Below are 285047 nucleotides of genomic sequence, written 5' to 3' on the forward strand. Positions count from 1 at the left end.
CTCACACAGCCCGAATGACATTTAAAGCTCACTTGAGCTGCTCTTGTGCTGAAACCTGCATGTAGCACCAACTGTTCTTTTCCTCTCTTAATATTAAGTTCACATCCCCCTTCAGTCTTTCACCAAAGGGACTTATAGTGCAGAAACATAAAAGACTATCAAAACAAGCTTTAAACTAAATCATACTACGTGACAGAAAGCATATTTAATAAATAAATTATGTAATTATATGCACATACCTATGCCTAGGTCTTTCAAACATCAAAATCTAGTTCTGCCTTGAAACATTTCTGCAGGATGTCTGACTAAACTAATGTTTTTTTTTCTTATTTTTCACCAAATTAACTAGAAAGGTGTTACACTTTTGTCATAACCACAGACTGCTCTCAGGTTCATGCACAAAGCTCTGCTGTTCCCCAAGATTTGAGTTACACGTTGTAACCTTTTGATTCGATGAATAACAGTGCTTGTCCAGTGCAGGATGCCAGGTCTCTACAGCTGACACCTGACACCCCCCCACTCATCTCCACACACACGCCCTCTTCCACTCGGCTGCACACACAAATAGATCGCCTGGCTTGTCTTCATTGCTCTGGGTATGAAAAGGACTTGGCTGGTAATGAGGTCGCTCACTTGCTCTCTGTCCTCTACCCGATCTGCTGCCCACCAGGAGGAACAGAACGCAACATGTCGGACCAGTCGGCGTTTGACACGGACGTATGGACCCTGACCCGGTTCGTCATCGAGACCGGCCGCCAGGCTAAGGGGGCGACTGGTGAGCTGACCCAGCTCATCAATGCCATGCTGACTGCCATCAAAGCCATTTCCTCTGCTGTGCGGAAGGCGGGCCTGGTCCACCTGTAAGTACTGAGGTACTGGAATAGGCTTATTAATAAACAGCATACAGCAGATATCCACCTCTACATTACTGGCTCATATATATTGATAGATATCTGTGATTAAACAGACTAATGACCAGATTTGATCTTTTATACAAATGATAATCTGATGATATCTAATTGAACTTTGTAAGACTTGTTGTTGAATCCCTCCATGGAGAGGTCAGAGGTCAAGGTGAGCTGCAGAGCAGCAGGTTCAGGAATTCAATGCCATGCCGAAGGTGGCCGTCTGACATTTTGCTTCACTCCCACAGTGGATTTAGGAGCCAAGAGTGACTTGAGGGTAGGAGTTGTCAAATTTCAGCACTCACACATACACCCCTTGAGGGAGTGAGCTACAGAGCCGATACTGCTGATATGATTGATTGTTTTGTGCTTCTGTATTATGAGCAAGACAGTGAGCTTTGTGTGATTTTTGGTACATTTCAACACTCTAATCTGGAAATGATACAGGATTATGCAGCTTTTTTTCAGTGTCATGTCTAGCAGGAGATAACATTGTGAGAATTATGATTGCACCACCTTTTTGATTTGTTAAGCGTTAACGCAATAACCAGCTCTTTGTTTAGAGGTATTGATCTTGGAGGGGAGTCAGTGCTCCGGAGGAATATATGAATTAACTAAGAGGCCAATGTGTGAGATTTCTGACTCACTGGAGTCAGGTCTTTTTAGCAAAACTGCCTTTTAGCCTGCATACAAATCTTGACATCTTTGCACAGCCCTGTGCCTAAATTGAGCCTTGCACAACAAAACATTGAAAATACAGTAAGTTGATTCTGCTGTTGAGGTGAATGACAAAGTGGATGGCACCAGCCCTTAAAGGGACTGTTCATCCTGAAACTATAAATACATATTTCCCCTCTTACCTGTAGTGCTGTTTATCCATCTATATTACTTTGATGTTAGTTGCCAAGTTTTGAAGATATTGGCTGCCTTCTCCTACATATGATGCACCTAGATGGCACTCTACTTGTGGAATTTCATGTAAGTGTATTTTCTTTCTACTGAATTATACCCTCACACCGTTCACTACACCTACTCATGGACGAGAGGCTAGCTAACTAAGCTAACCAAGTTATGTAACATTACAGATCAGACGAGGAGGACGCTTTTAATGTTTACATCCCTTGCTGTCACGAGAAAGAGCTTCTCGTCTATGAGTAGATGTACGATTCCTTTTGAGCGGTGATACGGTTAGGGCTTCTAGAAAATAGTTGCATCACTAAACTCCTCATAAAAAGGTCTGTGGATTATCTTCGAGGGAAGACAGACATTTAAACGGGAGATTTCTCCGAAACCTGGCAACTCCAAAACAGACTATATGGATTAGTACCACTACAGGTAAGAGAACAAATATGTTTTTGAGTTTTAGGTGAACTGTCCCTTTAAAGACCATGTACCACAACACTTTACATACAACCCACCACATTATAGTGTTATAAAGTATGTATTATATGTTTATATTAATGCTAAATGGGGGAACGTATAGTAAGTGTTCCCTGAGATTTACTGACACACTGCCAACTCACAAAGAAGGTGATTTAGTAAAATCACACACACTGACACAAATCAACATTGTTTGGAACTAAATGAAGATAACTGACGGTCACAAGTGACTGAGTACATCCTTGCACTGGTATCTATCAACGTCTCCAATCAAAGATTTCTGCGTGTGTGCTGCTGATTGATTGGTCCACACAGGCAGGGCTTGGCAGGCGCGGTGAATGTGACAGGAGACGATGTGAAGAAACTGGATGTGCTGTCCAACGACCTGGTCATCAACATGCTGCAGGCCTCCTACGGCACCTGCTGCATGGTGTCCGAGGAGAACAAAGAGCTCATCATCACTCCCAAGGACAAGAGGGTGAGTGGTTGTGTGCTGAGGAAGACAACAACGCTGCAGAATGATGGATGCTGGGTTTTTATTTCGTGTTTTTTGTGGCATCAGGCAGGAATTATGTGTAGAAAAAACACCTTTAATTCACAAGTTGATCTACTCAACCCCATGCCGATGGAAAGTCGGGTGTAAGTTTAGTAGTGCAGCGAAACAGTGTTCTTCAAAACAAGTGAAGGAGATGGGGACTGCAAAAAAAACATAAAAAAATTAAATTAGTCTCCAGATTCCCTGAGATCACAGATGGATTTTTACAAATATGTTATTTCACCCTTTTTTTGCAGAAAACTCCTCTACAGTTGCTTAGCAAAAAGTGGTAGCACATCTAGAAGTGGGTACACAAGCTTGACTGTGCGTTGAGGGTGTAAATAAAGTATTTTTTCAAGTCAATTTGGGACCCTGGTGCTCCTAGACTTGGATTACACCAGACGAGCTACCAAAGAATCCACAAACCGATTAACAAATGACAAAATCTCAGTCATGGTCCTGTCGTTTTAGTTTCATTGCATGTCTGTTTTTGTGTTTTCCAGGTTTTGGGGTTAATGTTTGACATTTTTCTTTCAGTTTCCTGTATTGCCCTCCACACCTGTCTTCTATCTGTTAAATCAATGCAGCCATGTTACCTGAGTTCTGCCCCAGTCTGCTTTCCCTCCACACCTGCATCTCCCTCATCAGCCCTCCCCTCCTTCCTGAGTTTTTCCCTGTTTTTCGGTTTTTCTGTTAATTTCCCTCACCTGTTTCTCCGCCTCACTCCACCTGCGCCTCATTCCCTTGTTAGTTTAGTGTGTATTTAAGTCCAGTCTTTTGTACAGTAAAACCTCATCCAATTTCCTGCCTGCCCTCTAATGCATTTAGGTCCACCTTCCCTGCTCCAGGGTGACAATCTGTGATTATTTAATTTGTTATTATTATTATTATTATTATTATTATTATTATTATTATTATTATTATTATTACTAAACTCTTTATTTTTTTCAATTCTGTTGAATTAAACAGTTCACTTAGACTTGATTTCTGCCCTGATGTGTTAGCACACTGTCCTCTTGTACCTTTTAAATAAATATTGCATACTGAATGACACTCCTGGCTGCTTGTGGACTAGACAACCCATGAATTATTCAGAATTGAGTCTTGTAAATTAGTATTTGATCCACAGCCACAACTAACAACTGGAAGCAGTGTAAAGGTCTTCTTGCCACTCCTCTATCTCTTTGTAGAGCCTGATAGTGATGATGATTTTCATTGTAGATAAAAGGACATAATAAATGTTGGATTATAAAGATCTGAGACGGACTCTTATTAGAGGATATTTTCAATACCTCTTGTTTCTATTTCGGTTCAAATGGACAGTTTTTTTTACAAGACATTTCTCAATTTAGTTCTTGATTTTATTTTGTCACAGGGGAAGTACGTGGTCTGTTTCGATCCTCTGGACGGCTCCAGTAACATCGACTGCTTGGCTTCAATCGGCACCATATTTGCCATCTACAAACGGGTGAGTCTGACCTCTGTGAACATACACAAACCATGCAAGAACTGGAAGGAATATTCTTTGTTCATATTAACTGTAATGAATGGGTAAAGCATGTATTGTAAAAAGGAAGATATACAAAAACCCTGCAGAAAAAAACTGTCTAATACAAATCAGTGATGAACTTGTGATGTACTTTTAGGATTATGGCTCATTGTAAATATTCACACCTCTAAACTTTTGTATTTCATTAAGAAGGATCAGTCACATTTTATGCAATTTGACTAATACACTACAAAAAGAAGAAAAACCTAAGCATCAAACAAGATATAAGATAAGTATCTTCTTAGATTTGGGATTTTTCAGATTCAAAAGGCTGAAGTACTGGCCAGTCCTAGCATTCATGAAATGCTTTCGATATTTAAAAATATCAAGAAATTGTGAGTTTTGATATCGCCCAAGAATATTGTAATAAGGCCATATCGCCCAGCCCTAACTTTCTCTAAACCTTATTTTCTCTGGTTTTCAGTAATAAAGATAATGATGACTCATAACTGCACCCATCACACTTTAGTGTGAAACATGAGTACATGAGTGTCAGAATAGTTTTATGATTAGATGACAGGATAGAGTCTAAATACACAGTTTAAATATGCAATAACACAATGAAGACACACGGGTGCACTGTTGTCTAGTTAATCCAGATTTCTGGTCCCTGAACTGCATCCAGAGGGAGTCGTTTAATCATTTGCAGAGTTACAGTGTTTTATTGGCCTGAGAAACAGAGAAACCATGCAATAAATGCAACTTTCTCAGACAGGTTCAGTATAGAAAGTAAAAAATATATAGATATAGAAAGTATGATTAAGTTATAGCCCTTCATATTATTGTTCTCATGTATCACTCTCTCTATTGTTGATCATTGAACCCTTTTTGTTCCAAGTTTTTGCATACAGTCCATAAAACAGACACTACTGGGTCAGATGGGTCTGAGGAACGGATGTCTGTAGGATTACCACTGTTGTTGATTTCTTCTTTGATGGTTTTATTTCTCCCATGGGGTTGTTCAGGAATCAGAGGGGGAGCCCATTGAGAAAGATGCGCTGCAGCCAGGGAAGAATATCGTTTGTGCAGGGTACGCCCTGTACGGCAGCGCCACCCTGGTGGCCCTCAGCACCGGCGCCGGGCTCAACTTCTTCATGCTGGACCCAGTGAGTACATCATCCTCACTTCAGTTGATGAACTGACAGGAAGTGACATACTCTCGACTGTGTCATCTTCATTCAGTATTCTACACTTGCTTAAACGCTTTACTGGTATATGTTTTTATTGCCCTGTATAGCTACTTTTATTTGGGCAAACACATCATCCTGTCAGTCATTTATCCGTGCTGAACAGAGCTCCTCCACCTAGCTATCAGGGATGTAAGGGGACTGTAAACACACATAAATCCCTTTTTTATTTGGCAGAAAGTGAGCCATCTTAACTACCCTTGTATAAACCCATAAGAAAGTGTATAACTCATTATAGTATAAAGATATTGTATCCACAAATAGAAATCTACAAGGAGAAAAACAACTTTCTTTTTTGGCTCAGAGGCAACAACAGATGATCAGGGATTTGCCTTTGGAAAAGCAGCTTTATTTATTATAGTATAAAAGGGATTAATGTGCTTTGTAAGTGGGCGGGTTTGTTGTTATGAATATAGGAACCTAAGGAAACCATGTTCAAGGATGCAATTCACCAACCAGGAACTCATGTGATAGTAAGGAACATGTATTTTGCAGACTAAACTCTCTCCAAAGTAGATTTGGGTTGTTTTTTCCCTGTAAATTTAGATAAGGATTTTAGCACAAAGCATTTTGATGTCACGATATGCAGAATTTAATGATGGCAATGTTTTGGCCTGTTTTTTTGACTCCATTGTGTGTCCCTTTAAACATCTTTTACAAACCTCTCTTTCGCTCCATTTTCATTTAAATCAAATCCAACTGTAATGAATTGAATTTAAATTCTCTGCCCCATGAGCTATTTCAGTGAATAAAGTCTAGTGGCATGCTCCAGCAGGGATTATCCCACTTTAATGTTATGTTCGTGTCCCTCAGGCCGTCGGTGAGTTCATCCTGATTGAGAGGAACGTGAAGATCAAGCAGAAGGGGAAGATCTACAGTCTTAACGAGGGCTACGCCAAGTACTTCCACCCCTCCATCAACGAGTACCTCAAGCACAAGAAGTACCCAGAGGTGAGAGCGTATTGAAACATTAAAACATTCACAACCTCCCTTTTAATTTGATCCAAAGTTTTGACATGGATCAGTTCTACATAGTGTTTGTTGTGTTGAATGTGACACCTCTAACCGAAGCTGCACAACAGAAATGTTTCCTCTCAGGTCATCTATTTTGCTGACACGCAGCTATACTCATGCTCAGTCCTGAGGCCGGATTTCAAACACCAGCGGCCTCTTGCACTCATCATGTGAATCCTGACCCAGCGTTTGCTCTGGTAGAATGACTTTGCATGGGGTCTTTTTGCTTGGCAGCACAAGAAAAGCTGTGTGTTTCAAAGGGCATCAGCAGATCAGTCCATTTTTTTTTTCTTAATTTTTCCCAATAGCAGAAGAGATATGCATTTGCCAAATATCTAAACCTTAAGAGTAAAAGCGACTTTTTTTTAATACCTTTTCCTCAGAGAAATTGTCCTTGGTAGCCTTTGTAGGCTAAAATCATGAGTTTGCTTCTTTTACTTTCACATCATTTTATGGTACAAATGAAAAATCAGGTGAAGTCATTTGCCCTGAATGATGTCATGGTTCGCTGCAGCTCAAATAGACCGCCTGACAGCGAGATTAATAACTGATTATATACTTTACAATTAGACGTTGAAATAAAATAGCCTAAAGTTAACAAGGACACAGTTGAAGTGTGTTGTGCAGCTTTATTGCTGGAACAAACCGATTGGACATATGTGTGTACGTGTCAGTTTGAGAGAATTAAATGCGAAAATCTTGAGTTTAAAGCATTAAAGTAAAAATGCTTCATGCAACCAGCTACCACAGGCAGAGTAAGCAAGAGTTGTCATCTTGACACAAACATGTGATTGACAGTCAGTGGAGTGTGACACTTCCATCAGACAGGAGGAAGGGCAGCAGCCCAGTCAGCTGAGCTGCAGGATGCTGACAGAGTTACTGCAGGAAACATGCTGTTCCTCAGGAAGCTGCAGCGTGTCATCTGGAAACTCTGATCTCCACACACTAGCACACTCAGCACTTCTCCTGCATGGTCACAAGCATGAGCGCAAAGTCTGTTTGGACATCAGCATTCTTTCAGCAGCGATAATCTGCACTTTTATGAAATATCAAGTTGCACTCGCAGTGTAGGACACGACGTGAAATAATTAGGAAATGGTGAGAAAGGTGAACTGTGCCAATTTTATTGAAGATGCTAACCCATCCTTGCATGGTCAACTTTCAACCTAGGTTAGTGTTGCTTTCCGCAAATATTCCCTCGTTTGATACAAGCAAAAGTGTGGTTAACCTGTTTTGTCAGTCCACCGTCCACCCCAATTTGTTGTTGAAGCTACTGTGTGCAAGATGGTGTCTTTTTAAACCTAATATCTTAGGGCAAATGGGAATGATTGAAACTGGGATTCAATGACCCGCAATGCGAAACAAATGTAGGTCGGATAGTACACATCTTCCAATTCTGACTTCATTTTAATCTCTAATCCACACCTGCTGAGTTTCTCTGACTGCTTCGTTCACAGTTGTGACACAATCGAGGTGATCAAATCAAAAAGTCCTCAGAATCACTTTGTTGAAGATGAAAGGTGTCTCCGTGCCCACATCATGTCATGACGACACGCATCGTCACAGCTGGTAAAAAAATGTAGTTGTCTGGTTTTTGCTCTTTTTTTTAAGAAACAAATATTAAACATAACATCAGTAATAAACGTCAGTTGTGCCACAGTGTATCGTCTACAAGCTGAAACCCTTGATTATCTGAACACTCATCATCATGCCACACTTCACATAACCACCATGACCCAGCACAATGCAGGAGTGACCGCGCCGTTCCTCACTGATGTGTGTGTGGGAAACGGCAAAAAAAAAAAGATGTTGTCGGAAACATGCACAGGGAAGTTTGATTCTTGTGTAACTTTTTTGAATTATCTCAGTGTTGGTATTGATCACTTGCCTTTGTAAACCAGGTGTGCTCTAAAGCAGGGACTCTGACATCTTGTCAGCTGTTAAAACAAAACTCTGGAGGTAACTCAGGATCACAGGGTTGAAGTGCAGAATGATTTCAAATTTGAGGTCTGCAGTAGTAGTTATTATGATGTCTGCAGTAGGTGTTTTCTTTCGAGTCTACAAATAACTTCCTAAACCATCTGCCAGAGACATGACATAGATGTCTTTTAAGCAGAAACACATATCCAAATATTAGGGTGAAAAATCCTCTTGCAAAGCTGGGTTAAAACCACCTGAACACCACTTTTAGTTTGAAGATCATTTTTACCCTCAAAAACTTTCCCACGCTCCCTCGCTACTTCCTCTTGTCTTTTTCATTTTCTCTTCTCTTATTTTCGGAGGTTTCACGTTGTCTAAGCTGAGGCCAGCTGGATTTGTTCCATGAGAGTGTGTGTTTGCGAGCGTTACGCAGTGTAAGTGGGTCTGTTTTTGGGAAATACTATGCATACACTCACACACCCTCATGATGAATGGGATGTGACTCAGCAGCCACATGACTCTGCATCACGTTGTGCCGGTCGTAGCTTTAAGCTCTTGTCAGGGCAACAGAATGCTGTTTTCATTTGTGGTGTGCTGAACTTTAAAGTGTGGCATTTAATGTACTGCAGTAAATGAAAGGTATTAGAGGTTAAAGGTACACAAATAAAACGTACACAAACTGGACTGTCCACTCTCTGTCAGTCCACTTGTTGAACCAAAATGTGATGTTGAAACAGCCCGTTCTGGTCGTTCAGTCATGTATTGTGGATCTACTGCAGGTGGACTTTGACCTGTCTGCTGTTTGTTGTTTTTCTGATTTTCAGATCTCTGGACGGAGCAGATCTGTCGAGCTGCCAGAGTGACCTGTTCATATATTACACTTTATATTACACTGTAGTGTAACTGTATCGGAAACATTGGAAACTCTAAAAACAAAAAGAGCATATGTTTGCCCCATTTCAAGCCCTGCAGACGGATTTTAACCATTCAGAAATATTTGTGGTAAACGTCACAACAATTACAAAACTGTACTTTGTGACCGATTACTCCAAAAAAATGAGAGAGAGCAGTGTCAGCAAAGCTTTGAGGCCGTGACTTTGACCTGTGGGATGGGGCTCTTTTTCTAAACCACTTGTTGAGATTTAACTTTTTTTTTAAAACTCAGACATTGGTGTGATTGACCTCTTCAGCAGATGTCATCTAGATTGTGGGTAAAACCTTTGTAGTGGGCGTTTTATATGTTCTGGCATATCTCATAGAGTCTTAAAGCCTATGTTTGATCCACTTTAATGGAATTTACAAAGGCACATGAAAGCGAGTTATCTGAGCGCTCTAAACAGAAAGATAGTTGTGTGTAATGTCTTCGCTCGTTTGTCTGTGGTGAGCTCCAGAAAGTACATCCAACCATGTTAATCTGCAGGAATTTAATAATAAGTGTTTAAAAAAAGGGCCCTTAAATAATCACTGATCTTAGTATCATGATCACAGGTTCAACCTTTGAATGAGATCACAATCCATCAAAATCCAGTTCTTGGAAGATTCAACAGGGAGGCAAACTAGACCTTTGCCACAGTCACGTGTTAATATGTAAACTGTGCCCTTGCCTCCTGCAGGATGGTGGCTCCCCCTACGGAGCTCGTTATGTGGGCTCCATGGTGTCAGATGTTCACCGCACCATCGCCTACGGAGGGATCTTCATGTACCCCGCCAACGAGAAGAGCCCCAAAGGAAAGGTACAAATTGATTCTGATCAAATCACCACAAGATTGTCAGACATTGTGATTTACTCCAACAACAACAAAAAAGAAAAAGCAGAATATTTTAAAGCAGAAAATATGTTTTTGTGGGACGAATAGTGCTTAAAAAAACAATCAACAGTGTTAGCCTTCAAGACTACAACTACTTCATGATGCAATTCCACCGTGTGAAGACAATACATGAAAACCAACTGATTTGAGGCAAACTTTTGACTTGAACACAATCCAAGTCCAGATTACCAGCCTGATTCCAAACCTCAACAGAACAAAGCGCTGGTTCATGTTTACTCCCAGTTTTAGGTATGTAACTGACCCCCTGAATGACAAACTGCACAGTGGGTCTCTGTGGTGGAGTGTTTTCCTCCTCCTATGATATATAACGCTCAGAGACAGACAACCTGACAACCTCTCACTCATTTTCTTTCAGGCGGCTCGACTCTGTGACCCATTGACACCTGACACTCTGTCACTATTTACATCTCTCTACAGTGTTTTATTATTAACATGCTCAAATTACAAAACATTCAAATGAATAACAGCTCGATCCACAGCCTCTGATGCCGAGTCTTCTCTGACCTCATTGCTCCTGAAAAAAACAATACAGGAATTATGATCCAGATCATAAATACTAACCTTTCAATATCTATGTTAAATGTTGGACACACACTGGAAGTGACAATGGAGTTTATGTGTACAGCCTGTTTTAAACACAGTGGATTATAAAAATAATTTATTAACTGCAAATAATCACTAAAACAGAATAAAAACACACATTCAGAGCATTGAAATGGGATTAATTACTAGTAAATGTCAATTTAAGAGGGGCAATAACAAATTTAAATGATTATTTAAACATGTAGTTAACTGCTTCATGCTGGCGTGTAGTCTCTGAAATGAAACTGTTAAATGTTGCCTGTAAAACCCCCAAACTTTCACATTTCAGACACATTTAGCTCCAGTTTTAATACGACTGTCAGTCAGCCTACTGGGAAGAGAAACTGTTTAAACGCGGCTAACTTGACAACATATTTTTAGAAAACAGAACAACCAAAACTCCTCCACAACCAGGTCTCATATCCTTACAGTACTACCATAAATGTTTTCACCATTTACTTCTTGTATACCTTGTTTATTCAGTTATGGTAAAGAAAAACATTTCTTGGTTTATTATTACCTGATTAATAATATAAATATTAGAATTCTGATTTTGAATTGTATTCCCCAAGACTATGTAGTGCCCCTTTTAACAAAACAAAACATAACAATGCTTTTTTCTTTAAATCTTTTCCATAAAGCTGCGGTTGCTCTACGAGTGCAACCCCATCGCTTTCCTCATCGAGCAGGCGGGAGGCCTCGCCACCACCGGCACTCAGAGGATACTGGAGGTTCAGCCTGAAGCGCTCCACCAGCGGGTTCCCTTCGTGGTCGGCTCCCCTGATGACGTCAACGAGTACCTGTCCTTTGTCAAGAAGTACCAGTAAAGCTGCAGTAGCTAATCTTACATCAGGATTCTCCGGATATTTCTCTATATTTGTAGTTATCTTTGAATCTTTGTGTAAAACATGTAATGATGAGCTCATAGGATTGCTCATATTTTGCAACTACTATGAATGTTTGAGTTGGCAACACTTAAAGATTACTGAAATACTTCTATACATTTTAGTAAGATCTCAGGAAAAATTATACTACATGGGAATGAAAATGTTATTTATGACTTGTGATAAGAAAACAAAACCACAAAAATACAGTCATGACAAGTGTGTCCTCCACAGCTTCCCGTACATTTCAGCTTGTCTTTTGTTAGAGCTGAATTAGAATCGCAGCGTTTCATTAAGGTCAACATTCAAAAGTCATTAAAAGAACATTTTTCAAAACAAATGATTGTTGTTTTGATATTTTTGATAGCGCAACAACATGATGAACATATATTGTTGTAATAGAAACTGCTAAATGTTTATGGAATCCTTGATCGCGGCGTTTTTGTTTGTGCAACAAGTCTAATGATATAAGTGTTTGCCATCAGAAGAAACAGGAAGAATCCAGTTTCTTCTTTTTCACTGCTGTGAACACAACACTTCACTAAGTTTAAGTTGAAAATATGCTTCTGTTTTTGCTGTGATCAGATGAACTGACCCTTTAATAACTCTGCCTCTGGCTGCACAACACATTCCTCTGACTGCTCTAACTGTTGGCTCTGCGTTTCAGCCCAGACTGAACACTGAGGTGACATAAATATGTTACAGAAACAAACGTACGCACCCTAAACCCGACCGGCTTTACTGTTAAACAGGACGTTTTTAATATCGTGGGTATTTGGGTCAGTCAGCAGGCCACAACTGACCGGAAATAACTTGTTAAAAAAGAAAGCTTCATTAGGCTGCGTTCAAAATTGTTGATTTATTCTGTTCAACACGAATTAAAGAAAAATGAAAAAAGACATTAAAATAAACCAAGGGGAAAAAAAATTTAAAATGGCAGCTGACTGATAATACATTATTAATAATAATAATAATAACTCATATTAAACCATTTACATGTTTCTCCTCTGTAAGTAAACGAGACTCTAACACAACTGCGACTATCTGTGCTGCATTTTACTTTGAAAAACGAGTGACCTGAATGTATATACTGGTAGTATCACGGTGTAAATATCAATACATTTGAATCAAAATAAAGTGGGGAAACTATGTTCAGATGAGATGTGTTGTCAATTTACAGTATAATATACAGCTTTTATTAAAATAAAGACACTTAATTTGTTCCTAACTCATCCATACAAAAAAGTAGGATTTCCTTTTATTTTTCTAAAATCACCTTTAATTATGAAAGATTTGGCAGAATTCAAAGTGCAGCATTGTTTTTTAGAGAGACGAACAACAAACGTGTATCAATACATTTTAAAAAATGCTGCTTTTCATAGTTTTTCATCATTTACATTGAATTTTTTACTTTGGCTTTGGATTGTCAGATAAAAGAAGTCCCCTCAGGTTGTTCAGTCCAACTCCGAGAACTTTTTTCACCATTTTGTAAGTTCATGCAAACCTAAATTAATCTACTATAGAAGTAACCATTAGCTGCATTCTTGGTTAACACCTTAAACCTTTAGATCTCATGCGAACTGATAAGTGCAGTAAAGGGCCGACTGTTTCCTTATGAATCGGCAGCATTGTTAAAGCGATCAATAATCCTATAAGAGCTCAGTACCAGACATCGGGTAGTACAGCTGCTTTTACATGAGATCACATGACCCAGTCTTTGCTCTGCATGTCAAACAAGCATGTCATGTCACAGTTAAAACTTCATTTAGTGTTCTGATTACCAAAAGTTATCATGAAATGTTGAGTTTAATCCCCTTTAGGAAATCAAAACAGATCCAGATGTGATTTATCAACTGTGTTCTTCGACAGCAGCTGAGAATGTTCTACATTGATGCTGATTCCATAAGATGTGTCAATGAGAAGCTGAAGAAACAAGATTAATCCTACAAAACAAACAACCCTCAATCAGTGACCCTCTGTTGGTGTGAATGTCTGAGTAAGTCTTAAAACACAAGTAGATCAATAGATGTGACTGATTACTTTAAAGTCTGTCAAGTTGTTGTTTGACAGCTACCAAAACAGCGCTTTGCCATGTAATAATGCAATAAAGGTTTATTTGCACATCATGTGATTATTTAACAATTATTAATAATGTAAAACTCAAATCTAAATAAGTTTAAGGGAGTTTATTTCATGTAATGTATACTGTCAGTTAAGCAAAAAACTTGCATCTCCATATTTGGTGATTTGAAAACATAAAATAAAAATAAAAAACCTTAACGCTACCAGAAAATACTTCCTCACAGAGATAAAGATGTTTTTCTTTGTTCATGAAAAGTTGACATGTTTGAGATTATAGTTTTCACAGAATTAGTGACCATTTAAAAATGCAGATAAAACCTGATTGTGCCAAGTGGTCAAAAATACCCCATAACACCAAACTAGTGTTTCACAACTTTAATTGATCACAGTAAAAGTAGAAAAAAATCATTTACAATGACCGAAGCAAGTGTTACGTATCACTCACCAAGCAGCATACACATATTTACAAAGAATAAAACACTAAACTAAAATATTTTCATAAAGTGGCCTAAAAACAGCCAAAACAAAATTGCGGCATTTCCCTAAAAACAACAGTGTGTCTCCTCTTTAAAAACAAACATCGCAGAATCTCCTGTCAATGCGTCGCCCTGACTGAAGCCTCGCCTCCCGTCTTCAGCCAGACTATTGCAATAAAAAAAAACTATGGTGCTTCAGCGCGGAGCAGTGCAGACGTTAGACGAGAGGATAACTGGCTGCTGTCGCGATTCCGCAGTGGTTCTTCCTGTCTTTGGCCATCAAGATGTAGCCTTTGTCTCCCCACTTCTCACTCCAGCTGCAAGGTGACAACAATAAAAAGGTCAGGAGATGAGTTTATACATTTGGGTGTCTGCTGTTTTAGAAAATATCATGAAAGAGTTATAAGTTAACTCACTGGAACTAAATGTAACACTTTTGTAAAACTGGGTTTAATGTCTCTTTAGGACCTCAAACCCTTCAAAATACTTTATTCTGTTGAAAATATGAGCAACCATCTTTCCAGGGACTACAAAAACAGACTGGGGATGACATGCTCTTCACTTCACTCACCTGTTCTTCACAATCCAGTACTTCTTTCCATCCACATCTTGTCCCTGGAAGCCATAACCCACCACCAGCACGCCGTGGTCGAGCTCCTCGCTGCTGCATTCCTTCTCATAGTAGATTCCTGAAAAACACCACTTAGTCACATGTAAAGGCTTAAAAAACAGTTAACGTCCCTTCAATTGTGTTTCTACCCAAAACAAGCAACTGACCTGATTGGTAAAACTGGAAAGACTCGTGACCGGCATCGATGGCTACAGAGACGGGTCCCACTGCAGCCACGGCCTTCATCAGAGCGTGCTCCTTGCCACTGGGGATGTCGACGAATCCGGTGTCATTGGCAGAGTTGTAGTTGGGGTCGTAGTGACAAGGCTGGTCATCCTGGAAGACGATGATAAGCAGAACGTTAGAGTCATTAAAAGGATATTGTTTGTTTGGCTCCTTTTCAAACTGTGAAAACAGATGTTTACAACCACTTTCCCCCATTTAAACACTGCTTAAATGTTTAATGAAGAGCAGCAACAGCAGACTTCAAACCTAAATTTAGGGTTTTAAAAACACCTTGCTAATGCCGATTATGAGAGAAAAGAAAAAAAGTACAAGATCAATGATTCAAGATAAATAAACACAGTCTTTTACTTCACTCCAGCCCATTGAAGTCCTTCAAGTTACCCCTTCCTGAGATACATACCGTTCCCAGGTAAGGATAAGCGTCCTCAGAGTCCAGGCCCTGGTTGTCCTTGATGTATTGGAAGGCCTGGTCCATCAGACCGCCATTGCAGCCCTCGTTGCCCTCGGGTCTGGAACAGTCCACCAGGTTCTGCTCGCTCAGCGACACCAGTTTGCCGGTCTTCCTGAACTGCTGACCCTCCATAGCTCCGGTGGTGCTGAAGGCCCAGCAAGAACCACACTGACCCTGAGAAGGGGGGAGAGGGGAAGGTGTTGTTACGAACGATGAAGAAATAATGATACAAATGTGTTTCCTCAAGTTCATGGTCCTTTGATGAAAAACATCACTTCACCTTGATCATAATGTAGAATCACTTTCAATGATTACAGCAAGATAAGCAGGTAACACTTTATATTAGGTACACCTAATTAGATCAATAAACAGGAATTAACAGCCTAGTGGTCATGCAGAATTTCTGACCAATGAAGAGCCAGTGTGCTGTGACTATTCATGTTGATAATCCATCCAGTTAATGACTGATACTTGCATCCTAGTCTAAAAATAATCTATGGTGCAAGTTATTGTTTATGCTTTATCACGGTCTTCTAATGTCAGAAATGTTGTTCCCGTCATCAGTATCTGTCCTGCGGGCATTGACCGTTTTAAACCCTGCCTCAAAAACATTCATACCATCAGCAGTAGTTATGCCGTTTGCATAATGATACGTTGTCATTGCCATACCAGACTTTTCTAGCTCCCTCTTTTGGTCTCGTCCTAACACCTTTTCATTATTGTATTTTGCTCCTTTGTTTCAACAAATCTCATCAATATTTCATTTCTTTGTGTCTAAAAGTTGTTATCGTATTCCTTTAATGAGGCTGTTGTCATGACACACTGTATCTTGTGTTTTTGCGCTATGTCTCCCTGATTCCGGTAAGCACTTTGCTTCTATAAATAAAATTACATTGGACTTTGCACTTTGGCCTAATGTATACAAGTGTTTGCTCACAGTGGCCTAGTTTACACTGAGATGGTCGGACTGGTTTCAGCTTACAGGGCGGTAATGTACAGCATGCCACGAGGGCGGAGAGAACAGACTGTGCACCCAGGCAGAAGGAGGAGTGTGTGTGTGTAACACATAGATAACAAAGAAACCTGTTAGCAGCCATCTTATCTTCTGTTCAAGCAAAACATATACTTCAGTGGATCTTAGAAGCTCCCTTGTTGCTTCAAATAAACTTATTTGGAACGATGCAAGTGTTTAAAGTTGCACATGACGTAATCTTGTTTACAAAGTTTCTTCAACAGCTGCTACAAGGTCATGTCTTTGTATCTCCCAAGCTGCTAATCTAAGAGCTTGTGGTCATATACAGTGTTTACAACAACAGAAAAAAAAAACTTTCTTGAGACGATTAAGAGACAAAAACTAGACATTTCAGAATAGTTGGTTATTTATGTGCTTTAGGCCTACATGCTTTCCGAATGCATTTTTGAAATGCCTGTCCTGTTCAAATTCCCATGTATGCAACGATAAGTCCTCAGTCCAAAAGTAATCATTCAAGATGCAAAATGTCTCCACCAACGTCTTCTCCTTACACTGTGCCTGCATTTTACCTCATCAGTCCTAAGAGGAATTATCAACACGTTTAACCACACCTTGGTAATTCACTGGGTGTGGCTGTCTCGGAGTCCTGAGGCTACATGTGACATTAAAGGGCCGTTACCTGGTCCTTGACGGGGGTGACGTAGCCGTTATCCCTCCAGTCCACAGAACGTGGGGCCTCCAGGAAGTTGGGCTCCATGAAAAGGGACCCCTTGAACTTCCTCTCCGTTTTGCGCTTGTAGCCGTTCATGACCTGCCTGAACTCCTCGTGAGTCTGTGGAGGGACAAAGTAAAGATGACGGTGTGATTTAAACTGCTTGTTTCACCCAAAACACCTGACAGGACAAAAGGGCAATGAGTGCCTGTGATTTACGATTATGAGGGACTAATGTCTGTTTTAGCTGAATCTGAAAGTACAAACTCATGACCCCTTTCCGCCCCTCATTGCCAGTTATCAAATCCATTCTCCTTTTCTTTCTGTGGTTTCAACACCTTGATACGCGTTTCCGCAGGTAAGATATGGGTGTTGTGGTCTTACCATGTCTCCAAAGTGGTTCATGCCCAGACGGTAGGTGTGTTTGCCCAAGGAGTGCTCCAGATTGTGCAGCTCGATCTTCTTCAGGTTCTTCTCCCACACCATTCTCCTCCAGCCCTCCTCTTTCTGAAAAGAAATAGAAACGAGGAGTCAGATTTTTTTCTTTTTAAATGTGGCAGACTGTAGCAGTTCACTGGAGAGGAAAGAAAATTAAAAAAACACAACATAAAATTTACCTCATGATATTTCTTTGTATGCCAGCTCTTCCACAGGTCCCAGTGGTCGTCCAGCTGCGGGTCCAGGCTGGGGGCGGAGAGGGCGGCACTCAGGCACACGGCCATCACGGCTAGAGGCAGCATTGTTGCTTCCTACTGGAGAAAACAACAGGAGATCAAGTTAGGACTCCGTTTTTCCAAAGAAGCTTGATAATCATCGACTCCATTTCAAAGAAAAAAAACAGACTTCTTACGAAAGACGTGAACATAACCGAAATGCCTGTCATGCAAACAGATCCTGTAAACGAGCCTGTTCACTCCAATGACTCAGGCAAAAATGGGATCCGCATCAAAGCTGCAATACACATTCCCGACGGTACAGTCATACAGCGACTGGTCAACAAGCGAAATGAGACGATGGGTATATCATGTTCGATGTGTGCTAACAGAAAAGGCAGGTGGTTATAGCTTAAAGACTGTTTTCCAGCTAGTAGGGCTGCAGACATTTAGCCAGATCCAGACAATACACCGAGCCTGTTGTTGTTTTGTTCCCAGGTCACGGGATCTGCGGCGCAGAGCCAAGAACCCGGCCTGGACATCGAAACTGCAACCAGGAAAAACCGAAAAGAAAACCAAAACTTTAACCGGCTGCTACCAAAAGGCGGTCTATTCAACCTGAGCTACTGTTGCTGAACATTAGCTGGATAATTATTTCTTAATTTAAGCCGAGGGAGAGATCTTAGCAATGGCTGCTTTGAGCCACAGAAGGGGAGACGACGACAAAGAGAGCCGAATGAACAAAGATGGCTAGTACTGGCGAATAACAAGAATAATGAGGACATTTATGACTTAACAAAGACATAAAAATGACACAAAGGTTCAAGTAGACGTTTTTTTTAACGGTCACTTGGGTGTTTATTCTGGGCTCAAGTGACGAAAAAAACCCCGAAGAAACACAAATAACCTGCTTTGTTATGCTTAAAACGCCAAATGTAGGTGTCAAGTCTGGATATTTTGACATGAGATAGCAAACAAGTTGAACAATAGTCAGACTTACTGTAAATCTCTACAGCTGAGGTCGAAGAAGGCGAAAACAGATCCTGTGTGCGGAGGTACACAAAGTTTATAAAGGCCCGACTGGCCGCTGAGGAACGGCCCACCGAGCTCTCTGATTGGTCCACTCCTTGTTTATCATGCCGATGTCCCGCCCTTGGCGTGTGACGTCATCGCGGAGGCACGTGATTCCCTCCCTCTGGAACAACAAGTAGGACAAGATGTTTTTTTTGCAGGATTATTGCTGCTAAAACACACAAAAAGGCTCATTTGATTAACTTTACCCACTTGTTCCATGTGAAAGACTCGCGCTAAGATATTCACAGTGACTTGAAAACACTTCTCAGCCGATTTAAAGACAGGTGGAGTGAAGATAGACCTGTTTTTTAGTGGTCAAATGAGCCTTCAGAGATGTTGACTATGCAGAATAATACGAATTTGGGAGTCCCTGGTAGGATCTAACCCCCTGGAAGTGCCTGCTGTGACAGCACAGATTAAAGGAAAGACCATTAAATGCACCGAGGAGATAAGTCGTACAAAGTAGCCAATACTGATCTAAAGAAGTCGCTTTCTACCTCCAGCATTTCCCCATTTGAAAAACTACATATGCAGTTTTAGGTGAGCCTGGTTCAGCAAGGCCTGTAAACATGTTGGCTGGCCTAACCTAAATTCTAAGAGTAACCTGGTTTCTTCTGTGCATGTAAATGGCTTTTACACTTTCACACCTAAGATAATGTGGGTCAACAATATGCAGTTTATGGGCCATCGGGTGGTTGCAGGTGCATTGGATGTGTTTACTGAACAGGCATACTGGGCATAGGTCCACATGCTACACAGGGTCAAGATGGCCCCGGTAAGCCAAAACCTCTGTGTGGAGTAACATTAGTTGTTAATCTACATCGCCAGCTAGAACACATTTTTACCTCTAAACTGAAGCCAAACCTGCAAAATGCTGCTGAAAAACACACAAAAAAATATGTACATTTTCAGTTTCCAGTGTCTGATCAGAAAAAGCTGTGAAGCTGAAGTCAAATTGAAGTAATCCTCCTCACATTTACTATTCAGTCAGAGTTTCTAGAGTCACCCAGGTGAGAGCATATTTGTTTCTGGTTTGCTCTGTAGACGACGAGACAGAGGAGTTACAACATTGCGAGAACATTGTCTACACTGTCTAATCTTTAAATGGAGATACGTTATGTTGACCAGAGATGTCTGTAAAGGACATAAAACATGTATCATACTAACAGTGGTGGCCACTGTTGACACAACAAAGCGGTGGGAGGATATGAATATGCACCAGCGCTTCCTGGAACTGCCGGCACAAAGTCTGTGTTAATCAGGGTCGATGCTCATGTGATTGATAAGACTGTGAAACTCTGGACAGGTAGAGTTGTTTATGCCGCTGCTTAGTTTGTGATATAGTTCGTCTGACGTCAGTGGTGTAAAAGTCAACTGAGTGCATTTAATCACTTATTCGTCAATTTTTCATCACTTTATGTCACTTTGTTTCTGCAACAGAGGAGCACCTTATCACTGATGTGGCTGTGCGTGAGAAGTTCAGTTTATTTACATTATCTGCTTAATACAAGAGATATATTATTATTTTTACTATAATGTATTTATCTGAGTGCGACTCCATTGCTGTAAATACAAAACCCAGATGTAATGTAGGTGCTAACTACAAACAAAACTCATTACATCATGATGTTGTGTGTTGAAAACTTGTATCTTGGAGTAACGTGTGTAACGCTGTGATCCGACCCTCTCACTGAAGTTACATAGTGCAGAAACAAGTAATGGCAAGCAGAGTGGCCGAGACAGAAACACTTTTCGCCCCATTATGAGACACTGTACAATTAAAATAAATTTTTTAGCTGTTATTTTAGCAAGAAAAGCTACATAATGTTGCTTTAAAGGTGCAATATGTACGAATTTTATTTTAAAACATTCCAAAATTAACATATTTTCTCAACAGAATCTGAACAAGTAATAGGTTTGATGTTATTTCAAAGATGTCTTTGTGCTGTGTTACAGCGGTATCTACTGACCTTAGCATGCTAACTAGCTTTCCCCCAGCCACGTTGCACTGAAAGATTATAGTGATTGTTTCTGAGTCAGCTAATGTGACCACTAACTTCACCGTTAACTGAGCTAACTTGCTAACATCTGCTACAGTTAGCATCTGGAGAGAAGCTGTTTGGCATAGAACGGCAGGCGGCCAGTTCTTCCAGACTGCTCCTTTAATTTCTTTTCTTCAGATTATACACAGATATGATCAACATGGTTTAGCCGCTTTCCCAAAATGTTGAACTGTGTTTGAAAATACTTGAGTCAACCTATCAAATACCAACCACATGTACGTTTTTAGATAAAGAATATAAACTACCCCCCGGCTGCTCGCAAAAGTAAAATAATTCACCTCATCCTTAACATTGTGTGATGTGATTCATCTACATCTGTCCCATGCATCATGTCTTTGTGTTGTCACATGCTGCGGGATGAGTGATGATCCTAAATTTCCTCTGTGCGACAGTGAGCATGGCATCATGCGTACCCTGCAGTGCACCTTACAAACACATCATGTTCCTGCATTTGCAGAAATCAGAAGGCAGACTGCAGCCTCAGCGGCTCGTGTGTGACTGGACCGTGTTGCTCAAGCACAGGAACACATGACAAAGGTCGATTTCCTGTATGAGCATGCAGGCGTGGTCGGTTACCATATCCATCCAAAACAATATTACCGTACTGCAGTTGGCTTTACCATCTTGAGTAAACATTGCTTGCTGTCAAGGATGTATTCATATCTGTTGCTAAAAAACAAAACAGCGCAAATGTTTTACCAGCAAAATGTGTTTGAGCGTCAAAATAAAAGACTATCACATGCAAATAACAGAATATACTACTGTCTGCTTTCGCGTTATTTAACTTAAAAGGAAAATTTCGACATTTCGCGAAGAGTTAGTGTGAATTCACATTACATCTTCAATATATGAGTGTTATTTCTCCTCTCTTAACTTCTTTTAAATGTCTTCATACTGAAGGCCACAGCGTGGAGAACTGAGAGCCAGTGCCTTTGAGAGCATGATTCTGTAATCTGTAAACGTGATGAATACTCAGTTAATTTCACTGTAACAGGCTGTTGTGAAACTTCCCGTTAATGTACTCTGTGAACCATTATCAACATTTATGCATTCCTCAGATTAGGACGCATCTCGGGCCAACACGGCAGGACGGTTATCAGCCGCTGGTCTGCTTGTCCCATCCAGTCCAGACACAAAGGTTAACAGAGCTGAGGTGATGAACACGTCTGCAGACATGTTGTTTACAGCCTCGAGTGTTTGTTAACATTATTGATCCAGGAAGCATTCGATTAGGTAACGCAACAAGTGCTAACAGTCCCATGAGTATGTAACAGCTAGGCCGACTGTTCACACACAGGAACGCTCAACCATCAGTTCTCAGTTTGTTCTGAAGGTGGCAACAGAAGCAGGAGATAATGAAGATAACGTGATGAGATTTACCCAAACAGTTGCACAAAGAACAACGTGGTGGGGATTGAATCCTCAGCTGCTGCGTAAAATCAAAGAATAATCAATCAACTTCAAATTGTGGACATTGTGGACGAGAAATGAGTCCTGAAACTGAAGTGGAAATGTCAACGATTGCCCAACAAATGGACACATTTAATCTGCTGATGAAGACCATGTGATTTGACTGAGAGCTCCAAACATCTACTATTTTTTTTGGATGTTTTCTCAACAATCTTAGATTCAGCTCGTCAGGTTTCGCTGGACCACGTTAGCGCCAGTTGCGCTTTAACATCTTCTGTTGGAATTCAGTTCCAAGCACTGCTAATGCTAACAAAAGCTAACATTAGCTCAGCACATTGTGTAAACTGCCACATTAACTAAATGTTCACATGATAAAGCATCAGGCACCTGATGAAAATCCATTATTGTAATAGGCTTTATAAAGATAGCTTTAGTCGTTAGCATGGAGGCCAACATTGTTCTCCTTAGCTTGCGTTTAGCTATTTTTGCTCGCTAGCATCAGTGCTTCTATGCTTATGCACAGGAACCTTTACTGCTAGCATGTCAGCAAGCTTGCTAACACATCAATTCAGAGTACAATTGAGTCATTTTTGGGGGCAGAACATTAGTTTACTAACATACATATACTAACATAACTCTTAACCACTAACTTAAACTGTTTAAAAATGCAAATGATAAGAAACCAGATGGTGAATTAACAAAAGATGAGTGTGAAGGTGAGGACACCAGACATGCTGTCTATTCAAACCGTTTGACCCAATTTGAACCATTCTTAAAAACCAAATAAAGTGTAAAAACAAATCTAACTTTTAAATCCTGATGTGCAAAACAGGTGTGACGTATTCAGATTCTCGTGGTTCAAACATCACGAGTTCTACTCCATCAACCTCTCCCTAAAAATATTCTTGAATGTCAGTCAACACCATCAGCAGGAGTTGGGACATGTTAAGACAAACGCAGAGTGCTTCAGGCAGCAGAGAGGGCATGTGACTGCGTGGGTGGAGGGACGGTGTCCCTGCAGCTCGGCAGCTCCACAATGAACCCAGAGAGGTGTGAATAACACAGCCGGGAATCTAGTGGAGGACAAATACTCACTCAGAAGACACCCGTCTGACCCTGATTTACCAAACACATCATATTTGATAAGTGTTGAGGCCGTCCTTTAAGTCAACACTGGTGTCAGAACTTTAACTATTAAGTGTGGTTTTCCCAGTAACACTCTGCAAAACATTCAAACAATAACAACCTTAACAGGTGTTATTTTTCCAATTTCTCTCCGACATGATTTTAGATATGAATCTCTATGAATTTGAAGGATTTTGATTCAGTGCTGAAAGAATGACGTAATCCTAAATTATTTAAAAAAGATGGCGGATTAAGTAATTTCACTCTTTTCCAACACACAGTCCTGTCTCAAGATGATTAAACTGTGGTGATTTTCAAAAAATGTAGACAACATTTCACCCAGATCTCATCACTCCAACAAGGACAGGTTGCTGGTTCTTGCCCCTCACTCGCCTCCTGTCATTAATGTTAACAACAGTCTCTTCCTGTTTTGTGCAGTAAAGCACTAGTTTTTAGTATTTATGATGTAGTTTCTACAGCGTCCCATTCAACCAAAGATGGATTTTTTCATCCTTGTTTTATTAAAACTGCATTATTTACGAAGGAAAAAGTAACAGACAATCTACAATTGTCTGTAGAATTATTATCTGTGACTACAACGACTCAGGAATCTTTAAAGGAACAGTTCACCCAAAAAAAACATTCAGTCATTATCCAACCACCTCCAGGCTGCAGGAAGGTCGGGTGGAGTTTCATGGTCCGCTGATTTGAAAAGTTGTTGTTTAAAAAAAATTAATCAATACAATTTTTTAAAGGTGCACCTGTCCTCATCAGAAAAAACAACCATAGCGGTCGACAGTAAAAGGAGCTTATTAAGAAACATGTTGATGTTGTGTTGAACTTTTCCACTACAGTGTTGGTATATGGTCCTATTTTCTTCATTGCCATGCTGTTTTTATTTTCACATCTCAGCTTTAGTTCATTGAGAGGCCTGTAAAAAAGTTGCATAGTGTACCCTTTCCTGGATGTTTTTTTTAAATGTTTTATTGCAAGTTCCAGTCTCCTTCAGTTGTTCAGGAGAATGTTGCAGTGCTGTTTTGTTGTGAAGCTGCAGAAACACTGCGGACTACGACACTTCACATGACTTCCCATCAGCATGACGAGGGCGAGCGGGCGATGACTCAACATTCACGCTCGGGAGAAGATATCCAAAGATATGCAAGATATCTAAAATAACCCTGCGTCTTCAATGAGGAAAAAGACAGTAACGTAAGGTAAAGAATTTATTATAAAATGTATTACACTATAAAGTGTCAGAAGTACTAAGAACATGGCATTCCAAGACATGCTAAAATAATGTAACATAAATAGCGACCCAAAAAAACAAAAAACAAAAGAAGACCTTGTGCAATGTGGCGATTAGACCGGAGTCTCGAGGGAGAAAATTCACCCAAAAGTAATATTGAGTACGTCTTTCCTCATCAAACTGATACAAACAGAAAATATTTAGGAGAACACCCTTTAAATCCGCTTCTTTCAGTCGCTGTTAGGACCGTCCAGAAAAAAAAAGAGACACCAAACGGAGACAAAGTTGATCATTATAATATCAGTGATTCCCAGCTTTTACAAAACGAATGTGCCTCTTCTTCTGCAACAAGAGACACAAAATATGCACTTCCCTTTCTGCAACATCACTTCTCAGCTTGTGTACTGTACAAGGCGATAATAGAGGAATGACTGAGTGTGTTGTAGGCACACAACATTGGCAATGCTTTTACACAACCTCAACAAAAGCTTCAATAAAGCAAGAAAAATAAAATGATGTTTCTGACCAGTTTGGAACATTTAATTTCATCATGTTCTATCACCATTTCTTTGATTTTTTTTGTTTTTTTTGTTTTACGTGTAACCATATCCTTAGGAAAGATGTGTAGTACATTCATTTTGCCTTGTTGGAGTCAAAAGTTTTTTAACATTTGGGCAAAAAAAGTAAGCTTTGAGTGAGCGGAAACTAACAGAAAAGTGAGGGTGAAGTCGAGGAGACAGGACTCAACAGGAGTATTTACACCACAGCTCGTCTGCTGTGTCGACTGGCATGTTCAGCCTGAGACAAAACTAGCAAGAAAAGTAGAGTATTAGATTTTGTACATTTTTTTTTTTTTTTTAGCTCAGATGGTAACACTGGGGAAGTAAAGCAGACAGGAAATACTGCACAGAGCTCATCTTTTTCTCTCAAACTGTGTCCTGAAAAAGGCCCTTTACATCCACATAGGACAAACTTTATAGGGATCAAAGACTCTTTTCCAAACATCAACAAACATGGTGAAAAAGAAAAATGTTTCTGGTTTACAAACATTATAAGGTACCAGCTTACACAAAGTGAAAATGCTTTTTTCTTGGAACAATTCTTCCACCAGCAGCCTTTGGCCTTTTTTCAGCTAACACTACAAACTTCACGCCATCTCTTCCCTGCTCCTGCTGAGTGAGCCGGGCGGCAGCTTCATGATATAAAAATACAAAAAGTGAAAGAAGAATGTGAAGCCACGCGTGGCCGGCCAACACTGACAACAGTTCAAATAGCTCGACAGAAGCGGCGTCGTTGCCACTGTGTAAAAATCTGACACTGTGGACGGTAACTCGATTGTTGACGTCTGGTCGTTAATGCAGAAAACCTGTTGAGGAAGCGCTGAAAAGGTGCAGCGTCAGGTGGGTTTACTCTAACTGATGGCTCTGGATGTCATTCATTTACTTTTAGCTTAGCAGAAAAAGGTAAACATTTTAAAGTTACTTTCTATCATTTTTCATGGCACTTTCTATTCAAAGTCATTATTAAGTGAGTGCACAGTCTGAGGGTCACAGTTAGACCCTGAAGCTCAGCAGCATGAGCTCCACCCTGTCTGTCCTGATGACCTGTAACATCACATACTTTTTATTTAACTTGTGTGACCCTCTGCAGAAAATCTAGGGCTGAAAGGACTATCACCCTTCAATAAGACACATTACTTTGGGAAAAAACAAACAAATTCTGTTAAAATGGCTAAAGGTCCCTTTGTGTGAATAGAGAATGAGTAAGTGAGAACATTTCTAGTGACACTTTATTCCACAGGTCCCACAGTTGGCTAAAAATGATCAAGAAAGGAACAGAAACATAACCGTAAACTCTTCAGGAGGTTCATGGAAAAGATGGAAATTTCATATTTGGTAATTATTATAGAAAAACTGGCATCACAGCTTGAGTTTTAGTTGAATTTGATCATACGCTGACTCCCCACTAAACTCAGGTTAGAGTTCCAACTGAAACAATCACTCAATTGATCACTTTCTCAACTGAGAATTAACCAGCCAGAATTTAATAATCGGTCAATTGTTAAAGTAATTGCGTCAACGGATTTCTAAGGGGGCACAGAACAAACTTAAAACACGTTATCACTGCTCTATAAAGTCGATATGGCAGCTAATGTACAGCGTGTTCATCGATCTTTATTTGCTAAAAATAAAGCTGATTCTTCACTCCAACCCTTTGGAATGAAACATTACCACAGGATCCATTGCTAATCTAAAATATTGATCCATTCAACTCCTTACATTTTTTTGTCCTCAACATTTTAGCAGTTCTTTTCAAGAATTTCCAGCAGAGACTCAACATATTTAACTAAATGTCTCACGATATTGTCTCCCTATGGTTACTTTTTTATTAGAAACTTCTGAGAAAACCAGTAAAATAAAGTGTCACCAAAAAAAATCAATAAGCGATCAAGGTTTCTGTCGTTGGATCGATGAAGAAGAAATATGCATAAACCAACAAATACACAGATTAAACGTGAATGACTGTTTCCTTTTGACTTCCACACTGACTCTAATATGAGAGAATATCAAACAGGTTTATCTCCCGACTCACTGAACATCACAGCAGAAAAATAAATCTCTGGTTTCATCTTTGTGTTTGTTTATTTTCCAGTAATATTAAATTTTTTAAAAACTTGTTACATGAGCCGTGCCTTAGCTTTTCTTCTCCGTTTTCTTTTTTTCATCAAACTTTTCCTGTCTTACACATTTGATGGCGTTTTCCTCAATAGACTTGATTGAAATATCATTTTACTGTTAGCGTCAACAAGGCACAGTTCTTCAGTTGCAAAGAACTACTGTTTTTATAACAACAAGACTATTTGTGCTCTTTAGGGAGGTAGAAGGCCACAAAGGCACTCTGAAAAATGCTCTCAATTTATCAAATATCAAGCTGAATGGTCAAATGTCACATCAGTAAAACAGAAGCAAGGAGGGAAGAGAATATTGTAACTGTGATGGCTGGGGTGAGTAAAGATGGCAGCCTCTGACACGTTCGCTAATAAATTTAAGCCCTCAGTTTTTTTACTTGAGGATGGGTGAGAAAAAGGTCCAATCATGAGGCAACCATCTTTTTAACCACTCCTTCATGTAGAGCTGATAGATATTGAAAAATGTAACTTTTCTGTACTGCCTGTCTTTTAGCTGTAAGATGAGTGCGACTTGCAGTAGATTAAGGAGGGATTTTAAAAAGCAGCACAACAAGATTAAGAACAGAATAAAAAAGCACTGGATTCCTCTTTGGAGCTCAGGACAAGCGGCTCTTTCACAACATTCATCGTGGAGGGAAAGCTCAGCTGAACAGGTGTGGAGAGCACAAACACAACATCTGGTTCATTTGCCAACTTAATGGAGAGTTTGAGGAACGAGCAGCTGGACTCTTGTAACGATTGCACTTCATGTTCATTCACACACAAGTCTGTGACTGTCCTGTTTCAGGGGAACTGTCACATCTAGGTGGCGTTTGGCGAGGACAGAAAGCTGAACCTGTTCTGTTCAGCGGGATACGACGGAGCTGATGGAGTTGTACGATATGCCACCGTTGCAGGAAGGGGGGTAGCCGTTGGCAGCCCCTACCAGCGCTTCCATGTTGACCCTGAAAACAGGAGAAGCTTTGAGCAGGAAGTCGGCGGCGTCTCGGCGGCCGAGCTCCCTCAGTTTGGCCATCAGCACACCCACTGTGCTGTCAGCTCGTCCGCTCCACTCCTGCAGCAGCGCCGCTGTCGGGCTGGGCTGCATCGCGGCCTGCTGTGAGTCTGGGTCCGTGTTCAGCTGAGGTGTGCCGTTGGGAGTCCCGTTGCTGTGTTTTGCCACCAATTCCGTGAGGCCGAGGTTCATGGCTAGTAGGCACCAGTCTTTCCCCAGAGCGTCAGGGGGGTCCAGCATGCGGCAGAGTTTCCTGCGAGCCAGCAGGGGGACGTCTGATATGTGGATGTCTTTCCCCAGAGTCCCCTGCTGGTAAACTTCAGCGCAGCCAAAAGACAGGATGCTGCTAAAGCTCTCTCGGTAGCCGCCCATGGTATTAGTGAGCGAGGATTCCCGCTGGACCTGGGCCCGGAAGAAATCTTTAGGTTGGTAGATCATGATGGGGGCGTGATGTTCCCGCAGCTGCTGAGGACTCAAGTAATATTTGGCTGTGAGCAGTCCAGGGAGTGTGGAGGCTAGCAGGTTCTCTGTTATACTACAGATGGTGTCCAACAGGGTGTAGCACTTGGCCCGTTCTGAGTCGTGCCCACGCACCTGAATCTCCACCCCCTGGCCATGGTTGACTAGCAGGATCATAGCCTCAACGCCTGCCTGGCTCACCTTGGCTCCGTTGGTCCACAGGTGGATATCTCCATCAAAGTCATCCCCATTCTCCTCCTCTGGCTTGTGCTGGTGGCTCCAACGACACAGGTTTACTTGCAGTTTGTGAAACAGGCCACAGGGGAAGGGGGTAAGGTGCTCCGCAGGGACAAGTCGTACCCCGCCGTAGAGCAGCGACTCCTCTTCCTCCTCCTCGGTCCAGGAGCGGTGGAGGCCGTTTGTCTTGATGAGGGCAGGAACATCTACCATGGAGGGGTTGGTGGCATCACGGGCACAGACGTCCATGGCGTCCAGGATCTGCAGCAGCTCATCCACGTCGCTTTCAGGAGCCAGAGCCTGCACCTCCTCCGTCCTGTAGCGCCCTCTGTAGTGGTGGATGGCCTTCGGCGTCTCCACGGAGAGCAGCTTCCCGAGGACATTGCTGCATAGCCAACGAGGCTCAAGCAGAACAACATCCTGCACTGTCTCACTCTGCATGATGTTGATCTGTGGGAGGAGGAGAAGAGATTGTCAGAGAGGAAACAAGTTGACAGCAACATACAAATAGAGAAACACAATGAAAGAAAGTAATAAGAAGGAACCAAGCATCATTGAACAAATAAAATGAGAAACTGAAAAATATTGAGGACAATCAGAAAAGAAAATTAAATGAAGTAAAAATGTATTGACAAAGATATAAAAGAAAATACGTTGAATAGACATCCAAAAAGGGATTCAAATGACAGCAAAGTAGGACGCCTAGTGTGCTTAATTTGAGATGAAAAACAACACAAACAACAAACACAATCACAGCATGGTTCTTTACATGGCTTTCTGAACTGAGTCATTTTCATATACAAACAAAAACAACATGTTCCTGCTTGAGAGTCATTCTGAGTAATTGCTTACAGAAGACTGCATAGTTTTGCTTTTATCCATTCATTGACAAATAGTGCACCCTGGTGGTAGTCATTTGAACTGACACTCTGCTGAAGTGTCCGTCGTTCCAAAGAACTTTATTATTATTCCATTTTCCTGTTGCTGCACACAGTCTTATTTGAAGCTGATAAACAAATACACACCTCCCCCATGCTGTGGAGCTGCAGGGCCAGTGAGCGGAGGTGATCCTGGCTGACCAGAGGGTTGATGTGCTCCTGGACGTCGCTGACAAACTGCTGCCATGATGTCAGCTGATTGGGTCCACTCAGCTTCCTCCAGGCTGGCAGGGTGGTCAGCAAACGCTCCGACAGCAGCGTCATGGGACTACAACTCTGCAAGGACGGTGAATAAGTGGGTTTATTACAGATTTGGTTGCTTGAATTCAGCATCCTTTTTGTTTATATGTTAAGCATTCTTGTACATAAAGATACAATGAATTAATAAGCAAGGTTATTAAATTGTTTTACTTTCACCAGGTTAATACAGCATTTTGATGAAAAAATACTCTCCGTATATTTGTTCTATTAACTGCATTGTGCCAACAGGCTCTTGGAGGAAAATTAAGTCAAAGTAATTTGTTATTTGTCTGCAGTTCTCACAGAGATGATGTTGGCGCGGAGTTCCTGCAGGTGACTCCTCAGCAGCTTCACGTCTCTGGAGTTTGAGGCTCCAGCATCCATCACAAACACTTTGTCACTGATGTGCAGGTCGAGCCCAAACCTGAAAAAAAAGAGCAACACATCTTAAAAAACGTAAACCTCTTGGGCAGGGGTACTGAGAGATATGAAGGACATGGGCAACAGTCAGGTGCTACATCTTGACTTACTCATGCAGACATTACTAGTGACATACACATCACTAATAACACGAATCACAGTGGTATTCTATTTATGTTATTTATGAAACCATGATGTTGTATTTTCTTTCACCATGTCAATGCTTTACCTGCTATAAGTCCATTTATTACAGAATCACTTGCCTCTACATTGCTCAAGGACCCTTCTGGTCAGTAAAATACACCAACAAAAACCAACGATAATCTCCATATCCCTCTTGTATGCTGTGGTTTTAATCCCTACCTGTTCCTGACTTCCTTGAGCAGGACTTTCTCCTTATCGTAGCTGAACTCTCCGGAGAAAGCTCTGGGGAGGTCAGCGAGGTCAGCGTGTGTTGCAACGAGGACGACCATCAGAGGCTGCTGAATCCGACCTCCGAAAGCTGGATTCAGACAGGAAGACACAGACAAACACACACAGTTAAAGCATTTTTTTTTTTTTAAATCATGTCAAATTGTACAAGATTTTACATTTAATCAACATCGATCTACTACTAAGATTATAGTCAAATCCAATTAGAAGCACTAATATAATCAATGGCATAACAGGTGTTTTGCTCAATTGCTTTTGACTAATTACATGTTAAATAGGATATATTGAACATTTTCTATCTGTCAATTGATGCAAAAACATGTAATCATCCTTCTCCTCACCGATGTTGTCCTGTGGCAGGGTGAGGGCTTTCAGCAGGTTCAGCCAGTAGGTGATGTGGCTAAGCTGGGTCTCATATGGCTCCTCTAGGCTGAACAGAACCAGGTGGATCGCTGTAGCGTCATTAGCTGCAAAGTAGTCGTAGGAGCAGTAATAAACTGGGTTCCCCGAAAACTCCCACACGCTGAAATCTCCCACACCTGCACAGAGGGAAAATAAGGGACAGTCAGTAAAGGTTATAGGTTGGAAATGTAACCATGAAATGTCACACCTTAAAGCCAAAATAACTAAACAAGTTTAATCTAAGCATTTTGGGTTCTCACCGTGAATGTTGGCGTGCTGGATGTCGATGGCCTTTGTGGCCTGTTCGTCAGCTGTGGAGAGGGAGTTGTGGGCGGGCGAGAACACTTCAAGGACACCTTTGGTCAGGCTGGGTTCGAACATCATGCTCCGACTCCGCACACTCACATTCTCACAGCCCGGGTACAAGTTAGAAATGCTCACCGATACTGAACACAGAGGAAAAGACACAGGTAGAGGGAGAACTGTTAATTGATGTCTACGGCAGGGTGTGATTTAGCGAACCTATGGATATATTTACATGATATCGACCTTTGATAAAAATATTTGGCATCAGAAGCAATGGATTTGTTCAGCCCATGTTCAAAGTACATCTCTTGTTCTTTTAAATCAATCAAATAAATATGATTTTAAGTTAATATTTTTAAATAGATTTTTGCATCTGTTTTTCTGGCGACAGCTTTGTGCCTCATTACTACCTAAGTGCTCTTTTGGATGCATTTCCACTCTGCTCAGAGTACAGTAGAAATGTTTTTTAAAAAAACTATAAGACCAACATGCATTGGTTTCTATCATTAAAATGGTTTTCTAAAAGCTTGTTTTTATTTTGGGAAACTTGGATGAGTTAAGCACTGCAATATACCACAACTTCTGACTAAAACAACCTGAAGAAAAAGATTGATCCAATATAATGCAAGCACCAATAAATAAAAAAAGTCTATAATCAAGGCGATCAATCGTGAATTAACACTTGAGCATTGAAATATTTCATATTATTCCAATTTAGATCTGTAAGGCGTTGTTTCTGACTTCTTCTCTCTACTTAAAGGAGAACTTCGGTCGATTTAAACATGCAGCTTCATTGCTCAAGCTACCCTTGACTTGCCAGTACCGAAGACGCGAACAAATTTGGTCCAACCACTACAGAGCTCCGTGAACGGAGACTTAGCATTGAACGCTAACAGCATGGGGTCAGAACTTTAGACTGTGTTTTAAGCATCTTAACATGCTCCACTCTCACACCAAAAGTTATGCAACATCAGCAGACACCTTACAACACAGCACTGTAGCGTGTATGACTCAAAATGAATAAAAAAGTAGTTAAAATAGTGTGTTTGTGCAAGGAGCAACTTACCTGTTTGTTGACATCCGTGTGTTCCGGTAGAAGTCAAGGGTAGCTTGAGCAATGAAGCTTCATGTTTAAATCGACCAAAGTTCTCCTTTAAGTATTAATTATCATTGGTACCCAGTAATTACACTTTCTAACACACGGTGGTGCTATTTTATTGCAACTAAATCCACTATGCAGACAGAGTATTTGGATTTTTTTGAAACTCCATGGGACCACACCTACAGTTTGTCTTCTATGGTCTTGAATCCCGTATAAGATATTTATTAGGGCCCGAGCAGGTCATCGACCTGTGAGGTCCCTATTGTAATTGGAAGGACTAGTGTACCGCTTTAACTGCAGTTTTGGAGGCCTGAACATACCCAAAAACTCACCAAATTTGGAATATACGTCACATCTAGTGAAAAATTTGATAATTTAATGCCGTTGGGCGAGGTCGTGACCTGCGGGCTCTGTAGCGCCCCCTAATGTTCCTCCCTGCCTTCCACATGCACGTAGATGAACGAAATTCGGTACGCTGATTCATCGTGAGCAGACGCACAAAAAAGTCTGTGGGGACCATACTGTCACTCCAACAGGAAGTCAGCTATTTAGATGTGTGGCGGCGTTTTTGTCCAATTCATGCCTACTTTGAAAATTATCTTGTCCTAGAGCTTAAACACCACAGTCTTAAAATTAACTCAGTAATTTTCTTCATGTCTTGAAGAACAAAAGTTATTAAAATCTTTCAGCTGCGACATACTTTAGTGGGCGGGGCAGTGGAAACCATTTTTTTCCCTCGCGGTCAAGCATCGAGGCTTTATAACTTCAACATACAATTTCCTATCCACACCAAACTGCTCGTAAGTGTAGAGGGTGTCTCCCCGAACACATCTCAGCATCAATACTTAGTCTGCCATTTTGATTTTGGCCGTCATGTTGAAATATTGACAATCTTCGTACTTAAATTATCTCCTCCTACAGACGTAACGCCACCGACTTCAAAGTCACTCAGTAGCATCCTCTGACCTTGAAGATGAAAAGTTATTAAAATCTTTATCCTACGTCATACCTGCTGGCCACAGTGGAGCGGGAAATTCGAATCCTTCGCCGTAAAGCATCGTGTTCTCACAACTTCTTCATACAATTTCCTATCTCGGCCAAATCTCTCAGGAATGCAGAGGGAGTCGCCCTGATGAGATCTGTGTGGTCATGGGGCGTGGCGGTGACGCGTGGGCTCTGTAGCGCCCCCTATTGTGATGCCCCGCCTCCTACTTGTACATAGAAGGACGCAAATCGGTACGCACCTTCATCATGACCAGACGCACAAAAAACCCATTTGGATGCTTACTCTCACTACAACAGGAAGTCAGTTATTTAGATGTGTGGCGGAATTTTTGACAAATTCATGCCGACTTAGAAAATTATCTTGTCCTAGAGCTTAAACACCACAGTCTTCACATTAACTCAGGAATTTTCTTCATGCCTTGGAGAACAAAAGTTATTAAAATCTTTCAGCTGCGACATGCTTTAGTGGGCGGGGCGGTGGAAACCATTTTTTCCCCTCGCGGTCAAACATCAAGGCTTTATAACTTTAACATACAATTACCTATCCACACCAAACTTCTATTTAGTGTAGAGGCTGTCTCCCCAAATAAATCTCAGCATCAATACTAAGTCGGCCATTTTGATTTTGGACGCCATTTTGAAATATTGCCAATCTTCGTACTTAAATTATCTCCTCCTACAGATGTAACACCACCGACTTCAAAGTCACTCAGTAGCATCCTCTGACCTTGAAGATGAAAAGTTATTAAAATCTTTATCCTACGTCATTCCTGCTGGCAGTTGCGGAGCCCGCCATAACAATCCTTCGCCATGAAGCATCAAGTCCTGATATCTCCTTCATACTATTTCCTGGCTCGGCCAAATCTAGAGGGAATCTAGAGGGAGTCGCCCTGAATAGATCTGTGCATCAATACTGTGTCATATCCATAGCGCCACCCACTGGAAACCCACTGGAAACATGAAGTAAGTTTTATCGCAGTCAATTTTGGCGCCCTACATGCATGTACATGAATGAAATTTGGCATGCATGTGTGTTATGAGAAGACGCACAAATGACTCATTTACACCCACACTCTCAGTCCAACAGGAAGTGGTCTATTTAGCTTAGAAGCACATGAATGTATGATGTACGTGATACAAGTCGCCACTAGATGGCACTGTTGTCTTTCAAGGCACATGTATCCTATCTAGGTAACCTCTGAATGATTCCATTCAATTCCAGTAAGTCAGCCGCATATTCATCAGATTTTATTGAAACTTCAAAAGGTGGCAGCATGCACTTCTTGGAATAAAAACTAGTAAACAAAGCAGAACTTAGATCAAAAGCTTGACACTGATAGACAGCCATAAATACATTTTTGAAAGAGGGCAAGTGAAGCATTATTCTGCACATATTTATGTGCAGTGATGACAAACATAGTCAGATGTACATGGCATTTGCAGGTTGTTTTGTCTGAATTGCACGTTACAACAGGGCATATTTGAATGGTAATGGGTTGAGCCACATAGTGGATAAGTGAGTGGTAGTGAGCCACAGCACACAATTTTCAAATAAGCCAATTTGCTAAGAATGCCATTTGCGTGTTGTGTCTGCCCTGTCAATGTGGCACACAACAAGATGTGTGTAGTTGTGATTCTGCCCAACTCTTCTGCGATGAACGAAGTGAATTCCACTTCGATATGAAACAACTGAGTGAGTTCTTTGGTTAAACACCGCTACTGCAGGACGCTCGTCAAACCTGGTCACTTGACCGCTGTCCCTTTCCAAAAGGAAGAATCACATCTGGCTGCACTCCACTACCTATCTAAATCTGTGGCATTCCACTTCCATCCTCCCCTATGATGCGCTGCCTTCCTGCCTTCACGGTGACAACAGAAGGCAGTGTCTTATCTGCGCCGGTGGTCGAGTGGTTGGAGTGCATGCCACATACGCAGTGGACCCAGGTTTGAATTTAGGGCGGAGGAAGTTTACTGCAAGCCACAACCCCCCCTTCTCTGTCCCACTTCCAATCTAGAGAAGGCCGTAACACTTCACACAACGTAACGGTGCAGAATCGATTGTCAAAACGTACCCGATTATTAAATGTTTTAGAAATCATTCACCTGCAGCCCATTAGGATTTCTGTGGATTGCACGAAGTTGTTCTGACTTCACCTGAAAGCGCTTGATACTGGCAGGGGCAACCCACCGCGTTACAAACACACGTTGGGAGAAGAGGCTGATATTCACCCCCGGCGTGCACCGTCCCAAACGCAGGCGGTTGCCGCCTCCGTGAACAACGATCGAGGAACGGGGCTTAAACCGCGGCGCGTTTGGACGGCGGCATGCCCCGACGCGCGCGCGGACTGCGAGGGCCCGTTCATCACTGCTTGCAGTTTTAATTTTTGTACTGCATTTCTGCTAACATGTTTTGACCACTAGGTCCGCATCAGGGCCATTGGCCATTCAATGGTTTAGCCATTATAAGGCTTTTCAATTATTTCCTTCCTTGTTTGATATATTTTCTCAAATTTGGAGTGCATCATAATAAAAAAAATATTAATATTTTTGTTGTCTTTTCACATCAGCTTTGGTCAAATTAGCTGAACTAGTTTTTTGGAAGGGTAAGGTCTTGCATTAACCACAGGTAGGGTAAGAAGTCTGTTACAGTCGATGCAAAATGGACTTGATGCCATGTTTGGTTTCTGGTTTTAGGTCAGGCAACTTTTGAAATAACGACGGATGCTGTAGATTTGGAATCCAGGGATGCACAACTGCTCATAAGTTTGTGTTAGTTGCCAACTATCACAAAGTTTCTTGAAAGAAAGCATGATTTATAAATGACAAAAAAGATTTACAAAGTGAATGAATAAAAGAAGATTAGTCCCTCTCAAATAACTGAAGCATGAGCAACCTGAATGGCCAGAGTGCAGAATACTTTCAGGTGTAAAGGTGAGTTTTGTAGCCAGCGGTATCATAAGGCATCGACACTGGACGAAGGCATATACACATTTAATGTGCCACACTTTGGCTTTCAACAGGCCTACAAAAGAAAAAAATGGATGCTTGTATTGATTTAGTTTGAATACAAAATCTACAAAGTAGACAAATGGACACCATGATGGCACTTGTTCCCTCTCAGTCCTGCTTCTTTGTGTTTCTGTTGACTCACGTCACGTATCACTGCAGATATAACACACAGTCAATAAGGACCGTCACTGAATTCAGCAAGAGTTGAAAAAACGAGAAAAAAAAACTCTTTCAAACTCCCTTCAGGTCCAACACAGGCTACAGATTTCCAGATAGTATAGAGGATGGGATTGGTAACACTATACGCCTCACGTAACTGACCATTATCTGAGCGAGCACCGTGCCTGTCTGGGAGGTAATGGCTCTGAGCGCCGCTAAATAGAGCGCTTAAAAGGAAACACAATGGTATGTATGTGTGTGTGTGTGTGTGTGTGTGTGAGGGAGGGTGGATAGAGTGCAAACAGAAAGATTGAAGAAACATAAGTGTGGGTGAGTGTGCGCTCACTCACGTTTTATTACACTACAGTGAACATGTCACATTACCACAGGTCGCTCCCCGTGTGCAGAACAGATCTACACTAAAAAGCTTTTTTCAGAAGACCCGGAGCAGAAACAAAAATGGACTGATTCTTCTATTAGACTCCAGTGGGGGTTATTGGAGTTAATATCAAGGGTTACTTAAATTGTGATGAGGGGTTGCTGGGTTAATCGTTTAGTGAACGGGGGTGAGAAGCAGGGCACTGTTTGCGCTGGTGCTTTACAGTTTGATTGAGTGCACTTGTGTGGTTTGGTTTCTTTTGTGAAGGGTGTGTTTACATCCACACCAGATTTCTTCAGGTTATTGCTGGTAAAGTGTGTCTTTAGTGCATAACTACAAGGGTTCTATCAAGGTAGGAGATCATTGCAAACAGGCTTCTGATTGGCAGGTTTGTTATACTGGCTTGACACAAACAACAGCAGCTAAATGTTTGCAGATGCTCTTCCAGCTTCACATCTTTCATACTTAAAGATTACTTAAATGATAATTCCAGGTTTGGTCACCGTTCCCACTAGTTACGACAACACTTTACTCACCAACATGCCCTATCTGTAATCTTATTCATTTTGAGTGCTGAATTTTGTGAGTTAAATGTAGAAAATTACAGAACAGAGGGGCCAAACTTATACAAAGAGGACAAAAAAAGACAAACAAGATTTGGTAAACTGGAATCATTGTTTTCATCCTTCGCAAATCTGTAGCACTGCATTTCAAGATGAACCTGATGAATGATGAAATGTCTGAGAAGAGGACCAAGCATTAAATAATCACTATGCTATGCACTGAATGTAACGGCAAACTAATTATTCTGGCCTGTTTTGGAAGAATAAATCATTCTGCTCCTTGGCAGGTGAAAGCTTAATTTTGTGAAGGATTATACCAGCTTCACCAGAGCAGTCTGTCACCTACCAGGGGGTTTGGAGTTGATGGGGGAGTTGGGGTGGCGGGCTGTGTTGGTCATGCGTGTCGTCCTCCTCCTCCTGAAGAAGCTGCGCAGGATGCCACATTTCAGAGACTCCAGCAGACTGCTCTTCCCAGCTCCAGTGTGTCCGAACAGCTTCAGCTTGATCCTGGGCTGGACAGTCTGAGTCGGCCGCAGCTGCTGGATGTAGCTCAGTTTGTGATTGTCCTGACCCCCAAAAAACAACCACACAGAGGAAGGATTCATTAAAACAACTGACAGTTCAGGTCACATAAAGATAAATGTTCATCTACTGTACGGCAACTCCCACACGCTTTCATTTCAGTGAGCCTCAAAAGTCCGAGGACAGGCTTCAGTTCATCAGAGTTTGTTCCACATACTGTGCATTCTTCTTACAAAAACACCTGACAGATTAGGAGTAGACCTCCTAGTTGGGAAAATGGTACCAGCAGAAACACTGCGCCGTAGCTTCATCATGACATTTTTTATGATGAAAAAATTATCAATAGCCCAATTCAAAATGAAGAGGATTTTGTTTTTTAGGTTGTAAAGTCTCACAATTTCTTGAAATGTTGGGCAATGAATGAATGCCAAAATGAATTATTTGTATTTTTTGACGTTCAAGTTGAAATGATCCACCTACTAATACACAAAGTCTCTATGTGTAAAGAAATAGGGCACGCTGTACGCTCCGATAAATAAACAAGTGGAGCCATTTCCGAAGACGGCTGGCTCCTCTGTACCCTGCGGTTATTCTGCCAGTTCAACATTTGTTAACATGCAAGACACTTTTTTAATCATACAAAAGCTGAGTCAGACATCAGAGAAGTGGAGTGGTTGTGTGGGATCTTAAAATGACTCCCTACTCCCACCAAGGTTATGTTAACACATTCAATAAATAAAGCTTCTCATTTCAATAGTTGTGATTCACATCTGGGCTAAATACAACTTCTTGTTTAGAAATACATTATTTTGAATGTGCCGTGTGCTCTTCTAAAGTTATAGGGAACAGGTTGTTTTTTTTTTTCTTGGGAAGTCAGTCTTTCTTTCAAACCTGTCTTCAGTGTGTTAAAGTGTCTTAAATTAGCCCAGCATATGCAGACGATGACTGTTTTCACAGTTGCTGCTGTCATGTTTTCGCGCTCTGCACTGAATCTCAGCAGGTTTCTTGGAAAAAAATGGATTGGAGGAAAAGTTGCTAACAGTTAGCTTTTGAAAAAACGCTGTGTGTTCTGGTGGATGTGACTCGCGTCAGACTGGGAAAACTGGACTGAACTCCCCATTCCCCTGAACGGAAGGTGGCCTGTGTCTTGTTGTGCGGAAGCCCGGCCACTTCATTCAATACATTCAATAAAGCGGAAACCATTTTGGATAAAAATGGCTAAAATGCATCATGATAACATCAACAAAGCATTACAACGTTTTGAAGCGTCGCTCTAACGTTCAATAAGCTACTAGATGGGTGAATGTCAAAAACAGCTGCTCAAAACAAAAAATCACAACTAACTGTATGTGTTGTGTTAAGTGCTGCCACACAGTCTAAAAATGCCAAAGAGATGGGGTGGGATGATAAAATCTAACACCTTCCCATTGGAGACGTCTCTCTCCACACCTCTGCACTGAAATAGACCTGAAAGTGTGAGGAGTGTTTTTGAAACCCGGTTTTCCATCACGCAGAGTTTCCCCTTCATTAGATCTAAACAGCGACGTCATAAAGAAATCACTGGCTTAACTTCTCACACTGCATGTGACTTTTTACCTTTTTAAGCTTGCCCAACAACGCAACGATGAGTTCATGTTGATCAGCATAAGCCAAATCCTCTGCTGTCTTCCCATCCTGAGAGAGAAGAGAAGAGAGAAAGAGGGGATAAGTATATGCATGAGCAGTCTTGCAGAAACAGATAATCCCCCACATTTTGTTTATTTTTGCTGACATTTCATGGAAGAAGCATAATGTTTCATAGATTTTAAGTCCTGTCATTTTTAGAAAAAGGCTGTACTACTACTGCACATCGATTAGTGTGCAACACAGCTTCTGTCCATCTTTTTAATTTCATTGTGTTTGCTCCAGAGCTCTTGTTAATCATCAAAACCAATTTTTTTTTTTAGACCGACCAACCCAGTTTTGAAAATATCATGGTTCAAGCAAGTTGTTCAGATTCAAGTATACTCGCCAAATCACAATGTAATATCCTGATTACTTATTTCAACATAAGACAACAAAACATCCAGAAAAGTGAGACACGAAAACAGGTGAGATTGACTGCTCCATTCAGACTAATCCATTTTAAGCCACTGGTGCGGGTTTTAATTAAAACACTAATCTACAAGTAAAATTACTGAACTAACCTCTAACAACCTCATTCTTTCAGATGCACAGTTATCACACATTCTGAAAGGTAGTACACCAATTTGGCACAGAACCACCTATACTGTGGTCTTTATTCCACACAAAATACTAAAAACACTACATTTTGGGCCTATGTTACCCACAATGCAACTTAACCACACACAATTCAGTCGTCGATTCGGCTAACACTAATGCAGCATCGAGCATCTAGCCTCAAGCAGAGATGAGGAGTAGGATACAGAGATCTGGTAACCTCATGTGTCCACACCACAGAATTCTTCTTTCTTTCTTTGTACTATTCAGACTAAACCCAAACTGACTCAGAATCCCTTGAGTCCCTTACATAACTTTTATTTCATCATATGCATATTCCTAACACCTGTTAGCAGAAAACAAAATTAAAAATAATAATAAAGGATTAGTGAGTTACCCTTAGTGCACTACACTGAGTTGATTCCAGTAGATTAACGACAACACGCACGCACACGCACACACACACACACACAGTACGTACAGTATGTGCACTCATTCTTTCTCTCCTTCCAGCTCCAGAACTGCCCTGATTTGTTACGCTCTTTATTTTCCCTTGAACACACTGACACAAAAGCTTCTAAGTCCCGACAAATTTCGTCTCTCTCACTTTCACACAGCCATCTGTCACTGTCCGGCTCTGGCTGCTGCTCCACAGGGAAAAAACTGCCTCTATAGCGTGAAACGCCCACAAAGCACTTCCTACTTCTAAACACCATGAGAGCAAGGGATGTTCAATAGGGTTTGTTATGAGAATACACTGATCACTGATTGTTTAATCAAGAATAAAGACTACTCACCGTTTTAATCCGAAGCTTTATCAGAACATTTTCTGGCTCTATTCTCTTCTTGCTTTGAGTATTTTTTTTCTCTATAATGCCTCTCTGATAAGGTCACATAATATTATAAGAGCACATGAGAACACTGACCTTTAAGTTGCTTGGATTGGCTAAATGTCAGAAATGTGAATGTAAATGAACTGCAGCACGCAGCAAAAACTGACCACTTAGTGGGATTTACTTGTGAGAAAATTCATGGGACTCATTCTTTTCAGGGCGTCATGAATGCTTCTATTGCTCCTTGGTAACTAACAGAGATTATGATCTGCAGGTATTATCTTTGCCACAAAATTGGAATATAAAATCCTCTGTAGTACTTTTTTTTCAGACTAAAATCTGTTTGGTTTATCCAGAAGTGTCTGTGTTTGACGAGGCTGTGCAACAGAGGCAACTGTAGAGGAGAATGAGGACATACAACAGAGGCCGAAAATTTAATTCAAATCCAAACTGTCGGATGTGAATTGTTCCATGTAGCTGACCCTGCTAAGTGATAAATGTATTATCTTATTCTCTAAAGACAAATTAAAAAAGACTAAAATCATATAAATTGAGCATCAAGCATCCTGTATCCCTCCCCAGCTGCTCAACATCAAACCACTGACCGCGGGCCACTGGACAATGAATTATACATGTCAGTATGTGCTTTCCAGATTAAACATGCATAGCACATCAGCTGTCATGCAATATTAACAGCTAGAGAATGCAGGGAGAGAGAACAAGGAACCTCAGTGTGGAACATCCCATAGTGAAGCCTCTTAGAAAATGCCAGTTCTATGCCAGCCTTCTGACATCTGATTATCCAAATTAAACATTTAAAAAACAATTGATGTCAAGAAAGCAAATAAAGTAAACTGTTTTTCATCTCCTGATGCAGATTCTGACACTTCATATGCGGTTATTCGACAATCCTTTTTTGTTGTCAATGAGTATATAATAATCCCATCACAGTAAGGGGAGATCATGGTCAAGGGACAGAAAGGGTTTTATGTACAGAATCTAAAAATCATTGGACATGAACTCCCACCTACAGTATCTCAGAGGTTAAACCCTCCCATCCAGATAAAATGTGTGAATGAGGCTACAACACCTACAGCAACAACATGCTCGCTATTTGATCCTGAACAGTTTGATAAGCTGTCAGCCTGCGGCTGTTGGGGCACCCAACGCCTTACCTGCTGTTCACACACTGCAAAAACAACTCAACGAAGTCATGAAATGTACGAGTCTCTTTTCTGCACAATTATTAACCTGTTTTGCATGACTGACAACTCATTCACTACTTCATTGTACAATAGTGTACCTGAGTTTGAGAAATCCATTGTAAATTTGGTTGATGCAAGTTAATTTAGAGACACATACTAATGAGTACAGCGGATGCACTGACTTCTAAATAAATTCTTTGAATATATGTGTCCTGAAAAGTAACTTTGGTAAAGATCCCCAATTACTGTCCAGTCATTTATTGGAAATAACTTTGTAAATTGGTACTAATTATAGGGGGGCAGAGACCTCTATTAGTCTGCTCAGCAGGACATGTAAAACTACTACATTAAGCATAAAATTCACAGTCACTAAACAAAAACACTAACAAAAATAAAATTAACAAAACATTTATATTTACTCCGACAAGTACTTCTTTCAATGAAATTTCTCTAAAAATCAACAAACTGATGACCTAACTAAATTAAACTCGAATAACTATTATTATTTCCATATTTTTTCCAAGAAACTTCATAACAATTATTAGAAAATAATGAGGAAATAACAGATCTGTATAATAAATAACTACTGTAATTTTTAACCCAGAAGTCTTAGTTTCTTAGGAAACTGTATTTATTTAAGAATAGACATGTAGTTCTTGGAAAAATATTGCTACAAATTACTTTCACAATACAAATGTTATGTGTACTGATTGTCTAACCAACCATTTTGACAAAATTTGTATTTTACATTTCATTTGTCAGGAAACCATTTTTCCTCCTCTACAACTTTTCCAAGCTGCTATAATCTTCCTTCCTTTAACTCTCACAAGTGGTAAAATCTATTGGGGTGCACGTTACACATCTCAGCTTTGTTGTTATATATCATATTGGTTCATTTTCACTCCCAGTGGAGATTCTAAAGATAACAAATATTCTTGACTAAATTACACATACATTTGAATAAAATTATGAACAAGCCAACAAAGTCCTAAAACTTTGGGAGGCATTGGGTTTGAACACTGCCAGTGTACAAATGATATAGACCATGAAAGACGGACAGTGTACAGTATTAAAGCTGCTAATGAACTGTAAGGAAAAACTTTTGTCAAAACTTTGGAGCTACTTTAATAAAATTTAAGTCAAGTATCAGGGTTCAACGGGTTTAATTCATTTCAATAATGAACAATAGTGAACAAAGTAAATTTTTTAAGCTTTAAGCGCACAGAGGAAGAGATTGTGGAAAAAAGGCAGTGCAGTAGAGTATTAAAGAGGGCAGTGCTATAAATAATGTATTTCTACAGATTAAATCCATTTTGGGTTAAAAAGCTGCCATTAGCTTTTCTACTTGTATTAAGAAATGTGTGTAAGAGGTGAGCACTGACTTTCTCTGCAGCTCAAACAGAATATCAAGAACTCATGAGCAAATAAGCCATTTTAAACAAATAGAGACAGAGAAGTCTTTAGTTTATGGTACTTAGGCTTGTATGTGACACATGCCATCTGGTTCAATGAGCTATTGTAACATCCCTCAGAAGATGCAGTACAGTCTGTCATCTTGGCAAATGCTCTCTACATACTGATGTATTCAGCTCTATCCAGAGCAGCAGTGTCCATGTATAAAACAGTACATTAATCAAAATGCAAAATGCTCGACTTAATTTTACTGAAATGGCGACATTTTTTTGTGTTGCCTTCAGTGCCTGAGATATACTCTCACTACACTGCAGTGTGAGCAATGTGAGGCTGCTGCGACTGAAGAGTGAAAGAAAACAGTGAAAAGAAGAAAGCTGAGTGTGACTTACGTTGGTGACGGCGTCAATGTTCGCTCCATGCAGGCAGAGGTGACGGACCACCTCAAGGCTCCCGTTGTTAGCAGCCAGGTGGAGCGGAGTTCTGCCATACTGAATAAACACAGAATCATTTCACAGATTAGTTTTCAGTCAATACAGGGTGACATGTGATAATATAACTACCATATACCTTTATGTATGGGACATAATGAATCTTGACCTTGAGAAAAGTAATACAAAACATTTCAGGTTTTGAAATCTGCATTCTAACATTCAATAAACTATAAAAATCTGGATTTAACAGACATTACTCAGCAGAACATTTTGTTTAAATTTGTATGACAAGTGGATCTAAATAAATCTGCAGGATGAGACATTCCTGAGAGAAGAGTTTCTGTGACTACCACAAGGGAGGGATATACATGTGTATACGGGCACGAAAGCCAAAGTTACACTGTCAGCTTTCACATGATTGTGAGGGTCAGCGTGTCAGGAATTTAGTCACCTGCCCATGTCAGCAGAGATGTGTGTAAAGGATCCTCAAAGACATGGCTATATGGATATGAACAGTGTAATTTGGGGCTTATATCTTGCACTGAACATTGAGTGCGCACACGGTGACTGTCTTGATACACAGATATGTTCACATGTTTGCAGCTTGCACAGATATGAATCATCACTGACGATAGGTTAAAGGGCGGTTATGATATTATGTGACACAGATCGTTGCAGCGCCGCCCAAATATTTTTTTTTTTCTCTCCTAAAGTGCATAATTTCTCTTGTTTGTTCTCTTGCAAGATTGCAGCTTAACTCAACACTCACATGGCTGAGCTTTAGTTGTTTGGCTGACTACTGTTAGCACTGTTAGCAAGAAAATGCCTTGAAAGCCACAGGTAAACATATAAGGAGTCTGCTGGCTGGTCCAGATGCCTCTTATTGACTGGTAGAAGGTGATTCAATGGGGTTAAAAAAAATGTACAAGCAAAGTGGAAATCCTGTAATGGCATTTATCTTCGCCTTAAACATACTGAAACAGATTTCTCTGCCGGAAGATAAAAGAAAAGCTTGGGAAAATATCAATACCTGCTGCAAAAACATCCTGAATAGCAGCATTTCAATCAATTCGTGTTTGTCACAACTTGAAAAAAGAGGAAGCAATCATCCTTGTCTATCCTACTGTATACAGAACATGAGACATTTTCAATTCCACCCCTCTCATTTCTCTCCCCAGAGTCTAAAGCTGACAGGGTAGACAAATACATGCACAGACTCAGCTATGTGTGGTATGCTGTCTTAGATAAGCTCTAAGAAAATGCAGAACCGGAATATAATGAAAAAAAAAAACCCACATCCAGCAGTGCTGTCTGCTCCTGATGCACCTCACTTCCTCGAACTACTGTGAGAAAAAATAAATGTTTCCGAACGCGAAAAAGAGGGGGGCTACCAGTGTCTGGGAAAAGCAATCCCATCGCAGAATATATTAAAATGGATGCTGTCAAAATAGAAAGTGAAATCACCAAAGGCAGAAGCATGTGGGAAGTCGTGCCTGGCAGAGAAGCAAAGCAGGATAGGATCGTCAGTCAGATATATCCCCCTTAAAGGACCAGTTCGCTTGAATAAAATAAAAGCTTCTCTTTCCCAAAATGTACAGAGCCAAGACCATTTTAGGGCCACAAAATGCTCACAATAAAACAAAAGTAATGCTAAATGAGTTCTGAATTTCAACTATTACTACAATAAGCAGACCGTAATGAAATATTATTACAAGTAATGTACTGAATGTCAGATTTATGAGCCCATTAGTTTAGCTCACACAGCAAAAATCTGCAGGGTGCCTGTATTTATACTCAGAAATCCCTTTAATCCCTATAATATGTTTGCTTTCTGTGTTTATTTATCCCTGTTTGGCCTGTGATAAACCTCTGTGTAGCGTGGATAGAACAGCGACACTACATGACCATAAGTATGTGGACAACTGAGCATCTGTTAATAACAGCTCATTTCTAATCCATTAATATGCAGCTAAAGACACTCTTCTATAACACTTGAATACACTGCTAAAACACAAACGAGCATTAGTGAGGTCCAGCAGTGATGTATAAGGCCTGGCACGGACAAAACTATTTCTTCATGTGGCTAGTGAAAGCACACTTGCTCCTAAAATCATTGCAACCTTAACATTTCCCTTGATTGGAAGGGGCCAAGCAGAAACCATGTATAGTAGTGTGAAATGGACAGAGGTGTTCACATACTTAGAAAATCTCAACAATTTTTGAGCTGACTCATCAAGGAGGTGATCACATAACACTGCCAGTGAGCAGCTGGCAGCTGTACAACAATCACCGTCTTTGGAGGTTATGTAAGATGTCAAAATTACTCATAGCTTAAAACGGGAACATTTTAAAATGAGGACACGAGATAGAAATGTTATTGGTGTCGCAACAGTAAAATCTGGATCTGAATATGCCAATAACATACACATAAACATGCACTTTGACTTGATAGCTGTTCATTCGTAATGCTACGAGCAGAATTTGGTCAAATAATTTCTGGTTTACACAACAGGAAAAATAAGGTTCAGTTCATCCAATTTAGATCATCACATATCATAATTGAACCCGAAGCACACAAGGACCATCGAGAAAGATCTGGATATGCCTAAAGAAAAGGGCTAATGGTTTGATCCCTGATTCCTCCTGCCCACTTGCCTAAATGTCCTTGAGCAAGACTCTAAATCCCAAATTATTCCCCACAAGCAAGCTTCGCTTCATAAAAATGTCATTTGACATTTATTTTATCCATCTTTACCACAACATTTAAGAAGTAAATGTACCTTTTAACTGCTGCTGATATTTCAACCTGATATTACAACCTGATATTAGACCAGTTTTTAGAAGCCGGGCTGCTTCTCTTACTCTAAAAGAGCATGCAGTGTGGTGGGAAGTGGTTGTCCTCACCTTGTTCGGGAGGTCGAGGCTAGCTTTGGCGCTGCAGATCGCCGTGACAACAGGCAGGTTTCCGTCTTTGCAGGCAATGTGGAGCGGTGTGTTACCATGGCGATCCTGCTGATCCAGGTGGCAGTGGTGTCTGAGGAGGCAGCGTACCACATCTACCTGACACCTCCGCACGGCCAGGTGGAGGGCTGTGTGGCCGTCCTGGAGAGACACGCAGTGTAAATCCTCAAATGTCATATATTGTGTGTCTGTTCAGGTTCAAACTAGCAGCCGGCTAATAGCAGGCTAACAGCAGGCTAACAGCAAGGTAAGAGTAATGCAGAAATGTAGGTACTCAATCAGTCTGTGATGTTCTGAGAGGTGAATGAGGTTTTCATCATATATATAATTTTTTTCATCAGACTTCTTTAACAAATATGTTTTTTTTTGGGTGCACTGTCTGCCTTTATACAAATGGAAAAACCAGCAGGAAGACAGATATCCATGAATAAACTGCTCAACTGTCAACTCATGTTTCTTTCTTATGCAAAACTCAAGAATAAAACTCTGTAAATAAATCACTGTGTTGTAATAAAATGTTAAGACTTAGACAAAAGGTATGTTATGCCAAAATAAATCTTCCATTAGGAGCCGTGCTGAGCTGAAGTGTTCGGGGATGATCACCTTGTCAGTTGCTTCTAGATCAGCCCTGTGCTCCACCAGGCACTCCACAATGTCCACAAAGCCCCGAGCAGATGCCGTCAGCAGTGGACTCTCTCCCTCGCGGTTCTTTGCGTCCACATGGCAGCCTGCCTGGCAGAGTGCCCGTGCTACTGGAGAGTATCCGTGCCACGCAGCGCAATGCAGTGGGGTCTCCTGCTCCTGTAGACGAAGTTGTGGAATGCAAAGTATTGGTTGAAGAAGTTTCTCTTGAAAAAACACCAGGGACATTTTGCTGCATGCATATGTGCTTACCCTGTCGGCTAGGTCTGGGTTGGCCCTGATGCTGCACAGGTAGCTCACCACGTCCACGTTGCCGTAACGAGCCGCCACATGAAGAGCGGTCTCCCCGGACTGGAAGAGATAACAAAGATTAACTGAGCTTATCGCATACCTTCATGTAGGGAAATCATTTTAAAGCAAATAAATCCTATGATGGAACATCCCTCAACTTCTTCATACGCTGAAGTATAAGACAAGTGAAACCCAAATTCCTGTTTAGTCATGCTGAGTCAGCAACTTTCAGATACTTCCACTTAAACAATCAGATTTTACTTTCCTGCATATGGGCAGACAACCGACTCACTAAAAATTGATCCATCAGCTTTAACTTCATGGCTGCCAGTCAGAGCAGAAGCTCGTTAGCTGAGAAGCTGCTTATGTAAAATGGCACCCGAGATGCCATGTTCACTTGTAGGTGGGAAAGTGAACTTAAAAATAGGCTCTAAGAGATTTATGCTGTAGATAAAAAACTTCACAGGTCTATTCAATTAGGGCAATTACATGAAAACACAGAGGATGGAAAAGATTCACCTTGTTAAAAAGGTGCTGAAAAGGTCTGATGGCTACCCCTTTCTCATAAGACAATTACTTGGTTCCAGAAAGACACCTCAGCTTGTGAGTTCAGGGTTATAGTGTAATAAAGTGAGATGAAACTTTAATGATCTTTGGACAGGAACTAGATAATAATCAGGAAAAGTGCCTGGAGTGCAGATTAGCTCCGAGCTGGTGCAGTAGGACTGCCAGAAGAGGGCAACACCAGTGGGTAAGGTGATGGGGGAGATTGGTAAATGCTTTGGGGATTTCGGCTGCCCAAGCAAGCTCTGTGATCGAGGCTACACCAGCATCAAACACAAACACAAACACACACACACAGGGACACACACAGGGGCACACACAGGGGCACACACACACACACAAAATCTTCCTCAGCAAGACCTGTTTCTATAGCAACAGCAAATAAGCTGATAAAATGTCAGAGTAACTGGTTTTCTCCCCAGGTGCTCACTGTGGCGAGTGTGAACGTGTGAATTTGTGTGTGTGTGTGTGTGTGTGTGTGTGTGTGTGTGCGTGCGTGCGTGGCATTTTGGAGAATCAAAGCAATGCTTCTCAAGAGGTTCGATGGGTAGGGGGGGCTGGATTGTTGGAATAATTGCTGATAGATAACTGAGTGTGGTGAGTAGTAGTGTGTATATGTGTGTTTGTGTACATGAGAGTGTTTGCGTATGTTTGTATGTGAGATGCATGCAGAGAAAGGAAAAGAGGCACTTGTTTCACCTTATCTTGGACATCCAGAGGGCATTTCTTTTCATGGAGGAATTTCAGGGTCTCCACGTGGCCATGTCTCGCTGCGTAGTAGATAGCGTTGGCTCCACTCTGACAGTTCAAGAGAAGAAAATTCCAGGATTTATCCCTGACCTTTACTACAAAATCATGCTCTCTGGGACTGCGCCTGCAGCCAGATGATATGAACACATCCTTCTAAATACTGCACAGAATATTTCTGACAAAGAACTTGGAGCTATTTGAGGATGTGCTGGCATCCTGCCTGTTAAACTACCTGATATATAGAACTGCAAAACCTAACCTGTTGTTGTTGAATGTCACCTAATCCATTTAAACAGTTTAAAACAGGGTTTGCTCAAAATCTGCTGACATTGTGTCATTATTATTATTTTGTTTTTATCCTGACTGCTCTGTGATGCTATATAATACACAAAACAATTACAGATGTACAACAGATGTGAGATTAGTTAGTGTAACAAATGCTGACTTGAAGTTATACCAGTTTGAATGCAAGTTTACTTTTTTGATCACCTCTAGATAATGCAGTTAGCTTCATGCAGAAATGCGATTGCTGATAATATTGAATTATTTATCAGCCCCAAATCTTTAGTTCATGTTCTTAAGCAGAAACTATAAAACAGTGACAGCAAAGTATGTAAGGGCTCTAGCTGCCTAAAGGTTAGGGAAACAATTTTGTGACTGGAGGGTTGCCAGTTCAGATTCCTTGAAAGTGCGAAAGAGCGCTGCCTTTTACTTTCCCCACTAAGTTCAGTAGGACAAATCTGGGTGGGGAAAGTGAAAGGCAGCGCTCCCTCATTACTATCACTGAGGTGCCATTTAGCAAGGCACTTATCCACAACCACCCCAGTGTAGCTGCTCAGTGGCCAGCAGACCAGACTGTGTTTATTTTGTAAGTAATTTTTCTTTATGCATTGAAGCTGTCCTGTATGTACAGATCAAATCTATCAATCTATCTAAAACATATCAGTATAGCATAACTATTCTCTCCAGGTCCTTGTGCAGCACCGCCGAGTGCAATGAGTTCATGGCTACATTTATTTATAGTGTAGATAGCCCCCGTCATAATCCAAATGACAGTCTGTCACATTCTTCTGCCATCATTACTGCAGCTCCGGCGCCTGTACTGCATCTTGTCTGTTAAACTCTACAGCTGGCTGTCAGCACCACACTGATTACCACAAACAAAATCTTTACCTTGTCATGGGTCTGGATCTCCGCACCCTTTCTCATCAGCACCTCAATGATCTGAATGTTGCCACAGCCGGCTGCAATCAGGAGGGGAGGAGTCCCGTGCTGCAATGTACACAAATTGTAATTTTCAGTTTTCAGCATCCATGATGTGTTTATGTCTCTTAAATGTGTGCTACAGATGGAGCTGTGAGCCTCACTCTGTCAGCATTTAATGACACATGAAGAACATGGAGGAGTACGCTCATTTTTAGTATTCAGGAAATAAAAGTGGATGATTTCTCAGGTTTTAGATGGCATCGAGTTCTTAACTGCCTTAAAACATCCACATTGTGATGGAAATACAAGCTGAGTTAACAGCAAAGAAGGAAAGAGGATGGCAGAAAATAGCAAGATGGCCTTTTCTGAACCAGCTGAGCTTATACAGAGAACAAAGTCTGGCAATTATCAGTTTGTTAGACAAAATGTAGTGGTAGTGCTAGTCTCTCCTCTTTTCCTCAATACTTCACTGAGTTTAATAACATCACGTCCCCCCATCTCCCATCAGCTGTCAACAAACAAACTGCATCTCTTCTCCATTGAAACGGCAAGCAGAATGAAGATGAGGGAGTTGTCAAGCCTGGATATGAAGTATCAGGTTGTTGTACAAAAAAAAATAGAGACTATTTGGTTCTCACCTGCACTCCTCATCTTATTTTGTCATACAATACATGCATCTGTGGACCATTTTTAAGCTACGCTTTGTTTCTTTTCTTCTTTTTTTTTTATAGATAAAATATACATATCTAAATGCATGGATACTGCCATTAATGAACTTATCAGTGCATATCTTTAACATTCCTGTTTAAGAAAACTCAGATTTGTGATCTCTCCATATTTAGCTCTGTCATCCACCTCAAACATCTATTTCTGTTTTTTCATTTCTGAGTCTTCAATGTCTTTTTATCAGAAAGATAGATGGACAAAGGTGTAAATTACTAATTGTTTCTTGTTGGCTGCTGAGAAATTTCTTCTGCTTAAAATGGCCATTGCCAAAAGTCTATTTTCATACAGTGTATAAACAAAATGGTTTCTTCACTAAACGTGTTGCTAAAGTTGTGAATTCGGATACCAGCACAGGTGCCACTTTTTGAGACAATTTTTGAGTATAATTGGGAGCATGTTTAAATATGTTAAATTCTGTTTGGAGTTTTCTTTTGTTTTGTTTTGACTTTGGACCAGGGGGACCTTGCGTGTGGTGCACTAGTTGCAGCTTTAAATTAAATTGATCGAAGAAAATCAAAACATATCAGCATAAGAACAATCACCTCTTCCACTGAAGCTTAAAATACATTTACATCTATGCACAACAACCAATACCTGAACCAGATCTCTGGAAAGACCAAAACACTGTTTTTCTGTTGTGAAGTCTTTGACAATGAAGCACTAAACGTACAGTCACAAGATTCACTAAACACATTTCTTAATCTTGTGATCAGGAGCTTTCATTCAGTCCCTAAAAGAGGCAGTTATACTCGCTCCAGGCTACAGCATGTGGACACCCAGAGTCTTGACCAGTCTGCCTCAGTGATGACACTGGAAGAGTCTGTGTGTGTGTGTGCGTGTGTGTGTGTGTGTGCGTGTGTGTGTGTGTGTGTGTGTGGGAATGTCGACTGCACTGAATACTTTTATAGACATGACCTTGGAGGTTTGGATTCATTAGAAAAATGGAATCAGAGACATGTAACCCTTCTAAAGTAATACAATTTTATATAAAAACATGTTTCAAAGAACTTGAGCTGTAAGTAAAGTACAGTGTCTGTATTGGTCACCTTGTTGGGCTGGTTGACGTCATAACTGTTCAAGGAGCCGAGCAGGTGCTGCAGACCAGGGACGTTGTCGTCGTTTATGGCGTGGATGATGGCCTTCATCACAAAAGAGTCTTCCTCATCCTAAATGGGTAGGGATGACAGTTACTCTTCTGCTGTTCACAGGATGATCTGATCTTGTGAACATTAATCCTGTGAATTCCTTCTGTCACATGCCCCCCTAAGTCTCTCTTTCATCTTTCTCTCATGCATGAACACACACAGAAAAAAAACAGACTTTTCTTTTGCATTTGGAGTTGAGGTTTAGAATATATCAAGACTTTTTCTTTTCCGTCCGTGATATGTGACCCAATAACCTCCAGCTGCATGGCACAGAAATCAGCTGCCTGCGATGCTCTAGTGCACAAAGAGACGAGGAGGAGAGAGGCAGGGAGGTGAGGAGGCGAGGGGAGAGAGGGAGGCGAGGCTGATGTGGCATTTGTACAGCCAAGCGTGACACTCCAGCTACATTCCTCAACATAACCTCCCTGCTGGGGAAGCCATGACTACACCAACACGAGCAGCAAACTGCCTGCTGGGGATTTACTTCAACACACTTTGTATTTGGATTTTTACCTCCTAAAAAATTGTGATTCATGTCACAGAATTTAGATTTTTTTCCCCCCCCCAAAATACACTTTATTTTCTTGAGCTCCACAGTGAGTTTCTGGTTTAAGCTGCTAGAAAAGCTCTCAAACATAAAGTACAATCTTATGTGCTTCGCTTTTCTCTAATTTGACAATGTAGTTAAATGATCGACTCCTGGACAGATTGGGGAATGTGGGGATGACAGTGGAAATGAGTGATGCTCTTCTGTGCCTCAAAAAGTTATTTCTGAGGTATATGTACAGGCGGATGAACCTTAAATGCTTGTTAACTTGGCAAGCTAACTCTCCAAAAAATGTCTTTTATTGGGACATCTTAAGCCACAGCTATCTATGTTTTCTCTCCAAGTTTCCCTTGCAATTAACGTGTGTAGCAAGGAACAGCTGATGAGATGAGTGGTCGACTGACAGAATTCTAATAACCAGCAAGTGTCAGAACTGATGCATGATCTATTATCAAACACAAATAGTTTCAATTCCTTTCCTATTTTGCCTTTAATTCAACCTGAATTAGTTAATCCACATTTTAAGTCACTGACTTGATTGTGCTTTGCCTGATCAAATGTTTTACATTTTTTAGCTTTGTCACATGAGATTTATTCCTTGTGTTACATCTCCAAAAAACAAACAAACAAAAAGCTAAAGAAAAAAAGATTCAATGCCATGAAATGTGCCTCCAACACTCTTTGTGCTCTGCAGGTGAGCAGTCTTTGCAAATTACTTTTGTGAAATGGGCCTCCGATTCACATCTCTAACTGGCTTCTTCTCCATAGCAACAGTGGTGACGTTAATGACTGCTGTCGTACTCAGTTGTGTTGTTATGATGCTGGAAATTCTAATTTCAATACGATACCTAGAGAGTGCAGATGGTACTGGTGTATTGGTGCTACAGAGTATGGAGGACCAAACCTGACATAAGTATAAATAAATAAATAAATAAATAAATAAATGCATAAATGCATAAATAAATACATAAATAAATAAATGCTGAAATAAATGTATAAATAAATAAATGCATATATAAATACATGCATAAATAAATGAATAAATAAATAAATGCTGAAATAAATGTATAAATAAATAAATAAAAGTATAAATAAAAGAATAAATGCTTTTTATTTATTTATACATTTCTGTTCACCTACATTTATTTATTTCTGTATTTCTGTTCACCTACATTTATTTATTTCTGTATTTCTGTTCACCTACATATATTTATTTCTGTATTTCTGTGTCCATATGTAAATGAGGAGGTAGGAGGTCCTAACCTCAGTCAAGAGCATGATTGGTCAAATCGGAGAGCCAGACAAAAGCAAACGATTCCTGATCTCAAGCCTCCCTCTCTGTAACGTTGTAAACAGCTCCAGTTAGCATAATGGCCTCGACCAGTGTGACAGGTTAACTGGCGTTCATTTTAACTTGCGAGGGTCCCAGATGTGCTGGTGGTGTGGTTTGAGAATGCTGTCTGGAGAGCCATGTCCGCTAACCAGGAAAAACATTCTGCTCATCGCTCCAAGTCATGTATATGTGTATTCGTTTTGACGTGGCTTGAACACTTCTATCCACACGGAGAAGCCGGGGCTGCGACTTGCAAACCACTGCTAGACGAGCGCTACAGAGCACAAATCGTCCAAAAGTGCATGTTGTCGGTCTCATATCTTTGTCTTGAATCTCTGTACTCTTAAACAACTCATGTGTGGAACAGTATCAAGCATTTGTTCACGCCGAGCGGGTCGAGAGCGGCGTGGACACCGCTGTTAGCAGTTAGCTGCTAGTTAGCTTTTAGCTGCTCGCTGTAGCGCTAAGAGCGTAGCGTCCAGGTTAACTGTTGACACATGTTACCACCGAGAGTGAGATACATGTCTGGGCTTTCCTATGAACCATTGTCGCTACTGGTGTTTGTATCACAGGTTGATCTGGACGTCTCACGATTTGCCACAGCTGATTGACCTGACGCTGAGCTCGGGCTGGATGTCAAAGTACTCTCATACTGTTTGACCAGCAGGCTGTATGACAGTGTACAGTTTTCACACTGACTTAGCTTCAGCTTAATAACGATGTATGCGGCTCGAAACGATGGCTTTAAGCGACCATTTGAACAATGCGGAATGAAAAATACCCGATGGTAACCTGTGTCACAAGGTAGCCTGGACGCTGCGCTACAGCGAGCAGCTAACAGCTAACATAAGAGCTAAAAGGGGTCTCTACTCCGCTCTCGAGCCGCTCGGCGTGAACAAATGCCTCAGCCTGTTCCACCCATGAGTTATTTGAGAGTACAGACATTCACGACAAAGATATGAGACCGACAACATGCACTTTTGGACGATTTGTGCTCTGTAGCGCTCGTCTAGATACACATATACATGACTTGGAGCGATGAACAGAATGTTTTTCCTGGTTAGCGGACATGGTTGAGGAGCCCTCTCTCTCCAGACGGGATTCTCAAACCAGACCACCAGCACACCTGGGACCCTCGCAAGTTAAAATGAACGCCAGTCAAATTCATAACTATACCATAGCTACATGAACAAATGTCAACAACTGCAGCTAACAGTTAGCTGAGCGGGCTTGCTGGTAGCCAGCAACATTCCTGTACAGTGTACAGGAATCAGCGCTGCTAGTAAGGCAGAAGTAGTAGACCCTCATCGAGCACACTCCTGTAACCAATCATGCTCTTGACTGAGGTTAGGACCTCCTACCTCCTCATTTACATATGGACACAGAAATACAGAAATAAATAAATGTAGGTGAACAGAAATACAGAAATAAATAAATGTAGGTGAACAAATGTATAAATAAATAAAAAGCATTTATTCTTTTATTTATACTTTTATTTATTTATTTATACATTTATTTCAGCATTTATTTATTTATTCATTTATTTATGCATGTATTTATTTATGCATTTATTTATTTATACATTTATTTCAGCATTTATTTATTTATGTATTTATTTATGCATTTATTTATTTATTTATTTATTTATACTTATGTCAGGTTTGGTCCTCCATAACAGAGTATTGAAACTGTTCTAAAAATAAAGAATCGAGACATATAAATATATGGATAATTTTGACAATACAAGTATTTAGAGATGTTAAAATATTAAAACTGATGTTCATAACATAAATCTATAGTATGATGAAAGTATCCCAGTAACTCCTGTGTTTCTATGTTGAGAAGAATTGAGCTTCTAAGGAAAAGAAAACTTGCGATGATATTACTTCTGTAACCAGGGTCTCATCCCACTTCTCAAATCTACATTGGCACATTTTAAAGACTAAACTGTTAATCAAAAATGATTTACAGATTAAACGAGTCATGAAAACAATCATTAGTTTCAGCCTAACTGCTAATCCTTTCTCACCTCTCATACCCCCTTGACCGACTTACCTCCTCCCTCACAGAGAGCCTCTGACACAGAATACAAACAACTTCTTAGTTGAAATTTTACAGAGGGGTGGCTGCACTAAAGCCCACCCCTTTGTCTTAAAGTAAAGCTCCTAACCCTGGTACTGCGCAGCCAATAAAGATCTATTAGAAAGCTTGTACTGTAAACGTCAGCTGCCACAGTTCCGCTTGTGGACTGCAGGGGCCGCAACATCCGCAAATGTGTAGCTCTACCTGCCAGCTCACCTGTGACACAAGGAAGTCGCTATGTAATCCTTTGATGAGGAAACAGACCTGGCCTTGGCCTGCTTGCAGTTCTTTGTAAATGATTAAGCCTCTCTCACCGAGGGTGCAGTGTTTACATCACATAGGCTTGTCGATATCAATAGACACACAAATAACATAAAGGCTTACTTATGTGCCACTAATTGTGAGCAAATTCATACGAGCAGACTTGTGTTTCCAACAGTTTCCTTCTCTGGAGGCACATTCCTGTTAGCTCAACCTGGTGTTATGGTTACACACGGTGAAATTCCAACAATTCTACAAACACTTGACCTGTGGCACTTGGGGGAAATGAGGAAGGATCAATTACATGTAGGAGCTCAAGATTCTCAGAGAGATTGTCGAAATAGAAATACCAGAGCTGTAACTAAGAGCTTAGGGTCCTAATACTAAAATGCACTTCAATAACAGCAATCTGAAACTCATTAAGATGCCAGTCTACTGTCAATAAGGTTTAGTTGGCTTATATTAAAGACTGGATAGGACTGCTGAGACAAAAGCAATGGTTCTCTTCTAGATCGTTGATGTTTTACCCAAGTGCAGTTTGAAATCCTTGATGTTGTTAATAGTTGCAAACCCAATCAACTAAATTAATCTGGATCAAGATCTTGGCTGCCCCGTGCTATAACGTCTGTTTGTACTTGTTCAGACATTTTGTCCATCAGTCTAAGCACAACATAGAAGCAAATCTCCAGGACTTACCAACGTGTCATCACTGCGTGCCACACTTATGTTGCTTCTGGACAGGAAGGAGCGGGACAAACGGTTGCATAAGGAGATAAGTCGGACGGATTGCTGGAAAAGAGAAGAATGGCGGTTCATGAATGAGTCGAAATAGAACAAGTTAATGCCATTTGTGTTGTTGCGTTAAGAGGTTCATGAAAAGGCAAGAAGGTGTAGACATACAGCAATTTTCTGCTATTCGACAAGTTTAAAAAGTGAAGACTTCAGTATGGAACTGTGCAAGGGATCTGTGTTTTCAATCATTTTAGAGCTGAGGTTACTGGCACTTGTCCACTGCATGCCCTTTTGCCAAATAAATGTAAAAAAGCAAATAAGCCAAGTTAAATATATACAGGTTTATACACAAAAAGGGGAAATTGGGCTCACAACTTTTATTACAAAATGTCCCTACAAAGCTCTATTTTCTTTTGGACTAAACAGACATCAACAGAACTGACTTGATTATAGCCGTTTTCTATTTTCTCCCAATCGTTTAAAAAACATATAGGGATATTTCATAATCTCACAAACTGTATTTACTGCACATGCCTCGTCAGTTTTTATGTGTGGAAATACATAAACCTCTTGTGAAATCAAGGTTACTGAAAAGCCAGAAGCTGCCGGTGTGCCAAACTCTTAGTGGCAGCCTGAGCAGATGACAGAGACATGGCATGACAGCACCGCCAAACCACCACAGACAAACAATCACTGCATTTCTTGCAGGCCGGGAGCAGTGCTGGGTCAGCCGTGACGAACCAAAACAGACAAGGAGACGACCACTAAAGCAGCACTGGCAGTAAGTCTGATGCTTATAGAGAGCCTGCAGCACTGATGTCTGAGGAGGGGATTTTGGCAAGAAGCTATCAATGTGCAGTGTTCAGGGGATTTGAAGAGTTACTGGGTAAGTTTAGTAAATGTGCACTAATTTGTCCTTCCTGTTGCTTGAGACAATATTAAAGAAAGGCACTTACTTTCCATTTCCTTCGGGCTGCAAACTTCTTGAACTTCTCCATGTTGACAGCCGACTCCTTTCTGCTCAGTGCTTGTTGAGTGTCTTTTGGCTAATTTCACAAACACAATACATGTACTGATAAAGAAATCTTATGAGATTATATTTGGCAAAGATAAATTTAGTACAGAATCAATTAGCTGAGGCTTGCCAACATTCAGTTTATAAACCCAAAACATGTCAGAAAATCAAAAGAGAACATTTGAATTTTTTTATAAAGTCTGTTAGCAAAAGAGTCCAACCTTGATCCAGGGGTGCTGGAGGCTGTCCTGAATTGTCATTCTCTTTCTGTGGAGAGAAAATGCATAAAGATTAAGAGAAATTTAAGCATTTTTAGGTACCGTATTTAGCAGTTCCAGAGTTGATGGCTAACAGGCTCATTCAGTGCTTTCTAGTGTAATGCAGCATTGTAATGGGCAAAGCAACACAGAGATATAAGCAGACTTCACCTTTACCAGTATTATAAATTAATGTAAACTTTTTCGATTTCAAAGAAAAGAAAACATGCCCTCATTCATAGGTGATATGTAGCTTAAAAATCCACCTTCAGGCACTCAAGTGGGTGGTGAAAAATAAATAAAGCCTTTAATAAACATGGGCTTGTAGATTATAAAAAATACACCAGGAAGCATCTTGTGTTCCTAATGGTGTCTTGACACACAATCATTGTGTGTTGAAAACTAACTGGGGTTGGATTTTATATGCCACGACCCACGCATGGATGAGAGCAAATTTCTGTCTCTTTAATATGACTGTTCTTCTTATCCCCTTCAAGAGAACCAGTGGTTTTAAGAGACACCATAAGCACTGCTACGTGCATTATATCTGCACAACTGTGATGAAGGCAACAGTCTCCCTGACTGAGTCAGAGACACTGATTGCTTTAAACAGTCCATAAAAGCCGTGGATAAATTGAACGAGGGATTACATTAACACAGACAGAAAACACAGCTGTGTGCAGATGGATTGAAGACAGTGTCACTCCCATTTAGCTGCAAGGACGTTATCATAATACAGTTGTGAGGTACTAATATCCCACCATGGTATAAAATTATCATTATCCACCCTAAGCCTAATAAGCATCAAGAATTATATTAACACTTGGTAAAGTTTTTTCTTTCGGTAGTGTGACTCAAACACACCAGTAACTGACTGGTGTGCAGCCACCTTATTCCTTATAATGAGGCTCCTCAGTTGAATTGACAGATACTGAAAAAAAAAAAAAAAAAATGCATGATGTTCCAGCAAAAAAAAAAATCAATCCTACCTCAACATATGTTACAGTGTTTAAGTGCCTGCTAAGTCATTAAACTCACAGACGTACGACTTAGAATGGATCCTTAATTGTGTAAACAACAACACAGCCAACAGGGTTTTAATATTCTCATTTTGACACTGTGTTATGGGGAAAATCTATAAATATAAAGATAAAAGGACTGGTCAATTAATGATGTGGTTGATGACAGAACATTATGGCAATGGCAACTATTTTCGGAGTGGATTATTCATTGAGGTTATTTTTCAAGCAATAATTACTAACTAATTAACTTTTCTGCCTTCATCAGTTTTCCAGCATTGTTAACTGATAATCTTTGGGTTTCAAACTGTTGGTTAGACAAGTAAACACATCCGATCTCTGACATTAATTGATAATGAAGATAATTTTATCAGTCAGCTGCATCCTTGTGAATATTAATGGGTAATCTACTTAATTTCCTCCCAGCTCATTCTCATTCTTTGTTGACCTAAAACATATCATTTCCTCTTTGAAACTCTTCGTACTCCTAAACAACACCTCAAATATGGTTCTGAGACAAACTTGGGAACATCCATGGAAACAGAAGGTTAACAGAATCAACAGTCTACTGCTCTGATGTCAATAATTTACAATTTCCATCTGACATTCAATAAAAGTCAAGCCACTCTTTAAGGGAACTGGTGTGGTTGAGACTGCAGATACAACTTCCTTTAGTCCCTCACTGCCACATCCTGAATCACACCTGCTCTAAACTCACTGTAAAAACAACAAGGCATTGTTTTTTCACCAAGTCAACATGACCTTTAGGGAAACTGCTATAGTCCAGTACAAACGACTTCCTCTCGTCACTACCGCATCCCTGTTTCTAACTGAGGCCACTATGTGCTCACACACACGTAGTAAAAATCAACAAACTTTCAATCCACTGACAGGGGGGTGATAGTTTGAGAAAATGGACGATTACAGATTGACATTTACAGTGACTATGCTGGTGCACTTCAGTGTCATGGTGAGCATTATTAAACAGTTACTCGCGTCTTCTTTAAGGGAGTCTTCATTAATCTTCCTGCCAGCCGAGTGGATCCATGCCTGCTCACTGTGTAGATCAATTAAAAGCCGTTCCATCTTGATGCACTCACTCAGGGATTTCTAAAAGCCCCATTACTTCAGGTTTGTAAAGTCACTCTCCTCTTTCGCCCACTGTCAGTTTAATACAGCCCGTGCCTTTTCTCACTTTATCCTGTCGAAATGTAATCATCTCCACACCTATAATTATTCAGCCCCCTCACTTTCGCTCTATTGTTCTAATGAAAATGTAAGAATAAGAGTTTTGATGGCATGAACTGTCTTTGAAGTGTAGCTGCAGACATTCACTTGTTGCTAGAGCAACACTATTATAATTAAGAGACGTTCAAAGTTTTAGTTACCATATCCTCTCAAGTGACAAAGGAGTTTGATTATATTATATACATGACTGCAGTGGGCCTATTAAATGTTCTAGTCAGCGTTTTAGACTTTTAAAAATTGTGATGAATACAAGAGAAAATATTCAGAATGATGTATTCTATAGTAAATTACTATAGATTGTATACAGCGATGGAGATACGATGAACTGAGATTTAAAGGAGCAATATGCACAATTTAATGCTGAATCACAACCACCTTAAAATCCACAACCCAAATTACAGCTCCAGCAGAAGAGACCACTGCTGCCGATTCACCACATTTACCCAAATTATTTCAGATTATATTACCTCAGACGTGTAAAGTCTTTCAAACTTTCAAACACAGTTTTGCTACAACTTGGAGTTTCTAGTCCACACATGCATAATTTTCTCAGCACTTGCTGGGCTATACAATGATGGGGATATGATGAAACAGTTTATCAATTCTGCTACATTACATTTGTAATCTATCAAACAGTTGCTGTCTTTTTAATTTGAAGACCCACATTGACACTCTTTTTACAGATGTACTCATAAACATGAACTTCAGATTGTAATTCGCCAAAATGGATGCATGTATGCTTGAATCAAAAACTTGGAATAATCTGAATCTCTAATCTGAGAATTGGAGCATTTTACTCGGAGTTGAACTGACTGATTGGTTCACTGTTGTGCTGAAAAGATTATCTGATACCAGCTAATCCACTGACAGAAAATGCCAACCAGCCATTCAAGGTGTCAATCAAGTACATTTTCCAAAACAATGAGATGATGCAAATAACAAACTAAAACAATGTCCGAGCGTTGCCAGAGCTCCGATGAACATCTCTGTGATCAAAAGTCAACAAATTCATTGTTTGCAAACCACTGGGACAAGTTAGCTGATGAGAGAGCCTCACTGTCTTGATGATTTCCAATGCAGTCATCAAGCAAAAAGGCCAGACAGACATTTTATGGAGGATTGACTGGATAAAACAAATGACTTGAAGACTTCAATTTGGACTGCAGGATTTGATACTGATGGCCATTTGACTTTTTTTTTTTTTTTTTTTTTTTTTACATTTCATTAACTTAATAAATCAAAGAAAAATAATCAAAAAAATAATAAATCATGAAAACAATCTCTTCTCTAGTTTTGCATAGCAAGAACTACTGTATAATCACAACAGTGCAGACAAGTCTGCCTGTATCGATTAATGTTCTGCTACAGGGGAAAAAATGCTCTGAACAATCACAATCATCTCATGCGGGGCTAAAGTCAGGATGCAGCAAAGGGGCCCCAGCTAAATACAGTCAGGGAGACTTGTTTTACACACAGGAAGGCGAGCCCTGTCATTAAAATTGGTTGCTGTTGTTGTTTCCTGTAGTGACAAGAATAACAGGTTACATCCCTGTCTTAAATATCAGGAAGCGAGATCATACATACTTTGGGTCTTTGACAAGCAGCCTTGCTATGAAGTCTTTGGCCAGGACACTGGTGTTGCTGAAGAACTCCTCGTCAAACGTATAGTCCACGGCCGACACGTTAGCCAGAGTCTCCTGCTTGTTGTCACCCAGGAACGGAGAGGCACCACTCAGACTAGATGACAGGAGAGAGGTTAACATTAAGGTTAGAGGTGCACACACTGACTGTTGTTTAGAAAAGAGGTGAGAAAGACAATACAGTCACACACCTGTTTTGAATATATGATAATCAAAGAATTTACCGAAATCATTTGAATCTTTTTTTTCTATGTTAAGCACCACATTTATGCTTTAAGCCACAACTTTGTAACCTCCAATCTAATATATTTAAACAACAGTGAGGCTCTCTCAGCAGCTAACTTGTCCCAGTGGTTCTTGTAATCAAAGGGAACAAGGGAGGCACTGGATTTCAGTTCAAACACTAACTCACCCGGCGCTGATTAGGTTTGGCCCCTTAAACCGAAACTGAGACCTTACTACTTGCTAATGCGGGGAATGTGATTACAGAGCCGTGTAGAAACTAATGGTGACTCATTAGTCAAGCCTTGCTATCAAACTCAAGCATTTGGTGTGCTAGTCAAACACCATTGCAGGGATGCCACCTGGACGGCTCTCAGATCCACTGAATGTGCGAGGGGTTTGAGTGCAGAAATTCTAATGCTACTTCACACCTCTTAATTGAATGTACACATAATTGAAAGCAGATTAAGCAAGGAAATAATGTGCACAGCAGCATGAGACAAAAACACGTCTTAATAGACAACTCAAGACAGACATATACAGGGCTGAGCGGTCATGCACGCTGAGGCAGTTCCTGGCCTTCACTTTTCCGCTGCAACCTCTTCAGCTCGTCAACACCAGCCGCTAATTAACATGCCAGCTGGGACAGACATGGAGGTGGTGCGGGTCAAGCTCAAGTTGAGTGGAAATGTATGAATTTACTGACTGTGTAAGGTGCAGCTGCTCGCAACAAAACAAGTAATTAAGGCAATTCTTCACCAAGCCAGGCAGTAAAACCAGCAAGAAAGTGTTAAGTCAGGATTCTGGGGCAACATTTTAACCACTATATTCCAAAATGCTTCCCAAATGAGACTTAAAGAGGCAGTATGCACAATTTAATGCTGAATCACGCCCTTCTAATCTACAACCCAAATTCAGGCTCCAGCAGAGCAGAAGGTCACACCACAGCTTGCTGATTCGCCACATTTACCCAAATGATTTCAGGTTACATTATCACAGACACGTGAAGTCTTTGAAATACTCAAATATGGAAACCTTACAGCAGCATCTTTTGCAACTACTTGGAGTTTCCTAATGGAGCTTTTTGTGCAGCTCTTATTACAGTGAACAACAGGTCATCACTCATGCAGAATACTCCCATTAAGAGTTTGGAGATGCTCCCCGAAAATCAGCCCAAATCATTTATTCAATTATTCACAGCCAATTATTCACCCCCTCGTGTTGTTTTTCTCTTTTGCAATAGGAGATGAGCAGTGAGTGCACCTCACTTTTGCTCGGCGGTGATAATAGGCAGTGAACAATCTATTTTCTACCTTGCCATGCAGAGCTGTGACAGCTGTGTGGGTGGACAGTGTGAACGAAGACTGTGTGCATGTGTACAGGGTGTACTTGTGCAGACATATATGTTCATGAAATGTAGAGACAAAATAATGCATCATTGTATCACTCGTCTAAAATTAAGAGTATAACATTTGTAGGTCCTTATTATGTAAAAATTAGATAACATTCGTGCTGACATTTACCTCAAGATTCCCTTTATTTACCTCACTGTGTTTTGATGAGAGCTCTCCACATGTTTGTGTGGGCAAATGCACCTAATGTGCAGTTTTGTGCACAACTTTTCTGTTTGGCCTTGTGTAGGTGTCTCTCTGAAGGATAAAGGTGTGTGGGAGCTCAGCTGGGTTTAAAGAGAGGAGGACAGCATCATCAAGAGCACAAAAGCAGTTAAGCTGTGGGTCGCCAAGGGCATGAACTTCTCTCTCGCTGCTGAATTAAACTGTGCTGACATGTCTGCAGATGGCTGCTTGAAGAACACTCGCTAGTTCAATGAAAGCCCTTGGCTGTAGAAGATGAAGTTGTTTTTTTTATAGATCAATTGGTTAACTGTATTATAAGTAAATATGCCACACATGTGAAACATTTTAACGCTACATTTGTATAGCTTTGTAACAGCCTCTGAGGTAGTCTGGCTGTCCCAGGTCACAGTGAGTTGTATCTATAGATTGTGATTCAAAGAGGACCTTCTTATCAGGGCTTCTGTTCTGAGGTCACATCACCTTCATTAAATGCTGACAAAAACAAAGAAGACTTACCAGACCTTGGAGTCCAGAGTCCAGAGTCAACTAGCTAATCTAGCCTAAGGCAGCCAAAACATTTACATTTTCTCCCATTCAATTATGAGAAGCAGATTCTCAGCCATCAACAGTGCAAGACAAAAACTAAACTGTGAACTGCTGCAGTGGGAAATGTTACAACTTTTAAGTGTAAAAAGCTTGATAAAGAAGAAAAATGGCCAATAATGAACATCTTGTGTTGAGTAGTTTAATCACTAATGATACATCATAATGTTTTTGACCTTTATGTTTTGTATTGATCAATCTGCAATTTAGCAAAAGGGTTTATATAAGAGGTGCACCTATCGACCGGATTTGGCCTGACCGGACATGACCGGCGACTGGCTGGTGTGCCTGTCTCTGTGGGTGTTTGTGTTTCAATGCAGGTCCACACAGACACAGAGCGGGGTGAAGACAAGGACATTACTCGAGTTGATGGTCATGGACATGATGTGTTGTTAGATAGCTCTGTTGTGTTGGTCTTCCTTTGGAAATTAAAACACTGTAGTCGAGGATTATAAATGCAAATTAAAAAACAGAGGCTCCATTGTCTGAACTAAGTCCAATATACTTCTTTACACTGTGTTAATGCTTATCAAGAGAAACTTAAATTCCATTTTTCAATAAATTTACCAACATTAATTTTCAGTTCAGGAAATTGCAATCGGTGTATCTCTACTTTAAAATAAATGAGTAGAGTGAAAGCACACTATTTCTGAAGTAAAGTTCTTGTAAATAGACTTTCCCCGCTGGTCTCAAGAGGAAGAAAAACAACATACTATTGTTCAAATAACTCAGTAACTATGGTCAAGAAGGCGCCTCCATAGTGCAGTCAATAATGACTCACAGATTTTGGATATTTAATAGGAAGTTCATCTCAGTCTAATCAGGCAAACGGGACCTCTTGAAATGAAACGAAACCACAAAATTCACGCAACTGCTGAAACAAATCCATATTGAAATGCACTGAAAATGCTGTTTAAATATGCTTGACAGTCCCTGCTGCAGGCTGCTTCATTATTCAAGACAAGCAGCATACACCTCAGCTGGTTAAATGACACAGAGGTCAAAGAACAGCCAGTAACCCTGACAAACATTCTGTCATGTCAGTGAGTGAAGACGCCCTGGAGGTTGCAAATAAATGCGAACACAAACATGTTGGACACTGTTGTAAAAACCCTGCGCTGATGCATGTTTCCTACATAAATGTTTTACATTTCACATTATCCATAATCACTGGTGGCATGTCAGATACTTACAGGATGTAGGTTATCACACCGACACTCCTGAGGAGAGGCAGAGAAAGAGGAGAGATTTTTAACACCAACCAATTCATCTCGACTCAAAACAGCTTGCAGAGCATCAAGCAAAACATACGTTTATCTAACAGCAGCTGCTCTTCAGAAAGAAGAACAAACACAAACAGCATATGGAGATCATAGTGATGGGCAGGATAGAGTTTTTATTTACTCACCACATGTCTGCCTCTAAGCCCAAAGGTTCATAGTTGACTACTTCTGGAGCTGTGAGGCAAATGCAGAAAACAGAACACTATGAATAATCAGGTCAACATGCTAACAGCACATAGAACACACACACTTTACCTTTCCCTTGAATTTCTCTGATTATTTCTCTCCCTTACAAATCAATTTACTTATTTCTCTTTATGCAATGCCTACTTGAGGAGTGTGTTTAAATCTGTTAGGTTCACAGATTGTTTTGTTGTTGTTGTTCCTTTAGAGGTGTTGTTGTTGTACTGTAAAAGCTACTGTTTTTTTTTAAATCACACCTGCTAGGACTGTGATTATTTTTCTTCTTTTCTTGTCAGATGTGTGAATAATTAGCAGTGAATCAGTACATTCATTTTTACTCAAATTTAAACAAAACCAGATTGGATGCACCCCTCAGATGAAACTGGACCAACATATATTAACATATCATATGTTTTATGTTAATATAAATAAATTCTGTAATTCTGATTATTCTTTGTCTTACTTGTATTTAGTTTATCAAGTGTTGAAAATACAATTCCCATAAGATTGAGGGCTCAGGGAAATATAAACAGTAAGCATAATGCTGCAAATCACTTTAGCATATATTTGCTTACATTTCATAAAATTGGGACAATTAAAAGTAACCTTAATTAGCATATGGCAGTTCCTGCTTGCAGTGCAGCCATTGCTGTACAGATAAATAATACAGGATAACAATGACACTGAAGAACACTCAAGAAATAAAAGTATTCTTTGCAATGAACAGAGATACTTATATCATCTATATCTAAACAAATGTGTATTATGTTTATGAGTTCATTTTGCATGATGACTCGGGAGAGGGAGTGTAATTTAAAAAAGCAAAACTCATTAAAGCATATTTTACATGAATGAGGATTCATTTTCCGAACCCTTTAATTTCATTCACACCTGATGAATTTCAGAGCAGTTAGGCCAGTTTTCCAGCAAATCAAATCATGATTTCGGCTTTCTGCCACATGATCTTTATTTAGACCATTTGCTCACTGCCACCCTGCTGAACTGGGAACAGGCTCCAGCTTTGGCCTGGATGATGATAGTAGTGGGCACTGGCATCGGGCCGAGGGGGACTGGGAGTGTTGGCAGCTGCTCCGGGCAGAGGGGTAGGTGAGGGGAGATGGGACAGAGCCAGAGATGTGTCTACGAGTGTGTGAGTGTGTTTGTGTTGGCAAAAAGGAGCAGTTCTGATAATCTCCAGTCTATTATCAGATCTTTCTTACTTAGTCCCTATGGCACAGTTGGCACCTGCTCTCACAATAGGCAACCCCTGGGATAAAGCCAGGAAAACAGGGTGGTGTGGTGATTGTTTGCTTATGTGTGTTACGTACATTACAGAGATATTTGTGCAAACTCATTGGAGCAGAATGTGTTCAACAAAACACCAGATATTTGCAGAACAAGAAAATCAGGAAGGACGAAACGGAGCGTGAATTTTCAAAAACACACAAAGACAAAGAAATACTGACCAACAAATTCTGGAGTTCCAAAAATGTTTTTAAAATCATTGCCAAAATCAATCTTGTGGGCCAGTCCAAAGTCAATTATCTTGATGCGAGGGTGAGGCACTGAGCGGCTCAGCAGCATGATGTTCTCCGGCTTGAAAAAAATAAATAAAACGACAGTCAGTCAAAAGAGTGAGATCGAGAAGGAAACAGATCAGGAGACAGATAAGACAGACATGAGGCAGGGAGAGGTCGAGTGACAACCTGGACATTTTTATAAAACATTGCGATTTAAATGAGGAACATACGATGCATATGATTCTCAGAGAGAAATTAATAGAAGAATATTGATAAACTCTCTCTCTAAATTATCTGTGTATGACTCAAACTACGTGTAAACAACAGAGCGAGCAGTATAGTCAGACACAAAACCAGGAACAGGCTGGCAGGAAGGAGGCTCATCAGCCATGGAAATCCCATGCAAAACACAAGTTAAAACCTCTCGAGGAAGTGGGAGAGAGGAAAGGACGGCAAAGATGCGCTTTAAGCAAAGCCAAACAACAGAAGCCGGACATTCCTAAGGACACAATGCCTCTTTTAGACGAAGCCATCTTCTCTCCAAACCTCATCCTTTCAGCCAGACTATGACTCGAGCTTGAGGATTTAGTCTGAGAAGGAACAGGAGCAGATTGGCTGTGGGCAGCAACAGGGGGAGCTGAGAAAATACCATCAAACTCCAGCTCAGCTCAGTGGTTTTGTTCCCTGCTTTGTAAACATTCATAAGCTTAAGTTAATACTGGAATGAACGAGCAGAATTTTTACAAACCAAGCCATCAATCAAATAATAGAGAAATTAAGCATAATGAAAATAATCATTAATTGCAGTCCTTTAAAAACTCCACTTTACCTATGCAGGACTTTAAATTGTAGCAGTATTTTTACACTACGGTATAAGTATTCTTACTTAATCAAAAGATCTGGATACATCTCCCACCACTGCTTAAGGCATAAGCAAAGTAGGAATTTTACAGCAGGCAATTAACAGAAACATGTTTCCCTAGAGATTTCTCCACGGCGTAACGAAAATCACAAGGATTAGAGCATAAATCTGTATTGATAAACAATGACATTATAGAAGATTGGAGTGGGAGGGATATTTACAAACTGGGTCTTTCTCACTGTTTTCCATTAAAGATGAGCTGACTTTAAATCACTTTGGTCTTTCAGTCCAGATACAAATTGTATATCAGATGACTGGCAATGAGTCAGACATCATTAGTCTATCCTGCCCAACATATAGGCCTCTTGAGTATAATAAGCACATCGATTGGCAATATTACTGTCTCTGCAAAATTGATTTGACTCTAAAATGAAAATAATTTGCTGAAAACTGCCTTGTTCAGTCAGGCAATTTCATTCTAAATGGTGTAACGGCAGTTTAAAGAGGTTAGAGAGAACATCTGGGGTGCTTTAATTTCTGTCCCTGAATCTACTCCTGCTGTCATTGTTTTATTATGGCTCCACAATATTGACATAAAAAGCTGTTTAAATAGCTTTGAACTATACTTGACTACATGTCTTCTAAATGATGCCAAACACAAGAAAAAATATGTTAACAAAGACGAGACGCTATCAAGAATATGGGTGAAGATAGCAAATTAAGACAATGAACCTCTACCCTTTTGAGTTGAATACTGCAGGACTGTAAAGTCATTCAAATTAACCAATGACGCCTTGATATGAGTCACTGCTAAACAGTGAATAACAGCAGCTAATATCCAAAGCGGAGGCTGTAGTGTGTGGTAAAAGCTGCAGCATTGATCAGAAGTGGCTGGCTGGGCAGGTTATTTTTTTCTGCAAACCTGGAGGCTTAATGTCCTGAGCACTGATGCATGACTGTTCAGTTACATTATTCTATAAGTGGAGGACTCAGTCTGGACCGTTTCTTCTGGAGACGCCATGTGTGCAGCCGTAAGTGGGCAACTGATCAATGATATTGATTGAGATTTAAGTAAACAAGTATCAGAACAATACAAGTTGAATGTCCAAGAACCTCACGTACAGAGTGTCTGTGCTGGTGTGCTGTGAGTCCACCGTGACCGTTACTCATTTCTCCCTCCAGAGTTTTAAACGACACGCACACTCCATGATTAAAGAGGTAGAGAATTCAAAAATAAGCCTAAACAAATAAGTCAAGAAAATTATCCTCAAACATAAAAACATGGATAGAAAGGAGAGGTCCAAAAGAGGCTGGTCGATGAAAAAAAAAGAAAAAAAGAATTGCATTCATTTAATGCTTCAAATCGAGTTCTCCACTGAGCTTCAGGATAATGAATGTGAGGTACTCCAGGAGGCTGTGCAACAGGCAACACTTAACTGTGACCTCTGATAAGAGGGAAATATTTGGGGCTTTCGTCTGGCAAATATACAGGAGGAGTCTTTTCGGCTGTGTTTTTCTAAACCTAACATGACCTTGACCGTGTGAACATGACCATCCCAAGTGTTTTCATGGCTATCTCACAATCATCGCAAGAGTGCATCTCTTCTTTTCATAATTTCTGTTTTGGTTCTAGTTTTGAGGACACTACTGAAACTCATCACTTCAAAAGTCTCATTTGCATTTGTTGGAACTGACGGAGGGTCTATGAAGGACACATGTGAGTTTAGTGTCGATGGACAACGTTTAATCATTTTGCACGAACACACAGTGACGCAATAGATGTCAATCAAACTTCGACCATGGGATGCCACTGTCAATGGAACTGAAAGTGAAATGTGTCAGGACCTTTCTTTTCTAAGATCTCCTGCATGAGCAAATTCTTTCAATGTTTAACAGCTCCGAGTAGTTATTTTCATTTTCATTAGGAATTACAAAGCTGACATTTTGACAGGTCACAGCAGGAGCAGGTTAATGATGGCTGAATTCCAGTTAGCTGCTTCAGTTTCAGGGTCCTGAAACCGTGCATGCTGACTCGCTGTCACGCGGTCATGGTTTACTGGGGAACCCAAAGAGAACGTCACTACTATGAGAAGCAAATTGTGTTTTTCGGACAATACGGTCTCCAACAGCACATAAAATCAACGTATACTGCCTTTTAGGCATATACTCAATGGGTTGCAACAATCTGCTGTGTGTTTTTTAGGCCGATCATTCTGTCAATAAAATATCTGAAAGTACTGATTACAATATTATTTCCCAGAGCCCAAGGTAGCATCTCCAAATTCCTTGTTTTACCATCAGTCCAGAACAGTAAGGTATTCAGTTATCTACACTACACTATCAAAAGGCAAAAAAAGTGGCAAATCCTCACATTTAATCTCGTTTGGAGATTAATTAAAGACTAAAGTAATTAATCAATTATCAAAATAAGTAACATTTTACTTTTGTCAGTGGATTCATCATATAATCAACTCCTTATTTTATTTCTGAAGCTCTTCAAACTCATTTTCCAATGTCAATGTACCACATCTTCAAAATCCTTGTAGCACTAGTATAATATAGAATTGGGGCACAGTGTAGTTGTAAATTACAATATCACTGTATTTTTAATTCAAGCTAACAAAATGGATAATATGTCCAAAAGTTGAACGAACCTCTGTTTGGACTACATGACCAGACAGGATAACACAGGGATGACTTCTTCAATCTTTAGTTGTGGCAGTACCTTAAGGTCAAAGTGAGCAATTTGTTTGCAGTGCAGGTAGAAGACTCCGTCCAAGATCTGCTTGAGGAACTGAGTGGCCTCCTCCTCGCTCAGCGACTCCTTCTCTGCCAGGAAGTCAAAGAGCTCACCGCCGGCCACACTGGACGAGGAGAGAGAGAGAGAGAGGGAAAGAAAGAGAGAGAGAATTAAAATGCGAGATTTCTCAGATCAGAGCCAGCTACAAATCCCTGCTTAGCGGAGCTGAGCTGATGTAATCTAATCATCCCGGTGCATTAGAGCGTGACCAATTTACACATCCAGAGTGCATTTTAACCAGCGCTGTTTAAATAATGAAAATTCTCCATTAAATACAATGGAGGATATGAAAAAAATGAATATGCCCCAAAATTTCAGCTAAGATTGTTTTATTGGAACATTTAACGTTTGTTTTAGTCTCAATAATATGTGATCTTAAAGCGAATAAAAAGACCTCACAAGGATGATAGTCAGGATATGGATGACATTAACACGAGAAAGAAAGGAAACATAAAAAAACTTGTTTATCAAATCAAAATCAACAGTGTTCATCTAAATTAAGCTTATAACGACATACAGACAGCGAAATATTGGAACTAAATATCACTTTGATCCATGATGTTTAATAAACGATGCTGACTGATTTTTCTCTTTTGGGCAAAAGAGACTCAACAAAATACTGTAAATGATTTAATATTAATTCAATTCTTGGTGCCATGGCTATTTTCTCCTATCAGGATTTAATTATACTGCTTCTCATAAAAATCCACTTTTAAAGCCCGTTAATATCAGCATCAGTGCTTGCTCATCACTGCCAAGACATTACCCACAATTTTATCTATCGAAATTTATAGAGGTCTGTTCATGTCAATTTCAGATCAGAAGTAAAGATATTTCAATAAAACCAGAGCATGATTCAGCACTCACTCAGACAGAGAAAGCAGAAGAAGAGCAAATGTGCAGATAATGTAATTACAGCCATGCTTATCCAGTCGTCAAGTGTTCACTCAGCCAAACACACATCAAAACACGTGTTTGTACAGTATACAGTATGTGAAGAATTAGTCTAACAGTTAAATGAAAACTATTATTTTAGCAGCCAATTCTCCATATTTCAGTGAAGGTTTATTCAACCATTACTACCATTTAATGACATTATTGATATTGAAATTGATATAAAATGTAACTTAACTTTTTGAAAAAAAAAAAAAAAAACTGCTGTTAATGCTTTTGCAGGGATATAACACACACACACACAGAGACAGACAGACACACACACACACACACAGACACAGACACACACACACACACGCACTCTTCAGGGAGGAAACACCAGACCAGCTGCACAGCTGGGAACTTCACCCCTCCTCCCACCAAACATCATCATCTGCTTCAGTGGTTAACAGGGTGTAAACGCACACTCACAGACAGGAAAGAGACGGTTTCTGCCCGAACATACCACCTCTGCCTCTTTTAGCACTGGTCGTTCAATGTGTTATGCCAAAGGACAGTCGCTGTCACAGTTGCATTTACCCAGAGTGCAGGAGAGGGAAAGGATGTGGAGGACAAAGGGGCACAACATGAAGCCTAATATTTTTAGCATTCACGTGTAACTTGTTGTTTTACCTGCCCTGGGCTGGAAAAAAATAAAACACAGTATTCTGTCATCCTACCAGCTTTGAATGCTAATTGTGATTTATGTAGAACCAGGAACGTATTTCTGGTATTACCAATTATACCATGATGTGCAAATTAATCAAAATGATTCACTTTTCAAGCAGGCAACCTTTACCCTCTCCTCCAAAAGATTACCTTTGTTAAAAATATTACAAGTAATCTTTAACTGGTTTTTAAACAGTAAATATAATGTAATATAAAAACACAATACTGATGCCTCTATGTGACCTAGATATGCAAACAAGAGCGTGAGTGAGAAGAGTGGCTATTTCTGTTCTGTTCTTATTGCCTGTCACCAGGTTGGATTTTGATACACATGTTGAATAAATCACAAAATGAAAAACATTTTTGTGACAGAGCAGAGGAATCTCACAGCCTGAGGAAAGAAGCTGCTCTGTAGTCTAGTGGTACGGTCCGACACTAAATGTTCTAGCTCCTAGTAGTAGCTTTAAATAAACTCCTCAATACAAATTCTCACTGCTTTGGCTCTTTGTAAGCTGTAGTGTCACACCCTGTCACAACTCTCAGTCAATTACAAGACCCCAAGGCTGAAAAATCAGGTTAACCAATTTCTCAAAATTGTCCTCTGTTGTGTGTCAGAAGACACAGAGCGTTAGTAATATAAGCTTGGCTTCATCACTGAGTCATCAGCTGCTTGCTGAAATAGGATCAACAAAATATGATCTCCTTAATTCTAAAATCCTGATTTTAAACCAATAATAGTACATGGGGGGTGCCGCAGTAGGGAGTTCAGGCAATTACAGACAGGGTTGTCCAGCCAAAAAGTCAGTTCTGGTTCTACACAGAACTGCACTGGACAGTCAAATATGTAAGCAACCATACCAGGTTGAAGGACTTGTAGCATCGAGGGAGCGGAGACAATGAAGGCTGTTGTGCCGACTTCATATAGTTATACAATCAAACATGGCAATCAAGGAAGTATGGACTGCTAGTGTCTTGAGACTATACTTCCTTGTTCATATTTCATTGTCTGTCAGTATCCCATATCAACATGCCCACACAAACGAGCATGACTGACAACAATGACAAATATCTCGTCATATGAGTTCCTTAGATGACAATCTTATCAAGTGGTTGTCAGTGGCTTAGAGTGCATATTTCAGGGAGTGCTTGACCCAGATAAGTTTGGGAATTCATGAGTTAATAGCAATGAATAAATAAAACAATAAGTACTAAATTAAAGTTATAAATCACCATGACACACAAGGAAATAAAAAGCCATGTATCCACAACCCAGAACAGAAGCCATGATTATCATATTATCATAATTATCATGCCATTACTATATGTAACCCTCACCTTTGAGATATTTGCCTCAATGTTAGACATGTAGCCATCAAAACTTTAAGACAGACCTGTGCTCTACTCTTTCAAACCAAGCAAAACATCAGCAGTGGGGAAATGGAGAATGAACCACTATATAAGGCCCAGTTTCCCTTGTCACAAAACAGCTCAGGGAGTGCAAGTGAAAGGGAGTCCTGCAAGAAGTTAATTACAAAAAACCCTTTATTTAAATCTAACTTGACACAATTTAATAATGCAGTGTAGAAGTGAGCATGATCAGTGAGAACAATGCTTGAATGTGTGAGGTACAGTATGTGCTGCTGTGGAGGTGTTGCATGGAGCCAAAATAAGCCAAACAACATACATGATGGATGCCAGCTGGAAGAGAGGGAGAATTAATGGGCCAGTCTTGTACAGGCTTTATGGTCCATGCAGATCACTGATGACCCTAGTGAGATGTTGGAGTCTGACCATCCTAACACCAACTTACACCAATCCACACAGAAATCTCGGGCTATGTTTGGACTTCCAGCCTAAATCTGTTTTTTGGCATATAAAGATTGTTTTCAGATTGATTTGAGGAAATCTGGACAGCGAAAAAACATGTGAAATGCGTTTTTTTGCAAATCATCAAAACATGTGATTCAAGTTGGACTTCTACTGATGCGTCTCAGTCTGATTGCCCTGGACATTCAAGTTGGATTTCAAAGTGTCTTTTGTGTCACTTGCAGCACAACACACAATGACACTGTCAAAATTAGAAAGACGGATGTGCTTCGGAGCAGCTGAGCAGAATCCATGATGCTACTAGCAGGGCGGTCCTGACAACACTGAGAACAACAGTCTTTGGAGCCACACTGAAATACACAGCACCACACATTGACAGTGTGACTGTTGAGAGGAGCGAGATGGTCAATCATGCTTCCATGCTGGAGCGTCACATCACCAGCATACAGATAATGACAACTACCTCGTCACAGCAACCCATGCAGATATGTTTGTGATGTCTGGACCAAAAATCTGATCTGATCACTTAAATAACGCAAATAATAGTCTTTCAGCTCTGATCTGAGAGAAAAAATTGCAGACTTGCATGCAACCCTTGTCATCTGGTTCATCCAGTCACAAGCTGTTTCCTAAAAATTAACAACCTCTTATTGTTTTAATGATTATCATTTATGTAACTCTCTGTCTTGTAACAGGATGAATGGTGTCTCAAGACATAACACTGTTATGCCTTAATGATCTTTGTTTGTCTTTAGCACAAACATTACATTGAACATTACTAATTTCTATATAATGTTGCTTTAAGGACAATTCTTATACCAAAACTGACATAAAACCATTAACAGAAGGTCACAAATCACAATCAAATACATTACAAAATACCTAGAAAGTGTTCAATGCTCTGTATAGTGAGGGCTTTCTTGCTCTTGTTGACTTTTATTGTGGAAGAAGTGACTCAGAATACTTGCTCTTTGCAGGACCTATTGGCTTTAATGTGTTTGCTTTAAATTGGACTATGCTCAGCCACATTTTCCCAAACCTGTGAACTGGCAACCTTCACAAGTCCACTTCTACATCTTCTGGGTTCATTCTACCCACACAAAAACAAAGATCAACTAAAAAGAAAAGATAATCGATGGATCCTCCCTAATGGGATGAATGATACAATTTCAGCAGAGGACTGAAAGCTGTCTGCTCTTAAGCAACCGTGTTCAAATGGATTCATTTACATACTAGGGGTGGTGAAAAAAATCGATTATTGATTAATCGCGATTATAATATTGACGATTATGATTCGATCTCATACATGACCGTTACAGCTCATTATGTCAGCAGTTAATGGAAGCTAATGTCCTATGTACTTTAGGCGAAAGCTATGGATGACAGCCACACAAGCGCAAATATGTGAGAGTTTCTCAAAGCAATGGCAGACGAGTGGGGAATAGAGAAACACGCCCTGGTTCTCGTCACCAACAATGCTTCTAACATGAGTCCGGCTGCTGAGCTTGGCAACTTTCTTTTAACAGTGAAACACTACATTTAAAACAAATTAAAAAATAATAATTTTAATATTACAGTTACACTATACAATATTGAAGGTGCTGTGAGGTGTTACTCAAAAGATAAGTAAAATAATTCAGCAGCTGACTGATGTTAAATGGAAGATCAATAATCGTTAATAATTGAAAATCGAATCGATAATCGTTAATAATCGAACATCGATTTGTAATCGAATCGAGACTTCAATAATCGGAATCGAATCGAATCGGGAAATTGGGCCGATTAACCACCCCTGTTACATACGTCACAGTAGTTCTGAGATTCGTACAAGATATGATGTTATGTACAGTATGGATCATAAAATTAATGGATAATGTACAGTTAATTGCTATACCACACCAAATAAACCCACAGTATTCTCCTTTCTTACTGTCACTGATCAGGCATGATTGCAAATCAAAGGGGCTATATGGTTGAACTGTACACGTGGTTGTTGATGCTCTTGACAATTTTTAAATCCTTGCAGAATCCATTCGAATTTCGGGAGCGCTAATTTAAATTCCGAAGTTGTGTAATACAAATGTATTCAAATAACTGGTAACTGCAGGGGTTTTATTATATGGAAATGGGAGCAGTTTTTCACGTTTTTACAGTTTGAAAGTAAAACTTAACAGACCAGAAATGTGCATTTATCTAATGAGAAGCAGGAAGGGTTCATGTTGTTGTCTCTTGAAACAACAGCACATGTTCTGAACTTTGGGAATGAGGAAAGATTAGATCAATTTTACAAATATTTGATAGAAAGACAACAAGTTCATAGATGGACTTACGGAAACAGCTTATTTTAATGGGTACACGCTTTGGATGCTGCAGTGCTGTACAACCATCTATCCAGCACTTTTAAATACTTTGAGATGTTATTTCCAGCCACAGTAAAGTGAAACAAGTTTACTGTACTGATCTGGAAATGAGCCATTGACTTGTTACAGTATCCACACACGTTGTAATGTGGGCCTTGCCTGATTCTGCATTTGCTGTTTCTTGCAGATCTATTATAATATATGATCACCAGTCAGGAATGTTGTCCGGCAACTGCAGCTCTCAGTATTACACTCATTTCTGCTGGCTGTAAGGTGACCTACTAATGGAGGTATTGTGTATTGTGCTTTGGTGCTTATTTGTTCAGAATAAGTGTGTTGTCAGCTGGATACTTGTAATGTAAACATAAAGGTTTTACAGCAGAGTTCCATGTAACCTGGTAAAACTGGTCTAACAGGTGCAATTGAAAAAGGGGCCTCAAGTTACACAACACCTCTGACAAGTTACAGTCACGCATTATTACAAGCCACCCTGAAAACTGGCTACTATGAGGACTTGTGATCACCATCTGACTGATTTAGTTTTTAAAATAGTTAAAAAATAAGTTTGTTTATGCCTTCTTGTATTTCCCCTTGTTGATTCTAAAACTTAAGATCTTTAACAGAAGGGAGGAAGGGTCTGATGAAAAACTGAATCGTGGTATAAAGGGAGGTGTAACTTTTCTGGAGCTTACTACTGACGAGATATTCAAAATTATTCTATTATTACAAGATGTCTCGGCTTCTGCAGCTTCGACCATGCTTTTTTTTTTAGTTCAACTTCTATAGAAGTGCAATGACTGGAGTAACCATTTCATTTGAAATCTGAACTGTAAAGAGAACAATTCCCTGATAGCAAAGAGGACTAAAGGGTACAATCATTTTTAAGCTGAATACCTTCAAGGCCATAATAATTAGAAAATGCAGAGTCTCCCCCCCCCCCCCCCCCCCCCCAATACCTGTTATGCAAAAAAAAAAAAAAAACTCAGTTTTTCCACTTGCGATGAGCACAGAAAAATAAAAGATGACAAAGCAACTCACAGCTCCAGGATCAGGATGACCTCTGCCTTGTTTTCAAAGACCTCATGGAGCGTGATGATGTTGGGGTGCTGGATCTCCTTGAGGATGTTCACCTCGCGCTCGATGTCCTCCCTCGTCACCCCTCGACGACTTGACTTGCTGCGTCGCTTCTTGATGAATTTGGCGGCGTACTCCACACCTGTACTCCTGTGCCGGCATCTTCTGACCACAGCAAACTGACCGCTAGCAAGGGGAGAAAAAAAAATTGGGTTCAAAGGTGCATCTAGCCTTGAAACAGTAAAACCAGAATGAACATCTACCAAAGAGCATCTCCAAAGCTCATCAATTTAACACGTTCCATCTCATCTCTCTACAAAAGCAAGTAACCTCTGTCTGTCTGTGTGTGTGTGTGTGTGTGTGTGTGTGTGTGTGTGTGTGTGTGTGTGTGTGTGTGTGTATTCCTCAAATATCTCTGCGGATCAGGATCAGACTGACCTGAGAGTTTCAACATGGCTGCTGCGTGGTTCAAGGGTGTGCTATTTCACATTTGTTTGGACTGCAATGATACCGTTAATAAATTATTTCATAAATGCTTTACAAATTCCATGAGCATTGTCCACCGGAGCCCCCACATTCACGTGCGCACCAGAGCCAATCACTGCAGAGCCCACTGCGACCCCCCCATCTTAAGAAACAAGCAGATTTATATCTGCAGCGGCGCAAGCTGGACCGGGATTTTGCCGGCGGTTCGGTCCCGTTCTGTGCATCTAAACTGACTGTTGTGGATTAATGAGACTAAACGAGTCCGGACCGAGTCTGTTCTCGGGGGAGATCCGGAGGAGATCCGGAGATGCGTGGACAACAAAGTGGATGTTCGTGTGTAGCTAGCTGCTAGCCACTAGCCAACCTACAAGGCCCACCTCCCGAGGCGACCGGACCCACCGGCACGTTCAAAACCGGACTTAGGGTAAATAATGTCCGCCACGCTTTTTCGCGAACATTGCCGTCACGTTTGCTTTGTGTCTGGTGCTGGAAGAAACGGTAAAAACGGGCTTTTGTCACGAAAGTGTCCAAGCAGCAAGTTTGGTTGATGAGGAACAGGAAGTTGTGGGAGGGACCTAGGCGGATGATTGACAGGCCGAACGACGGTCGGTGTATAGACAACGATATTGAGAGTTGAGAGATTTGTGACATTTAGCGTGTCTGGAGTGTGTAGTAAGTGTGTTATGTAGTGTTTGGTGTAGTGTGTTTAGTGTGTATTGGAGTTGGTTTTTTGTTTAATGAGTCAAAACAATGAGGAGAAGCTGAATGTGGAGCAGGCAGTGCAGCTATTTATTCAGCTGGAAGGAGCACAGGCAGACCTGAGCATTGCCTGCATTTAAATGTAAATAGTTACATATAACTTCGTACATTTTTTAAATGTATGCACATATTTAGCAAACAACGATTTATATTTGCATTATAAGTAAAAAAAAAAAAAAAGGTTTTTTAATCATATTTGTGGTTTTCACAGTAAAAAATCTAACTTTTTCTACTCAGATTTTATGTTTTTTTGTGATTTTAGGTCCACTGTGTTAATACAGTATGTCAAAATGAAAAAATAACTGTACAGTCACAAATGTGAGGTTGTGCTGAAAATAATGACACCAAGTAAATAGTTTTTAGGGTGAAATATAATAGCAAAATCAAAAATAGTCAAAAACGGCCAATTATACCCTGGAATATCGGATTTCACAACAAACCTAAATATCCCTGACGTCCCACCTTCAAACACAGCCTCATTTGGCCATCCATGAAAAAGCTTCTTAACCTCCCACTTTTCTATAGGAACACATATTTCCTACGGGCAATGCACTAGTTTGTTTAATCTACAACACAATAGGTGCTGGTTGGCAGATTCTGTTACATTTGGACAAACCCAAACTGGCTGTTTCCCCCCCGTTTCCAGTTGCTGAGCTAAGCTAACTATTTTCTGGCTAGAGATACACATTACCATACTGATTGATGAGATTGGTCTCAATATGCTCATCCAACTCTCTGCAAGAAGGAAAATAAGTGCATTTCCCAAAATGTTAAACTACTCCTTAAACACTGTCAGGTTAATATTACATTTCTACCATAAACAAGACTGAACCATGACTAAAACCCATCTACACAATGATCGCAACCCAAGAAACAAAATACAATATATAGACAGCAGAATTTGATGACAAATAGTGATGAGCACACAATAGAAACTGTCAAAATGAACAACAGACAATAGAGATGTGTAACAGAAATAGATAATGCATCAATCAGCTGCTAGGACACAGAGGCTCAAGTGTTTCATTCCACAGGGGTTTACTACCGCGCACAAATACATTAAAAAACAGACTTTTGGCCATATATGTATCAGTTTCAAAGTGGTAAACACAGACATCTGAGCCAAAAAGGGGTGGGCGGGATTATAAGGCATTAAAACTGTTGATCAGAAAAAGCTTTAATTAATAACTGGCTGGTGCATCATAGCCAACGCTGCCTGGATACAGAAATAGCATTGAATGCTGAATAAAGACACCGGTTTGTATTTGGATCCAATATCAGATCAGATCAGACGTTTGGAGGTGTTTCAGAGACTTACGCCAATATCAAAACCCAGTTTGTCCATTAAATATATAAAATGATAATCCATCTGTCTTTTCTTGTTTCCTCTTTTGATTCACAGATCCATCTCTAACTTAAAGCAGAAAACATGCTAACTGAATGCGCAGTGCTTCCCAACAGAGTACAAAAAGACACCTGCCTTCACCCTCCATCATCAGTTTGACAACAGTGTGTAAATTATAGACAGGCAGCACAGCTCTCACACACTGTCAGCAGCACACTGATAAGAATCACGGCTCAGCACAACATCAACAACATCTAACAAGTAATCCTATACCACACACACTATAGACTTATTTCAGAAGAAAGCAAAGACCTTCACTCCATATAAAAACACACCATTCACTACAACCGAGTTATCGAAACATATCAGTCTCAGAATATTAGTATTTTGTACAGGGGGAACTAAAGCTATGGTTAATATCCAACAGAAATAAAAGTTTTCACCTCTGCTGTTCAAATTACATAATATTAAATACAAGATTGAGTGCTGAAGTTTGCTGTGTTTATATGATGTTTCAGCAGCATCTGCATCTTTACCCACAAATACAGTTATAAAAAGTTTAGTAGCCGTTCTGTGAAATATGTATGATTTCTTTTGGAGACTGTGTAATTCTTTTTCAAATCAACCCCTACATATGACCACATCCATTATTCACATTTTTCCAGACATTCTACAACAACTGTTGGTTAAATCTAGAGCTGAAATAATGACTTAATAGCTCAGTTTAATTGCAACAACTCAGATGATTGTTTTGGGTTATTTTCGGATTAAAAATACAAAATTTCTCTTTCAAATTGGAATGAAGTGGGATGAAGTGAAGTTTTTTTTTTTTTTTTTTTTACATAAAGCAGCAATATGACTAAATGTTCCCTGTCTTGGATATTCAGTTTTAGCAGAAAATACAGGTTTTGTCCAGATTTGACCATGATTTGGATCCAAATGAGAAACATTTTAATTTTTTTTTAAAGAAGCTCCTGAGCACACATCAGCTCTCTTTCCAGCCCAAGTGTTGTCCACCTGTAGTTTACAAGATTCACAGGGTGCAGCACACATGATCCAAGCTAAGTGGAACAAAGAAGAAACATGCACGCTTCCATCCAGATTGCTTAAATGCACACATAAGCACTTAAACACCTACTGTCTAGGCAAACCAAATGTGGCCAGCCTGCGTGACATTTTGGTGTGAAAATTTACTCTATGTATGAACAACACAGGAGTTGTTATGGAAATCCTTCACCATGTTGCCATGCAGCACTGTTATTGAACACTGTTATCTGACTGGATAACGCTGACTCCACTGTCACTTGACCAAAACCCTGCCAGAATAACCACTTGGGGAAGCAAGGACACTTGGCTGAGGGCTGTTGACGCCTCCGTCGATTGTGCCTCCTCACGGCCCTGGCAATCATGAGGCACTTAGTGTACCAAACACCCACAGAGGGAGGAAGAGAACAAGAGAGTGGGGGGTGAGAGAAAACGAGAGGAAGAGTGCCACATTCTGTCAATTTTTTTTTTAATTTCCATGTCCAGATTTTCACCCAGCTTTATAGAGGAGAGGATGCTATCTGGCAAAAGCTTCCTCTGCCTTGGCAAAAAAAGAGAGAGGGCCCTGCACTGTAATCTGACTCCGACAGTGCCAAGACTGGAGTGCACTGTTTTCAGGAAGCAGTTTAGTAATTTAGCTACATGTTCTTGGCCTAATCCTCTCTCCACAATGAGTCTCCCAATATTTGATGAGTAAATGCAAATCAAGACTACATTACTACCAGCTGTAGAGGAGCTTTAAAGGAAAGAAGAAATAAGGCAAGAGTGAATTCTCTCCGGACTATCAGTAACAAAAAACGCCAACCTGCTCTGGTCTGTAGCTGCAGTATGTCCCTTGAATACATCAGTGATGTCTGTGGCCATGTCCACGTTCATGTCGACAAATCTTATGATACTATTTAGATTTGAAAGCCATTGCATCTATACTTACACTTTCAGGTAAATGCACACAGAAGGGCTGCAACAATCTTTTTTTTTTTTAAGACAAAATGTCAAACATTTAACGGTTACAGCTTCTTATATGTGAGGGCAGTTCTATTGGCAGGCACTACTCGCTCACTAGAACAGGGTCACACGGTATAAAATTGAACTGCACAACAACACAGCTTCCTCTATTTCTGACTGTCTAGTTCCGTTTCCTCAAAAGTCAGCAAGATGGTTCATAATTGGTCTGCTGTTCTAATTTGCAAGACAGTCCGACAAGGTGTATCTCTATGCAAGAGCACCACACACATTTTATCCGCGTCCACGAGTAAATCCATTAATTGCAGCAAGTACCTATGAAATAAATGATTTCCTTTGTAAATGGCTAATATGACAAAGCCTGAAGCAAGTTGAAACTTATTTCAGTTAAATCTGCTACAATCCAGTCAGTGCAAAGGAAATTAATTGACAACTACATAAACACATCAATTCTAGGTACAGCTTCTAAAATGTGACAACATGCTGTTTTTCTTTGTCAGATAATATCTTATATAATAACAATAATATCTGTCACTGACACTTGTAATGTGAAACTCACTTCACTGAAACACAAAATTAGCAATAATAGGCAGAGCTGGAGGTCATAAATAGTTGTCAGCCCCAAAGCTCGAAATGTACATTTCCAACCAAATTGCAGTGACATTTAGTAGGAAGTAAACTGATTCCTCTGACAGTTAAAAGACTGTTTGTGGATAATTAAACTACAGACTAACTTAGAGGAATGATATCTCTTTAAGGAAGTGACTCGTCCTGTGACTGAGCCAGAGAAACGATGCAGATAATGTGAAGAAGAAAAGAGAGCTGAGCATCACAGCTTTCTCATGTTAATGACACTTCCACCCCCATTCAGTATTGTGGTTTCCACCTCTTGTCAGTCAGGCTTCCTTCGTGTAGACAGAGAGGATGGAAACATCAGGATTTGATCTGTTCACATACATATTCACACAATCAGTATTTAAATGACTGGCCACCTGTTACACACCTGCCTGGCAGGGTAAAACCACAGTAAAAGACTCAGCATACCATCGTACCTCAAAGAATATTCACTGCAACACTTTATAATAACATTATTAATAAATAGTACAAGTAATAAGAAAAGGTAAAGTGTTGTGTAGTTTAACCCTTTTTCACACATTCAGGTGAACAGAAAGTAAACTGCAAATTCAACCACCGAAACTAGAAAAGTTGGACAGACAAATGAATCAACTGAAATGCCAACAGTAAACACAACTGCAACAAAAGCAAGCAGCTTTCACTGGACATCCTTCAGCCCATTCCTGAGCTGTCAAACTTTCCAGCTCTGAAAGTTCATGCAGAGGAAAAGTCTAAAGTGTGAAGCCGTGGGACTTGGTGTGAAAATACAGTTAAGGATGAGAAGGAAAACAAAACTGATTTCCTGTTCTTGATTACACACCATCTGTGCAGTGTTGAAGACATCCTGTGACACTCCAAATGTTATTCTTTTTTCACATTTACTCGCCTAATCAGTGCAGTGATCTTGAGTTCTTACAAAGGGTTTAATTCAATTCTGTAGAGAACACCTTTGAAGTAATTCAGGGACCAATCTTATGTGAGAAATGTGAAAGTGTTGAACTTCAGTGATTTTGTGATTTGCTATGGTCATGTCATGCTTGTTCCTTTGCTCCATGAATGCCTACATTAGTGTTTTTTTAATTTCCCAGGACTTCATACTACAGCAAGATGAAGAATTTTACATAGCAATCTCAATCTTCTGAAACCCTCGGAGAAAAACAAACTTTACAATGTCTGTTGGATAAATACACTTTGACAGTTATGACTTAGTTACATGGACTCTTATGTTAAAGCACCTGTTAGGTGTCAGGTTGAGCATGCTCTGACAAAGACTGCAGCGAAGCATAACAGTGACTCTGGAGATTTGCTTTATGACGAAGGAAAAGGAGCTGGAGTTGCATCTTTAAGGTTGGGAAACACACAGCAATGCCATTTACTTAAGAGGCCATTACTTAAGAGGGTGGTTAGAGTAATACAGGCCAGGGGTGGGGTGAACAAAGAGGCTTTGGAATGACAAAACAAAGTGAAGAAATAATTACATGCTCTCCTTTTTCGTTCACTATCAACATAAAACTGTCTTGGGTGTATCAATAATTACTTTTTTTAGTCAGTTTTCCAAGGTTGGAAGTTAACTTTTTGATCCTGTGACTGATAATACAACAATTCAAGTGTGATGAGGTTTTGGCAACACTCAACAACACTAATGCACTAATGTTTGTAATGTACTTTCTTGTCTTTGTCTGCTACAGAGCAAGATGGCTAGGGAAATCCAAATCAAGTTATGATGTGCTACATAAAACACAGATTGAAAACAGATTAATGACAAAAATCTGAGCACAAGAATGCATCAAACTGTGCAGTGCTGCAAACGGTTTTATTTACAAGTGTAGTTAAATGACTGCATTTGCTATCTGCATTGTAGTAAATCAGCATTAGTCCATATCTATGATGGTTGAGCAGAAATATGAATATAAATACTGGTTGACTCTTTCATAAAGAAACAGTTTGCTCTCTATCTAAAGGAGACAATACAGGTGACAATAATATAGCTAAAAAGTGTGTCAGAAAAACAACTATATGTTTACAGTGATGGCATGTAGCCTGTGGGAATCAAACTCCACACTTCTGTTATTTCCATAGCTCTCCCACTGTACACACATAAAGAGAGGGGAAAGTGAGCCCACCCTTTGTTAACAACACCAGCTGCACATACAAACAAGGGGAAAATGGCAGTGGTCCAACTGAGCTTTCTTCCCTTGGTGAGGTAGTGGAGGGAAACCAAAACCCATTGCTGCTGTGAAAATCAAACACCCTTTCCCTTGTAGAGTTTCTCTTTCTGAGAGCCGAGATTGAGCTCTTGAAAAGCTAGCTGAGGACTAAGGTAACAGGAGTTAATGTGGTGGATTCCCCCTGTACGATAGACCCTTCCCTGACTAGCAAAAGCTAGATAGGAAATCCCTTTCGTCCTCCAGGGAAGACGAGGGGTAGCACTGACTTGCACGAATGCTGCTGAATAAGCACAAAGATGGGGCAGAAATAATGAGCAGGCAGGGAAGAAAAAACCCTCCCTGGGAATCACTCACAAACACATGCAAGGAAATTGTTTTTCAAGCACAGCTCTCCTCCTCGACCCCGTGCAGTGCAAAACCTCAGATAGTCTGCAGGATCAAATTGCTTGGTTCCCTTTGTTGCGCTTAAAGCAGAGACAAGGCTTCCCACTTTTGGCCTACTTGTCTCTCTAAAGCAACTTGAGGGGAGGGGAAGATGGGAAAGAAGCTGGTTGGGAAAGACGAGGAGGGGTGTGTTTGTGTCTATCAGAGCTGCCTGGGTGTGGGACAATGCCTCGTAAAGCCTTGCATTACCCAACACTGCTGGCTGGAGTGTTTATCTGTGGAAATGTACTGCGAGTGTTAATAGATGTATTACTGCATGCTTCTCTTTACCCTTGATAAAGAGAAGATCTGTTTGACAGAGACAGTTCAGCACTCCGCATTCATCAATGATGATGCATCAGGTTTACTATATACAGTCCTGCTTGTTGAATATACACACAGGTAAGGATGGTTACATATACAAAGTGCAAAGTAACTGACTCTGCTTCTTAAAACAGACCTGATCTCAGTCAATTTACACACAAACAGCCACACAGAAGCCAGGCTAACATAATCAGTTCAGCCAGAGCAAACCGAGCAAATTTGATTAGATGTCTTGCTTCAAAGCTCTAGCTGAAGACAGGCCTTGATTACACAGCTCTAATGCTAGAGACGCAATATGTGAATCAAGTAACTTGTCATGTTTATTTTAAACGCAGTTGCTAAATTAATGTAATGTAATGTAGAGAAGAAAACGACAAGTAAAATAATGAATTAGTAAAACAACAGAAAACTTGTAAGTACTTTGTTAAATGATCAGAACCGCCGAAATGCCAAGGAGTTGTTGCTTTTCTTTGTCTCAGGATCATCATCTCTGATGGTCAAACAAAATAAGATGCTTTTGCTTTAATGTTGTTTTAGAAATAAAAGATAACTCAATTTATAAAAAGGTGTTTACTGGGTAGACTTTCCTTTAAATAAGACAGCTTAAGCTGTGATAGCACAGAGTCTTGTGTCCACTCAGTAAGAAGCTTGAGCACTGGACAACAGTGAACTGTCAAATCAGTGTAGCCTCGCCTGGGTGACTGGCTGCTGTTAGTTCGAGGTCGCTGCTCTAACTGGGAGTCTGGCCTTGTCAAGATGAGGCAGCCCTGGAAAATACAATGCTTGGTGGTAATGAGCAGCAGAACGGCCTTGTAAACAAAAATCAGTGAAGTAGGAGTGGGCAACACAACAAAAAGTGTGGTTGGTGTGTAATGTGCAATGCATGAAACAGTCTGGATAGAACAAGCAGCTGTAGATGTTTATATATTTTTATTGTGTGAACCGCCATGGGAAATACAGACAAACCCAGAGGCAGAAGCAGCTTTTTATCATTTCAATATAAAAGATCACAAGGTAGACAAAAGGAAAATAACCTGGAGGTAGGAATGGCTCGATCCAAGCCCTCTAATATTTGGTAGCTGCCAATACAGAACTCAATCCAAGGCTTAAACGTTGATTAATTATGTATTTGACACACTGAAATAACAGCTGCAGCCTCACCTTGGCTCACCTTATATTTCATGAGCTTCTTGATCCAAATACAGGAGGTCCTGGTTCAAGATTATTGAATGTCCAATTGGAGACTGAACAATCAACTTTCTTACACATTGGATCTTCATGTTTTTTAATAGTAGATTCAAAGGCTAAAATTATTTAATAGTAGATATTATATGAATTAAAGTTTGATGGGTCCAATGAGTCCTGAAATTTTGAACTTTTTGGAACTGCAGCACTGTACAGCCTAGAGGTTGGATACATGTTAAGATTGGGGCAACTTTAACTGGAGGGATACACTGGATGGTGACTTAAAGGTGCACTATGTAGTTTTGGGGAATACATTTTAATCAGAGGAAATAAACGCTCTTCTTTTTCATGACTGAATAAACTATTAATTGTCTGTATCTAACACTTAATCACATAGTCAAACGGCTGGAACAATCCTCTGACTTTTTCTTCCACACAATGTCAAGCATGCGGGCAAGATAGGCAACAAGACAGCATCGCTTCGAGTCTGTTTTCTCAAGCTTGAGAGAGACTTTCTCCTCAGAGTCGTAAAGAACTGAATGGCAATCAATATTATTACAATGGCTTATCATTTCCGTTAACACTTACACCAAGTCCTCGGCGGAATTCACTGACTCCACAAAGTAATACTGATTTATGACACCTCAAGCAGAGAATAGAAAGTAGCTTATCATAGCTGCAAGGTCACTGTTTGGTCATAATCATATACAAGACTGCAAAAACTTCAGTTATACATATGCTGTCTTTTTGATGGGGAGAAGACCTGTGTCTCACACACACACACACACTTTAGAGGTGGACACAGGGTTGTGTTGAAAAGGCAATATCCTCAGTGAGATTGAGGTGATAACAGGCTCAGTCTGAAGCTCAAGTCATCATCACAGGGTGTCTGGCACAGCTTGTGTTGATAGCAGCTGAAGATGACAAGAGCTCCAAGCTCATGCTTGCTTGGAGAGTATTAAATGTAAATCATTTACTGCAGAATAATCTAGTATGCAAGTCAGTCCTGGGGAGATTTAACTGTAAAAGGAAACTCATGTTATTCACCCTTCTAATCTTTAGCCTCAATCCTGCCATAATCCATCTATACATCACAGCCTATTAAACAGAGCCTACACTCGTGGGAGTATAATGCAATGTATATCATGACATTTTAAGACTGCCATGCCCACACACCCCAAAAACATATCCCTCACACTGTATAGGGATAAAATAAAACCCCTACTTGAAACAGATCAACTGCACAATATCAAACACAGTGTACACTATTCCTGTGAGATAATGACATTAAACGTATGCATCTTTTTCCTTGCAGTATCTTTCCCCTACAGTTAAAGTGCCTGTCAAGCAAAAACCATTACATGAGTGATTTCTCAAAGCCATTACCAACTCTAATAGATTACCACATCACCATGCATCCATCATGTCATTGATTAAAGCCTCGAAAGCTGCCATGTTCATAATTTCATTGCCAAATTTTTGATCTCCTTTATATCACATAAAAATCAACTGACTGCTCTTTAATAAATCTTTGTCAAATACTACAACGGCACTCAGTAGAGCACGTACTTCTGCCAAGGTCCAACAGTCCCCTTTAATTAAATCAAGCAACAACTTACTATCAAATTCTATAGACTTGTATGACTCTAAATTTCTAACCCCAAACTGCTTAACCATAAGCTTGCCCTATCTCACAGTGTTAAAGTGAGATTGAGAAAAAAATCCTGGATCAGTCCCTTTCTCTGGATCCACATTAAAACTTGATAGGGCCTATTCTGGGCCGAGACCCATCTTCCACCCAAATTGTAGTTAGAATTTTTTTGTGCAATCTTGCTTGCAAACCAAAGAAAGAAATAGACACAGGTAAACATATAACCTCCAGAACTACTTGACTATCAGGTTTTAAATTAAAGACAATGATGTCAGTTTAACTTTATGGTACAGAGAGCTTGTGCAAACAATTAGCCTGGACAATAACGGAAGGAGAGTAAAGCAGCTGGAAAAAGATTAAAGAAAATAAACATTTAAAAAAAACTAAAATATTTTTCAAAAGCACATTCCATTTATTATCAATTTCACTTGTTGTTCTGTACAAGCATATCGAAAGAAATCAGATGTGACTTCCTGGTCTGTACCAACAAGGGCTGCGACTATGTATTCTGGGTAGTGATTTATCTGTACATTTTTTAATTAATCTCTTTTCTGAGAAAGCAATTCATTATGTATTCTATACAATCCAACAAAATAGAGAAAAAAGCTGATCACATGATCCTAGAGTCAAACATGACATTTTCAAACTGATTTTTAATCCAGTAATTATATCAAACCGAAAAAGCTGCAAATTCTCACATTTCTCCAAGATGGCAGCAGAAAATGTTTGGCATTTAACTTAAACAATCAACAAAACCTACCAGCCAACTAACTAAATAACTACTTGTTAACAAAACCAATACAGGCAGAAGCTGACAAGATGGATGTAGTTATCAGGTTTGTGATGACAGATTTCTTTGCCTCACTAAACTCAAAATAGTGGCAAATACCACACAACACAAAACAACACAATTCCTAATAATAGCAGCACTTCAAGGTACCTACAGTATATCTGAATTAGCTTCCAAGAATAAGTAGCACTGCCCTTGTGCTACAGAGGCCAGTATTACATTCTGTATCATCTCCCTTCCACTACTGTGAGCCAGCTATTGATTGCCTCTGTGTACTACTACTGTGAAATAGGAGAGGGTGCTGAAACGCTGAAAAGTGTTTAGTACAATAGCAGGCAGGCTAGCAATGCTCCGGGAAGGCACACACTGCACACACAAAGCTTTTCTGTCAAATCTGATACTGATGCACATGGAGTGATGGAGGATGACAAACAAGTGGGAACACAATCAGTGTGATCTCACCTACAGTTTGGTCTCCTTTGGTGCGAACCACAGAGGAAGCTTGCTTTGCTGATTTTTTTTTTTTTTTTTAACAGGATTTTGTTCATTTTGGCTTATGCTGCCCAAGCAACACAAACTGCTAGTCATAGGTTGTAAACTTACAAGACTTTGGTTAAATCTGCAATAACTTATTCTGATGTCACTTGGGAGAAGCAGAAACAAGTTGTGAATGTAACACTGATGTATCACCATTGTGTATCATCAGGTTGTTAGCGAAAAAAATAAAAAATTTACACAACCAGAAGTGACAAAGCAACATTACCATATATCTGGAAACTTGTTTCTGGCGAATGCTGTTAGGAAAATATCTCACTCTTCAACTGCTAAATGCTACACTGTGTTCATCAGCTAGTCTCTGATTATGTCTGTCTGCTGTTTGGTGCTGAACAGGTAGAGTACAGTGGGTTTGTATTGCTTTTTCAGTGACAACAGCTGCCTGCTGCTGCTGATAATGTCACTATGAGAATAGTGAGAGTGATCCCAAACAGTAAAGTTGTGAGCTTGCTAAACAATGAGCTGAGACTCACTATAAAAGCTCCCCATAAGCCGAGCGGAGCTACAGATTTAGGTAACGGAGGCGACCCCTCTCACAAAGTCACACAGTTGCTTGCCATTTGCCATTTGAAACATCATCAGAAAACTATTGATTATAGTTGATTTTACCTCTTAAAAAAAGAGTAAAAAAAAACGTAGAAGTGCAAAGTTAACCCCTAAAAACACTCAATATTCTGTATATTTGATATGTTGCTCAACAAGTACTCACCAATATTAGACAGACTATTCACAAAATAATGAAACACAATGTTGTTATTAGAGTCTGCTCAACTGCCTTTTACTACCCAAGGCTATTTTTTGCATACCATTGTGGTTATCCCTGTGATAATATCAGCAAATACCTAATCTATACTGCTGCCTCACAGCTGCCTCTTAAATCTGCTCTTTGGTCTGACACGCTTTCTGGAAAGGGTGTACTGAAGAGGATTTGATGCCATTAAATACAGGTCTACATTTCAGGTTGGATAACGCAGCCATCTGATAAAAGAGAGGTGCTGTAATCTGGCACGAGTCTTGATCCATGTCAGCTTTGTGACAAAGCAGCTTTTATGCAGCCCAGTGATTGGATGATGAGATCAGTCATCACCATGTCAGTCTGGGAAAGAGCGGTCAGGTGCAGCAGGATTTACGTAGGTCCCGAAAAGACCACTATATCACAAAGTAAACCCTGGTTAAGTGAGTGGGATACACATTTTACATCTGATCCAACCCATTACAACATCCTGCAGGAGTTAAAATTGTCCTTTTAAAATAATATCACTCCAAAGTTAACATTAAAGCTTAGAGATCCAGGTGAGTGGAGTACACATTGAGATACAGCTCTAACCTCTCTTTCAACTGCCTGCACTGCGCTTATTCAACTTATTTCAGGCTGAAGTGCTTAAATGTGCCCACTCACACGAAGTTTGCAGCACTCCAGCAACAGCAAAGCCTCAGCAAATCAATATGTGTGTTCCAAAGAAAATTAGCAACCTCACTAGTGCTTACTTGAAAAGATTGTTTCATTAGGTGAAGGACAGAAACTGTAAATGGTGTTTTAAGGTTTTTACACAACCCTATCAATGTGAAACACAAATCTGAATGTACAGTATGAATAGTCGTCATACAATATGTGCTACAACTTAAACACATTAGGGTGCATAAGTGAAACAGTTTGCAAGGTTATTAATGTAAACTGAAATATATAATTGACCCCCACTTTAATTAGCACTTAGAGTTTGAGGCCAGTCAGTCCATTAGTTTGTTGTCTTTTCACATTGCAGGGAATGACTCTGACTCATTAAGTGTTTCACACAAGAAGCAACACAGTCAAAGTCATCTGTCCAAATATATAATGGAAAAGACAGCAGCTACTAGCTTTAATGGATTTGATGATGAACCTAATGTTTAAACAGGATCTGCATCAATGCCAAATCAGGGGAGCAAAAACTCGAGACAAAGTGAGAGTGAGAGAAATGGAGCCGTACAACTGTTAGAGTGACAAATGTCTTAAATGTGCATCACATGTCTTCATAGATCTTACTAACTGTCTTTGCCGATTTAACATTGATATCTGGTCCCTTTTTTGTTTTATGTTCAATTCCTAAACCAAAAACCCCACCTAGAATTTGGGTCAGCTTCCAACCACATCTTCACATGAAAAGAAACCAACAACCTTTGTTTTTGTGTGAGCTGCCTGGTCACCTCAATTACAGTTCCTCTCTAGTTAATCAAATTGTCTTTAGCTCATGGGGGATGAACAAAGTCCCAGGTCACTGCACACCCCATCCTTTGTCAGTGGCCAAATTCACCAGATCAGTCTACTCCCCTAGAACAACTCATTTGATACTTCTTGGGTGTTTATGTGCGAAAGGAAATGGTATATGTAGATGACACAGCAGATAAAAAACAGAACAGAAACTGCATTCTGCTGACAAGTGCAACTTTTCAACACTCAACTGACAAAATGGGTTATTTAACATGCTGTAAAATCAAAGTTACTACTAAATTAGACAAGTTGAATGACAGATCATTAATCAGAAACTATATTTCTATCAAAAATGAGAAATATTCATTAGCTCCAGCTTCTCAGTTGAGAGATTCTACTGCTTTTCCTTGTATGTGTTAGTGAATGTTGCTGTCTGTCTGGTGGAGTCTACACAGTAAATACTTAATATATTTCGTAAGTCAGAATCATTATTTTAAAATTGGTCCTTTGTAATAACAAGTTGCAATCTTCCTTAAGCATCTGTCCAATTCCTGCAGCATGGTGGCTATCAATCCTAATTCAGTCAGAGACCTTTAATGTGATTCCACACGGTTTCATGCAAATTTTCATCCATTTCATGCACATTTTCCACATCATTTCTGGTCTATTTTCCATAGCAAGTTGCGTCCCATCAAGTTCACACGAGAACATCAAACTAACCACTCTCGAGTGCGGTTCAACCAATGGCAGAGAAGTCAAAAGGACGTTGCCTTTGCAGCAGGGCATCAACCGCAGGCTCTGAGTCTCTCTGCTGTCCGATATGATTCAGTGTGAAAACTCCCCGGTGAGGCCAAGCTTTTCATTAGCGCAGAGCGAAGTGTGGGAGGGTGCCTCAGAGTGCTCCCTGCCCACTCAGCTGTAGTGTGGGCCACAAACTGCACCGGCAGAAAAAACATTATGCAACCACCATGCTATTGTGTACAGCGGAAGGGTAACCACAGCAACAGGATTCAGAGACTGAGCATAGGAACTAGTGCTGGTTGGAGGAAGGAAGAGTGTGGTAGATAGTCCTTGTTGGCCATAAACAGTGTGTATGAGTGTACAGATATGGATTTTGCGAGGAAGTCCTGATGGAGTTTTTTCTCTGAGCCCCCAATCAAATAAGTTTAACAGAGCGACAAACTCTCGGGTCTTAAAGATTTCTCTCAGACTGCAGGATTTATTTAAATGTATACTGATGACTCAAGAGTAAAGCTTTTTGTTGATTATATTTTACTTTTGGTTTGTAGCACATGAAAATTAAACACAAAAAATTAATCATTGCGACACATGTTTTCCGTTTCCTTTCCTTTTGCTCAAGATTACATGGTCAGCATCTTAAACTCGTCAACCACCAGACACCACTAGCTCACTAGCTGAAGATAACTGTACAACACTACAGGTGAGAACAGGTAGGCCTCTGTAATTCATGTTACATTACCTGCTGACTCTCACTGGAGAAACTCACCAATCATCAAAGCTCTTGCTCCAAAAGTTTTTAGAATCAGGAAAATGAAAAAAACAGACACATTTCTTTAATATTTATGCCAAATATCTAAATGTGTCATTATTCTGAAATCTAGATATAGTTGTCAACACCTCTGACATGGACCCAGACCTTCTATCACTTCAGATCTCTCTACAGGTGTGTATAGACTATTCTACAGTCTGGCAGCCAAAGTGAACACAGGAGGGAGGAGTCCTAGTTGCGGTTTCAAAAACTATAAGCGACAGCACTGACAGACAGATCACTGACAGACAGCTAAATGAGCAGCAGGCAGTATTTGCCCTTGTCTAGTGGCCACAGTGAAAAGCCATTCAACATGTCAGAGGAATGTCATTCACCTCCCCCAGCTCCAAGGTTTTAAGGCAGCCCCAACAATGGATACATTGTGCGTAGAGGTAAAGAGAGGGGAAAGGTTCCCTTTACCATCTTCAGGGTTGTTATGATCTACAGCCACCGTGGTTCCCAAACATTTTCAATGCCAAGAGCCACTGAACAGATTCCTCAAGCCTAAGGACAACATTATTATGATCCCACAGATTTGATTTGGTATTATTCATTACAGAAACAGGTGTGGATTTAAAAATTTACTCTAGCCATTATTAGAAGAAAATCATTCTTGTACTCTCTAATGATCTTGGACAGATAATTGGGAAAGCCTGATTAAATATTAAATGTGAAACAATGCAATGAGTTGATGAACTGTGAAGCCCTTGATTATCCTCCCTGCTTATTCTAAGGCTTACAATAGTTCATAATTTATGCACATATTCTATAAATCTGTCCATTCACATACCAAAAAATAATCTTACATTTGTAAATGACTAGGATTGTGTGTCCATCTCTAATTCTTATTCTTGGTTGGTTGAAAATGCTGAGGTAAAATCTAATTATTTGTTGTAGCCCATGAAGATATTCCTATAGGATGATTAGAATCCTTTGAGACAGTTTGAGGCACACATCACTGCAGATTTCACACCCTGCTGACAATGAAGTCATAGAGTGAAATCATTTAGTCACCTTTTCTCATGGACAGCTGGACCACACTGGCAAGCCAAGTCAATATTATTATAATATGGCCCAATATATTTTTTAACACTTTTCAAAATCTAGTGCATCATGACACCAATGTTTCTCTTCATTAGCAAGATACTCCTGAAAAATGCTTTTCTCTGAACATAGGGAACCAAAATCTTTATTTCTTTATAGCAAAACAATGAGCTAAATGCTAACAACAGCATGTTAAAAAGCACACAATGTCAATTCTACCATGCTGATGTTTGGCAAGTTTAACACTACCATGTGTACAGTTAAAGCTGATGGGAATGTCATTTGCTTTGTGGGTATTTGGTCATAAATCAAAGTAGTTAGCAAACTATATATTTGACCTGAAGGTAAAGGAAATAGTCAGAAAAGCATCAAGGTCATTATAATTCATCCTGTAAAGACATGGCTGTCTTGTCCAAATAAGGTGAAGGCAGTTCAATATTTATTGAGAGTTTTCACTCACAACCAAAAATTCAATCCCATGATGGTGAGAGAGAAAAAGTTAGGGGGGTCATCAAAGCAAGTGAGAAGGATTTCGCCTCTGGGAGCAATTAATGTTTGTTTAAAGTGTCATGGCAAATTAATTTAATAACCAAAACTGTCCGATGAAAATATAAGATGAAAACTGAGTTACAATATCTTACCTCAATTCTAATATTTTGATCTAAATCTATTTAGCTGAATAACATATCCTCCATCATTTGAACAGCACAATGCCAACCACAACAACAACAACATTCTTCCAAGTTGGCACTGAATCTGATGTTTTATCATGTTGGTTAGGCATTTCTCAGACAGCTCTCACAGAGCTGGGAAAAGCTTTGGTGTTACCTGTCGTCTGTAGATACCATTGTGCTCAGTTAGCTGAACAGGAGAACTCAGTAAGACACAAACAAAATACAGAAACCAACATGATATCAGGCTGTGCATACAAATTGAGAGAGGTGCAATACCGTTGTTCTGACAACCAAGGAGATGGTGGCAGGAGACGGGGAGGGGGGCTGTCGGTTCTTCAGCTGACCCATCTATCGTCTCCTGTTTTATTTTGTGCTTGCTCTTTAAACCAGGGCCCCTATAGGTCTGGTGAAACTGACATTCAGCAGGTTTCGAGATGGTTAACTCTGTCATGACTCAGGGAAAACCAGCAGACATGCAGACTGGTTTTGTAGGTTTCGCAAAGCGCTGCACTGTGTGCTGATGTGACCCTGGTGTTATGAGGAAATCTATAAAATGACTAGTCTGCACAATATGACAGTCAAATGACACAAGAGGACTGCACTTTACGATTTATGGTAATGACTGCGATATTAAAAGAGTTGACTTTCCTAACCTTCAGTCTGACCTTATTGACATTAATTAAAAACTGAGCGGAGTTATGAGGCCCCTGCCCTTTCATTTGATGATCTCAGAGCAGAAACACATTACAGACAACACAAAAGGCTGATCCTTAAGGAAAGCATGTTCAAGGGAAACAAACATAACACAGTGTAGGAGTATGAACATTGCTAAGGCAACACAGAACAACAAAAATTATCCACCTAGAAACAAGCAACAGAAAATGATTGGCTAAAAGTGTTTGAGGACTAATGGGAGCAGAAAGTCCTTGTTTCAGTTGTATACCTGTTTATATGACGCATTACAACATATTTTAGTGATATTGACATTCAGCACTACTCAATCTGACTTCCTGATGAATCTATATGAGCGTGAGAGAGATTAAACTCTTGGACAGCAGATAAAACATTCTTAGTAGTCACTCAGATATATGGTGCATGTGATCAGTTAATTCCCAGCCAAATGAAATACGTTTACGCCCCAAAGACCAACAAGTAGACCAAATGCCAAATCCCTATATCAAAGTATGCTTTTTTTTTTATTGTGAGACTGCCGATAATACTAAGAAATTTAAAAATGTGCTACTTTGGCTCTGATGCAGCATCCTGTCACGTGTCCCAGCCAAAACACTATGATTTGTCACAAGTCACAATTAATTTCCTATAAACACTGAATAATTGAATCTGCATAGTACTTAGTAATTAAAGTTATCAAGTAAATGTAGAAGTATAAAGTAGCGAAAATTTTACTGAAGAACAGTGCTTGAGTAAATCATACAATTTTATCAAACTTTTGACACAAAGAGTTTAATTTTTTCTGCAAATCAATATCGGTGGCCTTTGATTTCTAATAATATCGGTATGGCCTTGTTGGTCGACCCCTCATATACTCTGTTATGACGATAATGACAGATTATTGATATACTGTCCAGCCCAAACTGAGAGGCACTCCATTCAGCGAGGTAGGGTTTTTAGTGATATAAGAGATATATGATGAGAATAGAAACTTTGCTTATTAATACAACAATATACAAAAAAAAACTTTGCTTAAAACAAACTCTTAATATTGTGTAGATACAGTAAGAGTTTAGGTAAGCAACCAAGTTGACTGGACACACCAGCTGATTTTGCTTTCTTATCATTAATGGTTATATTGAAAGTCAGATAGAAACTACTGGCAACATGAAGCCTTGTTTGACTATTAAATGGATGAGACAGCCCCAAACAGGGCCAGACGACAAAGAAACAGATTGGTGATGTTTGAAAAGCTGGAATGTTGGAAACCTGCCCCAAACACAGATGGTCAAGGCAAAGAACTTGGTTCCTTTATTTGAATGAGCAGCGAGGCTCTCGACAGCTAACCGCACCACTGCCACATGCAAAGGTCACACTTTGAAGTTAAAATTCTACAATTCTAATCCCAGTTGAATATGTTTTCTTTTTCTGAGGCTTAGCTAAAACCTGATGCTCAGTGCAGACATTGTTATTTGAATGAGCTCCAGGTTGGAAACTCTGGCTTTTTCTCTGCTGTAGCTTTTGAAACAACCACACATCAAGCAGAATCAGTCACTCAGTCTGCACTGCTCCTCCAGCCAGGCAAGCTTCAGCCACACTGGGGCTCAAGCAACAGTCATACTGAAAAGCCTCCAGAATATTTTTTCAACAATGATCTTTAACCTCTCTGGGGGCGGGTGATATTTTAATAGTGTAAAAAAAAAAGGAACATTTCATCCATCAGAGAGGCGAGGTTTAGCGGCAGCAAACAGGCTTATCTAAGTGTTAAAATGAAGACACATTTTTAGAAATGGTGCACAAGACCTCCAACAAAGAAATGGTCAGTGTATCGGAATTAATGTACATTAATGCATGTGTAGAAAATGTGTCTGCACTCCTTCCTTGTTCATCCTGTTGTGAATACCCAAACAAAGACATGGCAAACAAAACATGTTGTGGGACAGCAGATGGAGGTGTTATAGTATACTCAGCTGTGTGTTAGTGTGAAAGCTGCATATGTCTTGATGTATTGAGTACTTGCATATCCTAACTGAAAGGTAAATTTGCTTGCAGGCCAAACACTGTTGACAGATGACCACTGCTTTGACATTTAACACCCCATAACAAACCCACATGGACTTTCTGATGCATGTATACAGACGAGCACACACGATTACTTTTACAGTCAATTTTTTAATGACGCGTGTTCTTGCTTGCTTAGCTAAAGTCACTATCAGTGCTCATGCTGACTACCCAAAACTTTTCGTATTCATTCAAAACAAATGACCTAATGTTGCTTTCTAGTAACCCTCTATGCATCAGAGGGTGAATGATTAACAGCAAAGAAACCAATCAACAACAGCAAACAGCAAATTACCTACTGCATTCATTTATAATTCAATTAGTTATTACTTTAAGTAGGTTGGGTTTGATAGTAAAAAATCACAAAAACGGCTTCATGTTTGCAAGTAAATATAGTCCAACAACGAGTGCTGCATCCTCCCAGAGAAATGTCTTGGACTTAAGCGGGTGAGCATGTGTGATAAGAGAAAAGATGCTCCAAAAAATTTCACATCAGAAGGAGTGTTACATTACAAACCTGCATCTTTTGACTGTAATAAAATATGTTTACACCACTCCTTTCGAAAATAATACATTTCTCACCGTTTTTTCTCTGATCAACTATTCCATTTTCGAAAGTTGTTGGCTATCATGTACAGGTCATAGATTTATTGTACAGTAGGTACAGTTTACTTTTGTACAGTCATGAGATTCATTAGTGTTAATTGCAGAGGAGACCATCTTGTGACAGTATAAGCAAGAATGCAAAAATACTACAAGGAGGATGAAAGACAGAAAAGAGAACAGTCGACTTTCCCTGACAATTACAGTTCCTCAGTTTCCACGCGTGACTGCCTGCAGATCTCTACTAATTGACCACAAAGGGTTGCACCCCCACCACTCCCCACACACATGCGCGCGCATGCGCGAGCACACACACACTCACACACACACACACACACACACACACAGAGCATGACACCCCTGCCATTCACCCGCTAACACAGTTGACAGGGATCCAATTATCCTCCACTGACTGCAGCGATTAATTGAAAATAACTCATTACGCTCTTCGAGGACATTCCAAATGAGTCAGATTTCAATTTGACTGGTAAGCTGACCGCAATTTGAAGACGTCTGACTGGAACGGTCACAAGATTTAAACCACCCGGGCAAAGATGGACAGGCTTGCCTTGGAGGCATAGACAGAGAGCAGTTAAAACAATGAGAGTCTGACTCCAAACCTGAACCCTGCAGGAATACTTACAGAACCACAATCTTCAGGTCAAACAAACCACGTACTGTTCTAATCGCCTTACTTTTCTTTTTCTGGCACTTCTCTCTTAGATGATGATCTCTCCGTCACAGGAATATCAGCAGGCCTCTCTGACACATACACTCCGTACTACTGCTAGATAGTGTTGGCAACACAGACTAAAGCTTAGTGTGCCTTTGCACTCAGTGTACTCAGTGTTGTAGATAGTGTGTCAGCTAAATGATTAAAATGTAAATACAGAAATTTGGCAACCAAAGACACATGTGTCTTCTTTATCAAGAAATCCTTCCATATTGTTAATTATGAATTTGACATTTAGACCCCACACCTGTAGACAACGATAAACAACAAGCAGATATGTTGTTGTAAGGGCTTTGCACTACATCCTCATGTGCCTGGATATTCAGTAACAATATCACCCATGCCTTTTGATATAAAATGCAATAAAGCAAAACATGTAAGGAAACTGCCTCCTGTGAGCTACAGGATTATGCCTAAAATTGTGTTATAATCAACAAGCTTTCATGAAGTGGGTACAGGTTAAATAATCATGCTATTACATCCATATCTGGTGGGACATAAGGGGACAACTTTTACAGATTGCAATCGAGTTAAATTTAGGGTAGAAATAGGAAGTACTATGACATTATTCAGTCACATTGAGTAAACTCTGCATTTCTTCCTTTTCCAGTGCCTGTCTTTATAAAGCTACCTCAGATCAAAAGGAATTGTAAGCATTAGTCAATATAAAATGTTATCAATAGACAATATAACATCCTAAAAGACATGAACTCAAAGCCAAAAAGTGGCAACACTGCATTTATGTGACAGCACTGCCGCTCCCTCAGGTCGAGGGGGGTGGGTTGAGGGGGGTAGGTTGGGGGGCTGGGTTTTAGTGAGTGGCAGGCCTCATCAAGGCCACTCCTGCTACCCAGACTGCCCCTCCACCCAATAACCCAGGGTAGGGGGTAAATCTAGGTCAGTAGCTGGGGCACAGTCTGCACCGAGTGCATGCATGGCATAGGCTGGTGCTGGTGTGTCTGAAAAAAGGATGTCTCAGTTTGTTGTAGTGAATATTTATTAGATTTATTTTTAATGGTCTTCATAAAGACTGGAAGTTTTTTGAAGTGAAAAAGAAATTCTACACCATTTAATACAGGAGCCCAAGTGGATGTCTTGCATATAATCCTATTTTGTATTCATCAAAATTTGGCTTTGGGGGGATTTTTGCAGAAAAATAACCCAAATGCAGACCCAGTTTAATGCTTTTTTTAATGTTCATTTGCATTGCAAAATCCCTGATGAAACACACGGACCCCTACTCTTCTGTAAAAGGCAACTACACACGCACACGCAAACGAGGGGCAATTGGTAGACGGCCACACAGCGGTCATATTAATAAAGACTAATGACAGAGGCAGGACACTGCAAAAATATGCAAAGTGTAAAACAGCCCTGTGGACCAGATGAAAGGCACACACAAAATGCCTTCCACAGTCAGCTAATGTTTTAGTTCATCTGTGTGTCTCCCAGTCAGCCAGAAAGTGGCTGAGTCAGTGGGTCTCTAAACAAATGACAACATGGAAACTGACAGAAAAAAGAATCAACTCAACTATCATGACCCAAACCATAATTCTGCTCTGCTTATTCTTCGTGCAGACTTGGATGCTGCTCTACTCTGGTGAAAAAGAATCCAGCTGAGATAATCTTAAATGACTGCACACTTTGGTCAGACCAATATAAAGATTTGCTGATATTCTAAACTGACACCGACCTCGTTTAAAAAGATCAGATATCAGCCAGTCAGTGTTGTCTCGCCATGACGTGATGGGGGTTTTTCAAATGTGTTAGCATCAACGGAAAAATATTCCCGATTGTAAAGGTTGTAGAGTGTCCCAGATTTCCCCCAACCCCCAAAAAACAGGAGAAAGTAACCTGAGAGTTGCTTGTCCACATTAGAATCTAGGAAGTATGTGTTTTAGCTTACAGCTCTCTGTCAAAATATGTCACACATGGCAATAAACCTAGATACTTGTCAACAACAAATTGGTTATTAATACTTACATTATGGATGCATCTAATAACCATTTCAACTATAAATTAATGTGCTGTGTATTGTCTCGACAAACTGCCACAAATCAGCACTGTGACTCCCTTAAACACTTCAATAATGCTTCCCCCTTCACTCAACCATCATTTTGAGGAGGTCTGAAATAGGAGATCCTTTGAGATGCCAGTAGCTGTAAAGTCTTCAGTAATCCCCTGCTGAGCTCAGGCATGAAGTGAGAATTTTCTGCCAATTGGTGAGGCAATTAGAGAGATCAACTGAGCACAGATGTGGCCAGAGCTTGACTTATTAGAGGAGAGGGTTTGGAGGAGACAAGCAGCAGTGGCATTTTCTATAAGTGGCCCTTTAAAAAAAATACACAAACAAACCAGACAGCTTCAAAGGGGTGAACTTGATGTCGTTCGGGCACTTTTGCCGGTAACAATTATATTCATCGCATGGAAGCTTGAAAGATAACTTTCCTTGACTTCAGCTATTCTCTGAATGAAAGATCGTTTTGCATCCTTCTCTGGACACCCTGCAGGGTATGAAATACGCCTAGTTGGTTATCCCACACACATACACTCCGACTGACCAGGCTGAGACAGACGGGTCCAGGCAATAAGGTGGTTATATTAAACATGATGAATAAATCATTCTGGATGGTGAAGACTTGAAAGGCTTCGGCAGGCGATCCCTGTGGCTAGAAACACAGAAAGCACACTTGACCCTAAAATGAGCGTTATACATCTCCTCTGGCTGTATGTACTGAATTCTGCTGCCCCTCATTAGACTGCCTGCATGCTCACTGTGCCTAGATACTAATGAAGGTTAGATGCTTGGCTTCACTAGTGTGCAGGTCTGCCATGCATGCACACCAAAGCAGGCAGTGTCAGTGTCAGTGAAAGAATAACGTCACTGCTTGGGTGATTTCCCATTTCGCCAAATCGAATGGGCCTCATTCCAATTCAAGCCAGAGTCGAGCCTTGGGTACAGTCGGATCAAAAGCCTCTCTGTCTTTAAGCGTGTGGGGCATTACAGTGCAGGTCATGCCGCTGCAATCTAGCCGATGAAAAGACGGATTCACCAGTTTTCAACATAAATTAACTGTGGCTAAACAAACAAGTTAAACATATGAAAAATGTTTGTAAAACACAAGGTGGTATTCACAGTTATTAGGCCTCATGCAAGAACATTTCCGTATTCTTTTCCCAAGCCTGTCTTACTAGTTTCATTAAGACTTGCAGGTACGAGAGTAACAAGCAACACAAAAAGTGAGAAGATTTTATCAGGTGTGGTTTCAAAAGTAGGCTGATTCTAACTATCAACTGTACTGGCATTAATTTTAGTTTTATAGATAAACCAGGCTGATCATAAAGTAGGTTGGATTTTTTTTTCATATTATGCAATAGCCTTGAGCTTCTCCAAAGTCACACATAATTCTTCTGCCTCATACAGAAATGCAATCCTTCCAAAAGCAGACTTGTGCAATACTCTATCTGGGCTTGTCTCCATGGGGTCACACTCCAAATAAAAGCTTCCATGGATGCCTTTATTACAGAACGGCAATGATTTTTAACGTCTCATATATTTATTTCTCCAAATGTCCGAGAAGTCATGATTATGATCATGACGTTGGATAACCATATTTCCAATCTTTAAACAACCACAACAGAGAAAGGACCTTGCTGTTGGAGCGACAACAAAATGAGACTTATCACACTCGCATAGCTGTCTCTTTACCTCCAGCCAGAAACTCAATCCCATTACACAAAGCTCCCCAATCGTCTCTATTACCAAAGCAGCATAGTAAAGCAGCAAGAGTAACTCCAGCTCTCCCCCACACTGCGGGAAGGTGAGCGCTAAAAGGAGAAGCAGTGTTACCGGACAGGCCCCTGAGAGTAGAAAACAATTGGTTGATTATTACCAACACGATGGTACATGTGTCTCTTTGATAACCAGAAACTCACAGTGATCCATGTTTCTGACAAAGATCTGAGAAGGCATCTCTACGATCCATTGTGGGGATAAATGCGCCCTTGCTTGTTTCATTTCTACCTTTACCATTACATCATGTACTTTATGACCTGTGCAGAAGTATAGTTAAACTGTTTTCATATTCAACAGGACTGCATAGCATTTAAGTATATCACTCACTCTTCACCCTTCTCTGTTGTTCAAACAACTTTCCAGACAAACCCCTGTCTTGTCAGACTGTTTCGTCTGCATTCACCCTCTGTATCCCCATGATCAAGCGTTCACCTTTGACCAAACAGTCTGGATGAAATGAATCCAGGCTGTGCCACAATGTAAATCCTCCCACTGCAAAGATGCTGTCAGCCCCCCTCCTGCAATAAATCTGCAGTAACAGACGCTAACCTCTTCATCACTGACACAGATGCATTATGGACTGCATTAATCAGAATCTATCAGACACATTCGTAGTGGGGGGATGCTTGTCCTGCAGACTCCTCACAGGCAGAGTGCGTGTGCAGGCATGCTTGCTTGAGTGAGTGCATGCATTAGTGTGTGTGTTTGTGTGTTTATGGATTAAACCCATATGTATGCAAATGTATGAATGCAGAATGGTAAGAGAACACACATTTTTGACTATGGGTGGGTTATGATGCTGCACCTGAATATCAAGATCATCTAAAATCAGAATTGAAAAACAGGGGTATTTTCCCACCCTCCCTCTCACAACTCCACCACGAGAAGAGGAAGTTCATACGCAGGAGGAATAAGCACAGATCTCGGCAAAACTCACCTCCCCAGCTCGTCTCCAATTTCATAAAACTCCTCGACATTTTCCTGGCTGAAAACAGTCATGTTGTCCGGGCACTTCCTCCCTCTTCCCCCGACCACAGGCATGTCCTCCGAAACGGCACCCCCCTCGGGCTTCTTCACAGCGGCACCATCCCTACCAGCAGCCTCCGGTCTGGGCAGGGTTACAGGCAACGGTCCTCCTCATGTTAGAGCTTCCAACCCGAGTGAAAAGATCAACAGAGGTAAAGAAAGCAAAAACATTAAGACCTCGACTGAGAAACCTGACTGCAGCTGATGAGGAGGAGGAGGAGGAGGAGGGGGCAGAGAGAGAGAGAGAAAAAAGGGTGTGCGTCCAGTCAACAAAAGGAGACCAAACTGACTGAGCAATGAACCTGCACCTCCGGGGCGACGTCACGACTCCTGGAGCTGATCTGTCCTCCCAGCCCCGGCTATCTCTATCATTTTCCCGGGCAGCCGTTTGAAATGTCGGGCTTTAACAGCTGCCAGTTGGTTTGTTTTTTAAGATGATAGTGAAATAACCATGAGTGTGTCACCACCGGCTGGTTAGGAATGCAAATAACCCCCTCCTATGAAAGCTTGGTGTAGCCATGGGAAACACGCTAGCCTCCTCCTCCTCCTCCTCCTCCTCCTTTGAGTCCACCTCGAAAAATGACTGCTGAGTAGTCATATCGTTAGCCTATCTCCTGTAAATAATGACCCGAGGGCACCCGGACAGGTGTTTCCCCTAGTCCAACGGCGTGCTTATAAAGTCAAACCCCGTAAAAAATATATAGAATTCCCAAGCCGCACAGTTAAATGTTCTCTAAATAAAAAAAACCTGTTATATTCCTCCGCAGTGTGAAATATTCAAGAATCGTGAACATTATCGTTAGCTTGTGTGTTTGAAAGCGAGCGTCTCTCTTTCCCCTCACATTGCTGCTAAAACTGAGACAAATTGTATGAATACGCCGTAAAGTATCTTACAGTTTGCCGGTGTGTGTGTCCCGCTGCCAAACGTAGCCGAGATTTCATGCGGGTTTTTTTTTTTTCCGGGAGCGTGTGACCCCGGTTTTTGGCTCACGGAAGACAAAACGGCTGACTGGAGCAGGAGAAATCAGCGTTAACAATGTAAGGCAGCCTGCTCCTGGCGGTGCGTTCACAGCCTGTGGGAAATGTGGGGATGAACGTTAGAGGGAACCGAGTTCCGAGGATGTCGCGTGCTCCGGCAGTTTGAACATGTACTGCACGACAATACCACCAGGAAATCACGTATTTTTGTATTTTTAAAAAAGCAAATTGTAGCTTTTCATTGACATATCCAAACATGTTGAAACCGGGATTTGCTCGCCATCAGAAATTTTGGCAAAACGCTATTTTCAACGAGGAAAGCGTAATTGCCTTATTTTTCACGTGTTTTGAATGCGGCATCGGTGTGTGGCAGCTGGAGTAGCCGCTTCTCTCGCAGGAGGGCAGCAGAGCTTTCACTTTTATTTTAACCACATTTAGCAGATTATTTCACTATTCTATCAATAACATATAAATTTGAATGAAATCGAATATCTTATTTTGGCAAAAATCATAACCACAAAGCCAATGTGTTCACTTTATAATGGCTAAAAGCAATACTGCATTCTATATGAAAAGTTTAGTAAATTAATTGTAATAGATTGCCTGCTAACATTTTAGATGAATTAGACACCTATCAGCAGTGTAAATCGTTCATTACTTTGTCAGGTTTTTCTTGTTTTTTGTGCACCTCTCCCTGGTCTTTGACAGAATGTAGGTTCATCCTAATTGTTGATATATTGCATGTTTCTCTGTAATGCAATCATCAGAGTGGTAGACATAAAGTAATCTCATGCAATTAAGTGCACAAGCTAGACCAAGTTTGAAAATCTTATTAGTTCCCCAGAACACACACACACACACACACACACACACACACACACACACACTCAACAGATATTATGTTGCTTTATTAATTAAATAAAAGGGATGATGATTATTTAACCTTAGATATTCATACAAACAATGATGACAATAGCCTACATGACACACAACACAAGAGTGAGCGGATGGAAAGTTTGACCAAAAGCAAAAAAGAAGAAAGAAAATTCCCAAATTAAAAAAACCCAAAGTGAAAAAAAACATTTTTATTTTTGCAACATCTCTGTTGGGTTTTTGATAAGAACAAAGCTGTGATGTAGAGTTTTGAGTGTTTTTTGTCTATCAACAATCCAGAGTTCTCTGTTGCAAAATGATGCTGCTGTGAGGAGTTGATCAAGTTCACACGTAGACCAGCTGAGACGTCGGTGGAATCTGCGTTATTCTACACCTATATGAGGGTATAATGTACAATGTCTGTGAACATCTATGTGCTTTCAGCTTGTTTTGTGGATATTATATCATTAAAAAAACCAACAAAACAAACTTGTAATAAGGAAAACCATTCTGAAGCTGAGTCTGTTTTGTATGTAAATCATTATCGTACATTACTGGAAGCTATCAGATTTAAATTCAAAGTCCACCAGCCTCAGTTTGAGGTTCATAACATCCCTTTTCTGTGGCTTCCACTGACAAAACTATAAGCAGGCTGTAAAGACAGCACATGTGACCCAGTTGTTCCTTTCTTGGACTAAACATGATCATAGTTTGGTGGGAAAGAAATCGCTATCATCCCCAATGATCTCAGACTGTGAGAATAAATGACTCACAGAGAAACCATCAATCCGTTTATCTTTTGGGTCATTGAGAAACCCCCTTCAGGGCTGCAGGGGGCTGGAGCCAATCCCAGCATGCACTGAGAAAGAGGCAGGCTACACCCTGGTCAATTTACTGAGAAACAAACTTTACAATTAGACCGGGAGGCCCCTGCTGACCTCTCATTCTCTGAGACGTATTGTGACTTTGATTTGTATTGTACATGCTCGGTCAAGGTGAAGTGTGAAACTGTGTGACCATCATATCTGATCGGTTCTGCTCCCCTTCAGATGGCACACTGTAAAGATATGAGCTCTATGGTGGCATCGAGAGCGGTCACTTAAGTTATTATTTGTCTAAATCATTAATCCTTCATGATTTGTCAATAAAATGTCAGAATATTGATAGAAATGCTGCATCACAAGTTCTGAGAGCCTTGATGACTGGTGGTGGAGGAGTTATTCAGATCTTTTACTCAAGCAAAAGCATTATTACTGTAGTAAAAGCAAATTTGTGTTGTTAACATAAAAGGTAAAAGTTTTTATAAGACACAAAAATAGCCCCTGTGAGTGTTATAGTATAATATACTATATCATGTTAATGAAATATTGTTACGGATGCATTCATCTGTATGTTTGCAGCTAGTTGGTTTGGAGCTATTTTTTAAACATATAGTATAAAATGTGTATATCAAAATGTAATCTCTACCCATGTACCATATTTTATAAGATTCTCTGTTTTGTAAGTGAAATCTTAATCTGTGATGTAACTTGGCGTAAAATGTATATGTACCTCTGACATGTGAAGGGGAAGTAGCAAGAAAAGAAAAAGGATCAAGTAAAGTATCTCAGACTTGTTCTTAAAGGGTAACTCCACCAATTTTACACATAAATGTGTGTTCACAGGTCTTAGGGAGTACAACTACATATGTGAAAAAAGTAGTATAAAGCCTTTTGTGGCTCCATCTGCTTTTTAACTCTCTCGTAATGTGTTACAGGAGTGCAAATTTAGACCAGTTGCTTTTCAATATTAGCCACTTAGCAACTGTGACATCAGTAGAGGCAATACATCAGACTACATGTAGCTTCCTCTGGAGCCACGAAGCACTTTATACGACTTTTTTCACATGTGCAGTAGTAATCCCAAAGATTTGTCATGTTAATGTGTAAAATAGGTGGAGTTACCCTTTAAGTATAGTGCTGAGTAAATGCACTTACAATAATAAATACAAATACAATAATAAATACAATACAAAATAAAATCAGCAAATGTTCGAGGTTTCTGCTTGTTTAACTCAAAGTTATGTCAAGACATAGCACTTGGAAATCATGTTAAGTGAGAGGTGTTGCCTTGAAATGACATTTGTGATTTAATTCCAATGTAAGTGTCAGTTTAGGGGAGTAAACACACCCAGCTCTGAATGGGCTGCGGTGTTGAGATTCACACAGGTAATTTAGAGCTGGAATAATTTGTCCATCCACTTCAGTGGAGCAGCAGATCCACATAATTTTGCACTTGGTAAAGAAAGCCGAAAAACTGACACCTTATGACTGAAGAGGAAGTGAAAGAAATGAGCTCTGCGGTGACAGATTTGAATCACAACTGGGGGGACAGATGGGTTTCATCCATGCAGGTCCAGACTGAACTACCTCAACAACTACTGAATGGATTACTATGATATTTTGTACAGACATTCATGGTCCTCACAAGACAAAACATACTGACTGAGATAACCTAGTTCGTCTTCTGGTTCCACTGTCTGGTCACAGTTTTCCATAATTCTGTGATCATTTGGTGATCCTATGACTTTTTATTTTTGATTTGTCCAATACTTTGGTTTGGGTTCCCAACAAATACTTTTCCCCACGTCTGATGAGCTCTACCGTCTCCGGATGACGAAGTTAATTTATTCCTGTGACGACCTCTTGTAAATGTTTGTCCCCTCCATCAGGACCAGACCGAAATCATTACACAAAACAAACACAAGTACCATCAGAGCAACAACCACACAGCAAGCTACTACAAAGGGAACAATAGCTACATCAAGTAATTCATTGTGAGGCTTTATATACTGGAAATAATATCCATTTAATGAATTCATCCACAGTTATAGCTCCAACATCTTACCTTTTATGTTCTGGGGGGTTGGTTCCTCGTGTATTCTATCTTGTTTATTTCACAGGAGAAGTTATAATGTGTGGGTCCCCATCTCAGAGTTCACAGCATGATCAAACAACAAACATGAAGCTACACCTTTGCACCACATTTCCTCTCATTTTAATCTTCTTTATGATCATAAATGTGCTCTTTTGGCTCTCACAGAGAGCACAGCCAGAGCTTTCTAGTGATACATGGCACTCATTTACAGCCACAACATCATAAATAGCCTCCATGCACCAGGACTGTTAGCCTGATGGGCAGCGCAGAGCAGTCTCATAAATCATATTATATTACACACCGCACATATTACTGCGAGTGCACGTTAATAGTAAACGGGACATGTGATGTTTCAGCCATAATAAATTCCTGCAGTTGTTGTGCTCCAGATATTCTTCCAGTGTTGCACAAAGAAGGGAAACATCAGGCTGGTGTTGTGTGGCTTGGCAGGGATATTACCTCTGTGGTGTGAAGGATTATCACACCATCTGGTGGTCGGACCAGCATTTATCTGACAGCAGAGTCACTTTGCTCTGCACGTTTTTCTGGTTGTAAAAATTCCACAGAGGGCAAACATGCAAAGTACATTGAAATTATTAGCTTTGTTGCTGACAAGAATACGTCTACATTCAGCCCTAGATGTTAACAGAAAAACTAAAGGCGCGCAAAGGAAATCGAAAAATCTTCTTCGGATTGTAAAAAAAAGCACAACTGCACAGATAAGACATGTTGATATTTTAGACGTTTTTATTGCAGTAAAAACTCTTTGAAGTAAAAAAATCATACAAAATGCTTATCAGAAACGAGCAAGATTTCTTTAGTCAAGTTTTAGGAAGAGATATGATCAAAAATCCCTTATGTTGTTACAATTTCAGTCTTCAGGGATGGAGATACACTGATAGTAATATATTGATAAATATCTTAACTTTTAATTGAGGCTACACTTTATTTTGGACAGTACCGAAGAAATACTGAAAAAAAGTAATACACACAATACATTCGTGGGCGGTTCTGACTGCATTCTTAATGAATTTATTTGTCAGGAAAAGCTCTGTTGGCTGAATTCTCCAATATGAGCTCATGTCTTCTAGCTCATAAATTTCTCTTTGATATTTCACTTTGAGACAGTTGTGACCCAAACATCTACATACAGGAGCCCTGCACATGTATCTGCTATTAACAACTGAGATCTGTGTGAAACTGGCCCCGGTATAATGAAACTGGTCACATCTTACATGAAACTAGACAAGCTGTCAGACCATTAAGTGAAAAGACTTAACAAAACAAGACTTTGAGCTTAATTGAAAAAAATAAACCCTTAGGCAAAGATCGAATATTAGCAACAGTTTTACAAACATGCCGTTAATGTTTCCTCTGCATATTCAAGCTTTGAAATATTTCCATACAGTAAATGTACAGTAAACAATAACTGTGCTGTCTGTGGCGCAAACCAGCTTCACCACCCTGACCTCCAGCATCAGATTTTTTTTTTTTTTTGATGAGCATCAATTTTACTTTAGAGGAAACCAAGTCGGACAAGGCCTTGAATAAATCTTTGGTTCACCAGCACGTTATGTGTTAGTACATTCAAATCTGGGCAACAACTGACTGAAACACATTGCGGTAGTAGATGACCAGATACAAACAACACAGTTGATTCAACTTTATGATTTCAAGGCATCCATCAGTCGTCTTAATGGTTTATAATCAACTTCGGATGAAAAACGTATAAGTTTAAAAAACACAATCATGGATCTGTGAGATACAGGAAAGAAAGAGTCGGTAAATAATATGATTGTACGAGTATGGAAACAGTTCCATCTGAACTGTTCTTTAAACCTTCACACACCAGATAATAAATTAAGATTGATCCCAGAGACCTACAGAAGTCATCCTCCGGTTGAAATAACGAACATGACATTTCAGAAACCTCCCGAGCTGCTCAAAATTGATTACTGAACATCTCTATCTTCCATCAAATATTCTTGTCACAACTGTTTCTGTTTCTCATGATACAGGAACTTTCTTTGCTTTAAATATTAGGCCAGCTTATGTGTTTCTTTTGAAGGTAGTATATTGTTATGTATATATATATATTCAGTAAGCTGATACAAGATTGAGAGAGAGAGATGTTGGAAACAAGCCAGGTAACAACAGTTATACAGTGAATACAGAATTGGCAATGCAGTGCTAAATCTTATAAACTGATTTCAAAATGAGACACAAATCGTAATGATTAAAAGCCCATGAAAATATTCCAGGAGGGAACGCGCCAAAAACTGCACTGAAAAAGAAAACCAGCTAGTTGAGAACATGTGGACGCTGTAGCGTTTGTACGGTACGATAAACTTCCCAACACAGGAAGGTGTGGTCGAATTTCCTCCAGCAAACAACAACTTTTTGAATTCTGTATTCAAGATTACATGTAGTTACTGCACAGCTGGTGCAGTCCACCTCTCTTGCTGCTTGATGAGATGAAAATGTGTAGTTGGTTTAGTTTTGCCAGCAGTCGTAGACACAAACTATTGGAGAAAAATCCCTCTTCACTGGATATAAACGTGATCTGGCTACATCCACGTACAATACTGTTGGCCTTGTAGTTGCTTGCAGAGGCTTATTTTATATATTTTATGCTCCTATATAGCTGCACTGTAGAAAATCTGGTACCACGTTGTCATGAGGCATTCTTTATTGTTTATTAGTTATAACTAAAAGCTTTAGAGAAAGCTAATAGACAGATAAATAATAATGGCTGGTTTCCTCTCACAGTCAGATTGTCTGGTGACTCTGGATTGCCTGTAGGTGCCTGTAGTGTCTACCGGTCTGGGGTGAGCCCCTCCTCCTGCCCAGTGCATGCTGGGACAGGATGAGTGGGTGTAGACGATGGATGGATGGATAATGTATATCCTCCTTCAGCACAACCAGCATTCAATTTAAGAGCAGTTCAATGGATGGCATATTTGATTTATTATTGTGGTGTAACAACCCCTTTATTACTTACTTTGTATTAATAATCACTATCTAAACTAATGTTGGGAAGCCTAGTGAGAAAATGCTTCATGAATTATGTTTTCAAAATGGAGCTTTTCACAACCCATCAGTCCAAATATCGCTCTTGTTGAAAGCTTATTTCTTATCTGTAAAGCAAAAATGCATCATGTTCTAACTAATACTAACACTATTACTTACAACTTGTTAACCATTGAAGTATAAAGTGTGTCTCATTGCACAGTGGTACTGAAGATTGTAATTAAATGCCCTTGTCTTCTGAGTTTAAATCCAAAAAGATTCTGCTTCACAGACTCATCTTCGGCCAAATGATGACCCTGGAGATTTTCTTCATTTTTCCCAAATGAATTTAGGTTGCATAAACTCTTTTAAGCACACAGAAAGTGGTAACACAACATACAAACGTCCAACAAAAGCCAGATGGGCCCAGAATGCTGAATCCTGTTGCAAAACAAAACATGTTCCTTTGCTCTTCTCCTCCCCCCACCAACTGTGAAGACAATTGCTGGGAGCGACATATTCATGATCTTCTCAACATTCAGTGACCTCTCACTGCCACATGCTGAAGTGCTAACTGCTGGTACAGCTTTCAAGAAAGGGAAATATAATGCTTTAAAACAAACACTTAAGAATCTTTCAAATTTGTACTTCAATCAAAATGGCTTTGCTGGTTATATCCTCTGTGCAAAGCCTGCTGTGCATCTGGACTCCCAGAGTGAAGAACATCTGGGTAGTCTGTAAACATGATGACACTTTGTCATTCTGTGGTAGCTCCTGTTTGAAGATGAATCACCCTGTTACTGTTTCTAGTGTCAGAAAGACTTCATTAGTCAAACCTCTCGTGTTACCTCTGCATGACGCATGTTTGACATGAACACTCACAATCTGAGGGAAGTATCCAATCACAAGTGGCTACGCATTTTGCTGTAGTTCCCTTTGATAAAACCATTACAAAATACAAGGCTTAGAGCAAACGTCATGCATTTTTCAACCCTTGTCTTAGGCTACTGAGCAGATGAGAGATGGATCATGAAAAATCTTCGACATGAAGTTCCTCATGGTAACACAAGACAAAATGAGAGCCTCAGACACCTCTGACTGCCAGCAGCATGCAGCTGTGCAGTTGGCATTATTTCTTCTTCCGTCAGAGGGCAGGATCTTTGATAGTCCTGTACATCTGCAGCGACGTCACCTCCACATCTGGGACCTTGGCAGTCTGGGGGCGTCCTGTCGGGCTGTAACCAGCCGATCGCCCCATGGGACTGAAGCCCGTGGTGGTGCGACCCACGTGGGTGAAACCTGAAGATCGCACAGCGGGACGCCGCAGGAACCGGCCCGATGTCACCAGGTCCCCGTAGCCCTGCGCGTGCGAGAAGGCGTAGCCTGAACGTCGGGAGCTGGTCCGGCGGATGCGGGTTCGTCGTGTTGGAGGAGGAGGTGCTGCTTTGGCCTGTCTCACCTTGAACATCACCTGAAAGTTCGGGCAAATCGCAACAAAGTCAACATGTTGGATAGAGACACACTTACGCAAACAGCTGCTGACTCTTACTTCTATTTAGTGGATAATCGTGCAACATGCAAGTGTTTTACTTCAGTTTGTGTTTCACTTCAGTTTCCATAATTTGGTATCATTTATCTCATAATATAATGTTGCCATAGAATCAGTATGTTTTTTGAGTTTTTGTTTCGAGCTTGGATGTTTTTACATCTCGGGAAACAACACAACATGCGTTTCCCGAGATGTAAGTATCGATTAGCAGTTCCTGTTTGCACTGTACTCACAGATGTAGAGACAGTTATTACTGGATTAATTGGATACTGAAGAAAAGTTACAAATGTGGAAGCTGATTAGCAATTAATGGAGATGAGGATTTCCTCAGAGAGCGAGGTTAAATCCAAAAAGGAAGGTGTGAGTTTTCAAAGCAGTTCATTTGTACCAAGTGCACCTGTGTCATAGCAAGCGTGCATATGAAGTCTACAGTGGAACATTTCTATCTGTACCTTGTCATTGATGCTGGGGCAGAGCTGAATCAACAGGAAGCGGTAGGTAACCACAGGAAGGACACACAGGATTGAGGTGAGGAGGATCGTCAGCCAGATGTTGGGCTGGTTCAGAGAGTTTCGGGCTGTTCCTGGATGAACACACACACACACACAGGATCTTCTATTGACTCATTTATGGACAGTGCTCCTAACAGCTTAACTTGATGAATTAAAAGCTGCAATATTTAAGAATTTAATTCAAACTCAAAACAAATGGGGGGCACCGTTTCACCTTCACAGCTGACTGCTGCTAACTGTAGCTACCGTTAGCTAGTTAGCTCAGTTTAGTTAGCCATGCAGCTAGCAGTCCAGACTGAGGATTAGGGGTGCCGGAGCGTGTGTTGATGTTTCCTGCGCTGGTAAAGGAGCTTTGGAGCAGAGTGAGCCAGGGCTAGCTGGTTAGCATGCTAACTTCGGGGAATATCTCCGCAACACAACACACTTATTTCTTTACAATCTCTTGATGATTAAAGTTCTTTTGAGAGTTTTCAACTAAAATTCTTACATATTGCACCTTAAATACTCAGATGAAACTCTCCATAACGGAGTGGTTGGCCAACTACCCACACTGCAGAGATCCAAGCCAGTTTTGGTGTTGAGTTTAGTTGTAAACCAGACATTTTGCCTGTGCAAACATACCAGACACAACTCAGACACCACCTGGCAGAATGATTCAACTCATTTGAATTATACTGCCACCTTTACTCTGGAAGAGCCTTGTGTAAAGGACTGAACAAAGCTTTCTATTCACAGCAGACATGCTTATCAGCGACAGAAATTTGGAAATTCTCACAGAATTTCAATGACCTCCAGCCAGCCATTGGTGCTTGTGTTTGGTGAGTTGATGAGTTTAGCACTCACCTATGAAGGGGAAGGCCGAGGGCAGCGTGAGAAACATGCCGTTACTGTACATCGTGAACGTGACTACGAAGTACATGGCCAGACTGCCCAACACAAAGAAAGTGTTCACTGCCGTCCAGTAAGACATCTCGAACCCCAACTACGGACAAACAGAGAAAACGCATTATTCTTTTTATTCTAAACTTGAAATATGTTAAAGATTATCCCAAAAGAAAAGGTTTCCCCATGCCTGGATGCTGACGGCAAACAGCAGACATGTCTGGGTGAGGAGGGCGAAGGACTGGTAGTCAGCGACATCCTTCCCGTCGTCCCTCACGGTGTCGTACATGGCAGCGTAGGGGATGAAGAAGAGCACCATGGAGCTGTAGCCGCTGTGGAGGGCACACTTGAAGAAGGCCTTCTTGCTGAAGTAGAGGTTGAGTTGACCGGGCACGTAGAGCTGAGGATGCTGGAAGCTCCATACGTCATTCACATCCTGACCACCAGGGAGAGACAAAGACGTGAAGTTCTGGTCTGAGTGTGCTCATGTTTCCTGTTTGTCAGCTTAAACACCTTGAGCCTGACATACTAGTAAGCATATGAAGACATATACAATATGATTGTCTTGACTTAAATTAAACGTGCACTATGTAGTTTTGGGAAATAACTTTTAATCAGAAGAGAAAGATCTTCAGTGCCCAAACAAACAAACAAACAGACTCTTTGTTTTCATGACTGACTGAATAAACAAACTGACCTTAAAAGGACAATTTCATACTGTGTTACTTTGTTTTTATGTGGCTGACCCTGCCACCTTTTTCAGCTTCAAACAGTGTTCAAGGACTTTATTTTCCTTATTTTGTATAATAGAGATACTGAAAAAAAAAAAGTCTGAATCTTGTAACATAACCTCATTAATATTAAACATAGCAAATTCCCCAAACCCAACAATTTAAACAGTTGACTCTGTTAGTCAATCAGTTGAGTTGCAGAAAACTATTCTGATAGTCGTTAAGGCTGTTTGTCATCTAAAAACATTTGATGGCTTCAGCTTCACATATGAAAGAATTTGCTGCTTTTCCTTTTGATTATCTAAATTATTTTATTAATATTTTGAAGGTGTGTAGCATTATTTGGACAAAACAAGCACACGTGTCACTTTGGGCTCCAGGTATTTTTGACAACAATTCTTGAAAATGACAATAATCACACAAAATGATTCAAAATGAACTCGACCCTGACCAATTACAACAGTAACATCCTGCTTTTACATTAAACAACTGTGATAATTATTATCAAATATAATATTAATTATAAAAAAGTGAAATGTGTAACAGTCACAGCGACAACATGACTTGAAATACTTTAGGTTTAAGTTTTCCAGATTATACATATATTCTTTTAGTTAAAGAATACTGTTGTTGAGTCTCATTCTCAGGTTGTCAGATTGTCAAATTGGCCAATTGACACTTTGGGCAGGTAAACAAACAGAGCCACTATATAGCGTCAGCAAAGCATCAGTGTGAGACTCAATATCAACTGTCTTTCTTCAGAATTGTCTTCCTCACCTTCCTCAGAAACAATAATAATAATAATAATAATAATAATAATAATAATAATAATAAACGCTATTTATAAAAGACCTGAACCCGGCTTTAACCAGAGAAAATAAAGCCATTCCATCTATTGCGAGTTTAAGCAACTTTTTGAACGAAGGACTGTTTATTTCCAGTTTGCTATTATTACTTGAGAAAAAGATTGAAATACTTCCTCCACCACTGTTAAAAGGAGATCATATAAACTTTATTATCAAATCCGTCACCTCGTTCCTCCTCCGGCACAAACACACATGAGATCATCCACACATCACATAGTTACCTGATCAAACAGGCTCATCCCCAGGACAGGTAGTGCTGTGTACATCAGGTTGTAGAGTGTTATGAACCACTCATCATACACCGTCTGAAAGGTAAAATCAAACGCAGAAACTCTTTGAACAACTTCTACAACTCATATAAAATACAAGCCAGTTAGCTGATTTTCCCTTTTGTCTTTTGTAAAAATAAGATACGTTCAATACCAACCAAAGTTAACAAAGTTATTGTTAACAGCTTGATATCATTTTATTCACGATGTCTTATTATTAATCTGGTTATTAAATTCTGTGTTGGTTTATGCATCTTTAATCAGATCTTTTTGTTTGTCCATCATCATCGTCAGCTGGTTGGTACTGCAGTGCTTACTTAATATTGTATGTTTTTATTTAACTTCTCTTTCAGTAATTCACATTCACTATAACATCTTGCTGAATTTAGACAGGACACCTGTTTTTATGTTTGTACATTAAGAAACTTTTTTTTTTTTTACCTTAAAATAACAGCTTTTAAATCGTGTTACAGTGTCTTGTAACAGGGTGAATGGTGTCTCCGTCCCTATCACTTGTTTCTGCACTGTGTAACTTCAGTTAGAAGGTCGGATCACAGCGTTACACACGTGTTTACTTCAACATACAACATTTTTACAATGTAATGAGTTTTGTTTGGAGTTATCACCTACATTACATCTGACAAACCGTTCCAGACCTGGGATCTGTATTTATGACAGTGGTGTGGCACTTGGAAACTGTGGGGGGTGCCAAATCACACAAAATGCCAATTTCTACATATTGTCAACATCATGTAGGAATTTGCATTTTGTTTAGATTTTACAACTAAGATGTTATTTGCTTCTTTTTTACTTTTTTAGACTTGGCCAAAGTGACAGATTTCCATTTATCCCATGCGCAATTAAATTCTAACACATTGTAAACTAGCCTCTTGATCCCTTTATTTATGTATCTTTATTTTCCAAGTTGCACCCTTTGACTCATGAATTGCAGCACTTTTCATGTTGATGTGCATTATAGTGTGTTTTTCTGTTTTCATGTTGCCTTCCTGAAAAATAATTGACTCCTTTGGGACAATAAAGATCTAAACTAAAGCTTGTCAATTTGTGACCTGGATCCAGACTTTTGATAACGTCTGGTGTTTGGACAAAACAACAGAGTCAATCAAAGCAGAACAGACCCCCTCCACCCAAACACAACTGTCAGCCGTCCACCCTCCTCCCTCCCTCCATCTTACTTGACTCTCTCACCTGTGCAGAGAAGCCGCAGAAGAAGGCGTACCAGAAGTGGACGAAGGTGAAGGTGAAGTTCTTGTAGAAGAAGTAGCGCAGGAACTTGCACATGCGCAGGTAGGACCAGCGGCCGTGCACCAGCAGGAGGCGCTCAAGGAAGCGGAACTGGGCGAAGGAGTAGTCGCTGGACAGCACGGCCTGCATCCCCTCCTGACCTGAGATGCCCACGCCTATATGTGCCGCTGGGTGGACAAATAGAGGAAGAAGAAAGGGGTGTTTGAACTTCTCTGTAGAAAATCAAAAACAGCTAAAAAAAAGAAGCGTATCTTTGCTATATGTGCATTTTTCTGGTTGTAGGTTTCAATCAGTGTTTGGCCACAAGAGGGCAGAGACAGAGCTGAGAGATGCTCAACATGACATCTGCATATTAAAATGTTACGGCTGAAGTATCAGCAGTAGACACAGAGCAACACTACCACAATTTTTATCATGTTTCTGTTCACAAAACAAATGCATTCCCTCTCTATTTAGTCTACCTGGCTCTGTACCTGCTGGATGCTCGTTTTCACTGAAGGCTCAGCTCCACTCAACTCTTAACTACCACTGGTCACTAAACTTGTGCCTTGCGCAACATATACATCCTGCACACTGACTGCTGTTTTTTAATCACTCAACCTTGATTTATAAAAAAGATTGACAGCTTTCAAATTGTGCATACAGTCAGTGTCAGGCATGTAACTAATGCTTATTTTCATCCTCAATTCAACCGTAGTTTATTTTCTTGATTAATTCAGCAAAAGGAAAAAAATAAAAACCCTGAGGTGATGTCTTCAAATCGCTTGTTTTGCTATGGCAACGATTTACAATCAGCAGTAACATAAGCAGCAAATCCTCACATCTGAGGTTCTGGAAAGTGGATGTTTGTGACAATGACCAAAAAGAAGATCACTTGCGATCTTTAACAGCAACAGATTTTTTGGGAAAGTGTAATTTCTGCTTCCATGTATTTTGTCTTTGTATCCTCACAAGCAGATTTCCTATGTAGGATGAAAAACACCATCATCTTCAACGCTTTCCGTCGTCCTGCTGATACCTTTGATCATGCTGACATCGTTTGCTCCATCTCCGATGGCCAGTGTGACTGCCTGCTTGTACTTCTTGACCAGCTCGACAACCTGAGCCTTCTGCAGAGGAGTGACCCTGCAGCAGATCACTGCCTTACACATGCATGCTGTCTTCAGGAACTCCAGCTCCGTGCTGCGTTCGAGGGCGTGGGCCTGAGAGAGCGTGGGGGAAATAAAAGAGTGCAACGGCTGAGAATTTAACAACTTGGCTGTGGTTTGTACATGCGATGAAATTAAATCAGGTGAAAGTATGAAAAATAAATAACGACTTCATATTTATGATGACAAATCAATGATAAACAACAAAGTTTGGTGTCATATAGGGCTGCACGATTCTGGAAAAAATGTGAATCACGATTTTTTGCTTAGAATTGAGATCACGATTCTCTGGCACGATTTTTTTCACAAAATGTTTATTGCACTGATGAGTAAAAAAACATTGTAGTATGGCAGAGGCATACTACTAGCATTTTTTTTGTTTTGTTTTGTTCAAGTTCTATCATTGGATGATAAATGATTTTTACAAAAGTAAAAAAAAAATATTAGTCTCCAAGATGAGAGGGCATCCTTTAATCCCTCATGTTGTACAGTGTTTATTGGGGCCGTATCTTTGGCTATGTAATATGTGATAGCTGCTTTGATCGACTTTGTAAAACGGAGGCGTAATTTTCCTCACGTAAACATGTGATGTGACATGAAGCCCGAAGTTGGGCTGTGAACAGTTGACAACAAATTTGTCTTCAAAATAAGAGCTTTACATTGCACTACATTGGAGGTTAGAACTGGGTTCTTAGCGGGGGGCTTTTACTTTGAAAGTAGCGACCGTTTCTAGCTTGCGCTACAACACCAAGCTAACACAACGAAACCGCTAGAGATCCAGGAGAGGCTAGCATCTCCCGGATCTCAGCGGCTGTCCAGCTGCTCAACTAGCAGGTGAGGCGGAAATAAGTGTACCCTCCGAGGCGGCAAATCGGCGAACCAAAACAGACCCCCAACTTGCCGCCCTCTGTCTAAAACCGCGGACCTAGCCGCCCAAAGGACGCGTAGATTGGCGGCTTGCTGCCCCGTCTAAAAACGGCCTCTCACTCACTCCTTCCAAACACTCAACTGCAGGCGGGCTTCCTCCACTGAATCACGTGTTGTAAAGACGCTTTACTACAGGTTGAGGGAGGAGGCAGCGGCAGTGCTGCGTTTGGGGGCGCTTCAAAAAATCCGGGACGAAAATGGCAGCATTTGTTTGTGATTCAGCTCGAGATATAAAATGCTTCAGAATCGCTGTGTGTAGATATGAGATCACGTGTATGTGTGAATCGAGATTGCGATTTTTTAACGATTTTTTGTGCAGCCCTAGTGTCATATTTTCTTTAAGATTAAGATTTTTGATAAAAAAAAAAAAAAAAAAATCAAATATGTCAAATAAAACCTTTCTACACAAAATAAAGTTCTATATTTTATATTCCTTAGTGGATTTTTTATGTTCTCCGTGTTATAAAAAAAAAATCACTTTTTCCCTCATGAATTTAATGATAAGCAAGAAACTCTCAAAGGGCATATCTTCAGAGTGACCGCTAACTGCTGCTAACTGTAGCTGCTGTTAGCCTAGTTAACCATACAGCTAGCGGCTGCATCAGCAGACATATTGCATCACAGTGCACTGTAATGATGAAACTTCTAATCGTACCAGGCTGTGCCCGTTGATCACCAGGCCGTACTCTCCGTTTGCCACCTCGTCCGTCACCACTTTCGCACTTTTACCCAGAGTCCTCTCTGTTAGGAACACTGAATCCTCCACCACGTCCAGTTTCATGGAGCTCCGCGCATTTCTGCTCCACAAGGGAATAAAACATGGATGGAAGCACAGAGAGGTTTCATAACCAGCGTGTGAAAACGACAATTGCTCGGTCATAATTTGAATTATCACAAACAAAACTTCCTCTGACCTCAGTTCCTGTCTGACATCATCAGACGAGTTGCCAGAGACGACGAAGACGTCGGTCATTTCCTCCCGCAGCAAGTTGCATGAGTAACCAATGTTTTCTGCAGTTTCTGCAACACGACAACATCGACACAATATCAGTAAGTAGATAGCTAAAAAAAAAAATCACATTCTATTTAATTACAATCATTTCTTCTCAAATCACCTGTGATCTGCTACTCAGTGAGGTTATGTGGATAGATAGAGGTGCTGCAGCAGCATACGACAAATCTTGAGTTTCTTCAGCATCAAAGCATGAAAACATTTTCTAGTAAACACCCAAAATTAAATTAGCATATAGGACATTCAAGTTCTGTGATATGTACCTTGCTTGTCACCAGTCAAAACCCAGATTTTGATGTCGGCTTTGGACAGCTGCTCAATCGTCTGAGGTACTCCGTCTTGCAGCTTGTCTTCTATCGCTGTTGCTCCAAGCAGCTGCACACACACATTCAGACACATATTCATCAGTCATGCATTTGGCAAATACACAGTTATGCTTTTACTGTGTGAGCATTACTAAAACATGACTTTTCCTACCAGCAGATCCTTTTCTATCTCCTCGTACAGCTGGTCCAGTTTGCTCTCTCGATCATCCATCTCCGTGCTGGCCTCATGGTGGCGCTGTTTCCACTGGTTGAAATACTCCTCATCCAGATCCTTATAGGCCAGTGCCAGAGTCCGTAGGCCGTCCCCGGCAAACTCCTGCGGGTCGCCATGAACATAACTTTTACGGGTGAACACTGCACATGTACATGTAAACACATCCTGGAAGAACCAACAGACACATAAGTTGTAGATATAAAGTGAAGGGAAAAGCTGCCCAGCTGTGTAAACTTCGCGAGTATATCATTTTTTTCCTTTATTTAATAATTATAATCCTGTTAGATATCCCCCTTTTCAATAAATGTATCAGTAATCTAATTATATCTTTTTTCCTGTAACTTTAACAGAACATTATTCCCTTTTCTGCGTATCCTAATTACATCGTCCCGTTTGTTGATCCCGGAGCCTATTTGGGATTTGATTTTGGTCTCTTTACGGGATTAATCAACAACAGAAAAAATATAAAATATACTGCCAGCTTCACAGAGGAGAGATGTCATGTATCAAAACGTAATCCATATTTTTATCTCTGCAGTAAATTCTTATTAAAGGAGAACTTCGGGCGATTTAAACATGCAGCTTCATTGCTCAAGCTACCCTTGACTTGCCAGTACTGACTAGTTTGGTCTAGCTACCGGAAGACACGGATGTCAACAAACAGGTAAGTAGCTCCTTGCACAAACACACTGTTTTAACTACTTTTTTATTCATTTTGAGTCATACACGCTACAGTGCTGTGTTGTAAGGTGTCTGCTGATGTTGCATAACTTTTGGTGTGAGATGTGGAGCATGTTAAGACGCTTAAAACACAGTGTAAAGTTCTGACCCCATGCTGTTAGCGTTCAATGCTAAATCTGCGTTCACGGAGCTCTGTAATGGTTTGACCAAATGTGTTTGCGTCTTCGGTACTGGCAAGTCAAGGGTAGCTTGAGCAATGAAGCTGCATGTTTAAATCGACCGTAGTTCTCCTTTAAGTTGATTTTAAGGTTATACTCATTACTTTCACAGCCCTCTAAAGTTTAGCTCATGCATGAATTTGGGAGCCTTTGTACCTGAAATTATCCTCAGTGCAAAACTCAAAAACTCTGCCAGCTGTCATGGTTTCTTTGTTGTTGTTAATTATCATTTCCTGATTTATTTTATATCCCCACGTGTCAGGTCTCACTTTATACTTCCTACCTTTGTCTGTTTTCCCGCCCTTTTTGCTCCTCACCTGCGTTCCATTAGTTAATCACTCCCTGTATATTGTGTAAACATGTGTTTTCTTCTCACTCTTCGTTGGTTCATCTGCGTGCCTCACCTGTCCCCTACTTGTGTCTACCTGTCTTGCTTCCTGTGTTCCTTGTGTCCCCATGGTTTGTTTATTTTAACCACTTATTGATTTCTAGTTTTGTTGCTGAGTTTTGACCGCCTGCCTTTGCTTTTTGGCACTTTTTTCTGCCTGTCTTTGTTGTTTGCCTTTTTGATTTTTTGGATTTCATACTTCTGTAATCATCTTTCAGCTTCATTAAAGCTTGCTTTTGTTTTCGATCCGCCTGTCCTGTATTTGCATTTGGGTCCCCACCATTTTGCTACTGTGACAGCCAGTACTCATCAAATGTAAACTTTTTTAAATCAAAGGAGAACTTATCTCAAAATTTCACTTTCATTTCTGCAAGTTATCTTCCCGTGTTCAGTCTTTTGACTGTAATTTGGATCATCTTCAATGACCAAACCTCTCTTTCTTTATATTGCATAAAACATATTGAGGCAATTCAAAAGCGCTAAACAAATGAAGCTTATCATTATTTTCATGAAGTCCAAGCACACAAATTCAATAATTTATGCTTCCAGGACAGCAAGAATGTGTTTGGAGGACCTCTTTGTGGATTCTATCCAACTTTTTGTTTAAAGCTTGCTTGAGTACATTCACATGGGGATGAAATCTTTATGTATAAACACACACAAACACACTTGACACATGATGAAAAACCCGGCACACAGTCACACAAACATCCAGCAAAAAGGAAAAGAAAAAAAAAAGCAGAAAAAGAAACAGAAGAATTCAAACCAGATCTGCAATATATTTCTTCTCTTTCTGTGTGATGAACAGACAGAGGAATGTTACTGACGTTAAGGTGCTCTGTAGTGACGTCCATCAGCTTGCTGCAGGACTGATGCAGCCTCTCATAGATGATCGTGTCTGCACCTTTACAGTAGAGAGAGAGCTTGCCCTCTGGACTCCGTACTGTACGCACAAATAGACAAAAACATACACAGACTGCACATGAGAGCAAATATTCACCTCACACAAAATAAGAACAATCTGTTTTCAGTGGATTTGGTACCTATGACGGACATCCTCTTGCGGACGTTGTTGAAATCCAGGATGGCGAGGAGTTCATAGCTGCGCTGCTGACCCATCTCCACGATGGATACGCTATCTGGTGTACGTGAGCGGAAGACAAATCCAAAGTTTCTGGCCGCCGTTACCAACGCTCCCTCATCTGGAGACTGGGCCTGGTAGAAAATCTCTCCTGAAAGTGTGAAAAAAGGTCATTTTATTTGTTATTACTATTACTGCGACTGACTTGTTCGCAAACTTTTTATGTTCCTGACATGAGATTTGCATTAATCTATTGATTAGACAGAGGCTATTAGTTTCCACTTGCTCAAACAGAGACACCTCGCCCCTCCTCACCTTCTTTCTTCTCCTCGGCCATGACGGTGTGGCAGAGCGCCAGCAGCCTGAAGAAGGCGTGGACCTCTGGGTTCTCCAGCTTCACCGCCTCCACCAGGGCGTGGTCATGGAACATGAAGCGTGGGTCAGCCAGCGGGTTGAAGGAGAAGTCCACCGTTTCTGTGTGCTGTTGAGCGAGACACAGAAAGTAGAATGGAGCCTTATTTTCGACCAGACCCTCTTAATTTTTTGTTGAATAACTCTAGTGTTGATTTAATCCATGGATTTTCTGATAATAAAAAAACACAGCTGCACACAGAAAAACAAGCTGTTGAAAGAAATGCAAACCATGAAAGCATCTAAAAATGACTGAATATGCTATTCAAGTACGAGGACTTACTGAATATACACCACTAAGTTTAACTCACCTCATTTATTTCCAGTCTTTGGCCCATGTAATCATACACGTCCCCTGAAAAGAACAAAAAGAAAATGGATGAAACTCGTGCTGAATGCGCATTCAAACACACGATAAATTAGTTGTGTACAGCCCGGGTTGCTGACCCAAAGCATAAGCATTGAGACTCAACAATCAAAACTTTCTCTCTCCAGGAAGTTACACTTTGTTGAAGTTTGTTTCACTTGCTTTACTTCACTTTGTTTGTTAAACGTGAACTGGAAACAGTCACAGGGTTCCTGCCTGATGATCTCAGGGGACAGCAGCTCAGATACTTAATCTGGGGCCAGGCCATAAAAGGCTTTAAGAGTAAAAAGTAAAAATAAAATTAAATAAAATTAAAACAAATCAGGTCAGTAAAATTGGAGTAATGTGTTCTCTTTTCCTGTCTTTTGTAAGGAGTCTGGCTGCCATATTTTACATTTGGATTTGAGAATATTCCCGGAGGTGCTTCTCATAAAGAGCTCATGAGCCCTGAGAGTTCACGATCATAAGGATAGCCCTCTCTAACCCCTAGTCTCTGCCTGTATTCACCGAGGTCCTTGGGTTAACGTCTTCAGTCGTACCGTAAGATTTGCCGTTGATGGAGCACTTGTTGAAGATCATGATGTTCTGTGTGAGCGTTCCTGTTTTGTCGCTGAAGATGTACTTGATTTGGCCCAGCTCCTCGTTCAGTGTGGTGGTGCGCGCCTCGGCCGGGGTGTCTTTCCGTGCGTAGTACATCTTCCTGTCCCATTCGATGTAGAAGCTGTTCCCCAGCCGGATGATCTCCACACTGCCGACAGATGTAGGTACAGGAATTGACAAGAAGTAGATATAAGCTCATACACCGCCCGCCTTTTGTTTCCAGTTAACCTAATAGCCATTCGTCGCCCGTTCTTACCTAACATAGAGAGAGATGGGCACCACAGTGTTGAGGATGATGACGTAGGACCAGAATGTGAGGAAGGCGGAGAAGCCAGCAGCGTTGTCATCTTGTCTGGGCAGGAAAACTATGAACTGTGAACCTTGGTTCAGCTCCCAGCAGTAGTTTCCTATTGCCAGGATGATGCACATGAAGGCCAGGAAGGCAAAAATCTGCATGGAAAGGGAGTAACAAAAGGTGAGCTAATACAGAAATAGAGAAAGAAATAACCAACTCCTCACCTTCTTAAAGGAGACCTACCATGCTTTTTCATTTTTTTCCTTTCCTTCAGTGTTTTACACATATGTGTTCTCGTGCATGTTAAAGGTCTCAAAGTTTAAAAGGTCAAAGTCCGCACCAACAGAAGCTCCTCTATCCCACAGAAAACATTGCTCTTGAAACGCCTCTTCAGTCCCCCCTTTAATTCCGGTAATTTTGCCTAGCGACTAGTTTGGCACGCAATAATTAATTTAGCACAGCCGCTCTGTTGTTGTTAGCGCTGAGGGCTCGGGTGTGTGTGAGCTGGCCAATCAGAGGAGATCGGGCATGCAGTAGGAGGGGCCTTAAAGAGACATGAGCTAAAACAGAGTGTTTCAGACAGAGGGGGGATATAGAGCTGAAGCACTGGACAGAATGACAAAACTGATGTGTTTGTTGATCATGTACACTTATTCTAGTAGTAATCCAAAATAAAATTATGAACCAAAAAATGAGCATCATAAATCTCCTTTGAAGGTGAAATAATCAACTGATGAACTAAAAGTGGGCGCCAATATGATCAAAACAAAATGATGTTGGCCATCCAGAGATGAGAAAAAAGGGTGAATAATTTGAGAACTCACACAAATGACAAGGAAATTCATCAGACGGTCTATACTGGTCCTCTTGAATGTGGTCTTCCCACAGTTTTGCATCAGCTTCGTCTCTGGACCTGATGAGGAGGAACAGAAACATGTTGACCTCAAAAGATCTCATATCAAAACTGTGAACTGGTTTTTAATTTCCCTCAATCAAGGTTTACAAGGTTGACAGTTTCCACTAAATCCCCATTTATATGTGTCCTTCCCACCTCCGAACAGCACCAGTCCAAAGCACCACTCCGTGTTCCTCAGGGTGCAGCCACGCAGCAGGATTTTCTCGTTGTCCAGCGGGTATTTCTGACCGGCGTAGGTTAGCGTTCCCGTGAAGCGGTCCAGGCGGTTGTTGGGGGGTTCGCAGAGTACCTCGCCTTGAGGGAGAGAGAGGTAACACGGCAGGTTTGAGGTCGTGCTCAGAATGACAAACAAACCATTAAAGCATGTTTTATACCATTTATTTTCATGGGTGAAACTGGAATTGGTGTCTTTGTGTTGCTTTCAACGCATTCATCATAGTGTTCCTGGGTTTGACTGGGAGGTGGTTATAGTACCACGAAGAATATACTCAAAACACTGGATGATGCGTTTGTGTGCTCTAGTTTGTCTTCTTACCGTTGAAATCTGCCAGTTTTTCGATATCTTCTCCCAGGTCTCCTGTCACAGTCAGGGCCTGTCTCACCTTCAAGTTGGTCTCTCTGAGGAAGAGAGAAGAGAGAAAGTGAAGAAAACACATGAATAGACACAATGAGAGGAAGGCAGAGAAAGTGGTGGGGAGGAGGAGGAGGAAGAAACAGACAAAAGGGAGGAAAAGTAGATGAGCAGGGAATATTAGGGATGAGATGGAAAAGGAATAACAGTGTGCATACCTGTTGATGCTCTATTTCTACGTTAAACAAGCTCACATCAATGTTACGCAAAAAAAAATAGACTAACCCATCCAGTTCTGCTGTCTCGATGTACACCAGGTTGAGAGGTTCACTGCTGGAGAGCAACAGGAGGTCCGCCTGAAATCACAGAGGGATTCATCACTGTTTCTGGCAATATTAAAGAATCTCTTAAAACTTTTGTCACAGAATCACTGCAGGAATATGTAAACTTAGATTCAGCGCTGACAGTAAGGTGGAAAATGTGCCATAATGGGAAAAAATATATTAAACTTGAGGGCTTTAATGACAAGAAATCAAAAGGAGTACAAAAGTTAACCTACAAAATGCAAAGTAAATGGTGAAATCTGTGGGATGCAGAATAAATGAAAGAAGAAGATTATATATTTGACTGGTTTACTCACAGTGACAAACTGGTTGTTTTCCAGCTTGATGATGTCTCCAACCTGGACGTCCATCCATTTCTCGCTCCGCAGTCTGAGAACAGGAAACGGGCTGGTGAGTGGATGTTCCGACAGTGTGTGTGTGTGTGTGTGTGTGTATAGACTGGTTTGAATGTGATATTCTGAGGTATTCTTTTCCCTTTTCGTTGAGGACTGTCAGGAAATAAACTGCCTGAGGGTCCAAAAATAAGCGCCGGACACCAAGGTCATCCTAATTTTAGCCACTTTCCTTCACTGCATGTTCCTGCCAGTTTCCTGTATTATCTGTCTGCCAATATGAGAGTTTTTTAAGACTTGGCAGGAATACAAATATTTGATGACTTTTAGGGTTTTTTCCATTTCATTTTTTCCAGTTTCCAGGCTGGTCGTTCAAATGTGAGAAGAAGACATTGTTTATTTTAGTGTTCATAGCTAAATGTGAATGAATGTCAATGAGTATTTTTTTTCCTTTTTTTTTTTTTACATTTCATCTTCTATGTCCAAAAGAAATTAACAAGGTAACCTCAACAGAAGAAGACAACAATTTAAATCAATGTTTCATTACTCATTACTGATTTTACAATTGCACCCTCCATTGGTCCTTTAAATGTTGAACCTACATTTCTGGTAACAATACTCACATTCACAGTCTTTGCTGATAGAAAATCTGCATCATTCAATGGTCAGAAAATGTATTCACATTAAACACACATTGTTTTTAAGCTTTTCATTTAAAAAAAACCCTGCCAAAAAAAAGGGAAAAGAAACTCTGTATCTGTACACCAAGTCAACACGTGCCAAATCAAGCACCCTTTACATATTTAACAAACTGAGACATCAAGTCATCAGGAAGAAAACAGACTCTTCCTGCCATTCTGCAGCTGCTTCCCGCAGCACCGTAAACAAGTGGGCACAGAGCATCTTTAAGTGGTTACCCAGGAGGGAAGACAGAGACATCCATGTAAATATTTCTATCCAGTGCACCATAAATATCTGAAAACACAGTTGGTGCCTAGAGTGGAAATAATATCCCAAATGTTTAGGGTAAAGTTGGGGACTACTCACAGTGTTATGTAGATTAAAGGCTCATCCACAATTCATGACTAGGTGACATCATGTACTGTTTTTGTTTTACTGTCTGTACAGAAATACTGAAGCAATTAACTGATTGAACAGAATTTGTTGAACAATTCTTGAACATTTTTTAATTAGCCACTGTTTCCATTTCATTTTAATATCGCTTCAGAGGGGGCTATACACACAGTTTACACATGATTCTGGTGTTTTTCAAAATCAGAATTTTCAATATAAATGAGGTATAGGAATAAAAAAGCTGTTGTCAGAGGCGAGTAAGGTCCCATGAACACTGTTTGAAGATAAAAAGGTGGCAGGGTCCGCCACAAGTAGAACAGTTTGTTTATTCAGTCATGAAAACGTTTTTAGCGTTTTTATTTTGTTCTTCTGATTAAAACTATTTTCCCCAACCTGTGCAACTTTACAATAAAGTTAAATAACATTCATGTTTCATAGTTAAAGACAATTTTTTCCTTGCCTTGTCACCCTATAATTCTTTCACCTTTGCATGATTGTCAATTCTTCTGTTTGTAGACAGACTCACTGGATAATTTGAACCTAACTTGTATCTTTATTGCATATTGTATTACTGTATTTCCTTGTTTTCAAAAGCTCCTTCTAGTACAGCCAAAGGAAGCAGCTGCAGGATGGTCAGGAGTGCTTGTTTTGTATCCTGTTGACCGGGCGTCTGCTATTTCAAATATGTGAGCAATGCTTGATTTGTACATGAGACCTGATGCCATTATTGAACCCCTGAAACAAGCAAATACTATGATTTTTTTCAGACGTTCTTCGCAATAATGCTACAGGGCCCCTAAGAAGGCTTCCCGAGGAACACACAGGTATACTTCCCATCATACATAGCAAATGAAAAAAACTTGCATCCACACACATATAAACTTACTTTCTATCGATAAGGACTTGAACTTTTCTGTTGTTGACTTGATTGTCACTCCGGTGGCGATTCTGGAAAGATCACACACACACACACACACACACATGCACACGCACACACACACACACACACACACACACACACACACACACTATGAAACAGCTCTGGTTCAAAGTTTACAGGAAACTGAATTTTAACACTGAATCCGTGATGAGCTCTGATGAAAAATCTTGCGAAAGTTTTGAGTCATCAACAGGCATATGTTAATGAAGAGCTGCCAACGCATGTGAGGAAATACACTGTCGAATATAGTTTCGTAATATCATACAGGAACCTTCCATTAGAGATTTCAGCTGAATTAGATCCTTTCACAAACTTCAACTGCCCTTCTGACAACTAATAATACCCCATCATGATGACGCCTCCTTTGTCTTTTTGGTTCAGGTGAAGTCCCTGATCACTATTTATTACTGTGAGTGAGACACAGAGGCGACTACAGAGACAGTCAGGGCTGACGGGTGGTTTGGGCAGCGTTTCATTACTTCTTTCAGAAGCAATTTTAACTTCAGTCAATCCTCCCTAATGGACAAGTCAGGCTTCGTTCTTACACTATTTACAAACAGCGTCTTAATTATCACCATTGCACAGGTCAGATATTGGGAGTTAACAAAGTTTTGCCCAGAAAAGAAGCGCTTGTACTTCTTTCTGTTTGGGGTTTGAAGGTTGGGAAGGAGATTCTGGAGACAGATAGTTGATTGTTGATTCTCAATCAAATATCGATTTCTATGAAATCTGGTTGACTAGTGCCGCTTGCAATCAAATCAGCCGGCCTGGCTCTACTCATATGACTTTGCGTGGCCAGGATTTTGCATTTCCACCACAACGAAAGTGAGTCTTAAACCAATGGCGCTCTTGTCCCGATCCCTGCAGTACTATCGAAGAATCACTGCTAACAAAGTGGCTCCTCTAGATCAGTTACAAACACGTTTAATTAACTATAACTCCTTCACAATAGAAGCTCCCTCTTATGAAAGTCAATATGAAAAGCCACTAAATTAGATGATTATTGGTCTCAAACTGGGAGAGTCCAAAATTCCCCAAAATATCTATTTGGATTCACTCAAAATCATAACATATCACATTAGCGAATAACTGCTAACTGCTGCTACCTGTTGATGCCTTGAGCTATTTAGCTCAGTTAGCAATGCTGCTAGCAGTCTGTACTTGGAGCTGAGTGCGCTGATATAATGATGGTTTTTACAGTGCTCGCAAAGAAGATTTGGACCGGGACTGACCGGGGATAGCTGGTTAATTTCAATAGATATTTCCACAACACCATACATAGGCAAAGCTGTAATTTCTTAAAGATTCTGTTAATACTTTTCTTTTTTATCTTTTCAGCTAACATTTTCACATATTGCCCATTTCAGAAGCAGAAATGATATCTTCGAACATAAGATTAAGTGTTCTCCTCAGTATAATATCAAAAATACAATACATCTCTACTGAACTGCAACATCTACAGCTCCGAGGGGCGGTTGCTGGTAAACCTGTGCTTTCATAACATTGCAAACAGTTATTTCAGAGCTGTTCTGCAAGGTCATCCACCTCGCCATACATGGTCAGGTTTGAGGTGCTGTGTACCTGCTTAGATCAAATCAAGCCTGAACGAGATGACTTCACTATAGGAACAGATGGGTACCGGCGGCCAGGACTGTTCAAGATCTCCCAAACAAAAAGCCCCTTGTTCTTTCTCCTGGAGCTAATATTTAACCCATGACAATACTCACTTCCTCTCGGTGGTTTGGCATTAGGTGATAGGGTGCCACACACACATACAGAAATGTTTGGTTGACCTTGACAGCTGAAATGTAATTTTCCTTTCTTTGTCTCAGAGGACTTTTTCGTCCTGTTTCGGTTCCCGCACAGCAATGAAAGACAAAGAAATCAGTTGAACCACTAAAAAAAAAGGTCAGCTGTGATGAAGGCGTAGGCCTCGATACAGGGGAATTTTTGTTCTTGCTTAATCAACCTCCTCTGCCGTATGACACCCATTTCTGTCACTAATGCAGAAGTACGTCACAAGATTTTCACACACTGCACTGATGACACCATCTACTAATCAGTCATTTACCGACAAGGGCCCAATCCTTTAGCTCGCAAAGTGAATGAAGTGTGAGGTTTCTATTTGCCAAGAAGCTCCCTGAAATAATGGAAGAGAAACGTTAACCTGAGGTTGAACGAGGTCAAAGTCTGCTTGGATCAACATCAAACAGAGACAGAGTCGCCACTGCAACCTTAATTTGACACGGAGCAGACTGTGCCAGCGAACAAATGTGCATTATGTTTGACAAAGAGCAAGGAAAACGATATCACGAGTTATGTGCAGTGAGTGTTTTGTACATGAGACTGCAGATGTTAGTGAAACAGTTTTTTTCCCACAGTCAGAGAGTAAACGGTTATTATCAGCGGGATGAGATAAGCACACTAAACACTACCATGCCTGTAAGAAAAAGAGCTGGGCCATTAGGTTGTTTGTATTTTATGTGGTGATGGGGATCATTAAATCTAGATATCACCAACTTAGTTTATTTCAGATTCAATGGAAATTCCTCCCTGATCCATTATCTTATCTTTGCTTCTCTCTCACATGACAGACAAGAGGAGTCAAGTCTGTGTAGCAAGATCTTACTCATATCTACTGTAAATGACAAAATTAGTTTGTATTTTAAACCTTTAAAGATGTGGTTTAGTTTGGGAATACAAAGGCTACTTAAACATGGTTAGGAAAAGATCCCAGAAGAGATTCCTTTTCCGGTTAAACGTTAAGTTTAAATCCAGTGGATGTCAAATCGAGAAGACAACATGATCTCTTGGTATAGTGTGTAAATAGCACGCCGCAGTCAAGAACATTCAGTCTGTCACTGCATTTTATGAGTTTTGGACACGCAGGAAAGGATGAGGTCAAGTAACCTTCCTCGTCATGGATGGGTCAAACAAACACAGGACTAAAATGCTGCTCTGAGGGCAGCGACAACAGAGAGATTAATATTTAATCATTGTCACAGTCAATGAGCTCAGAGACAAAACATGAAGCACCTCTTCTTGTGATCACTTTGGATTGTACATGTCAGGGTTAACAATTGCCATATCAAGTATATAAATATTACTCTGTATAAATCTCAAAATACCAGCGATCAAATTTCCTGGTTATGACAGTCTCGTCACAGGCTGTAATGACTGCAGTGAAATCTGCAAAATAAAATCTGGTGCATGTAATGCATGACTCTTCTCTATCAGTTTGTGTATTTTGAGGCTGACCTTAATTAAAACTTAGGATTAGAAATGTTTTCAAGTGTGCTCACAATATCATCAGTGGCATCCTTGAGAGCGGTGACTGTCAGCACCAGAACCAGAGGCACGACTGTAGTGAACCAGGACAGGGAGGAGATCTGAGGAATCACCTGAAGAACACACACACACACACAAAAAACTGTTTAGTTTTTGGATACAGCAGCTGATGAAAACTGGTAACAGTGAGAGGAAATAGAGTACAAACTGTGTGGGCGACACAGAGGAATGTAAAGAAACTTCAGCCAAAAGAGACACTTTTTTACAAAACAATATAAGACAAAGAATTTATAGACATGAATACTGTCAAAACGAAGCACACAGCACACAGTGGGAATGAAGCGCAAATTTACCCACTAATTAGATTTCAGTTTTTTATCAAATGTATAAGATCAGGGTTGGGAGGGTTACTTTAAAAATGTAGTCCGATACAGTTACTAATTACCTGTTAAAAAATGTAGTCAGTAACGTAATCCAAGTACCACAATATTAAAGTAATGTAATTTGATTACTTTAAGTTACTTTTGGATTACCTCAATGCACATGCAATTAAAGACTTCCTCTAAGGAACACATAAAGCAAATTAAATATTTAATTAATTGTAGGGTATGTTAGATTTATTCAGTTTTATTCATTGACTACTAACTATTCAGCTGTATTCAAGAATTACATGAAATATTACAATAATAATAATAATAATAATAATAATAATAATGGTAACAGTTATTATTAGTGTTATTGTAACTACTAGGCCTATTTCTAGTAATAGCAGTAGTAAAACACCCCCACATATAGGATGTGTGGCACTTATTTGTCCCCCAAAATTGCCCATACAATTTCCTAATATAATCATGCTATTTTAATACCTTGTTGTGATCTAAAGTGTTAGTGACCCATTTCAGTCACTGCAGGTGTTTCAGGCAATTTTGTAACGTACAAGCCTCACAAGGTGGCAGTAGCTACATTTCAAGTGTCTATGGGGCCCTCGCAAGTCAACAAGATTTCCACGATGAAGTCCGTGCAAATGTTTCACAATAAAAGCCTACTAAGCTATTTATGCTTGAGGACTTTAAATTTGAGACGGACACAGGAAGTGTTGAGTTTGTATTAACAATGTAATGTCTTAATTTTAACAGGGCAAACGGTAGCGAACCAAAACGAGACTTCAAAACTACCAAAAAACCTAAACACGTACCATCCCGGTCACCAGCAGCACCACCACCCACAGACCCAGTAGTAGTACCTAGTAGCAGCAGCAGGAGCAGTAGTAGAAACAATGACAGTCCGAGTCTGGTTAACAGGCTAACTAATGTTAACTTTAGCTAACAGAATTTCTGTGTAGCTAGCTAATTTTCGCAGTTTCGCTTACCATTAAATGTTTCTTTAAATTAGATGTGGAGTCCTTGGACGATGGCAGTGTGTGCACAGCTGGGAGGCATAGCTTGCACTGTGCAGTGATGTTGTTCCCTCTTACTTCTTTAGAAACAAAGTAATGGCGAAATTTCCACGCAGTGAAAGCATTTTTTTCTCTAGCGCTCGAGTCCTTAATGAGCCGCCTGGCTTCACTTGAGAGCAGAGCGTCGTTGTGACTGACTTGTCTGAAGTGTAGTAATGTGTGCACGCGTGCATACGGCATTGCCGCATTGGCAAGTGTTAGATTCATTCATTCACATTTATTCATCATTTATTATCATATATTTTAATTGTAATCCAACTAATAATCCCAATTTTTTTCCAAAAGTATCTGTAATCTGATTACGGCTTTTTTTTCTGTAACTGTAACGGAATACAGTTACTGTTTTTTTGTATCCTAATTACGTAACGCCGTTACATGTAGTCCGTTACTCCCCAAGCCTGTATAAGATGAAACCAAATAGGAGTTTTTTTTTTGCCACCGTCATGAAGGCTCAAACCCTGACAGATTATGACGTACTGACAGGGCTGGATAATATTGTTACTGTTGCACATCATTCATTTATTCATCGGCTGCGGTTCCTCGCTGTCTGTCAGCAGAGCAGCTACTGCAGACGACCTCGGTGGTGCAACACAACTGTTTTGCACACGATGAGGCAATTTCCTGGGCTGGATATTACACTTCCTTAATCTCGTTGCGCTTGATTCGTCCACATCCTGTTTGGTTAACACACAGCTTCACTATGAGAGAGGACAGTCGCCTCGCTGTGGATGTGTCGTGTTCGACTCTGCTACTGTATGTGTGACATGGATTCTCAGCTGTTTCAGATGCTTCCAGAAATATTATGAATAGCTTAATTTCACTTTGATCTAAAGATGGTCTGTGTGATCTTTACAAATCAAAACATTTCTACATTTATCCTCTGAACACCACACTCTTAGTGTATCGAGGGCTAATGTTAGCTCGACACAACCCTTAATCCAAGTCATTAATATATCAACTGATGAATTTTATGTTGCACTTCTTCCACTATAATCTCTGATCCAACATAATTAAGTTCAATACCTTCAGGTAGGAGGTCCAGCAAGGATGTTACATACCCCATTCATTCCTTTGAGAGCTGCTTGCTGGCATTTTGAAGCCTTCTTCTGTCGGTCTTCAGCGTTGCGCAGCTATAGGCTAACTTGAATGGGGATAAAATAATTGAATCTTGCGGCTCTTCTATGCTTTGCAACTTTTATTGGACCTAATGGCTAAAATTATGGGTGAAACGAGTCATTTCGCAGGGGTTGTGATGCTCAAAAAAATGTTTCCACCGCTTTACAGATGCTTACTTCACAAAGTCAGCTTATGGGAAAAAGTAGTTTTGGGCCCCAGTGCATCACCTGAGGATTCAAAAGCTGGATTCAAAGCCTGGCACTGTTCCTGGGGGCTTAGGGTCCAGGAGTGGGAATGGAAGGGCATTGTAGGGCATTAATTTTTGAAAGAAAGAGTAGGCCTAGTAACTGTCACTGTCAGCGATCATCTGTCAGTCGCTCATCATCAATATACTATAAAGTACACCTGAAATATGTAGAGAGAGAAGCTCTCAGCACACAGCACGGCGAAGCAGCGATTTGTTATCGGATTGAAGTTAGTTAGCACCAGCAGCTGTGTGCTTGGTCAGTAACTGTCATGGTTTGTGGTTCAGTTAATTTCTGTGTAATTTTGAAGATCTAGCCTTGTGTCTTGTTTCGCTTTCCACTGCTTCCCTTTGTCTGTTTTCCCGCCCCCTTTTGTGTGTTCACCTGTGTCCCATCAGTTAATCGCCCTCTGTGTATTAAGCCCTCTAGTTTTGCCCTTGTGTTCCTGATAAAACTGTGTTTAGCTTGACAGCTGGTAAAATAAGCTTAACACTTGATGGTCATCTCGTCTGCATGTGTTCTGACATGCCTGTGCTTGTTTTCCTCACCTGGAGCACCAGCAGAAACAGGAAGTAGGCGTTAGCAATCCTCTGGAACTGCTCAAACAGGTTAAGAGGTAGGAAGGTGAAGGGGTTGTACTTGGAGGTCTTGATGGCGTTCGTCTGAAAGAGTTGTAAAGGGAAGGAGAATAACTAAAAGACAAACAGGATTCAGTGTTACATCAGTGTGGGATTAACACTGAAATACAAAGGGTTGAGGGTTTCAAGAAAATGCAGCGATTCTTCTAATCGAATACACATATTGACCTTTTCCAAGAGACTGCAAGAGTAGCGTCTCATTGGTTCACTTATGAGGTCACCCAGCCATCAAAACAGGAAGCAAAACTTCTCGATCATGAGATTCAGTCAGAAGAAGAAGAAGACAGCAGGAACATTTAGAGTATCTTCTGGGATATCTTGACCTTAAAACACAACAACCTGCTTTCTGACAACAACCACCAGCGGAAAAATAAAGTCTGGTCCTCTGTTAGGTCAGTATCTGCAGGACTGCATTTATGTGAATCCATAAAACCTTTTTTTTATGGAAATCTGACTTTATGCATCCAGAATGATAAGACAGATGCATGGTTGGTAATCAAATTCATGACTTGAACAGATATTTGCCTGTGTTTGTGGTCCTGTTGATACTCAAAGGCCAAATTGTCATAAAAAATGTACAGACAGACAGATGGTAGATATGGTGGTACAGAAGACAGAAGACAAAAGGCCTAATCAAATCAATCTGCAGGCAGAACAAATGCCGTAATACAGAGGCCTTCCTTAAACCAAATGTTCCAGGTTTATGGTGTCCTCAAGGATACACAACCATGCTGAATTTATATGCTTCCTCCACTTCAGAAAATAGGACATCACGGTGTGTTTTTAAGCCTGAATTACTAGGTGTGCAATTGCTAAATTAGCCAAATCACAAGTAAACATATACTGCCTTAAAAAGGATAGTAGAAAAAATACAATAAGTGGATTTTGCACTCACGTTCGCTCTGAATAAGACAATTAAAGTGAAACTCTCACCAAAATGCAACCTAGGCTTTTTTTGTGAATGTATATGAGTCAAACTTTCATGTAAAAGCATAATTATGACGAAAGAGGCACTTTTAGGATTTACCATATTTTTGTTTTCAGGGGTCAACCTCGTTTTAAATGGGAGTACTTAGCGTAGCAAATTAGCGATAGCATCAAAATCGCTATTTTTAAAACACTAAGAAGTCTCGACTCAAAATAAAACTTTATTCGTAGTATCACCAGGGTCTGGTGAATCTGTTGTAATATTTGTTCATTAAACCCTTGAGTAGGTCTCAGGTTTTGTGAAGGATCCTTGAGGGTTCTTTTGCAGATGTCTGACTTTATGAGAGTGTAATCTGGTGGGAGGCTTTCGCTCTCCGCCAGGTGGATCTTATCAGGAGGCTGAAAGTTCTGGCCAGCCGGACGGTGACTCCGAGTTTCCCTTCATCACTGGATCTCCTTACTAACAACACCGTCCACAGAGCACAGATTCTGTTCTGACTGTAAATGTTTAAATACACAAGTAGGGGCAATTAATCTTTACACCATTTTTGGAATTTTCCATTAGTTTTATCCCTTCAGAGTTGTGTGGAGGGGGATTTTATCCAAAAGTATAATAAATAACAGTGAGGGAACAAAATAAAATGAATCAACTTTTTCCATTCAATTCCAACTTTTCCTTTTCACACTTTTTTTAGGTGTTCAGTCTCACAATGAAATGCAATATAACTCTACGTGTCTTTGTACGCAGGTGTACAACATTTACATATGTAAACATTTCAGTGTTTCATATTGTCTTATGAGGCAAAACATTTTTTTTAAGTAATAAAGTTTCTTATTTCTTTTTACATAAATCCTCATCTCACTACATCCATTTATCAGTTTTATTTTCTCCTTTAAACATCTTATTATCCTGATTTTATTTATTTACATTTATTCCTATTCCCTCTCTGAAGAAAATATGTAGCAGGCTGTAACCCTCCTAGAACAAACCTGGAAACACCAAAACGCATTCTACTAAATGCTTAAGGGCCAGACACACACCCCGCGGGGGAGTTTCAGAGTAAATATCTCACAAAATCAGGAAGTAGACTGTTTTGTCTAGGAGTTAAGTGGATCCAAGTCACATTGTTGAACCGTGTGTGGAAGACTGACCAACAATAACACATTAATACTTACTGCATATTTGAAGGAGAGGTTGTACTCGCGGTCGTTGGCTCGGAGTTTCCTCTCCACCTCTGACATAAAGAGACAGAGAAACTATGATTGTTAGTTTACATGAATTCAAACGTGTGTACTGATATCACGGCCTCAAAGTTCCACACGTGTATTAAGGAATATATCATAATTCTCCAATGTGTGTCTGACATGGTTTCTGCAGGAGAGAAAAAGTTAATTATCACATTAAAACCCTTATAAATGACACTCACTCCTTCTCCCTCATTTAAAATACCAGAATGTATGATCATGCACATTTTTTGGGTTGTTGTAAAATTCTTGTTTCAATGTAGATACATTGTAGTTTTGACAAGTAAACTGCCAAAGACCAGTCCCCTCAGTCACTGTTCTGGTTAGAGCTCACCTCTCTCGTTCTTCCTGACGCAGTCCATGCCAAAGAACGACATCTTCTCTTCCTCGTCCTCCTCCTGCTATCTACCCATCATACCAGCCTGAGAGGAGAGAGAGAAAGCTGTTACATTCTGACTAAAGAAAGGATAAATCTGAGTCACCCTAGTATCTTATTTACCAGGAAATAAACCTCCATACACACACTCCCAAGACTGTTCAAGTCAAACATCAGCTTTCTTCTGGAAACACCAGTTTAAACATCACTGCTGTAAAAGTGAGAATGACGGAGTACCCGCCAGCTGCCATCAGGGCATTTTCCATAATGTGCACTATGAGGTAATCATTCCGCACGGCTTTTAAAAACCAAGGCTAAACAAGTTGTCCCAATGCTGGAAAAGATTTGAGTGAGTGACGTGAAGAAGATATAAATGGTAGAGATATTTGCTGTCGCAGGTGTACCCTGTGTGTCTCAGTGTATATGTGTAAGGAAGTGGTCAGTATATAGGGAACATGATGAACAAACACACATGGAGGGATTAATACAAAATAAAAAAATGTAAAGATGAGAACAGGAGAGTCAAGTTTTGAAAGAGAGAGTCCTGCTTTCACTTCCCCTTTCAGTCCAAAACGTCTTACATCAGGTTCTTACTTCAGCCTCTTAATGTTTTTCCCATGTAGGGCAGAGTGACTCAGAGGGAGGCTCCCCTCTCAGGCCACACTTCCATTCCTTCAGCTATCTGCTCCTTCTGCCAGTAAGCATTCCAAATCCAGAGCCATGTCTGACCCTGTGGTCCGTCTCAGCAGAGTGATGGTGAGACCGAAAACCGCGTGCCGCTGTTATTTTAGCGGCTGCTTTCTTACAGCTTTGACACACCAAGCCATCAATCCCCAGAAGAAGTCAAACGTAGTTCTTGTAGTAGGCCTGGCCCCGTGACTCTTTCAATCACAGTGCTGAATCACGCAAGATGATGATATTAAACGCAAGCTGTCAGTTGATTCTGAGTGGCTTCTCAATCTAATTTGACCTTTCAAAGGGACCGTGTGTAACTTATGTTGTGCTTAAAGTCAGCTGTTGGTTTATGTTTGCTGACTCCTTTTCTAAAATGAAGCTCAGGCTCAAGTTTAGACAGGAAGACTACCCTTTCGTATGATCGGTCCTTTGTTTATCTCCTCTACCATCCTTTAATTCATAATTACCTGTCATTATCTGGGGCCGTCAATTCATATAAGCTGCTCCTATCAGCCATGTACATCTATCCAATGGCACAGCGATACACCTTCACTGTGAGCCCATCGTCTTGCTGCTGTCGTTTTAAATACAATTGTCTCCTGACTCTAGTTTACTCATGCTGCTGTTTGGCAGCCCCATCACAGCACGGTTTTCGCAGATTCACCAGCTTCATTGTTTCATCAGCCCTATCTGTCTAATAAGAGTCATCCGCTACCACCAACACCACCAGTGGCTGGAATGGGCAGATGTGCTCTGATTATGAAATCTCCCTGAAAAGTGTAAGACTTTCTGACAAGACTAATTATCACGTATTATCTGCTGTTATAAACCTTTTTTTTTTTACGTTGTACACTGGTCTCTCTTGATTGAACTAACATGACACCGGGGAAGGTGTCATTCTTTAGGTCACGTTTACAATCTGCTCACATATGGCAAAGTAAAAAAAAGTGATTACAAATAAACTGCTGCAAATTGTTACTTAAAGCACATTTAATATTAACCTGTCTCAAAATGACCAAATGAAAGAGCAACAGTGGTCACAGTGGTCATGATGACTTCTATATCAAAGCAGCAGAAAACAAATATAAATGTACATGTTTGAAGTGTCAACTGCCTTCAACTGCTCCAGCCTTTACAAGCTGGGGGCTGGCAGTCAGTGTTGTTTCTAAATCCATTTAACCCTTAAAAGCTACATGTTGCGTCACAATGTCATGATTCGATGACTGAGGGAACCTTTTCATCATCTCTTCATCTAGTGGAGATCAAATGTAAAGGTTAGCTTTATTGTGTAAGCGTCTGTGCAGACAGGTGATCTGAAAAATAAAAAAACAAAGAAAACTACTGTATGAAACCATAAACTGTACGACAAAACACACCAGAGAAAATAATTCAGTAAAGTGCAAATGTGCCCATAAGTGGGGAAAAAAGTCTGTGTGTGTTGATGGTTCCCAGACAGGAAGCAGTGGTTTTTTGAGATCCCGCCCCCCGGCATAGGTTGCCAAGGTGATGTCAGCGCTGGAGCTATAAATATCAGCCACATGTGTTTGTAGAGGAATGTGTGTGTTTCAACATGGAATGCCAAAAGATCTGGAAAACACACACACCCATGCCATGACACATGAGCAAGACAGTGTGTGTTTTGTCTGCAACATTGTTTTTTTAATGCGTGTTCCTCCATTGTGTGAAAATATCAACAAAACTATGTATGGAGAGTAAACGCACACAAATACACAATCGTAGCCATCCACCACATACCACCCTCTTTAACAGAGTCCCACTATAAAACCCCAGAAAGCAAACAGTCCTCCTATTCATTCACTTCACTCAATTAACCAGCCGGTTCATTCTGTAGCCAAACATGTGAAAAAGTGACACTTAAACTCACTACAGTCATCATGAAGATTTAACAAGGCTTTAACTTTGAATGTCAGAAGGTGTGGACTCTTAAATGTTGGGGAGTTGTTTCGGATTTTCACTCTTGGCAGATGTACTCTGACTTTCCAGGCTTTACAATAGTGCTGACATACCATCGAGACACAACTGGCTTCAGAGGATGAGTTATGGAGATGGTGGGAAGAATAACACAGCTTTCGAGTAAAACAACATTTTTTCTAAAAGCACATCTATTGCCTGTGTGCGTAGCCTTTTTTTTCGTTTTTTTTTTACACCATCTTTGAACTAAATCTACAATTTTATATTTAACCACTACCATCCAAACACTTACAAAAACACATTTCAATGACCTATATTGTTGAATTAGGACATATTTTTTTATTACAATGACCACTACAATACCACAGTTTAGGGTAAGGGGTAAGGGTAAGCACCAATTTTACACATTAAAGTGCAATTACAAGTCTTGAGGAGTACGGCTGCATGTGCAAAAAGTAGTACAAAGCCTTTTGTGGCTCCAGAAAAAGCTACATTAAAATGGCTCCAGTGATTTCACTCAGTGGCTAAGTTGCATTGTGGGTAATGTAAGCAGCAGGATTTGAAAAGTTATGGTGATATTGCTGTTCGGTCGTGTGGATTTTGCTCATCACCAGTTCAATAGTGTTAAAGGAGTGCGGTGCCCGACCACTGGACTGCTTTTCAAAACCTGGTGCCCACATTACCCACAATGCAACTTAGCCACAGAATGAAATCACTGGAGACAATTTACCAGATTACATGAGGCTGCCATTGTTTTAAGTGATACTCTAATTTATATCTTAATGTTCCCATGAAGTCAAAATTATAGCACCGCCAGCAAGGCAGCTTTGGACCGGGACTGGCTTGGGCTAGCCAGTTAGCATGCTAACTTCAGTAGATATCTCTGCAACACAATACATAGACGTCATAATGTCCAAACTGTTATTTATTCAAATTCTGTAGATTTTGTGGATGGGTTTACATCAAAGCTTTATCCAGGTGTGCAAAATAAAACATTTAGCTTTAAAGCCACAATGGAAAAATGTGGGTCTGGGGGAGGTTTAATCAGAGCATGCTGTGGTTCAGCTTAAACCGTCTTTACCTATGACACATAGTTGTGGCTTCGAGATGCCCTACTTATCTTGCTCTGCTTTCTCCCACATACACACACAGTCACACACAGACACACACAGTCACACACAGACACACACAGTCACACACAGTCACACACAGACACACACAAAGGCTTCAGTGAAACCTTTAACTTTTTTAGTGCAGGAAACAAACACTAGAATTAATGTTATTCCAGGAAAACAAAAGTAGGTAACAGTATCCCGTGTCACATTCACCTGTGACTGGCTCAACAGGTCAGGGGTCACACGGATGAATGACTGTCTTGTCCGATTAGTGATCTCTGGTTTCTCAACTGAACAGTACACTATTCTCAAAAACTCTTGTTTGCAGCTGAAAGAAAGAAGCGTTTGCTCTGTGTGTGTGTGTGTGTGTGCGCGCGCGTGTGTGTGTGTATAGACAGATGCACAAGTATCCAGGCCCACCCACAGAAAAAGGTTGGGCCCCTGCAAAGGTCCAGTGTATGTCCCCTCCACAATCCGACTTGATTCGTATCAACGTGTGTTCTCTCTCACCTACAAAAACACACGCAGAACGTTATCGCTATCGTCCCCTCTCGCACAGGTGACGGTGGCTCCTTCTCTGACACGTTAACTCCTGGCTAATGTTTGCCTCTTCACTCTGGCTGTCTTTATGCTAATTTAGGCTAACAGCCACCTGGCTCCAGCTTTGTATTTAAGGCATGAGCACTTGGAAAGGAAATGACAAGGTTGAGCAATTCCTTGCAGTTGATGCACATTTGTACACTTTTATCTTTAGTTAGGTGTTGAAGGCACACTGACACTCAAACAAGCGCAAACTATCATTGCCCACTCTCATAAGTCTCATCTAACTTTACCACGTTCTCACAGGACCCACCAGTGGTTCCTTCAAAATAAAGCTGTCGAATACTGCTTGATTGTGATTGCGTCAGTATTAGATTGATTTTTTATTCTTCAATGCCAAACATTCTCTGGACAGTTGGTCTGATGCAACAAGAACAAGAAGAATGTGTCAGATTAAGCTTCTTTGGGGGAAACAAGCGGGGAGAACTAGAATAACCTTCATTATACCATGGTCTGGGGGAATACTCGATTCTGATTGGCTGCAGGGTGTCCATTAACCCCTGATATATGGACACCTACTAAGTAGTTCCAGTCAAATTGACTGTTCACCGCTGTAAATTAATGCGCTAGCTGACATATCAAATCTTAATATTTTATTTCCAGCACTGAGTGCAGTCCGTCAGTCCTTCAGTGTCTTACCCTCTAAACACCACAGGGTGGTGACTGTAACACACAAGCTGCAGAAAGTTCACTTCCCCTCTAAATTTACTGATACGCGAATAATCTCACATCCCGTTCGCTGTTCAGCTCTCTGCTTCAGGCTGCGGCCACAGTAACGTTACACAGGGCCGGTCATTTGTTCATGAAAATCTTGCTATTGATTTGGGGACAATGACATGACTGGTTTGCTAGCTAATCGTGTTAGCTAGCATACTGTCAAATTATTTTTACTGTTTGTCAACCGTACGCAATGTTAGTGACTTTGAATCTTGCTAGCATAGCGTTAGCTTTCTAACTCATGGCTGAGCGGACTAGAATATCTCCCGTTGACAAGTCGTATCTATGGTCCGTCCTATTTACTGGAGGAGTGAACAACGTCTCCGTTGCATAAGAATCTTACGGGAGAGTAATGATTGTTCCAGGTATTAGTCAAACCCTCAGGCGTTACCAGGGAAACTAAGTTGTGGCTTGTGAAAAACTTTATATTTTGATTGTAAAACGCATGAAAATGTAAATTAATGGTCCGAATTTCCTTTCTTTGGCAAGTGACCATGGTATAAGCGGGATAATGCCCTTCGAGGTGTCCATAAACAGGAGTTAATGGACTTCGCGGAGGCAACCGTCCTCCGCTGCGCGTCGGACGGTTCTTAGGCCTCCACGTCGTCCATTAACTCCTGTTTATGGGCACCTCGTCGGGCATTATCCCTTACTTAATGACTTAAGTGTTCTAGCTCCCTTGACACATGCTGCAGTCCAGCCCCATCTCCAGAGCCAAGTTTAAATCCATCATGACCAACGTCCAAACTACTGGTCTTATCAAAAATCACACCTGTACAATGACGTGAAACACACACGTCCCCCACAGAAAGAAAAAGAAAACATTTCTGTACTCACAATATGTACAGAGTGTTGAGTGTTGTGTCTGACTTGAACAAGGCCACAAATACTTGAAACAATGAGGGAAAGATATATAGATACGAGCTGTTGCATAATAGTTTCCGTAGTTCAACCAATCACACGATAATGGCCACGGTAAGAGATAAGCCAATGAGCTCAGCTGGTGCGTTTTCAGAGGCCTCAGCATGTTTTCCTCTGTGTATGTGTGTTTTGTCTAACAGCAAACACAGCTCTGGATAAATGAGGTCTATTTTCAAGGAGGAGGAGAGAAAAGGTTCATAGAGAAAAAACAGCGAGCAGGTTTGTGTATCCAAGACGAGAGGAGAGGAGTCGACGGGGCATAAGTTTCTGAAAGTTGTTACAGCGGAGAGGCTCCTCGTGGCTGCGAGACATCTTGTTCTCTCAGAATAAACAAAGAGCTTTAGGGAAACATTAGGGGCTTCTCAGGCTACAAACATTATCAGCACGGGCAGACTAAAAGCACGGGCAAGTTAAAGGCTCCCCATCAGACATAAGGGCAAGACACCCAGCCTGAAAGAGACACACAATGATAGGAGCTGTTTTGAGTGTCTTAGCGGTGGAGTGGGGTTGTTTGGCATCCCTTTGTGGTCATTTCTGTTCCTGTGTAGTTGTCTTGCATCTTCTTGTAGTCATTTGCCAGTTGCTTTGCGTCTCTTTGTATTTGTTGTGCATCTACTTTTCATCAATCTGTGGTTGAGCATCCCTTTGTGGTCATTTTTTTTTTTTTGTGGGGTTGTTTGTGTCTCTTTCTAGATGTTTTGTGTCGCTGTATACTCACTATGTGGTTGTTTGGCAACCCTTTGTAGATGTTTTGTGTCTTTGCAGATGTTCTGCATCTCCTTGTAGTCACTTGGCAGTTGTTTTGCATCCCTTTGTAGTTGTTGTGCATCCACTTTTCATCTCTGGTTGTCCTGCATCCCTTTATGGTCATTGTTGTGTCTTTGTGGTTGTGATGTATCTCTTTGTTGCTGTTGTGCATCCCTTTGTAGTCACTTTGTGTTTTTTTGTGTCTGTTCATAGCTATTTTGTGTCACCTTGTAGTTACTATGTGGTTATTTGGCAATCCTTTGTAGATGTTTTGTGTCTCTTTATAGTTGTTGTGCATCTACTTTTCATCAGGCTGTGGTTGTTTTGCATCCCTTTGTGGTCATTTTTGTTTTATTGTAGTTGTGATGTGTCTCTTTGTAGCTGTTTTGCATCTCCTTGGCATTGTTTGTGCTTCTTCCAAGCTGTTTTGTGTCACCTTAGTCCAGTTGTTTTGTCTCTTTTTTTAGTTGTTTGGCATATACTACGTGGCTGTTTGGCAACCCTCTGTAGATATCTCTTTGTTATCTATTGGGACCTTCTGCTGAGATTTGGGATATTCCATATTACAAGAGATGTAATTTCAAACACAGGTTGGTCTTGTTCCAAATGTATAGTAAGTCCTGCTTTGGTTTCTTTTGGAGTCCTCTGCATTCCAAAACCCAGCAGCCTAAGTTTTCTGTTGCATCTCTGTCAACAGGTACTTGTCTAATCAGGCTTCTGGCTAATAATAGCTGGCAAACCACACTGTATTTTTCAGAGCACATCAACTGAAAGGAATAAAGCCCTCTACAGATGGAAGAAGAGCTGCAACACTAGTCAATTGACAGAATATAATCTACAACTTTTTTGGTAATCAATTGATAATTTAAGTAAAAAATGCTCAACAATAGGTTGTCTTATGTCATAGTAGAGATATCTTTGGAATTCTGACTGTTGGTCAGTCAAAACAGGACATCTGATGAGTCACTTTGAGTACCAGAAAACTGTGAGGGCATTTTTCCTGTTCTCTCATGTTTTATAGAGAAATCAATCAATGATTCAATAAATAAATCAACAATTAAAAGCGCCCAGAGGAAGGGCAGACTTATATCACCTTCCCTCTGTGGATTACAAAGCACATCCTGTATTGTTACTGAATACTTCAGATCATTAGCCAATGCAAATAATACCGCCATTCCAAGAGAGTCAGGGGAGAAAATGTTGTACAGTAGCACAGAATCAAAAACTTAAGTTCCAACTGGATGTTAAGTTAGTTATTTAATAATCACTCTCTACAAGGAAACCCCTTGTGTGAAAACAACACCTGCAACTGTTGATTTTGCAAATACTTAAAATTGGGCATCTCTGTTGTTTCCCATATCTGTCTTCAGATTTCAGTCCAGAAATCTGTTACAGTAACACAACAATAGGAGGAAGTAGCAGTGATAACACATCCTTGCTTATTCCCCCTAACAGCTTATTCTGTAGAAAACACGGCCCATATTCCATTAAAGAGGGCTGTGGGCCAACTCAGAGGAATCCCAATGTTTTAAGACCAGCATGCAACTTCCATGCAGCTACTCGGTCTCCAAGCCCTTCACACAATCATTATGTACGTCAAACTGTGCTACTGATCTGAAGACAAGTGATGTTTATTTTTGATAATCTGCCAATCTAATTGCATTGATCATTGGGTCCATAAAATATTCCGAAAATTTTAAAGAAAATTGTCTTGTCCAACATACATCATTGATCAGTGCTTTAACAGGTCTTCAAGTATCGCATTAAGTACAGTACAACTTTCACACTGCAGAGGCCACTGGATTTCACCTCCCCACAGCTGAACCACAGTGGAAATGAAACCTACACCCGTGTACCCTGAGCCGGGGCCATAGGCCTGCGGTGGAGGTCTGTACAGTTAGCACTGTTTGTTGTAAGCCCACTTTTTGCAGAGTGCATGCCAGCTGCTGCTGAATATCTTCTGTGTGGGTGAATAATATGGTCCCTGTTTCATTTGTCAGTATTAATGTATTTAGACAGAGGTGAAATTCAGAAGTTTACTGAGTTCAGTCAGAGGCTGAGCTTGTGTTTGGTGCATCTGTTCCTAGCTAATGTTAGCTTACTGCTAATATAGAGTTGGTACGTCGGATGTTTGGAGCAAGTAAACAGAAATGGTCCAGTGGTCAAAACCGGTGCATGGTGGAAATTCACTTCGCTTTCTGCAAACACCTTTAGTTGGGCCTAGGTCTGTGTCTGGGAGCAAAGACAAGCTGAGTATTAACTTCACAGGCTTAGTTCTTGGAAACTAAAAATCTTGAAATCCAACAGAAGACTCCTATATCTCGGATATCAGAAATTTCCCCCATTAAAGGGTTCACACTTCAGGTCTGTAACGTACTGACCAGAATGTGTCTCAATACACTTTGTGTGAACAAAAAAGTTACCAGGTAGCTACCAAAAGGTGACGTTTAATGCTAATCAATCTTTCATTTTTGACTATTTTATCTGGACAAAGTTCTTAACTCAAAGTGATGGTAAAATGACTTTCACTGACGTCAGCAGTTTGTACGCAGGAAGTGAGCTCAAACCTGCTAATCTGACTCCACCCACCACAAATAGGAACCAATACTTGTGCACAAGATTCAACGATGCACTTCATTTAAAAATCAACTGTAATAAAACAACTGAGTGATTAATGAACCAATTGTTGTTTACCAATCATTTACATTGTTTGGAATGGTGAACATCTGGTGGGCACAGCTTTGGGTTTTAGCTTCCTGGGTGGGCGCTAATAGTTCCTTTTGTTTCACTGTTTTCTGTGTCACTGAACCACAAAGACCATGTTTGTTTCTGCTTGTTGGTTTTCCGCTAATTCTGTGCCTCAGATAGGAACTGTGACCACAGAAGACAAAACACATCAACTTTTAAAACCAATAGAAGAAGTATTGGTGGCATGTATATGTATGTAATTAAAATTCTATAGTTGCAGCCTGATAATATTTTAACTAGCTTTTTACCCATAAATCACCAGCAAACAATACCACCAGAGAGGAGCAATTACATTGATTTCTTTAAAGTAGCCCAACTAAGTACATTTACTCACATATCTGGGTATTTCCATTTTATGCTACTTTATACTTCTCTACAACTCAGAAGTAAATGGTTTCCCTATTCAACTACAACATTTATTGATGGTTGCGGCTACATGTTTGACACCAGAAAACATTTGATTGACATTTGAAATCCTTGCATTGTTCTAAATAAACAATTTGTGCAGTCGATCTTCGTTTTTCCTTCTTGAATCTCCCATCAGTCGTCTCACGAGCCCTCTGATTTCTTTGCGACCTCTAGGTTGGGAACCCCTGGACTAGGGATGGGACAGAAAAATATTTTTTATCGTAGTTAGCGATTAACAACACCGACAATAAGTTGATCGTGGTGAATTTTCATGATCACATGTTCTCACATTGTGAAAGGTTGAAGTGATCTTAGTATATTTTAGTGCACTTTTAGTTTTTACTTTTACTAGTTTTGATGAATACAGGGATCACATCTTGAATCGCAATTAAATTGGACAGGATAATCGTGGCGTGAAATGTTGTTTTTCGCCAGCCTACCCTGGACGAAACTCCTTAAGTGTAGTTAAAATGTAATCAAGTATTATCTAATCAATCTAAGTGTTCCGTGACAATTCATCAGTCACAGGGCCAATTACATTAATGCACAGCTTACTTGTAACGGAGTATTTTCACATTGTTGTAAAAATTGGTACTTTTACTTAACAGCGAGGCAGCTATAATGACGCCTGCTCCTGACTACTGGTTGTTAATTTCCCTTTTATCATACGTCCTTGTCTCTTGTATCTATCTGTCAATGTCACTGACAGATCTCAGTCTGACCGACACCTAGGTTGAATAAATGAATAGAAGATAACAAACTGACAGTGTTTTGTTTAGGATTACTGATTAATGACAGTTTTCTCAGTAGATCTGACTGAGAGCGAATGGGGAAGTTTTTAATTTTTTTTTGACTCACGTCTGAAAGTGAAGAAAATGAGGCCTGGGCAAAAATAACACCACCGCTCATAGAGATCTATATCTCTGAGAACATTAAAAACTGAACTGATTTGTGACTCTGCATGTGTGAACAGAAGATATACGAAGATGAAAGCCTATCGCCCGTCCAGTCTTTTTTGTCCATCGACGATAAACATTAACAAAGCAAGAATGGAAAAGTGAGAGGCAGTTATGACACGAGGGCACAATACAGCATCGAGCCCCCAGCGCTGCATCGAAAAGACCCGGACAATCAACCTCTGAATAATTCACCTGACCTCTCAGGCCACGGAGCCACTCCTCCTCTCATCTTACCTGATAAAACCCTGACATTTTGATTGACCTTTTAAATTTAATAATCTCCTCTATGCTCCAGACTCAGCCACTCTGGCATACGCGCCGTCGTCCGACAATGAACTGCCGTCAAGCTGTGACACAAACTTGGACTCTGGCCCACGTGAAATTAATTTGTGCACGTTGAGAAGTTATCGAGATCAAATTCAAGGTATTACCTCACATGACCCTTTCAGAGCTTGCGTTGGTTTAGATGAAGCAGCTGAGGTTCAGTCACATTCCAGTTCCTACAGTAATTTACATGTCTAGGTTATTTCTGTCCAATTAACCAGTCAGTTCAGTTTTTTCTGCTGTGATACACATACAGTGTACATTTCACTCTACATTGTGGGCTTGGAACTTTTTATTCCATGTTTTAAAATAGTAGAGTGCACCTCGGCCAAGGCCCAACAGTGCCTTTCCACTCAATCCAGCCTAAATCAATAACATATAAAATATATGTGAATCCACAGGATCCAGATTTGTATTTGGGTCCACCTCAAACTGTGCTCACTCATGGATACCAAAAAACTAAATACGCCTAAATTTCTCTCATCGAGATCCACACATTACTCCCTAGAAATGAATGACATTGGCGAACAAAACCTGGATCGGTCCCTTTATCTGGACTGGCACCAAACGTTTACGGGGTCTGTTCCGAGACTCATCCTCCACCCAATTTACCTGCTCTAGTTTACTCAAATGTTTTGTATTTCAGAGGGTTCAGGAGCCCTTGACTTCTTTTGTTTTTGCTGAGCCCCTGTGTTATTTACAGCTGAGAGCCAACACTCTCGCACACCCAACTGTCTGGCCCTGAACAGTAAACGATCTGCCTCAACACCAAGACAGGATATGAATGAGTGCTTCACTGTCTTCCGCTGCACAGATTACTCATCATTCATCACAACTTTTACGGACAACAACAGTGTGCGTACAACCATAGATCCCACTGTTTATAATCATCACCCTCAGCGTCTCCACTCCCACTAACGAGTGTGCCTCCATATGAACAATGCTCCATCAGAAACAACAAAACACACTCTGGTGATCTCGCTAAAGAGTGTTTAGGTGAAACATGTTGCGTGTAAGAAGTTTTGTTGAAGTTTTGAACAGCAGCTCTGTTAAACCAAACACCCAACCAAAGCGACTAAAGTTAATAAAAGTGAAGCTGGGTGTTTTTTCTTTCCGTCTTCCCGTTACTTTCTGAGGCTCGGGGCTCCCTGGAGGACAAGAGACGGGGACAGAGAGAGAGAGTGAGGAGCCCGTTCACTTTAGCTTCCTGTCTGCCTTTCTATCTTCCTCCTCCATCTCTTCTCCCCCGCCTCCAAAAAACAAAACAAATCCATCCCAGCCTGTACACCCACTCGCCGCTTCACCTCGACTCCTCCAAGCTCAGTAAAACTCAGAGCCGCGCCGCGTCTTCTTACCGTGCGTCCCTGGCTGGCTTCGTGCGCTGCGCCGTGCGTCGCCAGCGGGTCCTGTGGATGAACAAGAAAAATCTCTCAACTACGAGAGGAGACGAGGGCCAGTGTTTCCCTCCTGGGCTTCCCACTACCCGCCTCTCGGATCCCCTCCCTCTCTCATGCTCCCCACCCTCCTCCTCCTCTCTTTTCTCCACCTCTCCCTCCTCCTTTTAGTTATAACTCAACTGTTGGCTGTTTTAGCACGAGATAACACGCGGGTCACGTGGTTCCTAGCGGTAATTACCACCCTGCTGCTGATGTCAGTGATCTGTATTTTAACGGTGAAGCGTTTCGTGGTGTCAAGTATTTGGTGATGTTCAAAAATGTTTTCAGAGTATCATCTCAGCCTTTGCTCTCTAATGAACTGGTGCTTTAGAGAGTTACCCCATCTTGTTTTGTTAAGCTTGACTTGTGCTAAATTACATTAATAAAAAAATACAACAACAGCACAAGCTAAAAAGATATAATTTAGTCTGAATTATGTTTTTGAGAGGATTTGGCTGAATTGGTGTCTGATGAAGCGACACATGAAGAGCCACAGCAGTGATGAGTTTCTCAGTGACCCTGACATACAGTATGTCTGACACACAGAGCGGGATCTTTGTGAAGGATGGAAACATTCATCAGAAACTGATAAGAGGTGGTGCTGTTGATCAACCTGTGCAGCTGACAATAATATTCATGTCAGTAAGTCACAGAACGTGGAAATAAAAAATGTTCACAGTTCAAAATGAGCAGGCTGTGAACAAAATGTCTTCTCTGTCTCCATCGTGTGGCGTTTACAGGAAGAAGAATGTGTCCATGCAGTCACTTCCTGTATACATACTGTCATTCAATAATGTTGATGACATCATGCACATGTGAGCATGTTGTCCCTGAAAACTGCATTAAGTCTGTTACAACATGAATCAAATGTAACAGTGAAACCATTTCTTAAACTCTGTTTTCTTCTTGTAGATGTTGATCATGTCTACAGCCTTCACACACTGTGTTAGCATCATACAGTCCTAATGACTGACTCAAATTGTTTAAAGAAGCAAATCTTTAGTGACAATCTGAAGTCTCCTTCAGAGCAAATAATGTCAGACAGCATCACTACATCTGTGTCTGTACCAGCCTCAGTACTTCCTCTCTTCAATGAGGCTGTCTGTAACAGAGCTGAGGACCAACACACTGTCACAACTTCACTGTACACAGTTTAGCAACAACTGGAACGTTTCTCTCTGCTGCTGTTTTTTTCTTTAAATAAATAGATTAAATGAATAACAGACCAGCATGACAATCAATAAAACTCCATCAGTATTAAACAAGCTGCTCAACTCTTCAGTATGACATGTTTTATTCCTCACATGTTTTCAGCTGTTCAGGTTCATCAGGGTGGTTTGAGGCTGGTTCAGGTTTCTTTATATACAATCAGTTCATGAGTCATGTGACTTTATAAAATAAATTAACTGAATAAGTTGGTCCGTCCATAAATGTTGATGTTGTTGATGAGTTTCACTGAGGAATTTGTTGTTTTGAAGATTAAAAAATGATGATGTAACCTTCAATGAGTTCAGATGAAACAATGGATTCTTGTTATAGATGTTGTATAATTTTCTTTTATGATTTTATTTGTAGTTTTTCACACAATCATTTGACAGATGTCTGTCAAGAAAATGAAAACAACCTTGTTGACACAATTTTGTATCAAAGCTGTGATTTAATGACACATCATGTGAAGCTGCATCATCCGATTTACATTTTATTAAGTTGATTCAGATTAAACAAAACTGTACTGTTGGAATTTCCCTTGTATTGAGCATAAACTAGACATTTATTATCATGTTATTGATCATGTTTACACCACAGCAGATGTCACATACAGCATGAAGAAGCACTGTGAGAGTGAGAGACTGAATTAAAGCTAAATTAAATCAAAACATGTTTCCAACTGATCCAAACGTGAAATAAATTATCAAAAGGTCCAAAAATATCCCAAACTGAAGTTGATGATATGATGCTATTTGACTCAAAACAAAATAACATGAAAATTAACAGCTGTGATTTGAAAAGAATTGTTTCATCCAGTTTAAACATTTTGACACATTTTTTTGTCGACAGAACTTACATCATAAATCTATTTGTTTTATAAACCATAGAAAACATCATCAGTGCAATCAGAGTATTTACAAAACAACGTAAAACATATTGTTGTTGACATCCATTTGAAAGTAAACAGAATATCAAAAGCAGGAGTTCACACCTATGATGGATAAATAAAATAGAATCAAACACTTGGTGACTCGAGCAGAAACAGGTGATTTAAGTAAATATTGTTGCAGTGAGTTTTTTTATGAAAACAATACAAGAAAATAAAAGACACTCAAAAAGAGACACTGAAAAAAACCTTTCTGTGGCTCTCAACAACAAATAATGATAATAAAAAGACAATCAGTCAGAGTCAAAATGTGTGTTGATCCTCTGAACTCTGAGTGTAAAGAGTAAAAACTGAAATTAAAACATGATCGGAACTGAAAGAATCATCAGAAGATCCATAATCTGACAAAGAAAAACTGATGTCTGATGATGATAGAAGTTAAAGAATCACACAACATATTTGGTTCAGTGGATACAGCTTATGTTATATTGTGGTCTGATTAAAGATAAGATGCTTCTGAGCAGGATATTCAGTTATAATATAAAATTATTGATTTGTATCATGTTTAAGAATGGATAATACAACATTATGTCAGTATATTTTAAATCTAATTCAAACATGATGTACTCTTTTTTTTAATCTAGGTTGGCATAAAATCGTAATTGTCTTTCAAAGGTTGAATTAAAAGCAGTGAGGTGTGAATGTTTTCAGGTTTGTTCATGAAAACCACTTTGGATCATTTATGTCAGACGACAGAAACATTTCTTTGATGTCAACATCAAATCAGATCTGTTTCACAATAATAAGTGTTATGATTAACGTCTCTTAAACCTCTAACGATCATGATACAGTAATGCTGAGTGTTAAAGATGGAACAATTAATTCACATTCCTGAACATCACAGAGAAATATCACTCTGACAGATTTTGATATCAGTAGTTTTAGCATCACCAGCATATCCAATGTTGAAATATGGGAAGAGTTTCTCAGTGAAAGTGTCTCTGTGAGTGTAGATGTGAGTCATGTCTTCACGGTCGGAGAAGGACACCTCCCCCCTGTCATAGTCCAGCTGGACTCTGATCCTCTGGAGACTCTTCTCCTCTCCGACAGTCCTACCAAGACTATTAGTGTATTTTCCATCACCATGCCATAAACACCAGATTCCATATTTTGGTGTAGGTGATATCTTTCCCTTCCTGTCAACTGACTCTTTTGCTAAACCTACAGTCCAACCAGGATGATCTCCCACCTCCACCTCCCAGCTGTGTTTCCCTGAGGTGAAGCCCTCAGAGCCAAAAACAGTGACAGAGGACATGAATCTCTCTGGATTGTCAGGAAGTTGCTGCTTTGTGTCTCCATATCTCACACTGGTCAGATCATTAGACAGATGGTGACAGGTGTGTGCAGTGTTTGGGTCCAGAATGACAGGACTGAAGTGGACCTGGTCCTTCATCTTCTCCCAGACTCTGAAGGACAGGTTGCCCAGGTGTTTGGCCACATCTATCAGCGCTCCTGAGACCAGCTGTGGATCTGACAGTGAGCACGGGACTCTGGCTCTGGTCTGAGTGGCTTTATAACTGCTGAGGAATGGCACGTTGTGTTTCTGCAGCTCTTCTTCAACAGCACAGATACTGTCTGACAGAGAGGAGAGCTGCTCCTCAATCATCTTCATCTCTCTGCTGACAGTCTTCCCCTTCTGCTCCTCTTCCTCCCTCAGAGCTGCCAGTCTGGACTCCTCTTCCTCTTTCAGGAACTGGTGGAGCTTGTTGAACTCTGCTCTGATCTGCCTCTCTGTGGACAACAGCTGCTTCTTGGAGTGTTGAATCACTTCATTGTATGTTTCCTTCACTTGTTTGTATTTGTTCCTCTTGTCCTGTAGAGACTTCAAGTCAGATTTCAGCTGCTCCTTCAGCTCACTGACTGTTTGTTCTACAGGAACCACCTTGTGACCGGCATGGTGAGGAAAGTCACACACATGACACACAGCTCTCTGCTCGTCCTCACAGAACAATTTAGGCTCTTCTTGATGTTTACTACACACCACCTCCACCTTCTTCTCTCCCTTTTCTGTCTCAGATGATCCAGATTTCTGTCTCCCAGCAAAGGAGTCAGCCAGTTCCTTCAGTGCAAAGTTCACCACAGTATTGTCTTTGGAGCATTTTCTTTTACAAATGGGACAGTTTTTGTTTTCAGCTTGTTCCCAGAACTTTTTCAGGCAGCTTGAACAGAAGCTGTGGTTGCAGCTCAGAGACACAGGATCTCTGAAAGTCTCTGAACACACATGGCAGCTCAGGAAACTTTCAAATAGAGCAGAATGTTTCTCAGCCATTTGTTACTAAAGATATTTTTCACAGCAGGACTCACCAAGTTTCTGTCTCTAATCTTGATTGCTTGAAATTCACCAATTTGTTTTCCAGCAGAGATCTCACACCCTATAATGGCGTCTCAGCTCTGTTCAACAACGTCAAAATTTACTTTCGTTTCCTTTCACCTCTGTCACGGGGTTAAATTTTTACCATAATAAATGCTGCTATGTCCAGTAGCCCGGGAAGGGGGGAGCTTCCGGGGCTGCAGCCCCCCCTGATGGTGGCTGCAGGGTGTAACATCACTGTAAACCTAAATGTTTGAAATAAATATACCGGTATATATAAAAGAAAAAGTATATACATACATACATACATACATACATACATACATATATATATATATATATATATATATATATATATATATATATATATATATATATATATATATAAATTATATGGGGTGTAAATAGAGTTGTGGGAATGTGTGGGAAAATACATTAAAAAATATATATATTTGTGGAGGAGACTCCCTCACCAGGAAGCCGCTTCAGCATCGAATAGTAGAACAACAATGGCGAGTGACAACCGTGGACGTGGAGTAAAACAGAAAGGAATATTAGTAACGTTACAAGTAACGTTACTGTGCCTATTTAAAAAACAAAACAAAAACGAATATCACCGAGGAGGAGGACAACAAAGAAGATGAAAACAGCAGTAGTGTGCGATGCGCTAGGGTACAGTAGCAGAAAAAAACAACAACGATGACGTCACTCATTTATTCATTCAGTTGGCAGCCCCCCCTACTTAAAACATCTTCCCGCGTGCCTGGCTATGTCACGTTGTCACCAGCAGATGACACTGTGAGGATGTCATTCAGAGTTCGATATTTCCCCTCAATTCAACATAGCAACATAGTTTGTATTGTCCTAGTATTGGCAGCGTTTTCAACAAAATAAGGGTATCATCTGAAAATAATGATGTTGAATGTTTTGTTTCACTTAACAAAGAAAAAAGGTTTTAATTTTGTTCAAACAACTGCAGAGCTTCTGTTTATGTTTCTTTTTAAGAGCAAAGTTTAACTGAGAGAAACACAAGAGGTTGCACATCTCTCCTCCAATATGATTTATTCCCTTTGCCTATGTATATAAGTCTTTAAGTGACTTTACAAAAGGAAAAGTTAACTTAACAGTTTGCCCATAAGTGTTAAAAATGAAAGACTTCGGTTGAGGATTTTGTTAAATAATACATCATTTTAAACAAATTTATTTTAAAATATCTGCATTCATCATATTTCTTTTTTTTGTAAAGTCCATAAAGTTACCTGACCATCTGACATATGTATGTAAAGAAACTGGAAACAACCACACAGACAAAATTCTGAATCAAAACTGTTGATGGTTTAATTGAAGCAGCATCCATCTGATGTGCATCACATGTTAGCAAATGAGAAAAAACAACATTTTAAATGTTCCAGATTTTGTCTCGCAGCAAAACAGACAGGCAGTTCCTTCAGAGAAAAGTTGAGCCCAAGTTTGTCTTTTGGAGATTTTCTTGTATGTGACAGTTTTTATTTTCAGAAAAATCACATTGATAACTGCATTATTGGGTCTGCATCCACCAGATATAGAACAATTTTAAACCTGATTATTAGTATTTGGAGAAGCAGATGTGAATATCATCTATTTCAGTTTCCACAGATGCTCAACAAGCTGCACTGAAAGTTATGTGACCACAAGATGGAGCTCCTTTCTCATTGAAGACAGGTTCCTATACAACGTTGCCCCAACAGGAAAATAGGACCTTTGAGTGTAAAATCTTCTTCACTCTTTCTCATCACATAATCTTTTTTAAAATCTTGGCTGTAGTGCCTCCCAAGTAAGTATGTTTCCGTTTGGCGCCAACATGGCCAAAGGTCAGATGTTGATGGAGCAGGTGGGTGTTCAGTCTGTCCTATACCATCTTCTGTTCAGTCCTCATTGAGGGAAAATGGTTTAAGGACTTCCCTACCAGACAGAGTGTAGGTCACAGAGAAGAGTTGACAGAATGTCTGTTTGTTTCCTCCATGTCAGCTTTTCTGTGTGTTTCTGCTTTTCTGGCTGATGCAGACTTAGGTTGTGTATCAGGTTCATATAGTCCTGTATGATTCACAGTGCAGCCACATCTAAAGGCATGGTCAGAAATGTACAGAAAAAACACATTAATAAAGCTGCAAAAAAATTACTTCCTCACTCTTTTGTAACTTGCTTGCCTTCACCTCAAAGCATCCTTTATCCACAGAACGATACAATAATGGAGTGAATTTGCACTGTTAACAGAGACACTTACTGAAGACATTTAGGTAAGTTAGAGTGATTACCAAGTAACATTTGTGGTGCTATGGTTTGTAGTTTTGTCCAGATCTGACATGTTAGAAGAGGAACCATGTTAAAAACAATTGACAGAGAGGTGTTTCAATTTAATTTTGGATCTCATTTATTTGAACATTAATGAATGATGTAAAATAGTCACATGACCAGTGTAATCTTACTAAATGTGAAGGTAATTGGTATTGTCTCCCTCAGTAATCTACTTCACTTGGACTTTTCAAAAAACCAAGAAAATTTTAAGCAACAAGACATGGCATTGATTGATTTGTTTTCTTCTCAATTTGAAATATGAAAAGATACAAATACAAGAAAACTCTCAATGGCCGACCCTATATAGCTTTGGAGAAGATATCAAACTCAAAATTTTGACATTTACAATATCAATGAGAAGACATTTTCTTTTTTCATAACTGAATAAACATGCTGTTTTCTTTAGACAGGTGGTAGGGTCTGCCAAATACAAACAAAGTAAAACAATATGAAATTTGATTTTTCTTTAAGGTCAGTTTGTTTATTCTGTTTCATTCAGTCATGAACATGAAGAGAGTTTGTTTTTATTTATACATCAGTTAATAAAAATCTCCTCTGATTAAAAGTTCTACATAGTGCACCTTTAAACAAAAATGGATCCTGCAGAATAAAATCCCTCCACGTAGTCGACCTTAATAGAAGACAACATCAGTCGACCTTAAAAATTAAAACTGAGGGGGCTCGGTCGAGTGACGTCTCCGCCGCTGATTGGCTGCATGTTCGAGGTATGCGGGCATGCAAATGAGCGGGCGGCCCTGCGGTAACGAGTAGGTGACGTCAGTTCCCCCGTTCACAGAGAGCGAAACAAACATGGCGATAGACTCGAGTGGACGCGGGTTTACGCTAACTTTATTCGTCCTTTCCTGTGTTTTCGTGGGCAGGCAGGCCGAAGCGGCGGCCCCGGAGTCAAGGGGCAACACTCGGATACTCGGCATGAGGCTGGAGAAGAGCGACCTGCCGGCCCAGACCACCGAGAGAGGGGTTATTCAGGTGACCGAGGGCAGCAACACCCTCCTCAGGTTCTACGGGCTCCACTTGTACCCGGACAGCTCCAAGCTCATCGGCTTCACGGAACTTTACACTAGTGTTAAAGAGAATGATACTTTCGGCGCAATCATGGTCCACGTCAATAGGACTTGCTCCGAGCTCACGAAGGATATAGTGGTGTCAGGGTCCATGAACGTAAGCAACGAGAACACCTCCGGGCTGCTCCAAGTCAGGATCAAGCAGCTCCGAAAGAGCGAGGTGGTGAAGGTGTTCGGCTTGTGCGTCCGCGGCAAGGATGACAGGGAGCCGGTGTGGTCCATGCTGGACGACATTGACGGCAGACTGCGGGTGGTGGAGGAGGAGAAGTCCCTGCTGCCCATCTGGCTGCAGGCGATCATCATCGCCTTCCTGCTTGTGCTATCCGGCATGTTCAGCGGGCTCAACCTGGGGCTGATGGCGCTGGACCCGATGGAGCTCCGCATCGTGCAGAGCTGCGGCACCGAGAAGGAGAAGAAGTACGCGCGGAAGATCGAGCCCGTCCGCAGGAAGGGTAACTACCTGCTGTGCTCGCTGCTCCTCGGTAACGTCCTAGTAAACACCACCCTCACCACCCTCCTGGACGACCTCACCAAGTCCGGGGTGGGCGCTGTGATCGCCTCCACCATCGGCATCGTTATTTTCGGAGAGATCGTCCCGCAGGCGCTGTGCTCCCGGCACGGCCTGGCTGTCGGGGCGAACACCGTCCTGGCCACCAAGCTGTTCATGCTGTTAACCTTCCCCCTGTCGTGGCCCATCAGCAAGATCCTCGACTGCGTCCTGGGCCAGGAGATCGGCACCGTGTACAACAGGGAGAAGCTGGTGGAGATGCTGAAAGTCACCGAGCCGTACAACGACCTGGTCAAAGAGGAGCTCAACATGATCCAAGGCGCGCTGGAGCTCCGGAGCAAAACCGTGGAGGATGTCATGACCCCCATCTCCAACTGCTTCATGATCCACAGCGACGCCGTGCTGGACTTCAACACCATGTCCGAGATCATGGAGAGCGGATACACCAGGATCCCTGTGTACGAGGGCGAGCGGTCCAACATCGTGGACATCCTCTTCGTCAAGGACCTTGCCTTCGTGGACCCGGACGACTGCACCACCCTCAAGACCATCACCAAGTTCTACAACCACCCGGTCCACTTTGTCTTCCACGACACCAAGCTGGACTCCATGCTGGAGGAGTTCAAGAAAGGTTTGTGGGGAGCTGATGATGATAAAAGCCCTGATTAGTTGTGTGGTTGTCCAACACAGGTAGCAGGGATTTGTGGCCCAGAGAGTCGGTCTGACATGTTTCTTACTGAGCTCACAGTGTTGGTTGTTTATGAGACTGTCAGAGGTTTTGTCTGAACTTGATGCTCATTTTTGAGGCTTAAGTTTGTTGTGGTGTGTGTGTGTGTGTGTTACAACCACTGCTCCTATTTTCCTGATATAGTGAGCAGTCAGGCTGTGTTTAAACAAGGAGGTTGCAGAGGGTTTGACCTTTGACTCTTTTTGTGTAGCAGGCCAAGCAATAAAATGCATGGCCATCTTGTGATGTCTGCAGTTATCTTGCCTGCGACATGGTATAGAAAAAGCCCTACAATGTTTACTATTGTTTGTTGATTAGTAAGGGAAACCTTTGTTATTCTGCTGCTGCCGTTATCCAGAGTGTCGGGATGAAGTTGACTGTCTCGCAGTTAAACTGACATTACATGACTACTTGTTGTGAGATGTTTGATGTCTAAGCTGCTTTAGTTTTAGTTTTAAGTTTGAAGCTGTTGTTAGCCTGTCGACATCCTTGGCAGGTGTTAGCACAGAGAAGGTACGTTTGTTTCTTACAGTCCAAAATCACAAAACATTTCATAAAATATGTGACGAAACTGAGATTTTCCCCAGATGCTTGTTTGACACAAACCTCAACGAATGTCACATCATCTTGATTTTATTAGTTTCTTTAGTGGACATTTTATTCATTCCCTCATGAATCATATCACAAGATCTGTCAAAATAACCGCATCATGCACCACATGGTGCAGCCATACTCTGCTGGTGATGGTGACGAGGCTTTTTTAGGAATCAAATGTAACCGTCTGTCAGATTCGTGATTGGTGATATCAAAAACACTTCCCAGTTTTGCTTCTCTCTTTCTGCATTTCCTCTTACAGCCCATGCACACACACACACACACGCATGCATGCACGCACACACACACACACACACACACACACGCACACGCGCGTGCACAGGACACAAATACGCACACATGTGCTCACTCCCTCTCTCAGGAGGATGCACACACACTGACGCCATCCCCTGCAGGGATGTATTTTTCCTTTCACAGGCATCTCGTCTCAAGGTCACAGACAGTAGACACACACACACACACACACACACACACACACACACACACACACACACACACACACTTGCTGTGTCTCTATCTCAGTACGATGAGGAATGACTGATTGTCTTTCTGTCCGTAGCAGCAAGTGTTAGACTGTAAGACGTTAGAACTTAACTAAACTTTGCACTATCAGCGCCTTGTTTGAGCCAGTATGATTTTGTCTCCCTAAATGCACCTGAAGAGAACACCAGTCTCTTGATTCACTTCTGTCACTGTTACTGTAAACACATCTGTGATCAGCCGCTGAAGATTGACTTTTGAGTTGCTGTGGTGGTGGTGCACGGCGCGTTGTGACATTTTTGGCAAGGGAACTGCTCTGCGGCCTGTCTTCTTAGGCTTGGTGGGAGGATTTGGCAACAAGCTGTAGTGCCCACATGCGCACACACACACACACACACACACACACACACACACACACACACACACACACACACACACACACACACACACAGTTGAAACCAGTCCATATGGCTCAGAGTTTGGCAGAGAGATTTACTGTAAATGGTTATGACACACGTACCCCTTTCACACTGGACAAAAACCCCACTAACGTCTGGCTTATGTCGTCAGTGTGAAAGGCTACAATCGGCACAATTCCTGGGTCAAATGACTCAGCAGTAGTCACAGTATCGGCTCCAGCTCCTATCAGCTCTGATGGGAACATGACATCCTGGTTGACACACACATTTTCACCCACCTGATGCTGAGATGCACGTTGGCATTTAAAACATTTTCAAGCTGTCCTTGTTCAAGCAGCGCTCAGACAACGTGAGTTTGAAAGAAAGACTGAAGTAAAAAGGCAAATTCATGGCTATTTCTACCAGATCTAATCATATTCAACCTAATACTCGAGGGTTGTTGCAGCATTTTACAAAGCTTTAGGCAACTGCTTCATGACGTATGGCCTCCCTTCAAGCGGAAATGTCTTACAAATCTAGCCCTCAACGGTCTGAAACCTCATATCTTGTCACATAGATAAACCATGAGACGTGACCGAAAAACTGAGCTTGAGGCTGAGTATCGCGGGAAAAGTGTGATGATGTGACATCATGTTTTGGGGGTATCTTATTCCATCAAATACTGTTTCTATGCTGTGTTGCAGGCAGGAAAGAGCTGTTACTTTAATTTAAGTGGTCGCCAGGACATCAACCACCAGTGAAATCTGATTTAAGACAAAAAGCCCAAAAAGCTCGATCCTGACGTGACGTCGTCAGCTCATCCCACCAGAGCACTATAACACATGTGAAAGATTAATGTTGAAGGTGTGAATAACCTCACCTTCCCTGTGCATCAGCGCGATACCCTCCTTTACCGTGCTTAGTCAAATTTGGTCTGCAGCCGCACCAAATGGGCTGAAACTGTCTTGAATCTCAACTGTGCGCTCGCATCAGTGCAACAACACAATTGGCTGACATGTTTATTCAGTTTGCCTGGTATAAAGTGGCCAGTTGTCATATAACAAAAATCTCTGGCGTTTGTGGACCTCTTATTCTGAATGCTTTAAGTGGTTTGTCTCCTATCTTGACTTGAAGTCAGTTTAAGAAATCTTTTACACTAGGTTTGTGAAAACAGTGTGTCTGCCAGCTTAACAGATAATAATAAATATAGCCAGACATAGAGCAAGTACTGAATGTTTCACGTGAAGTGGCTTCTACTGCAAAAATCTGATCTGTTCAAATCTGCAGTTCAGTACTCCAGGAGGCTGACCAAGCTGTGAACAACATGGCTTTTCTTTCTAAAGCAGCATGAATTCTTTTAAGAATGAGTGTACCGTAGATTTCTCCATATCAGAAAAACGGGTAGAGAGTCTTTGATCGTACTGTTTTAAATATACTTATATGTATGATTGGAGATGAGGAACAGGGGAAAGAATCTGTACTTTATTTCTCACTCCCAGAAACAGCGGAAATTAATCTCTCTAAGTTTGAGTGGCCCTTCATTTATAGACGAGAGCCTGCACATTGTATAGAGTAAAGAATTACAGGGTTGATATGCAGCTGTGGATGGTCTTTGAAGTCTCTCTTAACTGGTTGCATGTGAAAGCAGATCTCATCTATTTCTTGGTATTTTTCATCTACATAATCATCAAGCATCCTGTAGACTTTTAACTTGAGAGATCATGATCATTTAATTTTTTTTAAATAAAACTGGCACTAAACTTAGCAACAATGTCTGTTAGCAAACAGGCAAACACTAGAACATCCACAGGAAATATAATGTCATCGCTTTCCTGACACTGATTGATTGACAGATAATCTTCCAAGGAGTGCTAAAAAGACGGTAACGAGTACTTGATTTGTAGAGATTGTCAAACACTTTCTTTTGACCATGTCAGCCTCCAGCTTGATTGGCCTGCCGGGCCTCTGTTTCCTCGCTGACCTGACTCCCCGCTCACATCTCAAGTTCCTCTCACTTGCCGCTTGGCATCGGTTACCATGGTGATGGCATCCAACAGAGTTGGTGTGTGTATCCAGGGGCTTCTATAATCAAATACACTCTGTAGGCAGACGTTTGGGCTCAAGTTCCCTTCAGAATTGATAGCAATGGAGGTTTTCAATACTGTTTACTCTGACATTCTCCTTCACAGTGTGCAGCAGCCTTTTCAGTAAACAAGATGTGACCTTTCAGATGGTCTATGAGGTGACCTTATTAGAGCAGATAAAATTTTAATGATAGGCTGACTGTCATTGCAGGAAATAGAAACAGCAGACATCAAAGAAAAGGAGAAAATATGCAACTAAGGAGAGTTTATTTATATAAGAGGGTGTGGATTGTGGATAATAATAGTTCAAGATGTAAAACAAACTGAGATTTACTCAGTTGACTCCTGGTTCATCTTTACATTGAAAATTTAAGTGATAAAATGTTGATAGTGCCAATGTTTGCCTCTCATCTAGGTTTAAATTCATGCAGACTGGACTTAAGGCATAATTTAGAAAACACACAAACACAAGTGAACCATGAATTCACTGGAGGCACATTACACTCTGTCAACAGACTGTCACATGTTGTACCCACAAGTAGTGTGTTACATTAGCCTACATTATGGCATCAGGGAGTTTGCCTTGCTTAAAGACAAAGATCAAGACAAACACATGCAAGACAGTCTTTATTTGTGCTTGTATGTCTTAGTTTTACCAGTATTTTCCCTATAATTCATATTGTAATAAGTTATAAACAGCTAAAACACAGTCCTCTTGCAATAATCCTTTTTAATTTTACTACAACTTACTACTTTTTTTCATTTGACAAAAGAAGTAATTTGAATTGTGCTCGTGGGGCTTTGAGAGATTGTGATGGGCATACTTTTCTCCATTTTATGGACCGAAAAGATTATTCTATTCATCGAAAAAAAAAAAAAATAATTCTTGATGGTGAACATATCGTTTACTGTCCGGATTGAACACAAAGCTAATGGATATCTGTAACTGTCCTTTCACATGGGTCAAAAAACCCACTAATACCCACTAATATCTGGCTTTGTACTTCACTGTCAATGGGCACAATCAGCATTACCTGACTTGTCAAATGACAATTTGAAGGAAGACTGAAGTAAAAAAGTATCTATTCTTATTGCCTCCCGCCTTACTAATAAAAGCCCAGGTACTGTGCATGTGCAGCTCTCAACAGAGATGAGATAGAGGTGAGATGTCTCACTCCTTAGCTGGATGAAGTCTTATTTTCTTCTTGTAGCAGAGAAATAATATCATTTAAGTGACAATATGTGGACGTCTTGTTTGAAATGTAATATCAAAGGCGAAAAAGACAGAAAATATTGAATTATTTTGGGAGGTATTTCAGTTGTAATTTAGTAATTCCTGCACTTTTCTGCACTACTATTATAATTTGTGATTCTACAAGAGACTGCATGTGAGTCTGGAGGCAACGTTTAGGACTTTAACGGTAAAGACAACATTCCAGTAGAACATCAAACACTTTGAGCCTCTCAGGAAATTAACCAGCTTGTGTTTTGTTTGTGGTTGTCGGGGCCGTCTGCATTGTCTGCTTGTTTATCAGTGTTGTGGCACTTTATCTGACCTCCCCACCCAGCCTTTAAGAGCTGATTGTGTGTGCAATGTTTTAATGACCGTTTTTCTGTGAGGTAGCAGTATATCTTTAAACAAAACGTCTCAACAGTTTTCAGTGAAATTCAGCAAGCCAACAAGTGATTCCACTTTTTGGTGCAGATCGAGGGATTCACAACAACCCTTTCAGACACCATGAGGTGATAACTGTAGGAACATTGATTAAACAGAAAGTGAACTGGCAAAAATGTGGACAGTCAAGTAGTTGTCATTTATCATGGGAAAAATTGTCAACTATTCTTCTTAAATGCAAAGACTTGCTGCTTTTCTCTCATGACTGAAAATAGAAAATTTGGGATTTTTGATCATCTGTCAGACAGAACCTGTAGGTTTAACTACAGCACCTCTGGCATTATGTAGACCGGATAATTGATAAATGAACTGAAAAGATAATTGAGAGATTAATTGAAAATGAAAGTTGAATGTGAAAGTCCGACTGAGATGATGAAATTGCTGGGGGAAAAAAAAATGTTATTTAAGGGACATAAAATATTTTTGCTGTTTTCTTAATAACTAATGCAGATCTATTACAGATGACCCAACCAAGTTTTATCATGGCCCAGATCTCTAATATTGTTTTTCTTATTAATCCTATTCATATTATTAGTGTTGTGATAGCCACAATATCACTCAGTCCACTCGCAAGTGAACACTGGTGTTACAGCGTGGAGCGTCCTCCTTTTGCAAACACTCTTTGGCTGAACACAGACACTTGCAGTAAGCACCCTAGCTGTACTTCAGCCAAGTGTAATTTGGCCAGTCATCAACTTTTTCACAGATTGAACCGACCCACTGCTAGCAACTTTTGTCATTTTAACAGGTGACCTTGACTGTTAGTGGTGGCTAAAAATGTCATGCTGCTACCTTAAATATTTTGTACACGGCGCTTCGCTAATTAGAAAGACAGAGGAGTTTAGTGAGTACCCACTGTTGTGTCAGAACTCATATGCAGTGAAATGTTGCACTATAAAGCTGATAGAAGAGCAGCTTTGACTACAGTTAACACACACACACACACACACACACACACACACACACACACACACACTTGTACTTGTACTTCTTTACCCGTGAGGACCCTCACGCACGTAACGGATACCTCGCCCCATATCTTTACCTTAAAGGTGCAATATATGGTGCTGTATATCCCTCAGGGACCAGGGGAGTGTCGGTGTTTACACTGCTATCGCAGGAACTTTGGACCTGGACAGGCCAGGGCTAGCTGATTAGCATGCTAACTTAAGTAGATACCTTTGCACATAATGTCTTTAATAACTGTTGATGTCTTTAAAGACTGTTGATCATTTTTAAAAAATGTTTTCAATTAAATTCTTACATATTGCCTAACCCCAATCCAAACCTCAACCTGAACCTAACCCATATAGGGTTGATTGAACTCATCCCCACTTTGCCACGGCCTTGTCAATTGTCAGCCCTTCAACAGAGATATAGGAAGATATGGGATTATACAGGGTTGAATGAACAGAACCAAGTGTTCGGCGGCTGTGGCTCAGGGCCCCAAAGTGCTCCTGATGCTCGCCTTGCATGGCAGCCACCGCCAATCAGTATATGAATGTATGTATGAATTACTGTAAGTGGCTTTGGACAAAAGTGTCTGCTAAATACCCTTAATGTAATGTAAGTGACCTAACCTTCAAACCTTGTGAGGACCGGCCAAAATGTTCTCACTGCACTCTGTGTTCCCTCTCTGTGGTTAAAAACTTGCAGTCCTCACTATGTATCAAGTACAACACACACATTAAAGCACACCTCTGCACTCATTCTTGTGACACTCTACCTGTACATACATCTGAACACATTTGTTTACTGCATTCCTTACTCAGGCCCTTGCCTGAACTCTAACCTAAACCTAATCTCTGTTTTAACGCTGAATCTGACCCCTAAGAACTTTAAGACCACCAATATTTATTGTGGCTGCCTCCTTTTTTTTAAGTATCAGAGAACATAGTTTCGCAACGTTGAGTATTAGATTACCCAATCTCACTCTGATAAGGAGGTTGTCACAGGGCAGACCTGAATGTCCACTCCTCCTTTTGTGTAATGGGTGTGTCTCTCTTTCTCTCCTTTTCTCTTCCATCTTTGCCTCCAGATATCCTGTTTCTCTGCAGCCATCTGTCCTCGTTCTTCCCTTTTTGTTTTGACTATCTAGAACAGAGCAATTTCATTAGCTCTGATCAAATGCGATAAAATACTGACAGTCCACCTTGCTTTGTTTTATTAATTGTTAAAAGTTCAGGAGTTCAGAGCTCTTCTGAACTATTATTCACTCCCCATGTTTGCTCATTGGTTCTGTATGGGGCTGTGTTAATGTTATTGTGTTTATGACTTTTAACAAAATGGGTATGGGCCTCATTACAGAGGTTAAAGTTTCAAAGACAGGAAAGATCATGTCTAAGTCATGTTGAGGGTTGCAGGGGTACACTGGTTTCAAGGTGCACCGTGGTATGAAAAGTGAAATATAAAACTCAAGTTTCATGTCCATCAGGACTTAATGATTATGATTAAGTGTTTGTTCAACCAAGAAAACCCTCCATTTTCATTTCTTTATGGGTCATTATAACTGATATTCCTAATTTTTGTAACATTATATTTTCTGAAATGGGTGTCTTGCTGTGAAAATCTCATACAGTGGCTGGCTCTTACCTACGTAGAGCCTACATTTCAAGTATACACTGGCTTTTTGAACAGGAATAGGTACAGGAGACTGCCTGTGTCCTTGAAGACGGCTGGCTCACTTAGCTCAGATGAGTCGGAGGCATTAATTGTATTGTTGGAAGAGAGGATACATATTATTAAAGATTATTAAAACATGATCTGGGAAATTTAAGGCTTACATTGATGTAAGCTTCTCTGGCAGGCGAACGCCAAAGGTAGCCTCTCCAGCTGGCAAACATCAAACAGATGGAGAAGTGTAGAGGTGGGTGTGGTATCTTGTTTTTGTTGTGCCTCTGTTTGTCTTTTCAACATTAGCTTTAGGTCAAATTGGCATCAGTAAAGTCGTGTATCCTCGAAAAGGAAATGAAGTCTATCAATCTAAATTGGCTAAAGAGGTGTTGATCATGAACTAAAATGAACTTGATTGTTGTGTTTGGGTTAGCAGAACTAGCTGCTGCTTTTTTTTTTTTTATAAAATACTTACCTGCCACCTCATCTGCCAGCCAGCTCTCGAAAGCATCCTCTGCCATCTTTTTTTCTCTGCAGGAAGTTATGAGAGCAAATGAATATTTGACTTTCTATTTTTAGAGACAACCCCTCAGGTGTTACAGCGTTGACACACTCTCATCAGCTGACTTTTCTGTCTGTAGTGCTCTGATTTTATTTGCAGGAGATAAAAACTGGATGACTGATTAGGTTTTATTTTCTCACACTTGCGTATGACTAAACTAGAAACACTTCTCTTAAAATTTTGCTGAATCTTTCTGTGTCAGCTAAACAGACAGATTTTTTTTTTAATCTCTTGAAATTATTCAGTGCCAGCCAAGAAAATACTGTATACTCTCACGCTGTTACTATTTTTAGGCAACAAAGAATATGTTTCGTTCTACAAGAAGTGTGTTTTTATCATGGCATACTCTTTGTAACTTTTACATGGTTCAGATTTAATACTCCTAAAATGTTAAAGACAATTTTAAAACAATGAATATGTAATAATATGTAATTTTTTTTATAATAAATAATACAGTGTTAATGAATCTTATTCACCAGATGGAGTTCTCACCACAGATTTTAGTTTTTTCTCTGAGCGCTTTAAGGACTTCCTGAGCATGCCGGCTTAAATTTTTTTTGCAACTTTAAGAAGATAATCATGTCTATATTACACCACAATGATCATTACGTGCAGCCTTGGATGTATCAGTGCTTTGTGGAACTGGCGCAGACACCAGATGTGGGTGAAGCTGGACACAATGCTTCATCAACGCTCAGTACGAACAGCAGCTGGTAATCAGTAGCAGCCAATTGTCTCTCTGATTCTCTCTACGTTCTTATCCGCCGCCTGCTGCTTCGCTCTCGCTCTCTCTTCCTGTGTCACTGTTGCAACTTGAAGTGCTGACGGTGCAGTTGCAGTCCTCTCCACTTCAACTTTGTGTGTGTCACTTTGCCACTTCCAGACTGTGCGCCATAATGATATCAGTCAGCATGAAGATAGAGCAGCTCAGCAGAAATGACTGGATCTCCCAAACACGACACACACCGCTTCATGACTGTTTGTTTGAGCTGAGATTTTGCTACACATCACATTACATAACACTGAACCTATTATGTACTTAGTAGTAGGATTCCTCTCATTCTTAAAACTATTTTGGATGAACAGATCGGGCTGGAGGTGTTTTAGTTTGAGAGTGAATGGGCATATGATCGTTATAGTTAGTATTGTTTAAAGTTTTGGACCTGATTGAAGTAAAGTGCCATGTCGGGCTAGTGAATCTAGCAACTCTGTTTTTTTCCGGAGCTGATGGTGTAGCTAGGGAGTGAGCCATCCTGCTTGCTTCTCATCTCTGTTGAGAGTTGCACATGCCCAGTACCAATCCAGCACTCGTGATAATGCGTGAATGAGCTGATCACGTAATCTAATGATGATACGGTCGCCATTAAATGTGACTAAACAATCAAATCAACTAATGAAATAATCGATTGAAAGAAAATGAATTGGCAATTATCTTAATAAATGATTTGTCATTTAAGGTGTTATTTAAGCAAAAATATTTTTAAAGAGAAGTCTTGCTCTGGAAGCTGATGAAAGGTGAGTTGTTGCAGGAAGATGGCGTTGGAAACGGGAGTCGGAGTTGGAGAGAGGAGTTCAGAGTTTACCTATAGGAACTGTCGGCAAGAATTTAGTTCTAAAACCACGGCTGAAAATTTAGCTGATTTCAGCAATCTAGATGACGCAACAGCTGTGATTATTTACACACCAAAACCTGTAAACACAATTCCTAGGTGTAAAACACTGGAATTCCACTTCAACATGGCACCGTCCCTGCTCTAGCCAAAAGTGGTTTGCGTCTCATGATGAGATGCATTTAAGTGGATTTGTTTCTAAAACAATCAGCATTATAACTAATCTTCAAACCCAAAAATCTATCCATTTCTGTTGTTACTTTACGGCCCTACTGTCCCTTAAGATCAGAGAAGATCTGTCTGCACAGGGCGCCAGTGTAAGCTGGAAAAACAGGTTAGAAGAGCTTGGCCTGTCCAGCACAACAAGCCTTTGTGTGTGTGTGAGAGAGTGTGTACTGTATTTACAGAAGTGTGTGTTTTTGTATCTGCATGTGTATTTGCAGCCATGCATTTTTGTTTCATGCCCTCACAGCATGCATGTTTTGCAGTCGGTAGCAGTGGTCAGTGCGGCTGATATGCGGCCGGCCGGTCATGTTTTGTGCGTGGGCGGTATGTGTGTGGCATTCCTTTCCCATACAGACACACCACTCTCCCCCTTGTCCTTTTGTAGCCGGTGTTTCATGTCAACAAACAGGCCAGTTCGCAGGCTGGTGATGGAAGAGCCAGAGGGCAGAGAAAACGGACTGGAAGGTCACCCGCCCTGCTGGGAATATCTGTGTGCGCAAAAGATGTTCAGTGATGACCGGATTCAGTTCAATTAATGACCAAGTAAAACTGAGAACAGCAAAAAAAAATTAATTAAATAAATAAAATCTTCACACAATGAAGGCTGCTAAAACTTCTTATCACTCAGAAAACTAAACCCTCACATGTTGAGGCTTATGTGTGGAAAGATGTTCATGTTCTTGCTAATGTTGTGTAATGTTCAGTTAAAAAAAAAAAAAACAAGAAGCTGCAGCCTGTCGCTCAGCACAGTTTAGCGTTTGTGACATAGGTCAATTTGTTTCTCAGTTCCTGTTTTGATGAATTGTTCTTCTCCCTCTGCTCTCACGTAATCTGCTGTGTCTTCAATTTTGAGAAAATCTTTTTTTTTAAAGCACAGTATACCTGCGACAGTCACGAACAACCTAGTAACAGACAATGAAAAAGGTAATAGAAGCTGCCAGTTATAATGATCATGACAATGAAGGAGATGGATGGATTTAGAATCAAACAAACATTTCCTAGTCTGAGCCCCTCAGTTGTGATTTGTGACATATTTGTCATACACGCTGGTGAACTGAGTATCTTTGGGTTTGGACTGTTGGTCAGTTCTATGACGTCTACAGACATTTTTCACAGTTATCTGACAATTTATAGAAAAAAATGATCAATATGTTATTAGTGAGATTAACTAATAATGAAAATAATCCTTAGTGGCAGTCGCAGATATATTGACAGGTGGATTTGATAGATTTAGGTCCTGCACACACGTACGAGGGTATATCTTAGAACAAAGCCTTTTCTTTCTCTTTCTGGCCTTCCGTATACACGTAAACTGCATCTTAGGTCAGGAAATATATATCAAATTACTGTAAGTAAATTAATAATTGGCTACTACTGTGAATGTATTTGAGTCACTTCCACTAAAGGGGAAAATTTAATTGCGCATGCTCAGAAAAGGTTTGTGACGCATCGATGATATACACTTTAACTCAACCTATTGGCCTGGGATACCTCCATTTTTTTAAATGGAGAGGAAAGTATGTGCTTAGAAAAATATCTGTATAAGACATTTTAGGTAAGAAAGGAAATACATTTATACAGCAGATTGAACATCGTACAGCAATCACATCTATGACGGTTCGATCCCTGGCTCCTTCTGTCCAGATAGCTGTGTGTCCTCGGCCATGCACTACACTCCAGTTACCCCGAATGGTTAAGTCAGCTCCTTGCGTTTGTTTTGTGGATATGTGTGTGGAAGCTGAATGAAAGGCACATTGTAAAACACTAAATTGGCGTCCATGGCAACTTCTGTCTTTAAGTCGACTTCAACGACGTCACCTCAAGTTAAGTTCCAAGCCAATTTGAGCTGGAAAACACACACTGAAAGGAGTTATTAAAGGATTAGTAAATTCAATATGAAAAAGTGAGTCTTTGGTGACCTCCGAGCTGACCAATCTCAACATTTTACAAAGTTAAGGGGCAACGATAGCAATCACTGTCACCTCAGTTTACAGCCTGTAGAGAGGATGAGCGTTGGAGGGATGGATTTTTTCTTTTTTTTTTTCTTAAAAAAAAACACTCTCCTGTCATGTCATATTCTCATTTGATACGCGACAGCTGTTTGTATTTCTGTGCCAGCCTGAGGTGAGCGTGCTGCACTGACAAACACACATCTCGCCAGAAAATCAGCAGCTGCAGACACACAGGAGCTCAGAGACTTTGTGGGTTTTTTTAATTGTAGACTCAGCTGACACAGGTCAGACACTGAACGCATGAAGCAGTCTGTGCTTGGCTGAACTCCCTTGTACAGTGTGTGTGTGTGTGTGTGTGTGTGTGTGTGTGTGTGTTGTGTGTGTGTGTTCTGAAGGAGTCAATAGATGCTCAAGTGACTCTCCAGTAACTGGGGGTAAGTATGTCCCCCGGGGTCCTACTTCCTCTGAAATATTGACTCAGCACCACAGGGAGAGGTCACAGACACACACACACACACACACACACACACACAGACACACAGAGTGCCTTTTCCATTACATGATGTCTCTATTTTCGTTGCTACAGTGATATCGTGTGGAATGAACAACGATCAGCTAATGAATGTACTCTGAGGCTTTCTTACCGTGGGACACTGTTGACTAATGCTCTCCATCCTGACCAAATCACACCTTATGCCCCGGCCACATTACATGACTTTCAGAGTCATCAGATTGCTGTTGTGTTCAGAGGCTTTCTGTCTTGTAAACAGACATCTTCAATCTGAATCTAAAATTTGCGAGCGCCGATTTGTATGATCTGGGGGGCTTTTTGTGGCGATTATCAAAAACTGCGGGAGAGTAGAAAATCAGGGTTAGGGTTAGGGTTAGGGGCTGGTATCCAGTTATGTGAGCTCGGCTTCAAACGTCCCATGACGTGAATGACATGTCATCCCTCCTTAATGTGTCGTAATTCCTGATGAAACAGGATTTTTTGGGGAGGACATGACACCCTATATAGACACAGTTATCAAAAAAGGGACAGTCTGGTATGTCAGGAAGGTCAGAAAGAGAGGATTGTAAATGTTATTGGGATTGTTCAGTTACTCATACCACTGCAGGATCCACTGTCCGAGCATCGACACACATCAGTGCTCATAAAAATCAACAATTTTAATCACATTTTGCGACCAAATCACCTTTGGCCATTCCCACTATCTGATTTTCACAGGCATAGCGCAATGCAGTCATACAGGAAAGCAGTTTTGCAACACTAGCATGCTTAAGTTGACGACACATACACAGAAGTGTACAGCAAGGGAGGATCTGCATTTGATCTGGTAACACAGACCAAATCCAAATCCGAAACAGATCTCTAGGACAGACTCAGGTTTTGAGTATGTATTTCTTAAGTCTTAAATTCTTAAGTATATCCTAAAACTGCGTCAGTGCAGCAATTGTGAAATGTATAAAGGGATGGCTGACTCAAACATATGTCAAGGGATTGAGCAAGAAAACTAAACCCCATGTTTAACAATATGCAGCAATTACATTTTTTTTCTCTATTAAGAAGCTGTAATATAGTCTCACGCTAAACTACTATATAGGGTGTTTTATTGAGAAACTCACCTTTTTAAAGCAAGTTTTTAGACTAGATCCTCAAAAAGCTAATGTATGCAAGTTATTTGTAGGTTTATTTACAGATTTCAAGCCCTTTAAAGTCATTCATTTGGTAACAAATGTTGCTGCTCACAGCTTCTCTTCCTCAAATCTGGTTTTCTTATTTTCTTGAAAATGTAACACCATTTTGTGAGACAAAATCAGCGGCTTGAAAACATTTAGTTTTTTCTGGGAACTTGTCTTCTGGGATACATGAACCTGAAATCATCCCATCAGTCTTCATGTTGTCATACAAACTGTTTTTACCGTCTGTACCTTGTAACTCAGCCAATGATGACTGTCCAGCGTCCAGACTAAATATACAGTACATCACCCGCCCACTCCGGCATCTCATGTCGTGGCATCACAGACCCCCCCGCAACAAAGCTGGCCTTGCTGGAAATGGATTCCTCAAAGTCCCGCTGCTCTATTCACGTAGTAAAACCAAGCAAGGTCAAAGCTGGGAATGTGTGTGAGTGTGTTGATGTGTGAGTGTGTTGATGTCGTCGTGCCAGCAGCGCCCACTTTGCCAGGACATGCAGGCAGACATCAAGGACACACACACAGACAAAAACACTTCCAGTCTTTGGTCTTCTTTTAATTGCTGGTCATATGAGCTCTTTGTAAATCCCATTGATCTGCGGCACTCTTTTTAAAAACAGGAGACAGTCGTTTGGCTTTTTGATTTCTCGCTGTCTCGACCTCTTCTCCGCCTCCCTTAGACCTTTATAGTGACATTATAACTTGGAGGTTTTGGGGAGAATGAGAATAAAATCCTATATTTAGGGATCAAATCGCCTCACTCGCCCTCAGCCGCCCGAATAAAACCCAATCACTTAATGATGTGTTTCTGCACGCATTGGCGTGTGAGACAGAAGGTAGTTTAAACCAGTTGCTTGCATGTGTACCTCCATATGTTTGACTGGCTGAGGGAAATTATCCACCCAGGACCATCACCCAAGATATCCTCTGAGTGCTTCACTTTGGCAGTGTCATTAATAATTCAGAGCATCACCAGGGTTGTCTCCGGAAGATCGTCTGCACTTTGAACAGTTTGTCATGTGAAGAGTTCGGCAGGGTGTGTGTGTGTGTGTGTGTGTGTGTGTGTGTGTGTGTGTGTGTGTGTGTGTGTCTTGGTGTACATGTGGGGCTTTGTGTTGTACAGTAACGCTCCTGGCCAAAGTCCAGGCCCAACCCCTGCTGTAACGACATGTACACATTGTTAGGTTATTTGTGGTGCAAGCAGAGGGAGTTGGCGGGTGGGTTAATGTTGAAGCAGAGCTGCTATGAAACATGAATCATGATAGGACTGTTCGTCATGATCGAGGGGCTCAGCCAGCTTTGCATGTTGGAATGGACAAACCAAGAGCTGTGATATGATGACGATGTAGTTATATTCTTTCTGCTCATCAAGCTATTTTATTTTGAATGGGGATGTAGGATGAAGCCGAGACAAGGCTGACAGCTCAAGCTGAGCAAGACATCACTGTTGACATCACCATTTTACATTTTCGGAGTATCGTAGAGTTTTCTATGGTTATAACAGAAACAATAAGCATCTATAACCCCGTTTCTGTTTTAGTTTACAGGATTGATCGTATGAGACTTGAGACCAAATGGTAACATTTGGAGATCCAACTTTTGTTATTTGTTGTTATTTACATTGGGACATTGGGCTGCACGATTCTCTGTGGTTATTGAGATTCTTAGAGTTACCTTGCATTGCTGGCGAAGATACCAAAGTGGGCATGGCAACGTATACGGTATAAATATCGTGATATGACAGAAGTGCTGTCTTTCCCTGGTTTTAAAGGCTGTATAAGTGACGTTATTGCTAGGAACTCACCAGAGTGTCCTCTTTGTTTTCATACTGCCTTCACCTGCTTACTCATTACATCCACATTTACTGACCATTATTGATCAGAAATCTCACTGAGGTAATATCATTCTCGCCCTCGCCACCGTGACATTCTTCAGTGTTATTTTTTTCTTTCGTGTGTAACCATCTGGCTCCGATTCCTCCGAGTATACTGGCTGATCTTTTCCTGATCCTCCTCCCTGCTTGTCCTGCGTGTGCCTCTGCCAACGCCATGTCACGTTACTGTTGTAACATTGACTGCTGCAGCGGAGTGCTGTGAATGAGGAGGAGAAATGAGAGAGATAATTGAGTTGTGTGCGTGAATGATGAATTAGTAGCTCGTCAACACGTGAGTGAAGCGTGACATGAATGTAAAGGGAAATGGGAGAAATTAATCGCCGTCGTTTAGAAAAGAGGTCCCGATAATTTATTTATTTACGATTATTCACACAGACCTAGTTTACATTGGATGTATATCACCTGGTGCTTCTGTGTGTGTCCAAAAGATCTAATAATTACAGCCAAATGCATTCCTTATCTCATAAAACTTTGGATCAGACTTTATATGAAGCTGTGAATGCTGCTGTAGAGGTGAGCATAAGGATACAGTCTGCTCACAGTATGAGCAGTATTGAGGACATGATATACATTTTTATATATAAAGTAACCATAATGAAATATCTATTTTCAGTTAATCCAGTTATGTATTTCAGCATGTTGATTCAAAAGCAATATCGAAAATCCACTCTGGTTCTGTTAAATGGGTTTGAAACGCAGGTGCAAGGCAGTTAAAAAAGCAGCATCAGCGCCTGCACACTGACTCCAAGCCACACGATTTCAATTTTAGAAAGGGTCTTAAGGGTGCTGCATTGTTTAATGACTTGCTTGTCCTGTTCTGCTGTTTAATAATGCGTTGCTCACTTTCATGGTGCATTACTTCGACCATCTGTCACACAGTGCCAACTGCACTCAGCAGAAATGTACGTCACATCACCGTCTTGTGTGTGGCATCGATATGTGTAGAAGTCAGATTTAAATGTGTCTGATATGATACGAATTCCTTAGTTAACTGCTGTTTTGCTTCTCTGGGTGTTGATACAAATTGTCTTGCTCACAACATCTAGAAAATAATCACGGAAAACATTTTGGCCCTCGTCTTGCAGCTCTACTTCCTGTGTAGTTGATTAGAGGGCCTTGATAAATGAATGTGATGATCATCTATAAATTCTGCTAATGTTAATTTTCTTTCTACCATTCAGGAAAATCCCACCTGGCCATTGTCCAGAAGGTGAACAACGAGGGCGAGGGAGATCCTTTCTACGAGGTGTTGGGGTTGGTCACTCTCGAAGACGTGATCGAGGAGATAATAAAATCTGAGATTCTGGATGAATCAGACCTTTACAGTGAGTTCAGCTACACTCTTTGATTTACCACTCTTTTACTGTCAGTGCAGTCAGATCTAACTTAGTTAGTTCACTACTTTATTTTTCTATCTGTGACATAAATGTAAGCAGACCTGTTTCGGGTATTTAGACTTGAATCGAATTGAATTGAACAGCTAAGATGATTTTTGCCCATTCGTCCTTTGACTTTTACATTTTTTAAATCCATAACTGCTGTGTGTCTCTTCTCAGCTGATAACCGCAACAGGAAAAAGGTGGCACCCAATAAGAATAAGAGAGACTTCTCTGCCTTCAAACACGAGAGCGAATCAAAAGTGAAGGTCTCTCCTCAGCTGCTGCTAGCCGCCCATCGCTTCTTGGCTACAGGTGGGGAAAGAACTGATGCAAGCATGCACACAACAGAGATGTGAACAGTCACTTATCACAATGTTAGTAAGACACAGCGTGTAGATCATTTATAATATAAGTGTACATGTGAACATATGTCTTTAATATGTAGCCACAGTGTGATTATCCTGACTAATTCTGTCATCTTGCCATCTGACAAGCGCTGCAGGTCAGCACATGCTTGGAGGAGGTTTAATGTGTTTATTTACTTGGAGGATCTATTTATGATCCAAGCGGTGTGCCTTCCTGTGCTTACCACCAGAAGAAGACTCTGGACTTTGGCCAGCTGGATGCGATGCCTCACTTGCTGCTACAAATCACTTGAGAACATGTTGCAATGTGTCTGGTTAGCCAGCGTTAGTTGATGGGATCTGCCAGAAGCAGTTAGCAGTAGCTGCTGCTAGCATGACGTAGCACTTCCTAATCTCACAGACACTGTGGTGCAGGGGCATGCCAGAGTCTGCTCCTCTGCAGGCATAACGTCAGTGTGTGCTGGCTCCGTTTGGTGTTTGTTGCCCTCTCGGGATGTCGGTTTTCTTTCTCGATTCAGTGCACAGAATTTAGATTATTAATTTCATAAGAGGTTCTGTTTTTGTTGAGGAAGTTACTGTTTCACTGTTTTCTTCTCCTCCTTTTTTTTTTCTCGGTCACATCAGCGATCATTAACCAGCTCTTTTAAGACTGTGTCTGATCTCCATTGCTATCGTTATCTGAAATTGAATATCTGGAGTACGACTTGAGAGATGTATTCCACACAGGGAAAGTCAGGGATTATCAGGGATTTTAAGAGTGCATTATAACAATCGAATGAAATGCTTTATTACATAACTTTAAGAGCTTCTGTGTTTTGCAACAGCCAGTCTGTGGTTTACTGGGAGCTGCGAATAAAAGAAAATTAACAAACCAGGAAGATATAAAATTAACAGCCTGTGAAAGTGTTCTGACTTGAAAATCATTGAAAAGTCATGGAACATTTCATCCGCGCCCCAGCAGGGAAACCAGATGAACTTGTTAACTTAATATGTAAACCAGAGTGGAAGGAGTTTGTTTGCCTTTTAGAAGATGAATGCCAACGTTGGTCATATATGCCTCACCTCTCACTGTGTATATCATTGACTCTGTTTGCAGGGCGGACTGTTTCTTTGTTCCCACTTTGGGTGGGGTCGAAGGCACTTGGTGGAGCTGTGATTGCAACAGACTGTCAACGACAGTTGAAATATGACAGGGAAACCGAATGCTTTTCACCAGTTATTCACCAGGACAATGCATATTAACCAAAATCACTGTGAATGTGCTAGTGTTAGCCAGAAGGCTTGTGAAGATGGCCACTGGTATTGATGTTATATTGTTAAAGATTCTAATGTTTTTGGGGCTTCAATTAATAATTGATTATTCTGCCTGTTATTTTATATCTATGAAAACCAAATCACAATTCCTCAGAGCCAAAGGCGACGTCTTGGTGGTGTATGATGACGTAAAACAGAGAAAAACAGCAGAATGCGTTAGATGAGCTGGAACTGAAGGACATTTCTTACATAAAGGCAATTCAAAGTGCTTTACGTAATGCATTAAAAGGTAGAAACAGATGCAACAAGAAACAAATGGGTTTGAATAATAATAATCCTCAATTTTGTTTAAGATATTCACAATGCGGTGTTGGAACAATGCACACAAGAAAATCCTTGCATTTGAGAAGCCACAACCCGCATATGTTTGGCATTGGGACCTGATAAAAAGCAACTCGTTGGTAGCAGAATGTGACGTTGGTTACTTGAGTGCAACTGTCACCTGTTGTTATCCAATAAATGTCTAAATGTCAGTCCTCCAATTGAGTAATTGACAAATCTGTAATCAACATAAATGCTCAAATGCTACCATCCTGTAAAAGAACAATCCTTCCCTTGCACCAGAGCAAACCATTATATAGTTCAATGTGTTTCCATAAGCCTGATGGAGAGATGATCTTCATGTGATTGCATTTGGAAGCTGTAACTGATACTAATTCATGTAATGTCCATTAATGTCACTTAAAACTTGATGCTTCATGTAGTTTTCAATTCTGTTTGATCACTTGATACTCGGTCCTTGCAAGCCTTTTGATTATTTCAGTCTGTCAAAGAAAAGTTTCTGGCTTTAAACGTGTTACTCTCCTGTGTTAAGTACAGGATCACCATGTATTACATTTGCTGAATTAACTAGTAGGCCCAAATAGTTAAGAATGTGTTCTAAACAGCGTTTCATAGAGTTTATAAAGTTTCTCCTCGTGAAACAAGTCTCAAAATTGAGCATTTTTTAAAGGGAGTCGGGGGATTTTCTCCTCAGGCGACAAAGAAGTAGCCCTTAATATTTACTGTTTACTACATTGTACTTGGCACACCCAAAGAGTACAAAAGCATGAGTGTCTAAGTTAATAAGCACTTGGATCGGTGATGTCAACAGATTGGTTCACACTAGGGAGTTAACGGCTGCTCATTTCTGTCAGTGCATCTCTAGAATTTATTTAGATTCTTACATGCACACGTCTCGAACTACACAGATGTCCAGAAATGTGTCATGGTCAAAGTAAATCAATATCCTAATCACAAATCTGTCTTTACTTCTCCTCCATTCCCCCTGCAGAGGTGAGCTTGTTCAGCCCATCTCAGATCTCGGACAAGGTGCTGCTACGAATCCTGCGCCACCCCGATGTGATCCAGGAGATCAAGTTCAGCGAAAACGAGAAGCGCTCGCCTCATCACTACGTCTATCAGAGGGGCAAGCCCGTCGACTACTTCGTTCTCATCCTGCAGGTAAATGGTGATCCAGGGAAGAGGGGGTGAAGTGTGACTTGGGTCTGTTGCTTCTTGTTGCTTCAGTGCGGGTGAAGTTGCCAGTCTGACATCGAAAAGTTGCTCACACTGCTGCCTGACCTTCACAGGCAGATCGATAGGAGTTCTTGCTCTTTTTGAAATCTTTTATCTTCAAATCCTCCCACACTCGTGTGTTCTCCCACACACAATATCTAGTTTCATTTCAGCTCTCGCATAACTCTGTTTCAACAGTCAGATTCGACCGCAGTAGTTGTTTGGCATTTTGTGGGTTTGTTGTGTTGTTTTGTCATGTGCAAATATGAACGTTTTTGGATATTGAATGTACACAGCATATACATTTAAATTAATCCTTTACCAATGAAGCTTTTTGTTTTAGAATTTACTGTAGCCGCTTTTAAGAGTGTGTTAACTTTCTCCTCATGCAGCAACTCTTAGAAATCACGCGATTTGTAAAGGACTGTGGTGATATTGCCGTTGCTAGTTCTGTGGTTGGGTCAGTTGAAACACACATCTGCTGCTAACATTGGCTGGATAAGTGAGCCCAAACACGTGGTTACATCACAGTGAACTACACTGAAATCAGACAGTGTTGGATCCATTATGGTTGCGGCTTCTGCTTATTGTTAAGCGGAGGATGGTTGAAGCCTGCGGTGGCCCAGGACACATGTCAGTACACACTGCTAAAAGAATGTGGTCACATGAGCCCAGGACCACCTCCTGGAATTTTTCATCCTATCACATGATCATCTTCAGTAGATGGAGTTTGCCTAGTTGTAATGGAAATGTGCATTTTCAAACAGGCATTGTTACTGATCAGTTTAACGGCTTGTCGTACATGTATGTAAGGACAGAAATATCTTGTCTTGAAATTAAGTTCAGGCATTCATGATTGTCTTCTAACAGTGAGTTATACTCCCATGCCACAATGAGAGTCACATTTAGTTTTTTAACGTCACACATAATGCGTCGTTATTGAATGTGTGAGTCTTTCAGTTAGGATTTACCTGTCAATAATTCTTAATGTCTTGTGTCCATAATTCCACATGGCCGCTTCCTCATCAATCAGTACAAGAAATTAGATAAATCTAAACTTCCTTTTGATTTAGAGAGTCCTTTAACAGAATCAGACAACAATCTTAATGTTCGTTTGAACTTGAAAATAAGTTTAGATGATACCGTCTTAATATACATTTCCTTTAAAAGACCATCTACACACTGTATGGATTAACAGCTCTGTGGCTCACTGTAATGAACACATCCTGCCTCTAAATGTCATGCTGCCAAGTGCCCAGATGAAAGCGGTGCAGTTTGGATTATGAGACTGACCTTCCACACATGCTCTTACTCTTTCTTTCATGGACTCTTATGTCTACCTCCTTCTCTCCTTCTCTCCACCTGTCGTGTCCTCCCATCACTTGCATGCGTGCATCTGGAGCTTAGCTGCATCGAACGATCCGCCTTCCTGTTAAGCGCGACTGTAAGCTCCAGCTTGCGACAGATGGCAGTAGGCGTCGCACACAGCCCCGACCCGACAGGGGTCCTGAAACTGTTGATAAAGCAGTGTGTGTTGGTGTTTGCCTGGGTTTTTTCTTTGCGCGTTTAATAGCACTCAAAGTTAAGATGAGTCACTGAACAAGTGTGACAGAACATTCCACTGTAGATTTGTTGTAATTTGAAGAAATGGGCCCAAATCTTTCACCAAGTCTTGAGTTATAGTTTGTTTTTCCCTCCTAAATCTGTCCTTTTTAATGTTTTCATCTTCTTTGCCCGGTAGTTTCTGTTAAATAAAGACAGTACAGGACACATAATATAGTTAATTTATGACTGGATCCCTGCTAAAGCTTCTGCGCCCTTCTTTTCTCCAGGCAGTGGTTTTGAGTATTTGATTTGGGATTGTCAACAGACAGAATACTGCTGACACCAATTAGGCACAAGAAAGCACACAGCCGAAGTGACAGTTTCATCTAACTGTAATGATAGAGAGTATAGAGAGACATTGAAACAAATGTCAAAACAACTGTGCAAGTCTGTGTGTTGTTATAACAACAGCAACAGTGTGGCAGTCACAACTGATCCAAAGTCAATTAACTGTACAAGGAGATTAGCTCTGACTACTTTAAGGGTTTTAAGGGCCCGATTTGGCAGAGTGCCAGGCTGCAGGAGGTCTACACAAACACTCATCAACTCTAGACTTCAGCGATGGCTTTAGAAATATTCGTAGTTCTGTTCATCATGGAGAAGAGTGAAAAAGAGCTGATTTTAGGTGAAGCATAGCTTTGAAAAGAGTAAATCAAACAAGGGACATTACAGTATGCTCTGGCTGACATACTGTTTATATCAGACGTAAAGACTCTGCACTATTCTACTGGGGGATCATCAGGATATCTGGTAACCCAATACTAACTAGTTTTTAAAGCGAAACTCTCGGAAAAATGCAACCTAGGCTTTCTCAGGAGCTGTCCACCTTGCATAGGTTGCATTTTGGTGAGAGTTTTGCTTTAATGTAACTTCTCAAAAAGATCCGCCAACAGGTAAGTGGGAGATTAACAGTAGGGACGGAAGAATTCACACAGAAAGTTAAACATGACTTTTAGCTTTGGGTTATTAGAAATTTGCAGTAATATTTATGTAACAGAAAAATCAAAGAAAATAGTCAGATGACGGATTCATCTATGATAGAAATAATCATTACTTTGACTTGCTTTTAATTTATGATATGCAACATTAAAAAGCTTTTTTCAGACCTGCACCCTTTACCGCATGTGGTCTCCAGTCTATATAACAACCTGGCTTGTTTTTACATAACAGTCACTACAGCGATGTTTCTTGGTCAGACTTGGGTGGAAGCTTACCGCCTTCTAAGATAACTCTGCGAAACATATTGTTTCAGTCAGCATCTCTTACGTGAACAAAATCAGTGTAAACTGTGAAAGAATCCATCAGTGATGCAGCCTGACTCACTGCAGTTCGAAAGCAGCTCTTTTCACAAATGTGTTGTCTTGTCTGAATGAGGCGATCACTTCTACATGTAGATGAAGCCGGCCATGTTGCTTCAAGGCCTCAAGTGAAGGCAGTAGGAAGTTAGAAAATGTAAATGAGGGTTCTGTGACCTTGGACAGACGATAGAGACGGGAGGAGAGTGGTGTCGCTGCTTCTTGAGGACATGCTCTTCACTAATTGATCCGCGTTATAGAAGATGTTAGTTCTGAGGGGAGGACACCATTCTCACCTGTTGTCAGTCAGCTGTCGACACACAAACACACTCCAACATGAGAATCTGTGCCTCCGTCTGCATGCTTGCACACTGTAAACACACAGAAAAACCCCACAGCTTTTGCTCTTCTGCTGTTTCCACCCTGTGTACATGTACACGTGCACTCAGATCCCACAGGGTGGGAAAACGATGCTTCATTGTCTTAATCTCACTCTTTCACACACATTTATTTCCCACACCTCGGTTATGTCATTGTCCCTAAACAGTCATTAGCCGGGTCCAGTAAGCCAGGGGATCACTTTGACTTTCTCCCCGCCGCTCGTCTCGGTGAGATTTTTCCCCGTGGGAGGCCGGATATCGAGGATGTTGTGGATAGACCCCACATGTGGAATAATCCGCTGAGACCTATTTAGAGAGGGCGGCATTTAGTGCCAGCATGCCAGCGAGGGAATTTTCCACCGTCGCCTTCTGGATAGAAAAAATACAGCTGGAGCCAGTGAGTGGTAAGCAGTTCTGGATGATGAGGGTGACTCTGTAGAAAAGAATATTTCACTCCTCTGATGTGTGCTGTCTTTACTCAGAATGCTGTTTTTGCTATTTTTATTTGTCTCTCAATCAAAAGTGTTTCTCAGTTAATGTCAAATGCAGGTAAAACAACATTAAGTTCAGGGTCCGGTACGACTATATAATGACTAGAATAGATAAAGGCCAATTTTAATTAGATCCTGTGCTGATGAATATTTTATTTCGGTAATTACAGATGCACTGCAGACTATTTAATGAATTATTAATACCTAGTTCTTCTGAAGAGTCTTGGAATAGCTTGTGTGTGAGTTCGTGTGGTTGGTGTTTGTCCTGTAAACAAAATTATTCTCTCGCATACCACGAGCGCTTATTTCTGGCGATTACCGAGAGAGAAGGGAGAGAAAGATGGAGAGAGATTATTTTGATTCAACGCTAGTTATTTTGGGTGTGTGACAACAACTTTTTGCAAGTTTGAGAGTAAAAAAAGAGTATGACGTACTCCTAAAGTTGGGTGATATGGCCCTAGCAATTACATCACTATATTTTAGGCTATATCAGGATACATAACATATATCTGGAAATGTTATAATCTCTTCAAAAGCACTTCATAAAACAAAATCAAATATCACTATACTTTTGACCAAATTTGTACGTGTGATGTGTGGGAGTCCAGTAGACTCATGAGAACTAAAAACCTCAGATACAGATAATTCACTGTCCTTGTTCCACTCCTTTTATAGCATGTGTACGTTTGTTTGTTTGTGTGTGTGTGTGTGTGTGTGTGTGTGTGTGTGTGTGTGTGTGTGGTAGTGTTCCTCTGTGTCAGCAGACGAGCTGTTTGTTTATGAGCAGCATGATTCATGTGTCTGTGTGGACGCTCTGTGATTCTCACAGAACAGAGTCAGTCTGAATGGGCAGAGTCGGGTCACTGTTGTGTTCACAAGGTTCATTCAGCCTTCTGGAGACGCGTCAACATTCGAAGTTGGGCATTTCAAGACCTTGAAAAATGTTTTGATTAAACAAAGTCTGAATGAAAGGAAGGAGTGATGTTTAGCCTACGTCTGGAACTGGCTGTGTTGTTGTTATTTAGTCTTACACAGGAAATACATTAGAGAAAGTAGGGGGATGGTATTTTTAGGTTTTCAACCTTCGTTACACTTCTTAACTTTGGTTGTCGTTGTTGTTGTGTGACATTCACACCACATTTCCATTTCAGTACCAAGCTTTATATATTGTGTAGACAAGTCAAATCTGAAAAGATTTAAGTGAGTTTATTAGTGGACCTGTGTGCAGGTAAAAGTCAGGATCATTTTCCTTTTTATCACTATGTTGTTCTGATGATGTTCAGTGCTCCAGCTAACGATATTTTTTATTAAATTAATTTTTTCTTTATAGGAGAAATGTGACTCCTGCGACTCTGTTGCCGGCCCCGCTGCATCTAAATGCCTGCGGTACTTTATAATTGCAGCATCTGCAATCTGACTAATATTTATTTTTCTAAAATAGAAAAACGATAGTGGAGGCATTGGGCAAGTAATACATTCAGTGTGTGCCCGACCACCATGTAGCACGGCGAACACCATGGGAAGCCTAATGTTGTTATCTCAACCAATATACATGCATTTTTTGCAATCCCTCAAATATTGTTGTCAAACACTTTTGACAAAGATGTGTAACGGAGGCAGGATATTTTACAGTTCAACAATAAGCTTTATTGTCTGGAGTGACTGAGTGCACTGAAACAGTGGACGTCAATAGAAAAAGTTTTATTCTTTTAGAATAAGAGATGAACATTATCACTGTAAGTGGTCGATCAGCTAAACTCTGTTGTTGTTGTACTTAACATTCCAGGATAATTTGGTCACAACATATTTGTGAGCAACTCTTCCTGTTGTGGACGAGCGCTGGAAAAATGTCTGTCCTGTGAGAATAAGAAATATTCCCAGACTTAAAAAGGAGTGTGTGTGTGTGTGTGTGTGTGTGTGTGTGTGTGTGTGTGTACGCATGTGCGTGTTTGTGTGACATCACACCCTTGGTGCTTGAGAATCAGACCTGTGGAGTGACAATGACTCACACAGTTACTTGTCAGTAAAGAAATCCATGCATGCGTGTGTGTCATAGAATAAATGACTCAGTGACTTTGCACAAACTGTTGGAGGAAACTGTTTGACATCATGACAAACACACGGTCACAAACCACTAAACCCAGGGCTGATAGCACACACACTACAACAATCTCACAATCTCACCAACACTGTCAGGAGGTGTGTGGGTGTGCGTGTGTGTGATTTCAGGGGCCCCATACTGTTTTTTTTAAAATACTTTTTCATACTGTTTGTTATTAACAAACCAAGAGCAGACCTCTGCTGGGGGCGTCATCACAGCCACACACACACACACACACACACACACACACACACACACACACACACACAACACACACACACTTATGCAATATCCTCAGACAGTATGGATTCATATTTTCTCATCTTGCGTCTGAAATGTATTTTCACACAAACATATTTGGCCTTTCCCTGCACTCACAGGAAGGCCCCATTCCAATACTTTGCTCCCCCCTCCTTGTTTAGCATCTGCAAGGCCCAATTCCAGCACTTCTTCTTTGATGCTTCCTTGTTTTAATTTCTTTTTGGCAGTTGATTGCTCGGTCCCATAAAAGTCATTATTGGTCTTTTTGAGCACTAAAATCATGTATATGCAGAGGTGTTGAACGTCTGTCTAAAGTCACTTGGTCGAAATGTAGAATTTGTCAAATGTGTCTACATGGTGCAGGAAAAACCTTGTATGTAATATAATGTCTATAATGTTTTCAATTTAAAGTTCCTTTTCTGTAGTTATGCACTCCTGAGGTTATTCCACAGCTCTTATAAGATTTATTGTTAAAACTGCCAATTTTAGATTGCTTTGTACTCCTCTGAAACTGAAAAATAACAACAACAAAAAACAGTGAGTGTTTAGATAGAGTTTTTTTGTTTGTGTGTTGCGGGGGCTCTGGATAAAAAATCATTATAGTGGCATCTCAGATTTCTGTAATTGTTTAGATACCGGTAGTCAACCGCTCTGCTATAATTCTTTCGCTGTCTCTACCTTTTTCGTGACTTAACCTCTCTGCTTTCGCTGACCTTGTTTCGGCTCATCCCTGAAATAGAAAACTCCTCGGGCGCCCGCCTCCTGTTCAGCCGCCACAGTCCAGTAATAAACCATCACTCAAGGTCACAAAGCGGGCTGTGTCTGAGACTTGTTGGGATAACATACATCAGCGCCTCGATGTGTGTCAGTTTGATGGATGGAGACACAAAGTTCTCGCTCACGTTGTTGATGAGTCATAATGTGCCGACTTGAACTTTGGCCAAGACCCACCTACAGAGCAGCTCCTGCACATGTCTGAGCAAAAACACACAACCAGAAACTCACACTCCTGTTGAACTTTAAGCCAAAGCCGCTCAGAGATAAAAATGAGTAAGACATTGTGTTTTATTGTAATGAAGTCAAAGTGTCATGTCCTCTGAGGTTTATTGTCAAACTTATGCATGGAAGGTTTTTTTTTATTGTTTCCTTTAAAAACTAGTAGTGTTGAGCTTGCACGTGTATTCTCGGTGTGCTAGAGCTGTGGACTTTGATGGCAGATGAGGACTAAAAAACGCTGCTGGAAAACAGATTTGTCCATAAAAAAGTCTTTTTGGAAAGGCATGTAAATAATCACAGATAAACCCTGCTGTCATAGATTTCCACACCTTTTTAGACTTCAAGTAGCTGAAAGGTTTTGAAAATTAGTATTATTCTACATTGTCTGACAGTGCTGTTTATATTCTGTGGCATCTTGTTCGACCTCTTTACTGAAGGTATATGATGTAGACATCAGATTTCATTCAAATATTCCGTAACTGTGATTTGCGTTTCAAAAGTACAATATGTGACATCGCCCGCTAGGCCTCGTCCGCTTCAAACCAGTAAAGAACACATACAGGGACAAACACATAAATACAGAAATCTCTGGTGAACGTTTCCAACTTTGGCAGATCATTTTGTGTTCATGTCGGACTTCAGCCACTCACTGAAAAAAATGTTTTTCAGGGCCTTTATTGAGTTCAAATTCAGACAAATGTGATTTAATATTCATGGTTATATACCACAATTAAAAAAAATATTTAATTATTAATAAAATTATGAATAATAGGTTGACTCCCATAGTGTGTGATGAAGCATTTAGCCTAATCTAAGACCATTTAAAAAACGTAATAAACTGTTTGAAAAGTGTTATATTAGAAAAAGTTATCATAACTTCATATGCAGCAGTTTACTATCTAGTGCAACATTCAGGTAGTGTTGCTTTGTTGTTTCTTATAATGATAAAATCCACATTGTTGCTGTTCAGCGGTTGTTGTGCAATCCATTGTCTTCTGCAGCCACCTGCCAGCACACGCTTGTTTATCGTCTTACATCATCAAACGTCCGTTAGAATTATTAATCTGCCCTTTGACACATGGAAGTTAAATTGGTTTTATCAGCTTTTTAAATTTAAGTCTTAAGCAGGTTTTATTGAACCTGTTACAAACAGAGACTCCACAGTTATTTTCTCATATCAGAGAAATCGGTTGATGAAAGCCTGTGACCTGTGTTGATTCTCTGTGCACCACAGTGACCTGCTCAAGGCCTGTTTTTTTGTGTTTTTGTTAATAAATGCCCAATATTCATGCAGTACATTATTCTAAGTGTTGACAGGCTGTATTGTCAGCGCTGATCTAGGAAAACTGGTTTGACAGGAGCACCGGCAGGCTTTACACCTCTCCCTCCTCCTGTCCTCTGCCTCTCTCTGTTTCTATTCTTTCCCTGCACCCTCCCCCAGTGCCTCCCTTTAAATTAAACACCAGCCATGCAGCAGTGCGGACGGCTGCAACTCGCCCGGAGTCAGCCCCCTCTCTGCAAACTCGTGAGGCATGTGTGAGCTGTTTATTTTGTGTACGTGCACATGCCACAGGCCAACTATTTGACCCCAGCTGATGGTCGCATACACACAAAGTTGACCGTATGTCGACAGGTGATTCGCATCTTTCCAAATCTGCTGATATATTTTAAGTGGTAGAGAGCTGGTGATGGAGCCACCGAGGTTTAACCTTTGCAACAAGTGTCAAGTGAACAAGTCACGCAACAGAGTAAAAGACGTTGAAGCAATGCAGGATTATGAAAGACACATCAGTTGGCCAAATGACTGAGTTTCCATGTCACCCTGGTGGTTGATTATTCTTGACGGGCTACCGTTCCAAAAAAGGGAATAAACCAGAAGAGGTTGGTTGTGAATGTCCTTGAGCAAGGAATTTGACCTCCGATTACTCAGCGACCGGGTAGAGGCCTTTGGTCACACAGAGCAGGTGTGACTGGACATTCAGACATTCATGCCCAGTGAATTTACCTTTTCAAAATGAAAGGGGGAAAAAAATGAGCATCCCCACACGCTACGAGCTGAGCGTTGACAGCTGGAGGGACTGTCCTCATTATGGAGCTTTGTCTTCACCTTCTGCACAAAATACAGCTGAAGGATCAAATCTATTTTTGACCATTGAAGCATGTTCATGAAACACAAAGAAGACATGAGAACGAATGGCGTTGTGAGGGATGTACATGCCTTGACTAAGTACCAGCGTAAAGGTATGACAGTCCACATTTTTTTGCTTAGACACACATGATTGGACACTCAAACACGTCCAGTTTGCACCCAGTAATTTAACTTTTGTCTTTTTTTATTTTATTTTAATATCAGTTACTTGAGGACTACCTTGCTCTTTTGCTCTACCAGATAGAGAATTTGGTTGATTTTGACAGTTTACCTTTTTTTTTGTCATTTGTTCTCCTTTTTGCACTGGGGAAACAAAGCAGTCTTCAATACAAATACAATGATGACACTATTGGCCTTTATTTTAGACGGGTCAGCTCGTTGAGTTAAACAGGATAGCAGGTGAGTAAGGAGCAAGGACATGAAGCCAAGGGCCACAGACTGGAATCAAGCCCAGGCTGCTGCACACATGGGACCAAGTGAGCTCTACAGGTTGACGCAACACAACAGATAAACATTAGCCACTGCTATCGGTGAATGTCTTAAGTTGGCCAACAGCAGTTACAACAAATGATGTGCCGGTAAATTGGTGCATCCCTTATAATAACATGTAACATATAATGTATGCTGCATGCCTAGAGAGAGTACGGAACGTCGCTGACACCAGTTGTGAAGCGCTCCCTGTCGAGCCGTGGAGAGATGTTGTGAGCTTGATTCAGCACAGCGTTTGTTATGGGAGCAGCCGACCTGTTAACTTCAGCACCAGCCTCTCCTCTAATACCCGGAGCCAGATTTCTAAATTGGCACGCACCCTAATATCAGTTATCGGTTATATCAGATCGTTTATGCTTGTTAATGGTTGCTCTCTGTCGCAGCAGCTCATTCCAGGAGGCTTTAAAGAGAAATGTACACAGAATTGAATCAGGCGGTTTGATTTGACTGTCCCGTTTATGTTTATTACACTTACTTCTTGTTGATGTTAAGTTGGAGGACCTTTGGTTTGCTACTCATCTGTGGGTCAGTGATGTTATATACAGTTGAGTAAAATGAACACAACCTTGTACACCTCAGACACTTTCATTTCTCCCTTAAACTTAAAACATTTTGCACCCTGAGTAAATTATTAACCCTTAAATGTGATTTTTACAGCTGCGCTGTAAGCTCAAAAAGAAATTACTCTTGTTAATATTTTGCACATAATTTTAAGTTCAAACCAGTACAGATCCTAAATACCTCTTGCTGAAATGAAATTGTACCCTCGGAATAAAAGTTCTTAAACTGGCTTCCCCAATTGAGTCGTCACCGCTATGTACATTGAGCTCCCTACACTATCTTGTTTGTCCTTTCTTTTGGTCTCCCTTTTATTTCACCACCTGTTCTGCTTTCATCAGCCCGGTCGCTGTGTGGGGGGATGGGGTGATGGAGGGATGGAGGGAAGGAGGGATGACAGTGTGGATTAACTGTGCTGTGTTGTTGCTGCAGTTCACACATTCCAGCCGGCCGATTCAAGCCAACTCACTGTACCAACACAGAGGCCTCCTTAACACCCCTCTGCTCTCTCACTCACCTCCTCGTCTCCCCCTCTTGCGCTAATGTCTCCATCCCACATCCGTGCAACCTTGGTTTTAATTCAACAAAGACGCCCTTGCAGCTCGGCCTCCGTACCCTCCTCATTAGCATCACATCCTCCCCCTTCAGTCACATCTCTTTTCAAGTTTGTGAATCCTGATCCGCAGAATGTGTACGAGTGTGTAATCAAGGACAAAGAAAACGGGTTTCTTCCTTACAAATGAGACACCAGAGCCTCTCAGGCGGACAGTCACCAATAAATACTGTATACTGCCTTTTTTTTATTTTTTTACCTGTGATCGCAACGCCCTCTAGAGGCCATACACTGTAATTTCATAAAACTGAAAGTCAGGGTGACAAGGCAGTGCAAGTCCTCATGATCATTATCAATTAACAGTATTATCCCGCACACTGCTCTTGCTCAGCATCACAGTGTATTCTTTTTACTGATGTTTCAGCACCTCTGGACCTTCCTCAAGAGTGTTTAACAACAACTAATGCTCTTCAACGTGTGGGATCTTCTTTTTTCAAGTAAAATTACCCAGAAATTGCTGGTTTCAGATTCAGATCAACAATTTTCTCTGTCATACATGATCGTAAAGTCAATATCCTTTTGGGTTTTTTAACTGGTGGTCGTACAACAAAACATCAAGAAGGAAAGGATAGCTTCACTGACAATATACAACTACTAATCAATTACTCATGGAAATAAACATTTGTTCCAGCCTTAGTTCTGTTACGATGGAAGTGGAGTTATGATGTTATCAGCCAACAGCTTCTGGAATCCTAAGGAGCTGATAAGCTGCGGAAAAATGTAAAAAATTCACATGACTTTTCAGTCACTTGTTTTTGTGTCGTCACATGATGTTTCAGTGGTCTTTCCCTTTCAGAAAGAGTTACAGTCCAGGAAAATGTTTGCACCTTTGAAAAAGATCAACTTTAAAGTAAATGTGTAGCACAAAAACCTTTTACCTACCGATGTTTCATACTACCACGTCTGTCACTACCTGTGAGATTTTGCAGACTAACTGAGATAATGTGGTGCAAACATCCAAATACTAACTCAGACTAAAAATGGCTGCTTCACTGACACTGCTATGGTCAGTGTGCTTGTACTGAGACAGTAATAATGAGCTGCAGTTTGCAAAGTAATTCCCACCAGTGATGAATGAATTGTTGTTGTTGATGTCACAGTTGTAATTTCTCTTACATCATCTGTGTTTGTTCTTTTTTGTCTCCGCATAGGGACGAGTGGAGGTTGAGGCTGGCAACGAAAACATGAAGTTTGAGACGGGACCTTTCTCATTCTATGGTGTCATGGCGCTCAGTGCTCCAACACTGGGTGAGTCCTAAACCTCTCCTCTCCTCTACTCTGGTTTAAATGCCTCTACTGCCACCTGGTGACGAAATTAGAGAGTTTATTTTGGTGGCATAAATGTGAAGCGGAGAGTTTAATGGGATAGTTCGTTTTTTTTTAAGTGGGGTCATATAAAGTACATATCTATAGTCGATCTGTTTCCTACCGTAATCACCGATCAGCGCAGCCTCAGTTTGGAGAAGTAGAGAGCCGCTCCAGCCCAGACGCTCAGCTTTGTACTGCAGTGAACGGGGTTCAGCAAAAAAGCGAAATTAACCACCTAAAACAAGGCTCACGTAAAAATGTTTACACCAGTTCAAGTGTACGTTGTATAGGTAAAATTCACACCGCTTTACATCACTGTTGGCACTACATTTTCTCAACCACAGAACCTTCGTATCCCTACGCATTAGCGTAACTGGGCCACAGCTGATCTGCGAGCTGCGGCTGGACGAGAGGTTTACTTTACTAAACTAAACTTAACTCTCCGTATCCTTCCACATTAGCGCTCATGCGTAGGGATACGGGGGTTCTGCGGTTGAGAAAATGTAGTGCCAAAAGAAAGCGCAGTCTGACGGCGATGTAAAGCGGTGTGAATTTTACCTATACAACGTACACTTGACCTGATATAGATTTTTTTAGGTGAGTCTTGTTTTAGGTGGTTAATTTCGCTTTTTTTGCTGAACCCCGTTCACTGCAGTACAAAGCTGAGCCTCTGGGCTGGAGCGGCTCTCTACTTCTCCAAACTGAGGCTGCGCTGATCGGTGATTACGGTAGGAAACAGATCGAGTATAGATATGTACTTTATATGACCCCACTTCAAAAAACCCGAACTATCCCTTTAATGTTTAGTTGATGGAGACATTTGTATTGACCTTGTTTTTTCTATTTTAGGAGCCTCAGTAATCCTTTTAATTATAAGGAATACATAATAAATAATCCATCATAAGAACTAATTACAGTTTACCTTAAAAATGCAAGTAATACAAGAGGCAACACCTGTCATGACTTTTCACTCCCTTAATAACATAACGTCACTTTTATCTGTCATCCCTCTGCCAGTTTTGCTGTTTTTTTCATGTTTATGTTGTTGACATGCAGCTTTTCCTGTGTACTTGTCAGTTTCATCTTTCCATTCATGTCTCCGTCTGCTGTTCCGTTTCCCCTTTTCCCTCCAAATCACTGTCTGTTACTCTTCTTACAGTCTTTTCTATCGTCATGCGTAAAGATGGAGCATGTCAAGAGTCTAACTGGCTTTCCTCTGGCGTGTTTGACAACCTCTGACTAAAAGGGTATCAAAGTGAAATACTTATATGGGGCAGACCGACATTTCTCCTTAGCACTGACAGCTATCAAGTACTGGAAGTTATAACCATGTTTATTTATTCCTTAATATGATTTATTGATTTTAAACCCAAATGATTCTGACAAATAACAGCATGAGTTAGCTGGTGCACATATTTAAACATGGTGGAAGAGAAAAGGGTCCCTGACCACCTGTGCATGTCATGTGGGACATAATGGCAGCAGTATAATGCACCATACACCCTTAATTTGACACAACGACCACCGTCAAACACCTAAATGTTGTCTGATCACAACATTATGCTTCTTTCTTTATTCTCCTTTTCATCCAATACTCAAAAGCTCACTCTTTCAGATGCTGAGGGTGGAGCGAGAGAGCGAGAGAGAGACATTTGTGAGGCATCATTTCCTAATTTTGCAACCTTACTTCCTTCCTTTTCATCAGCGTCAGCCCTTTTCACCCATTTCAACAATCCCCAGCTCTGAAATCTGACGTTTGAAGTTCCTGGAGTAAAATTTCTCTGTGGTTTTGCATGCTCCTCGGCACGTCTGGACGCAGATCTGTCTGTCTGTCTCCCACTGTCTCACTCACTCTCCTTCCCCTTCATCCCCCCCTCCTCCCTCTGTCCCATCGATCACCTCCTCCCTCCTGTCTCTCCTCTCAGTGGCTGCACCTCGTCCCCACCTCCTCTCCTTTAAGAGGTTTTCTCTGTTCTCTCGGTTGCCAGGTAAACTCCGGCATGTCTGGGTCCTTTAACACCGAGGATGGGGCTCGGGGGTGGGTGGGCTGACCTGGCTCATGTTTCGCCAGGTGTGGATTTGAATTTTTTGTACGCTACCTTAGAAAATGTGTTGATGGGTAATTATGACCTGATCACAGAGGGCAGAAAATTGCACTCGCGCTGATCTTTAAGGGTCGAAACAGTAGATCATGGGATGCAATCCTGTATACACCCCAATCAGTGATGTTTATCATATTAATATAAGTGCCATGACATCACTGATGGTCTCGTAGCCAATATTGTCCATCATTGCAGCAGTTGTCTTGCCTGTGTGATTTAATGTAGACACATCCTTTTAAGGATGGCACACAGTTTACAAGATGACAGCTACTTCTTTGGCAAATGAGCTCTTTGTTAAATCCAAACAATCTCATTTAGACCTGGTTTTGTTCAGTTACAGTTACTTTTTAGTTGCGCGACTATGAGTGGGAGGCAGTGAGGAGGTGTGAGTTCATTTATTCATAGATAACACATGTAGGTGTAGGTCAGCATTGATGTCAACATGCAGCACGGATGAAAGTTTGCGTCGTCACGAAGACGTTCGTTTGCTTGAACTCTAGGAAAGAAAGCAATGATGATTTGCTTTTTGGTTTCTCCCATTTTGTATTTGAATATTTATATTTGATAATAATGCTTCACACAGCATAGTTAATATGTTGGCAATTAACAAACAGCAAACAGTAAAAGTAAAAGTACAGGCATGCCCAAGTCCATATGGGGATAAATGTGATGCCATACTGATCTTGTAGAGACATAATATCCTTGTTATGATAACAAAATATAACAAAAAAAACCCCCAAATTAGGATATTTGATTTGAAAGAATATTTGTATTTGACGTGTTTATGTAAAATACATTTAAGAATATCAATAAACAATCATTCTCCAATCAATCAGTCAGTGCACACATAAGATATTTACACACCTGATGACATTTTATTACCAACAAGGTTTGGTAACAGCTTTTTTGAAAATTCCAGGGCTACAACTGTGTATGCAGGCATCAGTGATGAAACATTTGAGGAAATGGAGTTGGTATTATTTGTACGAAAGTACATCAGAGTAAATCATGACAAAAAAAAGATCGGGTGAGAAAATTCCAGACTGAGAAAGACTTGATTCTGTTGTTGTGAATTAAATGGAAACTTCAGCCTGTATTCAAAGATGCACTCACTGCGAAGTGAGAAAGTTGATCAAAGAGCACATCTGCCAAAATGTCAGCACAGTTGTTGAATTGACGGGACACTTGGGGACAGGCCATGATCACATGGCACATCCTAAGACAAAATGGAGACGGATAGGACAACATCACAAGATGGCCAGATGGGACTTGAACCCCTGGAGCGGTAAAGCTGTCCGATCTTTGCAGCGTTAACTCCGGATGCATCTTAATAGCTTCAGATGGTTTCATCCTCTGTTTGTTTTGTCAGTACAGACGTGTAAGATAACTGAATGAAGAGGAGAATGTGAAGCTATTGAGATGCAGTCTGGGATTTTTAAATACAGATGTTTTTTTCTTTTGTTTTGTTTGGTTATTGTTGTCCTATCCCTCGCTTTTGTGCTATGGTTCAAATATTCGTTTGGAATTGGGTCCATCACTGGTCCACTTTAATTTTTTAAACACTAACTCACGCTGCGAGCACCAGGTCACACGTAGATGTTTGGTTGCTGTAAAACCTTGACTGATTTTTCGAAAGTGTTGGAGATCCAGTAGGTCACTTTTTTTAATTAGTGTTATGAGCTCAGAGTGTTGTCTCTCTTTCCAAATAAAAACTGAATTGTGTGCCTTTGAAATGGAAATAGTGCAGCTGTAGCCATCATGAAATATCTGTTTAGTAATAAACTTTCAGCTACATCAGCATGTGTTGCTGATGATGTGATGTTAGCTTAGAACATGGAAGATCAAGAAAGCCTATAAAAACAACTCTGCTGTCAGAATGACGTCAATGGCAAATTCCACTATGAATAATATATAAATATTTAGATTCTCTTATGTCTTATTTGTCTTAAGTTTACACGACATGACTCGGTCAATGCTAAAAGCCTTCAAGCCTGTCTGGAAGATCTAAACAAAGAAAAGTTGCCTCCTGGATCTTAAAATCGACTGTCTTGTGTATCCACATAATAAAGACTGTCTCTTGACTAAGTGAAATCTAACCACTAACCTGAACATTAGCCGTAGATATCCAAGATTAACTAGCTAGCCTAATTCACTGAACACTAATGCAGTTGACGTGTCCAGGTAAAACAGTTTCCTATGACTCACTGAGGCCCCCCACTGGAAGACTCACAGCTACTGGTAATAATACACAGCTGGTAAAGAGCATGCGTGTGAAGTGTGTGTGACACATTGGAGACTAGCTTCGTTTGGATGAAACCAGCATGCCACATGAAAACTAAACTGTCTCCTGGATGACACACATGAATGTTAGTCACCAGGGAGTGGAAATTAACAAACCAAAGGAAGTCTTTCTCCGGTTATTAGGTGTTATTGTTAAGAAACGACTATGACTAAGAGTCATACAGTAACGAACCTAACCAGCTGGAAGTAGTTCCAGCTGCTTTGACCTGACTGGAAAATTGAACTTTTGTTGACTCGATCTGTATTTGGTTCAGTATTTATTCTTAGATAATGCTCTCCGCTCAAGTGGATCTAATTTTGATACATGTACATGTTTGCACTTGTAAATTTGGGTCACGGACAAAATTAATGAATCACTCATGCGAGAACCTGAATGAAATAAGTTAACTCATGAGTATTTATGGTAACACTAAAGTGTAACTTTAGCTTTTATAAGCACTCTGTAAATAGTTTAAAATAGTTTATAACACACAATATAATAGGTATAAGCAGATATAAGTACATTTATAAGTGTTTATTAATATAAAGTATTCCTCAGAAATTGTCACGTCTCCTATCAATACTATTACAACTGTGTTTTACTGTGTTATCATTAATTATCTGTTTATACATCAGCCCACAGGACGAATTGTAACCCATGTTAAATATATTGATAAACACTTACATCTGCTGACAACTACATTCTTGTGTGTTATATGTGTTTCATTTATTAAACGTTCTGCTGATAAATGCTAAAGAGCAGGGGGTTGGTGCCCCTTTCCTCCATGTAGAGGAATTACGGGATTGAATTCCACATCTGTTAAAGGAGACATATGATGCTCATTTTCAGGTTCATCGTTTTAGTTTGGGTTACTATGAGAATCATTTTTACATGCTTAAAGCTTAATAAAACACATCTGTTGTCTCGTATTGTCCAGTGCAGCAGCACTGTAGCGACTCTCTGTCTGAAATACTCTGTTTTAGCTCCTGTCTGCTCTGATTGGTCAGCTCACACATGCCTGAGCCGGCACCGCAACAGAGCAGCCATGCTAAATCAAATATCACAAGCCAAACTTGCAGCTATGCATAAATAATGCAAATGTGTGACATTGCCTGATGTCACAAAGACACTTTGCTTCAGTTGGTGCGGACATATTCCTTTTTAACCTTCAAGATCCTTTACATTCACAAGAACATGTATAATACACTGAAGGGGAAGAACAAATTTAAAATGCATATGTCTTCTTTGATAAGCCACATGTTAGTTAGCATCCTGCACTTCCTAGCATTCAATCAAATACTTATATTTGATTATGTGAGTGGATGACAAATTTTGCTGGTGTGAGACATCCTTCCAAACACAAATTGAGTCACTGCTTGTTATGCTACTGGAAAATTTTGTGTGTCACTGCCTTTGGGTGTCAGATAGGCCCAACTTTTCTGCTGTAATAGTGAAACAAAGGGTATGTACAGTAGAGACAGTCATGAGTTTGTGTGACATAACTGAACAATAACCCATTGTTTTAGCCCCTCTGATTCCATTTAACTTTAATTTAGACCTTCCTGTTGTCGTTTTGTACGTTCGTCATACCTTGTGTGTGTCACTAGTTAGTTTTGTTCATTCATATCATCAATATTAACCTGCATTTGAACGTACATTGCATCTTGTCCTCTCGAGGTCTACCACTGATTTATGTTTGCATCATAGAGCCTTTAATTCATGAATGGCTTTGAAGCAGTAGAGTGAAGCCGACACAGCAGCTCTCTGTAGTGATAAACACTGTCTCCTGTTTCATGGATGTATGCAGGATGGCATCTTTTTTGCACAGTTCTTTCTTTTAATTAATAACAGAGGCTGTTAATAACCTTTTCCCCCTCTTTGTGTGTGTGTGTGCGCGCGCAGAGTTTCGTTCGCCATCCCACCTCAGCGGGTTGAACCGTACGGCCTCCCTGAGCGGAGCCGACCGGACTGAGTCGCTGTCCATCAGCGGCAGCAACAGCCAGCTCAACAACAGCATCCCCTCGCAGCAGTACACGCCAGACTTCTATGTCCGAGCACTGAGCGACCTGCAGTTTGTCAAGGTTGGTTGTAGTGTGTAAACCAGACAGTCATAGTCATATACAGAAGGGAAATAATTTATATCACAGCCCATACTAACAGTTAAACCAGCCTTATCTGTGAGATCACAAAGTATAATAAAGATGAGTTAGACAGTGATAGTTGTCCAATCACCTGCAAAGTTTTTTTTTTTTTAAAAGGGCCTGCCCTCTTTCAAACTGTTTTTTAAGGACAACTTTGCTGTTTGTCTGTGTAACAATCCATCTGTCTTTTGTCAGTTTCTAAAATAAATGCTCGCTGACATTGTTATGGCAGTAATTATTCATTGCTTTTGAAGGAATTGGTTGACATTTTTGGGGATCTTTTATTCTCAGACAGAGAGATTGAGATGGAGATGCTGACAACTCTCATATTTGTTCAGACATAAGATTGGCATTCAGCAAGAAATCAAGCGAACTTTAATTGTAATCTGTTCTGCTCATCGGTTTGAATCTCACCTTCGTCTGCCTTTTGTTTTAGATCACTCGGGCCCAGTACCAGAATGGCCTGATGGCATCTCGTCTGGACAGCACACCCCAGTCCCCAGAGAGCGGACACAACATGGTTCGCCTGGATCAGAACACTCCCCCCGCTACCGCCAACACCACCATCACGGACCTGGGAGCGGACTCCACCACTACGGAGAACGGGCCGGATGAAACGACGCTCCTCCTCCTCAACGAGCAGAACTCGCCACAGACAGCCAACCACCACAGCCAATTGGAAAACAGCATTTGACACCCCCTCTATAACTCTTACGTTTGCACGCATGCACTACTACGCTCGAATGTATGCTGAGGAGGGGAGGAGTGTGTGTGTGTGTGTGTGTGTGTGTGTGTGTGTGTCTGTTTTTGTGTGTGTGTGTGTGTGTGTGTGTGTGTGTGTGTGTGTCTGTTTTTGTGTGTGTGTGTGAGTGAGTGGGTATGCAGACACATGCCTTTGCACAGCTGACGAGGCATAAAGACAAGCCATGTGCATGCATATTGTGTAAATATGCAAAATGAAACACACAAGTGCAGACATACTAAACCATAGTTAATCGACAGAAAGGTGTGCTTGTGTGTGTATGTGTGTGTGTGTGTTCATTCATTCATTCATTCATTCTCCTTAGTGGATTAACTGACAACAAAGATCTGAAGGACCTGCTTGTCTGGACCAGAGAGCTCTTCCTCTCTCGCCCGTCTGGGTTATCGGCGATCAGAGGCGAGTTTCTTCCTCTGTGTGTGTGTTTTTAAATGTGTGTGCGTGAGAGTTGCTTCCAATTCACTGTTCCCAATCAGAGACTCAGGGAGACTCCGCCCTCCCCTCCCTTAGCCGACGTACGTACATGCAAGTGTGGTTTCGAAAGCCGTGAACCAACCCACCGCCGCATGTGTAGCAGCCTGCATCCCCTCCTCACCATCCATACAGCTAGAAGACAAAGACGACCCGAGCATGTCAGCAGAGTTCAAACAAAGTAATATATGTTCCGTAGAAATTTATAGCAAGATATTTATTGATGGATTCAGTGTGAGACGGACACACAAGACTCTTTTCTTCGGGAGGGTTTGGGGTGGATTTCTATATACATATATATATATATTTTCCTTCTTGTTTCCTTGATAGAAGCAGTAAGTTGCCCAGAGCCTTTATTCCAGAGTTGTTAAGAGATTTAGCAGCGATAGACAGCCAGTCTGTGTCGTGATTAAGACAATCAATATGATGATAATGAATGTGTTAAATTAAATGTGTAGGGTACGTTAACTGTGGCCGCCCCGCTCTTCAAACAGCCCTCCTCTCTGTCAAACGACAGATCTGAAACAACACGTTATGGGAAGTTTCAGATAAATCCGGTCGTGTATTAATCAGCCTTCACAAAGGTGGAAGGTGCTTGAGATCAGTGAGACGAGGCGAGTCCTTTCCTGCTGTCTAAGCGAGGGTGGGTTGACTGTGCGTATGTGCGTTTGTGTGTGTATGCGACCAAAAAGGCCATCACCAGACTAGGTGGGAACAGAAACCAAAAGAGGGAAGCTTGATCACATTCTGACTAGAAAATACTTCTGAGACTTTATTTATTGAGTTCAATGTGTGTTTGTTTATGTGTATATATTATTGTCAATGGGGGGAAGGGAAATGTGATTTTTAATTTTGACTCATTGTGAGATTTTTACACGTTTAGTGTTCCTTTGCATTCAATGGTTATGTTTGGGTTTCCTTTATTGTAAATCAGATCTGGGGAAGGGGGTCGCTCTCTCATAATGAACATCAGACCATAACATTTATTGTTTTTGCTTTTCTGCAGCCAAACACACCGCTCAGCCCTGGCTTCAGCCAAATTTTAGTTTTATGGGAAACAATGTTGTATATTTTCTGGTTATCACAGTGCACACACTCCAGTTATATTTAACTGTACATTTTGAGGTGATTTTAAAGAAAAAAACATATGCCAAATCTCAAATTTTGTGTCTTGTGACGGATTTTCCTTTCTTTTCTTTTTTTATTCTAGCAGAGCCTCAGTGGTGTTTCATAAGTAAATCAGTCACGCTTTTGTTTTGAAAACCAAAGAGAAGGGGCCGCTTCTAGTCTTGATTTTTCTGCGAAGATGTTCAGCGTTCACACAGGTGGAGATTGGTTTCTACACTAACAACTACATGTACCATGCTGTTTTTAGTCAGCATTGCTCTCTTGCTCCTCTCATCTTGTCATATTGTTTTTCTTTTCCCTACTTAATACACATAAATCACAAAGGAATCCAACTACTACTCATCTACTCACTAAACTAAAAGGGATTCTGAGAAACGTAGGACATCTGGAGTTAGGAGTAGATGATACCGACTAAAGGGAAGTGGGTACACTAAAAACAATATCATTTCAACAGATCTTCACAAATGGAAGATTTCTGACTTTGTGAATGTTTTTTTTTCTTTAATGTTGCTGCTCTCCGGTTATCAACAACATCAGGATACACATATCCAGATCACTATATTCCACTTCTGTAGATGAACGAGCAGTGTGACATTATGTTAAAGTAAAGCTAGTGAAGCGCACAGCTGGTCATGTGGCATTAGTCATTGTCCACCAGAAACTCCTGTCCTGAAAGAGAAATAATGGAGCACTTTTATTTCCATTTTCAGTGTGTATCTGAAACTAAAACTTTACAAAGTGATCTCATTTATGTTTTTTTTTAGAAGAATTGGAATGCCTTGTTATTTTGTGGTTATTACTTTGAAAACCTAAATGTCACAAGTGCTTTGGAAAAACACAGAAGACTAACACACTGCTCTTTTGAGTCAGTGAATGTAAGAATGAAAGTAGATATACATTACGAGATACGAGTTTTTGCCAAAAAACAAACCAACACTTGAATAGCATTTGAAGCAGGCAGCCAGTGTCCTGAATGGATTGTACTATAAAGACAATTATAAATCTTTGATCTTTTAAGAAATGTGTTAGACAAGTTTTTTTCTGGAATGATGCATCTTGTGTCTGAAGTGTCCTGGTCTTTTCAAGAGTATGCCAACAATATTGTATTCAGTGTATTTAACTTAATCTTTGGAGGCCATGGGACCCTCCGAGCTTGACTCGCACTGCGATGTAAAACGGTGTACCTCACACTGCCTTAACAAACACTTAAGTTTGAGCCTGGTGTCCAGGTAACCTGATCGTTTATTATATTGTGGTACTGTCCAATTGTTTTTTTTGACTGGAAAATGTCACCAATTACACGTGTTTCAGTGTGGAGCTTCACAATATGACAATCACAGCAGGCTGAACTTTTAGTGATTGATTGATTGATTGATTGATTGATTGATTGATTGAGCCTCAGTGGGCAAAGCCATACAGTTTTTTTTTTTTTTTCTCCTCCAAATTTAGCTTCTTTAAAATGGGAAATGGTGACACAGATAAAAAAAGAAAAAATCTATTCTAAATATATTTTTAAAATATGATCCCCCTTCATGCACTGGTGACTGTGGAGTTCATGATAGTTCACCTGATGACTAACATGGTGATCCTTTCATTTTGAAAAGCGCCAATTATTTTCTGGGATTAAATACCCATACTCATAGGATAAATAGGTTTCTGCTGAACTGGATAGTTAAGCTTGAGCACCACGTCATCTTAAGATAGAAGGCGAGAGCGACTGCCTGATCTTCAAAAAATGTTACACAGCTGCAAATGTCCCCCTTAGATGTGTTTTCATGATCTTGCACATGTTCACCGCCCAGTGTTTCCACTATCTAGTGGCTGCCGCGGTCTGTGGAAGCACTGGTTTCTCCTCTCAGACATGGCATGTGTTGTTGTTTAATGCTGATAAAAAATATATATTTTATTTTGCCTTCCAGTTCCGCAGCATATACCCGTTTATCTTATCTGTAATTTAAAAACAAATCAAGCAATATGTGGTAAAAGTAGCTTTTCACCACCCACTGATGTTTATGCTCTGCTTCTAAGAAATGTTTATGTTTATGTCTTTCAAACATCAACAAGTCATTCGTATCCTTGGGAGTAAAGAAAATTAAAACAGCCCGGACTCTTCTGTGACTAAAAATAGAAGCACTTTAGCAGAAGAATGCAGTATTTTCCCAAAGGCCACAAATTTTGCCAAAGTTGCCGGCTCAGTAACTTTGTCGCAATACTGTTACTGACCAGGATTTCATAATCATCTCTTCACTGACACTGCTTTTCTAATAATTTAGCTGTCGGATGTCTTCAGAAACCGAAAGCTTAAAGAACTCGCTGACTCACTGTTCTGATGCCTTCATCTTTTAATAACTGTGCTAATTTCTTTTTCTTATTTTTTTTGTGCTCATTCCTGAATTATTTTTGACAAACACACACACACACTCCCATTTCAAAGGACTGTTTTTTTGTTCATTTTGTGGATTTTTATGGCTGAGATTGTTGTTAAATTGTTTTTGTTGGTGTTTCTGTTTATGTGTGTGCCTGTCTACCCCTACCTGTTTGAAATTGTGCTGGTTTCGGGGTTCATAAAGTGTGTACGTGTTTGTGTGTGTGAATGCCTGTAAATCAAGTCTGGTTATTTTTTGTACCTCAGAACACTGTCAGTAATTGTGGTAAAAAACAAACCTTTTTTTTATTTGTCATTGAATATAATCTGGGAATGGAGCGACCACCGTCAGGGGAAGAAATAAACTGATTGTCCTTCATTCTCTCTGGCATGCTGTAACTTAAAAAGAAAACAACAACAGAGAAACAAGGTGTAAATACTGTTTTATAATTCTGTCTTAATGAGTTTTGAAGATGAAGAAAGTTATTAATAAACCTGAGATATATTTCTCTATGGACCTTTGTGATTCTTGTTTCTTCTGAGGACTTTTCTCCCTTCCACGATGGTTCCAAACACAAGGTAACATCTGTTGCCTGATAATGGACAAATACTATACAAATAAATGAATGATAAACAAATGAATAAATATACACATGAGCAAGCAAACACAAAAATACCTGTTATTATATTTTTAACATTTCCAGATTGATTCATTTTTGACGCTCTTAGCATTTTATATTTTTCCGTTCGATTGTATTGTGTTGATGAACTATTTTGCTCATCAAAATGTCAATTTAAAGTCCGTGTAAACCAAAATCAGCCATTTTCTTCAAAACACATTAAACGGGTCATAAATGTGTTTACTTAAAACATGTAAAAGCCATTCGGCCATGTAGAATTTAATTTTGGAGCTAGGCTCACAAACTGTTTTTCAACATTTCTGTGTTCAGGATTTAATGGGCGGGTCAGAAATCATGCAAATCATGGCCGCGTTAGGTAACGCGGCCATATGATTTGCATAAACCCCGCCCTGCTGCGGAAGTGGTATAAATACGTTCAGCGCATGGGCTTCAGCGGTTCTCCCACTCACTCTCCAGTTTCGGATTGCATTGCTTACAATAGTTTGCAGCTAGCTAACCAGTCAGCTAACCAGCCATGTCTCCTCCACATCGCTCTGCATCTTTCCTGGATGCCACAGTGTGCAGGGTGACTGCGCTGTTAGCTTATTTAAGTTTCCTTCGGATGAAACGTAAGGAAACGGGGAGTCCATTGACGCTGGTCAACTCCGTCCCCGGCTTGCATCCTCTCCTCCGCCAACGAGGAGATGTGACCGCTGCTGACCGCCGCTGACACTCTCCGTCCTGCTGACGGCGGGTCCCACCGGCATGATGTGGCCGCCGCGCCGCAGCCGGCCCTCCGTCCCCCTAACGGCGGGTCCCACCGGCATGATGTGGCCGAGCCGCAGCCGGCCCTCCGTCCCGCTAACGGCGGGTCCCACCGGCATGATGTGGCCGCGCCGCAGCCGACCCTCTCCGTCCCACCGGCGGTATGTGGCGGTAGTATCAGGGCCGCATTATTGGTGAGCCGTCCCAGTGTGAACGGATAATCCGGAGGCGCGGAGCGAGGGCGTGTCGGTCTGACAGTCTAACTGCACAGGTCCTTCACTCAACTAAATACAGAGAAATGTCCCACAAAGCAGCGTTACATGACCGAACAAAAGTAACGTAGTAACTATAACTGTCTTTAGCAACTTATATGAGGAAAACAAATCCCACAGCTGTATGTGGAGAAGCGTCTGTCCTCCTGTCCGTCCCCTCCCTGTCCTCCCGACTCTTCCTCACATTTCTGCTCACAAAACAGCGTCTGTCACGCTTGTCACAAGAGTGTTTAACTCACCGAGTGTTTGACGAAAATAAATCACCGCGACCGCCAGCCCTCCTGACCGAGACTTAAGGAAACTGTCCCCCAGAAAACAGCCTCCGTCCCCGCGAGTGACAGAGTCAGACAGCGTCCTGTTTACTGATGGTGATTATGTATAATTATGTCATTTAGCGCGAAAAGCTTCACTCCGTCACTTTCCAGGATGTTTAGTGGGTCAGGATGAGACACCGACGTCATTAACATGACGTGTAGCCCCCGCCGCATGGGCGTGGTTCCAGCGCCTCTAACTGACACGCCCCCAGCGTTTCACAGCAGAAAGAAGTGCTTGTTTTTCCATGATTTAGAGACCTAATTTTATAAACTTAACAATTTTTTTAATCTTTCAAATTTGGCTCAGTGGTCAATGATACATGTTTCTTTGGTGTGACAAACTCATAACACAATTTTTTTGCCGCTTTACACGGACTTTAAGTCTCGGTCAGGAGGGCTGGCGGTCGCGGTGATTTATTTTCGTCAAACACTCGGTGAGTTAAACACTCTTGTGACAAGCGTGACAGACGCTGTTTTGTGAGCAGAAATGTGAGGAAGAGTCGGGAGGACAGGGAGGGGACGGACAGGAGGACAGACGCTTCTCCACATACAGCTGTGGGATTTGTTTTCCTCATATAAGTTACTACGTTACTTTTGTTCGGTCATGTAACGCTGCTTTGTGGGACATTTCGGACCCGCTGTCAGCGGGACGGAGAGGGTCGGCTGCGGCGCGGCCACATCATGCTGGTGGGACCCGCCGTTAGCGGGACGGAGGGCCGGCTGCGGCGCGGCCACATCATGCCGGTGGGACCCGCCGTTAGCGGGACGGAGAGTGTCAGCGGCGGTCAGCAGCGGTCACATCTCCTCGTTGGCGGAGGAGAGGATGCAAGCCGGGGACGGAGTTGACCAGCGTCAATGGACTCCCCGTTTCCTTACGTTTCATCCGAAGGAAACTTAAATAAGCTAACAGCGCAGTCACCCTGCACACTGTGGCATCCAGGAAAGATGCAGAGCGATGTGGAGGAGACATGGCTGGTTAGCTGACTGGTTAGCTAGCTGCAAACTATTGTAAGCAATGCAATCCGAAAATGGAGAGTGAGTGGGAGAACCGCTGAAGCCCATGCGCTGAACGTATTTATACCACTTCCGCAGCAGGGCGGGGTTTATGCAAATCATATGGCCGCGTTACCTAACGCGGCCATGATTTGCATGATTTCTGACCCGCCCATTAAATCCTGAACACAGAAATGTTGAAAAACAGTTTGTGAGCCTAGCTCCAAAATTAAATTCTACATGGCCGAATGGCTTTTACATGTTTTAAGTAAACACATTTATGACCCGTTTAATGTGTTTAGAAGAAAATGGCTGATTTTGGTTTACACGGACTTTAAGGAAACTGTCCCCCAGAAAACAGCCTCCGTCCCGCGAGTGACAGAGTCAGACAGCGTCCTGTTTACTGATGGTGATTATGTATAATTATGTAATTTAGCGCGAAAAACTTCACTCCGTCACTTTCCAGGATGTTTAGTGGGTCAGGATCTCAATCAATACACGTTATAACAGCATCTATATGATTATAAACTGTCCGCGGGTTTAGATAGACAAGGGGAACACCTGGGGAACACCTGGGGAGACACCGACGTCATTAACATGATGTGTAGCCCCCGCCGCATGGGTGTGGTTCCAGCGCCTCTAACTGACACGCCCCCAGCGTTTCACAGCAGAAAGAAGTGCTTGTTTTTCCATGATTTAGAGACCTAATTTTATATACTTAACAATTTTTTTAATCTTTCAAATTTGGCTCAGTGGTCAATGATACATGTTTCTTTGGTGTGACAAACTCATAACACAATTTTTTTGCCGCTTTACACGGACTTTAATATATAATACAATATATAATGTCACCCTGACCTGTTATCAAACATAAAGTAAAAGGTGTTGGGGCATAATGAAATAATGTCCTCTTTGAAACTGGCACTTATGACCTAATGATCTCAGCTAGATGTATATAGACTCAAAACAACATCTTTTTTAAGAAGACGCTGTGCTACTTGTTTTGTCGGTCAGTTTTCTCATACCGACCAGTGCTGCAGCACACGGCTCCTGTCTCTTCCCCAATATCCACTCTGCTCTGATTGGTCAGCTCATGCATGCCTGAGCCAGCACTGCTGACAACAACAGAGCAGCTGTGCTAAATGAGCGGCTAGGCATGCATCATGCAACTGTGTGACATGATGACAATGTACAATGACACAAAGTCGTTGAAATTAAAGGAGAGAAATCTCATTGTGCAGTGGAAAACAGGTTGTTTGCGGGGTAAAGGCAAACAGTAGATGACTCGATGTGTGCCAATTAAGACCCCCCCAACAGTAGAGAAACTAAGGAGTAGAATAATGAAATAGGAACCTGAAATATTATTAGAAGATTAAAATATATCAACTTCAAATGTATTTTATCAGCTGATGGACAGAACCAAAAACGTTCTTGCTATTTTTACAAACTGACTTGAGTAACGCGTCATATTTTCCTACTTCTTCATTTAAATTTTTCTGTATTACGTATTGATGTCTGGAATTCTATCTTTGATCATCACCTTGACTGCATTTTGTCGGTTTCGGGCCTCCATGAGTCTCGATTAGCTCGATGGTGTGTTATCTCCAATACTTGATAATAACACTTTATCACTGCATTTAAAGACATACACGCATTGTTCCCCTGCTAAAACTGTTAAGTGATTCACTGGCATTTACATTAACTGCATCCTATATCCAATCCTATAGGATTCTATCCTATCTTACATTTGAATTATAGTAGCACGAATGACTCATGTCGGTGGGAAATGTTACATATGTTTAAGGTGTGGCAGGCTCATAGGATTTTTCTTCTTATCAACCTCCATAAGTCTCCATTAGCTTGATTTTGTGTTATCTGAACCACTCGAGCCCTTCTTTTTGAGATATAAAACAAATTTGTGTCAAGCTAATTGTGTCATCCACTGGCATTTTGCCTTCCTCCTGCCTTGTTGGTGTGTGGAATTCTTTGAAGCAGTATTCACTGTGACACATTAACATACATACAATAAATGATGATGAAACATGTCCTTATTGTCAATGCTGCCAGTGTAACAGGTTTATAGGACTCATATGGGCTGGGAGTGGACAAGGAAGTGAAATTCAGTCGTTTGGGGAAGTGAGTTGAACCTCAGGCTTGAGAATTCCCAAAGCTGCTGCTCCTATCCGGTTGCATCACTGGGCATTTTGTTTGTCAAACTTGTTCCGCAGGTGTCAAGTAGACATCAGTGAAGGAAAAAAGATAAAGACACAATGTGCACAGCAATAGTGTCTAATTACACCGGATCTGATGAAATGTTCTGCTGGCTATTAAACTGGGTGGTGTTCAGTGTAGAAACCTACTGGAAGTCAGAGAGGAGGAGTTTGGCTGGGAGTGTTTTGTTAATTGGACATCTCTCATCACATTGTTCTTATTGTATTAAATTACATCCACCATTACTCCAACAGAGGGCTTAGCAGGATAGCTGAGCAGTGGCGGAAGAAATATTGAGCAACACCTCAGTGTAAAATCAAACTTGTATAAGTAAAATGCACACGAAGCACCATATGTAAAGTCCTCACCACACACTGTCAAAGTGTTGTGTTCTTGTATTATTATCAGTACAGTAAATTATTAACGGTTGATTGCAATACATTATATTTAATATATTTTGGATGTAAAATGATCATTGTACAGTTATCATATCAATGTCAAGGAGCAAAAAAGTACAATATTTCTTAATTTGTTATTTAAAAAATATTGCATAGTCTAATTTGGTAATCTAAAGTTTTTAAACTTCAATGTTAATATTCTTCTCAAGTTAAAGGGACCATAAAGATCCTGCCTCCTCTCAGTCTAACATTAAATTAAAGGAAAATTAAAAGTAGCCACACTAAAACAGTCTGGTCAATGTGAATGCTGACAGTTTATGCTTATTTGCGGAGGTGGATTCTGAGTTTTTACAATAAAAGCAAAACCATTTCTTTGCACTTTAGAATAACACAACTTTATAGATTTTTTGATTTCATTAGCCCAATTGTGTAATTTTATACTTTTGCACACTTCCTCAAGTTTAATGAAAACAAAAAAAAACGTCAATGGGATGTGAAAGTCCTGTTCCGACCCTGAGTCTACCCCACTGAAGCCAGCATCTACAGGAGAGTGACTCACGCAGAGGAAGAGCAACAACGTGTTGTTACAACACACCCTAACAATTATATTTCATTTCAAGTCATTGCTTGAAAACCACTGTACAAACAAATGGCCTTGCCTTTAGGACATATGGATCTGGTTCAAAGTTTACTTCTGTTCTTAATACCAAAAAAAGAAAGAAAACAAAAATAAAAGCAATGACATTCAAGCTTAGAAATGTTTGTTTTTGTAATAAATAAACATTGGGGAAAAGGCTGGAAAATCTGGACTGTTAGTATTGATCACAACATCTGATCATCCAGTGCAGCAGGGAGGCTCAAATACAAACGCATAGAGACGCTGACTGACTTTTCCACCAAAATGAGTGACGTGGGTCAACCTGCTAAAAAATTGCCTATTGACCCCCATGCATTTCCCAGGCCAGGCAGCCTGTCTGTGACGTGCATCACAACTGTGCTGGAAACAGTTGTAACAGAACAGAAAACACCAGTAGACCCAGTTTGAAAGAAGCGACTGTAAAATAGTGGATAAATTCTGAGCGTCACAATCCTCACAAAATGACCCATTTCACTATCATGATTTGAGTTATTTGGTCCTTTAACATTTGGAAAGAATAGAAGAGTAGCCTTATAAAATCCCTCTTCAAGTAAGCCAGGCACTAAATTGGAAGTTAGCTGGCTCGGTCGGCGATCCAGGTATTTTCATGCCCGGGAAGTCGAGCTTAAAGGACCACATCCCAAATTCCTTCTTTAATTACGCGCCACCACCGGATGTTGATGCGTCATCGCTTCACGTGGCGGAATTTTGTGTGTTCACCCGGGTCTTACGTTTAGATCGAAGCCAAGCCGACCCTAGTTTATAAAAAAAACCTGTGTCTACTTAAGCGGGACTTTTGACAAGTTGGGAGTGAGACTCAAAAATCAACTTTTCTCACAGATAGGACCTTTAAGACAATATTTTAAAAGATTTATAAAGAATAAAGTAAAAGAGAACACCTGAATGAACAAAAATGGAAAAGGAGTTAAGAGTTGGAGGTCTTGTGGTTACAGACGGTGATGACTGAAAAGTTTTAGGCATCAGAGTTTCTGGGAATAGATGAGAATTTAATGAGCTTGGCACAAAGAGGGGAAACAGGTAGCTTTTAAAGGAGACAAACTCTGCCTAGCATCAGCTTTAAACTAGCATGTAATCATCATTAAAACGCTGAATTGTCTTTGTTACCTGTGTGGAAATACGCTTAAGATAATGAGATATAGAGGTGCTGGTAGGCATTTTTGGTTTTACGCTGCACTGAGCCAGGCTGGCTGTTTCCTCAGCTTTTAGCTGCAGCGTCATATTGAACACAGATATAAGAGTTCAATCTTCTCATCTAAGTCACTATTTAAGTATCTAAATGTATTTACCAAAATGTTAAGACTTTTGCTTGAATTCTTTCAAGATTACATTATTCTTTCTGTCTCTGTCTCCCAACACCAGCTGTTTCATGTACCTGATGTCTTTCCTGTGAAGGTGTTGTGAGAATTAAAGAGAAATGTCTTTTATTTATATTTGACCAATCTCCAATTTAGATTTAATGGATGTTATTGTGAAAATGTCACTCTGTCATTTGGTTTCCTGGTTCACACTTAATACCAATAAAGTATATTTAAAAAGAATATATATATATAGAAGTGTTTTTGATAATGTTTCATATTGGTTCAGTCTATGTGCTACATTTTACATATAATTATATATAAGGGAAAAAAAGGAAACAAAAGCACTGTTCTGTCTTTAAATAATAATTTGTGTCTGCTGTGGTGTTTCCACAAAAAGGTTCAACAACCTTGTTTAAATATCTTAAAATCTTAAAATTGTATCTGTACCTTGTCCCTTTGGAAAACTTTGGAAACATAGATTTTTTTAAGAATTTGTTAAGACTTTAACTGCTGGATACAAGATGTCTCCCGTCAATCTACAATGACTATAAAAAGCTTATAGATTACACTGAAGGATGTTCACCTTCAGACAGTTCAGACACTTAAAAACATTTTTTTAAATACCTTGACTGTACTTTATTATATTATACACATTCAGTGTGTGGGATAGAAATCACAGACGATGTTTGTTACTCCAGCCACTCCCCCTCCAGACAGCGTCAACTGAAAGTAATTTAGATCCAGCCAAAGTGGTTTAGGTGACGTAGCTTCTCCTTACATCACAGGGAAGTTAGGAAATATCAGATTTAGCCGCTGTTGTGCAACTCTAAACAAGCGATTCTACGATGGCTGGTGGAATTTTTCCACATCAAAAGAACCACAAAACATCCAAGGGCCTGGTCAAAGACGTGAGAAGATTGGGAAAGAACAGAAAAACAAATGTATTTGTCATGTTATGAGTTTTTACACAATTACAGATGATTGCGCAAATCTCTCTCTCTTTTTTTTTTAGGTATTTCAGACAATTTTTAGCCGGCGATGACAAACCACAATGAATCTTCACCCATATTTTTAGATATTATTATCATTATTATCAGAATTTGAATAGAGGGGTAGAAGATGCTTACCTGATATTGTTTAAACCACCACACCACAGTCGTCTCACATTGGTTCTTTAAATGTAATACTGCAGATAGCGACAAGATTGAAAGCAGGTGGAGACAGCAGAGTGGTATCAATCTTCTTATCTAGGGTTATTTCTATGTCAAACGGAGAATAAGCACAATTCTACATGTGTTAATTACCAGAGTCTTTATAAAAAATAAAAACATTTTGAGAGGTTGCTGATAACCCATTGACCACTGGCCTTTAGCAGGAGGTCATCGAGGTCATCAGAGTGCTATCAATCATTCAACCTCAGCTGTCATACAGCTCAGAACTCAATCACACTTGAAAATATCTGGAAGCAGTTATAGAGAGAAAATTACACTGGGAATCAAATGTTGAAGGTTGAAACTTCTTCACTTTCTCAGAAAATGAACTCTTTTAATGATTGTGGCTCCATCACGACTCTGTTCTACCACAGTTTTATTGTCTTTTAATACCTTTAATTGCATTAAGTTCATATTTCAGTGCAGCTACGAGGGATCTTTAGTGTTTTTATGACTTTTCGTTCAAACACACCTAGTGATTCAAAAAAACTATATTTACATATTCATCTATACATGACCACCACACCTATACGTATATAAATGAACCTGCATATTTGACAATGTGTCACATCATTTTATTAATGCCTTTGTACAGGTCAACTGAGAACCCTCCCAATTAAAACGCTGTCAAAGTAACTGGACACACCCACATGACAGGAAAAAGAAAAACAAGTAAAAATAATAATTTTTAAAAATCAATAAATCAATAAATACATTAATAATAATAATAATAATAATAGCTCATTAAAGTTGTTTGTGTATGTCTCCTCCAGTGAATATGCCTATATTATTAGTCATTTTCTTGAAACCTGCCTCTGTTTTTGTGATAAGATTTTAGCACACGATTTACTAATTAAATATTTAAGTATAAACATTATCATGAAATGCAGGTTATTGAATATGTTTTTAAGATTTGGGACTTTAGCTCTGAGCAGTTCTGGAAGCTACATGCAAAATAAATATATGTTTGAAATCTCTCATTCCTATACAGTATGTGTAACACTTATCATCCACCTCAACGCATCTACAGGTGTGTTTCGTAATCAGACATGGTGTATTACGGCAGCATGTAAGTACAGTATTTCATCATCACAGCGAGTGACAGCGAGTGACAGTGAGCACAGCGATAAGGACCATCCCACTTCCTGTCTGCATGGTAAATTCCCTGTGACCGCTGTGGTTAGTGTATAAAAGCTCTGCAGGTCAGCACAGGCAGGCAGAACAACACTGACAGGACAACTGCTGGGAAAACCAAACACACTAAAACAACCTCTGATCTACTGACCTTCACAGGTAAACTGGCTTTTCTTCTTACATATATTTCAAACAGATTTTGTATTTGTTTGTCTTTGATACACTTTAATAAGGTTAGTTAGTTTACTGAATGTTATCTGCTGCCTGCTGTGTCATTATAAACTGACACCTTAGATTTCATTGCTGTCAGAAGGAAATCAGTGTACTGCATCTAGAATATGGCAGCTTTTTGTAGATGTGTGTTTTTTATCTTCATCTCATTCGGTATTACTTTAGAACTACTTTAAAGTCGAGTGATGAGTAGCCTTTGTAAATAATTTTAATCAAGGAAAACAAATGAAATAGATTGAAAAAGCTTATTTAAAAAAAGAGAACCTAGAAATCCAGCTGTCTTTCCCTCAAAAGATTGAGTGACACTGGAGATTGCTGTCTGTCTTCCCACAGATCTTACTCAATTTAGAAAAAAGAAAATGGAATCCGAGATGACATGCAACGTGAGAGAGATGTGGAGCTCCAAGATGCCCGAGGGGCTGGGCTTGGAGATTGCCCACCATCCCATCACAATGAAGAGTGTGGTCAACCTCGTCATCGCCATGGAGAGGTTAAAGGGCAACGTGTTGGATTCACCGCGGGGCACTGAGTTCACAGATGAAAACCTGCTCAACATCTTGCTGGAGAGCGCAGTAGAAGGTAACCACACAGAGGCGTATTTGCTTCACCACTACTGAATGAAAAGCACTTAGTCTGGACTAAACATTCCTAATAGAAAAGAAGCTACTGAACATCTATACATGTAAAAACAAAATGCTCTCCTCCCTTGGGAACTGTTGGAAGTGACTTACTGCTAGGGAGTGAACCATTTGGTTTCAGATCTTGTTGGCTTATCTTCAGATATGGAGTGTTTATCATTTTTTGTAAGTGGAAACTAATCCAGCTAACTGTTACACCTGTGATTTGCTATGGGGTGTTGAAGATGTTGAGAAACAGCACTAAATGATGTGTATCATAATGCACTCAAATATTCAGCTTTCAAGAGTCACTTGAGCAGGAAGACACCAAATCTGTGGCTGTAGTTGCAATTCCTGGTCAAAAGAATATGAGAATCACAGCAAACACACAACTGATCAGGTGTGCTTCTTTTGCCCTCAGAGCGAACTGTGTTCGAGCGCACTGCAAAACCAGCTCAGTACACATACAACTTCCAGAGCCTATACAGCGTGATGGACAGCGAGCAGAGGCACTTAGTCCGAGTGCCAAACAGCATGGAGCTCCACGCGGTGATGCTGCAGGGAGGCACTGGAAACTGTCAAGGTAATTTCATGTGACAGATCGGTTTAAAAATCATTCTCTGTGTCATGGTAGATAGTTTCATTGATGGCTGACGGGTGTGGTATTTTAGCTCAAGCTGTTTAAAGGTAATATTTTACACCAAAATTAAGAGTTGCCTCCGGAACTTCATTCTCTGCAGGATGAGAAAAAAAATAGGTGACATGATCCGGACGCATTTATCTCAGTTTAAGTCTGGATCGAGGTAACAAGCCAAAGGCCTCAGAGAAAACTACTTTAATCTTAACTGAGTGCTATTATTATAAGCTTGTTGAATGTTTTTTTGTGTTTCAAAGCTTAGTTAGTAAAGTAACTGCTGACAAGACATGTCAAATAAAAGTAGTAGAAAAAGAGGTACAATGTTGCCCTTATAAATGTGGTGAAATATAGAGGTATAAAGGTAAAAATTACTAAAAGAAAAGAACAGGCACCTCAGATTTTTTAATTAAGTACACCAAATGGCTAAGTACACTTAGTTCCCTTTCATCACTGCACTAGGGCCTGATTTGATGACTTGGATCCAAATGTCAAACCTCGAATGCATCTGTTTGACCTTGCCTTAGCTCTGCTGCATAAATCCAAATGTTTCTTCAGTGAAATGCACATTTGTCGCATCTTTCTGAGACACTGTCTTACCTATATCCTCTCCTCTTCTCTCCCCAGTTCAACTGAACATGGCGACCTACCTGCCACCTACACCCAGTGCTGAGGCCGTAACTGTGACTCTGTGCATCAAGGACACAAATCTTTACCTGTCTTGTCACAAGGAAGGTGACGATCCAAGCTTGCATCTGGAGGTAAAAACTCTCACATAAAGATTAAACTGAATCCCATGTGCCACATTTCTCGAAGTGAAACTGATTACATCTACCTATTAAGTACCTTTTGATATGAGCTGTCAGGTGTGATAGTCAAACCCTCTGACATTTATATTTTCACATCTCAGGCGGTGGACGACAAAGACAGTCTGTTGAGGATCACCCCGGGCAGCGACATGGCACGATTTCTCTTCTACAAACATGTCACTGGGCTGAACAACAGCACTCTCGTGTCTGTTCCCTTCAGCAACTGGTACATCAGCACCGCAGAAGAAAACAACAAGCCAGTGGATATGTGCCAGGAGAGTGCCAGACGCCACCGGATCTTCAAATTCCTGCCACCAAAGCCGGAAGTGGAGGGTGGAGAGTGTTAATTATAGTGCACTTCAGATATTCTTCATTTAAAAGTCAGGAACCAATATGTATTTTATTTTTTAAAAAGTACCAACATTGAATGATAAGACAACTTCTGCAAGTTTTACAGAAAGTCAATTTACTGTATGTACCAAGTACAGAAAGTGAAATGCTATTGTATTGACATAGTCAAGTATCACCACAAGGTGGCATTGTTGTGCTGTCTGGTGAGCACCCTGTGTATTTATTATGCTGAATGACATAAAAAAAACCCTGTCATTGCTATTATCTATTAATATATTTATCTATTTATGCATCATCTTAACATATTTATTTATTTGTTAATCTGCTTATTAACAATATTACTATCTAATATGAAGTGAATCTTTAATAAAGCCATCTGACTTACATTGTTTGGATTTGTGTTTTATATGCTTAATCAGGAGTTGGTAACTGACACACTCAAACTTGGATAAATGACATCCCACATTAGCTTTGCTGGTCAATTCTAAACACATCGACCTTAAACAGATTTAACTTTAGCAGGCTGTACTCTCCCAAATCCAACTCTTACTCTCTCTATAGTTGGCCCAGTAGAATAGATTTGTGGTACTCATACTCCGACCATTTTAATTTTCTGGCACTTAATGGTTCCTCTTAGGCAGCTGGTGTTGTAAAATCATCTGACGTGTCATTTTCTTCTTCTCACTACAGCACATTTCATAGAGAAATATTGTATTTATGACTCCCTTATTTTGACAGCTACAAAATTATCTCTGATAATACTTTGGCATTAAAACAACTGAATGAGGTAGATAACTTAGAGTATTTCTATAAAAGGGGATTATTCCTACTTTTACTTAAAGGTGCACTGTGTAGTTTTGGGGAAGACATTTTTATCAGAAGAGAAAGATCTTTATTGACTGTTTTTTAAATGCCTAAATGAACAAGATAAATAAACACTTTGTTGAATAAACCAACTGACTTTACAGAATGAAGCTTGAGGATTTTCATAATGCCTGGAATAAATTGGCCTAATGATAGACAATGAATAATCATATACTAGGGTTGGGCTGATGGTTGACAGCCATGGACTTCTAATCTCTAACAATCATAACATTGTGATTTAAATGGCTCCCCACCAGAGGGCAAAACTAAGAGGTGTCTCCCCTCAAAGTTTAGGTAAGGCAAGAGTTGTTGTTGTTTGTGATATGTGGGGAGAGGAAATGAAAAAGAAGCATGTTGTTTCATCATTGCACTAACAGTACATCTCCATGTTTTATTTTCTTATTAAACCAGTTTAACGAACCCAAGACACTCATATTTGTGGCAGCAGTGTTTGTGTTCCTGTGTGCTGCTGTTTCCCTCAGTTGTGCCATTTTCATGCACAATTTGCTTAGGTTAGCTTCTTAGGGTAGTTGGCCAGCGTACTTTAACCCTTTAAAGGATCTCCATCACTAGATTAAAATCAAGTTACACTGCTATACTTCATAGGCATTTAGTTTATAAGCATCAATCTGCATAATTATATAATGTATATTATATAAATATATCATAAATATTTTTTTTCACTGACAGCTCGAGCAAAAGTTGATCTGATACACTTTAGCACTGGTGCATCCACAATACAATGCAGCCTGTATTCGATAATTTCCCGGTCTGGTATCAATAAAGTAATTCTATTCTATTTTATTACTTTGCCTGGAAGTACTTTTTGTTTACATTCTCTGGTCCAATCAGCGCGATGTCTTCGCGCATGCGTGCTGATTTTTCGAAATTTCAAATCACCCAATCAGAGGAGAGAAGGCGTCAATCCCCGGCAATTTCAAAACCGGATACGCGAGCTCAGTTGTTATGGAGCTGTTTTAACGTATCGTAAACTTCCACAACAAGCTAAACGAGGATTTGGGTGGTTTTAATCACTATTCTGGATAAAGTCGAGAGAAAGAACTGAACTCTTACAAAGATGGAAGAAGGAGAGACCGTGTCGATACCTTCCAGAAAAGGTTAGCGATCTTGGATAATTGCACAAAAGCTAGCTAGGTTATGCTAGCGTGGATGATTGTTAGCTACACCATGCTAACGCTAGTTACACGTTAATAAAATAGAGGATACATTTTTATGTTGAGTTAAATAAATACATTTGGTTTGATAACGTAGCTTCAAATCTGTGTTTGACGGACCGCCGTGAAAAGGCGTTACATTAGTTTAACGTTAATTTAGTTATCGCGAGTCTAGGCTCCCCTCTGATGCTGCACTTGTATGATAAAGATTGAGAAATGGAGCGGGATAAACAATGTCAAAACACTACTTAATAATCTGCTATGCCTGCTTAATTTTCCAGTAGCCTTTTTTTTTATATCGTATGAACGGCAACGTTACACGCCAGTGATGACATCGTTAATGCACTGCAGACAATGCATGATTTCAACACGCTCCACGTCCTGTTCAGTACTTATCGCTATAGTGTGTTTATTTATAGTTGAAAACATGTTGTTCCAGGCATGATTTTTGTCCGGAAAATCAAACCAGCAAACTTCATTTATTAGCACCTTTCGAACAAATCTAAATACAATTCATAGTGCTTTATAATTGATTGAAAAAACTTGGTATAGAAACAGGTTTAGAGACAAAACCACACCTATTGCAATAAAATTATTTTTTTCAAATGGTAAAAGAAAAAAAAACAAGCAATACAAATAGAATAGAATATTGAATGTAAAGTTGATTTGAAAAAGTTTATCAATATAAGGTAAGAATAATATAACAACAGTAACATGTAGGTAAATAAAATCTATATGAATTATATTAATATAGGAATGTAGGGCTATGATCCAGAAAAAATAAATTAAGATATGTACATACCTTAAAACCATACAAATGATAAGACACTACAAAAAATCCAGACTGAACAGATAGATTTAGTTTATGTTTAAGATATGAATGTAAAGATAGGTTAGTAGGTGTTCCTCATGAAAAAAGACAGCACTGGGCAGAGCTAGATGTAGGCCTAGTAGTTATTCACATTTTCATGTCGATGAAGGTTCTCAGTCATCCAGGTCATGGTAATTCTAGGTGCTGTATTGTAGGCAGCTGGACTTGTTTCAGTTTCTTGAGTTTCATCTCTCATCCAAGAGGCTTCTTCACACTTACCAACATGCTGAGGCAGAAACGTGCCCACCCTAAAGACAAAACACCCAGGCATAAACAGAGTAATTGAGTTTATGCTGTTTAAATGCAGCCAGGACTGCACAGAGAAAACAACCTCTCAATAAACAAATTGCTCAACACAGGAGTGTCAACTCCTCTGGTCAAGACTCTGCTGTCCACTTACATCTAAAGGAGAAAAATCACTCCTTTGAGGACAACAATGTAAACATCTTGAAGGAGACAGATGGTTTGTTAGTTTAACGTTAATTTAGTTATCGCGAGTCTAGGCTCTCCTCTGATGCTGCACTTGTATGATAAAGATTGAGAAATGGAGCGGGATAAACAATGTCAAAACACTACTTAATAATCTGCTATGCCTGCTTAATTTTCCAGTAGCCTTTTTTTTTTATATCGTATGAACGGCAACGTTACACGCCAGTGATGACATCGTTAATGCACTGCAGACAATGCATGATTTCAACACGCTCCACGTCCTGTTCAGTACTTATCGCTATAGTGTGTTTATTTATAGTTGAAAACATGCTGTTCCAGGCATGATTTTTGTCCAGAAAATCAAACCAGCAAACTTCATTTATTAGCACCTTTCGAACAAATCTAAATACAATTCATAGTGCTTTATAATTGATTGAAAAAACTTGGTATAGAAACAGGTTTAGAGACAAAACCACACCTATTGCAATACAATTATTTTTTTCAAATAGTAAAAGAAAAAGAAACAAGCAATACAAATAGAATAGAATAGAATATTGAATGTAAAGTTGATTTGAAAAAGTTTATCAGTATAAGGTAAGAATAATATAACAACAGTAACATGTAGGTAAATAAAATCTATATGAATTATATTAATATAGGAATGTAGGGCTATGATCCAGACAAAATAAATTAAGATATGTACATACCTTAAAACCATACAAATGATAAGACACTGCAAAAAATCCAGACTGAACAGATAGATTTAGTTTATGTTTAAGATATGAATGTAAAGATAGGTTAGTAGGTGTTCCTCATGAAAAAAGACAGCACTGGGCAGAGCTAGATGTAGGCCTAGTAGTTATTCACATTTTCATGTCGATGAAGGTTCTCAGTCATCCAGGTCATGGTAATTCTAGGTGCTGTATTGTAGGCAGCTGGACTTGTTTCAGTTTCTTGAGTTTCATCTCTCATCCAAGAGGCTTCTTCACACTTACCAACATGCTGAGGCAGAAACGTGCCCACCCTAAAGACAAAACACCCAGGCATAAACAGAGTAATTGAGTTTATGATATTTAAATGCAGCCAGGACTGCACAGATTTACACTGGGTAGAGAAAACAACCTCTCAATAAACAAATTGCTCAACACAGGAGTGTCAACTCCTCTGGTCAAGACTCTGCTGTCCACTTACATCTAAAGGAGAAAAATCATTCCTTTGAGGACAACAATGTAAACATCTTGAAGGAGACAGATGGTTTGTAAGAGGAGTAAAAAAAATCCATCCATGTCAAACTGGAATTGGCTGTCTTTTGAACAAAGGAGGTGGCTCAAGACATTACTTATCACCCACCTTCAATGCAGTGCTGAGTTCCCTTCCCAGATCACACCTGGGCTCACCCACCCTAGCAACCCACATGAAGGCTGGTTATGACCCTAAAGTGGCCCTAATGACTCCTAAACTCAGGGCTTATATATTTTCTTATGACTCTATAAGGACACTTCCATTAAGAATGTAAAAGCCTTCAGTTCCCCTCCAGTTAGTTTGAATTTTAGAACTTTAGACTTTGGATGAGAGGTGAACTGTCTTCAAGACATTGAAACAAGTCCAGTTGCCTCTGATACAGCACTTAGAATTCACATTTTCAAAAGCTGGACCAAGTACATTTTAGGTTTGAAATATTGATCAGTTATCCAAGGTGCTATAGATTGTGTATCAGCTAATCATTTAAACTCTAGTACGTTGTCACTGTCCAAATCTAGATTTTCTACAACAGTAAAATGTTTCATTAAACCTGCAGCTAGATGTCAGTATTTTTCTATGGATATTGTCTGTGCACTATTAAGACACTTGAGAAGTCCCCTACATTCACTAGAGGTCATATTGTTGACACTGCTGAAAGTTAAGAGTCAGTTAAGATGACTCACCTGCTGCTCTTACAGTTGGATGAAAGTAGATATTCACTTTCTCTATTCTGTTCCTCACAGTTCAATAGACAGTTGAACTGTTGACTATTTGAGTGTCTTCACTTCAATAAGCAGAACTGAACTGTAGTTCAAATGTTGCCTCTGATAGATAAACTACATTGGTAAATTGTTTCTCTGGAGTTAAAGTGAAACTCTCGCCAAAAAGCAACCGAGGCTTTATTTGTCATTTAAATATGAGTCAAACCTTTGTGTAAATGCAGAATTACGACGAAAGAGGCACTTTTAAGATTTACCGCAGTTTCGTTTTCGGGGAAGTAGTCGGAGGTGCTACTGCTAACGTGAATTGTCCAAAAACCTTCTTTTTAGTAAACTCTGCGTACACAAACGTTTTCAAGGCTCGTGTTCATGTGTAGAGACCCTGGTGATACTACGAGCAAAGTTTCATGTTGTGTTGAGCCTTCTTAGTGTTTTAAAAATAGCGATTTTGATGTTAGCTTCAGAGTGCCCCTGCACCCCATTGAAAATTAGCTTGCCCGAGAACGAAACTATGGTAAATCTTATAAGTGCCCCTTTTGTCGTAATTATGCATTTACACGAAGGTTGACTCCTATTCAATCACAAATAAAGCCTAGGTTGCTTTTTGGCGAGAGTTTCACTTTAAACTATAGATAGGATTTTAATGTTATCTGCATTTATACACAATATACATGTGCAGACACATTTATGAATTTACAGTTCATGGGACCATTGATACTAAATTCCTGTGTTATTTGCTGTAACAGAGCTACGTAAGCAGAAGCTGATGGAATATTTGGTAGCAAAAGGAAAGCTGAAACAGCCAAACCCAAAGTAAGAAGACAAAATTCTATGCATGTGATAATGTTATTTATTATATCTAGTTTACTAAATCCACTAAATTGTACTTCCCAGGCAATCCTTCTGTGATGACTGTCGGGGTAAAAAGCCTGTGACCTTGGCACAAAAGGTTGGTAGGAACCATTATTTGGAGTAATTGAGCGCTAGAAAAACAGAAATTTTAAACAATGACGTTAATTTGGTGTGTTACTGAGTTGGCCTGATAATTCCTCATGCTTCATTTCCTAACAAACACTGATAAAGGTTTTTTATTCAGAGCTCTGGAACAAGGGTAGAATTGAGTCAAACACATGTTTTTGTTTTCGCAGGTTGTTGTGGGAAAAGAGAACGTGGCTCCTGCAGAGAGAACTCAATATGAAATCACAAAAGCTCCAACTCTGGCAGCTGGATCCTCAATTCCCCCTGCCAGAAGAGTATTTGGTGTAAAAAATAAAGTGAATGTTAAAAGCGGCATACTTACTGGACAGCACGATACCACTCGTCCATCTGCAACCAATGGCCCAGCCCAGCCCAAACTTAACCCTGTGCTCACAAGAATGTACACCGTTAAGTCCTCTAAAACCAACCAGAATACAGCCAGCCTTCTCAAAAAGCAGCCAAACACAGGAATACAATCTTCAGGCAGAGCCTTTTCAAATGCAGTCCATACAAATGTGACAAAATCAAACAGCAGATTCAGTAGCGCCTCAAGTGCTACCTGGACAGGTCCAGTGAAAACACTCAGTGCCAGGCTGAGTCTCGGCCCTTTTGTCCAAACAAAAACGGGACTCATTCCTGCAGTGACCCAGCCAAGAAACAGTCAAAATTTAATACACACCTCTGCCACTGCAGGTAAGACCAGCACCACCACTTCTACTACTTCTGTTGCTAACAATGTGCAACCCAGAACCTGTTCATCAGTCTTTGTTTCTAAGAGGTCTTCCGTGGTTAAGAGGAAAACATTACCTACCACTGCTGAAAACAACACTGTCAATGGGAAGAAAACTGCTTCCTCGACCGCAAGAGCTGGGATTAAAGTTCAAGATCGGAACAATACTAACTCCAAACCACTTTTGGGTAAACATCCTCAGCCATCTTGTAAGAGTCAACTGTCAAATGGACTGAAATCAACATCCAGCTCCTCCAAGTGCACAGCAGCGCCTATTAAGCCAGAGAAGAGAGTTTGGATGTCAAAAATTAACAAATCATCTGGGCAGCCGACAGACAGGTCCACAAAGCAGAGAACTGAGGGTGAAGGACAGAAAAATGGCACACATTGCAATGTTGCCTCCCAAATGTCCTCAGGACCAGCGAGCAGGAGCATTTCCAGAGTAGTCGGCGGGGTTAGGCAAGCTGCTGTGGCTGAGCATGGAGGGAAAACCAAGACATTAAAAGACAAAGATAGCAAGAGGGGACACATCTCAGCAATTCCCCTTCAACCACAGACAGGTATAAAAAGAACAGGCGTTCCAGTGATGTCACAGACAGTTCCCCAGCCCACTAGGACCATCAGACATACAAGCCAGGCCAAGGACATCAAGACGACAAAGGCCCCGGTACGGGTCATTCCCCAGACAGAGGGAAAGAAACTGACTGCTGCCCAGGAGGAAAGAATGTAAGTACAACAGTACAAAAACCCAAACTATAGGAACTGGAATTTTTCTGTAAAGGTCCAATGTGTTACTCTTTATCATTACTAATGAAAACTTGTGTTGCTATGGAGAAGCCTATAAATCATATTTTCCAGGCGTAAGGTGTCGTCATAGCAAAAATCATACTTGAAATTGAGAATCTGTCTGATTACAAAATTGCAAATAGCACTGGTGAAGAGGTGGAGGCAAAAAATGATTCACAATTTCTTTTTCCATTTCTCTTTTTGTGCACTGGTTCACTTAGCTGAGCAGCCAATCAACCAGTCTTGTTTTTTCAGCAAAATATATCTAATAAAAGATTAGGAAGACAAGTAGGAAGTCCACCCCAGTTTTTTAATCCTATGACCAATTTCATTTATCTTGCTTTGCTCTCATTTACCGCATTTCTCTGCTGTGCTGTCCAATAAAGTAAAACATCTAAAAAGAAAGTCAAATTAATGTTGACAGAAAACTACACCCTCTGCTCTATTATTTCGTATCAAGGAAAAAACTACAGGAATGGCGGGAAGCCAGGGGCATTTCCTACAAGCGTCCTTCAATGCCTGTGAAACCTCAGGTCAGGCGCACTGTGGCTTTACCCCAGCCGTTCTGGGCCACCATGAAGGATGAAGACGAGGCCCACTCCCTTATCTCTGCTGTGGACAGATCCCTGGTTGATTGCATGAAATTGCTTTGTGAGGTAAATGTCGTGGAGTGAGGGTTTGTTTTTTGGCCTTTTGACTTGATCTAATTTCCCACTGATTATTGCATTTTATTGAAGTCACGTGTTGGACATATTTTGTAAGATTGGTGTATGCATATGTTTTTTTATGGGAAGGTGTGGTCAAAAGGAACGGGTTCATTTAAGTAAGGAATTTCAAAAGTGAGTGAAAAGATTGCAATTTAGATCCTGGATCATCAGTTTGATTGAATAGATCATGATATTATTTTTTGGTGAGATCACCCATCGCTTATGTTGAAGATATGTCAGGGCATGGGGTTCACATGTAGTTTAATCATTCTGTAAACTTTTGTTCCAGCATGCTGATGTCCTTTCTTGCCATCTATGAGTGTGTATGTATTGCCCCCACAGGGTTGCCCTCCAAAGCAGGTGAAGGATGTTCTCTCAAGGCTGCCAGCAGTGTCCCAGAAGTTTGCCAAATACTGGATCTGTCAGGCCCGCCTCATGGAGCAGGAGGGCAACCTCGATGTCCTGCCCATGTTTGAAGAGGCAGTTCGTGTTGTGTTGGAGGTAAGATGTCTCTGATATTCAAACTTGAGACTTTCTTTTTTCTTTTTTTACATAAGAGGTTTGCAGTTTTATTGTAGAGAAACAGCAGTTTTATTCATTTTTTGTGTATCTTAAATCTAGCTGGTTTGGCATGATCAGTTGCTTGCAGTCTGTTTCTCCCCTGTTTTTGCTGCTGATTGCTGCATGTTTTGATGTGTTAGTTGTCTAGTATTAAACTACTGGGAGGAATGTACATTACGTTGCATCACTTCTTAGGTATGTATGTACATGTGCGTCCACCAGCTAAACAAAATGGACGCTCAATCATAGAAAAACAGCTCCACACTTCTACTAATAGATGTTAAAATGTCCACCTTTTAGTTTTAGGACTCAAATGACTAGTTGATAGGGGGGCTCTTGTTGGCGACTTTACAAATCTGCGTGACCTGGCTTCAAGCAGTGTTGCATTTGAATTTTTTTTTGGTATGATGAAATACTTTGAATTAACACAGCTGGATAGGCAATAAACAGACAACATTTACATTTTTTTAAATGTAAAAACTGTTTCTCAATTGAATTTCCAGTACATAGTATCATGTACTATGATCTGTTGGGTTTGGCAAAATGACAAGATGATGGACTTAAGTGAGCCGACCGATAAATCACTTGGGCTGACATCAGCAGCATCTGTTGTTAAATTATCACAGATCTATTATTAAAGCAGGGTGTGTAGTGGAATAAATCCTACCCCTACCCATAAAGGAATGGCAAAGATATACTTGAGGTTATTTGCAAACGGTAATGCCATTACAAACTTTACAACTGGAAACTCTCCCGCTCAGTACATGACTTTGGCCACAAGTATCAGCCAGTGTATCTCTTTTAGGCTTTGTAAACTCTAAAATATCTATGTCTTAAATAATCTATCTTTCTTTAAATAATAATAAATCTAGTAGGGGTGTCAACGTTTAAATTTTTTTCTACACGTGTAAACGGGGCTTCTAACCGACGTGTACCCGGTTACATGTCAGAGATTTATGATCTCTTCTATCGCAGTTGCGGTAGCACCGATGCCAGCAGCAGTCTCTCCCTCCAACTTGTTCGGGTGTTTCCATCGCAGGTGGTTTAGCATGGATCCCGTGCTGTTGTTGTAAGCCAACTTTGCCTGACATAGCCTACACTCAACTTGATTTCCACTGGCAGTTTGTTCAAAAAACACACAGTGCTCCACTTGTTGACCGCCGCCATCGCGTCCACCGGTCAACTATAAGTGACGTGACGCGACACTGGCTGCGGGTTTTATTTATTTATTTATTTTTTGTATATCAACATAACATTGTGCCCCATTCATCTATTATGTATGCGGATAACTGCACTAGTGGGAACATTTAAGTGTATAGTTAGTTAATGTTATTATCTGAAGCTTTCAGGTAACATTATCTTACTTTCACTTTTAAAAATTGCGTCCGTCCAATTTTCCTTCAGGCATCGGTATCAATTTATAGCGGGTCGGCTCTGTTACGGAATATAATCTGTGCTACTGTCGGAAAACGGGTCAGATGCGGTGACCTGTGCAGGACTCTGCTCTAAGTCAGTGATTCTTAACCATAGGGCCGCGGCCCAAGCTTGGGCCGCAAGCGCCACCTAGAGGGCCGCCAAAAACTTTCAGTTTTGCACCTGTGGGCCGCGAGGGCCGCGGGACTGCATTGGTTATCAACTGAAGACACCAGAGAAAAGCTGTTATCCATGAGACGCTCAGTTACAATGCAGCTTCCGACCACACGGTGGCGGTAATGCGTCAGTAAGTTGTTTAAGAAGCTCACAGAAGAACAGAAGACATTCAGCTTGCTGCTCACCTGTAGCCAGGGGCGTCGCACGGTGCGACTCGCACCCGTGCGAGGTGTCGGTGTTTTAACACCCACACTTTTCCCGGTGAGAGGGTTCAACACCCTCACTTTTTCTGCCGTTTATCCGCAGTTTTGCACAAACGCCTCACTACAGTCGCTCAGTTTCTTTGGCCGCTCTGTATCTGCGCTCGCTGCAGCTGCCTCCTCTCCCCCTCCCACTCCTGTTGCTGCTTCAAACAAACATGACACCGGCTTTGGGACTGACCGGCTGATGATTGGCTGTTCTGCCTTAAGTCCCGCCTTTCTTGCTGGGTTAGATTTATTGTTCAGCACGTGCTGATGATGCGGGAACAAACGTAAAATACCAAATAATAGCCCGTTTATTTGTTTCAATCACTTAACAGACCAGGCGTTTATTTGGGACAGGCGTTTAATTCCCTCCTCACAAAACTCAGGGATGAAAATGTCACAAACTTGGCCAGCTTCTCTGTGAATTCTCTGGCATCCTTCTGGGCACAACACGTGAAAAAGGCGAAGAAGAAAAACGTGCGGTGTCAGCTGTCACGTCTTCTTCCTTTATGTTTTTTCAAAATAAATTAGGCTCTGCATTGGCGGTTATTTACCCAAATATACACCTCCACCCAGCGTTTAAAGGGGACCACATGATGTGTTTTCTAATGTTTTTATGTGTTTACAGCTGCTAATGTATGTAACGCTGTCACTGTGATGATACATGACAGTTAAATATTGAATATGTCTATAATAACCACATCCTGACATGTAACTGTGATTTTTGATGGGTACTAATAATAACAATCATGACAAAAAATTAACAAAGACTGCAGATCATGATAAGAAGCTGTAACTGGCAGTGAGCTGCTTTCTTTTCTGTTAGCAGTGAAGTGATGTACTCCATGACAGAACATTATAAAATATGATAATGTATAAAATAATGTTAAACGGTGAAAAAAAACGTACAGTTGCAGTAGGCTTCTATTATAAATATGCAGCATATATAGTTTATTATTATTATTATTATGACTACTACTACTATTTTTCTGCATATTCTTGACTTTGAATGGGAGCTGCTGTAAATCATTTCTGATCTGATTCATATATTATGCAGTCAGTTGTCAATATTTTAAGTTAGATTAAATGAATCAAGACAGATGTCACATTTACATGTCAGGGTGTGGTTATTATAGACACAGATTCAATATTTAAGTCATTTATCATCACAGTAACAGTGTTACATACCAGCCTTAAACTGCTAAACTGTTGAGTTAAACTGTGGTCACTGTATGTTACTGCGTTGACGATTCAGGACCCGTGTCAAAATTAAGAAACTGTTCTGTGAAACTTTCTTCTGCCCATGACCACAATATGTTGACTGAAGTTCATTAAAAATCTTTGTGGTTATCACGTATAATCACGTAATTGTATTATTTATTCAACTTTATTAACGTATTACCATGTTAAACTGTAAGTGGATTTTACTTATTATTGAATACAAATCAAACCAAGAGTGAGATCAATTTAACCTATATGCAGTGTTGGGGAGACCTGTAACTTGCTGGTAGTTAAACTACATTCATATTTTGTGCTGCGTCAAGTAATTCAACTACTTTTTGGGTAATTTTTTGTAGTTTAACCACTCAATTTACTAACTACAATTTTGGCAAATAAGACGAGTTTTCATATATATGTATGTATATATATATATATATAGAAATAGAAATAAAAGATCTATATAATATACATTTTATTTTATTTTTCTTTGATGAAGTTCAACACTGGTGTCCCAGCCAGTGCAGCATGTGAGCGGCTTTTTAGTGTTGGTAAAGATGTTTATAGTGCCAACTGGATCCGGCTGTCTGGTAAAAACTTCGAGAGACTGCTCATGTGACATCTAGTTCTAGTGCCGAAGTGTTAGTGCCTCTGAAGTTCCTGTGATGTTGACCAAAAATGTCAGCTTTTGTTCTTTAAAAAATAAAACTTGAGTTGAGAGGCATATTTGTATGTGAATTTTTTGTAGGCTATTATATTTTGTTTCATGTACATCATATGTTGATTTATTTAACGCTGATTTAAATGAGTATAATGAGTATAAGTAGTTGCTAAAGCTACTTTTTTAGCAGTAGTTTTACAAACCACATTTCTCCAGAAGTAGAAATGCAGTTTGTTAAAACTACAGCCAGGCTGAACTACATGTAGTTTTACATGCTACGCTTGCAAACTAGCTTCCCCACTTCATATACAGTGTTAATATTTAATGGGCCCTGGGCCACTCTGCACTGAAAAAATTGGGCCTTAAGGTCGAAAAGGTTAAGAACCCCTGCTCTAAGTGACCATTTTAATCCTCTAGCCAATTATCAAGCTAAATATCCAACATGCTAGTTAACGTCACAGACTGCGGTGGAAGACAACGGTAAAATATTTCCACTGGATTTATTTATGCCTGAATTTTTAAGGTGTGGCGGCTTTTATTTTTCCGTGGCGGTGCGCTACAGTCAATTACATGTAGGGGAAACCCTGAAATGAACAAGGAGGAGGAGGAGGAAAAAAAAGACGTGTAAACGGTTATTGATTTTTCTAAACGGTTATGATTTGTTATGCGTGTACCCGTTTACACGTGTAGACGTTGACACCCCTAAAATCTAGTATCAGACAGTCAATGTAGGCCACTGTTTGACATGTTTCAAGTCACTGAGCATGAGAGTATATTTAATTCACTGGCTGAGCCACAAACTGAGCCCATCTGCTTATTTTCTCCATAAACAGCAACTCGGTGTGAGATAACATGAAGGAACAGACAATGTATTTATATGGCCCATTCCTAATGTCATGATATACATCATATCACCATCACAGTATAAAATGTCCATTTTAGAGGACTTAATTTACATCACTAACTTCTTGTCAAATATGAAAATGATATTAAAAGATAGTAATATCATCTGAAAAAAAATGTCTATATGATGATTTATAATCATTTAGCTCAGTTGGTAGAGTGGGCGTCCCATGTGCTGAGGCTCTGCAGCGGACCCGGTTTCGACTCCCAGTCTGGGTCCCTTTGCTGTGTGTCAATCCCCCTCTCTCTCTCTCCCTGTTTCCTGTCACCCTCTTCAGCTGTACTATTAATAAAGCCATAAAAGGCCAAAAACGTCACGGTGCCTGACAGCTCAGTCTTTATCATCACTCTTTATCATCACTGACAGGAAGTGCGAGTGTGCAAAATGCGGGTCAGGTCTGATAGCTGACAGGGGTTCAGTTTCAGACTAGATACAAAACTAGATACAAAACTTATCTGAATGGATCTTCTGCTTTGAGGAAAACATAGTTACTACTAGGGTTGAATTGACAAGAATGAATCTGTATTGGGTGTGTTAATATTTACATTTCCTTCTATGGATAGTGGCTAATAGGGTCTTTGAGCTATGTTGGTTGATATTGTACCTGATAGCTTGATTTCCCCAACACACTGTGAGTAATAAATCTCTGTTTCTGCCCTTCTATTTCATTCTAGCCTGTGGATGAGCTGCGGACTGTGGTGTTTGAGATTCTGAAGAAAAAGGACGAGATCCAAGATAGTAAGTTTACATGTCTTGTTTGTAACCACAGTGGTATAGTATACTAAGATATCATATACGGTGTTGCTCACCTTGAAGTCACTCTGTTTCCTTTAGATAGATAGATAGATAGATAGATAGATAGATAGATAGATAGATAGATAGATAGATAGATAGATAGATAGATAGATAGATAGATAGAATTACTTTAATGATCCCAGACTGGGAAATTATTTTGTTACAGCAGTAGTGGGTCTGCAAATAAAACACTTTGTACATAACATAAATAGAATCCAATATATACATAGTGTATATATACAGTGCACAGTGTGCTATAAACAATAAACAATAATAATATATACAACAAAACAAAATATGCAAAATATACTATAACAATAATAATATATACAACAAAACAGTAGAGAGACCAGAGTTCTCTGTCAGGCAGAGGTGAGAGAGTTGTTGTATAAAGTGATGGATTGTGGCAGGAAAGATTTCCTGTATCTGTTGCTACGACAGCGAAGCTGAAGCAGCCTTCCGGAGAAGGTGCTCCGCTGTCTGACCAGTGTGAGTTGGAGAGGGTGGAGAGGATTATCCATGATGGATAACAGTTTTTTCAGTGTCCTCCTCTCCACCACAGCCTCCAGAGTGTCCTGTTTGCAGCCAATCACAGAGCCAGCCTTCCTGATCAGTTTGTTGAGTCTGTTGGTGTCGCTGGCTCCGATGCTGCTCCCCCAACAAACCACAGCAAAGAAAAGTACACTGGCCACCACAGACTGATAAAAGATCTCCAACATCTTGCTGCACACATTGAAGGATCTCAGCTTCCTCAGGAAGTAAAGTCTGCTCATCCCCTTCTTGTAAACAGCTTCAGTGTTAGATCTCCAGTCCAGTCTGTGGTTGATGGTAACACCCAGATACTTGTAATCCTCCACCGCCTCCACATCCTTTCCCAGAATGCACAGAGGTTGGAAAGCCGTCTTCCTCTTCTTCCTGAAATCTATCACCATCTCTCTGGTCTTGCTGATGTTCAGCCGCAGGTGATTCTGTCCAGTCCACTCCACAAAGTTGTCTACCAGTGCCCTGTACTCCTCCTCCTGTCCCTCACTTATACACCCAACAACAGCCAAGTCGTCAGAAAACTTTTGCAGGTGACACGACCCGGTGTTGTACTGAAGGTCAGTGGTGTATAAGGTGAACAGGAAAGGAGACAGTACAGTCCCCTGTGGAGCTCCTGTATCACTAACCACCGCATCAGACAGAACACTGCCCATACGGACAAACTGTGGCCTGCCTGTCAGGTAGTCAGTAATCCAGGAGATCATTGTGTCGTCTACACCCATCACCCGCAGCTTCTCCCCCAGTAGCAGTGGCTGAATGGTGTTAAAAGCACTAGAGAAATCAAAGAATGTGATTCTCACAGTGCCTCCTCCACCATCCAGGTGCGAATGGGCTCGTTGCAGCAGGTAGATGACAGCGTCATCAACTCCCAAGTGGGGCTGGTAAGCAAATTGCAGAGGGTCTAGCAGGGCTCTCACCTGCGGCCTCAGGTTGGCCAAAACCAGTCTCTCCAGCACCTTCATGACGTAAGATGTGAGGGCCACTGGTCGATGGTCATTGAGGTCTGATGGTGTCGACTTCTTTGGAACAGGAACCAGACAAGAAGACTTCCAAAGCACTGGTATTCTCTCCTGACCCAGGCTCAGGTTGTAGAGGTGTTGTAGGACAGGAGACAGCTGGCTGGCACATGTCTTCAGGATCCTGGGGCTGATACCGTCAGGGCCTGCAGCCTTCTGCTGGTGGAGTCTCTCCAGCTGTCTCCTAACCTGGCCTGCAGTCACAGTCATGCGGGGGAGGCTGCTGGTGTCTTCAGTGGAGGACGATGAGGTGGAGGAGGAGGAGGAGGAGGAGGAGGAGGAGGAGGAGGAGGAGGAGGAGGAGGAGGAGGAGGAGGAGGAGGAGGAGAAGAAGGAGAGGTGCTGCACAGGAGAGCTCACATCAGGGGAGTGAGGGGGGAGGGGAGGAAGCATTTGGGGCAGTGAGGGTGTGTGGGGGTCTGGAGGTGTCATGGAGACGACAGAAGGCTGTGAGCTGAACCTATTGAAGAATCTGTTCAGCTCGTTTGCCCTCTCCAGGCTGCCCGATGACTGTCTGCCGCTCACCTTATACACCCAGTGATCTGCTTCATACCAGTCCACACATCCCTCACATTGTTCTGCTGGAGTTTGGCCTCCAGCTTCCTCCTGTAGGCGTCTTTACAGGCCCTCAGCATATCCCTGAGTTCATGCTGCACTCTCCTCAGTTCTTCCCTGTCTCCAGACCTGAACGCCCTCTTCTTCTTGTTAAGAAGGGCTTTCAGGTCATTGGTGATCCACGGCTTATTATTAGGGAAGCAGCGTACAGTCCGGGTTGGCATGGTGGTGTGTTCACAGAACCTGATGTTTTCTGTGATGCAGTCGGTCATGCTGTCGAGATCCTCTCCATGTGGCTCAACAAGTGCATCCCAGTCTGTCGACTCAAAGCAGTCCTGTAGTGCGTCAGCAGCCTCCTGAGTCCACCTCCTCACGCTCCTCGTGTGGACAGACTGCCGCTGAACAAGCTGCATCAGCTGAAGGAGGAACGTACACACAGATACTGATGTTGGACGTGAATTCCCGGGGCAAATAATAAGGCCTCACCCACAGTCAACAGTTCAATGTCTGGGGTACAGATACGTTTCTTCACATGAACATGTCCGGAATTACACCACCTCTCACTCACATACAGTGCAATCCCTCCTCCTTTTTTCTTTCCGCTGCTTGTCACGTCCCTGTCCGCCCGAACAGTGCTGAAGCCGAGAATCGCCACGCTGTGGTCCGGGATGTGTGAGTGAAGCCATGTCTCCGTGAAACACAACACACTGCACTCACGATATTCCCTCTGAGCCTTTATCAGCGCGGCGAGCTCGTCCGTCTTGTTTACTTTATGTAGCTGATTATCATGATCCTGTTCATGCCATGAACTAGGGATGGGCATTCGATTAAATTGTCTTAATCGATCGTCGGGAGAATTAACGATCAATTTTTGATTAATCATTAATATTTTTATATTAAAATTCACTATTTATAGGCTATATTCAAAAGCTGCTAGCAGCTGATATTACCCAATATAGATACAGTGCAAATCCGTCATTTATGGCCAACTGGAGTGTGTGTGCAAAGCAGGCAACGGAAATCCAGTTCACTCTGGTGGACTGTTGGCAGCAACGATATTGGCTGCGTTGTTATGAACGCATGCAATAACGCAGTCTTCAAGTCCCCATTGCTCTACAGCTTCATTTATTTTCTCAGCGAGGTGGTCAGCCGTATGCCGGCCTGGTAGGCTTTCTGTGAGCAGGACCGCTGAGTTCATTTGCTGATGTAGTGGCAGGTGATGGTGATGTAGCTCTCAGCTGTGAAAGCGGTTGTTCAAGTGGTACATCATTTGAGTCGTGGACGAGTTGTACTTATACACAGCTTCACAGTGTTGGCAGTGAACCAAGTCATTTTTTAAATCAAAATGGTCCCACTCCACACTTCGTCGTGACCTCTTCATGATTAACCTTACTTTTGAAATACATGGAAACTCACAGGTAACTGACTAGGCCTGTGGCATTTTTTTCAAACATTGCCCATGTGTGGTAAAATGTTGGATTGCTGCCACATAGCGACATTCATTGCATTCCTCAAGACTAACACTATGCAATATAACCTGCATCAGTTTTATCGATAAAAAATTAACGTCATCAACGAAATTCTTAATGATCAATTAATCAATCGTCGATTAATCATGCCCATCCCTACCATGAACTGTGCTACATTTTTCTGCCCCCATGCAGACATGGTAGCAATAAATTCAAAATAAAGTGTTCACCTTTTGTGACATAAAACAACACTAATAAAATGTATGTATTTTGGTTTCATGTTTGTACCCATTAGTTTAGCATTAGTTAGATGCAATACTGTTTGGTATTTGTCTCCAATCCAATCATTACTCATAGTAATGGCAGCACACATGCCTGAATTTAAAATGCTACGTCAGTCTTTTCAGAATAAAACACAGTCAAACACACAAACCACTGCCACATATTTTTTCTCCTTTCTGCAGAAGAAAGCATGAGGGCTGATTTTAACATCTCTGTCTGAGGATCATGGATGAGAGACCCTATTTTCCGATTTATATGAAAAAGTATTGACTAGCTATTAGAAATGCCTCTTAGTTCACTACATAATTCGGCATCGTGAACTACAGCCTCCAAAACTGAATAAACAACTCAGTAAAACAGGTTGAACATCACTGTTTTGATTTACTGTTGTTATTCTCTTTTAGTGCTCTACTCAGTGTAGTTTTCAGCATTTAACTCTAAAAAACAACTGTACTCTACACTACTATATTCAAATGGCAGACAGCCAAAGTAAGACACTGGTTGGTAAACATAGTTAAACACAGCTAAATACCCAACTATTGTTTAAATACCCAAGTTTTTATTCTCAGGAGTTGGAGACCAAATCTAAAACAAGAGTGAATAAAGAAGCCAAATGAATGCTAACGTTAATTGAAATCTGCAAGATTTGTAAATAAGCCACTGTTTGCTAACATGTTCACAAAAACTACTTTGTCAATGTTGTGTTTACAGCATGATAAAGAAAACAATGAATGGATATTTAAGGTTAATTGTGTTTGTAATTTTTTAATATAATGCATATTCATAGTGTTTTTTTTCCACATAATTTAACTTCTTGTGTTTTTGTCAGCGTCTGATGGAAATGGGAAAGAGGATGACCAGGTTTCCGCAGGTGAAAGCACTCCTGAGAGTATCAACAATCCACTGATGACCCCCAAACCTGTCAGAGCCCTCATCTGTGGGGAGCAAGGAGGGTCATCTGTAGTAAAGTACAAGATCACAGCAACTCCTGGGTATGTTTGAGTGATCTTTACAACTTCCAGCAATGTATAATGTATAAAGAGTTAAGTTCAACAGGTCCTGGGGCTAAATTATTATTATCGTGATGCTGGTGCTAGCTTTGTTAGCAGCTTTTATATTGGGCTGTCATATCTGACACAGATGCCTCTGCCCACCTGAGTCAAATCGACTCACGTCAGCTCTGCAAAACAAAAGCTGTATATTCGTAGTCTAACTGTGCACAGCATAGTTTCTACTGTTGCTAAATTGTACAGAAGTATAAATCTGCAACAGTGGAAACTATTGTTGTAAAATGCTGCTGGCTGAGACAAAGCAGCCCCATTCTCTAATGGCAGTAGGATACCTGCAGGCAGTGAATTGGAAGAATGACTGATTCTGACTAATATCTGTTTTCTTCATCACTCTATATTGAAATGGTCAGGAAACCATTTATTTTTTAACCACTTTAGACATAGATTTATTATTGCGAATATCCAGTGACTTTGCCTGTTGTAAATATTACTGTTGCTAATCGAGAAACAACATTTGGTTATATTTAAAATGTATTAAATGTATTTTATGAATAAAGGACTGATTAGATGTAGGGTTTTTCAGCATTATGTTCTTCAAGGTCTGCAGGTCTGATAACGTTACATGCACATTTCCCCTCCAGCTCCAGTCAGTATTTCACATTACAGTACATAAACACCTGACAATGGAGGTCACCTCTATGGATCACCGCTGCAGTCAGGTTGATAAACAGAAGTAAAGATAATTCCACTGTTTAATTCAAAAGTTATTGATTGTTACATTAAAAAAGAATACGTTTAACCGACTTGTTTTTCTGGTGACAGCTAGAGAGTGTTCCAACCATTAACCGACTAGACAACTAAGCATGCATGAGTGTAAAACAAGTAAAACATGAGGGTGATGATGGGCAATGGTATGTCGCTGGTATACAGTCGTTCTGAGAGTCAACAGAGTCAAGTTTAGACAACAGGTAAGAGAGATGTTCCAGACGTGACGGACAATGCTTGCCAAAAATATGTTCTAGCTGGTACGTGCATATCAACATGGGGACGTTTTTGCCAGTATAGTTAATGTTTTTTATATTTATATTTAATGTTTGTTGAGAGAGTGATGGACAGGTCAGTCACTTCCTTTTTTTAAATCATGACATAATAATTAAGAAAGAGACAGAAATGGCTGGATATGTCTGTGTCCTATTCAGAGGGTCCAGAAGTTGACCTGAACTGGCTGTAGTCACCATTGTTTCTCGGAAGCTGGATAATTGAAAAATTGTTATTGATTTTCTTTTCTTTATTTTCCTTTAGTGGCCTTTCAAGTCAACAGCAGGAACCGGCACGGGTCAACGGCCAGGAGGTTCGCTTCTTCACTCCAGTTAGACGCTCAGTGCGCATCGAGAGAGCCTCACTGCGTTACCCTGTGTCCCTCCAGGACCATGATCTCTGCGTGGCCTCATACAATGACCTGATCTCCGAGGAGGATAAAGAGACAACTGAAGAACAGAAGGATTGGGAAAACAGCCCGTCTGCTATCGACACGCCAATGTATATCTACAGAGAGAACGAAGCACTTAAAGATAAAGTGTTGGTCAAGCTAGTCTGTGATGAAGGCGTTTAGCTTTAGGTGCTTACTTCATCACCATGTAGTCAAGACAAAATGCAGATGTTCCGATGTTCGAGAACAAAGAACAATGTATTAAAATGTATGTTTTACGTTTATCTTTGTAAGGATGGAACCTGACGAGGTCACCAAATGTTTTATTATTAAGTTAGGTATTTCTCTCCCTTGCTTATGGAAATCTTATAGTGTTTATTCTGTTGGTGCCTGTATTATTTTATTCCTTTAAATAATGTGGTGTACATAGCAATGTAAAAATAAATGGCTTTTTGTAAATCTCTCTCTATATACTGTAGTTGTGATGTATTCATCTTTATCAGGCATATGGACTTTTTTCTTTGTGGACTGCTCATCTTTTTAGTTGTTAGTATTGGCTGTCAAGCATCTAACTGAAACTGTGCATATTGGTGTGTGCATGAAACTTTAGCATAAGGATTTTTGCTAGACCTAATTGCGTGCCTCGAAGTCACTAAGTGGCAAAACATGCGGAAACACCAGAGACCTGTCAGTGAAAATCAGCTACTGGCAATCATCCTTTTAATACTCTTCCCACTGTTTGATTTAAAAACCTGATAAACGTGCAGTTTAGCAGGTTTGTTTTTTAAAGCTTAGCAGTATGACATTTTTTCTGATTTGAGACACTGTACGGTAGATACTGCATGAGCAAAGGTCATAATAGTCATAATGTCTTGTGAGTGCTGACAAGTTAGCATATGGCGCAACCCATGAGAAGTGTTAAATTAAGTAAGTAGTTACTAATTACTGTTACTAAAACCAGTCAAATTAAAGTAAAGCTTAAACAATAATTTTTTATTTTACGATTATTTCCATGTATTTCTTCTGTAGAATGTTAAACTTTGTTCTTATCTTTGGAGATCATAACTTAATCCCCCTTTGAAAGTTTTGCCTGGATCTTTCACCTGCATGGTGCTGCATTCCACTAAGAATAGCTTAGTTGTCTTGTAACACTCGAGAAAGAAAATCTGTGGCTGAGCTTTTCAAGTGTGGTTTGTTTGAGGGGAAACTATGCACCACACAGTACAATATCCAGCAATAGAGTGTGGTGTTCTGAAATTGGATTAGTGTATATGAACACAAATTTTAAAGTGTGACTCTGCACGGCTTTTCTTTGAATGAAACACAGCATGAAATGGTCTGGACAAACAAATGGCCAGAAATTAATCGCCAGCGTACAAATTGAGGGTTTGCATTAAGACTGGTTAGTTTAATGCAACAAAAACACAGGATTCCCTTTGGTTAAATCTGTTCCCATGTCCACAAATTCTTTACATGAAATTTCACTGATTACCTCATGTACTGCTGTGATACTGGGTTGCCATATCAACTAAGGTGTCAATGTATTTAATACAGTACAAAATTATGAATGCTTTAGAAGTTAGTTCAATGGCAGGTTATCATCACTGACTTCTTGAAGGTGTCACCTCTTTTGTGTTTTAGATTATCAGTCCGTTCTATCTAAACTGCTAAAATATTCAACATCCTTGTCTGCATTCAGAGTGCAAAAACCATGACACCAGATCACATACAAGATTACGTTTCAATGTTCCTCATACCGAAACTGAACTGGTTTCTGTAACTGCACTTTCCTCACTGAAATGAACTGCAAACACATTTGACATTAAAGGGGCTCTGTTTAACAACTTCTTGCATATTACATGTGTTACTCACTTATTTATTGACTACTGAAAAAACTGTTTGTCAACAGCTGAACAATTACGTAATAATAAATTGCTGTTTTGATGTATTCCAATCAGGATTTTGACCACATCACAGCACTGAGACTGCTCTTGCCATGTTCTGTCCTCAATGACATTCATTTAAACACAGACAGTGGCAAGATTTCAGTCTTAGATCTCAGTGCAGCGTTTGACACGGTCGACCACAATATTCTACTGGAACAAAGTCCCAGAAATCTGCAGGTCTGTTCCAACTCTGACCTCTTTTAAATCAAGGCTGAAGACCTTTCTGTTTGCCACTGCCTTTCACTGAAGCCATTTCAAGGCCTTGAACTGCACTGTGACTTTTATTTTCCAGTCTTGTCTCTTTTAAACCCATTAGATTTTAGCTTCCTATTGCCCCTGTAAAGCACTTTGAGTTGCCTTGTGTCTGAAGTGTGTCATGCAAACTTACCCTGCCTAGTGTGTAAACACCTTCCAGTAAAAGCAGAAAGTCATTCTGTAACTGTCGCCAACAGTTAAAGAAATGAGAGGGACTATTGTTATAAGAGCCAAAAGTAAAATGCCAACTATGATCATCTGGGCGGTGCAGACTTCATATTTTTGCCATTTAATAAGACGATGACACGCATGATTCTGCATCTTATGATATCTCCTGCCTTTTGAACAAACTTGTTTATTGAATGTCTCTTTTTTTCTGTCTCTGCTTGTTACTTACTCTCCCATGTTTACTGAACGAAGCACAAGATGAAACGTCAATCTGTGCAAGACAAGTTTGGACACATTTTTCAATAAATATTTTATTGATAAATTACCAAGTGGTTTCTGAGGCTGTCAGCAACATATAATGGAGCAGGCATAGACAGTCCACTATGTAAAAACAAGTCCAGCAACAACTATTCTTGACTAATTCATAGAAATAATATATTATTTTGTTTGCCGTATAAAGATGCTCTTTTATTTGGGGATTGAAAATATGCAAGTCTGTACATCATCACATATTTGAAAACATTATATTTGAACTATTTCAGTCTTTGTGAGTATTTAATTTTTGCAGAAATGACACTTACTCTCTTGTGCGTGGGGTAGGTTTGAAAAAAGAAGAAGTTTTTTAGTCATCGTTTTAAAACATTCTGAGTGATACTATTTTTAACAGCAGTCACGAAGCAGTACATCTTCTAAGAATCCTGTGAATTTCCTCACAGATAGATTCTGTTTAGAGGGTGCTTTTTGAGCCAGGCAAAAAAAGAATTTTCTCCCCAAAAGACTTCCTTAACTGGGTGTTATTGACCAAACTTCAACTATGATGCTACAATCTAAATCTGTGTTCATTATTATTTATTTGCAACGACTTTCATTTAATTTAAAATTTTCAATTCACCACCAAGTAAGTCAACAGAGTCCCAGTGGGATTTTAAGGTCAGACCTCAGGGTCCCTCTTGAACAAAAAACAAAATATATACAAGTTTTTATTTTAATTTTAGTATTTTTCAGCTATTTTTACTGTGAGCTCATAGCTGCAGTTATGTAAATTAAATATAGAACATTGTAACATTTGTTAAATGTCCTATATTAAGAAGTGAGCCTAACATCATTCACCATGCTGTCATACACTTTCTAAGTATTCTACAAAATGCTGCCAAATAAAATCACATTTGGAAACCTGGGCTTTACCCTAATTTGATGCAGTTCTCCCAGGAACTGACACATATGTTATTATCTAAAAGTCATGCCCTGACTTGTGGGAGTACATCTGATATAATCTGCACTGAAATATTGCGAGATCCTGTATGCAAATGCTTATATGGTACCTCTGTGTTCCAGATGGCAAGATTCCAGATTTAAACACAAGGAATCCGAAAAGCTGTGTATTACTTAGATAAGTTTTACATTTTGGGAGGGTTCAGCTTAGTGTTCATGTTTAACTTTTCTTTTCCATATCATTCATCTGATGATAGACGTCTCATGATTTTCATTTTCGCGATTGTCCTGTATTTTTGATTCCCGTGATTTGGCTTATAAATTCCGATTCAGCCATTAGCTTACCTTCATGGTAGCAGAGGTCTGCCATGGTCTGTTCAGCATTCACCTAGCAGCTAGCTCACTTCTTCTGATGAAAGTGGCCAAGCCCTGGACCACACCGTGAAACGTGATCATGTTAAGATTAAGAATATTACTAGAATATTTAAGATTAAGCCATACACATATTATCAAAACTATTACAGAATAAAATATAATTTACGCTTGTATGCTTGGGTCTATAGGTAAGTGCACAGCTATTAAGAAAATTTTCTCTGTGGTTCTGGGTTTGTGCACAGTAAGAGTAAGTTTAGCTGTAACTCAACCCAAGTAACTTAAGCAATTAACTATCATAACAAAACACTTGTAACTCCTGTTACAGTTATTGAGACATCAATGTTAGAATGGCTGATACAAATGAAGGTTTTCAAAGAAAGTACTTTTTATTAAACAATGACAGACAACAAGAATGTGTGCTTGTGTGTGTGAACAAGAAAAACAAAAACCAGGGGTAGGTGATCCATGACACCGCAACCATGAAGAACCAAATGAAAAAAAAAAAACTCAGGAGATGGGAGACCATTAGCAGCAGCCATCATCGCCGTGACCACCAGCAGCAGCCGCTTAAAATAAAGCGCAGTAGCCTACAAGGGAAGAGAGTAACCATGTTAAATTGAACACGGAACAGTTCAAAAAATTAAATGCAGCCAACAACACATCACATAATGAAAAGTTAGTATGTCCCAAAATTCAATGAAATATTAAATGAAATATTTATCACAAACACCCCCTTATTTCTACTTGTGCTAGCAGCTAGAACGAGTCCTATATCACACACATATCCAACTAACGATGGCTGACACGGTCAGGTTCAGCAGATAAAAGCCAAAATAAATTAAACCCCTTGATAATACATGTAAATTCTGCTTGTTAGTTACCAAACATCACTGATGTAAAAGTTGCTAGAGATTCATTACCGGGACTCTTACGTTACCTTCACAGCTGGCGAAGTCACGCTAGCCAACTAGCTAGCAGGCAACGCTTGAAAATTGGTTTTAACAACCAAGATAAAATATAGATAATTACGTTGTGCATATACAAATGAAGACCAGTATAAGCATCACAAAGGGCCTCTGATACAATATAGACAGTTGGCAATGCAAAAGAGGTCGATATTTCAGCAACTTACCTCTGGAACTATTCGATGCGCAGCAATGTAAGTGAATGAGATCCAGCGCCCAAATGACAGTGTTTGGAACTAATCCGCGCTCCATAACCCAGAAGTAGGTGGTACAAAGCGCCGGCATTTTTACAACTTAGGTCTATGGGAGTGTCGCCACTCTGTTTACTCTATCACTCTGCTCTGCAGACTTTTATCAGACCTTGCACAGCAAGAACAGTATTCACATTGGAGTTCCAACCTTCTCCTGCAACCACCAGCACCTTTTCTTCAAAGACTGGTAACGTTGAACTGAGCTTAGATAGCATAGCATAGCACGGCTAAGAACCAGACTTTAAACTCTGGTTGATATAATGCATATGTGTTCAATTTATGTGTTTGTCCACTTTTTGAGTGTTATTGCGTTAGTCGATTTTGTTTCATACAGATTCAGGGTCTCTGCATGCAACTAACCATCTTCTATAAACTGCAATCACGTCTCTCTCTCTCTCTCTCTCTCTCTCTCTCTCTCTCTCTCTCACACACACACTCACACACACACACACACACACACACTCCCTGAGCCTGGAGCATATCACACCCACATGTGATATCAGTGACCACCATTGTTTATTTGTTCTGCCACACACACACACACACACACACACACACACGTATATAGTGCATGTAAGTTAGATGACGTGTTTTCATCTTTCTGTTGGATAAAAGACTTTTGAACCTTCATGCTATTTGATATTGTACAAGAGTGAATGTTGCCGACCTCTACACTGTCAAGAACTCCAAAATCCTTATCAAGTTAATTATTAATCAGAGTTACAAACAGTTTAGTCCCTTTTTATGAGACTAGGTGGTGCCCAGAGGTGATCTAATGTAAATTGGATCATAATATTTATCATAATTAATAACTATCCCTGATAATCATTAATTATGTTTGATTATTATTATTGATGGCCAAATTTAACCTAAAACTCCCTTTTAATGCTCCATTAGTATCCCAATATCAGCAACTGACAAGACAATTGATAGTGAAAAACTGGAGCAATTTTCAAGGTTTATTGTCATTTTTGATGACCCACCAACTAACGTTGACATTAAACCACCTTCTAGCTAACATTACTGTTTGATAGTGTTTAACAATATGATAGGAAATAGCATAAAATATCTAGATATCTAAAAAACCAACATGTATCTTGAACACATTTCTTTAAGCCTGGAATTCTAAGTGCTGCTCATCCAAGAGGCTTCTTCTGTTCTAACTAAATGGAAGGGAGCTGCAGGCTTTAAAAACCTGTGTGGGAGTGTCCTTACAGAGTTGTTAAGGACACGTGTGACCTCTGAGTACTAGAGTTGTGAGGGCCACTTGTGAGCTGTTGACACAACCGGCCAATGTGTGGTATGTGAATGGTTGCTAAGCTGTCTGGGGAGAGAACTCAGTACAGCATTGTAGAGACAGAAAAATATAACAACAACATAATTCCTTATGTTGAAAGGAAACGCAGGAGGATCTTTAACAAACATCATATCCTGGGTCACTTCAAACCCAGCAACACGTTGAGGCAGACACTTGTCCATCGTAAGGACAAAACACCCAGACATAAACAGAGAAATGGAGTTCATGCTGTTCAATGCAGCCAGGACTGAACAGATTTGTATATTGGGGAAACAAAAGAACCTCTCCATAAACGAATGGTACAACACACAAGGGCCAACTCCTCAGGTCAAGACTCTGCTGTCCACTTAAAAAATCAGAAAAGAGATAAATCATTCCTTCGAGGACAACAAGCATATTGGCCAGACAGATGGTTTGGCAGAGTTGTCCTTCACCAGCAGTGTAAATGAGGGTACCAGAGAGAAAAACACACCATGACGGAGGGAACAAAAAGCGACCACACACACTTCTTGTCAATCAACAGACACCTGGGTTTTTATTGTACACACCCCTTATATCATGAGCACTTCCGGTGCCACTGTAACAGTCGGAGTTATTGAATGTAGCGCCACTAGGTGGCGCCTCCTTTTGTTAAGTGGATAGTGTAACCTGTACCTAGAAGAAGAGTTGATGCGCTTCCGCTCGTGAAATATCTTCACACAAACATTTTTGCATATAATTCTCCAAACATAAATGTCACAAAATTTTTCAACTTAGACTTTGTTGGTGGTTTTGTCATAACATCTGCCACCATCTGTTCTGTTGGACAGTAGACCAGCATTACCTTGCCATCATTAACAGCTGACCTTACAAAATGATATTCTATGTAAACATGTTTACATTGTTGTCTCTGTACAAGATTTTTAGCTAAGGCTATGGCGCCTTGGTTATCTTCATGAACCTTTGGTAGTCCGCGATCGCGGCAATTACTGCAGATTTCTCGGCCGTCCGTGGATTCAAAGACCTTCTGTGGAATATCACATTTTGCATGTAGTTTTCATCCCGGCCACGGTTAGCGACCGGCGACCACCAGGCAGCGATCTCAATGAAAGCACTTAGCCATGGAGCGATTTATCCGACCCAACCCCCCGACAGAAAGTAACTTCAAGCTTGCAAATATTACAGCGGCTGAAGGAGTTAAACAGTATAAAGAACTACACGAGGATGGGGGCAAGCTATTTTGCACACCATGCAACAAAGTCGTGGATCACGGAAGAAATTCAACAATAAGAGACCACTTCTCTTCTGCTTATCATCTGAAGCGAAAGATTGAAACTCCCGCGGACATTGCTTTAAAAAGACAGACGACCATAACAACAAGAATCGCGAGGCATAACATTGCTGCCGCGGAATCAAGAATTGCTCTCCGCAGAATCAAAATTGCTTCCCGCGGAATTCAAACTTTTTCTCTGCAGATTTCCTGGGGGGACTACTTTGGCTGCATGTAATGAGACCCATCAACACCTTGTAACAGTTTAACCAAATACATACATTCTTGTATAGTTGCAGCTAACGCCAGGCATGGACTGGCCATCTGGCGTACCGGGCGATGCCTGGTGGGCCGACGCACGTTTTTGGGCTGGGGCATTCATCATTAAATCAAAAAGTACATCATAAATCATTTTTATTGACCGCGACGGCCCATTGGTTGATTTTCTTGAAGGACATTGGGCTAATCCAATGAAATCTCTCAGCCCTCCTCTTCTTTTTTTCTAAGTGCACAGTGTAGAGGGACTGCTTTCTTACCCTCTGGGAGTGTGGTCAAGGTAAATGTGTTGTTGTCATTAAGTGATTCCATTTCCTCATCCATTGCACTAGACCATTCTCTTGAGTGAGGTTAGGTCACAGCTTCACTAAATGTGAGGGGTACATTAGACACCAACCTGTAACAGTAATCTATGGTCATCTGTACCTGGTCATCACTTGCCTCAGTTACATAATCACCGAAGTAGGCTGGTCTCTTCCTCACTCTAGAGGGGTAACGTCTGGTCTCCTGTTTAATTGGTTGTGCCTGGCTCTCCTGAGGCCCAACTGTAGGGACCGGCTTCTGCTCCTGTGTCTGTCCTGTAGGTAAGAGAGGGTGATTTCGTCTGGTCCTGTCACCCGCCTCAGTACCTCAAAATCATCATCAGCAGGCATTTCTGTCTGTGTCTCTTGCTCTGCAATGGTTGGGGTCACACACTTAACTAGCCTGTGTTTTTGCACTTTACCACTGCTGGGATAGTAAACTAAATAGGCTGGGATATTTTTGTCATACCCAACAAAAAATGCCTTTGTCACACCTTGGATCTAGTTTTCGTTTATCTTGTCTGTAGGCGTAAAACACTGACCCAAACTTTTGCATTCCTATCAGGTTTGGCCGTCTTCCTGTGAGCATTAAATAAGGTGTCTGCTTTGTGCGGTTGTTAAAACACCTGTTTCTCACCATAAAGGCAGTCTGCACTGCATAGGTCCATAGCTCTTTTGGTAACTGGCTTTCTGTTATCATACACCTTGCCATGTCAAATAAAGTGTGCCAGTTTCGCTCTGCGGTACCATTTTGATGTGGGGAGTATGGAGCAGATCTTTCATGCTTGATGCCGTTTTTACTGAGCAATGCCTGATAGCTTTTACCCATGAACTCCAAAGCATTGTCAGACCTGATTCGTTTAACCCTCCCATAATGGGCTGTATCCGCAAGGAATTTCTCAGTGGCTTGCACTACATCACATTTGTACTTTTGAAAAATACACAAAAACTGCACTGCTATAATCATCAGTGAATGACACTGCATATTTATGACCATCTATGGACTCTGGGTCTATAGGCCCTGCTAGATCTGTATGAACCAATTCTAAGACTGATTTGGCTCTAGCATCTGGCTCCCTGTTCCTGGTTTGATTCCTTCAACAACACTTTGTAACCTTTGAATATCGTTATGATTAAAGTGGCCGAGGATTTCATGCCATGTTTTTATATCGTAACACCCATTACACTGGTCATCCACACAATAATCATTTTCGGTGTTCAAGTAATTAAGTCTGTTGTACACATATATGTTAAAGTTGGTACCGTCTCTGCACTTGAGAAGGTTTTTACTTCTTTAAAGATGACGGTGGCTCCGCCGGTGGTCGCAGCTTGCACTGAAAAGATGTCCTGTGGATAGGTGGGGATATACAACGCCTGTGTCAAGGTGGTTTATTGGCGTTGCTCCCTGCTGTCAATCAGCACTACCTCCGCATCTCCCCTGCGCTCTGCAACCCCGCTGTATCTCGTTCCATCAGCCAGCTCCATGAAGTGAGTCTCTGACTGGAACCCGTCGTCGAACTTCTTGAATCTTGAAATGTCCGTGATGATGTGAGAAGTCACCCCTGTGTCGACCATCAGGCCCGTCTGCTTGACATGGGGTCTTTGCTGTATGGAGCCAGAACAGTCTCATAATGGATAAATGCACACATAAAGGAATAAATGCACGAAAAAGGACTCACAAATGTATTTGGGGAGTTGTATATATATATGACTCGATACACAAATGCATTTTCAATGCACACACAAATATGCTTCAATCCATATACAAGTAAAAAAAAAAAATCACATACAAAAATAAGATTGGTAAACATATTTGTGATGCGCACACAAATATTTCTTGTTTTAAGTATGTGCAATAAAAATTCACAAATGTACAAATTGTCAGTTATTTGCAATTTTGATCAAATACATATTTGGAGTTGTTACATTGATATATGAATTGTCAAACACGCATTTGTCTCAGTGCTTTTAATTTGTAAACCTCCCTGCATTTGTGTGCAAATTTTTGAGACTCATCTAGCGCGACTCCGATTCACAAATGCGTTTTTTCTACAAGGGGGTCGTCTGCAGCCAATCAGATGTCTCACTCCTTTACAGCCAATCACATGAGTTTCTCCCCACGAGGGGTTTTTAACTGACGTCATTACACTGCGCAACGGATCTAGCCTATGGGGGCTGCCATGACAGATAACTACTTCTGATGGCAGTGTTCTGTCTCTGGTTGCCTTGCAACTGCAAAACTGACTGCTGCCGCTAAGCTAGCCCTAAACAACTAGCGTTATGTCATAAACGCTAAATTGTTTTTAAAATGAGCTCAGGTACAACATGTGCCGTTGTTGGTTTCCACAACAATTCATGAAAATTGAAGTTTTTTTCAGAAACGTCTTCTGTAGTGCCGTATTTTTCGGACTATAAGGCACACTTAAAATCCTTTAATTTTCTCCAAAATCTTATCTTATATTCTAAAATTACTGACCTCGAACCGATTTTATGTGGTACACGGTGCTCAAAAATCCATCCGCTTGATGGATTATTGGAGCATTACAGCTACTGTGGTCAGGAGCCTCGTGGAGTAATACGTACTGTGCTTCAACATAATATTATGTTGTGTGTATAAGGACCCCAAAATGGCACCTGTTAAGAGACATGCTTAGGAAGAGGATTTCAAACTCAAGGCTATCAGTCACGCAGTAGAACATGGGAATAGAGCAGCTGCGAGAGAATTCAACATTAATGAATCAATGGTACAGAAGTGGAGGAAGCAAGAAGATGACCTGCGCCAAGTAAAGAAGACCAAACAGAGTTTCCGAGGGAACAAAGCAAGATGGCCACGGTTAGAGGACAAAATTGAACAGTGGGTTAGTGAGCAGAGAACAGCAGGTAGAAGTGTCTCTACAGTCTCTATTCCACTCAAGGCAACAGCGGTAGCAAGTGACATGAAGATAAACGACTTTTGAGGAGGTCCTTCTTGGTGCTTCCGTTTTATGAAAAGGCATAATCTTTCCATCCGCACAAGAACTACCGTCTCGCAGCAACTGCCAAAGGATTACGAAGAAAAGATATTCATTTTCCACACCTACTGCAAGAACAAGATCACTGAAAAGAAGATCCAGCCAGAACACATCACCAACATGGACGAGGTCCCCCTTACCTTTGACATCCCCGTGAACCATACTGTCGAGAAAACAGGGACCAGTACAATATCTATATGTACCACAGGGAACGAGAAGTCATCTTTCACTGTAGTTCTCGGTTGCCAGGCTAATGGCCAGAAACTACCACCCATGGTCATTTTCAAGAGGAAGACTTTGCCAAAAGAAAAGTTTCCGGCCGGCGTCATCATCAAGGCTAACCCAAAGGGCTGGATGGACGAGGAGAAGAGGAGTGAGTGGCTGACAGAAGTTTACGTCAAGAGACCGGATGGCTTTTTCCACAAATCTCCGTCCCTATTGATCTGCGATTCCATGCACGCCCATCTCACCGATACTGTCAAAACCCATGTGAAGCAAACTAATTCGGAGCCTACCATCATTCCGGGTGGATTAACCAAAGAACTCCAACCTCTAGATATTGGTGTCAACAGGTCGTTCAAAGTTAAATTGCGAGCTGCGTGGGAGCATTGGATGCCAGAAGGCGAACACACATTCACCAGGACAGGAAGGCAACGCCGGGCGAGTTACGCCACTATCTGCCAATGGATCGTGGATGCCTGGGCTAAGGTATCAGTCTCAAGTGTCGTCTGAGCTTTCACGAAGGCCGGAATCATCACTGAACAGCTAAGTAACAGCAAAGAGACTGACCTGGACAATGACAAGAGGGATCCGGGCATGCTTGATGCCTAAATCGCCCAACTGTTAAACTCAGACACTGAAGATGAAGAATTTGATGGATTTGTGGATGAGGAATGAACTGAGAAAGTGAGTGTATTGTTTTGTATGTTATGTGTTACAACTGAACAATGTTGAGAGTTATGAACGTTATCAACGAGTTATGAATGAGTTGAATAAAGTTTGACTTATCTGACTGTTTTGTTTATCTTAATGCGCCTTATAATCCGGTGTGCCTTATGGTCCGAAAAATACGGTACATCAACAACTTAGACAAACATGTCCGTGCCCTGCGCCCTACACGGCATGCTGAGGAAGGAGGAACGGAGACTAGCGTGGCTTGCGGCTTTGACACTAAAATACATTTTTGGGTTTATGAATATCTTCCACAGAATAGCTGCTGCATGACTGCATGACTTCCCTAACCTGGCAATGCACGAGCAGCCGCCTGTCTCCACGACTCCACTTTCCTTCAGCATTATCCACGCTGTATGTTTAGCTTGATTGACGCTGTGGCTGAGCGCTACTGCTGCCTTCAGAAATATAAACTTGCTGTGTTTCTTCAACAGTACTTTCCCTATTTTGTTACCGTGCAGGTAGTTATATGCCTCTGTGCTTTTGTAACTGCGTAATTCTCCGCCGTCAACACCTTCAGAAGATAATTAACTATGTCGATGTAGCTAACGTCGGGCAATTGCTTCATGTTATCTGCCCACTCCGTGAGAACTGTCCTCACGACTTTTTAAAACATCCATACTGTGTTTCCAGCTCCGATTTTTGTCCATTGTGTCGGTTTCTTTGTGTTAAAAGCCGGTTTTTAGAGCGAGCATGACAGCTACGCTAGCGTAAACACCAAGTTCACCTGGAAGAGCAAAGCTGACTACTGCTATGAACCATGGGTAAACTCCTAGATCCGTTGTGCGGTGTAATGACATCAGTTAAAAACCCCTCGTGGGGAGGCACTCATGTGATTGGCTGTAAAGGAGTGACACATCTGATTGGCTGCAGGCGACCCCCTTGTAGAAAAAATGCATTTGTGAATCGGAGTCGAGCTAGATGAGTCTCAAAAATCCGCACACAAATGCAGGGAGGTTTACAAATTAAAAGCACTGAGACAAATGCGCATTTGACAATTCATGTATCAATGTAACAACTTCCAAATATGTATTTGATGAACATTGCAAATAACTGACAATTTGTACATTTGTGAATTTTTATTGCCCGTATTTAAAACGAGAAATATTTGTGTGTGCATCACAAATGTTTACAAATCTTATTTTTATATGTGATTTTTTTTTTAACTTGTATATGGATTGAAGCATATTTGTGTGTGCATTGAAAATGCATTTGTGTATCGAGTCATATATATATACAACTCCCCAAATACATTTGTGAGTCCTTTTTAGTGCATTTATTCCTTCATGTGTGCATTTATCCATTATGAGACTGTTCTGGCTCCATATTGCTGAACCTCTAGGTCGCAGTTGCTCACGCTCATCGTGTACTCATTGCTGCAGTGCTTCTCTGACACTCTCTGCACGTCGTCTTGCCGCTGCGATCTCCTTCTGCAGGTTGTAACACACAACATCCGTGCTCCCATTTCCCCGCCGGTCAACTGCACCTGCTGGAGCGCGCTTCACTGTCGGCCGCACCTGTGCCCTCCTGACGTTGTCTTCCAAGGCCGCTGCCCCACGCATCCTCTCGGTGTCCTCAAAACTCCTGAGCTTGGTTTTGAAGTCCGCAAAAGTCACTGGATCCTCACTCTGTAAGATATGAACTGCGAATGGTTTGAATGTTTCTGGTAGTCCTTTTAAAACCATCGCCACCAACAGACCATCACTCGATGTCTCTCCAGCATTTCTCAAAGATGTGATTGCCGTTATTGCACGAACGACATATTCAGTCACACTTTCTCCGCTGGCCTTTTGTAATGAGGTCAGTTCAGTGTACAGGCTAATGATACGAGGCTTACCTCTGCCTGCATAATAGTCCTGCAAAATCCTCAACGCCCGGCGGCCATCATCAGCCGCTTCCTGCAAACTCTTGAAAAAGGTGTAAAAGAGTTCATCTATGTCAAACTGGAACAACCTTCTTTGAACAGAGGAGGTGGCCTAAGACATTACTCAGGGGCGCCGCCAGGGATTTTGGGCCCCATCAAAAGAAATCTAATTGGGCCCTTGAATAGGCCAGCAAAAAATGTGATGCTGTTTTATATAAAACTATGCATTTTAATGATATTTTGACTATCATTCCCATATTTCTGAAAAGAACAACATGACAGTTACTTAAATACTGCTCACTGTCTCCGTTGTAATCCCGCATGCAGGTCTAATCTAACTCCACAACTGTAGGCTCAAAGGTGGAGGCTTTGGATTTGGGGTGAAAAAACACATATATGAGGCTATATGGTGGTTGCGATTTAACCTTATGATTTTCAGAAAATATAAACATTTCTCTGATTGTATTGATTGTTGTATTGAGTCACACAGTCTGCATGCACCAGAAATGTTCTCCTCTGTTTCTACTGCAAAGCAGGAAGATGAGAGTCCCAAACTACTGACCAAACCTGCATTGGGACTATGGCTGAAATTCAAATGAAATAAAAAAATCAAATGAAACATTGTCTTGTTTGAATAGGCCAGAAATTACCCACACGAAGGCCGATTGGGTCAGTGACCCACAAGTGACCCTAATGAGTCTGAAACTCAGAGCTCACACATGTCTTTAACGACTCTGTAAGGACACTCCCACACAGAGTTTATAAGCCTGCAACTCCCCTCCAGTTAGTGAGAACTGAAGAAGCCTCTTATGTATTTACACATATTTACATAATGTGTAAATATCTTAAGCCTGTGGTACCCACAGACATTATTTCAGGCAATTAACCAAAATCCAAGGCAAAACACTTAAAATTGACTTTGAGACGAGGGAACCGGATGTCCAAAATTGCAAACTGATTTCCGAATTTTAGGACTACAAGGTACACTGCTCTTTGACATGAGAGAAACATGAGTTGAACTGTGCCAGATTTATTCAATATTTTGACCTATACTCACATTGACAGATATGTGTATTTTGATATTCCTTTGTTTGATACAAATAACGTACAACAATAAATGGTGTGGCAGAGTTCACTGTGGTCTGTAGTTTAACCTAATGTCTTTGGCCCCGATCACACAGAGATTTGTTGCCTCAGGCACGGCAGCTTCAAAACACCTCGGAAAAGCACATTCTCTGCAGAGCAGCGTGGTGCTACCCCCCTTACTTCTGGCCCCTTAGTTCAGATCACAAGTTTCATGTCTGAATTCTGCATCCTGCACAAAATCTGTCCACAGACAGACGTATAAACACATGGCAAAGGAATCAAAACTTCTTGTGTGAGGGTTCCTATGACAATAGGAGTCTGTCTTAAGGGCAACACCAGTCACGTTGGTATAATGTCCAACATAAAGATCATGTTTAAATGTTCCTCATACCAACCCCTCAAGCTTGTTTATCTGAGACCCATACTATTGTACTGAAGTTCAAAACAAACTGAGGTTTGAGTGTGAGGCGGAGGTGACATGGTATTATAATCCTGTGAGGTTTTATAATGACTATCAAATTCCAATCTTAATCTTCCTTAATCCTCATGTGATACTGCACTTCTGCTGTGTCTCCTCTCCTCATTCTCCTCTCCTTATTACTTAAGTCTTGTGGTGGTTGCTTGCCATCCCCCATAGTTGGCTCCTCAATAGTATTCAATTTTTGCGGCCAGTTGCACCAGTCTGTCTGGTCCATTCAGTTGTAGAGTAGTTTTAGGCCTCCCATACAAGTTTGTAAGACTGTAGTTTTGAGACACAATTTAAAGTTTAAACCTCCTTCAAGAAAGTGTGAAGTTATCCTTTAACTGTTAACAAGAGCTGGTGAAGTGAGAGGGACTAATGCTTTGAGAAGAGCTGAAAGAAAAATGTCTGCTATGTTTATTTGGAAAGTGTAATGTCTGTTGCAGACAGTCGGCACACGTCCAGTTTGGAGGAGCACCAAGAGCACCAGTGTGGAAAAATAAGTAAATCTACTGCTGTGGATGACAGCAGCAGCACCAGAAATCAGAAAGTCATGAGTGTGCTCGATATTCTGAGTGTTTTCACAGCTTTACCTTGCTGTCACGCAGCACTTATTGAGGGGAGACCACAGCTGTTATCCCTCAAGGCTCTCTCCTTAGCCACCAGACTCCTTTGCTGAAATTGTTATTTTTATTTTTTAACTTTGATAAATCACCTCAACTGAAACAACACTAGAGTAACGAGCCTGCTTTGAAAATGTAAGTATTCGGTGTTAATCCGGCCCTGTTACATAGGACACACACAGACACGTTCATACTGTAAATCTGGTGTTTACTGCAGCCAGGAGAGATATGAGCTGTGAAAGAGGAATACAAGAGTAAGGAGGGCGAGCATAGACTCTGGCGCGGGGGGAGTTGACTCAGCTCAGTTTGCGACAAACCCAAAACATCATCGTTTCTCGCTTACGTGACCCAGCTGTCCTTAAACACCTTGAACAACTAACCAGGATTTCATTCCGAGAAAAAGACAGCTCGGTGTTGGTCCATCCCCTTATCGTCACGACGTGCTGGCACGGACTCGACGGCGCGTGGAGCAGTCTTGCGTCACCCAGCGGGTCCGCGCGCCTATAAGAGCCTCCGGTGTGCGGTCTGCAGAGCAAACCGCGCTGTCCCGCACCTGCAGCCGCCTCCAACAAAGCACTCCTCACTCAGAGCTCCTCAAGACTTCGGCACCGCCGGTGAGTGACTCTTGCATTATTCCAAACATGCGCACGAATCTTGCATCGCGTCTCCCTCCCGAGGCTCAACACGGCGTGGGCTCACCTGTAGCCTGCATGGAGGTGACTGTAGGTGTGTGTGGTAACTCGACTGTATCTGTGTGTGGTAATAAAATGCTCGTTGAGATGATGTCCTTGTGTGACAGTGTGTTGGCAGATAAGAAGCTGTCGGACACATAAACAGTGTTACAGGACGTGAACCAGCTGTGTTGCACTGCAGCTTTAGACAAGCTCTTCTTTAACTGAATGTAGACAGCGAGGAGGGGGGTGAATATTAGATCCCGTTACTTATCAGGGGCACCATTTAGTTTAGAAGAAGATTTTTTTTTTTCCATGACTGAATAAACAAGCTGTTCTCAGAGCACTGTCTGAAGCTCGAAAGGTGGCAGGGTTTGCCACATATTAACAAAGGGAAACAGCTTGACAGTTTGTTTATTCAGTTTATTCAGTCATAAAAACAGGAAGAGCTTGTTTATTTAGTTTGTCTTGGCATACAAAATAAAAAATTAAGAGTCTGGAATAAGTAATAATAAACATGATCTTTGTTATCTGATTAGAATTTCCTTTCCCCAAAACTACACGGTGCCCCTTTAAGCAAAAGCAACACAGTGGTAAAACACTCCAATTAAAGTTTCTCTGCATTCAGTGATGTACTTTTACTTGCAACCTTTTTTTTGTTTGTTTGTTTTTAGTGTAGTTTTGTTACTTTCATGTGTAACTTGATTTCAGGGCTGAAGATGGTTGACTAAACTAATTTGTGACTAGCAGCTAATCTACAGTACAAGAAGGAGAAGTAAGCTAATCACATGGTTGAAAAGTAAAGGAGAAAGTAAATGGCAGGCAAAGACTTGTAGGTGCTGTGCTGTGTAATGCACATTGTAATTCTGGTTTATTAAAGGATTTTCTTTTCCCCTCATGTCAGCACGCCACTGAAGCAACACCATGGTCCCGGCTGTTCTGATATATAGAGGGAAATATTTGACGGTCCGAAGGTTCAGTGGAGTACCGGAAATGTGTGCTGTCGAGACCCAACAGAGCACTAATGGTAAGCTAAGCTACAATAATTGTTGTACAAATTTGATGAACCCCTTGATCTGTGTAGTAGACTCCATCCTGACTGTGCCATTTCAAGCCTTTTATATGGGTAAATTCATAGACTCAGACACAAAGTAAAAAATATGTTTTCATGTTTCTGTCCCTAGAATTTACTGTGGATATATGCGAACAAGAAAACAAGATGGCTTTGTATTTCTCGTATGAAAATCAAATATACCTCCCAAAGGTGGACGGTGGCACTCTGAGGGTAAATATTAACATATGTACAGTACATACATTAACAGCACACACACACACACACACTCGCACGTGGCCACGTACTTTCCCTCCATCTGTGCCCACAGCTAATTTCTGCAACATACAACAAATGAAAAGAAACAATGGAAATGAATGTGAAAAACTGACATTATTGTATGTGCACTAAATGTGGGTTTTGTGTGTTCACAGGTGGAGAGGGTTGTTGATGCTGTCGATGGCAGCTCAGCTAATATACCTGATAGCTCCTGGTTCGTGAAGGAATATTGTGGACTCTCTGGATATTACATCCTGCGAACTGTGGCTGAACCCCCGCAGTACATTGCACCAGGGATCAATTCAAGCAGACAAAGTAAATTCAAGCTGTCTGAAAACCGTAAGGACTGCATTGTGGTCAAACAACAAAGACCGTAAGTGTACGTTTCATTATTCTTATTTGTTATGCACTTTGTAATGTTTTATGTTGCATCTACACCAGATGCAACTTCAGATAGAAGTTATTTAATGTGGTTATTTAAATTAATATTTCTCAAGGTGAAGAATAGTTGCTCGAGACTGTGCGATTTTCCTTGTAGCTGCGATGGATCACCACAATACAAAAAGAGATTCAGCCAAGCCAAACTGTTTAATTTGCACTATATATTGCTTGTCTCAAACTCAATAACAAAGATACAGCATGGTGATCAAATAAAGAACAAAAAACAACATTAGGCATAGAACCACCTAGGTGTAAATCATAGATTACAAATTATTTTTGTTCAGCTTCCTCCACCATCTCAAACGCAAAACCGCATGCAAACCTCATGCTGGTGCTAGAAGAGGGGTCAATATGATTCATCTTCAGGGAACCATGAAAGTCTGGACAAAATTCTCCACCAATCCGTCCTGGAGACATTGAGATATTTTACTGGATAAGTGAAAACTTTGACCAACTGGTGGAGTCAGAAGAAAGGTGAAGGGATTGACCAAAGTCAGCCTTCAGCTGTCTGTAAGAACTTTGCCTGAATTAGTTCTGAACATGTTGCCTGTAGTTATTGATCCTGACTTGTCTTCTTTGTGTCGTTTTTTTCCCCTCAGGCATCCACCACCATCCAAGTCAGCTTAATCGTTGACCGCAGAACTCGAGATTGCCATGCTTCCTCTGCACCCTGACAGTTCGCTACAACTCTGGGCTTTAGCAAGAAGTAAATTTATTTAGAACATTTTTCTTTCTTGGGTGGCTAAGTGTCTTCTTGTTAAACTTCATCAAATGGGTACTCTTGCAGTTACATTTGGGTGACTTGGAAATGACAGATGAAAAGGGAATGGTCAACATTGAAGCAGGAGAAAAAATACCAACACTCCCCTGGTCCTCTGAAGTCTCAGTCTGGCCCACTAGTTGCACGGCTAACTGAGCTAACTAGCCTGCGATTTGGAGTCCCGCCTTTTTTTCCTAGGACACATGCACAGTTCTCTTCAGAAACCGTCTGAAAACAGTCTTTGGAAGGTCATATCGATGGCATAGCAAACTACAGTTTTAAGTCGCAGACATGAAAAGAGTATACACGTCAGGTGAAGGGCATTATTTCTCCAGTGCACTCCCTCTCATTCCCAACCTCCCTCTCTGTTTTAACTTGTATATAAATTAACTAAGTACTTAACTCACGTCATATACCATGACTTTTCATAAACCTTTTTTACCTCAACCTAACCAAAGTACCGACTACACTAATGTCCCTCAGCAAGCTTGAATATGAAAGTTCTAAGCGGACGTATACATATATATATATATGTGTATTTCTAATTGTTAACTTGACCACAGAATGAGAACATTTACTTTCTACACGTATGCAATGGCGGCTTTATTCAACTGCTTTGCTGCTTGAAGAGTAAACTGATCTTCATGACGGTAGAGTTTCCCTCTTGATGTGAAAATGTTCCTCAAATGCTTTTCATGTGTTGGTATTAATTGGGGGGAGGGTTTTATCGTATTGTTGTAACACACTTGTATAACTGTTGTATGCCCCTGAGCAAGTTTGACCTAAAGATATTGGTGAAGTAGAGCTCCACATCAGTCTCTACCATAACGGTCCAGTGTTCATGATTCGCTACATTGATTGGCTGCCAATAATGCTGACCTAGCTTGATCAAGACTAACTATACAAGCCTGATGCAGACCTTGACTATCACTCATGTATTCGATTACTCAGTTGTGTTTTGTATTTATACCTGTTGTGTGCCATTTTCATACTGTAAATACAAGCACATTTTGTAATAAACCGCTGTATATCCTGAATCGTGTCCTGGTGCCTCTGCAAGTTGTGTGAGAGACTTACAACAGTTTTGTGGTTATTTATGATGCAATATGGAAGATTTTTTGTTAAAAACACTTAAAAATTATATAAAATTATCAACAGAATGTGAAGAAATATAATTTCGACGTTATGTCAAAGAAATATGTATTGTGTTGCAGAGATATCCACTGAAGTTAGCATGCTAACCATCTAGCCCTGGTCCAGAAAACCTCTTTCTTACAGCAGTCCAAAGGTCCTGTGCCACTCTGGCTAGCTGCACAGCTAAATGAGCGAACAAGCTTACAGCAGCTACAGCCATAAACAGAACACAGTTAGCAGCCATTAGCATCTCTGGTTACATGCAGCCCCCACTTGCTGGGAGTACCAGGAATTGCAGCAGGAGGCCTATTCTTAATCATGCCCCTTTAATGAGGTTAGATATAGTTGAACTATCTTCCCTCACACTTTCCTAAGGTTTCTGCTCCAACAAATCAACCCCTAGAGCAATAATTCCTCTGTTCATCCTCTAGCAGGACTGCTTCTCACACACTTTTCAAGTTACTGTTGTACACTCAAGTCCATACCTGTCAGGCTATTGGAGGACATGATCATCGTTGCCGTTTGTAAGTGCAATATATCACACCGGTCATGACAAATGTTCAAATGTGACAAAACCCAGATTAGAATTCAGGGCGAAATTAACGTGTTTAAAGATTCTGAGACTGACTTCAGGTCTTCTGTCTTTGGTATAATTATTTTTCAAAAAGGGACAACCTTCATCAATGGGACTTTTGTTCAGATATGAGGCATTAAAGTTATGAGCAGCATTTCAGGTGTGTGAGAGTGATGGAGCAGAGTGAGAGGACAGGAGAGCAAAGAATATATAACTATTGAATGCTGATTTGTTTTCCGATCCTGATTGGCAATTAAGTAAAGATTTTATTGATACGGTAAAATGTGAAAAAACAGTAGTTACAACTTGCTCATGGTAAAAAAGCCCTTGAACATCAAAATGTCTATTACAAGCAAGATAGTCTGAATCAAGAAAACAAAGACAAACCTGAAGAAAGTGTTTGAAAACCTAAGTTAAAAATCAGAAATGGCCTGATGTTCTAAGTCTGGTTTTGAAGATATAGACACATGCACGAATTCCTCAGCCCTTAAAAAATATGAAAGATGCAAGTCTTGTTTAAACACTGAGGTTAAATCTAAATAGTTTTGCGTCAGAGGAAGAAACAATCAGTTGAATGCTGTTATAACAATGAAAACTCACTTTTCAGCCAAATTACAAAATCTGTGTATCCCTGTGCAGCATCCAATGGTCAGTGTAATGTTTTAGAAGTTTAAAACAATAGAAAGGGTGGAGAAAGTTTGCAGAAATGCCTCACAGCACTGCAGTCTGTTAATGTGCTCCTTGCAGCTTCAAACAGTGACCGCAGTGAGTCACGGTCACAGCCACACCTGTGTCATTTATCATTCATCATTTATCAGTTCTAAGAACAGAAAAATATCAGTCGTTAACCTCCTTGTTAAAGTGTTTTTTTTTTTCAGTTTCTGGAGGCATTTCTTCAACAGAAGTCATACGATGTAGATTTGTTGATGTGATTTTAGTGTGTTTCTCTATGCAACTATGGTAGACTTAAATATAGCTGTCAACACAGTCTGACCCCTAAACAAGATTCTTTATGATTCAAGTTCAAGTTAAATGGTGTTACTTTTCCTCAGCACCACAGAGGAAGTTAATAACCTTCAGTGACATACTCCTCTTGGAGTTTCCAGGGATGGATCCAAGCGTTGGGTGCCAAATGTTTAATCACCCAGGTGTTCAGCAACAGAACATGTCATATGGATGAAAGTATGTTTAGTCAATATGTATACTTTTCTGTTGTGTTATTTTTATTTATCGTGCATTAAAATTAACAAAAATGTAAAAACAAAAAATCAAATAAAGCACAATCCATGCAAAAAAAAAAAAAATTAAATCTTGGTTTGTGCTTGACTAGATCAAATATATTTGCCCTTTCTAAGGCGAAAGTGACACTAATTGTAATGCTTCCTGTTGCTAGCGATTTACTGTTGGCAGAAAAAAAACAGTGTTTGGGTACAACAACAATTTACAACGCCATGGCAAAACATTTATCGAATGTTTTATTACTAGGTCAAATTAAACCAAATAAGACACATAAGAATACCAAATCAGTAAAGTCAGTGGTGCGGGGTGTGCAAAACAATGCAGAATGTAATGAATGCTACAGGGCTAAAGCAGAGATAGAGAATGACAGAGAGTTTGTGAAGGGCTGCAGGCAGCGGGGCTGAGGTAACTTCAGGACACAAGGCCCAGCTGCAAAGATTAGAAATTAACATACTCCCCCAAATAAACAGCAGAACGTCACTTAAGAGACATTAGTTGAAAGTTTTGATAAAGAGAGCTGGCATAGAGAAACGTGACTTAGCAAGTGTGAAGAAAAAAAAAAAAAAGGGAACAAGCTCATATCTGCCACAGCCCTGTTGTAGGCTGCGAGAGTCATCCACACTCGCTACGACATCGACCAGAACCTGCAGTAACTGTAACTTATTTTCAATTACACATTGCTTTTACCATAGACAGCGCAAAGTTAATGATTTTCTGGACAAAGGTGGGACAGTTGTTGCAAAAGACATTGGACTGTTTCCACTGTAAACACATCTGTTATTCAAATGTGTGAATAAAAGAAGTATTTGGTCAAAAATTATTTGTCTGGCATGAGACAGCCCATGACTTTAATTCCAAGCAGAGGTGGTTTCTGAAATGCACTCTTTTTTTGATCTGTTGTGTTCAAGTGAAGCTTTTTGGCCGACATACATGAGACTTGGGGCGACACAAGAGTGTCTACTTTCAACTCAAGCACTTACTTCCACTGCTCCTGCCTTCATCCTTTGTATGACTGTACACAATGGAAGCAGTCAAGCGAATAATGAATCACAGCTAAGAGTTTTCAGCCATGCAAGTGGCTCTGTAAGAATGTGCCAGGGCAAAAGTGCGATCCTGAGGTCCATGAATGTCTTGGGACAGGAAGCACAGTCCGTTCTTTTGTCATTAGTCAGTATAGGGAGTTGGGCGGCACCGACATGACCGACTAGCACTTTCACCCTTACAGCTGGGACAATAGGGCGTTAAAATGAGAGAAGGAGTTTCATACCTGAATCCAGACCCTGCCTTACTTTTACACACCTCTCACATTTAACGGTTATTATCCCTCATTTGTAATTCTGCAAAAACTGTGTATTGTGCTGCATAAGTAACTTTACTTTTGCACCTTACGCAATCATATTACATTTTATTTGATTGTGACCTTGATTTAGAACAGAAATTGATGATTGTTATTATTTTACATTATCACATCATTGCAAACCACTTTGTTCCTGTTTTTAATGGCTTTGGTGTCATGTGTTAACCTCTAGACTCTTGAGTCTCTGTGCTGTAGAGACAGTGGGAGTAACAGGATTGTCTTTCATGAACGCTCGGGGAGGACAAACCAGTGCAGATGAGTCTTTTATGAGTCTGACACACATGAGTAAATTTAGATATCAGTTATCAGCTTTGGGTCCTTTCCAGCTCTTATCGGCGCTGATCCCTCCCCTACAAAAGCAGACAATCACATTACTTGATAAGCCATATTTACTATTTTCATTTTGACATTTGCCTTTATTTGACTGGATACAAACTAAACACTCATGTAACTCGGGATCAACTTCAGAGATGCAACTTTTTTTTTTATCATTTGAAGGGTTGCAATGTAGGATGATGCCCTTTTTGTCAACAAACAGGCGTGGAGGAAGAGTAAAATTTCAAAGGACAGTTTTAGTGTCCTATTTCCACCACAACAATAATAAAATTCTAGCGAGACAATAAATCCTTTTGATGTTGACAGCTGAATGAATTGATACATTGTTCTCTACTTAAGCTTTGGCTATCAGCAGATTGTTTTCTCTGTAGGTGTTAGTAGACGTTGGCAGAAGTTTGAGATACCACGGTTCCACACCTCAACCCTACCTGCAGCTGCACCTGTCATCTCACATTCTTGTCACACAACAACTACTTCAATGGAAATCTCCAGCCAAAATGAGCTACACAGTAGAACAGGAAACCACTAAAGCAAAACAAAAAAGTTAGATAAGTGGTCGTAAGTTCTTGCTGTGAGAAAATACATAGAAAGGGGTATTTTGTTTTTTTCTTCTGGCGTTATCTTCACAATCCAACTCAGTTGAGACACTCAGGGAACAGTAGTACTCTGGCTTCTGTCCTAGGGAGTTTAAATTCACTGTCACAACTTTAATGTTTCAGTACACTCTCACCGCTCTCATAGGCTTGTTCTCTAAAAACAAGTGGAGCACTGAGCAGCTTAAGAGTCAGATATTTTATTAGGAGTTGGTGGAAACCAAAAAGTTAAATAGAGTGAATATTGGAGTCTAGCTGGATGTTCAAACAAGCATGAAATTCAGCATATCATCTTAAAGGATGATGACATCTCAATGTTGTGTTCACGGCTTGCTTCTGCAGGCCAAGAGTGGCCAAAAGTTCAATTATTGCATGTTTAATTATACAAAAGCTGATGAAATGTATCACAGTTTACAGTCATCAACCTGAATAATGTCTATATGTTTCGTTTATGTAAATAAGAAGTTCATCATTGAGCAGTGATGTGCCTCCGCATAGAATACCGACTCTGTCAGAATCAGTTTCAGCAAATTCCGAAAAACCCATCCTACAATCTCAAAGCACCAGTTTTTGAAGACTTTTTCAACTTTTTCTTACAAATAGGACCTTTAAACAAACCCCACAACTGTGCAGTAGCTTAACGACAGTCAATGTTGGTTTCTTTTAACCATGACAAGAAAGGTAGTACGCTGAAACTAAACCACATGTAACTAACCAAGTTGTTTTTCTGCCTTAACCTAGAGAAACCTCAACCTTAACCAAATTGTTGTCAGATATGGGGCTATTATTATTTTTGAGCGATCAGTGAACACCTCTATGCGAACGGCTGGTGGGCATGGGCAAACAAAGTGCTGAATCTTGTCATTTCATTTGAAGGACTTGCTGGGAATACTGGTAATCCTGAGTCATTATTGGTGTACAGTAACTGTTGGCAGGATTATCCACCTCTGTTGAGACACTCACAGTGAAAAGTAGCACTCTGGCATCTGTCACAGTCATATGGCTGACAGTTTGTTTACAACAGGAAAAACGGCATTTCCAGCATTGTTTAGTTAAACTAATTAAAGATGGAATGTTGAAAATGAGCTGAGCACACTCCTTCAATGGGGTTAGTCAACTCTAGTCAGAACAAGCTTTGAGGCAATCAGCCAAATATGTGTCCACATATAAAATATACGACTCCAGTTTAATTTGCGCTCCGCGTACGTACGCACAATCCAATGCGCCATTTATAGGTGAACAGATCGACAAAGGCAACAGAGTCATAACTAGACTGTCATGTTCTCAATATAAATTTTGATGATAAAAATACAGATATTCAGATTGTAATACACAAGCACCCAGTATGGATCCAGGAGGACATTGAGGTCAGGTGATACCAGATAGGCACAACCTGAGCCTCAAGACCTCCTCACAACCACTGAGAGCTGTAAGGAGGACAGACCACAAAAATTCAGAAGCTCAGTTCAGTAACTCAGATTCACTGACACTGAGATCATTGTAAAGATAATGGTAACAGGAACATAACAGGAAGAATGAGTTGTAATTAAAGCTGGAATGAAAGGCCTCAACAGAGTCAGACTCTCTGATACAAATAGGTAATTCCAGAGAAAAGGGGCACGTTCTGTAAATGTATTCTGTGTGAGGCGTGGGATGGATAAGTTATGATGAGTAGGACATGAAATGGTGAGAGTCATTTCTTGTTTTATAGATTCCTAGTTCTGTAAGTCATATGCACCTTAAAGACGCACTATGTAGTCTTGGAGAAGAAATTCTGTTCTCACTGGAAAATAAGGTCTCCAGAATGCTGTTGGAAGCTAAAAAGGTGGCAGTCACATCCATTTTCCTAAAAGGAGCAGTTTGTGAGGTATGGCCAGAATTTTAGTATTACAGTAAGAAGAAAGTTGACAATATGACAAAGACCTCCATATTCTGTGTTATGGAGATGTCTATTAAAGTAAGCAGGCTAATGAGCTAGCCCAGGCCCATCCCATCAACCAATACCACATTGTACTGGCAAGAGGCGACAGTCAGATAGCCTCGTATTTTCAGCTGGCAGATATAGACTAGCGATGTCTCAGTCGCGAATGAATCAGTTCGAAGGAACGGCTCTTTAACGCAAACGAACTGACCTAATTCCCCGTTTCACTTCGTTCTCGTTCGTTCGTTCTCACAGACTAGTCGCTGTGTTGTTCACTGTTTAGTTATCAGAGTGGTGAGGAGGACTAAGAGCCAGCCAATCGTATGCTGAGTCTGGGATACTGTCGTGGAATTTTAGCCAATGCGAAACCGGAAAGCATAGCAACTGTTTCCATTAAAAAAAAACCATTTAATTTCGTTCTTAGCTCATCGTTCTCGTTCATTCACTGATTCCTCTCATGGCGTTCACTTTCAGTCAGTCACTCGTTCTTGGCTTGCAGGCTTTAGCTGTTAACTGTTGTGTTGTCTAAATGTACACATAATCATGAAGTTGCAGTTATTTAGTATTTGCCTTGAACTACAGTGTTATGTTGACCGTCAGCACAATCGGTTGACAACGAGGAGCTGAGAACTGTGCATTACATGATTCACTGCTGAACGAAGTTGTACCGGAAGCGCTACTGAACGAATGAACGACATGAACGATTCTTCCTGCCGAACTGACCGACGGGAACTGAATTTCGACATCGAACGATGAAATCCACCTCTTATATAAACCATCTGTCTGTGTAATAAATTAACAATATAAATTCACAAAATGTCAAGAAATGAACATTCTTTACTTTTGATTAAGATTTAGATTGAGAAAATGGCTTAAATTGGGGCTTTGACACCGACAACTTTATCAACATTGCTCCGAAGAAAAGGAATTACACACATTGCACTGCAACACATCATACAGCACCAAGCATAATGGCACAGTCTAAAATATATAAAAATATATCATTATACCCATCTGTTTGGCGAAACCTGGTAAAACATTAAAAACAACTCATACTGTGTGTGTATGAACTGTATATATGATGCATGTATGTATGTGTCATGAATAATAACAATGAGGTTCCAAAAATATTTATTCAAATACATTTTTACTCAGTTGATATTACAGATTAATACAGAACTTTCATTTTACTGTCACATGTTGATTGAGTTTGTGGGTTTGCATCGGCTAGAAATGTGTACTTGTTTCTCACACAAGTTTTGTTGTAGTTTGAGCGCCTGAAGAAATTGCAGCTTTAGTTCATCAGAATAATTTCAAATAACTTTTGGAAATGAACCTTCACCAGTTTACAGTTTATCTCACCCTATAAAAGGCACTTTTCTCAGAAACAACACTGCTGTTTTTATACCTATAGTGAATGGCAGTTGAAAGCAGTTGGCGGACACAGTGTAATAATCAGTGTGTAACCTCCAACTGCTTAAGTTGCGGGCAGCTGCAACAAATACCTGAACAAATATAAATATAGACCTTATTGGCAAGATATTTTTACCACTTAGCTCTGATGATATCTGCAGATAGTTTTGTTCTGCGACGGGGAGACTGCTGCTGCAACACAAATAAAACACTGATAACCATGTAAATACATGAGGTTGTACTTTAGATTCATAAAGAAACTAACCACAGCAAGGTCTGTTGTTTATGATAAGGACATTTGCCTCCATTTATCATTGTTACATTGTTACTTTTGGATTAAGCACGTAAAATTCCATCTCCGGCCATTGTATTAGGGTGGTTGGTGGGTGGTATCTGCACGGCTAGATACCATTTAAAGAAGTGTTCATGCTGTTTTAAATACAGTATCAACACACCTTGCTGGAGCTATGGAGGAGACCTGTCAGAGCACACAATCTGATTGGAAAATTGTTTTCCCCAGACTGGAATTGTCTAAGTATTTTGCCAAAATATTGAAAAAATAAATATAAGGTAAAAATATGAGAGTTTCTGAAAGATAAAACAGAAAACAAGGTCTTCATCCTTAAATTACACTCCAGCTCTACCATGAGAACACAGACTGTACCGCCGGCAAAATGGATAACACAACATTTATGTACTGGTATTGTGATGACATGATACCAACATGTGCAATTCTGCGTAATTGCACATAATGCTTTTAAATATATATATATATATATATATATATATATATATATATATATATATATATACACACATACACACACACATATATATATACATATAACCAACAACCTGTAATGAACTTTAAGTCAGGAGGACTTTTTAAAAATGTTTTAAGGAGGTTTTACTGCAGAAACACACACACACACACACACACACACATATATATATATATATATAGATATAGATATATCTATATATATATATACACAGTTGCAATCAAAAGTATTCAACCCCCAATGCATTTTAGGTTTATTGGCAAAATGTTACATTTTTCAGGCTTAAATGGCTAAATAAAACCAATATTACAAGGATTCAATCCAAATACAACACTAAATTCTTTTCGGCTCCACTTAGCTACAAACTATATAAATAAGCCAAAGAGGTTTTGGGATTCTGTTCTGTGGAGCGATAAAACACTTTTTTTGGAACTTTTCAGGCCTATAATGATCAGCGGTATGTCTGGAGGAGGAAGAATGAAGCATATGCTGAAAAGAACACCCTGCCTACAGTGAAGCATGGCGGTGGCTCAGTGATACTCTGGGGCTGCTTTGCTTTGCTCCTCTGGCACTGGAATTATGTGGAGGGCAATGTGGATTCAATCAATGAAGGAAACCAAGGAAATCCTGGGAGGAAATGTCATGCCCTCCGTGAGGAAGCTGAAGCTTGGGCGTCATTGGACCTTCCAACAGGACAATGATCCCAAGCATACCTCAAAATCCACCAAGGCTTGGTTTCAGAGGAAGTCCTGGAAGAAACTAGAGTGGCCATCACAGTCGCCTGACTTGAACCCCATTGAAAATCTCTGGTGGGATTTGAAAAAGGCAGTTGCAGCACTCAAACCCAAGAATATTTGTGAACTGACGACCTTTGCCCATGAGAGTGGGCTACAATTGCTCAGGAACGCTGCAATTGTAGCCCACTCTCATGGGCAAAGGTCGTCAGTTCACAAATATTATTATTATATTTGTTGTGTTGAGCTATTTAAATTGTTCTTGTTTGATTTATTTACTGCAAACAGCTGCTAATTTCTACATTTTGCCAGTAAACCTAATTTGCAGTGGAGATTGAATAATTTTGATTGCAACATATATATGCATATATATGTGTATATATATATGTGTATATATATATATATATATATATATCTATATATATATATATATATATATATATATATATATATATATATACATATATATATATATATATATATATATATATATATATATATATATATATATTTTGACACATATATATGTCAGCTCAGTCGGAAACTTCAGAGAAAAAGCTGTGATAAGCCCATCCTGCACTACAGATCAGACATAGTTAGAGACCGGTCAAACATGGTGGAGCATTTAGCAACTAACGTGCAAGATATTTATGCAGGAGCTGGTGAAGACTAAACAAAGGGCTAGAAGGAGGTCAAATGTTCAGGCCCACATGCACTGAAAGCGATAACTGATGCACCTCAATTGAAAAGTGTTATTCAATGTCTGTGTGGCACACTGTAGCCATCAGATCTGAAATGCAACCATGATAGTATCATAAGTATTTTGTGAAACGACCAAATGTTGTACTTTTTATTCCGCTATTTGATAACTTTAGTTTCTAGTTGATTTGCAGGTTGCATACTACAGCAGAGCCAAAGCAGCACATTTTTGATTAACTTATTTTATTAACAATTGCATAAAGGCCCAAAAAAATCAAATAAAATACAAACCAAACAACAAAACAAAAAACAAATAAAATATTTCCAATATTCAGAAAATGCTGGATATAAGATACGGTTGTGTAAATATATATACGTATATATCTATCTATAAAAGCAAGGAATCTCTGTCTGTCTGTCTGTGTGTGTGTGTGTGTGTGTGTGTGTTCCTCAAATATCTCTGCAGATCAGGATCAGACTGACCTGAGACTTTCAACATGGCTGCTGCTTGGTTCAAGGGTGTGCGACTTCGCATTTGTTTGGACTGCAATGATACCGTGAATCAATTATTTCATAAATGCTTTACAAATTCCACGAGCATTGTCCACCGGAGCCACCACAGTCACGTGCGCACCAGAGCCAATCACTGCACACCATAGCCATGTGCGCACCAGAGCCAATCACTGCAGAGCCCACCGCCAACCCCCACCTTAAGAAACAAGCGGATTTATACCTGCAGCAGCGCGAGCTGGACCGGGATTTTGCCGGCGGTTCGGTCCAGTTCTGTTCTGTGCATCTAAACTGACTGTTGTGGATTAATGAGACTAAAAGAGTCTGGACCGAGTCTGTTCGGGTCTGAGGAGATCCGGTGACGTGCGGACAACAAAGTGGAATGGGAATCTGTGGATGTTCGTGTGTAGCTAGCTGCTAGCCACTAGCCAAGCTACACGGCCCACCTCCCGAGTCGATGGACTGGACCCACCGGCACGTCCAAAACCGGACTTAGGGTAAATAATGTCCGCCACGCTTTTTCGCGAACATTGCTGTCACGTTTGCTTTGTGTCTGGTGCAGGAAGAAACGGTAAACACGGGCTTTTGTCACGAAAGTGTCCAAGCAGCAAGTTTGGTTGTTGAGGAACAGGAAGTTGAGGGAGGGATGTAGGCGGATGATTGACAGGCAACGACGGTAGGTGTAGAGACAGCGATAGAGACAGTGATATTGAGAGTTGAGAGGTTTGTGACATTTAGCGTGTTTGGAGTGTGTTTATTTTGTAGTGGAGTCATTTTTTTGTTTAATGTGTCAAAACAATGAGGAGACGGCTGAATGTGGAGCAGGCAGTGCAGCTCCTCATTCAGCTGGAAGGAGCACAGGCAGACCTGAACATTGCCTGCATTTAAATGTAAATAGTTACATATAACTTAGTAAATTTTTAAAATGTATGCACATATTTAGCAAACAACAATTTATATTTGCATTATTAGTAATAAAAAATGGTTTGTTAAACATATTTGTGGTTTTCACAGTAAAAAAATCTAACTTTTTCTACTCGGATTTTATGTTTTTTTGTGATTTTAGGTCCATTGTGTTAATACAGTATGTCAAAATAAAAAAATAACTGTACAGTCACACATTTGAGGTTGTGCTGAAAATAATGACACCAAGTAAATAGCTTTTAAGGTGAAATATAATGGCAAAATCAAAAATAGTCAAAAACGGCCAATTATACCCTGGAATATCGGATTTCACAACAAACCTAAATATCCCTGACGTCCCACCTTTAAACACAGCCTCATTTGGCCATCCATGAAAAAGCTGCTTAACCTCCCACTTTTCTATAGGAATAAATTTTTATTACGGGCACTGCACTAGTATGTATAATTAACTTGTATTTTCATTTCTTAAAGCAACATTTTGTAAGTTTTTTACCTTAAACCCACAAAATTATTTTTTGATGGTACAGTGTTGTGAATGGTGACCCTGTTACATACATCTTTACTTCAAGATACATTACATTGTTATGATGTGATGAGTGTTGTTTGTAGTTCGCACCTACATTATGTCGGACAAATCGTTACAGACCTGGGATTTGTTTTGACGACAGTGGTGTTGCACACAAGGTAAGGTTATTTTGAGTAGATTTTAGGCGGAAAATCACTTCTAATACTACTAACGTACATAAAAGCCTGATGCTTGAAGACTTTTACTTTTATATTTATAAATTCGTTACACAAGGAATTTGCCATGAATTCTTGGAAAATTAAGACAAACCCAATCATGAAACCACTCAGCTCTGCTCGATCTGAATCAAGAAAATGTTTTTTATCTGGAAGAATCCATGTTTTATGAGGAAAATATATTTTTAAAGGGCTTCTTCACATATCAGGGCTCAGCACCTCTGCAAACATGACTGCTTCCTCGTAGCCGTAGATAGGCTGGCTACACAGGGACACACTTTTGAACACTTCTTATGTCCTGGGCAGTGATGTCAACATGCGTCAACTACACCTTGCACCATACCAGATGTAGGCCAAGAAAAACAACATTTTTCAAGTGCTATTAGGTTCCTCCTTATGTATTGGGATGGCTACAGGTCAACTTCATCTTTCGGGTTCCATTGATATCAGCCCAAGAATTCTTTTTCTCTTGACTGTTTGTATCTGGTTACTCCCTTCCTCCGCCTGAATCTCTCGGCAGAGACACATCAGGGTTTTCGAGTTGTAGTGAAGTCGTGTACGCCATGTGTCTGTTTGTGTTTAGGTATTACTGTTTTGATACAATCTTTTCAAATGATGAGTCTGGAATAAGAAACAATAAAAAGACACACACATATAAGTTCCCGATAGGAGGGAAACCAAGTTGGGTATGCGTCAAGGTGCTTGTGAGATGCATTATGGGTATTATATATTATCTAAAATGGCAAGTCTGTATTTATCAGTCTGCAGGAGGGTCTTGTGCTCGAAATGTCACAACATTTGATCTAATGGGAGCTACTTTGTGATCTATTTTTGTATAAACTAAAAGTCTGTAATACTTTTTAGACATTTACTCACTAGTCTATCGAGGCCTTTCAGCTGAATGGTGACACTTGCCTAATGTGTTGAAGTCAGGTTTCTCCTGTTCTACCTGCATGTGATATCTTTCTGATTAACGCTACTGTTTGTCACACTGTTCTAAATGAATCAAAGTGAAGGTGGAGCCAACCTTAGTGTATGCACACAGCCTGTGGAGAGAGGCAGAGAACAGAGCCAGGGATAAGTGAAGGACAGGAAAAGACTTTTATTCAGCATAATCAATTTGAAAAAGTATTCTTTCAGCTAACTGTATATTTGAGCATTGCCATTATACTCTGATGTGAAACCTTCCTGAAATTACCCCAACATTGCAACATACTCTTAGACCATTAGCATGCAGTTTTGGTGTAATCCAGGGTTTTTCCTCCAAGCAATTCTGCAGAAGGGAAGCTTGTTTGCTGTCTAAGCAGAATAAAAGTGATACATTTTTTTAAGTCTAGATTTACATTCCAGCGACTGCTGCTGAAAAACACATTTGTTGGCATTTCTGTTTCTGAAACACGGCGTTTCACCTGAGATAGCGTAACACCTGAGAGGTTCTGGGGCCCCAGAGTCGTTGCGAGTCTTTACTCTCAGGGGCTTCCCACGCTGCAGGTGAGGCTGATTAGGTTGAGTTGCCAGGTGCAGGTTAGCGCCGCAGTCACTTGATCTCTGCTGCCGACATGTGGCATGAATGCGGTAGTGGCACTCAGGCTAACGTTCGGCGGGTATCTCAAGTGAGTCAGTGCAGCAGGGATCCATTAGCAGGTGTTTTTAAAACTGCTGGTAATTTCAGGGGGTGCAACAGAAAAAAGGAGGTGACCAGATATGACCTGGTGACACATCACCAGGTCATATCTGGTCACCTCCCACAATGTGAAGGGAGTGCAGAATTTGTGCAGAGATGCCAAGGACAGCCATGGTTACATAGCTTTATTACACATTGAGATAAAAACTGAATTATTGTTAGTTAACTATTGTCTCAGAATAGCAAAGCAATGTTCTTCAGGATAGGGTTAGGGTTAACAGGATATTTTTTTGTTATAGTATTTGTATGAGTTTTTTTATTAGATCTTTAATTTGGGTGTAGGTGCTGCATTTCTGTAAAAAAAGAAGAAGAAAGAAATTGCTCCTCCTTACATACAGACAATGCAATAAACACACAGCAGTGAAAAATAAGAAAAAATTATGGGACTACAATTTTATATGTGAAAATCATAGCATGACTGGTGCTAATACTACTGCAGCTTTTCGCCATTTAAGCACACAAAGAAAGGAAGACAGGAAAATAAATAAATAGCAAAATAGAAAAAGGCACGACCTTAGGCAAAATTGATTTTCTTCAGCTGTCATGCATGTCACACTTGAATTAAGTGTGATATGGGTCATGCACTGTGCTGTGTTTCTCAGCGGTTCAGCTCTGTAGAATCGAGGTGATAATTTTCCTCCATTCATGGATGGGATTAGAAGGACGCTATGTCATGCGCGTAGAAAATGTAGTTCGCCTGAGTGTGCAGCAGAGAGTATTCCTCACACATGGCAACACAGGCTAAAAATAGCTCAGAAGCCCCTCATTCACCACTATAGGATATTTGCTCAATAGGCATGGGATCTCCAGCCGCTCTGGTGCAGATTTGATGTTTTCCCGCACTTTCCCCTCCACCATCAGCTAAAGTCCTCTTTGATCTGTTTTCCTCTTCTCTTTTACCATTTTCTGCCCTCTCTTACGGTGGTTTTGCTAACCAGCTGCTGATGGACTCGATCAAGCAGGCAGACCAGGAAACCCAGCAGGACAGAAAGCCCTTCCAGCAATCCGGGGAGTCGCCTCTCTTCCCCCTCCCTATGCTTTCACTGCCCAAGAATCATGTGGGAGGACTTCCCATTCCAGTAAACAACAGTAAAGGGCATCTCGGAAACAGTTGTTATGCAGGTTCATTGGAGTGAAATCACCATAACTTTCTGCTGAGTATATTTCTTGTCATGCATTTGATCTTTTTGTGTTGAATTTCCAGAATACAATATTTTTCTTGTCATAGGGACTTTAATGATTATTCCATATAGTTTAACATCTGATTGTTACATTTCCAGGTTAAAATGTCTGAAAGAACCATTCCTTTGTTACATATTTTGTGGAGTTGTGTACTTACATGAGAATTATCTTCACGGTAACAGTGCGTCGTCTCTTGCTATAACATCAGCTTACTTACGTCATCCTTGAACATTTCAGCCTGCTGAACAGATAAAGAGCATAATTCATATGAACCCATACTTCTTCACAATGTCATCAAATTATGTCCTTTGCTTTCATCTTTTTCATTGCTGAAACTACACATTTGCAGTTTGAGAAAAAGATCGCAGATACATCTTAAGTATGCTGCACCGAACAAATGTGATGCTGATGATCACAGTCATTTAATGCCACGTTTGCTACCCTCTAATAAATCCCACAGAAACCTTAGAAAATCTGTCAAACTTGCCTGCTGAAATATATTTGCATGCAGTAGCAAAAAGAATAAAAAAGACAGAAAGTAGCTTGAAGTGTGTACGGCCGTAAGCATTACCACCAAAGACAGCATGGCTGCCGGCCTAAGTCGTCCAGGTTTCTTCATTATCCAACCCCTATACAGATTGTTAAGCCTTTGTGGTTTGTGAATTTGTCTTTGGACAAAAATGTGCTTTTAATTTTCTTACGAGGAGATGACAAACCTATTCCCTTAAACCAGATGCATAACAGCTGGCTCTTTCAAGTTTTTACTTAATACCAAGTTTCCTGCCTCTGATTTAGTGCGGGAGACGTGATTGTGATATTTTCCTATAGGCCACGGTCCACGATTTAACCGAACCGAATCCCAGAATTGCCGGTTGGATCTCTGTCTGGGCTTTTTTTTTTTTTGCACCACCAAGATTAGAATGTGCTGGAATTCTGGTAAAGCAAAGTAACGGGAAAGAATGGTCCGTTTAATGGAGATTTTGTTACATTTAGTGACATTATTACTGTAATGGCTGCATTCCTTCATCGGTTTACTGCAGAAACCATTCTCACCGAGTTATAAGTCACACCTCTGCTTTTCCAATTGTAATAAGCAGCTGTGTCTCTTGACGTAAGCCCCAATTTGCAAACCTTTGAGTTGTCAAGTCAATGCTAAGGCATAAAACTGTGAGAAAGACTTGTAACAAATTCAAGATTAGCACAGTTGGTTGTTTTTCACATAACTCCCTCGCTTAGTAACCAGTGAATCACTATACAGTAACCGGGATATCAAGCCCTGATTTGAATCCAGTCTTTTACTGCACTGTGATTCTATGAGTCACAATATGTCTCCTAGAGTTCAGTTGTCTACCGTGTGATATGTCTGCAATGATCAAGAATAAACTGCAAGGGAAATGTCTTCACATCTTTAAAAAAAAAAAAAATTCTGTTGTAACTTTGATGCATGTGAGTTCACAACATCAGTTGTATGATGGCAGAGTTGGCTGTGTGTGTTAAAAGTATAGAACTGACAGTATAACAGTATATAACTGTAGTTACTGCACACATTACATCTTCATTATCTTATTACTTGATTTGTTCTTACTGAATGTGAGATTACTGTGGTAAATTATGTTAATACAGTAGGAGTTACTCCACAGCATTATGCTGGATTTACAGGACTAAGTTAGCATACAACAATTATAAATGTGCAAGCAAGAGCACACCTGATCCAAATCAGATGTGTTCTTGCTTGGTTGGAACGAAAACCTGCAGCCACAGTGGCCCTTTACTGGATCAGTTTGACACCACTGCCTTAGGGGCTTATTACCAACCCTCTCAAATTTCTTCTTCACAACACTCACTCCTTACCCAAGAGCAGCCCAGCACAACAGTGAATGTCACATCCAAAATGCACTGATGCAACAGAAACACAGTAACACTTTGTAACGCATTATATAATTACCTAAAAATCACTAACAGGTAGCAGTGCAATTAGTGTCTTTGTAAAAGTATATTTAATCTGTTTTTCTATTAAGCATAAACCAACATTCAACCAAAAAAAAAGTTTTGGCCATGGATTGTGTTTTTTTCTCTCTTGCAGGACACTGGAAACCTTTTGCATGCTTGATCCATCCCTGGCAGTCCTCTGCAGATATGTGCAGACATCCAGCATTCATTGTGTCCAAGAATGACTCAGTATTTGTACTGGCTGCTCCCTCCCCAACATCTGAACCCACCAACAATGACATCTTGACGTGTTTTCCACTGAAACACTCTAACTTCTCCAATTATTGTAACTAATAACTTCTTGCATCACCATGCCATACTGATGGGTAGCATGTGTCCACACTGACTGTGTGGGGTTGTGCACAGGTGTATTCAGTACGTTACAGCCTTAACTACCTCTCACTCCTCGCCTGCTCAGAGCAATGGATGGGCAGCTTACTGCGGCTTGTATCTCTGGAGCAGGCCATCAGGACACCAAGGCCATGAGAAATAATCCCCTATTTCACTGGCACACGGCTCAGCGTGGTACACATTAGTGCTCTTTCCTTTTCATTTTTTATCAGTCAGCGCTCAGAAAGGTCACAGAGGATGTATCTAACACAGGGAGGAGGGGGGCGGTGCTCATTTATGTGAATGAAAGCAAGGGCAAAGAGGAAGTGGAGTACTCGGCAGAGGATTCAGCGCCATCCTCACAGGGTACTGTGGATCACAGAACATACTGATGGCGCTCGGGTGAAACATCAGACGGACAACAAGCCTTGAGAAATACTTTGTCATGTTTTTAACTAATTATGAAAAGATGACAATAATGCTTACTGAACAGCACTTGTTTACATGGCAAAAGCACAAATCATCATTCTGCATAGGATTGTGAAACTGGAGATTTGATGAGGAACCAGGTCACCAGTCAGTTTCCACATAGCTCTGTCGACATATTGTGAGCCTCCCTGTCTCAAGTCACATGACCTATATAGGCAGTCAAAGGTCTTTCTTTTGCATGTTGTGAATCAGTGTCCAGGATATGATGGACGTCAGCATTTCTCTGAGCACAAAGTGTCTGCTAACCTGATGTGCCAGACGGTTTGTTACATAGAAACTTAAGGGAAGTCCCTTAAGGAAAGTCCCAAACCATCTGTCTATCATAATGGGGTATTTCATGGGGTAACTTCAACCAATCAGGTCAATGAACCATATGTAGCAAGGAAGCGCTACCAGTGGATCCAAAGTTAGTTGGGAGAAGAATGAAAACATTTATCCCATTGAGAAAAGCCTTAAGTGTTGTTCTTTGCTATTCTTTCAAATTAATACACACTCCAGTTCTGATATAACAGATAGAAACATCTATGCTAGCCTCTTGAGGAGTCGACATTGTTGTTTTCCTCTTGCTGGTCGTCACACCAAACACATAGCTGCAGGTAGTTCCCCGTAGGACACTGATGGGTCCATCAACTAGCTTGAAGCCTGACAAGATGGACTGATGATCTCATGAATGCAGCTGCCTCTCAAGCTAACAGGTTTGCTCTGCTGCATAAGTATCATCCAGTTTGATGACCGAGGGGTTTCTCAAACACGTCATGTGTAATTCTGACGTTAGTTCCACTTCTAGAAACCCCAAACAAACAGGTTGTGTTCCCTCTGCGCACAACTTTGCTTGCTTGTGTATCTTTCCCTTGTAATTTCCTCGAGAACCACAATTTTCAAACAGTGGTACGATTGGTATGTAAGCTCCCTCCAGTGATAGATGGGGAATCACAGATGTGTTTTTTAAATAAGTAAGTATAAAAATCCACAGCATAATATTGTCAAAATACACTACTCTCAATAAGTTAGGAATATTGTTATTTATTTGTCCAAAAATTTAGACAATAACAAGGATAGCCCCAAATAACAAAAAATTGACAATGTCAGTAGCGGGTGTTTCCAGCATTTGTTGCAATGACAGCTTGACAGCGACGTCTCATGCTCCTCACTAGCCTCATGATGTTGTTCTGAGGCAATGCGATCCACTCCTCCACAAGTGCTACACGCAGATCTACCAGGTCACGTGGGGTTGGGTTACGATCATCCAGTCTCTGCTTCAGCTGGTCCCAGACGTGCTCTATGGGGTTCAGGTCAGGGGACATTGCTGGCCATACCATATGAGGCACTCCGACTTCCTGAAGTCGAGCTGTGACAATTCTGGCACAATGTGGTGGAGCATTATCATCCATGAACAGAAAGTTGGGGATGTGCTGGTGGAATTGGGGGATGATGATGGGTTCTATGATGTCTCTGAGGTAAGAACGTGCAGTGACTGAGCCATCTACAATAACCAAATCTGTTTTGCGCTGACTAGTGATGCCTGCCCAGGCTGTTGCACCTCCTCCACCAAAGGGAACCCTGGGGACCATGTTGACCTCGGCGTGACCCGACCCTCATCAGTGAACAGGACGGTAGACCACTGCTGCATTGTCGAGGTCACATGGTCTTGTGCCCACTGCTAACGTTCACGGCAGTGTTTTGGTGTCAGTGGAGTCACCTGCAACAGTCGTCTGGCATTCAAGCCAAAGTGGTGGAGTCAGTTTCGAATGGTTTGTCTGGAAACCCTAGTACCCCTCACATCTCGTAACTGGGCCTGCAGCTGTGTGGTAGTTGCATAACGATGTCTGAGTGCATAGGTCCTTAGGAACTGGTCATCGTTGCGGTCTGTCACTCGTGGGGCTCCACTCCTGGGTCTGTCAGGAACTCTGCCAGTAGTTCTGTGTCTTGATGCAAGTCTGCTGATGACACTTTGAGACACACCAAGTTCACGAGCAACATCTGACTGCCTGCCACCAACCCAAAGGCGCGCTATGGCCAGGTGGCGCTGCTTGTCCGTTAAGTGACGTCGTGTGTTCATGGCTGTTTGAATGATGAACTTGGAATGACTTACTGACAATACCAGCTTTTTATACCCACAGAATGTTGAAATTGATGCCACATTGAAAAGGGTTGCCTTTTAGTTTTTTGGTATTTGCCCCAATATGTAAGGCCCACTGTACACATTGAGACCATTACGTGGAAAACACAAAATGAGGTGTGTCTATCACCCCAATACAATTGCCTCCCTATCCCAAAATCTCTGAAGTGAAACAAACACTGTATGTATGAAATCCACTGAGTCTCTCACAATATCCCTAACTTATTGTGAGTAGTGTAGTTCAGAATTAGGAATTGGAATGTATTTTAAAATACATTTGGTCTGTCCTAAATATTTTCATGCACGTTGCACGTGCATTACAAAGTCAAGGTCAAAATGAACTTTATCGTCAATCAGACCATGCAATTAGTGCAAGTAATTACACAGAGGATCGAAATTGCGTTTCCCTATACTCCAAATGTGCAAGTAATATTTAACACACAACATAAATACAACATAACATAATAGTGCACACAGATATAAACAAATGAACACAACATATATCCTCCATGATACAAAATCAAGGCTAAACTTAAACCTTGACTGGAAAATATTAGGGTAAATGACAGATTCAAAGACACAACAAACATGGCTCCAAACAGGGAAATGGGGGAGAGAAATGCAGCGCACGAGGACAATGTTTCAAAGTTCACCTGCTAACCTTAGCATCAAACGGAGAAAACAGCGAGTTAAGCAGATTAGAGTAGGTCGGTTACACTGTTTTAAAACGTTAGTCGTAATGGTGGAACTTGGAGAGCCTGATATTTTTTGAGTTGGTGCACAGTGTAAAAAGTTTGGGAAACACTGTTTTAGAGGATATTCAAAAGTTTCAAAAGCTTAAAAACTACATTTTTTTCATTCTACACAGACAATTCACAATTTATGTCCAGTGCCAAGGTTCAGTGTCAGTGCAGGAAGTAGCAAGAGGGAAGGTAAGGTTCAGCTTTACATTATATATATACACATATATTCATATATATGTATATATTTATATATATGTATATATATGTATGTATATATTCATATATATATATGAAATGAAAAAAATAACAGAGATAAGGAGACATTCTTTTGTCAGACACAGCCTCTCCCTAATCTGACACCGGAAGCTGTGGATGGAGGAGTTTCTGAGGCTATTTGACTTTCTGACAGGCTTTTCTTAAAGGGTGTATGTGAAGCTGCAGGGTTTTGAGGTAGGTTGGTGGATAGAGAGACGTGTTCTGTCACAGACATGCAAAATAAAATTCAGTTTTTTATGAACCACAACTACAATCTTTCCTCACCCCTGACCATGATTTAGTTTCAATGCAGAAAAGATGTAGAAAGTAAGACTTATGTGCATGTGTGGCCCAAATCTAGCAAACACGTCAATCAAAATATCTTGAAAAAAACAAAAGTTTTTCAAGGTTGTTTTGCTGTAAGATTTTGCTGCGACCTAGTGGACAGATAATTGAAGGTTTATTCTTTTTTAAGGGGACAGAATCTAAAAAGAATCTAAAGTTTGTATGGGCGCTATAAACTTGATGATGATGATGATTTTAATACAGTTATGATATAGATAAGATACATACATTGCAAATGTATTTGGTAATTGCACAGCTAATGTCCAATACGGACCAGTTTATTTAAGCCAGAGGGGTGTCTTGAGGTTTCATTCGGCCTGGTATAAATTACATGTTGCACCATAGACTGAATGATAGCAGAGCTACAGTAAACACCAAAATGTCTAAGTTGTTACTGTCAGATATGGCATACATGGATGCTTTTCTCATGATAATCTTTAGCCATCTCCACTGCTATTCCATTTTAACACCAGGACAGTGGTGCACTGGCTTTACTGATATATGGACACATTTTATGACGCTACAACTGCATTCAACTAAAACTGATATTGATAAAACATCTCAAAGCAAAACTTTCTATCAGGCCACTGAGGTCAGTCCATGTCAAAGGCGCAACTCCACAAAGTGTCACCTGATGGCATCATGAGACTTCAAGATGGCATTTCTAAGTACTAAGTTCGCTATTTCAGCTCTCTCTCCACAGTCAGCACAACTGAAGTCATTCTGGCCAAACTGTGGATCACATTTTCTTTCTTTGACACAAAATGCAGTTGGTGACCACATCCTTCAGAATTCATAATCTGTTTTCCCACTTAAACTCAACTACCCAGCCCAAACTGTGTGCATTAACCCACCTTTTTGCACAGATTTACATACTCTTTTTAAATGTGCATTCAAAGCCAAATATAAAACAAAGTTACAATAAGTTAGACTACAATTTGTGAAATTATTATACATCTAAGAAATGTAAACTCTTATTTGGGACAATGAATGCTTCCTTTCCTGTTTGCGTTTTGATGGTCTAATTTTGTGAATGGTACCAAAAAACAAACAAAAGAACAATCTGTACCACCTTGATTTTTATAACCCTTCTGCTAGGGTACCTAGCACAGTGATATGGCACGTAAAGGGTGGGGCTAGACACACTGATGTGACAGGTGGAGCAAAGAACAAAACACAAACGCGGCATTTTCTAATATCACATTGCTTTCAAAAGTAAAGAGAGAAAGTTACGCACTGTTCCTTTTCTGTGCATTTACATGTTGGCGCCCAACTCCCAGGAGGTGTAGACGTTCGTCGGAATGATCGGCACAGAGGAAGTACGGACAGAGGCGGGTGGAGCTGTGAGAAACTAGGGCCTCCAGCAAACATCCAAGCAATGCAGGAGGAGCGATTATAGAAGATTTGAGGACCACCACAGCCAGAGTGGCATTAATTAGAAAAGCTGGAGATGGTTAGACATCATTGACACCATCTATAACCACAGGCTGATGAGTTAAGAAAGAGACTGGTGCCAGGAGAGAACATGGGGCTGATGAGGCAGAACCCAGAACATCTTGAGAGAAATCAGCAGAGATTACATTTTAGAATTGTGTCCAACAATAGAATCAATTCTCATTTATTAAGATTTTCCGTTTAATAGGTAAAATGCACCTGGACACATGAAATAATTGTCTTTGGCATTACCAGCATTCTCCTACATCGTTTTTTAATTTTGGTGTGAATCCTCCTGCCTCTGTCTAGGGATTGACAAACTGCAGACAGCTGGGTCATTTTCAGTACCTCTAAAATAAAACTGCACACTGGAAGCTGCCCCGTCAGGCCTTTTACACGGTGCCCTGTTGATCTGCACCATGTAGGTCTGCGTACAGCAGAGTATTTTTAGCTCTCAGGCAAACCTCGAAGGATACACCGGCCTCTGTCGGCCCTGCCACACGGGGGTTCAGTTTGGCAATTTCAGATAACGGCATGTAAATATGTGAAGGTCCAGATCAAACGTACATGAAGTAGATCAGCTGATTTAAAAGTACTATTCGGATTTTTCATTCAATCATGCCATTGAAATGATGTCAATAAATATTTTGGATGTTTCTATGTTTTTCGTCTTTTCATGTGTCTGTTTTGTTGTTTTTTGCAGTCCCCTGTGTTGGAATGTAACTACATACACTCAGTGAGGGAATTTACATCAGTACATTTACTCAGGCACAAGTAGAATTTTTTGGGTACTTTAATTGAGTATTTCTGTTTTCTGCGACTCTATACTTCCACTCCACTACATCTTGGAGGCAAATTTTGCACTTTTATTCCACTACATTAATTTGATAACTTCCGTTACTTGTTACTTTTCAGATTACATGCTACATCAGAGCCACATGAGTGCATTTTTAAACGAACTTATATTATTGATTAAAAAAATAAAATAAATTCTGAATATCAGATCTGATAATTGGCCAGGCCGATACACAGTCACCTCACAGTATACAGTATTTAAATACGTGCAGATATGTGCATAATTTACTTTTACCTTTGATACGTGAGTAAATTCAATACCAGATAATTTTACTCAAGTAATACTTGTATGAGTGACTTAAAGTGAAACACTAACCAAAAAGCAACTCAGGCTTTTTTTTGTGAATGTATATGAGTCAATCTTTCGTGTAAAAACATAATTACGATGAAAGAGGCACTTTTAAGATTTACTGTATTTTTGTTTTCGGTCAAACTCATGTTCAGTGGGAGTGCTTGGGGCAAATTAGCGATAGCATCAAAATCGCTATTTTTAAAACACTAAGAAGGTTCGACACAACATGAAACTTTGCTCCTAGTATCACCAGGGTCTCTACACATGAACACGAGCACTGAGAACATTGTTTGTGTACACAGAGTTTACTAAAAAGAAAGTTTTTGAACAACTCACCTTAGCAGTAGCTTGTTCCGCTAGCCGCTGTCATGGCAGCCGAGAAGGATCGATCTCAGAATACGACGTAACCTGGAGGACAGTTAAGCTTTACGAGCGGTTCACCTTAACTGTACTCCATGTTACATCACATTCTGAGATCAATACTTCTCACTGGCAGGACGGCAGCGAGCGGGGGAAACATCTGCTAATCTGAGTTGTCCAAAAACTCTCTTTTTAGTAAACACTGTGTACACAAACAATGTTCATATCAATGAGATATGGTACTTTTTATTCAACTCATCTACACTAAATTGATTCAGAGCAAGATTTTATCTGTAAAATATACGATCCCTAATCATATCTTACACATGAATAATATTGATCAGATCAGTTTATAAATCATATGATAATACGTTGTATAGTATTACAGTAACATACAAATGTGTAATAATTAATTGAATTGAGACATTTTGGATTGTAAGTGTACTTCTGATACTTTGAATTTTCCACTGTCATATTGACAATAGTGAAAAATCTCAACTACTTCCACCCCTGTCCTCCTTACTGATTGGCCTCGCCATACCTCAAAGTTAATTATGTTTATCACCTGAGAGTGTCTCAGTGTATCAGATACATAAGCAGACATTTAGGCTACAGTATAACTCCAAAACAGATTTTACAGATGATACTGGAGCCACTTGACCTGATCAGTAAGGTGTGGACCCAAAAAATGTCTTACATTTAGTCTTGGAAGGATGACAATGCACAACAGTCAGCCACCAAAAACAAACAGTGCTGTGAGGGATTTCACTCACAAACTTTCCACCAGAGGGGAGAATCTGATCTGTCACACTGCCAGCTGTTAACTCTTGT

General features: G+C 40.5%; 9 protein-coding genes across 20 annotated transcripts; 5 read left to right on the top strand and 4 right to left on the bottom strand.

Moving 5' to 3' along the window:
* The first annotated feature begins 556 nt into the window (after positions 1-556).
* Positions 557-12121, top strand: fbp2 (fructose-1,6-bisphosphatase 2). The gene is made up of 7 exons (XM_030417369.1): positions 557-860; positions 2601-2763; positions 4196-4288; positions 5335-5475; positions 6370-6507; positions 10104-10223; positions 11543-12121. The coding sequence occupies exons 1-7, from the start codon at positions 688-690 to the stop codon at positions 11726-11728; spliced, it is 1014 nt and encodes a 337-aa protein (XP_030273229.1). The 5' UTR covers positions 557-687; the 3' UTR covers positions 11729-12121.
* Positions 12122-14227: 2106 nt separating this feature from the next.
* On the bottom strand, positions 14228-19129 carry ctsla (cathepsin La). The gene is made up of 8 exons (XM_030417370.1): positions 18989-19129; positions 17953-18087; positions 17720-17842; positions 17303-17455; positions 15600-15824; positions 15121-15289; positions 14915-15032; positions 14228-14660 (listed from the first exon to the last, which is right to left on the bottom strand). Exons 2-8 carry the CDS (start codon positions 18073-18075, stop codon positions 14561-14563), a joined length of 1011 nt encoding a protein of 336 aa, XP_030273230.1. The 5' UTR covers positions 18076-18087; positions 18989-19129; the 3' UTR covers positions 14228-14560.
* Positions 19130-24870: 5741 nt separating this feature from the next.
* On the bottom strand, positions 24871-106925 carry dapk1 (death-associated protein kinase 1). 3 transcript variants are annotated; one of them, XM_030416923.1, is made up of 26 exons: positions 106745-106925; positions 105762-105972; positions 79161-79382; positions 72259-72397; positions 68618-68747; positions 67094-67142; positions 66879-66905; positions 63228-63380; positions 59341-59386; positions 59061-59150; positions 58069-58161; positions 53051-53170; positions 51246-51344; positions 50022-50120; positions 48720-48818; positions 48429-48626; positions 47769-47966; positions 44823-44921; positions 40359-40436; positions 38587-38806; positions 31978-32163; positions 31657-31854; positions 31247-31385; positions 30767-30887; positions 30311-30499; positions 24871-29735 (listed from the first exon to the last, which is right to left on the bottom strand). In XM_030416923.1, the coding sequence occupies exons 2-26, from the start codon at positions 105863-105865 to the stop codon at positions 28440-28442; spliced, it is 4392 nt and encodes a 1463-aa protein (XP_030272783.1). In that variant the 5' UTR covers positions 105866-105972; positions 106745-106925; the 3' UTR covers positions 24871-28439. The 3 variants fall into 3 exon arrangements, with proteins under 3 accessions (XP_030272783.1, XP_030272785.1, XP_030272784.1); XM_030416925.1 differs by lacking the exon at positions 106745-106925 and adding an exon at positions 106159-106689; XM_030416924.1 differs by lacking the exon at positions 106745-106925 and having other exon boundaries at positions 105762-106151.
* Positions 106926-111346: 4421 nt separating this feature from the next.
* Positions 111347-153478, bottom strand: LOC115582177 (phospholipid-transporting ATPase ID-like). Of its 2 annotated transcripts, XM_030417972.1 has the most exons (28): positions 153339-153478; positions 140796-140883; positions 140393-140451; positions 138200-138313; positions 134849-134947; positions 131493-131554; positions 129497-129569; positions 129142-129212; positions 128821-128903; positions 128421-128579; positions 128194-128282; positions 127331-127524; positions 127014-127222; positions 126419-126462; positions 126012-126177; positions 125659-125847; positions 125443-125558; positions 123266-123430; positions 123052-123163; positions 122691-122796; positions 122432-122573; positions 120720-120903; positions 119645-119868; positions 118388-118471; positions 116760-117005; positions 116531-116669; positions 115628-115758; positions 111347-115097 (listed from the first exon to the last, which is right to left on the bottom strand). In XM_030417972.1, the coding sequence occupies exons 2-28, from the start codon at positions 140836-140838 to the stop codon at positions 114771-114773; spliced, it is 3630 nt and encodes a 1209-aa protein (XP_030273832.1). In that variant the 5' UTR covers positions 140839-140883; positions 153339-153478; the 3' UTR covers positions 111347-114770. The 2 variants fall into 2 exon arrangements, with proteins under 2 accessions (XP_030273832.1, XP_030273831.1); XM_030417971.1 differs by lacking the exons at positions 138200-138313; positions 140393-140451; positions 140796-140883; positions 153339-153478 and adding an exon at positions 136204-136483.
* A 1578-nt stretch (positions 153479-155056) lies between these two features.
* Positions 155057-158073, bottom strand: LOC115581176 (nuclear factor 7, brain-like). The gene has a single exon (XM_030416069.1). It carries the CDS (start codon positions 157841-157843, stop codon positions 156413-156415), a length of 1431 nt encoding a protein of 476 aa, XP_030271929.1. The 5' UTR covers positions 157844-158073; the 3' UTR covers positions 155057-156412.
* Positions 158074-160980: 2907 nt separating this feature from the next.
* Positions 160981-206911, top strand: LOC115581683 (metal transporter CNNM4). 7 transcript variants are annotated; one of them, XM_030416970.1, is made up of 8 exons: positions 160981-162443; positions 179527-179670; positions 179902-180036; positions 182677-182846; positions 194990-195086; positions 197072-197134; positions 201432-201610; positions 202107-206911. In XM_030416970.1, the coding sequence occupies exons 1-8, from the start codon at positions 161030-161032 to the stop codon at positions 202362-202364; spliced, it is 2460 nt and encodes an 819-aa protein (XP_030272830.1). In that variant the 5' UTR covers positions 160981-161029; the 3' UTR covers positions 202365-206911. The 7 variants fall into 7 exon arrangements, 6 of the variants coding, with proteins under 6 accessions (XP_030272830.1, XP_030272831.1, XP_030272833.1 ...); XR_003984056.1 differs by lacking the exons at positions 201432-201610; positions 202107-206911 and adding an exon at positions 196224-196393 and having other exon boundaries at positions 196762-198030; XM_030416971.1 differs by lacking the exon at positions 197072-197134.
* Positions 206912-216334: 9423 nt separating this feature from the next.
* Positions 216335-219296, top strand: LOC115581181 (interleukin-1 beta). Its single transcript, XM_030416076.1, has 5 exons — positions 216335-216427; positions 216833-217078; positions 217538-217699; positions 218378-218511; positions 218661-219296. Exons 2-5 carry the CDS (start codon positions 216859-216861, stop codon positions 218904-218906), a joined length of 762 nt encoding a protein of 253 aa, XP_030271936.1. The 5' UTR covers positions 216335-216427; positions 216833-216858; the 3' UTR covers positions 218907-219296.
* Positions 219297-220698: 1402 nt separating this feature from the next.
* Positions 220699-240160, top strand: ckap2l (cytoskeleton associated protein 2-like). Of its 2 annotated transcripts, XM_030418321.1 has the most exons (9): positions 220699-220892; positions 224957-225023; positions 225105-225159; positions 225359-226644; positions 227165-227360; positions 227754-227912; positions 233265-233328; positions 238080-238242; positions 239563-240160. In XM_030418321.1, the coding sequence occupies exons 1-9, from the start codon at positions 220853-220855 to the stop codon at positions 239870-239872; spliced, it is 2340 nt and encodes a 779-aa protein (XP_030274181.1). In that variant the 5' UTR covers positions 220699-220852; the 3' UTR covers positions 239873-240160. The 2 variants fall into 2 exon arrangements, with proteins under 2 accessions (XP_030274181.1, XP_030274182.1); XM_030418322.1 differs by lacking the exons at positions 224957-225023; positions 225105-225159.
* A 16135-nt stretch (positions 240161-256295) lies between these two features.
* Positions 256296-260219, top strand: LOC115581000 (uncharacterized). Of its 2 annotated transcripts, none has more exons than XM_030415770.1 (5): positions 256296-256594; positions 257556-257678; positions 257836-257936; positions 258137-258354; positions 259022-260219. In XM_030415770.1, exons 2-5 carry the CDS (start codon positions 257576-257578, stop codon positions 259047-259049), a joined length of 450 nt encoding a protein of 149 aa, XP_030271630.1. In that variant the 5' UTR covers positions 256296-256594; positions 257556-257575; the 3' UTR covers positions 259050-260219. The 2 variants fall into 2 exon arrangements, 1 of the variants encoding a protein (XP_030271630.1); XR_003983975.1 differs by having other exon boundaries at positions 256311-256594; positions 258137-258360.
* The last annotated feature ends 24828 nt before the right edge of the window (positions 260220-285047 follow it).

This window comes from Sparus aurata, chromosome 5 (genome assembly GCF_900880675.1).
Source record: "Sparus aurata chromosome 5, fSpaAur1.1, whole genome shotgun sequence".
Classification (NCBI taxonomy): domain Eukaryota; kingdom Metazoa; phylum Chordata; class Actinopteri; order Spariformes; family Sparidae; genus Sparus; species Sparus aurata.

Bases quoted from the DNA above. Each gene is read 5' to 3' on its own strand.
- LOC115581683 (XM_030416970.1), top strand. From the start codon at position 161,030: ATGGCGATAGACTCGAGTGGACGCGGGTTTACGCTAACTTTATTCGTC. The intron at 162,444-179,526 runs GTTTGTGGGGAG...TCTACCATTCAG, and splicing joins GCTGGAGGAGTTCAAGAAAG to GAAAATCCCACCTGGCCATT. The intron at 180,037-182,676 runs GTGGGGAAAGAA...TTCCCCCTGCAG, and splicing joins CCATCGCTTCTTGGCTACAG to AGGTGAGCTTGTTCAGCCCA.
- ckap2l (XM_030418321.1), top strand. From the start codon at position 220,853: ATGGAAGAAGGAGAGACCGTGTCGATACCTTCCAGAAAAG. The intron at 220,893-224,956 runs GTTAGCGATCTT...TTGCTGTAACAG, and splicing joins GTCGATACCTTCCAGAAAAG to AGCTACGTAAGCAGAAGCTG. The intron at 225,024-225,104 runs GTAAGAAGACAA...TGTACTTCCCAG, and splicing joins CTGAAACAGCCAAACCCAAA to GCAATCCTTCTGTGATGACT.
- LOC115582177 (XM_030417971.1), bottom strand. From the start codon at position 136,470: ATGCCGTATGCACGCGTGCACACATTACTACACTTCAGACAAGTCAGT. The intron at 120,904-122,431 runs GTACGATTAGAA...ACGCTCTCTCAG, and splicing joins TGATCAACGGGCACAGCCTG to GCCCACGCCCTCGAACGCAG. The intron at 115,759-116,530 runs GTGAGTGCTAAA...GTGTTCATCCAG, and splicing joins CTCGGCCTTCCCCTTCATAG to GAACAGCCCGAAACTCTCTG.
- fbp2 (XM_030417369.1), top strand. From the start codon at position 688: ATGTCGGACCAGTCGGCGTTTGACACGGACGTATGGACCCTGACCCGG. The intron at 861-2,600 runs GTAAGTACTGAG...TGGTCCACACAG, and splicing joins AAGGCGGGCCTGGTCCACCT to GCAGGGCTTGGCAGGCGCGG. The intron at 6,508-10,103 runs GTGAGAGCGTAT...TGCCTCCTGCAG, and splicing joins AGCACAAGAAGTACCCAGAG to GATGGTGGCTCCCCCTACGG.
- LOC115581181 (XM_030416076.1), top strand. From the start codon at position 216,859: ATGGAATCCGAGATGACATGCAACGTGAGAGAGATGTGGAGCTCCAAG. The intron at 217,079-217,537 runs GTAACCACACAG...TTTTGCCCTCAG, and splicing joins GCTGGAGAGCGCAGTAGAAG to AGCGAACTGTGTTCGAGCGC. The intron at 217,700-218,377 runs GTAATTTCATGT...TTCTCTCCCCAG, and splicing joins AGGCACTGGAAACTGTCAAG to TTCAACTGAACATGGCGACC.
- ctsla (XM_030417370.1), bottom strand. From the start codon at position 18,075: ATGCTGCCTCTAGCCGTGATGGCCGTGTGCCTGAGTGCCGCCCTCTCC. The intron at 17,456-17,719 runs GTAAGACCACAA...GTCCCTCCACAG, and splicing joins TGAACCACTTTGGAGACATG to ACTCACGAGGAGTTCAGGCA. The intron at 14,661-14,914 runs GTGAGTGAAGTG...GTCACCTTGCAG, and splicing joins TACTGGATTGTGAAGAACAG to CTGGAGTGAGAAGTGGGGAG.
- LOC115581176 (XM_030416069.1), bottom strand. From the start codon at position 157,843: ATGGCTGAGAAACATTCTGCTCTATTTGAAAGTTTCCTGAGCTGCCAT.
- LOC115581000 (XM_030415770.1), top strand. From the start codon at position 257,576: ATGGTCCCGGCTGTTCTGATATATAGAGGGAAATATTTGACGGTCCGA. The intron at 257,679-257,835 runs GTAAGCTAAGCT...TTCTGTCCCTAG, and splicing joins GACCCAACAGAGCACTAATG to AATTTACTGTGGATATATGC. The intron at 257,937-258,136 runs GTAAATATTAAC...GTGTGTTCACAG, and splicing joins TGGACGGTGGCACTCTGAGG to GTGGAGAGGGTTGTTGATGC.
- dapk1 (XM_030416923.1), bottom strand. From the start codon at position 105,865: ATGCCTGTGGTCGGGGGAAGAGGGAGGAAGTGCCCGGACAACATGACT. The intron at 79,383-105,761 runs GTGAGTTTTGCC...TCCCCTTGCTAG, and splicing joins ATTGGAGACGAGCTGGGGAG to CGGTCAGTTTGCTGTGGTCA. The intron at 38,807-40,358 runs GTAAAAAGTCAC...TTTGGGGGTCAG, and splicing joins TGTTGGGCAAGCTTAAAAAG to GACAATCACAAACTGAGCTA.